General features: G+C 37.6%; 29 protein-coding genes, 1 long non-coding RNA gene and 1 other non-coding gene across 43 annotated transcripts in view; 16 read left to right on the top strand and 15 right to left on the bottom strand.

Annotated features, from left to right (window-relative positions):
- Positions 1 to 1,731, top strand: part of LOC126801175 (mannosyl-oligosaccharide 1,2-alpha-mannosidase MNS1) — a 6,909-nt gene extending 5,178 nt beyond the window's left edge. Inside the window, exons 12-14 of the mRNA XM_050528643.1 lie at positions 728 to 808; positions 884 to 1,054; positions 1,159 to 1,731. Of these exons, the coding sequence (XP_050384600.1) occupies positions 728 to 808; positions 884 to 1,054; positions 1,159 to 1,392 (486 nt within the window). The 3' untranslated portion in view covers positions 1,393 to 1,731. The remainder of the gene's footprint in view (positions 1 to 727; positions 809 to 883; positions 1,055 to 1,158) is intronic.
- Positions 1,732 to 2,732: 1,001 nt separating this feature from the next.
- LOC126799172 (metal tolerance protein C4) lies at positions 2,733 to 7,018 on the top strand. The gene is made up of 13 exons (XM_050526307.1): positions 2,733 to 3,198; positions 3,301 to 3,361; positions 3,471 to 3,603; positions 3,694 to 3,749; positions 4,192 to 4,306; positions 4,485 to 4,542; positions 4,641 to 4,759; positions 5,654 to 5,773; positions 6,024 to 6,125; positions 6,208 to 6,280; positions 6,471 to 6,538; positions 6,617 to 6,677; positions 6,765 to 7,018. The coding sequence occupies exons 1-13, from the start codon at positions 2,928 to 2,930 to the stop codon at positions 6,887 to 6,889; spliced, it is 1,362 nt and encodes a 453-aa protein (XP_050382264.1). The 5' UTR covers positions 2,733 to 2,927; the 3' UTR covers positions 6,890 to 7,018.
- Positions 7,019 to 11,089: 4,071 nt separating this feature from the next.
- Positions 11,090 to 13,215, bottom strand: LOC126797570 (60S ribosomal protein L7-2-like). 2 transcript variants are annotated; one of them, XM_050524221.1, is made up of 7 exons: positions 13,072 to 13,215; positions 12,500 to 12,678; positions 12,296 to 12,393; positions 12,151 to 12,208; positions 11,749 to 11,828; positions 11,552 to 11,654; positions 11,090 to 11,458 (listed from the first exon to the last, which is right to left on the bottom strand). In XM_050524221.1, the coding sequence occupies exons 2-7, from the start codon at positions 12,674 to 12,676 to the stop codon at positions 11,243 to 11,245; spliced, it is 732 nt and encodes a 243-aa protein (XP_050380178.1). In that variant the 5' UTR covers positions 12,677 to 12,678; positions 13,072 to 13,215; the 3' UTR covers positions 11,090 to 11,242. The 2 variants fall into 2 exon arrangements, with proteins under 2 accessions (XP_050380178.1, XP_050380177.1); XM_050524220.1 differs by having other exon boundaries at positions 12,500 to 12,696; positions 13,072 to 13,138.
- Positions 13,216 to 25,964: 12,749 nt separating this feature from the next.
- Positions 25,965 to 29,645, bottom strand: LOC126800128 (ABC transporter F family member 4-like). Its single transcript, XM_050527416.1, has 2 exons — positions 29,462 to 29,645; positions 25,965 to 28,313 (listed from the first exon to the last, which is right to left on the bottom strand). Exon 2 carries the CDS (start codon positions 28,300 to 28,302, stop codon positions 26,155 to 26,157), a length of 2,148 nt encoding a protein of 715 aa, XP_050383373.1. The 5' UTR covers positions 28,303 to 28,313; positions 29,462 to 29,645; the 3' UTR covers positions 25,965 to 26,154.
- A 4,336-nt stretch (positions 29,646 to 33,981) lies between these two features.
- Positions 33,982 to 45,740, top strand: LOC126800127 (calcium-transporting ATPase 9, plasma membrane-type). Of its 2 annotated transcripts, XM_050527415.1 has the most exons (33): positions 33,982 to 34,585; positions 35,422 to 35,538; positions 35,623 to 35,662; positions 36,357 to 36,472; positions 36,558 to 36,689; positions 36,792 to 36,881; positions 37,334 to 37,403; positions 37,760 to 37,830; positions 37,912 to 37,995; positions 38,080 to 38,157; positions 38,234 to 38,305; positions 38,818 to 38,901; positions 38,988 to 39,070; positions 39,218 to 39,323; positions 39,399 to 39,454; positions 39,576 to 39,618; positions 39,716 to 39,799; positions 39,901 to 40,038; positions 40,137 to 40,199; positions 40,281 to 40,379; positions 40,488 to 40,598; positions 40,778 to 40,945; positions 41,208 to 41,267; positions 41,618 to 41,782; positions 41,933 to 42,049; positions 43,062 to 43,160; positions 43,568 to 43,705; positions 44,044 to 44,144; positions 44,641 to 44,686; positions 44,798 to 44,929; positions 45,101 to 45,208; positions 45,294 to 45,385; positions 45,479 to 45,740. In XM_050527415.1, the coding sequence occupies exons 1-33, from the start codon at positions 34,367 to 34,369 to the stop codon at positions 45,603 to 45,605; spliced, it is 3,309 nt and encodes a 1,102-aa protein (XP_050383372.1). In that variant the 5' UTR covers positions 33,982 to 34,366; the 3' UTR covers positions 45,606 to 45,740. The 2 variants fall into 2 exon arrangements, 1 of the variants encoding a protein (XP_050383372.1); XR_007672685.1 differs by lacking the exons at positions 44,641 to 44,686; positions 45,294 to 45,385; positions 45,479 to 45,740.
- A 645-nt stretch (positions 45,741 to 46,385) lies between these two features.
- LOC126800129 (glucan endo-1,3-beta-glucosidase, acidic-like) lies at positions 46,386 to 47,668 on the bottom strand. The gene is made up of 2 exons (XM_050527417.1): positions 47,541 to 47,668; positions 46,386 to 47,414 (listed from the first exon to the last, which is right to left on the bottom strand). The coding sequence occupies exons 1-2, from the start codon at positions 47,638 to 47,640 to the stop codon at positions 46,465 to 46,467; spliced, it is 1,050 nt and encodes a 349-aa protein (XP_050383374.1). The 5' UTR covers positions 47,641 to 47,668; the 3' UTR covers positions 46,386 to 46,464.
- Positions 47,669 to 52,940: 5,272 nt separating this feature from the next.
- Positions 52,941 to 54,349, bottom strand: LOC126801223 (glucan endo-1,3-beta-glucosidase, basic isoform-like). The gene is made up of 2 exons (XM_050528704.1): positions 54,196 to 54,349; positions 52,941 to 54,079 (listed from the first exon to the last, which is right to left on the bottom strand). The coding sequence occupies exons 1-2, from the start codon at positions 54,293 to 54,295 to the stop codon at positions 53,130 to 53,132; spliced, it is 1,050 nt and encodes a 349-aa protein (XP_050384661.1). The 5' UTR covers positions 54,296 to 54,349; the 3' UTR covers positions 52,941 to 53,129.
- Positions 54,350 to 69,757: 15,408 nt separating this feature from the next.
- LOC126799191 (glucan endo-1,3-beta-glucosidase, basic isoform-like) lies at positions 69,758 to 71,103 on the bottom strand. Its single transcript, XM_050526330.1, has 2 exons — positions 70,967 to 71,103; positions 69,758 to 70,826 (listed from the first exon to the last, which is right to left on the bottom strand). Exons 1-2 carry the CDS (start codon positions 71,064 to 71,066, stop codon positions 69,880 to 69,882), a joined length of 1,047 nt encoding a protein of 348 aa, XP_050382287.1. The 5' UTR covers positions 71,067 to 71,103; the 3' UTR covers positions 69,758 to 69,879.
- A 2,735-nt stretch (positions 71,104 to 73,838) lies between these two features.
- Positions 73,839 to 73,911, top strand: TRNAK-UUU (transfer RNA lysine (anticodon UUU)). Its single transcript has one exon. It is a non-coding gene; the product is annotated as a tRNA-Lys (tRNA).
- An 11,059-nt stretch (positions 73,912 to 84,970) lies between these two features.
- LOC126798206 (protein MANNAN SYNTHESIS-RELATED 1-like) lies at positions 84,971 to 88,289 on the bottom strand. The gene is made up of 6 exons (XM_050525094.1): positions 88,008 to 88,289; positions 87,339 to 87,480; positions 87,155 to 87,225; positions 86,639 to 86,724; positions 85,841 to 86,417; positions 84,971 to 85,609 (listed from the first exon to the last, which is right to left on the bottom strand). Exons 1-6 carry the CDS (start codon positions 88,107 to 88,109, stop codon positions 85,331 to 85,333), a joined length of 1,257 nt encoding a protein of 418 aa, XP_050381051.1. The 5' UTR covers positions 88,110 to 88,289; the 3' UTR covers positions 84,971 to 85,330.
- Positions 88,290 to 111,952: 23,663 nt separating this feature from the next.
- Positions 111,953 to 124,264, top strand: LOC126801009 (coatomer subunit beta-1-like). Of its 4 annotated transcripts, none has more exons than XM_050528445.1 (5): positions 111,953 to 112,751; positions 119,806 to 121,125; positions 121,699 to 122,211; positions 123,033 to 123,118; positions 123,695 to 124,264. In XM_050528445.1, exons 1-5 carry the CDS (start codon positions 112,014 to 112,016, stop codon positions 123,897 to 123,899), a joined length of 2,862 nt encoding a protein of 953 aa, XP_050384402.1. In that variant the 5' UTR covers positions 111,953 to 112,013; the 3' UTR covers positions 123,900 to 124,264. The 4 variants fall into 4 exon arrangements, with proteins under 4 accessions (XP_050384402.1, XP_050384401.1, XP_050384405.1 ...); XM_050528444.1 differs by having other exon boundaries at positions 111,953 to 112,118; positions 119,173 to 121,125; XM_050528448.1 differs by lacking the exons at positions 119,806 to 121,125; positions 121,699 to 122,211; positions 123,033 to 123,118; positions 123,695 to 124,264 and adding exons at positions 114,843 to 115,355; positions 116,175 to 116,260; positions 116,633 to 117,171 and having other exon boundaries at positions 111,953 to 114,065.
- Positions 124,265 to 125,039: 775 nt separating this feature from the next.
- On the top strand, positions 125,040 to 127,081 carry LOC126798747 (exocyst complex component EXO70A1). The gene has a single exon (XM_050525789.1). The coding sequence runs from the start codon at positions 125,040 to 125,042 to the stop codon at positions 127,011 to 127,013; it is 1,974 nt and encodes a 657-aa protein (XP_050381746.1). The 3' UTR covers positions 127,014 to 127,081.
- LOC126797221 (ABC transporter C family member 8-like) lies at positions 127,023 to 137,594 on the top strand (the record flags this gene model as incomplete). Its single annotated transcript, XM_050523886.1, has 5 exons — positions 127,023 to 127,055; positions 136,519 to 136,812; positions 136,921 to 136,984; positions 137,071 to 137,297; positions 137,403 to 137,594. Coding segments are annotated over 5 exons (810 nt in total), but the record flags the coding sequence as incomplete, so codon positions are not given.
- On the bottom strand, positions 127,246 to 133,329 carry LOC126798748 (uncharacterized). 4 transcript variants are annotated; one of them, XM_050525794.1, is made up of 11 exons: positions 133,146 to 133,329; positions 132,347 to 132,447; positions 131,885 to 131,999; positions 131,617 to 131,745; positions 131,433 to 131,526; positions 130,771 to 131,267; positions 130,470 to 130,584; positions 129,844 to 129,899; positions 128,970 to 129,079; positions 128,731 to 128,818; positions 127,246 to 128,100 (listed from the first exon to the last, which is right to left on the bottom strand). In XM_050525794.1, exons 1-11 carry the CDS (start codon positions 133,278 to 133,280, stop codon positions 127,867 to 127,869), a joined length of 1,674 nt encoding a protein of 557 aa, XP_050381751.1. In that variant the 5' UTR covers positions 133,281 to 133,329; the 3' UTR covers positions 127,246 to 127,866. The 4 variants fall into 4 exon arrangements, with proteins under 4 accessions (XP_050381751.1, XP_050381749.1, XP_050381747.1 ...); XM_050525792.1 differs by having other exon boundaries at positions 131,617 to 131,805; XM_050525790.1 differs by having other exon boundaries at positions 127,247 to 128,100; positions 131,617 to 131,808.
- Positions 137,595 to 138,052: 458 nt separating the features above from the next.
- Positions 138,053 to 141,427, bottom strand: LOC126799016 (GPN-loop GTPase 3). The gene is made up of 9 exons (XM_050526125.1): positions 141,262 to 141,427; positions 141,023 to 141,131; positions 140,853 to 140,934; positions 140,611 to 140,696; positions 139,815 to 139,918; positions 139,588 to 139,718; positions 139,392 to 139,485; positions 138,751 to 138,806; positions 138,053 to 138,326 (listed from the first exon to the last, which is right to left on the bottom strand). The coding sequence occupies exons 1-9, from the start codon at positions 141,304 to 141,306 to the stop codon at positions 138,221 to 138,223; spliced, it is 813 nt and encodes a 270-aa protein (XP_050382082.1). The 5' UTR covers positions 141,307 to 141,427; the 3' UTR covers positions 138,053 to 138,220.
- A 581-nt stretch (positions 141,428 to 142,008) lies between these two features.
- On the bottom strand, positions 142,009 to 144,937 carry LOC126799480 (glutamyl-tRNA reductase-binding protein, chloroplastic). Its single transcript, XM_050526687.1, has 5 exons — positions 144,386 to 144,937; positions 144,211 to 144,291; positions 143,217 to 143,321; positions 142,888 to 143,037; positions 142,009 to 142,434 (listed from the first exon to the last, which is right to left on the bottom strand). The coding sequence occupies exons 1-5, from the start codon at positions 144,761 to 144,763 to the stop codon at positions 142,201 to 142,203; spliced, it is 948 nt and encodes a 315-aa protein (XP_050382644.1). The 5' UTR covers positions 144,764 to 144,937; the 3' UTR covers positions 142,009 to 142,200.
- Positions 144,938 to 146,926: 1,989 nt separating this feature from the next.
- On the top strand, positions 146,927 to 152,387 carry LOC126799479 (uncharacterized). The gene is made up of 9 exons (XM_050526686.1): positions 146,927 to 147,047; positions 147,544 to 147,772; positions 148,369 to 148,431; positions 148,602 to 148,735; positions 148,873 to 148,910; positions 149,006 to 149,051; positions 150,606 to 150,770; positions 151,630 to 151,954; positions 152,087 to 152,387. The coding sequence occupies exons 1-8, from the start codon at positions 146,927 to 146,929 to the stop codon at positions 151,803 to 151,805; spliced, it is 972 nt and encodes a 323-aa protein (XP_050382643.1). The 3' UTR covers positions 151,806 to 151,954; positions 152,087 to 152,387.
- An 875-nt stretch (positions 152,388 to 153,262) lies between these two features.
- Positions 153,263 to 155,667, top strand: LOC126799300 (pentatricopeptide repeat-containing protein At2g25580-like). The gene is made up of 3 exons (XM_050526473.1): positions 153,263 to 153,425; positions 153,888 to 154,121; positions 154,272 to 155,667. Exons 2-3 carry the CDS (start codon positions 153,909 to 153,911, stop codon positions 155,382 to 155,384), a joined length of 1,326 nt encoding a protein of 441 aa, XP_050382430.1. The 5' UTR covers positions 153,263 to 153,425; positions 153,888 to 153,908; the 3' UTR covers positions 155,385 to 155,667.
- A 3,025-nt stretch (positions 155,668 to 158,692) lies between these two features.
- Positions 158,693 to 161,983, bottom strand: LOC126797674 (probable xyloglucan glycosyltransferase 5). Its single transcript, XM_050524354.1, has 5 exons — positions 160,981 to 161,983; positions 160,438 to 160,746; positions 160,049 to 160,339; positions 159,795 to 159,908; positions 158,693 to 159,702 (listed from the first exon to the last, which is right to left on the bottom strand). Exons 1-5 carry the CDS (start codon positions 161,698 to 161,700, stop codon positions 159,052 to 159,054), a joined length of 2,085 nt encoding a protein of 694 aa, XP_050380311.1. The 5' UTR covers positions 161,701 to 161,983; the 3' UTR covers positions 158,693 to 159,051.
- Positions 161,984 to 168,138: 6,155 nt separating this feature from the next.
- On the top strand, positions 168,139 to 170,232 carry LOC126797675 (60S ribosomal protein L7-2). Of its 2 annotated transcripts, none has more exons than XM_050524356.1 (7): positions 168,139 to 168,198; positions 168,591 to 168,769; positions 168,875 to 168,972; positions 169,060 to 169,117; positions 169,407 to 169,486; positions 169,617 to 169,719; positions 169,801 to 170,232. In XM_050524356.1, exons 2-7 carry the CDS (start codon positions 168,593 to 168,595, stop codon positions 170,014 to 170,016), a joined length of 732 nt encoding a protein of 243 aa, XP_050380313.1. In that variant the 5' UTR covers positions 168,139 to 168,198; positions 168,591 to 168,592; the 3' UTR covers positions 170,017 to 170,232. The 2 variants fall into 2 exon arrangements, with proteins under 2 accessions (XP_050380313.1, XP_050380312.1); XM_050524355.1 differs by having other exon boundaries at positions 168,155 to 168,198; positions 168,573 to 168,769.
- Positions 170,233 to 170,984: 752 nt separating this feature from the next.
- On the top strand, positions 170,985 to 173,106 carry LOC126799253 (ATP synthase subunit epsilon, mitochondrial). The gene is made up of 2 exons (XM_050526418.1): positions 170,985 to 171,208; positions 172,849 to 173,106. Exons 1-2 carry the CDS (start codon positions 171,025 to 171,027, stop codon positions 172,872 to 172,874), a joined length of 210 nt encoding a protein of 69 aa, XP_050382375.1. The 5' UTR covers positions 170,985 to 171,024; the 3' UTR covers positions 172,875 to 173,106.
- Positions 173,107 to 180,730: 7,624 nt separating this feature from the next.
- LOC126801171 (exocyst complex component EXO84B) lies at positions 180,731 to 186,753 on the top strand. The gene is made up of 7 exons (XM_050528638.1): positions 180,731 to 181,051; positions 181,244 to 181,341; positions 182,270 to 183,320; positions 183,775 to 184,290; positions 184,705 to 184,893; positions 185,808 to 185,944; positions 186,304 to 186,753. Exons 1-7 carry the CDS (start codon positions 180,908 to 180,910, stop codon positions 186,464 to 186,466), a joined length of 2,298 nt encoding a protein of 765 aa, XP_050384595.1. The 5' UTR covers positions 180,731 to 180,907; the 3' UTR covers positions 186,467 to 186,753.
- A 1,279-nt stretch (positions 186,754 to 188,032) lies between these two features.
- On the top strand, positions 188,033 to 190,072 carry LOC126797222 (probable rhamnogalacturonate lyase B). Its single transcript, XM_050523887.1, has one exon. The coding sequence runs from the start codon at positions 188,033 to 188,035 to the stop codon at positions 190,070 to 190,072; it is 2,040 nt and encodes a 679-aa protein (XP_050379844.1).
- A 301-nt stretch (positions 190,073 to 190,373) lies between these two features.
- On the bottom strand, positions 190,374 to 200,171 carry LOC126798883 (receptor-like protein kinase). Of its 2 annotated transcripts, XM_050525964.1 has the most exons (3): positions 198,307 to 200,171; positions 190,906 to 192,090; positions 190,374 to 190,811 (listed from the first exon to the last, which is right to left on the bottom strand). In XM_050525964.1, exons 1-3 carry the CDS (start codon positions 199,946 to 199,948, stop codon positions 190,462 to 190,464), a joined length of 3,177 nt encoding a protein of 1,058 aa, XP_050381921.1. In that variant the 5' UTR covers positions 199,949 to 200,171; the 3' UTR covers positions 190,374 to 190,461. The 2 variants fall into 2 exon arrangements, with proteins under 2 accessions (XP_050381921.1, XP_050381920.1); XM_050525963.1 differs by lacking the exons at positions 190,374 to 190,811; positions 190,906 to 192,090 and adding an exon at positions 196,561 to 197,035 and having other exon boundaries at positions 197,122 to 200,152.
- Positions 200,172 to 202,857: 2,686 nt separating this feature from the next.
- LOC126797926 (uncharacterized) lies at positions 202,858 to 206,028 on the bottom strand. The gene is made up of 4 exons (XM_050524690.1): positions 205,890 to 206,028; positions 204,455 to 204,598; positions 204,045 to 204,153; positions 202,858 to 203,523 (listed from the first exon to the last, which is right to left on the bottom strand). The coding sequence occupies exons 1-4, from the start codon at positions 205,986 to 205,988 to the stop codon at positions 203,516 to 203,518; spliced, it is 360 nt and encodes a 119-aa protein (XP_050380647.1). The 5' UTR covers positions 205,989 to 206,028; the 3' UTR covers positions 202,858 to 203,515.
- On the bottom strand, positions 205,701 to 210,085 carry LOC126797925 (uncharacterized). Its single transcript, XM_050524689.1, has 8 exons — positions 209,712 to 210,085; positions 209,547 to 209,622; positions 209,218 to 209,341; positions 208,935 to 209,046; positions 207,726 to 207,817; positions 207,564 to 207,633; positions 207,371 to 207,456; positions 205,701 to 206,651 (listed from the first exon to the last, which is right to left on the bottom strand). The coding sequence occupies exons 1-8, from the start codon at positions 210,030 to 210,032 to the stop codon at positions 206,558 to 206,560; spliced, it is 975 nt and encodes a 324-aa protein (XP_050380646.1). The 5' UTR covers positions 210,033 to 210,085; the 3' UTR covers positions 205,701 to 206,557.
- A 2,436-nt stretch (positions 210,086 to 212,521) lies between these two features.
- LOC126798057 (D-3-phosphoglycerate dehydrogenase 2, chloroplastic-like) lies at positions 212,522 to 216,562 on the bottom strand. The gene is made up of 5 exons (XM_050524882.1): positions 215,854 to 216,562; positions 214,160 to 214,536; positions 213,809 to 213,919; positions 213,602 to 213,697; positions 212,522 to 213,505 (listed from the first exon to the last, which is right to left on the bottom strand). The coding sequence occupies exons 1-5, from the start codon at positions 216,521 to 216,523 to the stop codon at positions 212,837 to 212,839; spliced, it is 1,923 nt and encodes a 640-aa protein (XP_050380839.1). The 5' UTR covers positions 216,524 to 216,562; the 3' UTR covers positions 212,522 to 212,836.
- Positions 216,563 to 228,152: 11,590 nt separating this feature from the next.
- Positions 228,153 to 230,761, bottom strand: LOC126799605 ((R)-mandelonitrile lyase-like). Its single transcript, XM_050526844.1, has 3 exons — positions 230,573 to 230,761; positions 228,543 to 230,058; positions 228,153 to 228,406 (listed from the first exon to the last, which is right to left on the bottom strand). Exons 1-3 carry the CDS (start codon positions 230,694 to 230,696, stop codon positions 228,349 to 228,351), a joined length of 1,698 nt encoding a protein of 565 aa, XP_050382801.1. The 5' UTR covers positions 230,697 to 230,761; the 3' UTR covers positions 228,153 to 228,348.
- Positions 230,762 to 230,952: 191 nt separating this feature from the next.
- On the top strand, positions 230,953 to 233,623 carry LOC126799574 (DNA-dependent metalloprotease WSS1-like). Its single transcript, XM_050526804.1, is given in 5 exon segments — positions 230,953 to 231,023; positions 231,368 to 231,797; positions 232,663 to 233,118; positions 233,282 to 233,389; positions 233,392 to 233,623. Coding segments are annotated over 4 exon segments (888 nt in total). The 5' UTR covers positions 230,953 to 231,023; positions 231,368 to 231,560; the 3' UTR covers positions 233,479 to 233,623.
- Positions 233,624 to 241,023: 7,400 nt separating this feature from the next.
- LOC126799563 (uncharacterized) lies at positions 241,024 to 242,788 on the top strand. Of its 3 annotated transcripts, none has more exons than XR_007672634.1 (4): positions 241,024 to 241,242; positions 241,466 to 241,560; positions 241,648 to 242,382; positions 242,503 to 242,788. It is a non-coding gene; the product is annotated as an uncharacterized LOC126799563 (long non-coding RNA). The 3 variants fall into 3 exon arrangements; XR_007672635.1 differs by having other exon boundaries at positions 241,648 to 241,781; positions 241,895 to 242,788; XR_007672633.1 differs by having other exon boundaries at positions 241,648 to 242,788.
- A 5,429-nt stretch (positions 242,789 to 248,217) lies between these two features.
- Positions 248,218 to 249,869, top strand: LOC126797671 (mitogen-activated protein kinase kinase 5-like). The gene has a single exon (XM_050524351.1). It carries the CDS (start codon positions 248,523 to 248,525, stop codon positions 249,594 to 249,596), a length of 1,074 nt encoding a protein of 357 aa, XP_050380308.1. The 5' UTR covers positions 248,218 to 248,522; the 3' UTR covers positions 249,597 to 249,869.
- The last annotated feature ends 747 nt before the right edge of the window (positions 249,870 to 250,616 follow it).

Consider the following 250,616-nt stretch of genomic DNA (forward strand, 5'->3'; position numbering starts at 1 on the left):
AGAAAAAAAAAAAAGAGATGGTTTTTAATTTTGGTAGTTGCTCTTTTGTTACATATATTTTTGTTCTCTTATCTGAAACTTTTTGGCTGAGTATAGATGGACATGTCTATCTTTCAGTTTTCTTTTATACAAGCATAAATTCATCTTTCCTATTAGCAAGGGTACAAATAAATATGGAAAATTCTGCGTTACGTACGTTTGCAAAGTGGGGAAGAAATACAAGGGTTTCATGTGGGGATCATAAATAGGTTGACCCCAGATTGTTTGGTGTCTTGTGTTGCAATTTGCTATGCTTGTTTAGGTTTGACAGTTACTCAAGGAGTTTTGCAAGATAAAACAGTTTTTTCTATTTAGAGCTCATTCTGCCAGTGCAAAAGCCACTGGCAGAAACCATTCATGTTTGTTTTTTGATGGCTTTTTATTCACTTGAGGAGTTTGGGGTGGGTGTGGGGTTAAACCTCTTTGTGTATCTGATAGACATTACTCTACCAGCAGCCTAGATACTAGATTACTAAACTGTAGTTTTTTGCATTTGTTTGCCGGCACTCCTTGTTTAAAATTTGTTATAGAGATTTGCATTTATCAGTCTTTTTGAGCAACTTGCAGTTTGTTGTTCAGACCTCTGAGACACATACTACATTTGTGTTTCTGTACTATTTGAATACTTGATGAGGTCAATCTTCATGTCATTATGTACTTTGAGCCTCTGATTAAGCCTGTTTTGCAGCTTGCTTGGACATGCTATAATTTTTACCAGTCAACACCAACAAAATTAGCTGGGGAGAACTATTTCTTCAATGCAGGGCAGGTTAGTTCTTTAATATTAGTTTACTCTGAAGCATCCATATGTTTTCTCAAGGGTGTTAATGTTTGACGTTTTCAGGACTTGAGTGTGGGTACGTCATGGAATATATTAAGACCGGAGACCATTGAATCACTCTTTTATCTATGGCGTTTGACTGGAAACAAGACATACCAAGAGTGGGGCTGGAATATATTTCAAGCATTCGAAAAGAACTCCCGTATAGACTCAGGATATGTTGGACTGAAAGATGTGGGCATTTCTCCAACCCTTAACTATCACCAATTCGAGTTTTCTATGCAGTACTTTTTACATTACTTTTCGCTCATGATGAAGCTCTCATTGGTTGTTATCAGGTCAACACCGGTGTGAAGGACAATATGATGCAAAGCTTCTTTCTTGCGGAGACTCTAAAATATCTCTATTTGCTATTTTCACCCACTTCAGTCATTTCCCTCGATGAATGGGTTTTCAACACCGAGGCTCACCCATTGAAAATTGTGACAAGGCATGATGATAAAAGTTCTGGAATTAAAAACCGTGATAGACCAAATATCAAACTGCGTGGAAGGAAGGAAGGTCGACCATAAGAGTAACATGATTCTGTTGCTGGTAACTATTCTGGTTGAAACCTAGTGTTATTCTGTGGCACACTAGAAGGGCGAGAGGGTAATATATTAGTCCTACAAACGATGTCAGTTTTTGTACACTTATATGATACGGCTTCAGACAAATTTCTCCCGCTGGTCTGGTGGGAGTTGTACTCATTTGGGTGCCCTTCTCTCATATAGATTGATGGATATGTAACCTAGGATATAGTCGTCATCTCATAGGAAAAATATGTTTCATCCTACTTTTGACCTGTGTTAAGCGAGTCCTGTGTGCTATTGTGATTGTAATGTCAACTGAATAAAGCACATGAAATAAGGGCATGCTAGGTAATTTTCCATATAATCTGGTAGCTTTTTAAATCTCTATAATCACAAGCTTCAAAAACTAGCTTTCATAATCTGCATAGGAAAGTGTAAACTTGTAAAATAAGTTGATCAATTTCATTTTACCAAACAGTTCTACCAGCTTCAATTATAATTTAAACAACAAAAATTACGTCAACTTCGGGGCCAAACTGGCTCTTAGGTCGATCATTGTAAGACCTAAATGATATAAAACGTGACACTAGGGCTGTCAATTTCGACACGACTCGAAATCCGCACGAAATAAAGCAGATAGAACCCGCACGATTAAAAAGTGGGTCATCGGTGGGTCAACCCGCCATGACCCATTTAATAAACTGGTCAACGACGAGTTAACCCGCTAACACGAAATGAATCCATACGACACAAATAAAATGGTCGAACTAAGTTCTATATATAATGTGTACACAAGCTAATTAAAATGGTAACATTATAAGTATATAAAGTAAGTCTTTTTCATTTTGAACTAGAATTTTGGGTAATACATTGAATATTTTTAGTTTTATTTTTACTTCAGTTGGTTATCTTATCTAAAAAGACATGATATTATTTATTTAATGGGTTAAACGGGTTGAAAACAGGTACCCGTTTAATAAATAGGTTGGATTTGTGTTTAAATTTTTCATTAAATGGGTTGAATTTGGAGTTACATTTTAAAACACACAAGACATCTTAACTCGACACGAACCGAATTTGATACGACAAATAGACAGCCTTACGTGACACGCATGAATCGAAATAGCATTTAAGATTAGGAAGACCAGATTGAAACTTCCTCCATACACTTTCCTAATAAACATTTCTATTAGTAAATTTGTCAAACAAGGTTCAAGAGCACCCTAACATCAATATGTACATTAATTTTTACAAAAAAAAAAAAACATGTCGATGATGAATCCAAAATTATATAGAACAAGAATAATTATATAGAACAAGATACCCCAAAAAAGATACCCCCAAGGTATCCATCTCAAAAGGACACCGCCTTCAACAACAACACTAAAACATGTCTGTGTTTTTGGCGAAGTGGACTGAAGTCACTGCAATCCAAATGCAGTAGCTTTCGTCTTTGCAATGACTACATAGAGGTAGACTGGTGGACTCTGCTGATGCAAAGCAAATCAAAGGCGTCGTCTTTAGTTCGGTGAGAGATGAAAACGTCGTCGTTTTCTCTCCTCGCTCGCCTCCGCCATTCCCGCCGCTACTCCCCCTCCTCCTCCTCAAACTGTCTGCTTTCCCTCTGCGACGATCGCCGCACCTCCCAAAACGCACCGTTTAGCTCCCCTTCCTTCTCCTCCTCCCACTACTCCACTCACACTCACACTCAGCTTCACCGGCTCGTCTCCTCAAAACGATTCGTTTTGCTCGACTTGCTTCCCTCCCACGGCGTCAGTCAGCAGAATCATCACTTGTTGCATCGAAGTAGGTCACTATTTCACTCTGGGAATTCTTTAATTTGTCACAGTTGCTCAATTTTGGGCCAAAGTTTTGTGCTTTAATTTGGGTTTGTTCATGTGTTTGCAGATTTCTTCACCAGAGCTAAACCTGTTAAGCAAGTCAAGATTGAATTCGATGACCAGCACAGGTACCCATCACTAAATTATCATAAAGTTTCAATCTTTTTGTATTCTTATCATGAAGTTGATTGTGATCCCGGTTTTTGTTGTTGTTTTTGCATGTAATGTGTGTGCTAGTCAAAGAGCAGTGACAACTGCATTGTGGTGCAACTTTCTAGTGTTTTCCCTTAAGTTCACTGTGTGGTTATCAACCTCGAGCCATGTGATGCTTGCTGAAGTTGTGCATTCGGTTGCGGATTTCGCTAATCAGGTGGGTGAGGCTGGTTTATGTCTATGTTGAATGGAGGTTGCTGTTTGAATTGTAGCTTTCATGGTTAACTCGATTTAGTGTTCATTGTAGGCACTTCTTGCTTACGGGTTGAGTAGCTCAAGACGTGCACCAGATGCTCAACACCCGTGAGTCCTTCTAAACGCTAAACGGCCTTTTCTAATCAAAAGCTCTATTAGCTTTCGATATGTAAGAGATATTTTATAGAGATGCCATGTATAAAGTTTTGTGTCCAAGAAAGCGTTAGCAGGATGGCATCTGTGACTGACAATAAATCTAGTACTTGAGAACAGTGAATGCCATAGTATACTAGTCATGAGCTGTGATAGAAACTTGAATACCTGTTTACATATTTACATATATGTTGAGGCTAAATATGAGCTTAAATATCTTGGTTCTCTAGTTGTATTTGGTGAACTTTCTTGACAACCTAAACGTTTAGCAATGAGACCAGTTGTTCAAGGCTCGTTGGATCCATTATCATTTGCGAGCACAAACCTGCAACAGTTTTCTGTGTTGGATGAAGATTTGTATATTTTAGTGCTAAGTTGATTACTTTGATTTTGGCAGTTATGGATACTCCAAGGAAAGATTCGTTTGGTCTTTAATATCTGCTGTTGGCATCTTTTGTCTTGGTTCTGGTGCAACTATAGTTCATGGAGTTCAAAACTTGTGGGTTTCACAGGTAAGTGAATAATAGACTTTCATTTTATTTTTTACGAAGAAACAGCTAAATTCCTCTATGATCTTTTTTTATTAGATATTTTTAATTTGTTCTAAATCTTTCTCCAATTTGTCATTATTATTCAATGTGTTTGCAAATGCAACTGTTTTCTATTGAATTTGTCTGTGTTTTTCCTCAGCCCCCTCCAAATATCCAATATGCTGCGTTAGTGATTGGTGGTTCATTTATTATTGAAGGTACATTCACTAGGTCATGATGATGATTGCAAAATGCAAATCCTAAGCAAATACTGTCTTTGGTTTTATCTTCCTAATAACACTGTTCATACTGTTAGGCGCTTCTCTTCTTGTTGCCATCCAAGCTGTCAAGAAAGGTGCTGCTGCTGAGGGCATGAAATTAAGAGACTATATATGGCGCGGTCATGATCCTACCTCTGTTGCAGTCATGACTGAGGTAATATTCCGAGTTTGTTGTTTTAATCCCCTTTGGTAGCTAGAACTAGTTTGTTTCTGTGATTGTATCCCCTTTGTTGCAGTTCATATATTCCTTTCCATCACAATTTCACGAAACATACTGCCCTTTGCGTTCCCCTTATCCCATGCACCAAAAATGCATCTGTTTATTTTTGATTTTGGTGTTTTTTTAATTTCTTTTTCTATCGTTGATAGACGGTTTGGCCTAATTACTTCAAACAAGCACATTTGCTTGAACCATCTTGACCTTCGTTGTGATCACTGTCTCAGAAGTTTCTATTATATTAAATTGCCGTGCTTATTGAAGCAAGAATCTGTATTACATTCAACATGTCAACTCAAAATTTCTGGTACCTATATTTTGGCATTGTTATATTAGGATTGCATACAATTAGAGAGAATAGTGTATCAGCAATCACACAGCAAATCAGAAACAGGATGGTATGTTATGGCTTCATTGCAGCCAATGATTAATTCTCTGTAGCACATACTGAACATACATATATATACTGCACTATGTGAATGATGCATTTGATAGATTCAATAAAGGACCTATAACTAGCCTGGTTTGGTTTCTGCGGAATCAATAAAAGGGATCAGTTCAAAATAACAGAAGTATTAATATAAAAACAGCTATGAGAAAGAGAAAGATTTATCATTGTTTAATTAGACAAAATGTAAACCAAGAATGATGTGGATAGTGAGCAGATTTACAAGTGTACACTGTACAATAGACTTTCTTTGCTGCAGGCTGCAGCCATAATTTGAGTATTTTTATAATAGGCAACCTTGATTGTGGCTGATTAGAGAATATTTGTTTCAATAACTAGCCAGTCACTTCATTTTCATTGTTCAAATTTTACACATGAAACAGGATGGTGCCGCTGTAGCTGGTCTTGCTATTGCTGCAGCATCATTGGTTGCAACGAAAGTCACAGGAAATGGAATTTACGATCCTATAGGTTCAATCGTAGTTGGAAACCTACTCGGAATGGTAAGGAATGCTTCTTGTCGTAATAGAGTCATGTGTATACACTAGAGAATACTATACTTCTGTTCTGAGGTAATGATGTGAAATATCTGCAATTTTTTGTCAACCATAAACCTGTGTGGTTGCCTAATGCTGGGTAATTCTCATTTTCTTTTTGGTCTGAAAATGTTGGCAATCAAACTACAAAATAACAGAGACTGAGTTAATAAACATTATTACTGTGTTGTGTAACTGTTTTGAATCAATCATGCAGGTGGCTATTTTTCTGATACAAAGGAATCGACATGCTTTGATTGGTAGGGCAATGGATGACCAAGATGTAGAGAAGGTTCTCCAGTTCTTGAAAAATGACCCGGTATACCAATGCTAAATGGTGTATATTTGGTAGTTGCATATCTCATATTCTCAGCTTATAAATATCGCTGTTTTTTTAATAGGTTGTGGATTCTTTATATGATTGCAAAAGTGAGGTGATTGGCCCAGGATTCTTCAGGTTTAAGGCTGAGATAGGTTACGTTCTTTCTTTCCTCGAATCTTATTAGTAGGTTATCCATGAAATTTCTTTTGCTGAAAATTCTTTTACTGCCTATATTGTTTTATCAAAAGTAAATCTTTTCCAAAATTATTAGAAATTCTTAAATTACAGCCTTGTTAGCATTTGTTTGTGTATAATGAGGATATATTTCTTTTATACAAGCAGATTTCAATGGAGTGGTAGTGGTTCAAAATTATCTCTACAGGACTGGACGTCAAGAATGGGCAAGACAGGTTAGTTTTGTTATTGGCAAATAGTTCTTTGTTATACTTGCTGTTCTGTACTTACATAATAGAATTGATGACGCACAGTTTCGTGAAGCTGCAAAGGAGAAAGACGATGCTGCTATGCTGAATTTGATGTCCAATTATGGTGTGCATTATGATTCTACTTATATTTATCATTTTGCTGGTGATTGAGTTGGAATTTTTGGTACATTATGCCCGTCTCTTGTTTCAGGTGAAGAAGTAGTTACAGCCCTGGGAAGTGAAGTCGATAGATTGGAAAAGGAGATCCAAGAGCTTGTTCCTGGTATACGCCATGTTGACATTGAGGCACACAACCCAATAGAGCTAACGACATGATCTGAAGATTCTGTTATTTATGGGGTAATATCTGTGCATTCTGTGCTTGTCATCCATTAAAGGACAAAGTGACTTGGATGCAATATGAAGGTATATATGAACTGTCAATAGTTAATTGTGCTTGGGATACCAGTTTCCTGGATTTTGTTTTTATGTAGTCATTCTTTATTCAACATAGAGTGCTTGAAGTTGTGTGTCAATATTCAACACATGTTGTAAGGTCTGTAGAAGTTATCCCCACAAAGATTACTTTGCCCATTCTTTTGAAAGCAAGAGAGCATGAATCTAAATGAAATTTATTGGAAAAAAAAAAACTTACCTGACATGGTGTTTTTTTCTTTCACTTTGGACTTTATTTTCTCACTCAAATCTCCCTCAAATTCCTTAGAAACCCACAACCAGATTAGCTTCATATGGTGATAAGGTTATGTGTTCACTTACGTGGGCAACTAGCTTCATATGGTGATATAATTATGGGTTATTTTGCGTTGTAAATTAGGTTTGTGAAGGAAAAAAAAACCCTGTTGTCACCCAAGGTTGACAGAATCATGTAAAGCACTGTTGCTCTACAAGTTATGACTTGATTAATGTTTCTCATTACATATTTTACAACTGGATTTGGTACTCCTGATTTTCAAGAATAAGTTTGTGTTATTTGTAGCCTGTTCGTGGATGCAGATCAGAAAGAAAGTTTCTGGTTTTAAACATTGTCGTTCTTAGCCAATTGTAGAAGAGAATGTAAGACTACTAATTATGAAGAAAACCGAAGTGAAGATAGATGCTAACGAAGTTAGAAACGATACGAGAAGCCATGCATTAGGAGCAGTTGGATCTTTAAGCTAGCATTCCAACACGTCAATTTCTGCGTGCTTGAGGAAGAAATGTCTATATATAACAGAGAAATGGTACCTTCCAATCTTCCGTGAATAACTTTGGTTCCAAATTTAGTCCGCTACTTTTGAACAACTTCCGGGAATTTCAGTTTGCTGAAGATTAACTCCATATCTCTCGATACAGGATAAAGGCAGTGGAAAATACGGGGAATTCTTATTCGATTGTGGGCTTGAAAATGACTGATAACAGTGAAGAGAGAGCGAGGGAAGACAAAAATGATGTAGTGTTCTTGAAATGGTATCGGGTTCTCATGACCCATATGAACAGACTTTACCTCATTATCATTAGGTTGGCTACTTCCGGACGCCTTGCTTGAACCCAGAAGCTGTCGGTAGTTGAACTAATCCTTCCATCTTTATGTTGCTTACAGATATCACCGAGCTCTAGTCTCTAGATGTCGATCAGCTCTACAATAACAAAGCTCGGTATTTGCTAATGGATTTTCACTAGTGGAAACTTGTGGGCATCAATTATCAACGTACCCCAGAAGGAACGCCAAGAGAGACTTGACTCTTTGCGCGTCTCTCCAATTTACAAAGCAATTGTGTGCGTTCATACCACCACGTTAATAACGTCAAGCCCGGGTTTCTTCTGAGGAGCGTCATTGAAATAATAGATATATTGACCATAATAAACTCTTTTGTTGATTTTACACCAATAGTCTAGTGACTCTAGTCCCACCATTTCTACGAAAACCATTTGCTGATATTTTATAGCAAGTAATGATGCTGGCAATTTTTGTTTTTACACTAAGAAAATTCTTCTTAACGTGTTGCACAATCAAGAAGAACCGATGTAGTCAAAGGATTGAAAGTTGAAATGATTCTCAAATGAATATAATAGGTAAGAGCCAGAAACTGGCCAACAATCAAGTAGCTGTAACCTCAGAAAGCAAGGTACGTTTAACAACCCATGACACTGCAGAAAAGAAAAGAAGAAGAAATTTCGCGTGCCAGTCTGATCGAAGCTTACCGGCATCATGAAATATCTTTGCAAATAAAGAGGCAAGTTCATGAATCATGATTCGGATCGACGGCGCTTCTAGCTATATATGCAAATGGAACACGGCATTGTTGTTCCACGCACATTGAGATTAGAAGGAATACGTGTAATTTGAAAATACAAACAAACACAAAAGGGAGGGAAGCAGAGATAGAGAGATAGACATGGGTGTGTTGCAAGTGTTTGATCTGCAAGAAAAGGTTATAGGAAAGAGTGGAGCTGCATCAGCTTGCCCTTACTGTGCAGGCCCCGTTTTCGCTTGGGACTACGTTGCTGACTTGGTCGTTTTCTGCTGTATACCTATTTCCCACAAAACTAAGAGGAAGTTCTACTGCACCATTTGCTCCAGACGCTTAGTTCTTGTTTCTTAATTATTGATCAAATACGATTGAATCTATATTGTCATTGCTGTGACATCAAAATTTTCATAATGTGAGAAACGGAAGTGCATGTGAGAGTGGAACCCTAGCCTAGCCGTGTATGTAGTACGTAAATACGTACGTATACGCTAAGGATAGTTTTGTGTCGCTACAGCTATGTTAATACCAATAATACGTATGTACTTACATTCATTCTGTAATCTTCAATATGTAGCGCTCTCTCCTATGGAAGATGAGTGCCTTGTCCATGATATTATGTATCATTGCCCATTTTAATACATGAGTTCATTGAATATACTCAAAAATGGAGTTAATATCATTTTGTCTTGGGATAAAAGTTTGTGTACGTAAACCGTGCACTAGCTAACTAGATATCGTTGATGGGTCAAGATACTTTAGAGTGCATGAGGCTTTGGGAAGTTGCCAAAATGATATCGATCAAAGCCAGCATGAGTTTCTGCCTTGACAAGACGTTAGCTAGGGAACTCAAGAAGACTTGCATCGATATCCAGTCTCCTCGAGATTGTCAATTAAATAGTGGAGTCTTCTTGAGTTCTTCTATGCTCTTAACCGGGAAGTTTCATTCTTAGTCAATTGTTGATCAATGAAAGGTCACGATCGATATGTTCCACCAAACTGTGCTTTGTCCAGATTGTAACATCTGCCGACTTCTTGAAATTACTAAGGTGCTTCATATTAAACAAAAGGCACAGCTCATTCCCGACTTGTGATCCATGAGAAAAACTTGTAACCGGTGGATTGCGTATGAATTGGATTAATTAATAGTACAAAGAAAAGAGCTCGACCTGTTTTCACAAATCTAAACATGTATTAGATCATGCAGCATAACCCACCAGCAACTACGTACATCATGATCCACTATTTCAACCTAACATATTGCCTAATTCCTACATGGCAATTTCCCATGTCTAGGAATAGTGGAATACCTTATAAAAAGAGAAGTCTATGCGATATACCTAATGCATTTTCTGTGAACAGATATTCATTTCACTAATAGGAGTAATTAAGTTGTGACCACTTCATATTAAATATGTGATATACATGTACACGAAGATGCAACCAAATTTTCATTACCCGTGTATTTTTACTATACATACATATATATATATATATATATATTTCTCAATGGAAAATAAAACTTACCAGGTCCTATAATTGATTACACTTACCAATTTGATATTTTACAATACTGTAATTGGTTCTAAATCAACACTTGCAAATTTGATTAAGATATTGGAGGAAACTCAAATGCTTAGGTCCTTACAACAGCATAATCAATCATAAAGGAATCAGGAGACACATAGGTGGTTAGTGTGTAGCCTCTTCTATCATTAAACTAGTTGGGCCTTCTCCCATCTTTGATGAATACATTGCTACAAAACAGTCTTATGATGGGGTTATTTCTTCCTAAAAATCTTCATTTCCACGATTTAACTTCAGAGCACCTGGAAGATGAAGTAAATTGTAAGGAAATGTAAAAGATGGACATATTAGGGGCGGATAGGACGTGTAATTCGTAATTTAGATGCTGATTGTCCAAAACAGTTAGGGTATGGAATAGTATTTGTGTATTTCCGCCAAAACTCACATCTTTGACATTTTTTAAAATAGATGTAAACCAATGATATAAATTTAATTATGCATTGTGTACCAATTTATACAAGTATTTCACTAACATTTGACTTTTAAAAAAAAAAGATGTAAATCAATGATATAAATTCAATTATGCATTGTATACCGGACTTGGAAGAAAGACCAAGCCTACAAAACGCCTACAAAACATGTTCCTATCAGAAGGATACATGTTTTAAATAGTCATTGTGGAAAACTAATTACTAAATTGCCAAACTACAGTACTGAAGAACATAATCACGAAATCAAGCAACTTGTACTCCTTGTAGCATTAGTCCAAAACGGAAGTGGATAAACCTTCTAATGAATATCATAACATTTCTGCAAAATTAAAGATAAAATTCCATAGATAAAAATTCTAAGATTCTTCACTCTAGTGACATCAAGCCCATGAAAAACTGGATTAATCATAAACAGCCCCAACCTAGTTCATTCTCCTAATGAGCTCATTGATGTAGTTCTCACGATTTCCAGCATCTCCACCTTCAACATAATGGTTCCTCTTCTTCTTAAGACCACCCAAAGGTGCTTTGAGCTTAAATGGCCATAGGAAGTTGTTGGCCTCCTTGAAATGTGGTCCAACTGTCAAGATCTCGTGGATAAGATCCTCAGTGCAGATAATTCCATGCTTGCCCAAACCCTGCAAAAATTCCAAAACATATTAACAGAACAGCAGAAATGACTTCAAATGAATCAAGGCTAGCACACATTACCAGTACTATGCTTTACATACCTGTTCAACAACAGCATTATCTGTCAAGGCAATCCTCTGCTTGTTCAACTTGCCATAGCCCCTCTTGTAGATCAATTCCTTTACACTCTTCAGGTTGGGGTATCTAATATCATGAAACTCCGATCAGCCATACTTCTATGAACATTACAGATATATAGAATTTTTTTTTCTAGATGAAAAGGTTTAGATGTACACACCCATAGATAACATATGGTTCAACCCTGTGAAGCATGTTCAAGGTGGCCTTGTTTACTTTAAGGAAGACACCATTGAATACCTGTGTTTCAAAGTATAAAAATCAGACAAATTTGTTCAAACTAACAGTCTTCTTTGAACAAATATTTTCCAAATCACCACTCTAATTGAACCCTGTGCACAGAAAATTTTACACTTTCACATAAATTAAATGCATGAAAACACGCATGCTCAAATGAAATGGAGAAAATAAGATCATACAATGAGTATACATGAAATGCACCAAAAATAATAAAATTTATATTTTCATACTCCTAACCATTTCAACATAGAGCAGAAGTACAGGCTAAACAAAGCACTACAATAGAGCCAACCATCAATATTCCCAAAGGTACGAGCATTACCTGTCTAAGACGCAAAAGCTGCAGGATCTTCTTTGTCTTTGGGTCAATGGCATTGATACTGGAAATACATCAAAGAACTATGAGGTAAAGAACTAGAACATTACAAAAGATTGCAGTACAAATTAAAACAAGGATCAAGACGTACCCACGAATGCGAATAATAAACAAGAGCTTAGCCTCAGGTTCAACATAGAAACCTCCCTTCAACCTTGCTTCACGCTTCAACTGGATCAACTCGTTCTCCTACATAACACACACCCACGAAAGGAAAGTTAACATCAGCAAAATATCGAAGGACCGTTACAACAAGCAGTGCAAAGTTGATATGATGAACCAAACATATCAGTACCTTGTCAGCGTACTCCTTGGAGTACTGTTTGGCTTTGACATATATAAGCTTCCTGTTCTCAGCTTTCTTAGTTTTGGCGGCCACAAGCCCTTGCTTCTTGGCCAATGCCCATTCCTCCTCTCTCTTCCTCTTCTTAAGGACAGACTCTGGAACCACTACCTTGACTGCTTCACCCATCTCTACAATATTCGATGGCACTTATTAAACCCAACTTTTCAAAACATCAAATGAGAACCAAACCATACATGAAATAAGAATAGATAACAATCTTCACTGAAGAACCCTAGAAACCTCAATTTCATTCAAAACAAGCCTCCATCTACATTTTACTAATTCACCAATAGCTAAACTCAGTGACAGCTTGACCAAACAACACATGCTTATTCCAACTATATAAGATACCAAGCTCCAATCAGTAAAACACTGTTAAGCTAACAAAACTATATCCGGCTCCGATATCATACGAAATCAAAAATAGTAGAGCAATGAATACACAGAGAAGCTTAAACCGATCCAAAACTGCAATTGAAGCTCTGAATGCCATGAAATCGAAATGAAGAAGAGGGACTCACCGAGAGCTGAAGTCAGTGCGGCGCTCTTCGTTTTAGGGGGTTCGGCGGGCTACGAAGAAGAGGCTGCGAGTGAAGCTCTAGGGTTTTTGTAGTATTTGTTTGCGCCTTGGTTGACGACGTGGACGGTCTAGATTTGCTTGTGAGATAGTGTCCGTTGATTTGCGGGTTATAATTGGGTTGTGGACGTGAATCGGGTTAATTGTATTAGTAAGTCCATTAAAGGATAAAATTCTCTAAGCCGAGGAGGTTTGGTTCTAATTTGAGCCCAAAGATGCGTGGATGTGGGTCGGGTCCATATATAAAAAATAAAGTTGTAAGTATCATGAATTTGTATAGAATTATTGAATTTCATATGAATTGCATGACTACACCGTATAAGAACATACTAATTAATCGCATGAAATTTCGGGTGTCCACCAATAGACACAAACCATCACACGCCATAATTTTTCATCCACACCATTCCCATACTACATTTTTATTGTCAAATTAATAGCGAAAGGTCCTACCTATGACCTAAACATTCCGAACCAATTCAATGTTCTCTTCTCCAAAAAAAAAACCTTAAAAATGGAGGAAAAGAAAGGACCAAAATCAAGACAAAAAGATATTTAAAATGAGCAAAGAAATTTAATTACCAACCATGTCAGCGGAGAAACATGAGGCAAATCTAATTTCACCTAGACATGGCTAAACTTCTCTTCTTGATGCATATTTCTAAATACCTTGAGCATCATATCTTACTCTAGCCATTGCTCTTTCATTTGAATGTGTCATCTACCTAAAAATACACATAACTAATTATAGAAATATTGGTGGAAACGAGTTTGGATTTGTTTGGAAGAGCGTTGCATTTACGTTATCAACTATCACCTCATTGAGTTGGGGAAGCGCTTCTTCTTTTTCTCTGAGCTCTATTATCATCTTTTATTTTTTTTCTAAAAGCTCTATCACGATCATTATCTCATATATTACATTTTTCTCCTCCTCCTCACACTCCATCTTTCTTTTAATCCCATTGCCATAACCAGATTGGCTTGGTCACTTATTTGAAAACTCCTCAAGTTCCAACTTTGTTGTTGTGGACCTTAAAGTTGCTCTGGCCTCTATGTAGTGCAAATTTATCCCCTTCATCAAACAAGAACCACCAATGTGTGCCAAACAACAAATACATAATGGAAAGTAAAACTACAAAAAGTAAAACATAATTAGGTTCCTCCTCCGTCAGTAGCGCCCTCCTTCATCAGCAGCTTCCTCAATCAACTGATATATTTTACTCTTCATGTACTAGACGATGGCCTCCAAGTCTTTGTACATATTTTCGGGGAGCGGAAGATTCAGTAGATAACAAAACACAGACATATGGCCAACACCTGCTCAGGCTTGCTTTGATGAATTCCAAACTTGAATTGCATAAGAAAATAAAAAATAATGCGGTAGAAACTATAACCGTCAACAATAATATGGTTGTCCAGAGACTTAGACTTACAGACATTAACCAAGGTGATGGTTCCGATGTTGGGAACCACTTCTAGGTTGGTGAGCTCGAATTGTCCCAACATAAAACATTATCAAAACGATTACATATGTAACAAACTCTTTCTTTAGAGAAAGAGAAAACCATGATGGTGGACAACTGTGTGGGCAAAAAGAAATTTAATATTTCATCAAATATGAGATATTTCTTACGTGCAGCGCCACAACGCACCGCGAAAATGCGGATGGAAGGGCGTGAAGGAAGAAACTGGTGGTGGTGGGAGGGAGATGACTAAATAGATGGAAGAGGCTGGCTAGAAAGGAAAAGTGGGTAATATGTGGTGGCTGAAAGTGAAGAGTAAAGACATAATGAAGTAAGAGAGAGAATTTGATGAAAAATGATAAGCTACTGATCTAACTAGAGAGAAAACAAAACGAATAAACTTCAGAATTTGACTGATATTCCTCAAATGAGGTGATACAACAAATACAAGGAAATGGTTTGGATCCAAACAAGAACAACATGACACGTGATCACCATGACCTTTGGAGTACAACGAGTATTGCTGAAACCAAGAGATAAACTACAAGCAAAATGCAGGCACATAAGTGTTGTAAAGTTAGAGCTACAACGGTCCTCACATAAGAACTGTCTTATTGTAGATTAGAGCTTGGGCTTGAAGATTATGGGCCTAAGAGTTGGGCTGACTTTAACAAGTCGTCCCCCATAAGAGCAAGTTTGCCCTCAAGCTTGGAACTCAGGATGTTGGCGCACAATGGTCTCAGCCTTTTCCCAAGTAGTATTTGCCATAATAGCTCAAAGCTTTTGTACTTATTGGGCTTTGACATGATGGACTTGATTTAATCCTCAGAACAGCTCATAAATAATGTCCAAAAGAAAAAACTCATAAATAACAAATAGTGAATGTTCTATTTTATTTTCTTTTCTAGTTCTTTTATTGATCAAATTGTTTATCATCAAATGAACTTCATTCATTGGAGTGAAAGACCGCGATTAAGTGTATCGTACATTCAACATACTTTTGATTACTAAAACTCACATATTCACACTACATGACATGGAATTAATATCTCGTAATTTTATAAAACAAATATAATATCATATCATTAGCTACTTGCAACTTCTAATCAGTAAGTTATAAGATGTAGCTCTTAAACCTATGGAGTGGAATACGATACCAACACCTAGGTTTTGGTTTCGTGGTGGCATCGACAAGTCTATGTACTACTTCGTAAACCAGGCAACGTCGATCCTTCAACTATATGGAGAAGATATCATTCCTTATTCTCATTTCAAAATATATTAAAGCATAGTATATAAGTTTTAATCTAATCATATTAGTTGGAATCTCAATCACATCAACTCCACCTTTCATTTAATCTCATCACCATACCCATATGGGCTTAGTCACTTATTTGACTTTATTTGAAAACTCCTCAAGTTCCAACTTTGTTGTTGTGGACCTTGTAGCTGCTCTAACCTCTGTGTAGTGTAGATTTTATCCGCTTCATCCAAGCAATATAAGTTGAATACATAATTTTCAACATCTTGAACACTATTAATAGTGAAAGGTATTATGTCTTGTACAACTCGCATAGGTCTCGAAATACCTTAAGCGACTAAATGTTCACGTCTTTTTTTATTGTCTGTTTGACACAATCAGTGTCGATGCAGTCTACAACCAAATGATTCAACTTGTCTTCCTCATCATCAACTATGAAATGAATTAATATGTGAAAAGACATTGTTTAGGAGTTCGATAGATGTAGCATTGTAATATCCCAAAAATTGGTAATTTAGGCCATATGATCTTGTTATTGTAAAGCCTCGAAATAGTCGAGCTAAATTTTAGAGTTATTTAACGGTTGTAGTATGAAGTAAGTGGTCGAGAGTAAGTTGAGTTCTCAATCAAGCGTGCTAAGTTAAAGACACGTTGTCACAAGATGTAGAAGCATAAAAAATAACTAAAGATAAAAAGAAAAATTTGCTTGGTTCAATCAGCTCAATACAATTCTTCAACTATCGATCACAATCGTTTATTTAAGAGGATAAGAAATGAATCTGATCAGTTTTCTCAAGTAGGGAGGAAAGGAGAAACCGACCTCTTTCTTCTTCCTCTCGGCAATCATCGTTTATGGAATTGGATTAACAGTTAGTCCAATTCAATGACTAAAATCATCATCTTCAACTTCTCGAATGATCATGAGTTCTTCAGGAGATGTGTTTGAATTGTATCTATTAGTTTGGGACTAAATTTTAGAAAGATCTAACAGTTGGATCTTTCTGGATCTCACAGTTGGATCTTTCTGATTTAAGGTAAAGTTTATGACTACTCGTGCTAAGAAAATCTGTTTTTGAGTTGAAGTGTGAAGGTTTCAATTTTTGTTTACTCATCCTCATCTCTGTAATTTGGTTTTAATTTACATGGTTTTGAATTGAGATATAACAAATGGTATTAGAACGGATTTTAAATCCTTGGGTAAGTTATATAGCGAACGATGTCGAATCTTTATATGTAGTGACGAATACTTGGTCCTTTATTCACAAAAGGAATTATTCTGTCTTTGTCCATTTAGTTATGTATGAAGAGAGGTAATATATTGTTAATTAAATTGAACTTCGCAGAATTTATGATCTAGTTAGCAGTAGGATGAAGTTTGAGGTGGTATGAAATTTAAAGCATGTTATTTGTCATGATTGATCAGTTTAATTTGGTAATTATTGATTGCAAAGGATAACTTATGTGTTCTTTAGTTTTTCTTGTTTTGGATAATAGGTCTCCTTGAATTCCAATTTGGTTTACGTTAAGCCTAAATTTATGAAAGTTTAGGTGCAATAGCTTGTATAGGTTCCACTACAAACAATTGTAGTTGGGTTAATTAATTTTGGGAAGTGAAAGCTAGATAATTATTATTGAAATTGGATTAGAGAAGTTGTTGGCTTGGTGGAGCAATTGTCAAGTTGGTAGTTTTATTGTGAATTAGTTTGATTTTCTCTATTAAGTTTGGTTGATTGGATTTGATATGTTAAGTTTGATATTGATTCTGCTTAATTAATAAAAGGATAAAAAATATTTGAGTTTGAGATTCCTGGGTTGTTGATCCATATGTGGTGATGGAGTGGTGGTGGTTTATTCTCGTCTATTGCCTGTTTCACTTTGAATATGGAACATATGCTGATTTAGTTGCTTGAGAAATTGAATTATGATTAAGATTGGAAATTTTGGAATTATTAGGGAGTTTACTTACCTGTAAAGCTCATAATATTAATTACTGATGATTAAGTGGCTTGAACTTAATATTGAGGAGTGAACATAGTAAAACATTTGCTAGGTCAACTCCTAATCTGTATACTTGACTCTTAGGTTTATATAGATTCTTTTCTTTTCCTTAGTTTTATAATTATAAGTATACACTGTTATTGTTGTCGCTAGCTATTTATATATGCAATTTTACATCTACCTAGTCACTAAGGTCGGGTATGTCGTCTACTTCTGCTCCATTATCTACTCTAATAGAATTGAAACATATATGCATATATGATGGCTTTTCCATCCTGAAAAGAGGGTTATATTACATTAGTTATGAGTTCAAATTTCAATAGATTTATGATTATGTTTGACGAAATATTGTGAAATTTAACTTTCATTTGTGGACTATGGATATGGAAAATTTTGTGTTATTTGATGAGGTACTTTAATTTAAGTGATTTACTGAAGATAAATTAATTAGTGATGAACTTATTTTTGTGCTATGCAAAGCACCATTTTCGTATTTGAATTTAATTATGTGGGTGACTTTGTTCTATTTTGGAACGTTGTGGGATTATTCATTCATATGCATCTTACTATTCTAAAAAAAAGTTCAAAAAGGAGAGGAAGAAAGAAAAAAAGGAGAAGGTAGATACGGTGTTAGTGGTTTCAAGAGGGAATCAATATTTATAAGAAAAGCTAAAACTTCAATCTTAGGTAAGTCGGTAAGGTATTTAAGAATTCTCTTAATTCCCTTGATTTTCTTCTCACTCGTGTTATAAGGAAATCTTCCAACCTTTATCAAATAATTCATTTGTGAAATGAATAAATTAGAGAATTTGAATTTATTTGCTAAGTTGGGAAATGTACGATGAGAACTCAAGAATTCAAATAATGATTAGTTTCCTTTAAATACATAATTGGTACTGTGTTGGGTTTGAAAGTTACCAGACTTTAGTAAGTCCATTTGATATGAAATATTGGGGAGTTCTACTCCCATATGTATGTGTTGGGTTTGAAAGTTAACAAACTTTAGTAAGTCTATTTGATTTGAAATTTTGGAAAAATCTACTCCCATATGTATGCTTGTGTTTTGGAGAGTTCCGTGTTATTTCGCTTGATGGTTAATTATAATAAATTTATTGAAGATAAAGTAACCTGCATTAGAAAATATGTGTTTACAAAACAACTGGATTTGAATTCGAATCTGACTGAGGTTTAGGAATCTGTTTTGCTTGAAATTTTGTGGAGTTGTTATTCTATGTGTCCACTAATGATCTAGAAATTTTGGTGAATTGCTATGGAGTGGTTGACTCGTGTTGAACTTTTTAAGTTAGGTACTTACTACTATACTTTCTTTTGGTATATGTCGTTTTGGTTGTGAAACTTCTTTGAGATCCTCGACTACAGGAGTTAGTGTGGACTATATCCACAAGGAAATAGTGTGGACCTCAACCATAGAGATAAGTGTGGATAGGGACCATATCCACAAGAGAACAATGTGGACTTCGACCATAGGGGTTAGTGTAGACCCTATCCACAAGGGAACAATGTAATTCAATTTATTTCGATAAAGTATTTGTGAAATGACACCCCCTTTCATTTGTGAATTCGGACGTGTACGTATGAGTTTTGATAAGTGATTGGCACTTCATTTTCAATTGTGAATTGGGACGTGCACATATATGTTTTGAGTGTTATGTGATTTGATACTCTCCTTTCAGTTGTGAATTTGAGGGGTAAGCGTATGTGTTTCGATAATTGTTGTGTGATATGACTCTCTCTCTCATTTGTGAATATGAAGGTGTTCCGATAAATTATATAATGTGTTTTGACTCTTCCATATTCATATGTGAATAGGGATATGTGAGTATTTCAAACTGTAAACAAACACAAGCATGAACCACCTCTCAGCTTTCAACTTTGTGTTATGAGACTATGTTATCCTCGGCCAAAAGAGTTAGTGTGGGCCCTAGCCACAGGGGAATATTGTGGTTTTCCCATCTTCAGCTGTGAAGAGGGATATGTGTATCTATGCTATGATGGATACTACGTAAAGTTACTCTCCCATTCAGTTGTGAATTGGGGTGTGTACTTGTGTTCATATTGTGTTATATAAAGTCAACTCCAATCAGTTATGAATGTGTTATGTGAATGACATTCTCTTTCAGTTGTGAATTGGGATATGTACGTGTGATATGATAAATGCTATGTAAAATGACATTCCTTATTCAGTCATGAATTTGGATGTGTATGGTCTGATAGTTACTATGTGGCACTCCTTTTTTTTTCTTATCAGTTGTGAATATGAATGTGTATGTGTTTGGTTTGATAAGGACATTGCCTATCTTCAGATGTGATAAGATATGTATATGTGTTTGTTTCAAACTGTGAACTTTTGTTGTATCAGTTGTGATTTGTGAATAATGCATAATTGATGAAGATGTGAAATGAAGTGTGGTTCATTCTGGTAAGTATTTGTGAAATGATTGTTCTGTTTTGTGAGTGATTAAAGATGAATGTGCTTATATTTTGAATATTTGTCTTAAGAGTTATAAATAAGGTAGGGTTTATTGGATATGTTATGTTATAATATACTTTGTAAAAGTGGATCTTCCTTTTTCAGTTGTGATATAAAGTGGATCTTCCTTTTTCAGTTGTGATATAAAGTTACAAATGCTCTTATTGTAAAAGTTTTGAATCAGATGCATACAAGGCAAAATTTATCCCAACTTGGGAATAATATGTTAATATATGACACTGTTATTTGAAAAGGAGTTAATCTCAGTTTTTTAGAATCTTTTATGTCGTAATTAATGAGATGTGGATAATGCCCTAACTCAATTGTGTTTTAGTTTGCTCAATTAGTCACTTGTGAAGGTGAAGACAATAAAAAGTTGAATTTTGTGGGCAAAATTATTTTAACGGGGCAAGTGTGTAATATCCCGACAATTGGTAATTTAGGCTATATGATCTTGTTATTGTAAAGCCTCGAAATAGTCGAGCTAAATTTTAGAGTTATTTAACAGTTGTAGTATGAAGTAAGTGGTCGAGTGTAAGCTGAGTTCTCAATAAAAAATGTCAAGTTAAAGACACGTTGTCACAAGATGTAGAAGCATAAAAAATAATTAAAGATAAAAAGAAAATTTTCTTGGTTCAATCAGCTCCATATAGTTCTTCAACTATCGATCAAAATTATTCATCCAAGAGAATAAGAAAGGAATCTGATGGGAGGAAAGGAGGAACCGACCTCTTTCTTCTCTCTCTCAACAATCGTCGTTTCTGGAGTTGGATTAGCAGTTAGTCCAATTCAAAGACTAAATCGTCATATTCTAGTTTTCGAATGATCATGAGTTCTTTAGGTGATGTGTTTAAAATTGTGTCTATTAGTTTGTGACCAAATGTCAGAAAGATCTAACGGTTGGATATTCTCAATTTATGGTAAAGTTTATGAATATTCGTGTTAAAAAATTATTTTTGAGTTAAAGTGTGAATGTTTCATTTTCTATTTACTCATCCTTGTCTTTGTAATTTGATTTTAATTTACATGGTTTTGAATTGGGATGTGACAAACATAGTGTCATGTTACTCCATGTACATCTCAAGTAATATGTTGGTGAGGCCCATTGGGATACCATATTTATTAATACAAATCACTATATGTTTAAAATGTGAATATTATTACTTAAGAAGAAAAATTATGCAACTTTGCACTAATACTTTTTAACTAAAATGTGAAGTAATTACCAATTTCATAGTCTTATGAGGAGAAAATTACATGTAAATTTAATTAAACTGGTGACATTTTGTGAACTTTATCTAAGGGGTATGTTATTGTCGAGATTTCTTCATATGTATCATCGTCCTCTTAATACATTTGTTCAAGAAAACTTCAAATAAAAATATGACACGTGAAGAAAAAAAACTAATGGGCTACTCGTGAGTTTAGACTAGTGGGCTTCCAGAGCTACTTAATGTCTTAATTGGATTGATTCTAATGTATCCAATTCTCGAGAAAAATAAGTGTCTTAGTTCAGTTAATTGGATTGATCCTAATGTATCAAACTCTCGAGAAAAATAGGAGGGGGGAAAGAATTTGAACTCATGACATAACTTATTTTAGCCAACATGGTTACCCAACTCAACTAATAAAGAATTCACATCATGGTGATTTATATGCATACAAAACTATGTCCACCATTAATTGTAGGCCCCAACTTTGTTTTATCATACTGTATGAGCTACTCTATATATCAGATTATCATGACGCAAGTGGGAAACTCACTCTTTGCCTCTTTTGAGATCAAACAATAGTTTCATTCCGTTTCACTAAAACAACTCTTATCTTGTCACTATATTTCTTGCCATGATTCTTCCAACTTTATTAGTTGGAAGAAACATTTCCCCAACATGTTTGTGAAGATGAATTGCTTCATCATGGATCTCCAATCTTCTTCTCTATGAGATGGTACATAAGGATAATAAGGTCTCTTCATTAGTGATGAAAACCATTTTTAACCAGCAATTCTCCCATTATTGGATACTTTAGTGTGTTCAGCAAAATTTTGCTCCTTCCTTGAATTGCTTTAAAGTCTTTGATCCTTAGCAAATCCTACTATAAAACCTATAGAAATAGTAGTTTAGATAAATCATAAACTGAACTTACACATACCAATCATTTAACACAAGGAATAAGATGAGCTTAATCCATCTCTGTAATACTTGAGGCCGACATGCATGGTTTGAAGTCGTTTGTGTTTTGTGCTTAATGTCATCATATGTCATTCCTTTTGTTGTCTCATTGTAAAAGTCATGATTATTGATCTTGATATTCTCATTTCGTTGGTGGTGAAGAGTTTTAATTAATATGAAGTTGAATGGTATACACAATCATGAAGAGAGTACCATAAGTATTTTAGAAAGACAAAGTATGTGTGATATATAAAATTACTTACATACAACTTTTTTTTCTCCTTCTTGATATACCATGACAAAATGCTTTATACAATCAATGTCTTTTTTCAGATATTTTTGTGCAACTTCCTCTTTCCGGACAAGTAAATACTTTTTAAGAGCATCTCTAGCCGAATTGTCAAATTCCAACTTAAGGCCCAACGGTAAGAAATAGCTACTGAGATTCCTCCAACGTGGATGCCAAACCGACGTTGAATTGACTAACCAGCTTCTGATGTCAAATTGAACATACCAGCTTCAGTAGTCAAATTTTTCTTTATTGTTTGTTTCTATCTCCTCTATCTTCCACTCTTTTGTTTACTTCTTTCTATTACTTCTTTCTATTACTTCTTACTAGCACAGAACAATAATTCTCATATTAGGCACGGAGGATAGTGTAGCCCATGTAATTTGTTTTCACATTCTATTATTGTATAGTTTAATTAACATCTTAGCCCAGGTTTAAAAATAATAAAAAAGTAAAAAATGACTATATTAATGGTGTTTATCTTCATTCTTTTCCCATCACATGCAAAGTTATATTAAAAGGTAAAGTAGTAAATACCATATTAGTAGACTGCTATCTTAAATATTTTACCATTTTCTTATATATTTAGCAATGAAACATACTTGTTCTAATGTGTGGGTTTTAGATTGTTCTAGCCCTTGTTCTAATATATGTGTTCCGAAATTTTTATCATATATAAGTTTAACCTAGTCTTAATATAAATCTTGGCTTCGTCTTGTCTCATATTGCAACTTCCAGTCGTTTGAGGTGTAAAACATTTCGATTTGAAGATTGGTATGAATTCAAACACTAGATGCACCAATAACGCTAACCCAAAATCAACCCATACAAAAATTGATTCCTTCATATTAAACTCTCATCCAAATTTTGGGATAAAGAGCTCACAATCAACCAAAACAATGAAAATCAGATAACAATGAGCTTCCCTAGCCATAGGTAGACGATGACGACGACGATTGACTGCAAATTTGTGCCTTAAAAAAATTAAATGAAAGATGGAGTTCTTGAGAGAAGAGACATTGCCATAAAATAAAGAGAAGATGAGTCGAGAGGAGAGGAGAGGAAAGGAGATAAAGAGATAAAAAGTATGGTTATTGTATAAATATTTTAAGAAAGTAAAAATTATTATTATAATAAAATATTATTCAATTTTTTTTGGATACAATATTATTCAAATTTGCATATTCCGTAGTAGTTGGATTTTAGAGTTTTGTCACATCCGATAAAATTTGCATATTCGGTAGGAGTTGGATTTTGTCAAATTTGGCTTTGCCGACTCGGCTGTTAAATTTAAGTTGGGCACAAGGCTCTTGGCATCTCCGCTCTAATTTATGTCCACATATGGTCATGCAAAGTGGGGAGCTTTGTCCGACCTCCTACTTTTACAACTTCAATCTCAAGAGAGCTTATTTCATACACGGCCCGTATATAAACACGGGTTGAAATTCCACCCACGCGCCTTTGGTGCTACTGGGGTTGTTCAATTGATTGACTAGTACATGGCCCACTCTCTTTCTCTCTTCCTCTCATTCGTCTTTGTTCTTTTGAAAGTTTGAATCATATGTTCTACTTCATAAGAATGAGATCGATTAATACTGGAGCTACCAACATTCGGAGATCGAGTGGGTTACCGACTTCAAGAATCAAAAAGATTTGATTTCGTGATTTTGGTTCTCTGGGGTTGATTTTGACGTCAGTTGGTTTTTGGGTTCTAGTTATGCTCGGTGGTTGATTCGATTTTTCAGTCCTCCCAACCTTCCTCCGCTCCGGCGCCGCCTCAACCCTCACGCTGTCAGATCGAACTCAACCTCAAAACCGAGGCCCCCAACGACGAGAGCCTCGCCCAGCTCCGCCGATCGAACTCACACGGGGTTAGAAGTATAACTGATCCGGAGATGATGCTTGGGCCATTTACTATTTCAACAAAAAGTGCGGGTACGGCGAGAAGCTCTATAGGAAATAGGCGGCGGCGGGTGCGGCAGTGGTGATGCTGGTCGAAGCAGGGGACCGGCGACATGTGGTTCTGGCTGATAGTCTTTGTTCTTGTGGTCCATTGATAGAATTTTTTAATCTAACTATCGTATTCAACCTCACTCGCGACTATAGCTATATATTATTGTTTGATCTCAAAATATTGGAAATGTAGTACACGTGTAGAAATGGACGGTTAGGATGACCCGTGCATCTACACGGGCCGTGTACTAAATAAGTTTCGCAATCTCAATCACACATTCACACCTCAAAACCGAAGAGTACCGATATCACTAGGCAGGCCATGCTCTACTCCACTGCCGGCTCTTCAGTCTTGGTGTTATCATGCTTAATGGCGTACCTTTGGTTTCTCAGAGAGTCTACATGTGCTCAAAGATGGTTTAAAGTGGAGAATTGGTATTACTTGACAAGTTAAACTACGTTCATATCTTAATGACTGGATTCTGGAGTGTCCCAAATATCTTATTCTCAAAAGAATGTCAAGTTCGACACAAGTATTTGAATGGAAGAAGCCCGTAAACGAAATGATCGAATAAGGGCATTCTGTCATCTCATTGCTAGTTCCATAACTTACCCTAACAGAAACAAATCAGGCACACGTATTCTTTTATATCCAGGCTCTCAACCTCAAAATTTGAGTTAAAAGTTGAAGAATATTGAGAGCCGGTTACATATAAGATACGGCCTCAGAAGCTATTACATATCTCGGAAGTGAAAGAACAGAAACCTAAAGGTTCGTTGCAAGTGTGGCGATTATTGGCATAACAACAAGTAGGGGGCAAACAGGCAACTATATAGCAACTATTCACAGCACAAATCTGAAAGCTCCTGCAGCTCCTAATCTCAACTTTTCACCATCAGCGGCACCACCAGTGGTGGCTTCACTTACTAATTGCTTCAAAACCAAAATACAGATAGTTCCATTCCACAGCAAACACAAAGCCTAGAAAAGCATCATCTGATGGTGTTATTCAAGCCAAGTCCCTTTGAGGAGTTTGGGTAGCCCCCAAGAATAAGGCCTGGCAAGGTAGAAGGAGGTGGAAGAAAGAGTTTGAAGAACTCTTTACCATATCTTGCATACAAGATTTTTTTTTTTTAATCCAGTGTTTCTGGATCGGTGTGAGAAGAAAACAACAGTACTATTAGGAAAGTGTAGCAAACGGATATCCTCACAGAATTCTCTTCCAAAATATATAATACCAAATAAACAATGTAAAGGAAGGTGTATTCAGATATCTAATGTACCAATTATAGCAAAAAACCACTTACAAAATCGAATAATGATAGTAAACTGAAGCCATTACATGTTTTATATAAGTTGTCAGCAAAATTTTACACTCTTAAAGAAAAATAATACAAACCTTACTCATCGACCTCAGCTTTAATTTCTTTTTGTAGCTCATCCTTGTACTCTTCAAAACTTCTATCAAATTTCTCCACAGTACCATCTTCAACAATCCAAATTTGACTCCTCTCTTCATCATCACACACCCTTGAAATGAGTCTAGAGTCATGACTGACCAGTACAACCCCACCGGTGAATTCGTCAAGTGCATCAGCCAGTGCATCAATGCTCTGCATGTCTAAATGATTTGTGGGTTCATCCAAAAGCAGAATGTGGGGCTTTGACATGGATATCGATGTGAAGACAACTCGAGATTTCTGTCCTCCAGATAATTTTGCAATAGGAGTAAGATGGTTGTGGCTAGGGAGTCCAAACTTTCCGAGTTTTGCACGCACAGCCTCCTGCTTGCTAAATCCCTCTTGCTCAGGATGAAGACGTAGAAGATATGAAACTGGAGTTTCGTCCATTGTCAGGAGGTCCACAAAGTGCTGTGAATACCTACCAATCCTCAACTTCTGACTCCTCCTTACTTCACCCTCAGTAGGAACCAAATCACCTGCAAGAAGGTTGAGCAGAGTAGACTTTCCGGCTCCGTTAGGTCCAACAATTGCAACACGAGTGCCCATATCAATACCGACATCAACATCGGAGAGCCTGAAATCTTCCCTATTCGGGTAACTGAAGCTGACTTCAATAAGTTGCAAGAGAGGAGGTGTAAGCTCAGTAGGTTCGGGGAAGTGGAACTCCACACTATAATCCCTCCACTTCTTAGGAGCCTCAACTTGGGTGTCATCTTCGTCAACCTTTCCCTTGCCCTTACTCTTTGAGACTTCCTTGTTAATTTGGAACTTTGCTCGGTCCTTGACTTTCTCCTGCTGAACCCGACTTCCACTCCTTCTGGCCTTTTTCATCTCCTTATCATAATTTTCAAATTTTTTGTTTACCTCTTTGCGGCGCTGCTCATATCCAGATTCAAAATCATCAAAATTTCCACGATAGAAATGAAGCTTCAGATCGTGCAAATGAATAATCTCGGTGCACACTGTGTTAAGAAAATCACGATCGTGTGACACAACCACCAAAGTTTTCTTCCAGCGGCACAAGTATTCCTCCAACCAAAGAACAGCCCTCAAGTCGAGATGATTTGTTGGTTCATCAAGCAACAAAAGAGTTGGTTGCACAAAAAGTGCCCTAGCTAATGAAATTCTCATTCTCCAACCACCACTGAATGATTTAGTGGGACGGACTTGCATATCCTTTGTAAAGCCCAAACCAGCAAGAATCTTTGATGCCTGGGCTTCAGCAGCATCTGAACCCATCAGCTGCAATTGTTCGTACAACTCCGCAAGCTTCTCTCCCGCATCATCATCATGACTATCCTCTTCCCCATCACCAGGAGCAGAATCTGAATTTTGCAGTGCTGCAACCTCTTCCCTGATCTTAACAAGTTCTTCATTAGCTGAAACAACTGCTTCAATAGCACTTCTATTATCACCAACTACTTCCTGTTCCACTAAAAGAACATCAATGTTCTTTGGTACTGGAATCTTCCTCCAAGCAAGAAGCTTCAACAGGGTAGACTTACCCATCCCATTTGGACCAACCAAACCATACCTCTTCCCATGAGTTATCTTCACCGATGTATTCTTTAGCAGTTCCTTTCCTCGAGCTGCCACGGAAAAACTATCTATTGATATATCTTTGATATTAGCATCTGCATCTTCCCCTTCAAGCACTGAAGCTCTGCTTCCAATAACAACAGTAAAAGCATCACGATCATCTTTCAGAGCCTCCTTCTTTGACAGTTCAGCAGCATGGGCAGCAAGAAGGTCTTTCTTTTCACGCTTTTTTAACTCTTTCTCAGATACAGATATATCAAGCGTCTTAGACTCAGATCTCCTTTGCTGATTGGACTGTAGTTCCTCTTCCACCTCATCATCAGAGGGAGGAAGATCAATACCATCAGTGTAGGATGATTTTGGTGCAACTTTTGCCTTTGCAGTGGAGGAAGAGGCCTTCTTGGGCTTATCAGGTTTCTGATCCATGTTGGCCAACATGGAGGAGACTGTTGGAGCTTTAACTTTCTTTCCATCTTTAGAAGCATCTTTTCCAGTCGACTTACCCTTCGAGGGGGCACCAGCTTCATCTGACTTCTTTTTTCCCATTGCAGCAGTACCTAATTAACAGATAGCGGTAAATTGAATTAACTCTAATAAAGGGACAGTTTCTATCCAAGACGATAATTTGAATGTACAGCATACAAAACAAATCTTACACTAAAACTCAAGGGATTATAAGAGCACAAAAGCTTTCCATCTGTCTCTAATAACTCTCATACACATAAATTTTGGCGCGAGTTATGTCACTATAATACTCTACCATAACGCAATCTATCAGCTCAAAATATAATCAGTCCCGCATGCACATGCATATGCAAATTGATAGTATATGGATAGGACAAGCAAGCTTCATGACTTTGAAAATCAGCCTCCAACTTAATTCCTACGGGATAAGGAGATATATCTCTCAATATGTTACTCCCCTACTTTTAATTGGGAATCATATCAAAGAGTAGGTTTGCTCTGAACAAAATTCAAAATTCATTCTTCAATTAATAAGATTTTATTTCTTTTTCTGCAAAAAGAAAAAAAAAGGAAGATAGTGTATACACAACCATCAACTGGTTTTCAAACACCGCATGAAGATAAGAGGACCACCATCACATAACATTCAAACATCCAAGCTGAAAAGAGAATTTGCCTCTTATTGACCCATTTTTACTTTCCCTGCTGTAATTGGTAAAATGGGGAATCATACAACTCAATCTCGATGACCCAATCTAAAACCAAGCAGTACAACAACCTACTAGGCAAGAAAACCATAGAAGGAGAAAACAGAAGTATATCATTAAAACATATAGGCAAACTCTTCCGATATCATGTAGAGAAATATGCTACAGTTTTTGTACGAGCAAATGAAAACAATGAGAATCACCAAAATTTGGAACAGAGAAAATCGAAAAAGACCAAACCTGGCTCAGCTTGAGTTCAAGTTCAAGTAATGAACAGTCATTACTGGATCAAAAATATCACCAAAAACAATTCAGATCAACAGTCCAAAACAATGAAAAGGAGACAACCCAATACGATCAGTGAGTCCCTAATTGGGTGATTCTTGCAAGTTCTTAACCAGTTCTTAACCAATTTATCAATGTCAAACTAAATACAAAACAGCGCAGAAATAAGTGAGAGATTGAATACAATACAAAGCAGAGCACACTAAACAAAGGAAACTCAATCAAACTACTGAAGATATGAGTCGTACCTTTTTCCGGTGACGGGAAGAGAGAGAGAGAGAGAGAGAGAGAGAGAGAGAGAGAGAGAATATGGGGTTTTGTTCGGAATCGAAGATCTGCGAGGAAAGGTATAGATGATTGCGATGATTTCGTCTGGGTTCACCTCCCTCAGATTCCTTCGAAGCAACGAAAGGGAATGTGCGGCTTATACATTTAGCCATTTAGGTTTTATCATCGTTAAAATAACAATTGCAACTAAAACTTATCGAAATCGTATTTGACCGTATTTGATGGATTGACTTTATATTAGATAGGATACGTTTTTCATTCATAAATACGTATATGTAACGTATTTAAATTATACTTATATCCGACACGCTACGATACAGACATTCACAGTTTTTCCGTTATATAGTCTCTCATGCAAGGTCAAATGCATCTTATCCAAATTGAACTTTCTCAAGGAACTATCTTTATACGAGGTAGCTAGTCACAAACTGAATCGAACACAGTGGCACTTTATACATAATCCCAAAGTTAAAGACCGAACAAACAACATATGTCTACTATAAGGACACGCCTACATACCTAACTCAAATTTCAGACATTGCACTCAAAAACAGTCATGCACCGAGTCTTGCAAAGACCCATTATAACCAATCCAATAACACATTAGCTCTGACATTAACACACGTAAAATTCAAGTTGCTTTACGAAAATATATACATAACATTCATTTTGATGCATAAATCAGAATCAAAATCGAAGAAATACTAAAGTGGATAACAAAAAATTACAATACAAACGTCAATAATTTTCTATGCAAAACAGATCTAAGGCTCTTTTGAGCTGAGAATTGAGGTAATCCTAATTGCATAAACCAACTCAAAGCCGATGAATGAAAACGATGAATCAAGAATTTAGAATCAAACCAATTAAAGAGGAGAGGAGAGGAGAGGAGAGAAGAGACGCGTACCCAAGTGAGGAGACAGAAGAGGATGGAGACACTCTAGAAGCGGCAGAGGGATTAGATTGGGTTTTGGGGATTTATGGTTTAAAGTCGAAGATGAAGGAGGATGATGAGGAGGAAGAGAAGGAGGAGGAGGAGAAGGAGACTGATTTGTTTGTGTGCGACGCTGCAAAACTGGTCGGCTAGAGATGTTAGTCTTGGCTAATATAAGCGTACATTATTCTACTTTAACATTTCAAAACGATTCGTTTCAACAATTTTATACTTGTTTTTATGTTTTCCGTTGTCCCGTGTACCAATGATCAGCTCATTAATTTTGGAAAATTATAATAATATATATTGTATCTAACGGTCGATATTATTTTGTGAGTATGGTCAGAAAAATAATATCTGCTGTCAACCGTTGGATGTAGGATGTATAACATACATTGATATATAATAGATTAATCCATAAATTTTCACATGAAATTGAGAATTTCCGGGTTCGAATCCCGGCATTGGAATTGTTTTTAGAAAACTCTTTTCTATATAGTTTTGTGTCATTCAAATAATAAGCAACCAATTTGTAAAAGCTTTCATAAAAAAAACAGTTTGTAAAGCTAATCGAGCAATCTTATGAGTTATGACTCACACATGTGACTCCTCGAGTGAAATTTTGACACGGACATTACTCATTAACATGGCCTAGGATTCAGCCTCAACTGGGTCAAGTCCCTTGACCGAATCAAGAGAGATGATAACAAAGTAGTGTTAGAGCAACTGTCTATATATATAGCCCAATTATTGACGATGGAGCTACCTGAAACAATCTCGAATACGATTGTATATTAGAAAACCGAAGGACCGCCAACAAAAAATTCATCAAATTGCATACACGAAATATTGAGATTACTGTATATAAAATCCACATGAAAAAAAGGGACCTTGTGAAGATTGCCACGAGCATACTTAACTTAAGTTGCTCAACATGAATGCTTCTAAATTGGGATGTCACATGTCGTAGGCCAAGAAAAGAATGAAGGGAACTAAAGTCTTCGATGTCAAACCCACAACCATGTTCATCAATAAATCTTTGTAGAAAACCGATTATTGCCTGTCACGACAAGGCTGTCAATAGAGAAGCAGAATAATAATATTGTCAATATCGTTAAATCTGCTACTCGAGTGCGTGGCCATATATGCTTGCAAGAAGGTTCATGTTTAGCTCGATCGAGACTCGGCTTCCAAGATTCCAAGCGAGACCAAGTGTTTCTAGTCATATGGTGGCCATTCAGGAAGAGAATCCGTAGTGCCAGGATCGGAAATTAGAAGCCTCAGTCTGGAGGAACCAATAACAAGCAGGCAACAATGAAACTAGAGAGTACCAACTTAGCATTGGAACGGGGAATACGTAGTATAATGATAGATAAATGTTGATCGATTCTGATTAAGCTGGCCCTCATTAAATGTTGTCATCCACAGATCCACCCCAACAAACATTACTTATTCAATGCCTCAGTACTGAAACCAAGCTAGATAGCAATGCACAGTATGCACTAGTGTTCTAAACTTCTTATACCATTATATGCATGGCTCGGCAAACCCAAACCTTCATAAATATGAAACCTGAGATGCCGCGGACCTCGTCATGCAGCCTGCAGCCGAGAAATCAATGCTAGACTCACAGAGTCGTATTATTCATCAGTTCTGCGCGCCTGCATGGTATTGTTTCCATCAGAGTCCTCACATTCAAGGAAGGAATCGATCAGAGAAATTCTAATTCTTAGTACGTTGATGATGATTGAAGTCAGCTCAGGAGCTAGCTAAGCATATATATGTGCCATGAAGGCATGACGTGATCCACGGATTCCATGCCATATAACCACCCCACCTCATTATCTTTCTTCTCTCATTAAAATGCTATATATGAATATATTTATATATATATACCTGTTGTCGTTATAACTTATAACTACTCTATGTCTATATCCTCAGCAGCCAGCACTCTTTCCTTCTTCATGATATTGTTTATTCCATACCTGCGTGCAGGGGCGTAACTAGGATAGGATTGAAAAGTGGGTAGGGCTAGTTCTAGTCCAAATTTTTTTTATAGAAAACTAAATATCTAAAGAATATGTAAATTATATGTTGTAACTAAAGAAAGATAATGAGAAAAAAATGGGAGATGATAGAAATAAATTAATATAGAGTTTAGAGATAGAAAATAGTAGACAAAATTGTAAAGTATAAGGATAGAGAAATTTTTTTTGAAATGGAAAAAGAACTGAAAAGGAAGAGGAAGAAGAAAAAAAAATGGAAAAAGCAATATAGAGTTTTTTTGTCAATATATATATATAGTTTAAAGATAGACAATAGTAGACAACGTTGTAAAGTATAAGGCATTAAGGATAGAGAAAATTTTGAAAGAGAAAAGAATTGTGAAGGAAGAGGAAGAAGAAAAAAAAGGAATGAAAAAAAGCAATAAAACTCTATAGTAGAAAAAGAGGGGGAAAATTGGGAATGAAGAGGAAGAAGAAGAAAAAAGAGAAAAAAACAGAATGAGGATGGTGGGAATCAAACTCAATACCATTTGGTAGAGCTGAATTTGAATAGACAGTTAGCCAACTCGACTAATTCAAACATGTGCACACATGACATATATACTAGATAATATTTACGGGTATTTTTCGGTAGGGCTATAGCCCTACTAGCCTTACATGTGGTTCCGCCCCTGCTGCGTGGCTGCGTTCATATATGGGTGAAATAATAATTTTACTTAAACCTTAAACGGTTATACCTACATATATATAAACTTGTACGCACTATATATACACGTATTGAGGTTTGTTCCAACAGCGGGCGTCCGTATTTAAGGAATAGGAAGTGATGGTCTACAAAATGGAGCGTTGTCATTGGATCTATGCGACGTTTTCATTCTTCAAAGTACAAAGTGCTAAACTTAATTAGGCATGACATATATACTAGATAATATTTACGGGTATTTTTCGGTAGGGCTATAGCCCTACTAGCCTTACATGTGGTTCCGCCCCTGCTGCGTGGCTGCGTTCATATATGGGTGAAATAATAATTTTACTTAAACCTTAAACGGTTATACCTACATATATATAAACTTGTACGCACTATATATACACGTATTGAGGTTTGTTCCAACAGCGGGCGTCCGTATTTAAGGAATAGGAAGTGATGGTCTACAAAATGGAGCGTTGTCATTGGATCTATGCGACGTTTTCATTCTTCAAAGTACAAAGTGCTAAACTTAATTAGGCTCTTCATTTCATAATTATTCTCTGTTTTGCATATTAATTGGATAATTACCAATTGAAAAATAGACACGGTGGTAGATCCAAATATAGTGTATGCAAGCTCCTTGATTGCATGTCTTCTAGATTAAACCTACACGTACTCTTTTTGAGTCTTTCCCTTTATTTTGAGTCTTGGTTTAGTGGTTTTATTTATTATTCCAAAATGCATGCATGGGAAACTTCCAGGAAGCTTCGTTTGCTACAGTCTTCGTCGTCCTCTTATCACTCCCACAGTAAATATTGGCCTTATTCTCCTCACCTGCAATCTCTCCTCTTCTCTCTCACCAGTCTCCCTAACATTCCGTTTTCTCCTCCCCGTAACTGTAAATATAATCCCACGCGCAACAGCTGTTTTACCCGATTCACAACCAACCCAGGTTCATCCTTCCGTTCCGATTTTCCCGTCACCCGAAAACCCAACCAACAATGGCCAGAAAGAAAAAGAAAAACCAAAAAAAACATTAATTCCCTTCTGTTAATCCGTTTCTGATTTTCCCTTCAATTTTAATATTTCCCTTCCTGCCCTGGGGGTGGTTCTTCGTGGGCCCCCTCCTCTCTCAGCTGGTGATATCGCAGAGAGAGAAGAGAGAAGAGAGAGAGAGAGAGAGAGAGAGAGAGAGAGAGTGCCATTTCTCCTGCGACATTTTTAAACGGACGACGTTATGGCGTCACGCGGCTCCAACTCATCGTCGAACGGGCTGCTTCCGACGTCGAGGTCCGGCCGCCACCACGTAGACATGGAGTCCGGCGCCAAGGTCCGTCTCCCTACCGAGTTCGGCGACGACGCCTCGCCTAAGAGCGACGTTCACCGCGACGAGGACGACCCCTTCGATATTGCTCACACCAAGAACGCGCCTCCCGCCACGCTTCGCCGCTGGAGAGTACGTCTCTCTCTCTCTCTCCCTCTCTCTTTATTTCTCTTGTTTCCTAATTTGCAATGTCGATTTTCTCTATCGCGTTGTTGATTCCTCACAATGCCGTACGAAAATCGTAGACGATTAGGTTTGCACGTTTGCTTGGTGCAATGGATTTACTGCTTGACCGGAATCGGACTCCGGCATTGTCAAAATTAATAGCGGAATTCGGAGAGGGAATTGAATCAGGTAGGGTTTGTGTTTGCCTGGTGTAGCTGGACACTGGTTGGTTAGAATTGTATTGGTTTTGAAATGAAAAGACTCAGCGTTGTTGATGTTATTGAAACTCAGAGAGGAATTGAATTGATGTGAATGCAGCATAAAGAAGAGGCCACATTTGAAGGCTTGGGGGTTTTAGTGGTCAGAGAGAGGGTTTATGTGAGTTTTCCACGGGGTTTCGTTGTGGAAATGAATAGATGATCAAGTGCAGATGGAGAACTGTGATGAAGGAGTTGAGCAACATTACACTTCTATACACATTACGCTATGTTATGCAAAATTATGTATGAGATGTACGGGTAGCTTTTAAATCGGATAATCAAATCTTGATGGATTCAAGTCATTTACCAAGAGAATAGAATGATTAAGAGGCTGGGAATTCCTCATTGCACGTAGTTACATTTTCCTGTCATGGATTCGGATATGTTCTTCTAGGATGGACTATGTGGTGTGAAAGTGAATTGATATGTGAGGTCCATGCCACCCCCAATTGGGCTGATTCGACCTGTTTTCATCGGCATTGTTTTATGTACTTATTTGGCTGCTTTTTGTTTATGTGCTAAAATAGGTTTGAATCTTTGCAGCAAGCTGCCCTAGTGTTAAACGCTTCACGACGATTTCGGTACACGTTGGACTTGAAAAAGGAAGAAGAGAAAGACAGTAGAAGGCGTATGATTAGATCCCATGCGCAAGTCGTGAGAGTAATGTTCTTAAATATAACAATTTATCATTATAGTGTGTGGTACTATTGTTGCAGTTCAATTGATGATTACTTGTGATATTAGGCCGCACTGCTTTTTAAATTGGCTGGAGAACGGGATACTGGTATGCTACTCTCTGGAAAAACTCAATGGCTGCTACTGTTTTCATCCAGAATGCTATCTAGAATTGGTGCAGTATGATGTATGTATGATTAGTTCAATTTGAAAATTTGTGTGGTTAAGCAAGCTTTTTGCTGTTCCCATCATTACCACCCATGTTGGTATTTTCATTGATGTGTTTCTAGGCCTGGAGGCCCTGGACCATTGATATTTTCACCGACTTCAATATCATCCATCACTAATTGCAACATTAGTCATTCTTTGTAGTCAATTGAAATGGCTTTACTGATTGAATGTCTCTGCCTTGCTTCTTTAGTTGAGGATTTCTTATCCTCAATTATATTTAGTGGAGTTTTAAAAAGTAAAAAAAAAAAAGGGTATGTAAACTCTTCTTCTTTGCTGGTCAAGTGTCTAAATTATGCCAACTTCTGTATGTAATATGTTTGTGTTTTATTATTAGGCTTGTACTAGGAGTATGTGATTAGTTCTACTCATTCAAGTGCAATCATTATTGTATTTTTTCTTTTGGCACAAAAGCGAAAGCATCATTGCCTGTTTGCCAGGTTTGATATGCATTGGTTCCATAACCTAGTATGTTCCTAAGCAGTTCATGAAATGCTCCCTGTTTATATTGCCTGATGGCAGATGCATTTCCAGTCCATTATTCTCATGATCACTTATTTCTGGATTATATATAGGACTAAGCACAACAGTAACACCCGCAACTCCAAGTGGTGATTATGGAATTGCACATGAACAAATTGTTTCACTAACAAGGGAGCATAATATTTCCGCTCTACAGCAATATGGAGGGGTGAGCCAACTGCAAACATACTGCTCTTTGTTACTGTGACTTTCTATGTGCCTTCCCTTACATATTGTGTTTGTAACTTCATCAGGTTAAAGGTGTATCCTCTATGATAAACACAAATCTGGAGAAGGGAATTGATGGGAATGAACCAGATTTAGTTAGACGAAGGGATGTGTTTGGATCAAATACATATCCTCAAAAAAAGGGGCGGAGTTTCTTGGTATATTGTTTGTTATAAAGATTACTGTCTTATTTGTTTCTTTTTTTTTTAAATTAAAAATATGGTGCAATAAGTGCATTCATTCTTGCGCTTGTCCTGCAGAGGTTCCTGTGGGAAGCATGGCAAGATTTAACTCTGATAATCTTGATAATAGCTGCAGCAGTGTCGTTGGCACTTGGAATTAAAACAGAGGTACTCTTGGTCCTTCACATTATCTGCCTTCCAGGATCCAGGATCCCAAATAGAATTGAATTAGATTGCACATATATTTTTTATAATGGGTCTGGGATCAGAGTTGCATTGGAATCAAATATATATGGGAATTTAATAAATTTAACTTCCCAACTCAAAAGTTGTATACCACTCCGCACAACTCCTGATTACGTATACTTCTCTTCTGATTTGACTCAGACCATTGAAAAATAAAGTGTTAGAATAGTTGAAATTTACTTGTTCTCTGTTTTCTGCTCTCTCTCTCTCTCTCATCACTGTTTCTTTAGAATTATATATATATATATAACTAACTGGTGCTTATCATTCTAAATATCTTGGCAAGGTTTGAAGGAAGTTTCATTTTTCCACACAAACACACATATATATATAATTGTTTTTATGCAATAAAATTATTTGAAAATTCCTCACAGGGTTGGGCTCACGGATGGCATGATGGAGGAAGCATCGCATTTGCTGTTTTTCTTGTTATCATTGTTACAGGTACAGAAATAGAGGTCGCAACAGTTAGTAGATGTCATTGTTTCCATATAACTGCCACATGTTGTCCTTCTGGATATATATATATATATATATATATATATATTATGCAATGATGTGTAATAAGGATTAGACTGCATTCTCTTCCTGTTGGCCATGACAGATTGATAGGAATTTTGTACTAGAGTTGCCGGCTCAAATATCAGTTTGATTTATTTATTTGTTTCAAACTTCAATGGAGAAAATTATTATTATGCCTTCAGCCAGAACTCTTTTGATTATATCTTTGTTTCAATGTGATTCAGCTTGGAGGTAAGTATTTATTTTGTCCTTTCATTTGTCAATATTTTGTTTGCCAGCTGTGAGTGATTACCGGCAGTCTCTTCAGTTTCAAAATCTAAATGAGGAAAAGCAAAATATACAATTGGAGGTGTGTACTCTTCCATTGTTGGAATTTCAAAAGTCACTTTTGGATACAAACTTGGCCTATATATTGAAAAATTTTCTGCAGGTCATGAGAGGCGGTAGAACAGTAAAAATTTCAATATTTGATATTGTGGTTGGTGATGTGGTCCCTCTCAGAATAGGTGATCAGGTGAGTGTGCGTAACGTATTAGTTTGCTCCACTGGAGAAGTTGAATTCTATTTATATGAAAACGATAACTTTTTTCTTACGCAGGTCCCGGCTGATGGAATCTTAATAACTGGTCATTCTCTTGCGATAGATGAATCAAGTATGACTGGAGAGAGCAAAATTGTGAGTGATAGGCCCCTCAGTACCGTAACTATCTCATTGTTAGGTCCTTATAATTCTTGAGCACTGTGTTTTTCAGGTTCACAAGGATCAGAAGGCACCGTTTTTAATGTCTGGTTGCAAAGTAGCTGATGGAGTTGGTACCATGCTGGTAAATTTTCTTCTGGTGACAAATTAGAAAAATTTATAGAACAATGGACGCAAATTAAGAAGATGCCTAGTTATATTCTTTTTAATTTTTCAAATTTTATTCATAATTAGCAAAGAGGCACTAAGGTAGCAAAAATCCAAAAGTCCCCACATTATTTTGCAAGTGCTTTTATTCTAATCCTGATCAGATATTATTATATTAACATTTGGATGTAGATATGAGGGTGGAGATATATTCCATATTCATATACTCTGTCATTTGCTTGCTGCTACTCTCAATTTGTTTGATCGCTAATGTGAACATTTCTAAAAATTGGATTAACTTCAGTGTGAATTTTAATAACAAGTTATGTTTCTGGGATTTGTCCTACAATGCCACAATGAATCATGTTTCATGAATTTCCCTTACTATGCTACAAGAAATCATGTTTCTGGAATGTGTTCTAAGATGCAACAGTGAGTAGAATTCTGTATCAAGTCCAAGGTTGATCAATCTTATGTCTATGTATACAGGTAACAAGTGTTGGAATCAATACTGAATGGGGATTGTTGATGGCAAGTATCTCCGAAGACAATGGTGAAGAAACTCCTTTACAGGTTCTTGCATTTTTCCTTAAACATTGTCCTTTAATTGTGGAGAATCCACTTGGATTCTAAAGTTATCTATTTTTGGTATGGTATAGGTGCGCTTAAATGGACTTGCGACTTTTATAGGCATAGTTGGGCTTTCAGTAGCTGTTTTGGTGCTTCTTGTTCTTTGGGTCAGGTAATATTTCTTGAAACAGTTTATCCAGAAACTTATTATTTTTTAATTAGAATAATCTATATCCTATTGAAAAAAAACGAAAAAAAAAAAATCCTATTGAATGATTTTCTTTCAACTGAATAGTTACACTGTTATTTGAAATTTTAGATACTTTACTGGACATACAAAAACAGATGGAAAAGTGGAATTTGAATCTGGGAAGACTAGCCTTAGTAAGGCCTTTGATGGAGCTGTAAAAAAATTCACCATTGCTGTAAGTGAAGTTTCTGGATGCTTGTTAGGTTTGTTGTTTTATGTTGACCTCTTTGACAATTTTAGGACGACGCAGGTTACCATTGTAGTTGTTGCAGTGCCTGAAGGGCTACCTTTGGCCGTCACCTTAACGTAAGTAGCAGCTACCACTTTTTTTGATAGGTTGTATTAATACTGAAAGTTTCATTTTTCATAGCACTTTGGCTCTAATGTCTCTTATCATCTTTTGCATTTGGACTTCAACTTGTAACAGGCTAGCATACTCAATGAGGAAAATGATGGCAGATAAGGCATTGGCAAGTATTCATTTTTTTTAAAATTTTTTGACTAGTTTGCCAACATCATTTTTAATGTTTTTATTTTGCAATTACTGCTAACAGTACATGTGTGCAGGTGCGTAGACTATCGGCTTGTGAAACTATGGGCTCGGCAACAACAATTTGCAGTGATAAAACTGGGACATTGACCTTGAATCAGGTTTGTTTATTTTCACAGAATGAATAGTTTTCTCAAATTTTTGAATTTAGAGTCCTGATAAGGGACTGCTGGTGTATGTATTGAAATATGACATGTTGCAGATGACTGTTGTCGAGGCATATGTTGGCAGAAACAAAGTACATCCACCAGATGATTCCTCACAGTTGCATTCACTGGTTTCCACTCTTCTAATTGAGGGAATTGCACAGAATACGAGTGGGAATGTGTTTGAGCCAGAGGTAATATCTCTACTTATATTAATTTCTTCAATTGTTGAACTTTTGGTCACTATTATTATTTCCGCTGATATTAAATGTGGTTATACTCTATTGAGCAGGGTGGTGAAGTAGAGATCTCTGGATCTCCTACAGAAAAGGCTATACTCTCATGGGCAGTGAAGGTTCCATATCAATTTGCTAAAGTTTGTACTTTAATTTTCCTATATATGAATGTTTACTTAGTGCTCAAATCTGCATTTCAGTTGGGAATGAAGTTTAATGCTATCAGATCCGAGTCTACAATTCTTCATGTATTCCCCTTTAACTCAGAGAAAAAACGAGGAGGTGTTGCACTGAAAGGGGTAATTTATTTAAGGTTTAAAAAATGAAGTGAACAAGCAAGCTCAACCTCATTTACTTGATTACTCTTATGCTGATGATTTTTTTTCCCTTTTATCTTGTCTCGGCAGACTGACTCCAAAGTTCATATACATTGGAAGGGCGCTGCAGAGATGGTTTTAGCCTCGTGTACAGAGTATCTTGACTCAAATGGGTGTTTGCAGAACATTAATCAAGATAAGGTTGGGTGTTTAAAACTAGCATGATATTTATCTAATTAGAGAACAACAAATCCAGAAGATCTCAAATAAAAATTAAGGAAACAAATGGTTTTTTATTGAAGATGCTCCTGCAATTAGTCCTTTGTACCTGCAATCACAGTCTATGTATTTGTGGTTGAAATTTTGAATACCATCTCCAGGAGTTTTTCAAGGAAGCTATTGATGGCATGGCTGCTAGCAGTTTGAGATGTGTTGCCATTGCATACAGACCATATGAATTGGACAAAGTCCCTAGTCAGGAAAACAATTTAAGTCAATGGGCTTTACCTGAAGATAATCTAGTGTTGCTTGCAATCGTGGGTATAAAGGTAAAACTTCTAAGATTTCTCATGGTAATGAAGTTATGTTTCTTGCCATTTTCTTTTAAGATTTGAGAATAGACCTCCCACCTGGAAACAACACAAGCTCTCCACTACTGCATAATTTACTGTGATTCTTATTATTTTTTTCTTTAACTACATTTGTAATAGAATAGTAACATGCTGAGGGCCATGGGTGTAATTCAAGGTATAGGATATTCAGCATTTTACTATCTTTATCCCGTGGAAGTTAATATGTTGGTATTTGTAGGATCCCTGTCGCCCTGGCGTCAAAGATGCAGTAACATTATGCACAGAAGCTGGTGTGAAGGTATTCTTCCACACTTTCTAAACAATAAACTTAGATGTTTCTAAATGTCCATAGTCATAATATGTTTTACGGTACACCATTACTAACAACAACTGGTGGATTTAGACAATGGATTAGTGCGGAGATGTATATTTCTTTCTTGGGTTACAGGAATACATGTAAAAGCCTCTTGGATCAAGCTAGTGGCCTATATCTATTGACCAGTCACTGAGAAACCTTTGAAGAGTTGTGTTAGTCAAGCAATTGGGTTTAAAAAAAAAATCATAGATGTTAGATGATTTAAGTATCGCAAAACCATCTGATGAGGACCTTTTGATCTGAATGGATATGACACCTCTGTGAACCTGCAGGTCAGAATGGTCACTGGAGATAATCTACAGACAGCAAAAGCAATTGCGCTTGAGTGTGGAATTCTTTGTTCTGTTGAAGATGCTACTGAACCTAATATCATTGATGGGAAAACATTCCGTGAACTATCTGAAAAAGAAAGAGAAGAAGTTGCCAGGAAAATAACGGTGTGGTTTTCAACACTGAAAGTTATGATCATATTAGCTTGTAGATCTTCATTATTCTCTTAATAATTCAATTATGTCCTAGAAGTATGAGTTGTATACTGAACAACTTCCAAATGAGCATAAGTTGATGAGTGGCATGGTGTTGCGCAGGTAATGGGGAGATCTTCCCCTAATGACAAGTTATTGCTTGTGCAAGCATTACGGAAGGGGGGAGATGTTGTTGCAGTAACAGGAGATGGCACTAACGATGCTCCTGCCCTTCATGAGGTAAGCCGTCCTTGTGAATTCGATATCGTTATGTTTTCCGTGCCTTTATATATTATAACATAAGACAGCTTATTCTACATTTGGCATATCAGCAACGAATAACCTCTCCGTTTTATTCATATGCAAGACATTTGTGAATGAGATCTTGGTCATGTTGCATGAACTAATTTGTATATTTTATGAATTAATCATTTGCAAACACATTATTTAGATGAAGACATGCATCTGGAATTTCATTTTGATCTTCCATAGGCAAAGAAAATAGAAGGTTTATATTTCAGAAAAAAGCTTAAATGCATCTACTGAAGAGCAAAATGGTATCAGATTATAAATCTATTGAAGAAGAAAAAAGTACATAGTTTTATATGTTTCAAGCAATCAAGATAAATGTTTCTACTCCATGCTTCACAATTTTTTATAATGTTCTAATAGGCAACTATCTTGACTTTGTAGGAGTTTTGTGTTAATTGTGTAGTGGTAACCTCTTGGCTGTAGCCTGTAGGTGGTCAATTCTTGATATAGATTTTTTCCTGGTGTTCTTTGGTTGCTTTGGGACAGTTAGATTTTTTTTCCATCTGTTTTCGGACTTGCTTTCATTTCTATTTATAATGTTCTTGTTTGAAAAATGGACTGCAAGAGGTGTTTATTTCTAAGCTTATATATACATATATGCATCCATCCATGTGTCTATATCCATGCTGGCACAAATATGAATCGGGGTGTATGTAACTCATCTATGATTATATTGATTTGTTTAGCTGCCAGTTCTGTAAAAAACAGAAGTCATATGATTTACAACATTTTTAGCTATACATTCTGTGTTGTAACTGGAGGATGAAAAGGAATAACTAAATGATTTAGAAACTGGAAAACCTGTTTATTTTCTGGTCTCATGTCTCTCATGCTTTTTTGTTAAGGATTTATGGTCTTATATACTTCATATACTCAACATCCATTACATTAATGTTTGCTAGTTGTAGTTAATCAGATTCGTAAATATTTTGAATTTTAGGCAGATATTGGTTTATCTATGGGCATCCAAGGAACTGAAGTTGCAAAAGAAAGTTCAGATATCATTATCTTGGATGATAATTTTGCTTCTGTTGTAAAGGTGAGAAAACTCTAAAAACTCTTGTTAGCTTCCATTCCTCGGTACCACTGTGCTTCAGTTTCATATTTGGATCAATCAGTTCCTTTTTCATTAATCTAATTGGACGTAAATAAATTCTCGAAGTACTTCTTTCTGAAACATTCAAACTTGTATGTGGATCTCAAAAAAAAAAAAAAATTCCACAGGCTTGGCTCAAGTTTTTGACATGTGTCCCCAAGTTTTCCCACTGCCCATAAACATAATTGTTCAGATTTCAGAAAAATTGGTAAAAATAACTTGGGAAAATTTCCTGTTAGAATATGAGGTTTTAATTTTCAATGTGTTTACCTTGGATTACTCCTTAGAAATATAGGTTTGAGATGGTGATTTTATTTTTCTGTGTGATTGTCTCTTTCTGCTTCATGTAGGTTGTTCGCTGGGGACGTTCTGTGTATGCAAATATTCAGAAATTTATCCAGTTCCAGCTTACTGTTAATGTTGCTGCTCTTACAATCAATGTTGTTGCATCAATGTCCTCTGGCAATGTTCCTTTAAATGCCGTACAGGTTGGTCCCTCTCTCTCTCTTCAATAACATATTCCATGTCTTGTAACTATCTGCCTCCAAATCCTAGCCATCTTCAATTATTATAGCAATGAGTTTTGGTAGCTAGTTTTCTTCTTTCACAGTGGCTCTAGGTAGCAATGAGTAAAGCCACTGTAAATCTTTTAAAAATGCTGACTTTGTCTGATATGTTAGAGACGGAAATTATTACACTCAATTGACATTACTATTAGTTCCAGAAGTTATTCATTTTGCTTTCGCATCAAGAATTTAGAAATATTAATTTGATGTTCCTCGTAAATACTAAAATATCAATCAAGTGTTTTATGTTTTTCTTACAGCTTCTGTGGGTTAACTTGATCATGGATACCCTAGGAGCACTTGCACTGGCAACAGAACCACCTACTGACGACCTTATGCATAGAACACCTGTTGGCAGAAGGTGTGATATTGTGTGCATTTACCATCTTTGCTATTAATATGGTGTCTATCCATTAGCATAGTGTAGGGATTTTGTAGCTAGTCACTTTTGCAGTTTTCCAATATTCACTGCAGCAATCTTGGCAGTCAAAATTTATTTCTTTTAAACTGTGGAAGTTTCCTAAAAGTGTTTTTATCACTGTTTGGCTTCTGTCTGAGATGATGAGTTTGATAATGTCGTATGCATATAAAATGAACCATATAATACGAAAATAATCCTTTTTTTCTCTGCCTTGTCCTGTCTATTTTTTTTTTTTTGGCCTTTTATGATATTCTCAGACAATAGAGATCTATCACCAATTCTTGATCCAGATTTCAGTTGCAAGTATTTTACCATTGAACAATTTTATCTCAAGTTGTGCACATCTTAAGAACTGAAAATTTTGACCATGATATACCATTAGATGTGCATCTTAATTATTTGATGTGAAGAAATAATCTCGAATTTATTTTCTTAGGGCACCTCTTATAACCAACATCATGTGGAGGAACCTACTCATTCAGGTACCCATTCATCTTACGACTGTTTGTTACCTTACTAAGATCACGGTACTGCAAGGGTAAAATAAACTATTTTGTTCTCTTAGTATTCTTTTTGTTCAACTTGTCCTCCAGGCTCTGTATCAAATTTGTGTGCTCCTCATCCTCCACTTTGCGGGTAATAGTATTCTTGGTTTGAAAGAGGACAACACAAAAGCCGCTAATGTGAAGAATACTATCATATTCAACACTTTTGTCTTCTGCCAAGTAAGTTATGAAATTTAAAATGACTACGTGAATGAGGAATAAGGTTGTTTGTTTAGTTGGTTTGGTTTCATTGTTCTACACTGCTTGCTAGTTATTGAGCTCATTGTACTGAAGTTATCTGGTGCGAATGTACCTATTCTTAAGAACATTTTTTTCTGGATCTTTATACAGATTTTTAACGAGTTCAATGCTCGAAAGCCAGAAGAACTAAATGTGTTCAGTGGAGTGACCAAGAACTACCTCTTTATGGGAATAATAGGAATCACATTTGTACTTCAGGTGAGATTCTGCTACGTTGTTATTTTGGTCTTGGGTACTTGGTAGTTACTTCTATACACTTAACTCAGTTTAAATGGATTTGCAGATAATGATTATCCAGTTTCTTGGAACGTTTGCAAAAACTGTGGTGCTTGACTGGCAGCACTGGCTCATTTGCTTTGGTATTGCCATCGTCAGGTAGGCTTATGTACTACTGTCTACCGTATGATTTACTTATGAACCTTGCTAACATATTTTTAAAGATACTTACATATGTTTATTATCTGACAGCTGGCCTCTTGCTGTTGTCGGGAAACTAATTCCAGTCCCCAAGACTCCAATCTCCAAGTACTGCAGGCGTGCATTTCAGCCATGCATGCGGCCATGTCAGGGAAGCAGAACTTCACGCAGTACCTAATGCTGATTTCTCTGGTGGCATTGTTATAATCCTAGTGATTAAGGCCATTCGCTTTAGAAGATCTTTTTTATTTTGGGGGGTTATTACTGATAGGAATAGACGATGAAATTAGATCTCAAACACCTTCCAAAAGTAGGGGGGGGGGGGGGGGGGGTTGCCTAAAGGCCAAGAGGGGGTTGGAGAACCCTATGACATGATGGAAATGCCATCTTCCTTCCGTCACCTATACCTGAATGAAAGTCACAGATCTCTCTGTTTTTTTTTTGCCTGGAAGTCATGCGTATATGGTTATAACACGGCATGTCCTTGCCTCTTCTCTTGGTAGATTTTATGATTAAAAATTTGACTTGTCTTAGTATCTAACTAGTAATTGCTATGTAACATATAACCAAGTGTAAATAGAAAATGTGTTGGCGTTATCCAGGTTTGGGGTTTGAAGTAATCAACTTCTATGGAGTCTTTTAACTTCAGAATAACGAGTTTTCTGTCTTTCTATTCCTCGTACGGATGTGGGATAATTCTGGCAACAGTATCATCGTCTAGAAACCTTGGTAAAAGATCAGATCCTGAGTACACTCATCTTCATTATACACATCATTCAAATGGAGATTGCAAATCTAGCAATTTGTATAGAAGACAAATAGGCAGAGGAGTACCTTGCCAGCCTGCCAGGTCCAGACTCCAGACACCGAGTATATTCAGTAACATGATTTTGGCATATAGTCGTTCTTGCATTATTTTCTTGAGATACAACATACATATGTTTTGGCTCTTACCATATAAGGATTAACTAGGATTGTTACAAGTAACCTAGTTTTTCTTTATTCTTAGTCATTGTTACAGAGTGCTTATACAATCCTTAGTTGAAATTGGTGGAATAAACTGGACTTTTGTTTGGGTAAAATAGGCCGAAATTATTCTCAGTCGGGTCTCCATGTTTAAGATTCTCATTGAACATGGCAAATAAGTAGGTTTCTATCGGACCTCCAGGCCTCCTTGGTGTTCCGCCCTTAACATGCCTGATCACATTTGAGTTGTAAATTCTCGCATTCTCCTGTGTTGTCACTTGACCGTCACCACCGGCGGAGGGCCAACCAGTCTCCGATACAACAATTTTCAAAGAACCACCCCCAACCTTCTCTAAAGCCGCGTAATGTGCATCAAGAATTGCATCAAACAAGTTTTGATAGCCATATTCTCCATCCTGAACCCGAACTGATGGATATGTAAAAAGAGCATATCGAAGGTCAATGTTTGCTCGGTTTTGAATGTAACTAAAGTAGGGGTACATATTTAGAAGCAATGGAGATTTATTTCCCAGTAGGATGCCGATGATCGGATCAAGAAATGCTCGGTAATCCTGCCTAAATGATCCTCTTGATGGAGGATACGAGTCTTGGAGGATTACCGGATGAACTGCCGTAGAGACTTTGATTCTGTCTCCAAAACCAGCCCTGTAAATTGCATTTTGAATTTTTTCAATGGCAGGGCCAACATATTGTGCTATTGGACCTGATTCTATTTCATTCCCAACAGCAATATATTTGAAGTTGACATTTCCATAAGTTAACACATTTCTTTGAACCCAGTCATCAGCACTGGCTTGATTTAAAGCAATATCCCGGATGCGTTCGTTTTCGACGCCAATCATGAGTTCGATGTTGGAGCCTCTAAGAGCTTCAAGAACATCATGGTTAGGACCATAGAGTCGCATCCTTTTGATGTTTCGTTGGTTGCACATTGATATTACTTCTCGTGGGGGTGGTAAGTTGTTTGCCACAGTTCCATAACAAACTCCAATTTGGGCACCTGCATATCATATATACATGTGTATTTGTGTATTAGCTCCGGAAACAAGATTTACGTACATTTTATGTAAGAGCTCAACTCAACGTACTGTAATAAAGATGAACATAATTAAGCAATATATATGACCTGTAGTGGTAATGGTGGCCATGAGGACAGTCAATAGTAGTAACTTGACAACTAGAGAAGGGACTTCAGCAACGAAGTAGGACTTCGCCATCTTGTGCATTAGGAAGGATGTGCAGCTAGCAAATTGCATGTTTAACAATCTTAAGGTGCCATATTTATAGGTCGAGGACGTACTCATGAACATTTGTGAAAGAATTTCCACAATCAAGAATTGGCATCCACTACCTTGGTGGAGATTAATTTCCACAAGGACTATGAATAATCTCAGTGTAAGTGGGTAAGTTAAAAATTGTTAAACAATTTACTACTGTAGCTTATCGAAGGAGCTAATTAGTACGTTGAACAATCCTAGTTTCTTCCCCACTGGAGAAGAGCAAGCTCCCTCGATCTATTTGTCCGAACGAGTGAATCGTATGTATATCGATTTAGGTAATGATCGAGGAGACTTTATATATACATCTATCAGATTACAGTTTAATTACTTGCGTTAAATTCTTCAAAAAAAAAAACTTTTTTTTTATTTAACAAAGGAGAGTGATAAAAGAACCTGACTTCCTATGTCGGATAAACTCCAACAAAGAGGATAAACAAAAGCTCAATTCGGCATGTGTACACTTAAACATGTAAAACCATAGATATAAAAACCCCTAGCAAATAACAAACCCACAGCCAAAAAACTATTAATTAAAAGACGGGATGAAGCTGGTACCATTGGCAGACAGTTGTGAGATACCAAAAATAGAGAAAATAGACATATCGTGATGCTTCTTGTAAAGATGAAAAAAATGCAGAGCAGACTCTCGGAACAATTCCAAAGATGACGTTGGGCTTCCAACACATTAAAAATCTTACATTCAAAACACACTAGATTCCTAGTGATCCAAATAAACCAAATTAGATTACAGGAGACTAGAAACCAAAGTCGACGTTTAGGTTTTGGGAACACTGAAACACCAACACCATTAAACACTTCATCAAGGGTACCCCAAAGCGAGAATGAATGAGAAAATAGAAGGCAAACCCATTTCTATAAAGCCACAATTTCAGAACAATGCAAAAGAAGATGTGTACCCGATTCCGCATGACTTCCACAAAAGGAGAAACAAGATGGAAATGAAAAACCTCGCTATTGTAAAACATCATAAGTTAGGAAACGCCATGAAGAGCCTTTCAAACAACAAGAATTTTGCGGGGTTGAATTTGTTTACTCCAGATCACTTTACCCCAATCTTTATGCTCACCATGATTTGAGAAGAAAATAAAAGCTTCTTTTGCTGTCAGAATTTTTGAGGAGGAGTGCGGCCATAAAAGAGAGTCAGATGTGTCTGCATAAGGCAGAGCAATGCGCTCAATTTTTTCTGCTGCTTGAGGGAATGAAAAAATAAAATATATTGGGAGAACCCAATGAGAATCAACAATAACATCATTCACCTTAGCATGAGGTGGAATATAGCCACTTACTCCAACACCTAGTAGCATGAGGCTCACCCAACCAATTATCTTGTCAAAAAGATATCCTATTACCATCACCAACACTCCAATGCAAAGAATTTAAAAACATTGGCTAAACTTTTTTGAGACCCAACCAGACTGAAGATCTCTTGTAAGACTTTATAAGTTGGAAACATCTTTCAAAAAACGAGCTCTAAGCAAAATAGAGGCTGGAGAGGAAGAAGAGAGCATCTCCCAACATCTCTTTATTAAAAGAGCACGATTAGCCTCAAATAGATCTCGTAACCCCAAGTCTCTTTCCTATTTGGGTTTACAACAGTGACGCCAAGCAACAAGAGGCATTCCTATTTTCAAATGGTCTCCAGTCCAAAAACATTCATGATCCAAGATTGAAGGTCATGAAGTAAACCAGCCGGCCACTCATAAATTTGAAAACTATAAACCAAAATGCATTGAATCACTGATTGAATAAGTTGTAGTCTACCCGCTTGCAACAACATAGAACCTTTCCAAGAAGACAATTTGCATCTCACTCTATCTGCAATGGCATGAAAATACACATTCTTGGGATGTCCCTGAAAAATCGGAACCCCAAGGTATGTGAATGGAAGAGACCCCTGCTTGACACCCAAAATTTTCCGGATAACAAGCGTCTACGGTGAGCATATTTCCTAAAGAACACAAGCGATTTAAATTTATTAACTCTTTGCCCTGAATTTAAGCCATATTCATCCATAAACTTCATTACATTCTTCAAAGATCTCTTGGAACCCCGCATAAAAACCATAATGTCATCTGCAAATAAAACATGCGAGGGTGGAGTAATACCAAGAGGAGCTGACAGTAAATCAATAAGTCCATCCTCAGCCAGCTTAGTGAGACTTCTACTTAAAACCACTTCCGCAAGACAAAAGAGAATAGGTGACAAAAGATCTCTTTGACGAACACCACGAGAACAAGGAAAAAACTCTTCCATCTCACCATTAACTAAAATTGATAATTGTGCAGACCCCAAAATTGCTTTAATCCAGTCACAAAAATGATCTGAAAAACCAAAATCCTTCAAAACCCGAAGTAAGAAACCTCAATCAAGCGTGTCAAATGTCTTTTGCACATCAAACTTAATTGCAATGTTATCGCCCTTACAATTACGATCCAGGAGGTTAATGCATTCTGAAGTCAATATAATGGGGTCTGCAATAGTGCGATCTCTAAGAAAAGCACTTTGGTTTGGTGAAATAATCCGAGTAGCAATACTTCCCAAACGGTCAGCTAAAATCTTTGTGATAAGCTTGAAAATAAAATTCGTCATAGCAATAGGACGTAACTGCGTTACAGTGTCTGCTCCAGGGACTTTAGGAATCAAGATCATTAAATTGAAATTGAAGTGGGAGAGAATGTATCAAGTATTGAAAAAACTCTAAACAACTTGGACTACTTCTACACCAACAACTGACCAACACTTCATAAAAAAAATTCCACCAAAACCATATGGACCATGAGAACTATTATGATCCATGGAACGCATAGTCTGAAATATTTACTCAGATGTGGGAATGGATGTTAACATAGCATTATCCTCAATAGTCACGAGATTAGGAATTACTTGAGAAACTAGACTAGTGTCTCTTACAAAAGAATCTGCTGTGAAAAGGCCATTGAAATAATTTACCACATGATCACTTATCTCTTTTGGGTCATCAATAATACTATTTCCATCTGTCATAGTTGATAATTACTGTTTAAGATGCCCAACTTTAACCATTGCAGAAAGAAGAGTTTCGGTCACCTTCAGTAAGTCATTTTATCCTTGATTTATCACATAAAATTTTCTCTTAAAGCAAAAGAGCCTCATGAACTTGAGCACTGACAACACTCTCTCTGGAAAGCAAATCATAAGAAGGAGCCGCTAGCAATTTCCCGCTGAATTATATGAAAATCATCAAATGACTTCTCCACCACTATGTTTACATCTCCAAAATCAGCTTTATTCCAAACCCGAATCCGTTGTTTAAGAGTCCGCAGCTTAGAAGCCAAAACAAACATTGGATTACCATAGAAATGAGAACTCTGCCAAACCTCCTTCACCAAAGAAAGAAAACTTGGATGATCTAGCCACATGCGATGGAACCGAAATGGTGATCTTTGGTTAGGTATAAACTTTGAAAAAGACACTAAAAGATGACAATGATCTGAGGAAAAACGAGGAAGAGTAGTGCACTCCAAATTGCGACAAACATTCATCCAAGAGAAATTGCTAAGACACCGATCAAGCCTCATTTCAACACTTGCACCAACACCCCTTCTATTCGTCTAGGTATAAGGTAATCATTTAGTAGGAAGATGAACCAACTCACAATTAGTTGAGATGTCCTGAAAGTCTGAACATGAAACGACATTGGGAAGAATTCTACCTCGTTTTTCATGAGCACCCATGACACAATTAAAGTCACCCAACACTATCCAGAGTCCCTGAACAAAGGCATTTTTAACATGAAGCAGATCATTCCAAAGTCGGCAACGCTCTGTTACCGTAGTTCTTGCATAAACCCAAGTCAAAATACAATTAACATTGTCCAAAGTGTAAGAAATTGTGCGCTGATGGTCTGTAGCTAGTAACACAGTAGGTTGAATAACTTGATCACATAAGAGCCAGATATTTGGAGGTTGGTCCCCCTATCATTCACAACTGCTGGAAATATCTTTAAAGAATGCCAAAATGAAGATTTAAGTGAACTTAAATTAATAAAAGGTTCAGAAATACCAATAATAGCAGGTTTGTATTTGCGAACCATCATACTAAAGACTCGACGAGTGGGGGCGTTGCCCATACCCCGAGCATTTCAAAAAATGATCTTCATAGGTTGAGGCATGAGGTGGGAACCCTGCTACGGGCAGGGTAACGGTCTAAAACTTGTTCTTGTAGTAAATTCTCACACATTTTCTTTTTTTACTTCTTTTACTGGGATCTAGAAAGAACAACAATCATACTTTCCTCCAGCTCTCGAACCGCAGTTGCATTGTTCAAAAATAATAATACTCAGCGTTATAACACATTCAGTTGCCAATTCTTTCCATCACTGTCTTGGATCTATTGGACTACCCACTGGTTATAAGTGGGAGCATCCGTTACACTCGTAAGCTAGAAGTGTTCCAAAGAGAATCGAAGAGTGAAGAGGGGGAAGACCTATTAATTTCTTAGTCCTACCGTTGATAATGCATTTTAATTCTTTTCCCTTTTTTTTTTCTGGTTCTAAAGCATCCAGCATGAGTTGAGGTCTCTCCTTGGGTCCTAGCTAGTAAGTCGTCGAGTGGAGTGATCACCAATTAAGTCAAGCTGCCGCGGATAATCAAATTCCCAGTTGTTTCGATAGTCACATCATTGATCATATATAATGCTGAACTAAATTGTACGTTTGGTTACGGGAGGATAATTATCTGAGTAATTTTAGTTATATTAGTAGTAATTACTGTACGTACAACACTTTTATGAGATTATTAACAAATGCTTGTCAGTGTAGTAGATTGATTTAGTTATTTATAAATATATAAAATATATGTTGTAACTTTGTTATCAATTTTGTAGATTTAGTTCAATTAAGTTGTAATGAAAAAAGAATTACGAGCAGACGCTTGTTTTCTGCATCTGAAAGGACTGCCTCATTAGCTAGTACGAATGTGTAAGATAAATATGTAGAAAAGTTATAGCTAGCTACTTTATATCTCCTAATTATGACAACTGAATTCTCATGCATATATATCAGCTGCGCTAAGCCTCGTACACACACGCACACCTATTGGCTTCGTTAATAGAGTTAGAGAACTAGAACTAAAGAAACTAGAAGAAAACACTCGTCTAATGAAAGTTTGAAACATATAAGAGTATCACCGAGTATCAGCAAAATAACGCAATATTCCGCACATTTGGTTTGCATGCGAGTGTCAGACTAACAGTAACATATTTTTCGACTATATATATGCCGCGCTTACATTATTTTCTTGAGAGATACATTTTTTGCTCTTACCATAATAAGAACTAACTAGGATTGTTACAGATAAGTAACATAGTGTTTATTTATGCTTAGGCAGCTTAGGCATTGTTACACAAAACAAATGCTCACAATCCCTAGAGCACTATTAGTTAAAATTGATGGGATAGACAGCACTTTTGTCTGGGTAAAAGAGGCCGAAATTCTTCTCAGTGGGGTCTCCATTTTTAAGATTCTCATTGAACATGGCGAACAAGTAGGTTTCTATCGGACCTCCAGGCCTCCTTGGTGTTCCGCCCTTAACATGCTTAATCACATTTTGGTTGTAAATTCTCGCATTATCCTTATTTGTCACTGAACCATCATTACCGGCGGAGGGCCAACCAGTCTCCGATACAACAATTCTCACAGAACCACCACCGGCCTTCTCTAAAGCAGCGTAATGTGCATCAAGTTCTGCATCAAACAGGTTTTGATAGCTATATTGTCCATCTGGAACCAAAACCGACGGATATTGAAAAAGAGCATATTGAAGGTTAACGCTTTGTCGGTTTTGAATGTAAGTGAAGTAGGGGTAGACATTTAGAAGCAATGGAGAATTATGTCGCACTAGGAAGCCGATGATCGGATCAAGAAATGCTCGGTAGTCCTGCTTGAATGATCCTTTTGATGGAGGGTACGATTCTTGGAGGATTACAGGATGAACGGCCGTAGACACTTTGATTCTGTCTCCAAAACCAGCTTTGGAAATTGCATTTTGAATCTTTTCCATGGCAGGGCCAACATATTGTGCTATTGGACCTGATTCTATTTCATTCCCAACAGCAATATATTTGAAGTTGACATTTCCATAAGTTACCACATTTCTTTGAACCCAGTCATCAGCACTGGCTTGATTAGAAGCAATATCCTGGAGGCGTTCGTTTTCGACGCCAATTATGAGCTCGATTTTGGAGCCTCTAAGAGCTTCAAGAGCGTCACGGTTAGGACCATAGAGCCTCATTCTTTTGATGTTTTGTTGGTTGTACATCGATATTACTTCTCGTGGGTGTGGTAAGTTGTCTGCCACAGTTCCATAACAAACACCAATTTGGGCACCTGCGTATCATATAGAGATGCATTTTAGCTTCGATTCAAAAACAAAATATACATAGGGTAAGGGCGCGTACAACTTATTATAATCAACATGAACATAATATAATTAACAGTGTGACCTGTTGTGGTAATAGTAGCCATGAGAATACCGAACAGTAGTAACTTGGAAACTATAGAAGGGACATTGGCAACTATATGGGACTTCGCCATCTTGTGCATTCAGTAGGATATGCAGCTTCGCAAATTGCACGTTCAGCAACTATTAAGGTGCCAAATTTATAAGGTGGATGATTCCTATAAGCATTAATTCATTAATTTCCACGACCAAGACATCGCGCTACTTTGGATTAATTTTCACAAGTAGTGCCACAATAAATACAAAGTGTACGTCGGGCTGTCGAGGTAGCTAGCTAGAGACATATTGCTAGTTGCCCTAACGTATCGAAGAGGTTAGTATTGACCACGTCTTGTTCTTCCCCATGGAGTTGAGCCAGCCAGCCAGCCCCATTGATCTGACTTTTTATGGAAAATCCAGTGAACCGTAGTTTGAATTTTCATTCGTCCAAATATGTATAGATCTACACTATACCAGCTTGGCGATTCATATGTGTAATATGTGTGTATCAAATAAGGTAATGAGGAGACTATACGTACTATATATGTATCACTTTACAGTGTTTACTGTAAATAACTCGCGTGTAAACATGTACAGTAGTAACAGTACTTTCATTATATAATTGTCTTGGATTTAATAATTGAATTCAATTTCTTTTTTTGGAGGAGAGGCAATCTCCTCATTTCAAAACCTCAAAAAAGTTGAACATGACCGGTCTAGATTTGCTGACAGAAAATTCAAACCTTTGCAGCTCTTGCTAAGAATTGCATTAAGTTGGAGAGTTGGAGGTAGGTTCATGTTGCATCTATCTAGTTGTAGAGGGGCCACTAGCCCACTACACCCACGTATTGGTGCATTTTTGGGGCACAAGTTCTTGTGATCCCTTAATCTATACGGTTGTTATTGAAAAATTCTAATATACATTAATGTATGTTATATATTCTATATCTGACGGTCGATATTATTTTGTGAGTAGGGTCAGAAAAATAATATCCGTTGTTAATCTTTGGATGTATATAGTATACATTGATGTATAATGGATTAACCCATTGTTATCTGATAATATTAAAAGATATATACTTAAATTAGAAAGTTCGGTGCTTGGATACCCTTCATTGGAGTTGATTGTGGTGTTCAGAAATTTGAGAGAAAGGCTGCTGCAAGTAATGCAAGAGAACATTGTTCGCAGATTCATGAAGTTTCTTCATTGTTGATAGTTTGGGTTTGTGCTCTTCTGTTTTGTACCGGGGTTACTTGTCAGGGTAAATTTCTCTTATATTACTTGATGTATGTTACTTAGACAATTTGGTACTTGAAGTTCTCAAATATAGTCATTTTTGTACTTATGTCAATTTTAATCATATTTTCAAGGTTATTTCCGTCATCCTAGTTCTACTTTATTTCATTTTTTTCATCTTAGTTCTAAATTGCTTTTAAATTATCACTAAAAGTTTGATAACTCCTCTACTTAATATTTTTGATGATTTACGTATATAAATTTTCGTTATGTAGCTATCAATTTAAATTTCTTTTAGTTCTAAGTAATTAAACGAATATTTTTCTAAAATTGCATAAAAACAATTTACTTCTTTTGCATAAAATAATTAGGATGCAATAAGTATATTAAGAAATTTTTATATTCGATATATGCAAAGCGGAGTAGATATATCAAATTAATTATCTCCAAAAAGAGAGGCAATTATAGGAAAAAATAAAATAAAAAATTGGATTTAATGAGTTCAGGGATATAATGACGAATATAACCTTGAAAATATAATCAAAATTGATAGATGTACCAAAATGATTTACAAATGAGAATTTCAAATACTAAATTGTCTGTTTTCATACATCATGTATCAAATTGTCCAAGTAGCCACACATACCGTAAGAGGAATTAACCATATTTATCACTTGCATAGTTTGATCGATCCGTTTAATTAACAATATTATCATTTTATCTGTGTGTTGGAGCTTTACAGAGACATAGAGATGATGTAGTGCTACGGAGCAATGTAGTTTGTTGGGTTCCCCGTTCCCATGCTAAAAACTGTTTATTTGACCTGAATAATTTTTTACTTCACAAATTAGCTAGGGTTCAAATTTTTCTGGTGCTTTTGCCAGTTCTTATCAAAATATTTTTTCTTAAAAAGATGCTTTATTCTGGTTTAAAATGATCAGCATGAGTTGAGGTCTCCTACCCAATTAACTCAAGCTGCCTCCAGTCCAATATAATTAAGTCATCAATATAAATAGGGAACTAGATATATAGAATCATATAAGCACACCAGAAGAAAAAGCTCGTCTTCGAGCCATATAATATATGGATCTAGATAAAAGGATAGTCATGATCAATTCGAGATCTAACTCGTGGGTCGTGACACATATTGTTCATTTGGATAAGATTTTCACGATCACACAAACATGCATAGTCAAGTTGGTTCTTCCAGATACGAGCTGCTTAATTACGAGTGTTAATGGTCCAAAATATATAGAAACCAGAGTTGTTCAACAGTTTAGGCTCGGTTGATTTTCAAGCTTATTGCCTCTGTTTCTTTCACAAAACGTTACAAGCCAAACTCAGACCTGTATCAAATCAGCTAGCATGCAGCCCCAATAGTATAGTCTGAACTCTGAACTGAAGATATACATGGTGGAATCGAAGCAGCCAAGCAGGTAGATATAAACTAGTCTGTAGATCAGAAGAAAAGATTATAACTTGAAGCAGCTAGGTGTACATTGTAGCGTCTAAGACTCTAAATCATGCATAACGATCAGTGATCGATTATCTGCATTTTGAAATGATCGTATATGACATATATTACTTTATCTATGTTTCCATTCGCAGCCGTACGTGCATAATGGAGGAAGAGACGAGTGCGTACTGCGTATAAAGACTGATTAAATGATCATCTAAGAACGCACGAAGAGACGAACCTTGATTTGTTATGATTAAATATTAACGATTTTTTTAAAGTAAAAGATATTCTAAATATATCTGAAAGTTTCTTTTCATCATATTCCAGCGGAGGAGCACACTTTGGGTTCGATCGATCTCTCACTCGTTCAGAAATATAAAGTAAGAAGAATAAGAAGTTTTATACGTACATACTACTGCATGCAACACAATGAAAAGCAAGATCTTAGAAAAGGAAATGTTAGCACAAGTGATCGAGTCCATAAATTGGCGAAGTTGGCTAGCATAAGTTTCTCGATCGATACTTGCATGATGTTTGGCTTAGGGTTACAAGTAAAACCAAGAAAAGACACAAGTACGTACGTAAATGATGAGCTTATTTATAATCCTAGAAATACCTAATTAGTTAATTGGTAAAATTGTCAAAATACACTCCAAACTTGATTGAATATCAATTTACATAACGAATTTGCATTTCAGTCAATTTATCTCTTAAATTTTGTAAAAATTCCCAATTTGCACCTCATCCGTTAAATTTAACTGTTTTTATCCAATTTTGCGTCACATATTATGCATATGAGGGATAATATTGTCATTTTCTATTTATATTTTTCTTAAAAACAAATAAAAATATTTCTTAAAAGGAGGATTATTATTTTTAATGAAATTATTTATTTACATATTTTTTCTACATACTTAACCATACTTCGAATTATATATTCAACATACACACCCATTCAAATATAGTGTGTTGTGTATATATATATATATATATTATTTTCTATATGTACACATTTATTTTTAATTTTCTATGTAGTTATTTATATTTTTCTAATATCTTTTAACATATCATATCACGTAAAATAATAAATATATAAATCAATAACATGTTTCGAAAAAAATATAGTAGCAAGTGTTCCTCTTAATTAATTATATTAATTTATTTCATTATTAAATATGAATAAATATATAATGACAATACTGCTTCTTAAATACATGACATGTGATTTAAAATTGGATATAAAACATTAAATTTAACTGTTGGGGTGCAAATCGGCAATTTTGACCAAGTTTAGGATGTAAATTGACTGAAATGCAAATTCGGGGTGCAAACTGATAATTATGGTCAAATTTGATGTGCAAATTGACATTTTTACCTAGTTAACTTGATGAGATAAACAAGAGCCCAAATACTTTTACAGTCTATGCTCCCTGATTATTCTCATTTAGCATAGGACGGTCAAGGTGTTTTTATGGGACCTCCAAGTTTCTTTGTAGTACGTAACACGCTTGACATAATTCATCTAATTAGAGTTGTAAACTAATTATCGCGTTTTTTTTTTGGTAAACTAATTATCGCGTTCTCCTAATTCATTGTGGTCATTTGACTCATTTGGTTATCACCACCAGTGGATCGAGGGCCAACCAGTCTCCGATCGATACGACGGTTTTTAGATTACTACTTCCGGCAGGCTTTCCCTAATGTTGAGCAATATGCATGTAAAATTTCATGAAACAAACAAGTTTTAAATCTCGTGGCCATAGCCAACTGTCCATCTGTAAATTCATGGACTTCGTTTCGATAGATTATTAAACTTATATTAGGGAAACAGCTCATATAAGTACTGATTTAAAGATGCAGTCAAACAAGCTAGCAAGCCAAATAAGAAGACACCCATGATCGACAAAATAGAAAATGAGTTTAAGAAAGACAAAATTAAAATGTTCCAAAAGTTCAATTGACAGCTCACAGTCTTCTTTATTCACCATATCTTATCCCGTAAAATCCGTACTTTTATATTTCAATATTTAAATGTACTCATCTCACCTATTTATTTTCCCGAAATTATCCTTATATATACATATCTAATTTTAGACAATTTAAAATATTTGATGCAATATATGGCAATGAAAAACAATAATTAAATTTCCATTTGAAGAAAATTTATTTCCTAATATAATTAGATTAGAATAAATTTCCATTTTCTTATTACAAAAACAATTTTGATGTCCATCTATTTTGATTCATGTCAACAGATTCAATATTTAAACCAACGAAGAAAATAGTTCTTTTGAATCTAATTTGTATTTTCTATTGTACAAATTTTCATCAAGTTAACACTAATGGTTTCATGAAATGAATTATAACAAATCAAAGATGATGAGAAAGCAAGGAAAAAACCAAGAAACTATTCACCATCCAATTAAATATTTAATTTTTCTTCTAAATTAAGTAAAAAATTAGCGTACATACAAATCATTTTACATGTGGGTAAGATAGTTTTTCAATAAATGATATATGTATAGGGTGAATAAAGAAGATGGTAGGGTGACAATAGCCGTACATATTATGTAATAATAGCCCTTCAAAACATACGGAAAGAGAAGAACAAATCCAGACACCATTTCATATATACTAGTAATTAGAGAGCATATTGAAGATCAACTACTCTATTGTGAATGTAACTAAAGTATGGGATAAATTTATGAAACCGGCAGGAGATTGCTAACCCAAAAAGGAAGCTGATGTTAGACTTTGATTTGAGCCATGGTTTGCTCGTTAAATTGTACGTGGTGACTTAGAAATTATAAAGGCATGATTCTAGTATATATCTAGGGCTCTAGGCAGAGCTCTCGAAGATTAAGATCGAGGTGAATTTGAAGCCAGCAAAAAAAAAAACGATATTGAAGTTAGATACGTAAATACGTAATGCAACGTACTCCTAGCTACTTCCTTCTAGAGTTGGCAAAAGCTGGCCGGCCAACTGGCCAAGCCTACACTACCTCAGGACCTCTGGTCTGATACTAAAAAGAAAGTCTTCAAGTATGAAGAAGCATCATCAACTGCAAGGCTTTGCTCTACATTATTTTAGATGAAATGTATATTGATTCGATCATTCTATACACATCATTATCCTATATATAATCAAGAGTACAATTAACCATAAATCACTCTTTGATTTCCTCCTGGAATCACGCCCGTGATTCCCTTCATCATTCACGCTAACACTTCCCCTCAAGTTGGCGCATACACATCAACCATGCCCAATTTACTAAGTGAGTCATAAAAAGCCTTCTTAGACACTCATTTTTGTGAGCATATCGGCAAGTTGCTCTTCTGTAGGAACAAAAGGAAAACTAATGATATTCGTGTTTAGCTTCTCTTTTATAAAGTGACGATCAACCTCTACATATTTTGTACGATCATGTTGCACATGATTCTGTGAAATATCAGTAGCCGCCTTGTTGTCACAGTACAGCTGCATAGCACACTTAGGCTTAATACCCAAATCTTGTAGTAAATTTCTAAGCCATAACAATTCGCACACTCGCTGAGCCATACCTCTGTATTCTGTTTCAGCACTAGATCGAGCTACCACTTTTTGTTTCTTACTCTTCCATGTAACAAGATTACCCCCAACAAAGGTAAAGTACCCTGATGTGGATATCTGATCTGTAATATTTCCAGCCCAGTCTACATCTGTGAAGCCACAAACCTCAAGGATATTATTGTGATTAGAGAACATTACTCCTCTCCCTGGAGCTGACTTCAAGTACCTCAAAATCCTTACAACAACATCCATGTGGTCCACACTGGGATTATGCATGAACTGACTCACTACACTTACTGCATACGCAACATCTGGTCTGGTATGTGATAAATAAATCAGGCGTCCAATTAGCCTTTGATAATGAGGTTTGACAGTAGGCACTTGATCTGGATACTCTGTTAACCGATAGTTCTGCCCAATAGGAGTGCAATCCAACATACTTGTCTCTGTTAGTAGATCAAGGATGTACTTCCTCTGACACAGATAGATACCATCACTTCCCCGGGCTACCTCAATGCCCAAGAAGTACTTGAGTGTACCTAGGTCCTTCATCTCAAACTCTGTGGCTAGCTGTTTCTGTAATCTATCCACCTCAATAGTATCATTCTCAGTAACTACCATATCATCAACATATATAATTAGGGATGTTACCTTCCCTTGTTGATGTCTGAGAAATAATGTGTGGTCTGAATTACTATGTCTGTAGCCAATTTTCCTCATGAATTGTGAGAATATTCCAAACCAAGCACGATGTGATTGTTTAAGACCATACAAAGACTTTCTCAATCTGCATACAAAGTTACTTGGAGAAGCGGCTACATATCCAGGCGGAAGATTCATGTACACTTCCCTCTGTAAGTTCTCCATGAAGGAATACATTCTTAACATCAAACTGTTTGAGTGGCCAGTTTAAGCTAGCAACAAAAGAGAGCAATACCCGAATAGTGTTTATCTTTGTAACAAGTGCAAATGTCTCATCATAGTCTATGCCATATGTCTAGGTGAACCCTTTTGCTACTAGGCGTGCTTTATACCGGCTCACTGACCCATCTGGATTATGCTTCACTGTAAACACTCAACGACATCCCACAGTCTTCTTGCCATGTGGTGGAGATACAAGCTCCCAGGTATTGTTATTTTGTAATGCTTCTATCTCTTCCTCCATTGCTTTCCTCCATTTTAGATCTCCCAATGCATCTTACACTTTGTTAGGTACTGATACAGTAGATATTTGATTCACAAATGATATATATGACTTAGTCAATCTTTTGGTAGACATAAAATTTGCCACATGATACTTAGCTTTAGCCTAAACGGTAGGTTTATATTTTTTTGTTGGCTGACCTCAAGTAGACCTATTTGACAAGACATATTGTCTACTATTAGCCCCAATAGATTGACTAACCTCAGATGGGTGATCTTCCATACCAGGAGAGCATTGGTCAGGTGTAGAAACAGTAGTACGGGAGACATGAGGGGCAGTTATGTTGTCATCTTCTGGTACCTGAATCTCTAGAGTGACTACACCGGAATCATCCGGTGGTACCTGTGTAGCTGATATTTTGGAAGATGGACAAAAACAACACAACTGAAAACACGGGCAGGAATATTATGAAAAGAGGGTAATGAGACATGAGATGCAAACACCTCATATGAAACTTTTCCCTGAAGTACACGAGAGGGAAGAGGATTAATGAGGTGGGCGGAAGTTATGACAACATCACCCCAAAGGTAGTTAGGCATATGGGCACTAAAAAGAATACACCGAGCCATATTAAGTAAATGACGATTTTTCCTTTTTAGAAACTCAATTCTGCTCAGGTGTGTAATGACACGTTTTTTGATGAACAATTCCGTGTGTGTTAAAGAACTCTTGAAAGACATGATTCACATATTCCCCCCCCCCCATTATTAGAACCAAGAAACTCTAATTGTGGCATTATATTGTGTTTGGACAGTGGTATAGAAAGCTTGAAAAGCCGGAAACACCTCATCTTTAGTTTTGAGGAGAACAATCCACGAAAAACGAGTACAATCATCAATAAATGACACATAATACCGCATCACTGACACAGTAGACTTTTTGGAGGGTCCCCAAACATCATAATGAATTAATTCAAAAGGAAGTATACGTTTATTAGAATTACTAGGGGAATAAGTAGATCGATGACTCTTGCCCAAAACACATGTCTCACAACGTAAAAGTGACTCATCCACACTAATAAACAAAGTAGGCATAGATTTTTTCATAATACTAAAAGATGGATGCCCTAAGCGACGATGCCATAACCAAACTTCACTTAGCTTGTCAGAAGCGGAGATTAAAGCGGTCCGAGACTGTGCCCCTGGTTCCCCCCCCCCCCCCCCCCCGCATATGTCTGATCCAAATGAAACAACTGGCCCCTTAAATACCCCCGACCAATTAACTCCCCGGTGAGAAGATCCTGAAATATCACATACATAGGAAAAAATGTCACATAACACTTAGCGTCAGTGTTCAATTGGGGAACATATATCAAATGATGAGATAAAGCAGGTACATATAGCACATTGTGAAGCTCTATTGTGGGAGTAAGACGAATTGACCCTTTCCCTAATACGATGAATGCCTCATCATTAGCATTAGTAATATATGGTACTGGTGGAGGAGACAATACGGTAAAATAAGATTTGTCATAAGTCATATGATTAGACGCACCAGAATCAATAATCCATGTATCAAAACCAACAAAGTTAGAAATATTTAAAGCCATACCAATTTTACCACGACCAGCTATGGATGCGGTAGGTATTGCTCCTCCAACGGTGTGATGATCATGTCCAATCATACCATAGATATCTGGTTCCTGGATGAATTAAATAGCTGCTTTTGCCTTGGGACGATAATTAGGCCGCTTAGGCCTAAGCTGTGGATACAGCTTCCAACAGGTTGCCCGAGCATGGTTAGTATCATGACAATAAGAGCAAGGAGGGCGGGGCTGATTCCCGAAGCTTGGTGGCGGTCCTCGCTGATGAAGTGGAGCTGAAGTTGCCTGCTGAAGGGGTAGTGTCGGAGAGCTAACACGAACAGTAAGGTTGGAAACTTCAACTTGTATTTGATTAAGACTCTCCTGTTGAGATTCATCCTTACAGATATATGTGAAAGCTGTAATTAGGCTAGGGAGTTCGGTCTTTTTGAGCAATTCTCATTTCGCACTGTTATGCTTTGCATCAAGACCTTTCAGGAAATGGTGAACTCGCTTAAGCTCTTTTTCTTTTTGGTACCAAACAATATCCTCATGATTGTTGATCAGGCAAGGACGTTTCACATCATCTCAGCCCAAATATTCTTTTGTTTGGTGAAATATTGCGCCACTGGTTGCCCATCCTGTTGCATCGTCAAAACAGTGCACATTACTCATTAACCTATATGAAATCAGAGTCATTAGTATATAAGCCTTCCAGTGTCTTCCATATTGCATGCGCCAGTGTCACATGAATCACCAGATCAACTATCTCTTCATTCATAGCTTTCCACAAGACTGACATTACAATACCATCATCGTCGTCCCACTTAGTGTAGGCAAAAATATCATCTGCACTAGGAGCCTTAGTGACTCCGGTTACATGCCCTATTTTGTGCATGCCTCGAAGATGAGCTGTCATAATTCTCTTCCATTTACGGAAATTGGTCCCAAAGGAACCACTGTCAGAACTGTTGACATATACTTCAAATGTCGGAACATCATTGATCTGAGAACACTCAATGCTGTCTCCAGAACCCATTGAAAAACAATTGAAAAATCAAGAATTATACAGTGGAAACACCACAAAACGGATATGAACCTGGCTTGGGTGCACGTGCACTGTCGGTGAACCTGCACTGACAACCAAGACTACCAAATCTGGTCCGGGTCGGGTTGAAACTGGTCTGAGTCGGGTCGGGTCGAAACTTGTCCAGTTCGGGTCGGGTTGAAGCTAGTCCGGGTCGGGTCGGGTTGAATCTGGGCTGGGCCGGGTCGAATATGGTCTGTGTCGAATTTGGAGCTCGAATTCGAGCCCGGCGGGTCGGGTAGAGCCGGAAAAACGGGTCAAACAGCGACTCGTCGGAGGGCGGTAACGTCGACGCCTTTGAAGATGACGGCGACGTCGGTTGAGCATGCCAACGTCGAGAGAACTGATTCAAGCAGGCCTGGGAATCGCGAGCTGCACCGAGAGCGGCGACTCATTGTTGCTCGCGCGGGAGAGATGGCCGCTGGATAAGATAAGCTTTTGTTAAGGAGCTCGCCAACGCCGACTGCTCCTATAACCTCAGCCCCGAGGAGCTCTGCTCAGCTTCTGGTCATAATCTCAATGAAAAAAAAGGGTGTGAATTTTGGAGCAGGCAAAGACTCCCTTGGCTGAAGAGAGAACTCAATGTGATAGAAGTGATCTTTACAGCAAGGTTGGTTCGAAGGGAAATATAAATGGTTATGTACGGAACTGATGCAAAGTGTTCCAAATCGTCCGCCGAAAAAAAAAACAGAAACTCAGAAAAAACAGAGTCGATTTTTCTTCTCTGAAACCAAGATGAAATGTATATTGATTGATCATTCTATACACAAAATTGTCCTATATATAATCAACAGTACAATTAACTATAAATCACTCTTTGATTTCTTCTTGGAATCATGCCCGTGATTCCCTCCGTCATTCACGCTAACAATTTTCATCATTAAGTGTCCAGTAAATATGGTGTACGTGCATCGATCTGAATGTTTGATCGGAGCTAGCTATGTGAAATACTGGTGGAATTGAACACGCTGAAGGCAAAGAGTTGAAGCGGATAGTTAAACAGTATTATTCCAAAGGAACAAGAAAGCTTGCAGCAGAAATAGTACTGCTTCGATCTGTTTATGATCATTCGACATTATCAAGACGTAAACAAATATATATTAACAAAAGGCTTCATTTTCAATGCCATGCAGAAATTAAAGAAGCAATACTGCATGATTTTCATCCAGACAAATTGAATTGCTTTGGAGTATTTCATTACATACCTATTTTTAGTGCATGCTTTTAAAATAAACCCACTTATTATTTAATTAGAATTTTTATTCAAATATTGTCAAATAAGATACTAGATTGTCTTTTATTTTAACAAAAAAATACATATTACTACTATTTAATTCTAATTAGTCAACTTTTGTAATAATCCTAGTTTTCGAACAATATTTGGTTTGATTTGGATTCTATCAAGTTGTGAAATTTAATTAGAATGAATGTGATTGTTTGCGACGTTACGAAACTAAAAACGGAAACGTTCTCGGAACGTTTAATTAGAAAAACGTTACGTCTCCGCAACGTATATATCGACTTTTATTCCGTCACTCGGTTGCGAAAATTTCCTTCACGAAAGTTGTAGAGCTCGTCGATACGAGTGCGTGGACATGTGACGCGTTCGAATCGGACATGGGACGCGAAAGTTATTAACGCCGGAAGTTTGTTTCCGATTTCGGAAACTAGTATAAAAGGAAATGTTTTCAGCTAGGGTTCCCATAATTGGAAACCCCTTTCTTCCCTCTTTCTCCCCGCCTCCCTTTCTTCTCTCTCCCGAAAACTCCCTCTCATCCTCTCGGCTCGCCGAACGATCTCCCTCCACCGAGGGACGTGGTCCTCACCGCCGGCACCAGCGACATCACAGGCACGACGCGACGCACCACCGAGCAAGACCCGAGCCAGCTCGCTGCCGTGAAGCTCGTCGCGCCTCGCCGGACCGCACGACTGGACCAAGCTCTCCGACGAGCTTCGATGCCTCCAAGACCAAAAATAGGTGAGGTTTCGACTCTAAATGATGTTGTGATTGTTGTTGTGTGTATTGTGGATGTTTTGGTTGATTTGTGGAGGAGATTGGAGTGAGATCGGGGAGGGGGAGAAATGATGAACACCGCCGCCTTAGGCGGCGCGTGTGGGGGCGTGGGGCAGTCTAGGGGTGGTCTGAGACCGTAGGAAGGAGGAGGAGGAGATGAGGAAGAGTTTTTGGGCGGAGGTGGCGTGATACGCACCGGTGCCGGAGTAGGCGCGTGGGCCCCACGCGCGGTCGCCGGCGAGTTGCGCGTGTACCCTACGCACCGGCACGTGCGGTGGCGCGTGAACAGTGTTTCCGAAAACGGTAATTTTGTAATTTATCTTTACGTGCGGTAAATGTAAAAAGGTGATTTACGTATGATAAATGTAATTTTTATTTACGTACGGTAAATGTAAATGTAAATTACTTTTAGTAAAGGTAAAAAGTAATTTTAGAAGGGTAATTAGGTAATTATTATTTACTGAGACAGTACGTACATTTAAATAGTATTTATACGTACAAAAATACGTAAACAGTATGTACTCGTACAGAGCTACGTATTGGATGTGTATTTGTACAGTAATACATGAATAGTGAATAGTACTCAGTGAACAGTAAATTCGTAAAACCGAAAATTGCTGAAGAGTAACTGATTATTACTGTTTCGGCATTTAAAGGTTTACTAAACGTTTCTAAATCATTTTCTTATCTTTTCAAGGTGATCGATAAATCAAGGAAATGAATTATCTTCAGAAATTGTGGATTTACGCTCGAATCGATAAGGTGAGTAAAATCTCACATATTTACGAATCTACCCTTGCGGTGAATTCAAGATTTTTGCAAGAGTTTTAAATATTGAAATACGACATGTATATGATATAGTGGAATATATATTTGTATGAATGGTAATTACGTACTTATATATATAGTTTGCTATATTATATATTGTTATGAATTCATTGGAATTGGTCATTTCGATGACGAGAATTATATGACGAGCATGTGAATTAATTTGTACAATATGAGGGGTAATTATTGTACGTGATTTTAATGTGTTGTTAAACATTTTGTCTTCGGACGTGTTTATGAATTATGGCATGTATATGATATAATGGATTATATATATATTGTATAAATGGTAAATAAGTACATATATATATAGTTTGCTATATAATATACTGTTATGATTTTATTGTGATGATGTCATTTCGATGACAAGATATTATCGAGCATGTGATTTTGATTTGTACAATATGATGTGAGATTATTGTACGTGAATTTTAACATGGAGATTGTTAAAATGTTGATTTGTCTTCGGACTTGATTTTTGTACAATATGATGTGAGATTATTGTACGTGTTTGGCAAGTCGGAACCTAGCCTTTGGCCGGGCGAAAGTTACGATACAGTTAGAGCTCTAGTCTGTCTACCGGAGTACTGCATGTGAGGTAACGGGTGGTTATCGGCTCATGAGTACTCAGATTGTTTTGGATGTTGGGTAGCGGGTGGTTACCCAATATCAGCGGTGTACTACGTGAGGGGTAACAGATGTGTACCAGCGTTCATTAGTACCCATATTATAAATGTTTTTGGGTAACCAGAAGGGTTGCCTGATTTCTCATGAGCACTTTCATTTCATATATTTTTTGGGACAACCAGATGGGTCGTCCATTGACTCATGAGGGCATTTATATTTGTTGATTTGTGATTTTTCGTATATATTGATATGCGAATTATATTTTCATTTTACTCATACGAGCTATAAGCTTACCGGGTTTGTGTTTATAATCCCGGTGCACCAATTCGATGGTGTAGGGGATAATTCCGCCGGTGTTGATTAGTGGAGATTGAGTGACGACTCCGGAGACTCGAAGTCATTCGTATCCTGCTTGTGGTGAGGTTTCTAGTGTGGATTTGTGTGTGAAAATTGGTGTGGATTTATTTGTGAGTTTTGTGAGAGATTGTGAGGATTATTATATTTCCATCTTATGAAATGTTGAATTATAAATTTGGGTTGTAATAATTAGTTTTCTGAGTTGTATTGAGAACTCAGTAATGATCCACTGTGCATTTTAAATGATTTTGATTTCATTGAAATTGTTTAGTGTTTAACGACTTTGAAATTTTGAGTTTTTTTTAAGCTTGAAATTTTAGGGTCGTTACAACTTTAGTATTAATTTTTGTTTACCTTAATTATAGATTGGATATGATTTTGCAAGTTTCCTTCTAACTCATCATTATTACCAATAGATTATATTCAAATACCTTAAGATAATGAATTTAAAACTTATAATTTGGTGATTTAAGATTTCTATTCGTGAAACTTGGAGAACTTTGTTATATCATAGTCTTTTTTCTGATTTTTAAATTTCATGCCTACATTAAAAGGTATGTAGGACTTTAAGTGTTTAACCTAGTTAGTAGGTATCTCTTTAATTACAACCTAAGAATGAGAATCATATCTATTTAGAATGTTCACGTAGAATTCCTAGTTCATAGATATATGTCTCATCTATATAAATCTACATTTTATTGAGGAAGACAATATATAAGGGAAGTTTAGCATGCCTCTTTATTAGATATTATAGTGTATGTATATACCTATGATTCTTGTCCAGAATATTGTTTAATACTTCTTACAATGGATTAATGTGACAATATACCCAACAAGAAGGAAAAAAAAGATAATTCAACAAGAACAATATGTACCTCACGAAAAGAAACACTTACTAAATCAAGACTGTTTAGTACCTTATATACTTTCATATGAATTTCTCATATAATCTTCATATGACTAGCTCATATTGCTTGAAAATAAGAATTGGTATAACATTTTGCAAAATGGAATTGATAGAAAAAGAACAATAAGTTGCAAAACTAAATTTGTGATGAATATATATACACATTGATGTTAGCAGTATGAATTAAATACAATAAAATAATTATGGATACAATTGATGAGCTTCACATTCAAATATGATTTTAAAACATAAGATTAGGAAAATTATTTAGTATAACATTTATATGTTAGAAGGGTAGATTAGACTTATACAAAAATAAAAATTAATAATAATAAACGATTTTGGGTGTAGAATGAAAGAAAAAATGGGTGTGGGCTTAGATTTTAAAAGGTGCTCCATTATTGGGTTTAACTCTAATTTCGTGAACATAACCTCATATACAAAATGAAACAGATAAGAGAAAAGATCTTCTAACTGAGAAATTATAATATATACTCGGTATATAATCTATGTAGTGTATTCCTTTAATGTTATTTGTCTATTTTTTATTGTGTTTGTTTCTAATTGGTTACTCATATTTAAATCATTTCTTTTTTTCACTTCGTACATGTTTACCACACCATGCAGTAATATGATTGGTTGAGTATACCATATGACAATGTCATATGGTGTTCCGGGTACACATAATAATTACTCAGCTTCAGCGATGACCACTATACTAATGAAAAGCATACATTCATGCATGATCTTGGATATATTATATATAGAAGTTCATCAAAGTTCATTATTTTGACCATATTCCGTACTAACATTATTTCTTAACTAGGATTACAAGCAATACCTAGATTTTATCTATGCTTATGCATCGCTACACAAACGAAGTGCTTATACAATCCTTAGTTGAAATTGATGGGATAAACAGGACTTTTGTTTGGGTAAAAGAGGCCGAAATTCTTCTCAGTGGGGTCTCCATTTTTAAGATTCTCATTGAACATGGCGAATAAGTAGGTTTCTATCGGACCTCCTCTCCTTGGTGTTCCGCCCTTAACATGCTTAATCACATTTTGGTTGTAAATTCTCGCATTATCCCTATTTGTCACTGAACCATCATTACCGGCGGAGGGCCAACCAGTCTCCGATACAACAATTCTCACAGAACCACCACCGGCCTTCTCTAAAGCAGCGTAATGTGCATCAAGCTCTGCATCAAACAGGTTTCGATAGCCATATTGTCCATCTTGAACCATAACCGACGGATATTGAAAAAGAGCATATTGAAGGTTAACACTTTGTCGGTTATAAATGTAAGTGAAGTAGGGGTAGACATTTAGAAGCAATGGAGAGTTATGTCGCACTAGAAAACGTATGACTGGATCCATAAATGCTCGATAGCTTTGCTTAAATGATCCTTGTGACGGAGGGTACGAGTTTTGGAGGATTACAGGATGAACGGCCGTAGACACTTTAATTCTGTTTGCAAAACCAACCTTAGTAATTGCAGTCTGAATTCTTTCCATGGCAGGGCCAACGTACTGTGATATTGGACCTGATTCTATTTCATTCCCAACTGCTATGTATTTGAAGTTGACATTTCCATAATTTGCGACGTTTTGACGTACCCAGTTATCAGCACTGGCTTGATTAGAAGCAATATCCTGAAGGCGTTCGTTTTCGACACCAAGCATGAGTTCGATGTTGGAGGTCCTAAGAGCTTCAAGAGCGTCACGGTTAGGACCATAAAGACGCATCCTTCTGATGTTATATTGCTTGTACATTGCTATTACATCTCGTGCGGATGGCAGGTTGTTTGCAACAGTTCCATAACAAACACCAATCTGGGCACCTGCATATAATTCATACATGTTTATATATTAGCTCCGGAAATAAGATTTACGTACATATAGGATAAGAATACAGCATGTATATAACTTATAAAGTTAATAATGATTATGCATTGATCGAGAGAGAGATCGAGAGAGAGACCTGTTGTGGTAATGGTAGCCATGAGGATACCCAATAGTAGTAACATGGAAACTATGGAAGGGACCGTAGGAATTGCATGGGACTTCGCCATCTTGTGCATGCAAAAGGATGCAGCTTACCAGATTACATGTTCAACAACTAATTCAAAGTGCCATTTTTATAGGCGCAGGAATCCAAGACACTTATGAATGACTTTTCAGGATCTATAGCATACCTTGGTCCAGATTATGTGAGTGCGTATGTTTCAAGTTCCACTGGTAACTTATCGAAGAGGTTAGTTGAACAAGTCTAGTTTTTCTTCCCGGCCTAATGGAGCACACAGCTAGCTAGCTCCATGTATTTGTTTGACAAATCCGATTGAACCATGTCCACTAGTCCATATATTTATGGAATCGGATTATATATGCAGTCTTGCTCACCTAAGGAAAACTACAAGTAATTCAAACACAAATAATCAAGCTCAGTTAAATGTAGTATATATATTTCAATGGTAAAATCACTACACCTCAAACTTATGCATATATATATATATCACTACACTAATACACTATCGTTGTGCATCACTGGTCGCCAGAATCGCCGACTTGCGGACGTCTGCATCCTCTCCGTGTGTGTATATATATATATACAGCCCTTCTTGGCTGCGGAGGTCCGCACCAAGATTTTGGTGCGGATTTCCATCTTTTTACCACTTTTTGATCAAATTTTCTCATCTCCACCGTTTAGTATCTAGATAATATTGTGTAGATCATCTCTGAAAAATGTCAGCCAATTTGGTAATCGTTAAGGCCCTCAAAATTGTGTTTTTCTGTTAAAAATATGAACGGTAACGGTTCGACAGAATTCGATCCGTCCATTTGTTATTCGATTTTGAGGGCCTTAGCGATTACCAAATTGGCTGAAAATTTGTAGAGATGATCTACACAATATTATCTAGATACTAGACGGTGGAGATGAGAAAATTCGATCAGTGGTAAAAAGATAGAAATCCGCACCAAAATCATTGGTGCGGACCTCCGCATTTGAGAAAATATATATATATATATATATATCTTAATTTTCAGCACTGTCTTGGATCCATTGGAATGTTACCCACTAATTATAAGCAGGAAAGAAGACATTAATTCTAATTTGTTGCACTAGTACGTATATATAAGAAGATCGAAAAGTGCAGGAATTGCAAATTCAGTCCTATCATTAATTCTGCGTACGAATTATTTCCCTTTTCTTTCAGCTGGTTCTAAAGCATTGAGGTCGTCTTGATTGAATGAGTGACCAATTATTAGAAGACAAGCCACCATTAGATTGATATCCATCATCATATCCGATTACCTAACTAATGGTGTAGACTAGCTAGGGCTGCCATTTGCCAAATCAATTACCAAACCTACGTACTGAATACTGAGCAATGTTTTAGGTCTGGTAAACTGACTTTTTTGTAATCGTGATTTATAAAATTAAAATATCTCATGTATCAACAGAATTTTCAATGCTCATATTCCGAAGACTGTATTAAGTCGAGGACTCAGTAGACATTCTTAAACGAACTTCCAGAACTAATCAAGAACATGCTACTATATATGCTAATTGACTTGACCCATAATTCCACAAATACATACAAAGTGTAACTGTGTAATAGCGTAACTCACAAATCACAAGTCACCACTTCAACTTGATCTAAGAGGGATACATATAAGTTCCTATTTATAGCAAAATTAACCCCTTTGGACAAGTTGAAGAAGACTGGCTCCAAATTAACCTTCCGGACTACAACATAATGCTGCGACTAATTAACAGAAATTTGGTCTTAAGTTCTGATTCATGTATGTGTGTGCATGTAATCGTGTAGATACCACGCACAAAAATTAATAAACTTGCTTCCCCAAAGAAATTGAAGCTACTCTTGCAGGCTGCAACTGGAGGATCCGAGTATTCCCAAATCACAAGAAATTGAAGACTACAGAAAGAGATTGGACCATTTATAGGAGCTTTAGGGCTCGGAAGATACTAGCAGTGGAGCTTTGGTGCCAGTATTTGCTTGGCTCATCACTCATGGAGATGAGAAGGGTCAATCGTAAACGTGGGACGCCCACAAAGAAACAATAACACGAAGACTAAGGCCTCTGTGTGCTTTTGAAGGTGAGGCAGTTTTGCAATGTGATGGAGCTCCTATTAGCCTTAGCTACAAGGGTCAGAACAATTCATTGTTTCTAGATTAACCTATATTTACATTTGAGTGACTTGGTAGGTTTAGTAATATCTCTGTTTCAATGAGTCCACGTACAGCTATGGACCTATGGTAGTGAGAGTAGCTTTCCACAACTTCTTAACATGCTTATAACATAGTGACGACCGGAAGCAGGAAATGTAATAGCTATAACAAAACGATTTTATCCCGGATTAATTTGAAAAATTGCAGGATATTAAATTAAGTAAATAAAAGTAACAAGCTCGTAGAAGTTGTCATTTTAATTGGTATGGTGTGAGAAAACAATCAAACTTTTCCCACAGTCTCAATTATTGATTGTTCGCCAAAGTTGTATTGGTCCTCCAAAAGTTCTTCAATGTGAAGAACTTCCAATTGTAAGATAATATCACTTAATATATTTGTAAATGTTTCGTCTCATAAAAAAAATATTTTGTAAATGTTGTGGCAAATTGGTTTTCAATGAGAACTTAAAGTTTGTCACATAAGCTTTACGTCGACAGCTCACACAAGTATTTGCTAAACATTAAAACATGTTGCATAACACTAAACCTGCAAGATTTTGATCAGAAGTTGAATCGATCATCAGAATACGAATAAGGCCAAAAACCATTTTGGAGAACTTTTATTTGTCATTAGTCATAAACACTCAATTTACACTAACCAGCCATCTTAGCTCAGCTGGTAGAGCGCGTGGCTTTTAACCACGTGGTCGTGGGTTTGATTCCCACAAACGGCGTATGGTGATTGATTAATTTTTCTATTTGAAAAGATCTTTCTCTCTTTTAATTAGGCCGACCAGCTATGATTTTCTGAAATACTTCAAGTCTTTAACTCTGTATATTGTCACGCCCCGCCAACCTTCATAGAAATTTCTTTGGGCATTTCTGAAGCCAGCATGGCTCAAGGAAGGTATTAGAGATCACTGGAGTATTTTGGAAGCATCTGGAAGACTTTAGAACCCTCCGGAATGTCATAGAAGATTATGGAAGACTTTAGAAGATCGTAGAAGCCTCTAGAGAGTCATAGATGGCTTTGGAAAGTCTTAGAAGTCTCTAGAAGGTTTGGGAACCTTTGGACATCTCTGGAACTCTCTAGAACCTTGGAGAGGCTCAATGACCTAGACCACTCCGGAAGTCTCTAGAATACTCAATGTATCACTTAGAATTGTATAGACTTGTATAGACTTGTATAGAACTCTCTAGAAGCAACTACACTTGTACATAGTCCTATAAATAGTAAGACACCCCTCTCATTTGATCCATCAAGTAAGCAAGAAGCATACTTGTAAGCTTTATTTCTTTGTTCAATATAAGTTATCTTTCGAGATATTCTCTTTGCCTTTCAATTGTTCTAGTAGGGCGTTTGCGAGAGTAATGCTGATTTAGCATAAGGGAGTTACTAAGGCCGCACGAGTTACATAGAAAAACAGTAAGCTCGTGACAATTGGTATCAGAGCCGAAGTTCGATCAAGAGGCTAGCTCGACAAAATGGCAAAGAATGGAAATCCTATTAGTAGTGTTTCCGACGACACGCAAGAGAATGGTCATGAAGAACTTGTCAACCCGACGGTTCCTAAGAAGGAACGGGTGAAGGACATATTAGCTGCAATCGACTCACGACTAACTCAAGTGGAAGAAAGCGTGAGTGGCATGGGAGCCCAGGTGGAAGACTTGGAGGCGAAGGACACCGCAATCCACACAACGATCAAGCGCATGATGCTCAAGCTAGAGAAGTCCTTACGGGGTGAGATAGACAAGGTTCGCAAGGAGTTCATGGGGGAACTCACCCGGATGCGTGAAGTGCAAGAAAGGGAGCACAATAGCATGCTTACACGCATGGAGGAGATGCAGGCAAATTATGCGCGCATGGAGGCAATGCAGGAAGACCTTACCCTATGCAAGCACGCACTAGCCACGGGGGCTAGCACCAGCACCAGCATAGAGGCCAAGCGGATTGAGGTGCCTAAGTCTAAGAGCTTCGGAGGCATGCGCAACACTCGAGAAGTAGACAACTTCTTATGAGGGTTAGATCAATACTTTGGGGATGTAGGCATCATGGAGGAGGATGCCAAGATAAAGACCGCGACTCTTTATCTCACCGACAGCGCCATATTATGGTGGAGGAGAATGCGAGGAGATGTTGAAAGAGGTATGCGCACCATCTCTACCTTTGATGACTTTGTTAAAGAGCTCAAGAAGCAATTGTATCCCGAGAGTGCCGAGGATGAGGCAAGAGCTCGCTTGAGAAGGCTCAAACACATGGGGTCTATTCGTGATTACATTAGAGAATTCACGAATTTGGTGCTTGAGATTCCCGACTTATCCGACAAGGATGCTCTCTTCTGGATGGTCTTCAATTATGGGCCAAGATGAAGCTAAGGCGACGAGGAGTGCAAGACCTTACTACCGCCATAGTTGTGGCCGAAGGCTTAGTTGATTTCTCAAGTCCAAGAGAGCCTACCAAGCCAAAGGAGAAGAAGAGCAACTATGCCAAAGGTGGGGGAGACAAAAACCAACGCAAGGAGGAGCCACGCCGTGAGAGCTACTCGGCACGATTCAAGGATAAAGACAAACAACGAGACATGCGGAGCTGGGACAAGCCTAATGATAACAAGCGCTTGTTATGCGATGGTCTGCATTGGGCTAGGCATTGCCCACAAAGAAGAGCTCTAACCACACTCCTAGGAAGTCATCAAGGCGGGAGTGAAGCCGAGGGTGGAAATGAAGGTGCACACTTGGGGTCTATATAGGTGCTCAATGCAATCCACTCTATACCCAAGGTCCAAGCCAAAGGTTTGCTCTACACGGACACCACCATATGTGGGAACCCAACAACGGCGATGCTCGACACGGGGGCAACTCACAACTTCATTTCTGTTGAAGACGCACGCAAGCTTGGACTCAAGGCAACAAATGGAGGAAACTCCATTAATGCGGTTAACTCACCTGCCCGCCCAATACAAGGAGTAGTTCGGTGAGTCAAGACAAGCGTGAGAGCTTGGTGTGGGAGCCTAGACTTCTCGATAGTACCGATGGATGACTACAAGGTAGTCTTAGGGTTGGAATTTCATGACCAAGTCAAGGCATTCCCGGTGCCATTCACTAATAGCCTGTGCATCATGGACGACGATAAGTCTTGTGTAGTACCGGCAACTAAGGTACAAAACAAGGCGTAAAGGTGTTGTCGACATTACAATTCATGGAAGACTCATCAAGGGGAGCTTCACATCTGGCACCAACAACTTTTGTCACTTCTATAAGGAAAGAAGTAGATGAAGTACTCGCTGATCGAGTCACCCGACGTCGAGGCATGCCGATGTACAAGGAGTAGCTCATTAAGTGGAGGGGTCTGCCTGAAACGGAAGCAAGCTGGGAGTCCGAGGATACACTATGGTAATTCAAGGACAAGATCCAGCGTTACGAGAAGAAAAGCGCGATGAGGACATCGCGTGCTTAGGTGGGGGAGAGTGTCACGCCCCGCCAACCTTCATAGAATTTTCCTTGGGAATTTCTGAAGCCAGCATGACTCAAGGAAGGTATTAGAGATCACTGGAGTATTTTGGAAGCATCTGGAAGACTTTAGAACCCTCCGGAATGTCATAGAATGTTATAGAAGACTTTAGAAGATCGTAGAAGGCTCTAGAGAGTCATAGAAGGCTCTGGAAAGTTTTAGAAGTCTCTAGAAGGTTTGGGAACCTTTGGACATCTCTGGAACTATCTAGAACCTTGGAGAGGCTCAAGGACCTAGGCCACCCCGGAAGTCTCTAGAATACTCAATGTATCACTTAGAATTATATAGACTTGTGTAGAACTCTCTAGAAGCAACTACACTTGTACATAGTCCTAGAATTCTCTAGAACTAGTGATGTAGGATGAGAAGGCCTATAAATAGCAAGGCACCCCTCTCATTTGATCCATCAAGTAAGTAAGCAAGCAATCAAGCAAGAAGCATACTTGTAAGCTTTATTTCTTTGTTCAATATATGTTCTCTTTCGAGATATTCTCTTTGCCTTTCAATTGTTCTAGCATGGCGTTTGTGAGAGTAAAGCTGACTTAGCATAATAGAGTTGCTAAGGCCGCACGAGTTGCATAGCAAAAGAGTAAGCTCGTAGCAATATGTTGCAGCGCATGACATAGCATCTAGCCTTTGGGGTTCTTCTTGTATTTGATATTTTAAACATAAATAAGAAGTACAGAAATTATAAAAGCACATCAAGAATCAATAGATAGGAATACATTTTCAAGAAACAATACACACGAAAAATTAACAACCCATAAAAAGGTACCAGAGCAAGCTAGTTTCGTACTCATTGTAATAGAAATTACTACAAAAGCTTACATGAATCTACATATTCAATATATTATTCAGAAGGCTTCTGTCTGCAACTGCTTGATGCCTAATTTGTTCATTATACGTTGGAATCTCCTGTTCAGGTCTTCATCTGTTGGTAATTCGTCGATCGATTTTCTCCATTGTCTGCGAACGCTTTCTTGATACCAAACCTTGGAATCTCCTATTCAGTTCTTCATCTGACATCAGTGACATGGTCGGGAATTGATTATCTTCTTCTGGAATACTTACTTGAGTTCCTTCATGCTTTCCCATTGTATTCGACCTCCTTATTATATTGCTCTTGCTCTCGTCGATCACCACTCTTTTCTGCTTCTCCGACTTACTTCTCTTGTAAGTTTTTTCTTGAATAGTTTCTTTGTTACCACTTTTGGAATGTACGTGGAGTTTCCTCTTTGCTTGGAAAGCAGTTTCATCATCAACACTAGTATTAGGGTTTTCTTCATGCTCTTCTGCAAGTACACTACTCTGCCTGTTTTCTCAGTTTTCTACATTTTTATCCGTAATTTGGTGATCCTCAATAATGACTTGCTTGACTACTTCACGAGGATATTCCGAAACAAGTATTGGAGAAGTAGTTTGAGCTTGCATGTCCATCATATACTCTTCTTGGTGATTAACTTGGTCGACGTGCTTGTCTATGGAAAAAGAGTAGTCGGCTGTAAAGATAAGAATCAGGGTGTTGGATATTGCAAACCAAAACTTCTTGTTGTTGAACAGAGTGGAGGGAGAGAGGCTGAAAAATAGAAGATTGAACTAAAAATTACTACAGAGAAGAAGCAATCAAGGATCTTGGACTGTTATAGAGGGCCACGTTTATGGACTCGTGTGATAGTTCTGCTACACGGAAACCCTAAATTCTTAGGGCACCGGCCGGTGTCGTATGGATTTCTTACTCCAACGGTGAAGTTACTAAGACACTATCAAGTTAATACCCAATTCTTATGGCGTAAAGATGGGGGATTATATAGATAAATTGAAGGTCCTTGTAAAGGAAAGAATCCTAATTGATTCATGCTGACTAAGAAGATACTAGAATTATGTTCCTCCTTGTTTTCCTTATTATCTTGTGCAGATAGAGTTTCGTCTAACAGATGACCTACCCGTATTGAGGTATAACATAGCTTATTTCCGTATTCGGTTTCTTCCGTATCAAGGTAAACATATTTTTGAGGACCATATGAACAATCCAACAATTACCAAAAATCAATGGCATTAAGTAGATAACAGTACTAACCTCATTCCCTTTAGCGTTAAACTAGACAGCGATCTACAAACTAAATTATTTTGGGTGATATTCTCCATAATAGGAATTTGTGTGGGTAAAACAAAAATTATAAGATAATTAACCGAAATTGGTAAGTAAAAAATTGCACTTTATCAATATTCTAGAGAACCTTTGGATCTTAATCCAACTCTTTTATGTTTCTTCTTTTCATTCTTGGTTCTGTATAATCCAGTAATCAACCCCAAGAATCATTGATAATGGCAAGAAGTTCTGGAGAACATTACGTACTCTACATGTTCTACCACTCGAATTGTGGCCCGTAACTTTCTTGGTGCAAATTTACAGATATTTTCTTTGCTCTCATGTCTCATCTTTCTCTACTCAACTTCTTCGACAAAAATCTGAGTTCTGTCATTAAATATCAAGGGCTTCTTATAAAAAAAAAGTCAATTTTAACACATGAAATGAGAAAAGAGTCAAGTTATAAAAATTAAAAAAAAGCCACTCATGTAAAAGTGCTAAAGCGTTGCCCCTGTAGTTTAAAATAATTACAACCTTGCCATTGGATCTATTTCCACAGAGTCCCGATCACCAGTGCTCCACCGCGCCACCGATCCCAGCACACACTCACCTCATGTCGCCTCTCTAGCCTCCCCCTCCCGCCCTTAACAGACCTCTAGATCTCGACCTCACGATCGTTTGTGCCAAGCACCACAAGCCTTCAACCAGAAGAACAACGACCTCAAGCCAGATCTTCAACAAGATCGTTGGGGCGGCCATTCTTGCAGGCAGAGCAGGTGTAGAACTCATCGGCGGAGCATGTACGGAGAGCGCAAGTGAGGAGATTGATGCATCATCGCTATTGGTCCTTCGTCAGCAGCGTTGCATCGTAGTCTCTAGGCAACGCTGGGAGTTAGATCCATCTTGGCTGGAGGAAATCAAGCTCAAGAGGATTGTGCAGAATGACGACAACTTGAAGTTGAGGAGACCAGGGCTAATGTTGCTGATGCAGGGGCTGCCGGAAAAACTAGGAGAGAGATCAAAGCAGATTGTGCATTGTGTGCTTTGGGCTTGCCGGAAACATTTGAGATCAGTGAAGATTGTGATATGGGTGCCCACCTCAGATATCAGACAATTTGTTTTTTTAGAAAATTGCTATCACACTAGTTATCATACTACCAGTTACACTAACGTTTTGATGTGATAGGTAGTGTGATAGTTAGTGTGACAAGCCTGATAACAAGTGTGATAGGTAGTGTGGTTGGGGGTGTGACATCACATTAATGTCGATATTTGGATCGTACGAGTTGATTTGAGAAGTTCCAGATCACATAACAATAAACAAATGTTCGTTAGTTCTAGTAATTTTTTTTCTTCTTCTTCTTTTTCTAGACACAACAGTCACATAAAATAGTGTAACAACCGATGTGACAACGAGTGTGACAGGGGGTGTGCTGGTTAGTGTGATAAAGTGTGACAGGTACTGTGACAGTGGGGTGGCAGTTAGTGTGATAGATAGTGTGACATGTAGTGTGACAACGGGTGTGACAGTGTGAAAGGTGATGTAATATGAGGTGTGACAGCGGGTGTGATATGTAGTGTGACAAGGTGTGTGATAGGTAATGTGACAGTTAGTGTGATAGGTATTGTGACAACGGGTGTGACCTGTGGTGTGACAGTGCGTGTGACATGTAGTGTGACAGCATGTGTGTCAGCGGGTGTGACAGCGGGTGTGATAAGCAGAGTGACAACATGTGTGATAGGTAGTGTGATATGGGGTGTGACAGCGGATATGATAGGTAGTGTGACCGTGGGTGTGGCAGATAGTGTGACAAATAATGTGATAGGTAGTGTGATAATCAATGTGACATCATGTGTGACAATAGGTGTGACAGTAGGTGTAACAGTAAGTGTGATAGTGGGTGTGATAGGTAGTGTGACAGGAGGTGCGACAGTTAGTGTGATAGGTTGTATCACGCCCCCAAATCTGAGACCACTATTATATGAAAATATGGTTCCCGAATTAGAGATGTGACCTTAAAACCAATAAAATTTCCTCAATAAAACTTATAGAAATATATGTCTAAATAATACTTTTATTAAGAAACAAAATCAGAGTTATTTTACAATACATCGGATTTAGAAATACTAAAATTTAGCAAAGATACATGAGTCTCGCATTTATTGTCTTGAATTAATAATTGAAGAAAAAATATTATTTTATTTAGTAGATTCATCTCATTACCCAAACATCTACTCATTACCTGAAAATAAGATTGTGTAGCATCATGAGTAACACAGACCCAGTAAGTACATAATACATTCTTATAATAATTTGACTAATGAGAAATTCAAATATGAACTACCAAGTAAAATGTACCAAGAACCAGGTGTATTTGGTTACACTAATTCTTACTTATGCATATAGATATACATATCAGCATCAATATATTCAATCAATTGTGTGAATTTTCAAGAAAACTGGTAATTAATCACAAAGTCACATGTTAGGGTTCACTTTTACCCAAAACATGGATAAATCTCAGCATACCGAGGTCAACACCAAAGTATGTATACTCAAGGTCAATTCTCCTATGAGTATAATAATGCACTATCTGTAAGGACTATGGTCCAAGGCTAACTCACAAAGCACAAAACAATTTTACCAGCAATTCACTTAAGCACGGGGTAGTACTAATCACCTGACTTCACACCTCCAACTCAATAATGTCAATAGAATATCACAAAGTTTAGTAGTTAAGACAATATTTAAATACTTAAAATATATATATAATCTCACACCAAGATATAAATACTTATTAATAACTCAATGTATGCATGAAATAAACAAGTTAATAAAATTGAAAGTAAATGTGCAAATAAAGTAAATGTACTTTAAATTAAAAGTAATTTGATAATATTAGTTAATAGTCAAAAGATTAGTAGTCATTTCTCTCATAATGAGGAAAGTCCTTGTCTAAAGTAACAATTGTCATTCCAATAATAGTGTCAAAGTCCGTCAACTTTCCATAACGATAACTCAATCAATAAACGTCCAAATTAGGCAAGTGATGAGTCTATGTTCAAGGATTTTCGTAAGGAATCCAATATGATAAGTCATACAGTCCAGTTCAAAGTCATTGAGTCCAAAAACGTTTAGACACAGTAGCAGTGCAAAAACCGATCATCAAGTTATCATATTAGATATCTACATATTCTACTCAATGTTCTAAAAATCGCCGCCTAGGCTCCCGGAGACCCATGTCTGCCGCGATTTTGTGCTAAACGGCGGTGTTAGGCGGCTGGCTGATTTTTGCCCGCCTAGGCGGCTGGGCGGATCTTGGGCGGCTAGGTTTTTTTTTTCTTTTAAGTTCTGGATTTTTGAGTTTGATTTGGATACATAAGAAGTACTTGAATGATATGGAGAAGAAGAATTTGATGAGCTCCAAGGATTAGGCTTGCAAGAATGCATTCCCGTTGTTTGAATTGTTTTTCTTATATTCCAAAGGGTTGGTGAATTGTGTTTCTTATTATTGATTTTCCTAAGTTCATTGTTGTTGAATTGTATTTATTTTTTTCCTAAGAGGCTAAGATCATTAGATCATTATTATTGAACATTTCTAAGGATTAAGAACATATGTATTTTCAGTATTCTAGACATTATATATATTTTTACATTAATTTCATGCATTATATTCTTATTTTAATTATATTTATATAATCATTTGTTATTAAAAATTCAAAATATATACAAAAATACAAATCCGATTAATCCTCTGGGCGCTGATTTTCAGTTGTCCGCCCGATTAACGCTTAGCGTTTTTTATAACCTTGATTCTACTTATAACAAAAAAAATTCATTTCTTCTGAAACTTTCCATATTAAAATTGTGAGTGCTACAAAAGATTTTTAGTGAGTTTATTAACTCTAACTTTGATTAGCCATAACTTCTTCATTTCTAAACATTTTTGAGTGATTCAAAAGCCTTAATTGAAGCAATTTTCATGAGGAATTCAATGTTATTGTTACCGTAGACAAACACAGATGTTATAAAATATGAAAATATAATTCTTACCAAAACATGGTTTTTCCATTTGATCATTAGTTATGCACTATGATAAATCTTAAAAGGCAAAAGATTATAAGGATGTAAGATGTACTTACCTTGAAGTTTTAGGGGTGAAAGGAAGGTTTTGATGTGGATCCAAAGTTGGATTACTTTAGTAAAGAATAAACTGGTTTAAGAGAGAAAGAGTGAAGGCTATAATTTTAGCTTGAGAAACATTGAATGGTTGAGTTTTCTATAAACTAAGGGAACTCTAGACTTGCATGATTTCTGATTTTGAAGTGTGAAGAAAACTTGAGGTAGCTCACAACTATAAATAGGCCAAGAAGGAACACAAAAGATCAATTCTCACCTACCATTCTGGTTTCACCTAATATTGAGTGATGTCCTAACTAGTTAGTGTGGTTGTTGGCAAAGAAAAAAAATAGTGTGATGGGGTAAAACATAAAAATAAATCAGCTAAGTTCAAAACATATTGACATAAGGATTATATATATATATATATAGATATAACAAACATATTTATATTTGTTATTCTAAAAAGTAAAGGAATTTAGTATATTCTTTTTATAAGGTTTTCAATATATTTGCACTATCTAATACTAATATAATGTACAAAATATAATACCATTAGTATTAGTCTTAAACTCGATTACAAAGTATCGAGTATACGCAACAATTTGAGCTAACGTATTCAAATCGTGGTCTAATACTACTTACAAAAAGAATTTTTCTATATTTGAAAGTATGTACCTTAACATAATTGGTTTCTAAAGAGAAATGATAGAAAGAAAATTGGAATTAATCCTGAGTTAATATAACCATAGAGTACTAAATAGTAAATACTAAATTTCGGGGTATTACAGTTGTGTGACAGTGAGTGTGATAGGTAGTGTGACATGGGTGTGACAGCAGGTGTGACATAAGGTGTGACAACGGGTGTGACATCACATGTGGCAGCGGGTGTAACAACATGTATGACAGCGGGTGTGACATGCCGAGATGAAATGTCTAAATATGCGAAATTATGTTCAAATTCAAAGGGGATTGGTATGAGTATGCTCATAATAAAGAGAATAACTAGATTTAGGGAACCTTGAGTTCCGGTTTCCCAGAATTGCTTAAAGCACTGCCATTGAAGGTTATTGCGCCTTGTACGGTTTAGGGTTCGGAGTGGGTATGGTATCAAATGCAAGAAGGGAGAGAGATCTTTCCAATGGTACCAACCACTCTCAAATCCATTGTCGGACGACAAAGTTATGGCCAGAACTAAAAGAAGAATTAAAAAAATGAAGAAGAAATAACAAAACAGTTCAGAAATATTTTAAAAGTGACTATTTTTAATTTTGTTTTAACTTATTAACTATTTTCTAATTTCTAGTTAATTGAGATGACTTTTTATAAATGAAAAATAAATTGTGACTTTTTATAATTTAAGGTGGAAAATGATTTTTTTTTCCTAATTTGCCCAAATATAATTCATATGGTTCCATTATTATCTTCTGCATGCCATTTTTTTTTTTAAGATAAACCCCAAGTCCAGCCAGAAATTAAGTTATTTAGGCTGATATATACCCTCTACAACTGGACCAGTTCAGGAAATTGTGGAAACATGGTGAAGTCATTGATGTAACATATGTTAAGGTTCACCACAACAGTTAAGATGATAAACAGGTAAGAGTCTCTGAAGTCTAGCTCGTGGGAGTAGGGGACACCAGCACTATGAATTATTCAATCCAAAACTCAAACCAAGACTCGACCAGGAAGTAATACAAAATGTGACGAGATTTAGATCCGAATATTCTTCTTTCAACATCTACCTACAAATATACAATTAACTGTGTAACTGCCTCGGTATTATTATACACACCTTGGATCTTGATCCAACTCTTTCTTACATCTCCTGTTTTGGTTCTATATGATCTAAATCATCCAATGAATTCCACTAACCACCCTGAATGTCTCGTAATGCATGTTCAGGTTTGTTTTATCCGCTCCAATTCTTTAAGTTCTGTTCTCGTTTAAAAAATGCTACAATTATTGGTGTGTCTGAAGAAACTAGTGAACAGTGTTGTGAAGAGACTGTAACTTTGTAAGCAGCTCATGAATACAAGATTGCATGCTTATAGGAGCAACTCAAAGTCATGCACCACAAGGGACAAGTTCAGTGAAATCATAAATAATCCTTCTTTTCAACCCAATTTGGAAAATGTGACAATATTACAAAGAATAGAGAAAATTGTTCAGGAACATATCAAACTTGAAGAAATCACAATTGGTTGAAAACTTTGTCAATGAGTGTCATAAAAGATTCACCAGAACAGAGAAACTTCTGTTCAGGGGTTCTTGTATGTAACACAGATTGAGTATACATTATACAAACTAGCCTGTCCATCTTCTTAACCATAAAACTCGATCTGGATAAATATGTTACCTAAGACCACCCTCTTTGAAGGCTTCAGTACATATGCCATGATGCCTTTTCCTTTTCTGGGTTTCTTCTAGCAGTCACTAGCAAAAGCATGAATATGCCAAATGGTTCTTCTTTGATACATAATGCGTGATGAAACTGGCGGCAGATGCAGAAGAGCTGGAAATGTCAGCTGGCACAAGTATCTCAGTTTTGCTGGAAGCAATTCTCTTACCAGCTACATTTGCATAAAACAAGCCAGAGATGGCTGGTATGAATACATCACTCTGAGAACATATATAGTAGTCAATGATCTTTTCATATTCAGAACCCTCTGAATCCAAAAACTTTGATTTTTTGTCTGCTGGGACAATGCCATCCTGCAACAGATAACAGAGGCATTTAATACATTGAGAACTTAAATATCAATGTTATCGATTTATAGGAAGAGTATGAGCATTCCAAAAGAATAACCAGCAAGTACACCAAAGTTTAAAAGTTCATTTAGACAATTTTAAATTAATAGTCGATAATTTACTAGTTATCCTCAACTGAGGTTAAAAGCTGGATACTCATGCGTATATAAATAAAAGAGCAGAAGAAGCTTGTACCTTTATATAAGTTTTAGGGAAGATATCTTTCAGATTATCAAGGCTGCTGTCCCATTTTGATTCAGTCACATAGATGGTGGTATCCTTACCAAATCCAATTTTCCTCAGAAATAAAGCAACTTCTTGCGGATTGTAACAACTTTTTGTTCCACTTTCATCTCCTTGGCAACCATTCTGCTCCAACATCTCAACCCTCAAATCCACTGCTACAAATTGACCATTTGTCTTGCGACTCAAAGTTCTCAGGCGCTCAACCGTTGAATCAACCACTTCGCTGATTTCTGGTTGCAACTCCAAAGTTCCGAACATTCCTAAACAAGCAACTGATTCACTAGCACTCTTTTTTTCTGTCTTCTTCATGTTTACTGAGGGAAAGTAAGTTGCCAGCCTTATATTGCCCTTGGATCTGTAAATTGGTTCCACATGTTCTACAATGTAATCTTCTGTAACCCGATTAGGGACCTTCACAGCAGCAAGATTCCTCGATGACAGTTTACCAGGTCGTTCTTTTGCTACTCTAACAACCCCGTCCAGGCTAAGAATAAACTTCTCAACATCATAAATCTCTTCAAAGTTCCTGAAGAAGAAAATCCGAATATGTTTTAGACTTCAATGGATATGGTAGACAATCATATAGTTCATGGTGTTGTCCATTCATCAAGTTGACATATTAGTACCTTGCCTGCCATATTACACTGGCCAAAAGACTAACACAATGAAGACAAAAGCGGCACTCCTATTTTAAAACTAGAACTAGTCATACCAAATCAAGGTTTCAACTGACCATTTGCAACTAACCTTTCATCCCCTGGTTTGCTCCCTCTAATATCAGGAACTACAAGAGTTGCCCCCAGATACCTTGCCACTACAACCGCATCAGCAATCTAGAGAATACGAAGGAAAAGGTTAGCAACAGAATAATGAATTTGTTACAAAGTTGATGGCTAATAGAAAAAAAAATTACAGAAAAATTCTTGGTAAACATATGCAACATCCATCAAGTAGCAATACTCATCTCCAATCACATTTACAATCATTTGACCGCATGAAAACGTAACCAAGTTCCTTTACATGTAAGACCAGCATGCAGAGGCTGCTACAGAAAAGATTTTTAAAAAGAAGCTCCAGAAAATAGGCAATGGTAGAGACACTTGTAACATGGTCCACTAATTGACAAAATGATGAATGATGAATTATTGCATCTTCTGAAATGAAATGACTATTTAGGAAAATTTAGATCCAGTTAGGCCAACAACCATAAAGAACAGATAACTGGATCAACTAAATCAAATTATAATTACTTAAATTAAATACCTGTGAAACATGGTATTCAGGACCATTTGTTAATGAGAAAAGGACAAATCCCTCAGTCTGCTCCACATCATCTGCAGAAAGGTAAGAAGTAAGGATCTACAGAGATCAAGAATACCAGATTCTGATAATTCTGATAAACATCACATAAAAAAATTGATCATTAAGCAACGTAAAGCAAACTTACCCAAACCTGGCTTAGACCAACATGGTTTTAGCTCTTGGCCATCATCACTTAAAGCCCCACCCTTCTTAACAAGGGAAAATAGACCCTCCTTTGAAATCTTGGCATTCTCCAAGGAAGAGCTGCCGTCTCCAGGAAATTTCTCCTACACAAAGCAAACCAGAAGAAAATGAATTGAAGAATCCAGTAACAAATGATCCAACTTATTAGCAACATATGAACTCATAAATCCACACATATCCCATTAGAAGTCTAAATAAATCTTCAAGAATAACTATTTTAACACTCAACAAAGATAGTTTCATAACCATCAGATTTAATCGACCAAAATCTTCTTCAACAAGTTGGAGAACTCAAGACTCTAAATCCATATTGTACTTCTATTGCTAACAAACAAAGAACGGAAATTGACACACAAGTAAATATTACTGAAATGGACTAAATCCAAACAGAGACTCTCAGCAATGGTTTTTGTCATGATTCAATCTCAGTCACAGAAAATCAGATAAATCCCATCAAATAAAACAACTTAAATGAAACAAAAACATCAGACAGAGACAGAATGAGATAAAAGCAATGACATTTATGTGAAACTTCTGCAAAGAAACCAAGACAAAGTAGATCAGATACAACAGCAGTAACCAAACCATTGTAAGAGTACCAGAAACTCACTTCAGCATAATCAAAATTATCTCTTTTGATCATATGCCCAAGCATCACAAACATAGTCAATGTCAGTATCCCTGCCACTACCTGCCTCAAATCCACACCCATCTCTCTTTTTACTCACAAACCCAGATCTTACTCCACACTCTCACTCTACCCCAAGAGAGACAGAGAAAAAGAAGCAAGAAAGTGAGAGCCTTGAGAGATCAGGATTGAAGCCTAGTGGCTAGTAGTGAGGGAGCAGTACACAATGAATCAGTTGGGGGTTAAATAGTGGGAGGAGAGAGAGAGAGAGTATATATATTGTAATGGGTAGCTGAAATGGAAAGGTTGAAACAAGGGACAAACAGACATTTTGTGATGAAAGAGTGATGGATACAACACCGTTTGTTACTCCAAACAGAGTTATTATGATACCTTGTAACTTGTTGGGTGTTGTTCTTTCTTACTTACAGCACCGACACTTTCCTACTCGATGGAGACGCCTTGCCTAAACCTCCCCCTGCTTGCAGCTCTCACGTACCTTCTTTGAGTTCTTTCTCTTCCTTTTTGTTTTTTGTTTTTTTGGTTTGGGGTGTGATTTGTATGGAGGAGAAATTAAGGGGGTGTATTATATATGGATTTAGTGGGAGTTTTAAAAAAATCTATGAAATGTAAAAGTCTAGGTGTATTCAATACATATTTTAATTATCCATACAAGTCTTGAATACACATTAGGATTTTTAAAAGTTATTATGGAATCTATGAAAGTTTATGATATTCAATCAAGACTTTTTAAAATGAATAGAAGTCTGTGGGTATTCAAAATATCATTCATACTTATGGAATTATAAACTCATGGAACCTCATGGACTTTGTGGTGTTAATTATACACAAAAATTATTTAGCCTCTAGACCAAATATTTCCATGGAATTTTCCATGAACTTTCTCATTGTATTTTGTTTTCTCCACCATTTTTATTTATTTTATTTTTGTTTAATCTTTACCAATTTTTTTCCTACAACCCGACATGTTTATTCAACATATGATTCCATGATTGTTTTCTTCTTCTTTATGTTATGTTCTTACATTGTATGTTTATACAAATTAAAACATCATTCTCATATGTGGACACATGCCCAATACTAACAATAAAAACAATGACGATGAAAAAAATACGTAAGAAGAAAGGAAAATAATAATTATATCAATGTTTTATGAACACCGACTTTTTTAGCTTAAAACTTCAGAAATAATTTATTTACTTCCATTTCTTTAATACCTATTGGTAGATATATTAAATTTGAAAAGTTTATTTTTTCTTATAAATAATCGAGATTCTCTAATTTATTTGTAAAAGATACATGTTATACAACCAATAAATTTGCTTAGAACAAAAATTGTTCCATAGAAAAAATTTCTTACCATGCATTAAATCCTCGTTCAATAGCATCCACGAGGCCCAGAAAACCCATAAGGCAACCTAGATGCCTAAGGCACAGCCAGGAGTGAAATAAATTATCACAGAACCGTGAGCTTGTAGTTGAGAGACATGGTTTGCACATACATTATGAATATTGAGAAATCTGTAGAAGTCAATCAATATGAATTATGTTGAATTCATGAATCAATAAAAGTCTGTAGAAATCAGCCAAAAGTCTGTAATTGAAATCAGTTATTTTAACAATTCTATGAAAGTCTGTGTACTTTTTAAAGAGTCGGTGGACTTTTCAAAAAGGCAGTCAATTAAATAAGTCATCACAAATCTATATATAATACACCCCCTAATTAAAAATGGTAAAGTGCCATGTTCTGGTGTATTTTTTAAGAAATCAGTCAATTTTTTGTACAGTAACATTACAAACTTTATACAAAACGTGAGAATGATCGAGTGAAAAATTATATATAAATTGTAAGAGGTGTATACCATCAATTACTATAGTTCAGATGACAAAATTTTCTGCTGTTAAATGAAGATCTTGAACTATGTTGAATCTCAATTTAAAGTACTCTTATCTCACACATTCAAATGTGAATCTATTTAGCTACGAATAGAAATTACATGATTCATATGGATAGTATATTTATTAGTTGACTAAACTTTTTTGATTTCTACATGATAACTTAGTTGAATATGCCATATGGTACATTCGTCATAGAAATTTGAATCTAGAACTAAATATGGCAAAACCATTATTCGTACCAAACTAAATATACATATATTACTAGGGTTTTATAAGAGAGTTGCTATGTTGGTCGTCAGTCCCGGCCTAGTTTTCAGCCTTGTATTTTTCATAAGTATGTCGTAGTTGTATCTTTCATTATTCATTAACAGAATACATAAACCATGATTTGATAATCATTGATTATCTTTTACAAGTGATTCATGCCTTGGGTGTTATGTCAAAGAATATAAGGCTTTCTCCACTACTGTAATATACTATATGGCTTTGTCTTTAAGACTTTTGCCCAAATTGAGATTTCTTAATAATCTGAAGGATAGTGGAGTGGCCAACTCTGATGAGGACTTGCCATACCATCCGCCTCCGAAAGCGGATTGTGAGTCAACAAAGACATACATGGTCGTTTGTTATTAACAAAATCAACATCATGTTTAGGGTAAACTTAATTGTTGCCGTAATATTCTTGTTAGCAGTCGGCAGTTAAGTGAAAGTGTCTTAATATCCCAAATAGACCTTAAGACAAGTTGATTAAGGAGATTGTAGTCTTGTAGATTTTCTGCAACCAATTTGCTCTGTATTGAGATTACAATAATCTGTTATGTCTAATGAACTCGTAGAATAATAGGGTGATTATCTAAAGTTATTATTTTTTTTTGACTAAGGGAGGTCTTAGTTTGAACTTTGAAACTTTGAATTATCTAAACTATCAGTAATTATAGGAGCAACAATGCTCAGCTAATCCTTGTGTTAGTTCATTGGGTCAAATAGTAATGACACTTAACAGATGACCTAATTAAGATGGAGGGTGATTTCAACTTGTATTAGGCTGGCTTTAGATAAAATCTAGGACTTCCTATTTTTTGATTTGCAGAAATTTCAAAACACCAAGCCAATTAAGAATTAACCCCAAAATAATAAAAGCAATTTAATTTGGGTGATCATTTCACAGTTGGACAGTTAGGTTGGAATACCTCATCCTAGATTAGGCCATATATTTTGATGGAAACAAATTTTTCGCACATCCCTACCGTACTCATCACATGTCCACCTCATAAATAAATGATAAGTAACCTTTATAAAAACTATAGTTATAAATTTGTTGAGAAAAATGGCACTTGTCATTTTTTTTATGAGATGGCATGGGGTGGGCACAGTAAGGGTGAGCGACAAATTTACTTCCCATTTTGTTTGTATGTGGGTACAACTACATGTCATAAAAATGATAAAATTTGTCTTCAAAACGAAATATTAATGTTTTAATTCACTGATTTCATTTCCTTCAACATGTGCTGCAATTTGCAATCAATCATCAATCTGCAATGGATTTCAAGTCTTTCTCTTTGTGAATGCATAAGCTAGTGTATGTATATTAATCGCAAGCTAGAAAAGACCATTATTACATATCCTCCTATAAACCATTCGGTACACAAAGAGTTCATGGCAGTAGCAATTGATACATGGTTCCATGCTTGTAAACAAAATCTATAGACTACTAATTTATTGTACAATATTACTATTTGGGCCTAAAATAATACTTCGGTATTATCTATTATTTAGGCTCGTGGACCGGTTATTTGGGGAAAATCTATCATAGAGCAAGATTACCTGCCGTATTGGAATAGATTTAGGGGACTAATGCTGTATAGAATCTGAGTTGAATAAGGAAGATGAATCCAAATCAACTAAGAGGTTCTCAAGACTTGATCCGCAAGAAAAAACAATTTGTGTTCTCTATATAAAGGGGTCGAATGTGCAGAATAACACACACTACGTCAAACAAACTATCGCGCAACCGCATAGTCAAATCTCCCCACGGAGTAAAAGTCCGATTAGCTTCGGCAACCAAGTCTCACATCGGAGCGGAGCTACCAAGATGTACGCATCGCGCTGCATGTAGCAAACAAGTCCGATTAACCTCGGCAACTAGAGTCAAGTCCATCGAGTCGCTAGCCTAGCTTCTAGCAAACACAAAAGTCTGCACTACTCAGCAATTTCCTACAGCGAGAAAGTCCTACTATCAACGACACATTATAAGCTCTACTTTTCCCCAAACGGTCTAAAGTAAGATCGGTCATCTACTTGAGGTGGAGTGAAAGGTACCTAGCAACTCCGGTTGTGTATAGGCCATTCGAACTTCAGCGGTTTATCAGCAACTGCGGAGCAATCGTTTGAGAAGAAGACAGAACGTAAGCGCAATCATCGTCAAACAAAGCAAGAGTTGTACCTAACTCAAAGGTACTGGCACGCCAGAGAACGAAGGTTAGAACCATCTAGGGTTCGACACCGGGACTTGCTGATTGTTCTCTGAGGAAGATCTTTTTCCCAGCTCGAACAATTACTTAAACGGGTAAGAGCTCTAAATAATCGAATTCATTTAATTTAGTACAAGTATGTGTACATGAAGCTCATTTTTCTGAAACATAAATAAAATGCAGCTACATGTTTTATCCGGTGGAACAATACTCGATTTATTTTGTAACAATTTTAGTAAATGTCGATTCTAAACATGATCGAGAGTTATCAATTTGTAGTATTATAAGAGGAAATTTGATAGTTACAATTTAATATTAGTCAATTACATATATTCATGTATATATAGTTTTTTTTAGGTTCTTATAAAAAGTCACTTTTAATACCTGAAATTAAAAAAAAAGTCACCTAAGTTTTTAAATTATAAAAAAGTCAGGTTCTTAAAACTCTTAAAGCGTTGCCCATAATTTTGTAAATATTTACAACCCGTGCCATTCTCCATTATCACAAAAAAAAAAGATGGAACAGTTCTGAATCCATGGTGTTGCAGCCACCATCAACTCGATCTCGCCGATCACAAATCATGAACCGTCATCGAGTCAGTGCTACTCACCTCTCGGAGCCCAACCCTTCTTAATCACTGTCAGGAGGAGGACGACGACGAGAGTTCAATTCAAAGAAGCGAGTTGCCGGAATCGACATCCAAATCAACTCGTCTCAGGTGGCAGAGGTGATGGAGTTCACTGAGCTGTTGCACAAGGAAGCGTGGGTTGTGGTTCGCCGTCAATGGTTGTGGTTATGCATGGTCGCATGCCATTGGTTCAAATCGTCCTCCGATCTCCCCTAATCTGACGCATTTCTCTTCGTCCAAGACCTACTCTAAGCGTGGTTGCGTCCAGACCTCGTATGATGGCAGCAGTGTCGATGGAGTCACTAGGGCGCCGTGAAAGAGAGAGGGGGCGAGCAAGGTAAGACTGCTGCCATCAGGGGCGGATCTAGGATCTGAATGTTGGGTGGGTTTGAAGTTGGCCGAAGGCCAAAATAATTTTTTTCAGTACAAATATATAATCATGTAAATTGTAGACGTCGGTGAGTCTTTAAAAGTGAAAATAAGTGTAAATGAATGTAAAACAATATTCTTAAAATAAATGAAAAATTAAAATACTCCAACAAATTTTGTTCGCAAAATGTTTAGATTGAAACGTAAGAACTCATACTGTCAATTTCAAATTTAATATATAGAGTAACAACTAACAAGAATATTATAAGAGTTATACTTGATAATTTTCAATAATTTAAGAAGAAGAACAAAGTTATGTAGGAGAAATGCATATTAAAAATCCAATTCTATACATATATAAATATTTTTTTTGGCTAACACTAATATACATGTAGTAAAACATTTGGGATGAAAAATCTTGCATGGGCTGGATCCGCCCTTGTTGGCCATGGCAGTGTTGGTGTTTCCAATGGTGGTGTCGACGAGAAGATGTTGACATGGGTGCTAGTGCTCGTGTGATCGGAGAAGACTTGACATGGGTGCCCATAGCAGATCCTTTTTTTTTCTTTTGTTGTTTCTTTTTTGTTTCTTCAATTTCAGTTTTCTACTCATCACACCACTTATCACACTAGTCGTCACACTATCTGTGACAGGCAGTGTGACGACTAGTGTGATAGACAGTTAACTAGTGTGATAGGTAGTGTGGCTAGGGTGTGACATCACATTAATATCGATATTTGGATCGTATAAATTGATTTAAGAAATTTGAGATCACATAACAGTAAACAAATGTTCGTTATTTCTAGTCATTCTTCTTCTTCTTTTTCTTATTCTTCTTCTTCTTCTTGTCACAACATAGTCACATAAAACAGTGTGACGACTTGTGATAGCGGGTGTGATAAAGGGTGTAACAGTTAGTGTGACAGCGGGTGTGACAGTTAGTGTAAATGGTAGTGGGACAACGAGTGTGATAGGTAGTGTGACAGCGGGTGTGTTAGGTAGTGTGACATCAGATGTGACAGGTAGTGTGACAAGTAGTATGACAGCGGGTGTGACATGTCGAGAGGAAATGTCTAAATATGTGAAATTATGTTAAAATTCATAATAGATTGGTATGAGTATACTCAAAATGAAGAGAATAACTAAAATTAGAAGACCTTGAGCTTCGGTTTCACCAGAATTGCTTGCACCGCCATTGACGGTGATAACCCATTTTGAGGGTTGTTGCGCCTTGTACGGTGGTCAGTTCAGAATGGGTAGGGTATCAAATGAAAAATGGGAGAGAGATATTTCCAACGGTACAAACCACTCTCAAATTCATCGACGGACGGTAAAGTTATGGCCGAAATTAGAAGAAGAATGAAAAAGAATGAGAAATGGCAAAATGGTCTGAAAAATATTTAAAAAGTGACTTTTTCTAATTTTGTTCCAAATTTGTAGATTATTTTCTAATTTCAACTCAATTGAGATGATCTTTTTATAATTGAGAAATACATGATAACTTTTTTATAATATATGATGGGAAATTGTACTTTTTTCTAATTTGTCATTTATTTTTCTTATAAAAGAGGATATACATGTGAGAGTTTTTATTCATACCGCCTAAAACAGTACTTAGACCTCCCTCTTTTCTCAAATGTATTTTGACATTTTCAACTCATGTGAAATTACAAAAAAAGACATATAAGAGTAAAAAAAAAGGAAAAAAAACAAAAGAATTCGCAACTTGCCTATTTTTAAATAGTGATTTATGTATTTATTTCAGGAAGACTCCAATTCAGAATAATAAATTGAATAAGATGATTTAATTACTTTTATTTTTTATTATTAAATAATACAATAAATAACATTATTAATCTTCATGTATCAATTGAAAATCTACATAGAATTTTTGATAAACTTTGGTTAGGATATGAGAGAAAAAAATTGTTTAATATATGTTAGAATCTTTCGTTTTGATTTTACTATTTGGTGAGTTTCAAATCAATGAATAAAAAAATAATATTATTAGATATGAATTTAGGAGTGATAGAAAAAATAAATTTGACAAGATAGATTATGTAATTACTAAGATTTTTTCGAATTGTTTATAATAATTGAATTAAAGTATAATTAAAAATATATTAATGGATAGTAGATTAATTTGATATCTAATAATGATATATTGATTATGGACATTTTCGGAAATGTAAGGAGGTCTAAATTTGTAAAAGTAAAATAGATGTTTATTAAGTAAAGAGATCCAAATACCATTTTTAGAAGTATGAATAGAAGCTCTATATACGAGTTTCACATATACTCTGGTCATATCATATTCATATATATAAGCGATTTTTAAAAACTCATACAGAGGATAGAATGACGATCACAACTACCAGTTCCGGTTTTTTATTAGCAACAGAGATCATGCGCCCAACATTATAGGGTTGGTGCCCTTCTCCTTGATTGCTAATTAACGCAACAACAAATCGAGCAAAGTCTTCATTTGACATATCGATATATGAGAATGAGGAGCTAATGTCTAAGTTGATATATCCAGTCGATTGAAAACAATCACATTTATTCACACGAAGATTTCCGGTTTCAATTTTGATTTGCTTAGAAGGAAGGTAAGGTGTTGTTCGGTATCGTAAAACAAGAATTAAAAACGATACCGAATTCTGTATTTCGAATTCGAAAACAGTCTGTTGGAGAGGAGAGATCCCACATCTAAGAAGTGGTAAAGAAAATAAAGCTTATAAGTGGGTGAATAATAACCAATTATACCGAGGCATTTTGTGATTAAAACCCAACACATGTGAGGTGGCTAAGTTGGGACAATATCGGTACAGTTGGTCCATGTGCCACGTTTGTCGCTGTTTAACACAGTCTAATACACGTTCGATGCAGTGAATTCTAAAAACAAGAAAAATGGTTTTCCTAATACAACTCTAAGCCGCCGTGTAATTTGTGGAAACGTCTAATTCTCGTTTTCAATATTTTCCAAATACAATCACCGAAAACCAAAAACCTGAAACTCTTTATGCTTACTATGCTCTCTACCAAACTCTCGATTCTAATTGATAGATTCTTGTTCCCTCTATCCCACAATCTCAATTCTCCAACACCTGTTCCACTAATCTTCCTTAGTTTTCCCTTAATTTCGATCTCTGGGATTTGTAGACTTTGTATCAATGAACAATCAGAACAGAAGCCCGACAAAATTAGAGAGAGAATCTCAAAGTTCCATCGTGTTCCATTTCTTCTCTAATTGGTTCGTTGAAAAGTTATAGATCTCTGGGATTCCTAGGTGTTTGAATTTGGGTAGGTTATTAAGGAAATAGGATTGTGATGTCTGCTCAATTTGGATAAAAGATCTTAACTTGGGTTTCTGGCTTTATGCATGGTACAATATGCTTTGATGCAGACACATGGAGGGGTTACTTCGGGAAGAGAGTAGAAGAAAGACAAGTTTATGCAGAAAAGCCACCGAACACATATTCAAGTTATGAAAATATAAAATATCATTTATTGGTTTTTTTTAAATGTACCATTTATTGTTTTTGTTTTGTAAAATAGTTTGTAGAAAATTATTTTGTAAACCATTACCGAATGAGCCCTAAGTTATCGAGAGGCGAAGTTTTAAATACACTACATTAAATATTTAATACAGACCCACTATTCATTACACCACTCATTTTATTACTCATTCTAATTTTATACTAAATACAACCTCACCAGTCCATAAATATTGATTATTAAAGTATTCTTACATATACTTGTTCTTCGAATTCTCAAACATGAAAAACGGTAAATGTATTTTTCTTCTTATTTGATAAACTTTTATCTATGGGATCTTCTATTCATACCTCCAAAAACGGTATTTAGACTTCTTTATTCAGTAGACCTCTATTTTGCTTTTTTAGGTACATAAAATACTATTTAGACCTCCAAAATTTTCCTGAAATGTTCATTATATAATTTGATATATCAAATCATACTACTATTTATTAATTTATTTCATACTCTATTTCAAATTCATTTATCATATACAACTCGAAAAAATGCATAATAATTACACAAACTATCTTATCGAATTAATTTGATCACTCTTTCACTCATTTTATAAATTCATAATAAATTGGTAAACTATATTTTTCCTTCATTGATAGTAATATCAACGTATATGAAATATTTTAACCTCTAGTTAATAAGTTTTGTTCATCAATGTATATAAAATATTCTAACCTCTAATTAACGAGTTTTTTTTTGGCTCAACTCGAAGTTTATGATAAATTCTATAGTTACATAGTTTATACATTAAATCGTCCACATTCAATTTGATGTTTAACAACTACATTAAATTTTTGACTAATGATGTTTATTAAAAAGAAGATAACCAATTTAATCATTTAATGCAATTTGATATCCCATTTTGGATGGGCTAGCAATATATATATAAGTGTTATAGGGAAAATGAAATGATCTACTCATCTCATTGATAATCTCCTTTATATAGGGGTCAAGATTACAATAGAAATAAATGGTAATTACAATGGCAATTAAGGCTACATAACGGTGATTAAGGCTACATAACGGTGATTGATCTGTTACATCCGTTGACCATAAACGTCATTAACTTATTCCTTTATTTGCTTTAACGAAGACACACTAATGGTGTTTTTCCTTCAACACTCCCATTTGTGTCAAGTTTAAAGATATAATGGTGCACAAGGTGTTGCCTCATTAAAAACCTTGCCAACTAACAAAACCCAATGGGAGAAAATAAAACCTTGGTCGAAGGAGAAAAGAGCACAACACACCTATTACATTTAAGATTAGCATATATATGCTAGACTCCCCCTGATGTATGCACCTCCCCCCTGATCTTTATATTAATCATAGGAGCTTTGATAACTTTTGCATATTTAATGATGCATCTTATTTGGTACGTATTTCTTTACGCCAAATATGTAACGACGTGAATATAATCCATTCTCATCATGTCGTTTTCTTTTTTCTCTATAGGGACTATAAACCTAAACCTTTAGGTATTGTTGTTGCGTGGGCGCTAAGCTATACAGCAAATGAGAGGTCGAGTCAAGTATATTGTGTTAAGTGAAATAATGCGTCTTTGCACTTGTATAGTGAATCTTATTTCCCAAAAGTTATTCGTCATCTTTCAATTAGACGAAAACATATCTATCTTTAAAGACTTCGACTGATCATGTAAGCTATAAAAACCTCACTTTTAACCTTTAGAGTGCTTTAAAACCGATTGATTGTTAATCATCAATATTACAGTCCTCAAGATCCATTTTGAGATTGTGTCTTCCCAATGATCTTTTTCATTCTCGACTTAGGATTCGTAATGACGACCATCTTTTTAGTTCATCAAAAGATTCTGCAAATCCATATTGAATACGCAATGACATAACACATCTAATCCCTATTCAGAATTAAGATTTTTACTTCGTGAACCTTTCAATTCCTTTTGTAACGCTACGTGATCTAGAACCATTTTTTGGTGGATAAAGTATGTTCTATGACTTTGATGTATATCTCTTAATTTCGATCCCCATAGAGATACCTTATTTGACCATTCAAAAGTTGCATTTGTCAATTTTTTGGAAACTACCAAACTGATAAGGTAGTAGAGTGCAATGACATCCATTACGATAATATCTCTTTGTGGTCCATTACAAAAGAATATATTCTCGTAGTCGATTTCAGTGCGTTTAGTGAAAGACCTTGCGCCATAAGGTGAGTCTATACTCTTAATTCTCATACGCATCCTATCAAAGATATATAATAGAGTTTACACTTGCGGTGTCGGCTTCACCTGCCCAAATACCTATCTCTTTGTTAGTGAACTTTAATTCATGCTTGATCGCTTATTTCCATTGGGCCAAAATTACTATGTTGCTATTTCTCAACGAAGTATGGTACGATATCAAGACTCAATATCCTACATCCTCATGTGGTTTGTATTTGTAGAGATCTATGTATTTGCAAGGATTTGTTCTAACATCTAAGGCATCCCCCAGTGATAACCAAAATTCAAGAATTCTCATGAGGCGGATTTGAGATTATGGATCTAATTGTGCCAAATTCGCTTTCTTCTTTTAATCGAGTATATATCGAACATAAGGTGATCTCCCCCTCTTCCTTGGAGAGCCACGGCCTATGACACCATTTATGCCACTTTATAGTGTCAACATGCCATCATCTATGGTGGCAATGCAATGCCCAATTCCTTTTGGGTGGCGTCATGTCCTCTTCTTAGGACATTGAACCTTGCAAGCATATTTGCAGCTAATATCTGTGATCTCATCACTTTCTGCAATAGTGGGGATCAAGATGAGACACAGTAGGGACAAACCACTACAATTCCTGTCGTTCCACTTGAACATTCTTTGTTCTTATCTATCCCTAATGACGGGAAGACTGTCTCATCAAAGTGATATTCCACATATCTAGCGGAAAAAGAGATCGTTTGTCAAAGTTGCAATATAGCGGATTATCTGGATGCTCATCTCCAATAAGAACATTTATTCACAGTAATTAGCTTCATCATTATGCGATGTGGCGTCGCAATTTGACACGTATGTTAATCTAGTTGAGCTCAAAAATTCTAGATCCGTGTCAATCCTGGCGAGCTCAAGTATTTCGATCCTTCGATGTTATCGATTGTAATTCTTTTGACAATGATTAAGGTGATAGCCAATAACTAGTGAGTAATAAGTTATTTATGCAAAAATTATATTACCCTAAACGGAAAGATTGGTGCGCATTACCATTTACCAATATCAAGACTAGTACTTTAGTCATTTCCGTGAGACCAAGTGGGTTTGTAACTAGCATAAGTAACATTAGTTTTAGTAGTGTATGGTGTGATGACACGTGACCAGCGTGTCGACATATCAACCAACATCATAAATTATTGAAAGTGTCCGCAAGTTGGTTGAATTAATCCACATAATTTTTTGTTGGATTCACTCCTTGAGCATATTGACAATACATGTCATTTGCATAAGATGATCTCAATCCAAATTTCTTTAAGAGATCAATAAGCTTTTAATGATTAGTTTTTACATATGTAATCACAATGAATATAAGAAGCATAATATGATGTTAGTGCATATACGTGTGCATCAAACACTTCACGATTCAGCCTCAGGGGACTATGAAATATGAGGATGAAATAATTTCTTGAATTCCTCCAGAAAATTATATTTCTAGAATTTTTACATTTCTTTGTTTCGTTTGTTTTTACTTCTATTTATCCAAAACATGAGTGTCTGTATATCATTCTTTAAATATACAGATACACATATATGTCAAAGCTCAAATATGTCAAGATCCCGAAATTCATTTTTTTATGTTGTGGGATTCAATTTAGCAATTTCATATAAACTTTCTAAATGGACATATAAACTTCTGTAATACGCGGTTACATCCGCAATCATTAGAGATAATGCAAAAGATGTCAATCGTAATCTCACTTATTATTTTCACATGGAAAGTCGTTGACATAAATATTTAAAAAGTATGAGGGTTTGATTGTCTCTTGTTGACCCTTGTTACATAAAGTGTCAATGAAGTATATAGGTAAGACATGAAAATAGAATATAAACTCAAATTCTTTAGAGTAATTTGATAGAATCGTAAAACGATATCTCCAACTCATAATGCATATACATTTTGAATCCCGAATGATTATATATTAGCGATCATTATTAATATTATTATTTATATCCATGGATATAGTACGATTATTCTTCAGTACTACTACTGTGGGGATCACATAATGCATTTCTTTGCATTCAGTTATTCATGTCATAATAATATTTTGTGAAGTTGCTTTACTTTATGCGGTACTTCGCAAAGTCAAATATTAAAAATCGAGCCCGAAAATCGAACCGCGTATATGTCGATTAATTTTCGAATATTCTCAATTCATTGAGAAAAATTCATAACCTTGGTTGTATGTCAACGATTGCATCAAGGTCTTGTCTAATCCAAAAGTACTTCAATACCGAAATTTTAGGCATAAATAATAGACATTACAATTATTTCTTGGAAAATTAGTGACAGACTGTAATTGAAGTCTGAAACATTTTGAATTGACATAGATTTGTGTCGCTCTTAAAATTGAGGAACTTTCTCCTCGTAGTTTGATATTGAATATACTTTTTCAAATTGTCGTACTCTCATTATTCTATACTCTTTTTGTTAGAGGGAATTCCATTGCTCATATCATATCCCCTGTGTATTTTTTAAACGGTACATTGTTATCAATTGCCATGGATCAGTTTGTATGAACCTACATGTTCATAATATTTGCCATTTGCTTTAGGGGTATTTCTTCATTATTATCCATAGTTCGTTCTGAGTTTTTTTTTTTCTGAAAGACATTTCTTTGTCTTAAGAGATATTTCTTTGTCATTTAAGATTTTAAATATGCTTGCAAGTTACGTGCAGGAAAACTTGTTTGCATAATTCGATCATGGTTGAGCCTTGGTTGGCTTATAGGGAATGTCGGTACTCAAATTCTTTAGAGTCCAATATATGTTGTGTTGGTTTAACCAACTGTAAATAGAGTACGAGACTTATTAGTTCGCAGTCTAAAATTTTAAATAGACTTACACGAAAATTAAACATACCAAAATACATTATGGCCACTTTGAAGCTTTATGAAGTTGCTTCATGAAAATATTTTATCACAAGTTGCTATATTATACAATTTAATTAATTTCTAAGAAATACAAATCGGATTGAATAACAAGAATTGAAATGGTCGTATTTTTCGATGCTTCATGAAAATATTTTATCACAAGAATATGTTTGTCCTCTCTTTATTTTTTAACTATAAAATTATCATGAAATTTCGTTATCTTGACAATGCTCATATCATATGCTAAATAACATAATTATAAAAATTATATAAACATAACATATGCAACAAATAGGCATATCATTTAACATGGTTAAGTAATTTACAAAACTGAGGCAATTATCGTATTCATGATACATGCCAATGACCATGTATAAATATATAATGCTTAAAAATTTAAATTATAGCATCACGATTTAATGACATGTTAAGTAGTTAAATTTTGATAAAAATCATAACATATACATGAATAATATTTAGAGAGTACTTTGCTCATATAACATATATAATTTCATTTATATGAATGAAATGCAATAAAACCGACAATACTAATTTAGATTGCCAAATAAACTGCATATTTAAGCGATTCTTGATCTTATGATTTCATATTACTCGTCACATGGTTATAAATAAATCACATGCAAAAAACAACAATACTTATATGATTAATCACTTTAATCATATGTAATGAAATTTCATTTGATTTTAATTTACCTTATTCAATAAAGGTAATAAATAATATATAAAAAGTAAAGTGGATTGCACATTTACCATTTATATAGTAATTGTTAAATTGAGATCAGTAACAATGAATAGTAAATATGATTCACTGAGCGGTAAAAGTAATAAAATAATTACTTTTGACTGTTTACCATAAGAGGTAATTAAGTTTTTTTATAACCAGCGGTAAAAACTTTTTTTTTTCATGGGTCGGGTCGGGTCCACGGATTTGATTTAGGAGTCGCCGGGTCGAGGTCTGCAACCGCAGATATGAGTAAAGCATCGTCAGATTTGTAAATTTGCCAAATAACTGCTTTTAACTGTGGTTGCTCTTCACGTTCGATTGAATCATCGCATTTCTCGCATTAATCGTCGTAGTATAAGTGATACGTTACATACAAAACAATTAGAATTATATGATTAGGTCACATTTAATCATATAATGAATACTAATTTACTAATTCACCACATAGAGTAGTAAATAGTCAAATAGTAAATTAAATAATTAGGTCACATTTAATCATAATTTCCAATTAAATTAAGTGAATAGAAAATATGATTCACTGAGTGTAATAATTTAAATTACCTTGTCAATTATACCAGAAAGAGGTAAACATATTTCTTTATGTTCTTAGGTTGGAATCAGAGCGACCAGCGGACCAGGTCAGGTTGAGTTCATCGATCTACAAAAACTATGCTGCAACGGCGTTCAGTCGATGGAGGGGAGCGGCGGTGAGAACAAAGAAGGAGGTGGGTGCCCAGATAAGAAATCTGGGTGCTTTTATGCCTTCTTCGTCTTCTTCTACAAAAATTCTTTCCGGTAGAAGTTATGGTTTCTAGGTTTTCATGTTAGTTTCTTTGGCTAAAACTCAAATCCAAAACAAACGTGCTGATAACGTGTTGTAGGGAAAATGGAATGATCTACTCATCTCATTGATAATCCCCTCTATATAGGGGTCAAGATTATAATAGAAATAAATGGTAATTATAATGGCAGTTAAGGCTACATAATGACGATTGATCTGTTACATCCGTTGACCATAAACGTCATTAACTCATTCCTTTATTTGTTTTAACGAAGGCACACTAATGGTGTTTTTCCTTCAACAAAAATATAATTATCTATATTTATATTTTATAATAGATAAGTAAAGAATTATTTCTCTTCTTATATTTTTATTGTTATATATTTTTTGGTAATTTCATATGCCTTGATTAAGTCAAAACTACCTAGGAAAAAAATAGAGGTCCAAGTGCCATTTTGGGAGGTATGAATATAAGCTCCCTTTATCTATTTTTCATTTTCATTGTCGATTTTATTTTTTAAAGAAGAGCAAAAAATTAAATTACATTGAAATGAGATAGATGATAATGTCTTAACATAACTTACCTTAGTTTGACATTCTAACTTGAAAATTATGATTTTTTTAAGAAAGAACTAAATTGATGAATTTATAATCAAAATTTTCCACTTAATTTTCTATTTGATAAATATAATTATTTTCTTATAGAAAATTACTAATTAATTTCTCACAATATTGGTTTTTCGAAAATTTTAAGATTGTAATATTTAAATTTTCTTAATTAGAGGTATATTTTAGTTTGAAACCTAAAAAACACGGATGTGTTCCGGGAGAATTACTATTCTACCCTTGTATGTGTCTTAGCCTATTAGGTTTCCTGTTAGGAGATAGATTAGCATCTCCGTAGTAGATTAGGACTCCGAATCCTACGGGATTGTGGTGTTGTAAATGCCTATATATAGGCCCCCATATCATTCAATAATATACAAGTATTTCATCCTCAAACACGTTATCAGCACGAAGCCCTAAAACCCTGAATCTTTTAGAGCATTCCGAAAATTTTTTTCTTCCCTTCCTCCGCCGCCGCAAGCTTCCGCCGCCGCATCCTCCTGCCGCCGCCGCAAGCTCCTGCCGCCGCCGCAGCCCCTGCCTGCTGTCGCCGCAACCCCCTGCTGCCCCTCGCAGCCCCTGCCCTCGCAGCCCCTGCCCTCGCAGCCCCTGCCCTCGCAAGCCCCGCAGCCCCGCAGCCCTGCAGCCCTGCAGCCCCGCAGCTCCTGCACGCAGCCCCGCAGCCCCGCAGCGCTTCCTCCGCAAAGAAATCTTTTTGCCCCGCAAGTTCCCGCATCAAATCACTCAAAATTGCTCCTCCCGCATATTCACGCAAGAGACGTGAAAGTCACAAGCAAGGACTTCGCTCAAGAGAAGCTACTCCCGTATACTACAAACCTCCCAAGGTAAATTTTTATAAACGTTCCCGCTTTTGAACGTATAGATATATTATATCGGGCGCTATTAGCCTTCTTCTTGTCTTAATTCCGGGCTTTCTTATAACGCCGATGAGACTATAGAGGGATGGGTTTCCCCTCTTGGTCGATGTTTTCTGTGTGACGGTCCTGGGGGAGTCACGATTGTTTTGAAGGAAGTTAATCGATTTTCGTGTGGTCGCCTGAGTGCACCGCTGTTTTGGGTGCGATCATGAGTATCGCCGCTTGCATCGATTTTTCTTGTGACCATATACGTCACCCCTTCTAATTCCTATTATACTTGAATCTAATCGATTCCGTATTCGTTTTGTAGATGTCATCGCCATCTCGACCGGAATTTGGCCTTCTTGATCTAGAAGGAAAGGAATACCACCGCTGGGTTTCCGACATGGAACTCGCGTTTGAGAGCCGAGGGATTGAAGGCATGTTTGCCGACCCTCCTGCTGATTTCCCACATATGGCTAAGACTCAGACTCTCATCTTTATGAGACGTCACATCCATGCAACTCTCAAGAGGCAATACTTGAACGTAAAAGATCCTAAAGAATTATGGGACAAACTACGCTTGCGGTACAACAACGTTCATGATAAGCTTCTTCCTGAATTGACTGTTAGATGGGACAACATCCGTCTATTGGACTATAAGAGAGTGGATGATTTCAATCAGGATATGCTATGCTTGCAATCTGATCTTGGCACCGTTGGTGTCATCAAGACCGACCTAGATCTTCTCAATAAGACATTGGACACGTTTCCAAGCAACTATGAGGTTCAAGCTCATACGTACCGCACTCATGTAGAGGAAGGGAAGATCCGGTCTTTTGCCGACCTAATGGCACTCTTAGCTAAGAAGGAGAGACATTCTGAGATTCTCCTCAACAACAACAATAGACCTGTTGGCACTAAAAGAATTTCTACGCCACAGGCTAACTATGGGAAAGCTCCTAAGCAAAAGAATCAATCAAGGAACGCTCCATATCAGCACCAAAATAACAACTCTCGTGGTGGGAGGCAACAAGGCCGATCTCGGCCTCGGTCCAATACATGGACCCGTGATGGTGGCGGCGCCGCACCCTCAGGGGGAGGCCGTCCCCGTCCCACACTCCAAGGAGGCCGTGCACCTCCTAATGCCTCCACTTCCGGTAATGGCAAGTCTCCATGCTTCAAATGTGGCTCCTTCAAGCACTTTAATCGCGATTGTCGCGCTAGCAAAGAGATGATCAAGGCTTACTCCGCCTACAAGAAGTTTCTACAACCCGAATCGAATCATGTAGATGAGGACCATGAGATCGAGACTCACCATATCTCCATGAAACCCGAGCCCCTTGCTTCTAAAGCTAGGCCTCCGGTTGCTACCATGGATACTCCCGACTTTGATTAGTCGTTTTAGCTTTATGATTCAAGTATTGTTATGGCCGACCGCCATTGTTATATTCATCGACTTTGTAATAGTCTTTTGATTTTGGAATTAGAAGTTCATGTGTGATGTATTAAAGATTGGCATTCAATAAAATTTCTCATTTCTTGCTTACAAGACGATCTCTTTGAGAATTTTATTTATCCGACACTTAGCATGATGATCAACGTGTGCAACTCACGTGGTTTTTAAATTGGACGTTTTTGGGTTACATGGGACCCCAATAGCACTACATTGTGAATTTGGAACTTAAAATTCGGAAAACGAACCTCGGAACGTCGAAAAACGACGTCGTTTTGCCTTGGCCGGCCCCGGTTACTATTCCGGCGTTTCCGGCTCGTTTTGCCGGCGTATTCGCCGTCTTCCGGCCATTTTCCGGCGTTTCCGGCACCGCCACTCGGTTCCTGCCGGCGTCCCCTGTCGGACCTGAAGTCCCGGCCTCCATACCGGCCAGTTTCGACAGCCGCCGGCCGGTTTTTCCGGCAATAGGTGCCGCCGGTTTTCCACCGAGTTTTTCGACGATTTTTTCGTCGTTTTCTTGTGATTCTTCCGGCATATTGCAGCAGCCCCTGCTGCCACGTTTTCCTCGTCCAAAATTCACCCGGTTTAGAGTTCTTTCGACATGGTTTTCCGGTTTGTTTTTCCGGTTTTCTCCAAGTCCGTTATATGCACTCACCGGTACTCTTTGTGTGTGTTTCCACACCATTATTGGATGGTTTCTACCACCCTCATTTACTGTTTGGTATTTCACTGCTTCAATACCATGATTTCCAACTCTTTAGTTGAAGAATGTAGTACTATTGCCATGTGATACATTCGATGGGATCGACCTTCGTTCCGATTCCCATTCTTACAATATCCTACGGCGTATTGTATAGAATTGTTCCCGTGTCGCTGACTCTCTTAATTGTCATTTTGTAGATGTCCCGCGGTGAAATCGAATGTCTAGCTGATTGCGGAACCACCCACACTGTCCTACGGCACAGGCAGTTGTTCACGGATCTAGTGTTTTCGACTTCTTCGATGACTACAATGATTGGCTCGAAATCCATCATTCAAGGAAGAGGCACTGCTTCTTTCATGTTGCCTAATGGTACGACTCTTAACGTCGTAGACGCTCTTTATGCGCCGAAGTCTCCCCGCACCTTGCTAAGTTTTAAGGACACACGTGCCAATGGTTTTCACCTCGATACTTATGTTGAGAATGGAGAGGAATATCTTTGCGTTACCTCTGAGAAAGCAGGCCATCGCCGCATCTTAGAGAAGATGAAGAGTCTTGGGAATGGTTTGTATCTTACTTCCATTCGGATCTTTGAATCATATGCGGTTGAACGCAACTTTTGTGATTCGGACTCTTATATGCTTTGGCATGCCCGTCTTGGGCACCCTGGACGTGATATGATGATTAGAATTCTTAAGAATTCACATGGTCATCCATTTTTCAAGTCCCGGAAGCGATTGGAGGATCACCTCACCCGTGCTCCGCACGGTGAGGCCGTGCCGACCCATGCACCGCATGGTGAGGCCGAGCATGCCTCACTCGGCAGCTCCACGGCTTTCATGCCGTCGGTGGCGGCATCCCCTCCTTCACAGGAGCTTGTGATGCCTCCCGTGCTTTCACATGCCTCCATGGCAATTTCTGATGCCCATCGCTCGTTTTGCAAAGCTTGTTCTCTTGCTAAATTTCAAGGAAGTCCTTCTTTTGCTAAGGCTTCAACCGAGAACATTCCATTCTTACAACGTATCCAAGGTGACATTTGTGGACCTATTCAACCAGAATGCGGACCTTTTCGATATTTTATGGTATTGGTTGATGCATCGACGCGTTGGTCACACGTCGCATTGCTATCCACAAGGAATGCTGCATTTGCTAAGTTATTAGCTGAGATCATCAAACTTCGGGCTCACCACCCCGATTATCCTATCAAATCCATTCGTTTGGATAATGCTGGAGAATTCACCTCCAAAACTTTTGATGATTACTGCATGTCTATTGGGATCGAAGTTGAACATCCCGTTCCTCATGTTCATTCACAGAACGGTCTAGCAGAGGCTACCATCAAGCGTATTCAGCTTGTTGCTCGGGCAATGGTTATGGGTACTAACCTGCCGGTCTCTGCGTGGGGATATGCAGTGTTGCATGCAGCGACACTTATTCGTTTCCGACCCGCGGCTAACCAAGCGTTTAGTGCGTACCAGATGGTAACTGGTTACGAACCCAATATTTCACACTTACGCATCTTTGGTTGCGCCGTTTATGTGCCTATTACGCCTCCGCTGCGTACTAAGATGGGTCCTCAGAGACGATTAGGTATCTATGTTGGCTATAATTCCCCAACGATTGTCCGCTACTTAGAACCAACCACCGGAGATCTCTTTACTGCAAGATTTGCAGATTGTCACTTTGATGAGACATGCTTCCCGTCGTTAGGGGGAGATGGGAATGTTATCATTCCAAATGAACGTCAGGAATTGACGTGGTGTGTCCCCACTATGTCTCATTATGATCCCCGCACTGCTCAAAGTGAGTTAGAAGTGCAACGCATTATCGACCTCCAGAAAGTCGCGGATTCGATGCCCGACGGCTTTGTAGATATTGCTAAAGTGACGAGATCAAACATACCCGCTGCGAACGTACCGGCACGGTTGGATGTCCCGAAATACGGGCGTGGAAGACAAGCTCCTGGACCTAGCAACGTTGGCACCGCCCCTGACAGTGGGACGGAGGCCGACGGCGGCACCACCGTACGCCGTGGTGTTGCCGGCGCCCCTTGTGGCGACGATGCTGAGATGGCCCGGCATGGAGCAGCTTCGGCCTCGGCTCCTCAAAGAAAAAGGGGGAGACCGATAAACTCTAGGGATTCAAAACCTAGAAAGAAGCGAATGACTAAGGCACAGCGCGTCATCAACGATGAATCACCATCGTATGAAGTTGTCTCTGATTACAGCTATGTCCATGAATCAACTCAAGTGTTTCCGTGGGACGCTATGGAACCTTGTTTGATGCCAGAGAACAACGAAATCTCAGTGAACTACACAAGTGAGCAGTCGGTCCGAAACCGAGCCACTACATGCATTGATGACGTTTTCGCTTATTCCGTCGCACTTGAGATCATATCTGAAGATGACGTTGAACCTCGCTCTGTAGCTGAATGCGAACGCAGAGCAGATTGGCTGAAGTGGAAGGAAGCAATCCAGGCAGAACTTGACTCATTAGCGAAGCGAGAAGTCTTCGGAAAGGTTGAATTGACTCCAAGAGATGTCAAACCTGTTGGACATAAATGGGTCTTCGTTCGTAAGCGTAATGAGATGAACGAGATCGTGCGTTATAAGGCAAGACTCGTGGCGCAAGGATTCTCACAACGACCTGGTATTGACTATGAAGAGACTTATTCTCCTGTTATGGACATCATTACCTTCCGCTACCTTATTAGTCTGGTAGTGTCCGAAAGACTAAACATGCAGCTTATGGATGTGGTCACAGCTTATCTCTATGGGGATCTTGACGCAGAGATATACATGAAAGCTCCTGAGGGACTACCTTTACCTCCATCAAGTGCCTCCAGACCACGGAGTGCTCATGCAGTCAGATTACGTCGTTCGTTGTACGGGTTAAAGCAATCCGAAAGAATGTGGTACAATCGGTTGCATCAATACTTGGTGAGAAGGGGTTACAAGAATGATGAACTATGCCCATGCGTGTTCATACGAAAGACAAATTCCGGATTCGTCATCGTTGCGGTCTACGTTGATGACATGAACATAATCGGTACTCTTGATGAGATTGAAGAGACCGTGTCTTATCTGAAGTCGGAATTTGAGATGAAAGACCTAGGGAGGACGAAATTCTGTCTCGGCCTTGAGCTTGTGCATAGGGCCGACGGCATCTTAGTGCATCAGTCAAATTACACGCAGAAGATGCTTCGACGTTTCAATATGGATCTATGCAGTCCATTGTCTACTCCCATGGTCGTCCGAAGTCTAGATATCAAGAAGGATCCCTTCCATCCTAAAGAGGATGATGAAGACGTTCTTGGTCTTGAAGTTCCATACCTTAGTGCGATTGGGGCACTATTGTATCTTGCTCAATGCACTAGACCGGACATATCTTTCGCAGTGAACTTATTGGCTAGATTTAGCTCCGCACCCACGCTACGTCATTGGAATGGAATCAAGCATTTGTTTCGATACTTGAAAGGTTCCATTGACATGGGATTGTTCTACCCCTATTGCAGAGAGAACACCACCACGGTATCTCCCCACACCACCTCCGTCGCCGACCCCGGCCTTGCCGCCGTACGCCGCAGCGACGCCGCCGGCCGCCATGGCGTGGAGACCGTGCGCGGTGCCGAGAGCAGCCACCGGTCCCGTGCACCTCTATCCCCCGATGCAAAGACTCCAAACAACTTGTTAGTTGGTTATGCCGACGCAGGGTACCTCTCTGACCCTCAAAAGGCTCGTTCTCAAACCGGTTATGTGTTTACCATTGGGAATACGGCGATATCTTGGAGATCCACAAAGCAATCTCTTGTTGCTACTTCTTCGAATCACGCGGAGATCATCGCTCTCCATGAAGCAGTGAAAGAATGTGTTTGGCTACGATCACTTGTTCGCCATATTCGTGATTCTTGTGGATTAGTCTCTACAACTGATCAACCTACGTGCATTTATGAAGATAATGCTGCTTGCATAGAGCAGACAAAGTTAGGTTTCATCAAGGGAGACAACACCAAGCATATTTCGCCTAAGTTCTTCTACAACATTCAACAACAGAAGTTCTTGAATGTTCAGATCAATCAAGTGAGTTCAGAATCCAATGTTGAGGATTTGTTCACCAAGTCTTTGCCTAAATCTACTTTTGTGAAACATGTGAAGAGCATTGGCATGCGTCGTTTATCGGAACACTAGAGTTTGGTAGACTTCAGGGGGAGTCTACATCACATGTTAAGATCCTTAAGTAGTTGGTGCGTTGTGCTCTTTTTCCCTTCGATCAAGCTTTTGTTTTACCCAAGAGGTTTTTGTTTTGCTTGACAAGGTTTTTACCGAGGCAACAATGTGTGCACCATGCAACCTAGGCATGCGACACAAGGGGGAGTGTTCCGGGAGAATTACTATTCTACCCTTGTATGTGTCTTAGCCTATTAGGTTTCCTGTTAGGAGATAGATTAGCATCTCCGTAGTAGATTAGGACTCCGAATCCTACGGGATTGTGGTGTTGTAAATGCCTATATATAGGCCCCCATATCATTCAATAATATACAAGTATTTCATCCTCAAACAGGATGTGTATTAAATAAATAAATAAGGGTGTGTATTTTTTTATATTTCCAGTTCCAAAACATTTATAAGGGTGTGATATAAAATTTTATTAAAAGCCCGACCCGTTGCTTTAGGCCCAATCCTTACCAAATTAAAAGCCGAGAAAAAAACACACCCCACACAAAATCCATACTCACTGCTTCCCTTCCTTCCCTATTCCCCTCATTTCCAGATCCGAATTTCCCAATCACCGATCTCCGATGACGGAGAAGTCATGCACTCTCCTGGTCCATTTCGACAAGGGCACGCCGGCCCTCGCCAACGAGATCAAGGGAGCTCTCGAAGGCAACGACGTCGAGGCCAAGGTCGAAGCCCTCAAGCAAGCCATCATGCTCCTCCTCAACGGCGACACCATCCCCCACCTCTTCATCACCATCATCCGCTACGTCCTCCCCTCCGAGGACCACACCGTCCAGAAGCTCCTCCTCCTCTACCTCGAGATCATCGACAAGACCGATTCCCGCGGCAAGGTCCTCCCGGAGATGATCCTCATCTGCCAGAACCTCCGCAACAACCTACAGAGCCCCAACGAGTACATCCGCGGCGTCACTCTCCGTTTCCTCTGCCGGTTGAACGAGTCCGAGATCATCGAGCCGTTGATTCCTTCGATTCTGGCCAATCTGGAGCACCGGCATCCGTTTGTGAGACGGAACGCCGTCAGCGCCGTCATGTCGGTGTACAGGCTGCCGCACGGCGAGCAAATGCTGGTGGATGCGCCGGAGATTGTGGATCGGTTCTTGGCTTCGGAGCAGGATCCTTCTAGTAAGAGAAACGCTTTCCTTATGCTGTTTAATTGTGCTCAGGATAGAGCTGTTAGCTATTTGTTTTCGCATATCGATAGGATCACTGATTGGGGTGAGCAGCTCCAGATGGTTGTGTTGGAGTTGATTAGGAAGGTTTGTAGAGTCAATAAGGGTGAGAAGGGGAAGTACATTAAGGTTATTATATCATTGCTCAATGCTCCGTCGAGTGCTGTTGTTTACGAGTGTGCCAATACACTTGTTTCGCTGTCGTCTGCGCCAACAGCCATTAGAGCTGCGGCCAATACGTATTGCCAGTTGTTGTTATCGCAGAGTGACAACAATGTGAAGCTGATAGTGCTCGATAGGATTAATGAGCTCAAGGCTTCGCATAGGGAGATATTGGTGGAGCTGGTTATGGATGTGCTGAGGGTGCTTTCCAGTCCGAATCTTGATATTAGGAGGAAGACCCTTGATATTGTTCTTGAGTTGATTACTCCAAGGAATATTGACGAGGTTGTGATGATGTTGAAGAAGGAGGTTGTCAAGACTCAGAGTGGTGAGCTTGAGAAGAATGGGGAATACAGGCAGATGTTGGTGCAAGCTATTTATTCATGTGCAGTTAAGTTTCCAGAGGTGGCAAGCACTGTGGTGCATCCTTTGATGGATTTCTTGGGTGATTCCAATGTTGCTTCCGCCTTGGATGTTGCTATTTTTGTTCGTGAGATAATTGAAACCAATCCAAAGTTGCGTGTTTCAATAATAACAAGGCTGTTGGACACATTTTACCAGATTCGGACTTCAAGGGTGTGTACCTATGCCCTTTGGATTATTGGGGAGTATTGTCTGTCACTTTCTGAGGTCGAGAATGGGATTGCTACAATTAAGCAGTGTCTAGGAGAGCTCCCGTTTTACACGGCTTCTGAGGAAAGCGAGACTCAAGAGGTTTCAAAGAATTCTCAGGTAGTAAGCTCGTCGACTGTCTCTTCCAGAAGACCTGTGGTTCTTGCAGATGGGACCTATGCTACCCAGTCTGCTGCACTTGAAACTGCTATGTCTGCACCTCTCCTTGTTCAAGGATCATTGGCTTCTATCGGGAACTTGAGATCGTTGATTCTCTCCGGTGACTTTTTCCTCGAGTCAGTTGTGTCATGCACACTTACAAAGCTTGTTTTAAGATTAGAAGAGGTCCAGCCTTCAAGAGTCGAAGTGAACAAGGCAACTACACAAGCATTGCTGATCATGGTCTCTATGCTGCAACTGGGTCAATCATCAGCCCTTCCACATCCAATTGACAACGATTCTCATGATAGAATTGTTCTTTGCATCAGACTGCTATGCAATAAAGGTGAAGAAGTAAAGAGAATATGGTTGAGATCTTGTCGTGAGAGTTTTGTCAAAATGCTTGAAGATAAGAAGCTCCGGGAAGCAGAGGAGACTAGAGCTATGGCTCAGATATCAAATGCACAGCCAGATGACCTTATTGATTTCTACCATCTGAAGAGTAAAAAGGTAAGGCTGCACTGTCTTACTTGTCTCTTTTGTGCTGTAAGATTACGTGTTTAAAGAACTGTTGGGCTGTGTTTTTTTTTGTTTTTTTAAATAATTTCTTTCGTTTTTCTTTTCTAGTGTTGGACAACAATTTTTTTTCTTTTCTGAAGACAAAAAAAATTTCCTATTAGTACGGTTTCCTTGTTTTCTGATGCACGAGGTCTTATTTACCATCTCATCTGAGATATAAATAAGAATTATGAAAGCTTGTCCAGTTGTCCCTAATCCTGATGTATGTTAAATGATACTCTTATGAATAGTGATCAGACCCGTCTCGATGGTTTTAAGGGACCTTTGTTGGGACCGTGTAATCATGCATATAAAGCTTTAAGTTGCCGCACATAATTAAGTTGATGCAAAAAAAAAAGGGGTGGTTAGGCCTATGCTGTCAGTCTGTCACACATATCACCCCTACTTTAAGCTGTCTGTGTAGTTAGTAGTGACAAAGTTCAACTCAAATGTACCTTCTTATTTTTACCCCCTCTTTAGTTTCAATTTGGTATGATAGTTTTTGTGTGTGTTCCTGCATCATTTGGAATAATAAGGAATGATGTGTTTCTTCGATTATTTTAATTTGTAAATCGACTGTTTCTATAAGACCAACATTTTGGTCCCAAACATTTAGAGCTATACAGAATCTTGGCAGTAAGAAGTGCAGAAGATAGATCAGTGACACTGGGTGAATCAAATTGATTTTTGTATGCTATTTTCCTTTCTAATTATGCATGTCTTTTGTAGGGTATGAGCCAGCTTGAGGTGGAAGATCAGGTCCAAGATGACCTCAAACGTGCCACTGGAGAGTTTGTCAAGGATGGAGATGACGCAAATAAACTGAACCGCATTCTGCAGCTCACAGGATTCAGCGATCCTGTTTATGCTGAAGCATATGTTACAGTTAATCATTATGACATTGTTCTTGATGTTACAGTCATCAATCGGACGAAAGAAACTCTTCAGAATTTGTGCTTGGAGTTGGCCACGATGGGTGATCTCAAACTTGTTGAGCGTCCTCAGAACTATACACTAGCTCCAGAATCAAGCAAACAGATAAAGGCAAACATTAAGGTCTCTTCAACTGAGACCGGAGTAATATTTGGTAACATTGTGTACGAGACTTCTTCAAATGTGCTGGAGAGAAATGTTATTGTTCTTAATGATATCCATATTGATATTATGGATTACATCTCTCCTGCATCATGTGCTGATATATTATTCCGGACAATGTGGGCCGAGTTTGAGTGGGAGAATAAGGTACACTATTGTCACTTCATGCTCAGTGGTCTTTTTGCTGTTAGTAATCTCTAAAGTGTATCAGTAAGTGCGCCTGAAAGAAATTATTTGACCATGACCCAAAATGATATGATGTGTTCATACCTGGTAACAATTGTCAATTTTATAATTAGGCCTACAATAGAAATACTTTGTCAAAGTCTTGAAATGTTTTCTGATCGTGGTTATTTTGATTAAGGCTCATTGGTTATATAAAATGGTTACTGCTCTCTTGTTTATAGCGATAGTGGAGTTTTATTATGGACTATATGTAGCATTATTTAGTGTTTGCGGACTTTCTTTGAGAATGGTTACTGCAACAATGTGACGGCACTGTTGCTTTCCCAATCAAAAGCCACAGATGTAGCAGGCAATTCATTATTGGGTCTACGTTCCACATTTAGGGGTTACATATTTTATACTTTTTTATGTGGCTATTGTCCCATGCTCCCATGCATCTGTTATATGTTATATTTAATGTGTATATATATACACACGGTTGCTTTCAAATTTGGTTTCTGTTTTTCCATAAATGAGGCTCATTTGGATAGTACTTCTCAGTGATCTTTTTTGAGGGAAGATTATTTTAATATTTTTTGTGTGTGTGTATATGCTGGTCATCTTATATAATAAACTAGTGTGTTTTCGGGCTGTTATCCTTGTGTTGTTAAATTTATTTTGTTGGCCTGCCTGATTGCAATGTCCTTTCTAAGGATTGTTTTGGACTCTCACATCCACAAGTATATCTTTATTGGCTTTAGAGTCTTTTATTCCTTCTCTAGCACTCATTATCTCTTTCAGGTTGCTGTGAGCACTATCATTGAAGACGAGAAGGAATTTCTGAACCACATTGTTAAAGCAACTAACATGAAGTGCCTGACTCCACTGTAAGTATCAGAACTTTATCAACCCGTTTACTCTGTAATCTGCTCTGTTACATGTGGAAGTGCATTGTTTCGTTCATACATGCAGTGTCATACATAATTGTAATAGAAACCTAAATTAAGTATAAAAGTATATATGTTAGTTTCCAACGAATAATTGAGTTAAATATAAGGGTTGCACCAATGTTACGGAAGAGGGTGACACAAATTAGCTACATATATTGTTGTTATGTCATGATATTTGTCATTAGATGCATAGATTCATGTAAGAATACTAATATCGCCTTTATATTTCCTATGCATTGTATTGTATCTCTATTGGGAATTTGTGGTGGATGATTGATGTTCCTTCGTTCTTTTCTAAAATGACACTAGGTCGGCACTGGAAGGAGAGTGTGGAGTCCTTGCTGCTAATCTGTATGCAAAGAGTGTTTTCGGGGAGGATGCCTTGGTGAATGTGAGTGTTGAGAAACAAGCAGATGGTAAGCTGAGCGGATACATCAGAATTAGAAGCAAGACTCAGGGTATTGCCCTAAGTCTTGGGGACAAGATCACCTTGAAACAGAAGGGCGGCCCTTGATTGGAGAAACTCTTGCCTAATTGTGCACCATTATACCTACTCCAACCTTGTTAGTACTAGTCTGTTGGCAGCATGACGGTTTGTAATATTTCTTGAGCATATCGGATTGCATGGTTTCTAAATAACACCTAACCTTGGTAAAACTATCCCAATTTTTAATGAGACCTGTGTGCATCAGAGAATTCATAGAGGTACATAGATTTGAGCTTCTTGTTGGTTCATTTATAGAAATTGAGTTGGTTACATACACCACATTTGTTGCAGATACTTGAACATTTCTCTGAATACCCTCATATAGAGGATTCTGAATTTCTAACTAGTATCTAATTTCACCAGCACATCCATTCTCTATATGGTTTTTCTGTTCACCAATGTCTTGTGAGTTGTGACAACTGCTAATCACATTTGCTACAGTGATGATTTACAAAGCACAATGGTGTATGTTTCAATCATGATTTCTTTGCGCGGGAATACTGAACCAGTTTTCCACGAAGCTCCACTCCTGCTACCATAGTCGTCGAACTGTGCTAGCAGGAGAATTGGAATAAGCCGGTTTAGTTGTGCGACTGAGCCTGAGATTTGATGTAAACTGTTAAATTTCCAGTCTCCCATTGTAGAAATGAATCGAGCCCTCCTAGCTAGGAGTCTTGGAGTTTTGGCCAAGGCAAATTTGAGCATTATTGAATTTGATAATGGACTTTAATTGGAACAATGTCTAATACAAGTATTTGAAGAAATAGTTCATTCTAAACAGTGACCAAAGGTTAATCTGGAACAGAACAATGGTACATAAACCCACCAAAGCAAATAAGCCAGTCCTGCCAATCAAGTACCATAATGTTCGCAAATGTTCGTTATCATCATCTGAAAATCCATTATACCGTTCTACCACTCCTGCGTATCAGTTCTAAGTCGGCCTATACTCAATGTTACTAGTCGTCCAAACTTTAATCTACGAGTATAATAAAATAGGGAAAATTTTGGTAACTATACATGAACTATGGACCACTATTAATATCAGTACACCAAGTTCTAAAACATAAATTTTGGTACATTAAGTTCCAAGCTACACCCAACTCTCATACATTACGTGATATCTACCGTTAAATTTGTGAAATCTGTTATAATTTGGAGGGTAATTTAGTCTCTTCATATTTGAATTTTGAGCACTCACCACCCACCTCTCTTCTGGTCTTTCTCTCTCCGCCAACCCCCAATTCCTCCATATCAACGAAAACACAGAAGAAACCTTTTATCTACTTCTGTCTCCATACCAAGTTTTGATGGTAACCCAGTCTCCCCATATTCTAGCATCCTAGAAACCTCATGGGACAATCCACTAAAATGACAAAACACACTAAGCTAGAATTGAACAAGGTCCAAACCCAGAACCACCACGACTTTGAGCAATCCAAGAACTTTATGAATCAAACAGATCATCTGAAATAAAATTCAGGTGTGAAATCACCTACGCGCCGATCTCGAGTCCCTCCGCCAATTTAGAACCCATACTTCTCGTCCTCAGCGACGGTGTGTACCGATCGTCGGAGGCCATTACCAGTAGAGAGGGTGAGTGAGGTGTAGAAAGAGATAGTAATCATTAGCCCAAATTGCAGAATTCACAATCAGAATTGAGACTTGATGTCCTAGATGGGTGTGGTTGCATTGGGTGCTAAAGAAACTGATGATGATTAGGTCAAAGGAAAGGTGGAGTAGGCTGAGACGGATAAAGCAGCGTCAAGGAAGAAGAGGATAAACCAGTGTAATTTTTGAGGCCGATGCGCCTGGGGCGGTGGTTGTGAGCAATTTAGCAAACGAAAGGCTAGGGGTTTAAGGAAGGAGAGAGAGAGAGAGAGAGAGAGTATTAGCTCTAGACCGTTTTACCCCTAAAACTATGATTCTTGTCCTACAAACTAACGGTGTCAGAGACATCGTGTACATATATTAAGTCAGAGCTCATATTTGATGTACAAAAATCGCAGGTTTGAAACTTGTTGTACTGATATTAGTAGGGGGCTGAACTTCATGTATTTTTACCAAAATTTTTCCAATAAAATATAACAAGATAAATGGTATTGGATCTAAATCCGAATAGGGCTGTTGGTTCAACCCGACCCGTGTTTTTATCCACCATTTTACCCCTGTAGAGTGTAGAGTTGTAGTCACTCGATTCATTCCCACCCCATTCCAACCCAGATCTCCTCCTCCTCCTCCTCTTCTTCTTCTTCTAGTGATGGAGAAGTCATGCACTCTCCTGGTCCATTTCGACAAGGGCACGCCGGCCCTCGCCAACGAGATCAAGGGAGCTCTCGAAGGCAACGACGACGAAGCCAAGATCGAAGCCCTCAAGCAAGCCATCATGCTCCTCCTCAACGGCGACACCATCCCCCACCTCTTCATCACCATCATCCGCTACGTCCTCCCCTCCGAGGACCACACCGTCCAGAAGCTCCTCCTCCTCTACCTCGAGATCATCGACAAGACCGATTCCCGCGGCAAGGTCCTCCCGGAGATGATCCTCATCTGCCAGAACCTCCGCAACAACCTCCAGAGCCCCAACGAGTACATCCGCGGCGTCACTCTCCGTTTCCTCTGCCGCTTGAACGAGTCCGAGATCATCGAGCCTTTGATGCCTTCGATTCTGGCCAATCTGGAGCACCGGCATCCGTTTGTGCGGCGCAACGCCGTCAGCGCCGTCATGTATGTGTATAAGCTTCCGCAGGGCGAGCAGTTACTGGTGGACGCGCCGGAGATCATCGAGCGGTTCTTGACCTCCGAGCAGGATCAGTCTAGTAAGCGAAACGCTTTCCTTATGCTGTTTAATTGTGCTCAGGATAGAGCTGTTAGTTATTTGTTTTCGAATATCGAAAGGATTATTGATTGGAGTGAGCAGCTACAATTGGTTGTGTTGGAGTTGATTAGGAAGGTCTGTAGAGTCAATAAGAGTGAGAAGGGGAAGTACATTAAGGTTATTATATCATTGCTTAATGCTCAGTCCAGTGCCGTCGTTTACGAGTGTGCCAATACACTCGTGTCGCTGTCGTCTGCGCCGACTGCGGTTCGTGCTGCGGCCAATACTTACTGTCAGTTGTTGCTGTCGCAGAGCGACAACAATGTGAAGTTGATTGTGCTGGATAGGATAAATGAGCTTAAGGCTTCACATCGGGAGATATTGGTGGAGTTGGTTATGGATGTGCTCAGGGCTCTCTCAAGTCCAAATCCTGATATCAGGAGGAAGACGCTTGATATTGTGCTTGACTTGATTACTCCTGGGAATATTGATGAGGTTGTGATGATGTTGAAGAAGGAGGTCGTCAAGACTCAGGGTGCTGAGCTTGAGAAGAATGGGGAGTACAGGCAGATGCTGGTGCAGGCTATATATTCGTGTGCAGTTAAGTTTCCTGAGGTGGCAAGCACGGTGGTCCATCCTTTGATGGATTTCTTGGGCGACTCCAATGTGGCTTCAGCTACGGATGTGGCTATTTTTGTGCGTGAGATTATTGAAACCAACCCCAAGTTGCGTGTGTCTATTATTACAAGGCTGTTGGATACTTTTTATCAGATAAGGTCTTCAAGGGTGTGTACTTATGCTCTTTGGATTATCGGGGAATATTGCCTGTCACTTTCTGAGGTTGAAAGTGGGATTGCAACCATTAAGCAGTGTCTTGGGGAGCTCCCGTTTTACACAGCTTCTGAGGAGACTGAGGCACAAGATGTTTCTAGGAATACTCATACTCAGGTGATGAACTCTTCTACTGTGTCTTCCAGGAGACCTGTAGTCCTTGCAGATGGTACATATGCTACCCAGTCTGCTGCACTGGAAACTGCGATGTCTGCTCCTGTCCTTGTTCAAGGATCCTTGGCTTCTGTAGGGAACTTGAGATCACTGATTCTTTCAGGTGACTTTTTCCTGGAGTCAGTTGTTGCTTGCACGTTAACAAAGCTTGTTTTGAGACTGGAAGAGGTCCAGCCTTCTAAAGTTGAAGTTAACAAGGTAACCGCACAGGCTTTGTTGTTCATGGTGTCTATGCTACAACTGGGTCAATCACCGGTCCTTCCACATCCTATTGATAATGATTCTCATGACCGAATTGTTCTTTGCATTCGATTGTTATGCAATAAAGGTGAAGAACTGAAAAAGATATGGCTAAAGTCTTGTAGAGAAAGTTTTGTTACAATGCTTGAAGATAAGAAGCATCGGGAAATACAGGAAAGTAAAGCTATGGCCCAGATATCAAATGCGCAACCCGATGATCTTATTGATTTCTACCATCTTAAGAGTCGAAAGGTAATTCCGCGATGCGTTTCTTGTTTAAATTGTTTTCTTATAGAGGCATTAGAGCACTAGAGCACTAGAGCTACCTACTTTCAGTGTAGGATAATTCTTTCTGCATATCTATTGTTACAACTGTTTCAAACTACACTCATTATACTTGGTCGTATTTGGCATCCTAATTGATTATTTTTACCTACACTGATATACTCTAGGTTGACCTTTTAAGTTAGGATTATATATTTCAGGTTCTTCTGGCACTAATTTTTTTTTTACCGTTTACGTTGCACTGTTCTTGTGTCCCTCTTTAGTTTTGGTTTGGTCAGGAAATTTGTGTTGTTTCTTAATTGTGGCACAATAAGGCATAATGTGTTCAACTGTTCGTCAGTATAGTTTCTAAATCAACAGTTCAATTTGGACTATGTAGAGAAAAAAAAAGAGATACTGTTATGGTTTTAAAATTTTGCATTGAAAAAAAAAAAGAACTTTGGCAAAGATTTTTTTTTTAAAATAAGCTAGTCTATCAGTATACTTTTGTTTGCATCACCTAATTTTTAATTCTTTTCTTATATGCCAATCTTTTATCAGGGTATGAGCCAGCTTGAGTTGGAAGATGAGGTTCAAGATGATCTCAAACGTGCTACTGGAGAGTTTATAAAGGATGGAGATGATGCAAACAGACTCAACCGCATTCTTCAGCTAACAGGATTCAGCGATCCTGTTTATGCTGAAGCCTATGTTACAGTTAATCATTATGATATTGCTCTTGATGTTACCATCATCAACCGAACCAAGGCAACCCTTCAAAATTTGTGCTTGGAGTTGGCCACGATGGGCGATCTCAAACTAGTGGAGCGTCCTCAGAACTATACACTAGCTCCGGAATCAACTAAACAGATAAAAGCAAACATCAAGGTCTCTTCAACTGAAACAGGAGTTATATTTGGTAACATTGTTTATGAGACATCTTCAAATTCGCTTGAGAGAACAGTTATAGTTCTTAATGACATCCATATTGATATAATGGATTACATCTCTCCGGCTTCATGTGCTGATGTGTTATTTCGAACAATGTGGGCCGAGTTTGAATGGGAAAATAAGGTACGTTATTGTCACATGATTCTCTCTGTTATGCTTCATTCAAGGCTCTCACAAGAGTCATCATAATGACCCAAAATGATATTATGTTGATATTGATACTGATGAGATGAGGCCTCTACATGACATTCACTTTCATGATGTATCTGTTCAGTGATATGTTAAATTGTTTGATGTTAATGGCTATTTAATGAGGATGCTTTAGTCAATCGTTCTTATTGTGATATTGGTTTGTTTAATGTAATCTCAATATGTATACTTGTATAGTGTTACTTGTGTTTGGAGTTTTTCACCATTGACTTATGCTACGCAGTATGGGACTCTCATAGTTAGATTATATAGCCACAAAATTTCATGCATTTTGCATGTCCTCGATCACAAGGGTCCAGCTTAACGAATCACTTTTCTTGCTGTAGTTGATACATATTCAATTTTGTGATGTGGAGTTGTTGCACCGTGCATGGTACAAATTGATCTTAATAGTATACTACTCAATATCAAAATTGGCTTCCCTTTTCTATCTTCAGAATTTTAAAAGCCCGTTCAGATGGTTCTTTCCATCTAAAGCCTAGACCTAAATGCACACACAGCTCAATATATGCTGTCTAGTTATTGTGGACTAGTGTTTACTCACATTAAACGACAAAGGGAAGCCATTGCCCTTAAATAAATTTAGTTCTTGGAAAGCCTGATTTCATATGTACTCGTTTCTGGATACATTATGTCAGTTGAACATGTCTAGCCTCGTGTGTTTTAAATTCTACTTTGTCTTGGTATTTGCACTTATTTCCTATGATACATCAACACTTTTTTTTCTCTCCCAGGTTTCTGTAAATACTGTTATTGAAGATGAAAAGGAATTTTTGAACCACATTGTTAAAGCAACTAACATGAAGTGCCTGACTCCACCGTAAGTTCCTATCAACTAATTTTAATTTTTTTTTTCTGATATATTTGGCAGTAGGCCATTCCAAGCACATTCAGATATATGAGCGTAAAATAATAAATAAATTACGTATGAAGTACAATTTATTATATTTATCTAGAGAAAATGATACATGGTAGTAATTGTACTAAATTCATAAAAACTGGGGATGAAATTTCAGCTACATGTCAGTTTTACACAAGATACAAAGTTCAATGTTGCTGCTTCACGACATCTCAGTGGTGCACACATGCATGCAACATCCATGTAACAGTACTAATACTATTTTAATGATGTCGTATGCATTCTTGCACCATACGTGTGTACTATAGGCATACATCATATTTATATAAACCTACAAATTGTTATGAAATTTAGCTACATATATTGTTTTAAGGACAATATACAGTTCAATAGTGGTGCTCTTTCTTCACATAGGTGCAGTGTATGCAGTATGTAAGAGTACTAATGTTCTATGTGTCCTCTGTATTTTCCTCATGAGTTCTTGGTGGATGATTAATATTTATGTGCTCCTCTCATACCTTTCTGAAATGACATCAGATCGGCCCTGGAAGGAGAGTGTGGAGTCCTGGCTGCCAATCTGTATGCGAGGAGTGTTTTCGGGGAGGATGCTTTGGTGAATGTGAGTGTTGAGAAACAAGCAGATGGTAAGCTAGGTGGATACATTAGAATCAGAAGCAAGACTCAAGGTATTGCACTGAGTCTTGGCGACAAGTTCACCTTGAAACAGAAGGGTGGTTTTTGATTGGAGGGCCTCTTGCCTAGTTTTGCAGCATTGTGTACCTACTTCACCCTTGAGAGTCTGCTAGCAGCACGAGGATCCATCTCTGTTCATGTCACTTGTAATTGCTTTTACATGTTAGTGTCATCACCTTGGATATTGCGTTGATTGCTTTTGTGCTAGTGTCTAGGCCGCTAGCATTGTTCGTCTCACTCGTAATTGTTTTTATGTTTGTTCCTGTGGAGTGGGGAGGGTTGCTGTAGATTCTTTACATTTGCCATATCCACAGTATATTGAAGGTAAATTTGTTGTAATGTTAATTGAATCTTTCTACTCCCTTTTGTTAATTGAATCTTTCAATCAGGCTGTTGACTTAGCTGTCGGTTTAACCCAGCCAGCGTTGCCTCTTTGTTGTCACGAAAACAAAATCCAGCGTATTTAAGTTTAGACGACGGGTAAAAGAAATTAATCAATTTCTAAAGGACGTTTCTTGTGACTTGACAATGCTTCAAAAATCAAAACTGTGAATGCTGAGATTTGCTTTGCTGCATTGGAGTTGCTTACTTACATACGCCAAAAAGTAGGGATAACTCCGAACTTTTCGTGCATAATTATTGGATCTTTTTCTTGTTTTTTGACCAAATGCATCATAGGTTGATCGATCCAACATCTAATGAAGATTAGAAGGGGAAGATCTAACTACAAACCCATCACCTTTCCTTTAGTTAGTTGTCATTTTCATACCAATGATCATTGAAATGTAATCTGACAAGACTACATGGACTTCTGGATTGCAAATTTTGGGCATTGCCTTTTTGTTTGCAGATGAGCATATAGGTATATATGATGAGCAATTGAAGTCCGTTGTTTGGTGGTTCAAATCCCCTAAGATTTTATGCTTGTTTGTTTGCATTACTTAAGGAGATTCATTGCTTGGTAGTTGAGGCCCCTTCGGTGTTTCAGTTTTGCAAGTGAAGGTTGGTTTGAAAATGGTATTCCTTTCCTTAGTCTTGGTAAGTTTGGTGGAAAGTAAATGAGTGGTGTAGAAGAAAGCTTGAGATAACTTTTTACTACACTCCTCTCTAGTTCTAATGATTATAAAATAGCTCACAAGTTAGTTTGAGTCAATTCTTGGGGATTCTCAGATAGCTACTACTTTTGGCAATGGCTGATGTTGAATATGTCAAGAATCTCCAAGCTGCACGAAAAATCTTGAGGGCTAGTCTGGAGAAATCTAGTGCTATTTCTTCGAAGCTAGATGAAATCGGGCCTAGATTGGAAGACATTCGGCGGAGATTGCCAACTTTGGAAGCTGCAATTAAACCTTTCTCCATGCAAAAATGTAGTTACTTTGCAATCAGGGACCAAATCAATGGTGCCATTGGCCCTGCTGCTGCTGTTCTCAAAGTCTATGATGTTGTTCGTGAACTTGAGGAGTCACTACTTCATGAGTCATGTGCTGATCTTGCTGCTTATCTTTCATCTATGAAGATGCTAGAAGAAGCTTTGGGATTCCTTGCTGACAACTGTGGGCTGGCCATTCAGTGGCTTGAGGCCATTGTTGAGTTTCGGGAAGACACTGTTTTTTCCAGTGATCAAAGCCTCTTGAATGTAAAGAAATCTCTGAGGATCCTACATGAGTTGCATGAAATCAAGGAGCGTGCTCGTCTTGAGGGAGGACCTCTCAATGCTGCATTCAACAAACTTAAGACTGAATTCAGAAGTCTGTTGATGGAGAACAATGTTACAACAACAACCTGTGCTACTTTATTACCACTGACTATGCCGGTAATCCAAAAGCTTCAAGCCATAGCTGGGAGATTGGATGGTGATATTCGGCTTGAAAAGTGCATAGTCTTGTACATTGAAGTTCGGAGTTTAAATGCACAAAGAAGCTTGCAGGCACTTGATCTGGACTACCTTGAGATACAAGTCACCGAATTCGATGACATCCAAAGCATCGAGTCTCATATCGATCAATGGTGCAAGGATTTGGACTATGTTGTGACAGACTTAATTGAGCTGGAGTACAAACTCTGTAACGATATCTTTGAGAATAACAAATCAGGTGCTTGGAAGCACTGTGTTGCAAGACTAGCTGAGGAATATAGACTCATCTATTTTCTTCAGTTTGGAAGGAATGTCACTAAGATGAAGAAAGACCCTCTCAAGCTCTTGAAGCTGCTAGATATATTTGCACTTATGGAAAGTCTAAGATCAAATTTCAACCGGCTATTTGGTGGAGAGGCCTGCACTGACATTCGGACCCTGACAAGGGAACTAGTGAAGGCAGTAGTGAACGGTGCTTACGAGATTTTCCAGGAGCTTCCTTGTCAAGTGGAGATGCAGCGGCGGTTTTCTCCGCCTTCAGATGGTGGCATTCCCGGGTTAGTAAGCTATATAACTAAATACTGTGACCAACTACTAGGGGATGACTATAGGCCACTCTTGGCCCAGGTCTTGAAGATTCGTCAGAGCTGGAATCAAGATGAGTATGGAGATGGTTTCCTTAGTAACCACATTATTATCATAATGAAGGAAGTTGGGGTAAATCTTGATGCATGGTCCAAGGCGTATGAAGATGTCTGCCTCTCCTACCTCTTTATGATGAACAACCATTGCCATTTCTGTCAACTAAAAGGCACAAAGCTCGGCGATATCATGGGAGATTCTTGGTTGGATGCTCATGAGCAGTACAGGGACAATAGTGCAGCTCTCTACTTAAGAGAATGCTGGGGAAAGCTGCTGCTTCTTATAACTCGGAAGGATTTAGATTCAATTCAGGAGTCTGAAAAGAAGCAGCTGAAAGAATTCAATGAGGGTTTCGATGAAAGGTACAAGAAGCAATCGAATTGGGTCATATGTGACGAAAATTTGAGGCAGAAAGTATGCCAGATTTTGGTGCAGGCAGTTGTACCAGCTTACAGGAGCTACATGCAAAAGTATGGTGTTTTGGTGGAACAAGATGCAAGTGCTAGTAAATATGTGAAGCACACAACACAAAGCATGGAGAATATGATTACTTCCATGTTTCAGCCAAAACTGGTTAAGAAGCATTGCAGCACCAAAAATATACGCTTTGGTAAGCTGAAAAACCTGGTGCAAAATCAATTTCGTGTTACTCTTACAGCTATGTGATCCCCTCTAAAAGGTGATGTGCATGATCTAGAAGAAATAGAAGTAGTATCCATCATTGGATTCTTAAGCTACATTACCTACATATGAATTATTTAGAAGTACATACAAAAATGTGACTTGTATGTACTGTATGCCATGCTTTTCTTTTGTTCGATAGAGAAAGAAAAATGACAGAAAGTTGTGTTGAATCTGTGCCTAAGCAATGTGTAAAGAACATGAACTGCAAACTCGTTAAGAATGGTGATGTCTATTCCGTTACTCAGACATGGTGGATGGCATAACTTAGCAGGCGGAACATCCCGTTGGGTTTAGAAAACTTGAAAAGAAAGTAGGCGAAGATAGGGAATTGATCGATGCAAGACAATGATTTATGAGGTAGTTAACTGGGAAATTGGTGCTTCTAAGATGATGCCAAAGATGGTCTTGGCCGGACCAAGGGGTTGGGAAGGTTGTTAATGTATTGGGGAGAATACTTTGGGGAAGGAAAGGCTTTGTTCTATTTTGGATGGGAACATAATGTTTTGAAGGTCGAAATTGAAGGTAGAATGCGATAACTTTGTTGAATCAGGAAAGGATGAGGGGACTTTGTTGGGGGCATTTGTCCATTTTGCTGCAGGTACGATATTTTATACCGACACAAGTATATTGAGCTTGTACATGAGAAGGCATGATAAGATCTGCACAGAGATTCCACCCAAGCAAACAAAAGCAGCAAACAGCCTTCAAGTGGTTTGCACTTTGCAGCAGGTCTAGAACAACCTGATATCCTTCCAACTTGCTACATTTTGTACGTTCTATTTAGTTAAGATCTACGTTAATCAGTCCTATGCGATCTCTGAATATTATGGATACTTCATGGGGCTCGGGTGATGAAAGTCTTCCTGTCTTTCTCTGAACTATCGTGGGCAGAGAAGGAAACTCCTACACTAGCTGGGCGTGAATGTTCGGATGCGACCGTACCAGGTTCTCTTCTCCACCGCAGAGTAGACCTCATATAACGTGGTTTGCTGGGGGTATTGAGGGAAGTTGACCCGACAAGCTGGGTTGGTGCTGATGCCTCCGCAACTGCTCCTCCCATCCTTAGAATCTATGCAAAAAGTATTCAAGCAGAAATAAGACAGCAGACCTATATTCAAATTCTAACCTCAGGAAATTTGCTTCACAAACAACTGAAACTTCATGAAGGAACTAGAATCAGGCGATAACAAAAGGCAGAGGACTAAGACCAGATGACATATTCAAGATATATGAAATTCAATGAAAGTTCCACTGATTTACTTATGCAACCGCTAGACTAAAATCTTGCATCCACTACGAAATATTAACGTCTATGAAATCAGTATAACTTCTTACAAATTATATTTCGTTTATAAATTATCAAATCCTCATGTTGAACAGGATGCATGGCCACTGTAGTTTACCAAATACTTACTATGAGAATCACCCTGATGACATTTTAAGTATATGAAAGAATGAAAATTTCATAAGAAACAGAACAACTTTAACCTACAGATCTGAAGCACTCAAGATTATCGAGCTATCCAGTGTATAATTTAGACATGATAGAAGAAATGACTAAATGGTTTACTACTGTCAATAAGACCTCCCCTAGTCCTTACATTTTATTCATTTCACATTTAGTTTTTGTTCTCAAATCTAATCTTGCAGTGCCACACCATTAACTCATTTCTCCTTTGAAAACAAAGGAAGTGCTTACCTTCAAATTCCTACATAAGAATGTGGCCCCACTCAATGCCACTGCTTTGTCAGCAGACTCCTTGCTAGCAAAAGTAACATAAGCAGACCTAGCCAGACAGAAACGATAAGCAGGCTAATAAAAGATTTTTCTAAAGAATCCGCCCCAGACCCAAGATAGAACATATAAACGGAATCTAATCAACTTATACTCATCAGTAAGCAGGAACCACAATAGAAACATGACTAATTAACCATTACCCTTTTGGCTTAGATGTCAATGTGTCTGTCAGGATCATCACGTTAACAACCACTCCACACTTGGAAAAGTATAGTGACAAAGCTTCTCTAGTTGCTGCAAAATGTACCTGCTTTTTTATACTATTATCAGAACTATGCTTCTGAAATGTGTAGAGCCAAAAAGCAGCACTAAAAAAACTTCAGCTGAGTCGTATAATAAAGGCTCATAGAAGTCAATCATGCCCATCACGTATTTCATTCAAACAAATACTGTCTAGAATGCATGTTTCAAGTTCAGGTTTCACCCTGCTTTCTAGGTTAGTTTATGAAGAAGCGGGCGAGAAATCTGACAGCTCAGGCAAGGATGTCTTAGACAGGACAAAGAAAGTTGCACCTGATACTGTGTGTAAACAACCATATGAGTTATAATAAAGATTATACATATGACATAAATTCTGTATAGTATTACTCAATGCAATACCTGTCCAGAGCTCCAGATGATTCTTGTATTCTTGTTATTCTAGTTTAATTGTGCCTAGTGCCCATGACAACTTTAATACATGGAATGTCTAGAAAAAAAAAAAAACCTTCATCTTAGTTTTAAAGATTATTTATGATATTATCTACGATACATAGGGTGCCTACGACCAATTGATAGGATATAAATAGGAAAAAGGCCGGAATTGAGTTAAAAATAGTTACAAAATTGTTCTATAACAAGAACAAATTACTACTCTGGAGAAGAATTCACAGTCTGCATTTAGAGAAACAGGATATATAGAGAGAAAGGAGGATGCAATTTCCTCTGGAGTAGGTAGTTATGTCACTTATGTCTTCTTCAAAAAACAAAAAGAAAACAAAAAAGAAAGATATAAAATGACTGCTTCAAGCTTACATTTGTCACCAACACAGTTCTTGACTCAACAGTTTCTTCTGAATCTTTCTGTGCACCTGCAATTGTAACAAGAGCACTAAATTTCGATAAAAAGGTGAAGGTTTTGGCACAACATGATTGTTAATTATTAAAGCTAGACTGCAGCAGTTATGATGTGCATTTGCATTTGCATGAGGAATAAATAGAAATCTAACATAAAAAAAAATTATATATATCCATCTGCATTCAGGTATCTAAGAATGTTATTTGTTGTATAACATTTAGAAGAATCGTCAATAATACACAAAATCGGATATGACTCTGTTCTTGAAGTTACACGACAACCCCCTTGCACTCTTACAGAATCCTCTTTTCAACAGAAGATTTAGGGAAAATAGAATTTAATTTAACTTGAGGTAACAAGATGAGAAGAATGAAGATGCAAACAAAAATGGCCACAGAGAGATATCACTAATTCTGATTGTCTTGTATCAAGATATTGCAAACACTACTAGTCTAATTTCATTCTTTTACAAGCACATCCATCTCAATATCTTTCATAACCCGAAAATTCATCAGTTTCTGGTTCTGAATAAAATTGCAAGCACTTATAAGCAAGGTGAGTTGGTCCAAGTATAAAGTCTTACCAGAATTCAGCAAGTGGTTCGTTTTCCCATCATTTTCAAACTCTACCTTCTTTGACCGAAGCTTAGACATTTCGATCTCAATTTGATTCAACTTCTCTTTCACATCAAGCAGTTCCTGGGGAAAAAAGTTCAGCACTTCAACATTTTGCCAACACTTGTACCCAGTCAAAAAAGATGGAGAAATTGATTCCAAAAGTGCATCTATTGCATAAATTCAATCCTCATGGCTAGCACAGGCTTGAGACTAGCAGTAACTCTTTCCAATCAACTATGATATAGAATTAAAAAGACAAGTAGCTACCTGATTTTGTATAGTCTTCATATCATTTGTGCCCACATTTGATTTCTTAAACTTCTGTGAGGTGTCTTTGCATCTACGATCCCTGCTATTCTGATCTACCAAAGCTGAACCAGTATCAAGGCTCGTACTGATTTGACCAAACAGCCTCTTTCGTCCAATATTACTTGCAAAATGAGGTTCACTCACTGTGGTATTTATATGTTCCAGTTTCTTCATTTCACCATGATAGCTGTAGGATCTCTTCTTATTAATAGCAGGATTCCTCTTTGGAGGTATTAACGAGAAATGATTATAAATTTTCTCATATTGCTCATTCTGCCCAGCACCCAAATCACCACTCTTGAGTCCTTCAGACATGTCCTCACATGGCTTGCCTAATCTATCCCAAACACTACCCCTATAAATTTTAGGAAGTATGGATCCTGCACCTATAGATCTTTGTGACAGACTAACTCCTGACTTGTTACCGGCACAAATCTGTGTAGAAAATCGGCTTCCTGCATAAGGAACCATCACAAAGTTCAGCATGACTGGCAGCCATAAGAAATATATCTGACGCCTATTAATGAGTTTAGCGGACTTCAGTTCCCAAGCACACATGCATTCAGCATATCTGTATTTTCTAAGCAATATGCAGCTAATCAACATAATCTAGCATGTACCTGACATATAAAATTCAGTATTCCCAGACAAGGCCTCTCTTTCTGGTAAATGTAAGCGCTCTCTAGGTAATCCACTACATTTGTGCTTGACCATCTGCTATTCAATAAGTTAATTTGAAATTAGGAAGAAAGGAAAGTTGTCTAGATTTACCAAAACTCCTAGTAAATAGTCCAATAAGCCAACCTGAGCAATTTCACATTTAGACTCAGTTCTTCGATCTCCCTCACCATCAATATCTCCAGTTGCCATACATCTTCTCGGAATTTCATTTCCACGTCCTTCTGACAATACTATCCTTGTACCTTTAGCAAGCTTCATATCATTACAGGCAGCAGAATCAGAAGCAGAATGTTGCACTTTATCACCTTTCCTCTGCTGCAGGCAGCTATATTAAAACTTCCACTACAATTCTATCATGCATAAAGTAATAAAGTTGGATAACTGATATTACCAAAAGTTTGTTAACATGGCTCCGGAAGTCTGTACACCTGTCCACTTCTGCACCATTGTTTCTATCACTCTCTTGGTGGCTAATTCCAGGAACTTCATCTAGATAGTTCCACAACCTACATAAACAGATAAAGCTAACTTATTTCAGCCATTTTTGTTCTGATGGGAATTTCCGACTCTACTTCAATTTTAACTGAAATCGCCAATATTTCTTCTTGTTTTCAGAAAATTACGTGTAATATATTCTACAACAATACAGATATACTTTGAACATATAAAAATAGCAATGGTTTACTTGTGTTAAAAATACGGAACACCAATGTCGAAGTAACTTATGGACAGGGTTCCTGTTTGTGTTAACTACGCAATTTGGATAACAGAATCATGTTTTCAATGTAGAGTTCACTTTATATATAAATAGTTATGAACTTATTATGAATAAAGAAAGATTAGGACAGGGTACCATGATACAAATTCTTCACTCCGCTCACCAAGAAACGCCTCTAAGTCCTCTCTTGCCTGATATTGATCCTTTCCATTACAAACCAGCACTGTAACATACTCCTAAACCAATAAAAAAGTCTCTTAGTATACTTCATCAATAGTAGCATACTCCAGTGCTAATAATTAGGCAACGAGAAGAATATGAAATTTCGACAAATAATGTCAAATCAAGTTCAACTACAGGAACCGAAAGACAAATATATTTCATCGTTATATCAACTTATCAAACTATTGATCAGTGTTGAAAAAGCAATACGTAAATCAGTCTCTGAGGACCTAACAGTTTCGAATCCTGAAAATTACAGAAACTTCCACTCTGAAATCATGATTGCTAATATCTCAACTCCTAATACTCCTACACTATCATACAATTCCTCCTCATCCACTCAAATTCTTTCGAATTAGAAGGTTTTATGTAAGCTCATCTTCGATTCCATATACACATTAGGTAGTTCTGAGATTGAAACTTCAATCGCATAGTGCTAATCTGTTAACCTAGAGCAAGTTCAGCACAAAACACAGCCTAATCTAAGCCTACATTTTCTGAGAACCAAACGAAGAAATTGGAGCCAGAATTACACTCGTATTTTGCTAGAACATCTCAATCTCTCTCATCAACCTAGCGAAGAGTAATTACGAGAATCATCGATGCATTTTCAGCGAAATGATCAATTCGCTTCTTCAATTCAAGCTCGGAATGACAAAATGAACAAGAAATGAAGTGTAATTCAAGGTGAAAAGAGCGAGAAGAAGATTACCAGGAAGACGTCGTCGGAGTAATCGCCGAGAAATTCAGAGAGCTTGGCGGAGATGGAGGCTTTGAGCTTGGAAGCGAGGCGCGACTTTCGGTGGATACGGAAGCCTTTAGGTTTCGCCGAGAAAAGTTGATCCATCGGAAAATGCGGTATCGTCGTCGCCGTAATCGTCTCTCTCTCTCTCTCTCTCTCTGACTCTGTGACTCTCACTCGCATTTGGTTTCTGAAGAATAAGAAGTACGTGACTGTCTGATGGTATTGGTTTAGGGACTAACGCCCGCACCACGTGTCAATTGAACTCATATTACGGAAATGCAGATGGGTATTTTCGCCATCACAGTGGAGGGCACACGTGGTACGAGTGTCCTATATTACATGTTACGCTGAACTACATGGCCACACGGGCAATGAATTAAACAAGCTACTTTTTTTTTTTTTATCAAATAAGAACTCATGTACGGGAGCACATAACCTGTGCCCAATTTTCCAGTGTCGACTATGTGCCAACAATCAAAATATAACATGGGGCGTCTCACTTAACACAATTTAACGAACAGAGTGTTAATTTTAATTTTATTTATTTATTTTACTTCTTTTAAAAAAAAAAAAACTTGTACCTCTCCTCTCCTTCACTATCTACCTGTCTGAGTTCTTTTCTCCGTATTCCGACAAAGAAACCCAGAACTTTAATCCCAGCTTAAGCCAAGTGTGATTTTAAAGCTTGTGGAATCCGCCTCCATCAAGAAATTAAGTGGAGAGAAAGTGAAAAGTGATTCACGTAGAGGGTTCACATATAGTATTAGTTTCAAGAAGCACCAACAAAATAATCCAACTTTCACAATCTGGCACAACCCAATATGCAATATTAATAACTTTTCCCCGCAACACACCACCAATCCCAATTCTCTAATCAAAGCAATTCCTCACATACCCAACAAGGATTTCTACCATCAAAATTTGAACATCAAACACAACACAATAGGAGAAAATCAACTAAACCCAGAATTCTTCTTCTCCAACCAAGACCCAGAATATTGATTCCAATAAAAAAACCCAGAAATCTGAATAAGGAGCTCTAACCCCAAGAATTCAAACAAGTTTCACCTTAAATTTCTCCAAAATGGACCCATATGATTCTGAATTGAAAAGGTATGTGTGTGAAGGTTTGAAATTAGTGTGTGATTCTGACCAAATCTGGGTTTTAATCATTTTGGATGAAATGACAAAAAATGAAGCAATTAGTCGAAAATTGGAACTACATGAAGTGATCGGTTAAAATTGAGACCCTATAGTCGAGCACAGAATGAAGAATTGCCACATCTCTCTCACACATTTGTTCCAGATTAATCGTTTGTTTACTCCAATGCATACTATCTTCTTTTTGTGAACTTCTGATACGCATGCACTCAAATTAGAGGTGGCAAACAAGATGTGTCGGGCCGGCCCGATCCATTTTAAACGGGTCAAAATCATGTCAGTGTCATGCTCGGGCCGGCTCATTTATTTTTCGTGCCGGACTCAGGCCGACTCATTTGCTTAAATATTAAGTCAAGTTCTACCATTAGTATTAGAAGACACAATTAACATTAAAAATTATGTAATTAGAATATTTGTTTTATATAACTATTTAAAATAGTAAATAGAATACTACAACACATTTGATAATTTTATTTTTAAAACGTTACATATGTCAAAACTATGACTTTTTTATCACTACTTTGATGGTATTTGTAAAATAATTTAATTAAAATAATAAAATAATCGAGAGGTTTATATTTAAAAGGTCTAACATTCAATTCTCATTATTATAATTATTTAAATATATATATATAAATAATATAAAATTATGCTTTTAACGGACTGATCTATGAATTTATTGTGTTTGGGCCGTGCAGGGCTCAAAACAGGCTCGGATCAGGCCGGGCCCATGGGCTAAAATATCTAGGCCCAGCCTCGCCCATTAACAAAAAGTGCTCGGGCCTGGCCGCTAACAGTGTCGGGTCGTGCCAGACCGATTTTTAAGGGGCCGAAACCTCTAACTCAATTGACTCAATGATGCTACCAAAACGTTTATCTCTCTTAGGGGTGGCGATGGCCAGGGTAAGGTCAAATGATCGAAATACCATACCCATATCCAATTTCAATTACGTCCCCATATATACCCGCCCCAATCTCCGTTAGAAAATAATGAGTATTCTCCGTCTCCATACCCGCTGGGGATCCGTTTTTCATACCCGCCCCAAATACCCGTTAATGATACGTTGTTATATTATATAAAATTCATATGAAGTATAGACAAACGTAAAAATCTAAAATGAAAACTAAATATCATGATAAAATTAGTTTTTTTACATTAATCCAACTTAAACCAATACAAGTCTAGTTCAAAATAAAAAAATAACTATAAATATGTTTTTATTTGCATAAATATTAATTAATTAAATAATATTGAAACATATATAATATATTTTATTCTTATTGGGTGTGGATAGAGATCAAAATATCATCCCTCAAATACCCGATTCCATATTTCGAATATTGGGGATCCGCATACTCGTTTCCCGTTTTTACCCATTATAGTCGAATACCCGTGAATACACTACCCGATGGGTAATATTGTCATCCCTAACCTCTTTGGAGTTGGTCGACAAATTAATATCAATATATAGCAACCTAGCTACTATTATGGTTTGTTATTTAAAACAACCTAATTATGGAATCTCATGTTACTTCTTAGCCATTGACTCACGAGTAATTAAAGTTAACGACTCCTGATATCTACTAAACGACCTGAGCTCTACTTTTACCAAGTCTTGGAGGTCCGATTGGGGATCCCGGCCGGCGGGTTAAACTAGCTATCAGTGACAAGGTGGCAAATAATTAATTTAGTTGGTAAGATCCCTCTTTCAGGTATAATTGCTTCTACCCGGACAGCTTTTAAAACATTGATCATAGTAACCTTTCATTGAACTAGTGATACATTCTTAACTGTTTCAAACTAGCTAAACAGTTTGAAACTTGTCTTATTTTTTTGAGGATATCTCTGCAGGGCTTGTGGTGCTATCTCTTTCGTATGCTTTAACATTAACATTGACACAAATCTACCAGACCCGATGGTATTGCAACTTATCTAACTATATCATCTCAGTCGAACGAATAAAACAATTCATGCAGATTTCACCAGAGCCTCCAGCTATTGTCAAGGAGAAGAGGCCGCCGCCTTCATGACCTTTAAAGGGTAGGATTGAGCTGCATTCTCTAAATGTAAGATATTCTTCAATCATATGAGCATGAACTTGAATTGCTTTCTTATTGATAAACATAACCAACTTATATTTATAGTCAAACAGTAATTGTATTTCTTCTTTCATTACAGATAAAATATCGTCAAAACGCTCCACTGGTTCTCAAGGGAATCACTTGCACATTCAAAGAAGGAACTAGAGTAGGAGTTGTGGGAAGGACAGGAAGTGGGAAAACTACTTTGTTTCGATTAGTAGAGCCGAGTAGTGGTGACATTGTAATAGATGGACTAGACATCTGCTCTATTGGACTAACGGATTTGAGAATGAAGCTCAGCATTATCCCTCAAGAACCGGTTCTTTTCAGGGGTAGCATTGGAACCAACTTGGATCCTCTAGGCTTATACAGTGATGATGAAATATGGAGGGTAAAGGTCTTTCCAGCATCAACTTAACATTCCAGTGTTTTTTCAGCAACTATTAATTCTGAGATTCAGTTTAAACAACTGAAGAATGACCCAAATTTTTACTTGTAGACCCTAGAGAAGTGTCAGCTAAAGGCAAAAGTCAGCAGTCTACCCAATCTACTAGACTCATCTGGTGAGTTCATGATATTTTCTATGGACATCAGTGTTACGAGTATGTGAATCACATTGCAACATAACTTGCTGTAATGGTTTGAACAGTGAGTGATGAAGGGGAAAATTGGAGTGCCGGGCAGCGGCAGCTGTTCTGCCTTGGAAGAGTGCTTCTTAAGAGGAACAGAATTCTAGTTCTAGATGAGGTCACTGCTTCCATTGATTCCGCAACAGATGCCATTCTTCAAAGAATAATCAGGCTAGAATTTGCAGACTGCACAGTGATAACAGTTGCTCATAGAGTTCCAACAGTTATAGACAGCAACATGGTCATGGTCGAATGCATCATTATAGTCTGGTTTTGTGCTTCATAGTAGGAATAATAACCCGTCTATCAAGGGTGCTGTGTGGTCTAAAAGTGCTTTTGGCACTTCGAAGAGGTATTTTCTGCTGATATTTGGAGGTTTTTTTTTTCTGAACATGTAGGGAACCTAGTGGAATATGAAGAACCCTCAAAGCTCTTGGATACCAATTCCTACTTCTCCAAGCTTGTAGCCGAGTATTGGTCAAGCTGCAATAATAACGGATGCCCATTGCCAACACCTGAGAAACCGTTCCATCTTGATACATGATTTGTGGTCAAAACTGAAACTTTTATAATGATCAAAACTTGTATGGCTATTGATGTGGCAATAATTTGGCTCGAACGAAAAACTAGACATTGGCCTAAATAATTTAGGTCAGTCAAAATGTTAAAGTAGCTATGATACTATACCAGGATTGATAGGACTTGAACACTCCTGAGCAAAAAAAGTAAGGCATAATTAGGGCTAAGAGACATATACATTCAAACTGTGTATTTGCCACTTTAATGTATCAAGCAGGGTTGCTGGTTTCAGAATATGTCACAACAATTGTAAAACATGTTATATCACTTATATGTGACAAAGTGAAGGAGTTGATGGAAGGTGAAAGGGAGGAGTGCTAGGGAAAAGGCAAGAGAATCAGGAACAATAGCATGTATGCCATGTAATGCTGCCAAGAGAACTGTACTCCTCCCAAACCACATAATAAGTTCGTAGTCCACTCATCCAAAAAGTGCAAGTGCTCCATAGAATTTCTCTTTCATATAACTGTCAAGACAAGGGAGAGTTTTTCATAATCTGACCCTAGATATAGACAATGACACCATGAGGAGTTCAACGCCTTCACTCCTCACAAATTTCTGATACCTACATACAAGGGGATCCAATGCATATCAGGTTTCGTCTTCTGGGGCTTCTGGATCAAAATCCTTGACCTTCACATCGGCATCTTCTCCGAACTGAATCGAGGTATCAATTTGAGCCAACACATACTTTATGCTGCCAAAAAGATAGAATTTTGCCCTCCATATAAGACACAAATAGAAAAACAAGACAACTAAAGTCACCCATGGAACAGCACGAAATACATCCCCACAACAATACCCCAGCAAAGATTAAAAACTGTAAAGCATAACAGATAACTTGTATCCTAGAAACTATTTGAGAAAATGTGTTCATTATTCTATAGCCAAGACTACATTCCCTTGATCATTCTTCTACCAATGAAAATTAAGCAAGTTAAGATATGTATATGAATGAAAAGCCTAGCCCCCAAGAGGGAGGAACCCAAAAATCTATATGTCCGGATATATGGAGAAACATTTATAACCCCCCACCACAGCTTTTTTAGAATAAAATAGACAATGGGATTATCACAAGACATGCATGAGAGGAAATCAGAGAAAAATAGATAAAAGAATACCTGCTCTCCTTCCTCAAGTCAAGTGGCAGAAAACTCACCATGCTATAATCATCAACCTGGAACCCCACACAGTATACCATGGTCAACAATAATTTTATTGCAGGTAAAACAATTTTATTTAAAAAGATCGACAGTAAATCGTCTCTCAAAAGAACAACAAATTGCACTATCACATACATGCATGCATAGATACATATATATGCTAGAACACATAGTAGAACCTCCACGGCTCCATCAATAAACATATAACTCTCAGTCTAACATCAATTTAGCACAATTCGCACAAAAGTAACATAAACTCATAAGGTGTTTTCACTGAGAAAATAATATATACAGATAATACAACCAAAGACTTTTTGTCTCTGAAGGATTAAATCAGAAGAAAGCTTTGTAGAAAGCTATTCCACTCCTGAAACTCAAGCTATAGGTAATAAACAAGTGAAAATACTCTATGCAAGCAAGCCACTTAGGTACAGTCATACGAAAACAATAAGAATGCAAACCCCGCCCCCAAAAAAAAAAGTTTGAATAAATAAAGAGTTCATGACCAAATAAAGGAACTGTCTAATATAAATGCTGAAATTTCAATTAGGGACAAGACAAGCAGAACTAATCTCAAAAAATAAATAAATAATTCTCACCAGTTCCATCAAAGACTTGTTAAGCTTTGCAAATTTAGGAGACATGCGTTTGTTCAATTCTGACAACAAAACTTGGGGCTCCGGATTCAAGAAACTGAAAAGACAAAAGAAACAGAAAGGGTTAAGCCAATGAGTAAGGTAAACAGACTAGTACAGTTGCAAGATGAGAGAAGTATTAGATTAGTGGTAGCTTTACTCTTCCAAATCCTTTTTGTTTGTCACAAGGTCCATTTTAGAGAGAATATTAACATGTGGTAATTCAAGTTGAACCATTGCAGAAAGAGATGCCATGCATCCACTGATAAACTTGGTCACATCGGTCATGAACTGTTACAGCAAAAATAAAAAAAGGTATCAAGGGACAGATAGAGAGCCAGTACAGGAAAATAAAATCAAACCCAAAATAATAAGAACCATACAGACCTGTGAATCAAGTAAGTATACAGCACAGACATTGAAACTCTTGCTCTTTAAATGGTCCACAAAGTTCCGAAGCATAGGCACGTGAGAAAAAAGTTCTATCTGGCCTATAACAGCAAAAAAAGTTTTTGATTACAACATAACACAGAGTTTATTTCAACACAACAAAACACATATGCACAATTTTCAGAATCAATCAGTTGTGATGCCCTTCCAAACCATAGAATAACCAATCATTTATCACCTTTTCAATAGTAATTGTAAGGTTAGAACAAGGGTTTGGATTAATATTCAAAATATTCAAATGCACAGGATTAATATTGAAAATCTTCAATATGCACAGATTAATACCATTGCAAAAAAAAAGGAACTTTAGACAAATTCAGCGGAGTAAAAGAAAAGATAAATAAAAATAAAAGCGTCAGTTCAATGTTTCAGTAATCAAAAGGCTTCTGGTAAGCAAAAGTAAAAAAAGTTTGTATATGCAACACTCTTAACTAAAATGATCTATTGCAATCACATGCCGCACTATTTTATGATACTCAAAAGTTAAGAGCATCTTGTAGTTGCCACAACTACTGTAATATCACCCTACTTTAAGAGTTGAAAACATTAGATATCCAGGTCAAGAAAAGAAACTAAAGATCAGAAGAAGGAACTCAAAAGGGAAATAAAACGGTATGAACTACCAAGGAGCTTACTTTTTAGTTGCAATGTAACCACTTGCATGCCTAATTTTTCAACGACTGATGCATGGTAATAAACACAGAGAATGGAACATGTATGCTAGTATTCATACCTGGACAGTCAAATACTAAGTAGTCATCATCCAAGTAATCCTCCAATCCTTCTGCCAGCCAATCGTCCAGATTCTCTTCAAGGTGTCTAGTAATCGAGATTAAGGTCATTCACCTCAAAACATAAGAGTTACATAAAGAGTAGCGAATACCAGGAGGTGAGATATTTGACAATAGATTCATTTACTGTCTACAAGCCCTTAAAAACCATAATAAGAAGAAAAACGTAAAAGAGAAAGGATACTCCATGCAGTACATAAGTCCACCATTGGGACCCAACCCAAGTTCCTCCATAACATCATCCAAGTTAATAAGCTCCCTGATATCTGCAAGCAGGAAAAGAAAACAAAAACAATCTTAAGCGCCCTGATTCCTCGAACTATATACAAGAGAGTAACCAAAAGGACAACTGACCCAAGGCGACAGGGTAGTCAAAATGCTCAGCAGCAGGATCCAAGTTAACAATATGTAGAGTCCTTCCATTATCCAAACAGTGTCGGTGCAAACTGGAGCAATATGTGGACTGGGTGTTCCCAACATAACAGGTCAAACTCAATCAACCCAAGAAACACACAAAAACTCATTCAAAAACAAACACCAATTCTAGTGATGCTCACAATAGCTTGAGATTAAGATTGGGCAAGTGAAGTTACCTTGCCACTGCCAGCAGGGCCAATAACAAGCTGTGCATACCCCATTGAAGTGCTGACTCAGATCAAATGGGAAAGATGAGAGGAACACAGGCCAAAACCCAACAACCTATCAATCAAGGACTTACAATTCCGTCTTCTTCTGTGTCGTCTGGTTTTTCTAAAGCTCTTTAGAAGAACAAAGGACTGTGGGGGGTTTTAGGGTTCCTTATTCGGCTGACCCGCTATTTAGTCAGGGAAATACGTTCTGCACGGCGTCGTTTTGGATATTCCCGCGGATATAACATTTTTATTTTATTTCATTCTATTTTTTCTTCTCTAATTTTCTGGGTGATTTTGCTTCCAGTTTTGTGTCTAAATTATTACATAGTGAAATTACGATTTGTTTGGAATAAGGTCATACATAGTGAAATTTGAACATAAACGGTAGCTATGACTTCAATTCCAATAATAATAATAAATTGAATGACTTTTATAGAGCTGTTTCACTGCTATAGAGTTGGTATTTCGTACATGGATACATTAATATACTATAGACTTCGCTAGTTGAGAGGCCTGCTCTGTACTAAAGGACCTACTCTTAATTTCATTGGCTGCTTGGAAATTGGACTATGGCTCCTCTCCTTGTCTTCCAAACACCTGATACTTGTATTTGTATTGAAGGATTATCATTACAAGAAATAGATCTGAATGTAAAGCGTCTGCTGAAAACTCATAAAGCTTCTGCAACTCTACATCAAGTCATGGACAGAAACTAAAACCTTGAATACAATCTCAAAATTGTAATATCTCTTGAGTGTCAGGGTATACATATCAATGCCTTGTACTGTTGTACATATTAACAGCTCAATGCAGATGGCCTAAAGATTCTTTGAATATAAAGAGCTCAATAACGATGCAGCTTTTGCAACTAACGACACACATTAATAGATATGGATACAGTTACACATAGGTTATCTGCTTAACTTGTTTCACCTTCTCAAAATCTGGGGCATGGAAATTCTTTTCGACCTCCCATGCTAATTGTGCCATACAATTAAACATTGACTTTGCACCTTTTTCATCCGTCACATCTCTGGGGAAGGGAATGCGAACCTCAAATATACCATTTTGAGGAGACCAGATACGCATGTCAAGTCCTAGCCGGTCAATCCAAACCAACTTTGCTTCAGATACCTGGAAAACAAAATACTATGATAACATCAGAATAGTAAAGCAGACGTAATTGTTTAAAAACCAATCCGAACAGATGCTGTGCTGCTGATGAAGGTTTTTAGCATCTAAACAACAAACACTCAAATATATTTCAACTTCTTAAGGCTCATAAGAATTCTACAAGCAGACATGAAAGACCGTTTCTATTGCTTAAGGCTCACTGATATTGGGCATGCAATTATGTTGGTCAGGGTGAGCCAAAATAAAAAATGGCATATCGTAGATAAATTGGAATGTTGATGGTTCATCTTTTGAGCGTCAAATAGTTGAAATGATCCCTATTTACATCTGCAAAGGACACTATCCTTCATCATATTAATAAACCTTGGCACTCTAATTTATATACTCTTGTCAGTGGATCAATTTGAAACTTAAGACATAACTAACAAAAACAAAAATTAAGTTAGCACAAACCTGGAAGTCCAAATCAGCATAAATATTGCAAAAACGGTTAATATCTTCAATATTGTTGGTGTTTATATCATTCACTAGCTTTTCTGAAGAGTCACGAAGAGGATCAGGTTGTGCACTTTTATAATCTGAGGACGTGACCCATGTACCAACCTGCAAGAAGATCAAAAAAGTTTGAAAACAGATGTTTTTGGTTTTTAGATACTTTATATCCAATGTTTAACAATATAAGAAATACAAAGAAACCTTGGTAGAACTAGGAATACCCATATAGAAAATAACTATTTCTATGACTACTACTGCAGCATCAAATAAATAACACAGCATTATACCTCTCTAAAGTCCTCCATCTGAAGAACTCGATCCACATCAACAACATATAGAAGATCTTCATCAATTTCTTCTTTAAACTTTTTTTTCCACACTGTATGAAGAAACTGAAACAAATGACATTCAATACTCAAATGAGAAGGCTGATTATAACAAGTAAAAAGAACAAATACAAACTTAAGAAAATGACCACAGACTAGATACTCTAAGAGTTTCAGATGAATTACTAAGTTGACTGAGTCTAAGAAATACATTCAACCGCATAAAAATGAAACTGGAGCTTTTCCAAATGGGACAGCCAACTAGGTATCAATTTAGGAGTTTCTCTGCCACTCTGCCAGCCAATATATGGACACAGCCTGGTCTAAAAATTGACCTACGACCACTTACATGAACTGCATTACATTGCAGCAACTTAGGTTTTCTGAAACTCAATTGAGTCAATTCCTATATAGATATACTTCTTTGCATTGTATTTGTGCTGCTTTACTATTAGGTCATCACCTTACCAATTAATAGACTCACTGCTTTTCTATGAGCAAAAATTTGAAGGAGACACACGAACTGATTACTGCTGCATCTTCTTGCCTAGGTCAAATTGTTTCAGTGATCAGATTCCAATTTAACTTCCTCTAGGTGCACATCCTAGGAAGTATTAATGAGGTTTATTCATTCTCTTTTTCTTTTTCTGTACTTACACCAACCTCACCCCACCCAATCCTGAACTTGTAATTGGACACATCGAAAGCTTATGCAAACTTTCCAAACCACGACTGGCCAAAACCATACTATTACTTCTATAAGTTCTATCCTACCACAAACAGTCAACACCATACTACTAAGGATTAAGAAAGGACCAAGCTGTCATAACAATGCTAGATTCTAGTTTCACATCCTTCATTTCGCAAAAACCAGCAACTTACATGATGCATTGAGCCATTGACATGTAATGAAGCAACTTGCAATTCGCCACACACAACCAAATAAAACCATTACCTTCAAAAACTTACTGTCTTCTGGTTTGCCAATGCTGCCTAATATAGTACATTGCGGCGTCCTCAACCCCGATTGCTCTAACTATACACGCACAAAACAATCAAGTTATTATCAATTTTTAAAGCTTAAACATCAAACATTGAGAAAGTAAGAACCCGAAAAGCCACAAACTCACCTGAACATGGAGGCTAGACCTCATGTCAGTACAGAACTGTCTATTGTTGTCATCCAAGCACAAGACCGGAGTGCCTTCAGGGTCAACAGCAAAGCGAACACCGATTCCGAGAGGCCAGCCTTGTTGGGTCAGAGTGGAAAGGGTGCCCACAGAGACCAACTCCAGAATGGTCCGTGAAACCTCGGCCGGCAAGGGCTTGGCGATCGGGTTTGGCAACTGGGTCGGGTTGAAAACAGAGGAAAGGGAGCATCTTGGTGGTCTGCGAATTGAGTTGGGGTTGAAGAGTTGGGTTTTGGAAGTGGGTTTAGAAGTGGGTTTAGAAGTGGGGAGTGGGAGGAGGGTGAAGTGGGATGTGAGGGATTGAGTTTGGAGAAGCATTTGGTTTGGTTTTTGATTGGGTTTTGAGGGCGGGGAGTTGAAGTATATAGTGACAGTTTGGACAGGTAGTTGAAGAGTTGGGGGAGGTAATGATGATAAGTTGAGACTTGAGAAAAGAATAGGGGAGGAGCAATCTGGTGTTCCGAGTTGTAGGATGTGCTTGGTTCTGTTAAAGTGTCATTGCACTGTGAATTATATTGAACACCTCTCACCATTTCCTAAATGCATAAAGCAATCAAGGACTTAATGGTGAAACATAGGTTGACAAAAGCTTTTGACAATTCTTAAGAAACAAACCTCTTTTCTTAATAATAGTACTAGCATTTTAAACTTGAGTGTTGATTTACTGTTTGTGAGTACTTAGTTTGATCGAGCGATCTAGCATGAAGCTTTGATTTCTATTGTTTGAGTCTCACTCTTCATTTATTTATAGTCGGCAAATTTGACGGGCATTTAGTTTATACTTATACTAACGCGTTGTAAAAGATGATGACTATTTTATCCACTCTTTAAAAACAATCTAACACATTATTATTGATACTCAATAATACTAGCCTTCCTGCACGCGCGATGCGCATGCGTAAAAACCGCGCTCGCGCGTGCGTATATTGTATTTTTACTTACTATAACTGCGGCAATGTTTCTTAATTAATATTTTCACTGATTATGAGTTACACATATGACAGTTTACCATATAATCTTTCTACAAATACAGGTTTGCACACAAATGTGTGCAATTCCCAAGTGTCCTCATCAAATAAAGAAAATTCATCATTATAGTAAACGTATTAATCAACAATGATCATATATTTAACTATAGTATAAAAATAAACTATAGTATAATATGACTTAGAAAATAAACTATAATATAAAAACAGTCATGGACAGAGTAATATATAAAACTTAACTAAACATAACACCCATAAAAAATGAAGTGCTCACAAAAGAAACAAAGTAAACATATAAATTGAAAGCAACGCATGTCACTCATCACTCAATTCATGGTAGTGGCTTATGAGTTTATCCATGGTGAGTCCTGCAAAATTTATATTGTTCAGATTTGTAATTTTAGTAGTTCAGTATCTGTAGTAGTGGAGATATATTAATAAGTTCATACATACCTTATGACATTACACATTAACTAGAAGGAAGTAATATTTCTTTGTACACTATATTTGTTGTGAACACCCCTTCTTCGTCTTGTAATGATCCTTTTTTAATCAAAATTTTGGTGGTTGACTCTGAAACTCCTCTTAATAAAGCCACGTACAATTGCCCATGACTAAATACATGGTCAGGAAGGTAAATACCCACATTTGGTATTGTTTGTCCTTGTGATTTGTTGATAGTAAGTGCAAAACTCAACTTTACTGAGAATTGCTTTCTTATCGTTTGAAAAGGGAGTCCAAAACCCTATACTCAATAATATGTGAAGAATAGCTGAATCAATCAAGACTCATGCTTTCATTCAAATGAGTTAAAATAATTAAGGCAACAACGTCTGTTTCCCAGCCGCCAAAACATCTTCTGGTTCCAACGAATTCAACCTCTACGGCACAACTCAAGTGAGGTGGCAACATTAAGCGTGGCAACATTAAGCTCTTTACACCTACTTGAAAAGGGAAAAGTACGTATTCAATCTAGTTTATACGTGTGTGGTCTAATTTTTTTTCTTTTGCACGCTTAAGAAATTCAAATATATAATTTTAATTGTTTAAAATTTAGTTTATCAATAAAGATTATTATCGTAAAAAATTAATATAAACAAAAATCGTTTATTCAGTTGAATGCATCAAACAAAATAACAATTGATCATAAGACTATTAACTTTCACCATAACTGTTCATTTGTTTGATGCAATCGACCGAGTAAACGATTTTTATTTATATTGATATTTTATAATAATAATCTTTTATTGATAAACTAAAATTTTAAACGGTTAAAATCATGTATTTCAATTTCTTATGTGTGTAAATGAAATATAGCTCGGACACAAATACATACTAGCTAGGATTAGGAGTGTGAGTTTCTATAAGTTTTGTGAGTAAATAGAAGCGCAATTATTTTTTAGTTTTTATGTCCATATCTTTTTTCTTTTTTTTTGAAAATACAAAAAGTTTCAAAAGCAAAATCATCAGTACTCCACTTCTTGACGAGAAACAAATGAAGGCGGTAGCATCAGTAACCTTGAACCCTTCCATTCATGTCTACCCATCTCCCGTTTCCCGCCAAATCAGCTTCCGGTCTCAACGGGTTCAACCTCTACCCCACAACTCCGGCAAAGGTGAGCTCTTTACACCTACTTGAATTCCACAACTCAACTTTATATGCACCCACAAACAATGAACAAAGTTCTTCCCTTGTCTGATAAAAATGAAGCCAAATAGTCCACAGTTCGTTTGTTGCTGAGTTACTATAGGTTAGCTCATTGTTGGGTTTAGCTTACAGTATTGGTATTTCAACTTCAGTGTTTCCAAACTAATTGGACAGATGAAGTTATTCCTGTATTGGACTCTATACTGAATTTTGCAGAAGAAAACTGTTGGGAAAGAAGTAGAAACCCCTTTTAATTTATATGAATGCCACATGTGAATGTATATTAGTACAGAAACCATTGATTTAGTACGAAGCATTTCGATTCCATACATATCTTTACACACCCACATATGTAGATGTGCATACAATGTTCATTTAGTGTTGTCATGCAGGACTCCAATTGTATAAAGTTGAAAACTTTTCGTCATGTGTTTGTGAAATTTAGGTTCTTTGTTGATGTGCAGGGTTGAAATTTTACAGAAATGAGGCTGTGCATTCCGCTTGTAGTGTAATTTGTGCTCTGAATGGAGATCAGGGAGGGTATGTCTCTGCGTGGGATGATAAACCGTATGAGTTTATTCCGAATGGGAAAAGGGCTTACTTGGATGAACAGGACGTGGTCACATTCCTTGATCCCCCCAAGGAGTTGATTCCTTTGGATTCGACTTCTTATAATCCTGCTGCATATCTTTGGTCAGTTTTCAATCACTATCAACTTAATCTGTAATAAATTTATGGTAGTGAATCTTACACTTCCCAAATTGTACATTTGCGCTCTTGCATCCTGCCTTAGCTTTTTTATTGTTTAGTGACCGAGTAAATGAAAGGAGAATGAAAATCTAATGTACATTGAGAACAAAGTAGAAGATCTCTGTGAAAATCATTACTTTAAATTGAAAAGATTATTTACACAAATATACAATCAAGGGATGTTACCTGCACAAAACAGACACAATACTCTCATATGGGTGTTGGCCATGGTAACATCATTGTGCACTTAACAAGAAAATCGCCTGTAATGCAAAGTTGGTTACTAGCCAGTCATATTTTAAATTGCCCAATCAGGCCAGTAAGTGGTTGTTGTATGTTATTTGACCTCAGTTGTTACTGATAACAAGTATCAAGTCTAGATGGTGAATGTCAGAAGATATATGTTCTTTTTCATTCTCAATGGGTTTATCTCATCAATTTCTAATGTGTACCAGGAGTAAAGACTAAGTTGTTATCTACAGTATTTTGGTTGGCTAAACATTCCTGTCACCATATCAAATGACGAATCTGTTGTACAGGAAAAAAATTGATGATATTCCCCAGGAAAGGCGCCGTCGGCTGCTGCGCTTGTTAGAGCCTAGGTAATCCATTCATACTACGCTTTAAAATGATATGATTTATTCGATCTCTTTTCCTTTTTCTTACGCTATAGACATACTATGGCATGAGGACATAAAACACTTCAAACACACATCATCAGCTTTATAAATAGAATTCAGGATCATTAATGTTGGGACAATGGTTTATCCAGGCTGATCTCAAGAGCTTGGGAGATAGCTGGCACACGATATGATGAACCCAAGTTGATGAACAGAAGCTCATCTCAAATGTCATCTAATGAAGATGGTGTCTCGCTCGAATATTATAATTGTCGAACAAGTGGAGGTAAATCAAGTGACTGACTCTTATACTGGTTTCTGCATATCTCACATTTTAGATTTATAAGAGTAACTTGTGGAAAAGTGATTCTTAATTTCCCTTTAATCTTAAGTTTCTGACATATGTTTTCAATATTTTAATAGGACCAATGCCTATTTCTTGGATAAACTATTTCAAGATGGTAAACTCTGCACCCATGTTGATTATTTTTTTCTTCTTCCTCTTCTTGTATAAGAATGTAGTGTAGACTTTAATAGGGTATTCTGCTAATCTCAGGCACTTTTTACTTGCAAGGATGGGAACTTATATGGACGATTTATTGGTAATTTACTTAACCCCAATGTTATTTTTTTAATTCAAATTTGCATCATTTATATGTAGGAACTTTAATGATTTTCAATAGTCAACCTGCATTTCCCTATCTTTATGTGTATTGTGGATATCATTTTACCAATGTATTCTCCTTGATAATAATGTGATTCTCCTTGATTTACTCCAACAAATTAACAAAATCCACATTGATACCAGAAATTGATGCAAACCAATCATTCTGCTACATTATCTCTGGCCAGAAATTCATTTGCTAGTTAGACTAACGACTTGAATTCATTTTAGATATTTCAAACCAATACAATTAGAACTGTATTAAGTAACTATTGCACACTTGTGATACAAATTATGAACGCCTACAGAATAGAAATATAGTTACCATAGAGGAAGACTAAATTGATAAAAGGAAATAACAAACCAGCAACTCACATTAAAAACACCAGAACTGTAACTTTTTTTCCTCCAACTTTTACATGTTTAGTTCTAAGAACTTCTACCTTTCATTTGAATTGACCTCCAAACAACATATCTTATGTGTAAACTAAGATTTTCAGTTTCTTGATTTATAGCATAACTATGAAATTTTGGTAAATTAATATTTTGTTATATGAGCTTCACCCTTAAGCCGTATTAGTCAAACAGCTGATGACGGCCACAGCTTGCATAAGATAATAAGCATCCTTACTTACCAAATTAGGTTTTTATTTAATCCATATATGGAGGATATAATTGTTTCCTGTAGCATTATGGATGTAGCTTTGAGATAGGCTTAGGTTTCAACTTTATTCAAAATCAAAGTTGGCAGTTCCTCATTACTGATTTTACTTCTCATTGCAACAAGATGTTGTAGCTGTAAAAGCTAAACAATTGTGTTTCATAGAAATCCTATTGAATATGCAGTTTTCTTGAAATACGGTCATAGTAATCTGTTCTGTAATTCTTACGGTGGACGATTCCAGCATAGGGATGTCTCCTAGACTCCTGCCCTAAGAGATGAGTCATTTAAGAGAACATAAGAGCAAGTGTAAGGATGAGTTACAACATGTGGCTAGGGTTTTAGGATAGAAGATAAGCTGTTTATTTTCTACAATATTGATGAGTCATGCGGTGGCGACAGAAGGGTCAGAGACAATGAAATTGTGGAAGTTACCCCAACAAAGACCTGGGTAGTGCTTGAGAAATGTCTCATAGAAAGTAAGATACATTCCTCAAGAAATTCCTACCAAATAGGGATGGAGACTCGGGCATTCTCATAAACTTAGTATTGGGGTTGTTGGGGACAATTATCATCTCACAATTGGGAGGATGAATGGCTGGCTGAAAATGCAAGGTACAGTTCCAGCATCCTTTTAAGTAAGATGCCGATCAAAGTAAAGGGTTGTCCTACAATTGGTATAGTTTCATTATTCAAAATTAGTAATTCTAGAAGCAAAAAGACCTACTAAAGGTTCATTTAGTTTCATTTTTGATTTAGGTTCATTTAGTAAATTTAGATCCAAAAAGACTTACTAAAGGTTAATTTCTAACAGTACATGTAATGAAACAGGTGACACAATTGTTAATGGACTTGCAAAATCCGTTAGTCCATTGTACTTTGTAGTGAGACAGCTAAAGGAAGTGATGGCAACTGAACAACCTTGTGATCTAGCATATGAGTTTGGGGATGGACTGTTTGATCTACTTGAATACCCCAAGGGCTTTCCAACACCAGGTACCTATATTCATTTGTCAATCTGTTCATGAACTCATAATTATAGGTCTTTTTTAGTAGAATCTCTCTCTCTCTCTCTTTTTTTTTTCCCAAATGAGTCTTTTGAATTTTAAGGAGATTTAATCCGGTTTTCACCATGGAAGAAGCAAAAAGTACAAAATAAGCAGCCAGTTGTGGTTTTTATGGTCTAATTAGATTAGCATGAATATACTATGCATATAAGATTAAAAAAACCAATCAAATTACTTAATGACTCCAGTACAATATATCTGAACGAATAGGAGCACTAAGAAAGGACACATCCAGGAACTATGATATCCAGCATACGTTTATCATGAAGAGAGTTTCATTTCAACTAGTGAAGATAGTGGAGCTCTATAACTGTATGGATATAGATAGGTGCGTATACAATTGATCCTGATCATGCCTGGCCATATACTCTACCAGTCTACCCTAGAAGTGTTGTACTCTTAGCATGTTTGTTTTTAGTTTTGCAATTTTGGCTGAACAAATTTATGATTGTGAGTTATTTCACATACCCACTGTGGGTTCTCATGTCATTTTTCTTCCTTTTACAACAAAAACAAAAGGATAATTGTTTGTTTCCATGCTGTTCAAACTAAAACAAACAGCATGATCATAGAAAACTTACCATTTAGTAATGTGAAGGGATTAGTTGAGCTGTTGGCTGTTCGCCAATAAGTTTTTTGCTAGAGCATTAGCTTGGGCAAGGAACATGAATAGTAGCCCTTGCAGCTCTCTCATTTATTTTGCTGGATATTACTTTGAGAGTTTGAGCTTGGTTTAGGTTGTAATATTGCAGTCAAGTAATCACCCTTTCTTCATGTTGTTTTTGCAGTGAAACATCCATATCCTTTTGATGATCAGGTGGTTGTCTATGTTCGTCAATTAGGACCAGGTGTATCAGTAGGGCAAGCATGGCAAGAAGGAAAAGAGTTACAACAAGTGCCACAAAAATTATGTGGCGAGATTCTGATGGTGAAAGATTATTCTACTCTTAGAGAAGATCAGTAATAGTTGTTGGGAGGTTATTTTAGAGAGAAGAAAGAAAAGTTATGCTGTCATGGATTAGTAGTAGTTTATGTTGTAGACATGGCTGTAAGACTAGTACAGACAGGAGCCGGTGGGCATCAGGAGAGCAAACAACTGTTGAACTAATCCCTGTAAGTGATTCAAATTCATTCGCAATGTATAAGCCAGGCATGTGAACCTTGTAGTTTGTTGAGGAGCAAAATTTTCAATTATTTTTTAGGTATAATGTTGTTTTCAACTAAACCAGTTGATCGTGGATACAGAATCAAACAACCGCTAAAAGGATATCTCACAGAAGTTCTCAACTTTGGCATGTCCGATACAGTGACCAATGACTGAGACTTGGAGTTCTGCTGAACATGTATTTGATAGTTGTATCACCTTCCTGAGGGTTTACCAGAGCGTACTTTACAGGCTAGCTTACAGTTAAATTCTCACCTCTGCATGTCCAAATACCTATAAGTTCAAGCAATATTCATCTGCAAACCAGATGAAAAATACAATAAAACGGGCTGTGTTATCTGTATTCCTGTGTGTTACAGTGAAGTACATTTTCAACATGCATTTTTCTTCATTTTGTTTTAGCAGTAAAACATCCATGTCCTTTTTGTTTAGGCGGATGCGTATGTCCTAATGTCCTTCATCTAAGACCAGCATCTAAGACCCGGTGTGTAAGTTAGGCCAAGCATGGAAAAGCGCTACAGAATTATGTGGCTATAGAGTTCAGTAGTGAAAGATTTTTCTGCTCTCAGCGAGATCAGTAAAACATGTCGGGATCAGTCATGCCTGACGATAATCTAGATCGACAAAGGTGAGATATGTAATGCTGTAATCAATAATAGAGGTAGACGATGTTGTAGAAACCCTCAGATAGAGGGGTAAGCGCGGGGATCAGATGAAATAGCAACTCTTGAACCCTTGCAAATGATGATTTGATATCTTTGAAATGACAACTGCAGTGTGATGGTATGTTCCAAGTTTTACGAGGTAAATGTCATCTCTTAAGTTCCGCATAGGCCAACTTTGTTCCTCCAGCAACAACTAGGGTCACAAACTGACATCACAAATGCATACCATTCTATCAAAGACCTGTGTTTTCATTGATGATGTCTAATATTGCATCTGTCTTCTCCTAAATGCCTCATGATGAAGATGATGAAACGGCTTCACATAATAGGCACAAGTGTCTCAGAACACCTAAATGACTCGATAGGTGATTCCCAGATGTGAAGAATTGAAGACACGGAATAATTTGTTACTCTTTTCCAGATAAAGAGACCTGAATAATACATGAGGTAAACAACCAGTAAAAAAAATTACATGATAATTTGTTACTGGAGAGGGTGAGAAATGTTTGATGATTTGAATATTAATTATAAAATAGTAAGAAAAAATTGAGGTTTTTGGTAAATAGGTTAAAGGAAAGCCCCTCTCGGAATAGTACACAGAAAACGAAGGCTACCCCGTTTTGCTGCTTTGGCTCTGCCGCCGCTCACTCTCTCCTTCTCCTTCGTCTCAGACAGAGCTCTCTTCCGTCGGAGCAGGACACACCAATCAGTGACACAAGTTGAAAGCTTTTGCTTTCCCAGCTCAGTCTTAGGGGTATGCATGCTCTTGACTCTTCTTGTTGCGATTGCACCCACACACACACACACACACACAAACATATATATATATATATATATATATATGGGGGTTTATTCTCAATCAAATGGTTCTTGGGTCTTGGTTAAAACTAGGAAATATTGATAGTTCTAGCTCATGAAGTTATGGGGTTTGGTTACTTGTATCATTATATGTATGAATTTGTTGTATGCACTATGCCATGTTGTCCTCATGTTTGTAGAGGAAAACCCGAAAGATAATGATAACATTGGAACACAATGTTTATATAGTTTACATATGACCAACCAGTTCGATCGAGCAGTGAAGAATGACTTCAGCTTGTTCTGTTCTGTTGTGTTGGGTTCTGCAAACTAAATATTTTGCTTTTAATGATTGCAAGATGGAAATTCTCAGTCTTTTGTTATGCTTTATATGAATTTGTAATCTGTGCATTGGCAGGAGGAGGTCTAGAGAGACAACATGTGGAGGAGACTACTAGTATCCTCATCACCATTGAGGCTTCAAGCTTTTGGCTTCAGCCGTCCGTTCCTCGTTTATTCAGCATCTTCATTGGCTGTGGAACCGTTTCACGGGTCATTTACTCTGTCATCATTCCACGCTTCTTTCGCCTTTTCTTCTAGCCCTGCATTTGCTACAAATCACGAGCACGACGAAGTTCAATCTCAGCTTGAGGTTTACAACTTTAACTGATACTGTTTATTAATTCTTTTTTCTAGAATTGTCACTAGTTTTGAAGTATCATTTTTGTTTATAGGCTATTTAATTAAAGGTATCATTTACAGAATTGTCACTAGTTTTGGATTTGTTTTGGGCATGCTACAGAGGCAGCATGTGCATGTGAACGTGGACCAGTATTTTCAGTTGATGGATGCTTACGGGGAGGCTAAAGCTCTTGAAGAAGCAAAAGCTGTTCATGGAAAGGTGATGTTACTGTCTCCTTTAGAAGTGAGCACCTACAATAGAATTTTAGAGATGTATTCAAAATGTGGTTCTATGGAGGATGCATCAATGGTTTTCAATAATATGCCGAAGCGCAATTTGACATCTTGGGACATTATGATAACATGGTCTGCTAAAAATGGTCATGGGGAAGATGCTATTGATCTATTTACTCAATTCAAGGAAGCAGGGCTGAAACCCGATAGGAAAATGTTTATTGGGGTTTTCTATGCTTGTAGTATTGTGGGAGATGCAAATGAAGGATTATTGCATTTTGAATCAATGAGGAAAGATTATGGGATTGTCCCAACCATGGATCATTATGTGAGTGTAGTAGATATGCTCGGATCTATAGGTTTGCTGGATGAGGCTTTGGAGTTCATTAAAAAAATGACATTGGAACCTAATGTTGATGTTTGGAAAACCTTGATGCATTATTGTAGAGTTCATGGGTTCTTGGAGCTTGGGGACTGTTGTGCTGAGCTAGTCGATCAACTGGATCCTTCTTGCTTAAATGAGCAAGCAAAGGCTGGCCTTATTCCTGTGAGTGAATCAGACCTTTTTAAGGAGAAGGAGAAGAAACAATTAGCCTCAAAAAATCTTTTAGAAGCCAGAAGTCGAGTCCATGAATATAGAGCAGGAGATAGATCTCATCCTGATCATGAGAAGTTTTACTCTCTACTTAGGGGTTTGAGGGAACAAATGAAGGAGGCTGGTTACATCCCAGAGACTAGATTTGTGTTGCATGATATAGATCAGGAAGGCAAGGAAGATGCTTTGCTTAGCCACAGTGAGAGAATTGCTGTTGCGGATGGTCTCCTTGCCAGCTCAGCTCGTTCACCTATTAGGGTAATCAAGAATCTTCGTGTATGTGGTGATTGCCACTCTGCGTTAAAGATCATCTCCAAAATTGTAGGTAGGGAACTTATTATGCGAGATGCTAAAAGGTTCCACCATCTCAAAGACGGCAAGTGCTCTTGCAATGATTATTGGTGAACAACTGGATTTAAGCTGTTGTTTATCTCATGTATTATTCAGATCTCATTAAGCTTGCATCTGGAAAAGAATAACAATTTATCTCTTTCCTCTACATATTTCACCAGAAATATTGAGTATATTTTTTTTCGCTTTTCCTGCTTTTAACTGAGAGAACTGCAGTCCTCCAGAAATTATAATGTTGGAGTAAAAACAGAAGAAACTAATATGTACTCATCTTGAAATTATCTGCAGGCTCAAAAAGCTCTTACAAATGTTGAGCCTAGGATATTTTCTTACATCTGTATTCCTGTGTATTACAGTCGAGTATAATTTCCACATGCATTTTCTTCATTTTGTTTTAGCAGTGAAACATCTATGTCCTTTTAGTTTAGGCGGATGGTGTATGTTCTTCATCTAAGACCAGGTGTGTAAGTAAGGCCAAGCAGGGAAAAGCTCTACAAAATTATGTGGCTATACAGTTTAGTGGTGAAAGTTTATTCTACTCGAGATTATTCTGCTCTCAGAGAAGAACAGTAAAACATGTCAGGATCAGTCATGCACAAATCTCGACCGACAAAGGTGAGATATGTAATGTCGTAATCAATTATAGAGGTAGGAGATGTTGTAGAAACCAGACAGAGGGGTGAGCGTGGGGATCAGATGAAATAGCAACGTTGAACCCTTACAAGTGATGATTTGATATCTTTGAAATGACAACTGCAGTCTGCTGGTATGCGACCCTAGTTGTTGCTGGAGGAACAAACAGTTCAATTATTTTGAGTTAAATGTCATTTCTTAAGTTAGAATAGTTGATGGTAAGTATATAGGGATAGGTTCCCAGCCAGTTTCATTACCTCCTTTGCACACAACGTTGAATAGGGCACAAAAGCTATACAGGGATTAGACTTTTGTTCAAGCAAACTGACATTACAAATACATAGCATTATCTCAAAGACTTGCATTTTTATTGATGATTGCTAATGTGGCATCTGTCTAAGCCTAAATTCCTCATCGCAGTTCGGTCATCAAGAGATGGAATGACTTCATAAGTTCACATAATAGGCACAAGTGCCTGAGACCACCTAAATGACTCACCCATCGTTCCCAAACGTGAAGAATTGATGACATGACACAGAAAGATTTGATGAAAACGCTCAACAGCCTAAATGGAAAATGACACTGAAAACTTGACAGCACAATGAGAGAATCTGACACTGCATTGGGAAGAAATTTACTACACCAAGAAGAGTTCCCGTCTATTGACATTGAGAAATAGACAATCGAACCGAAAGAATCAATTATTTGTTTGCTACCTTCTAAACATGCACGTTATGTGCTGTGTCTACAACACCCTACTCTTGGACACACATTGATCTTTGGATATGGGAGAATAGATGTTACTGTAATAATAGCAATGACAAAACTAAGGATCCATCCCCATCCGATCATTTCAATTCGTATCCATTTTCTGTTTGCTGTAAACCATTAAAATTCTATGATTCTATCACTTTACTTCTTATATAAGTATTTGTCTTAACCCTGAATTCAAATTGATAAACCCTTCATTCTCAAAAAAAAAAATGGTAAACGCTTCAAGATACCCAAATATGATCACATTCCTCAACTCCCCTATGAATCGGCTTCAGCTAAAATGGCAAGAATGAAGTAATCAACATACCAACGAATCAATTCTGGATGATGATCATTGTGATGATGAAATAGGCCAAATTGGGTTGTCAACCCCTCTTTACTTGAAGGAAAACATCCAAAAGACATGCATCGTGCTAGTAGGGCAGAAACCTCCAAGGCAGTAGGGCACCCAGAATTTCCTCCTTAACAATATGTTCATGCATTACTAAAAGACACCACTTTGAGCATGCATGTGATCTATAAAAGATTATGGTCGATATAGCTTATTTGTTTTCTCTTTTCTGTTTTTAAGGAAAAACTTATATGCAAATTCCATTATTGCTTGAAGATACAAAGGACCCCATTACTGTGAGGCTTAGAAGGAATACAGGAGTTTCATTGCCCTCAATATTAAGGTCCCCAGACATTTGTCTCTAGACAATAAATTGGGGAAGCTGCAGGCCACATCCTTGGTTTTTTTTTTAAACCAATATTGCTGTCAATCCCAAACTCTCATAAAGCCAAAGATGCTAGTGGTACTACCATATTTATGAAAGGTATCAAAGACACATGTGTGAAGTAGTTAATTAGTCTTGTCAAGTGATCAGAGGTTTTACATTCATTTCCCATGCCAGATGGGAGAGTTCACAGTTGCAGCAGTGTAAGGATGAATGAAGGAAGATGCAGGCAGGGTCATTTAATTTCAAAATCTATCTGAAAGAGTACTCTCTGACATTAAGGATGTTGGTTTCAAAAGTAGAAAAGCTAGTGAAAGCAAAGGATATGAATAGATGAAGGTTTTTCTGTCAACAGGGGGGCTCAATGATGCGTGTGATAAAAATGACTAAAACGAACTTCTATTTATCTTCTCCCATCAAATTAGCATGTTTTGATTAATTGTAAAATATGCAAATGAATGGCAATAAAGTTAGGAAAATATGCATGTTTCTAGTGATTACATCTCTCAAATTCCCTCAATACCATACACTGTATCATAAATTGACATTCCAGTTTCTACTTACAAAGTTACAAGGTAGTGCCATAAACTAATGAAAATGATACTATGACCGTCACTAGTCAATGATTAGATTCTGGAAATGATCATAGTGAGTTAGTGACGACCAACTAAGCTAGATTCCACCCTTATTGTGTTAGAAACTTTGATTAACTTTTGCTGTTTAATAGACAATTCAGATGTATGGTCTGCTTTCCAGACCACCATGATGTAACTCATAAAGCTTGGAAATTTATATAGTATTTTCTTAGGGGAGTAGTGATCGGTTATTTTTAAGAGAGCAAACATAAAATCATATATACTTGTCCAGAATTTTACAGGCAAACAAGTGCAAAGGAGTGTTCAAACCTCAAAGGTAGAATAAGAATGCTTTGAAGGGGTAGAGGTCCACATGACTTGCATGGGGTAGAGGTCCTTTTGTATCTACTAGCATAAATACCTTTCTTAGAAGAACTAGAGGTTGGCAATTTGGCATACACCCAGAAACCATTAGTAGCTGTAGTTGCAGCATTAGACTATTAGCACTGTGGGACATATTTTACAGCACCATCCTAATCTTTGCAAATATTTCTTGGGTCACAATGAGTAGCGGCATTTGTAGCTCACTGCCTACCGACACTTTTTTGACAATATCATATTTTCATAGTGAAAAACTTTGTAACAGATTACACAAATAAGAAAAAGATATAATCTTGGTATACAATCAACTGGTGCAATATACAGAGTTTTTACAATTGTAGATTTTGGCATAAAAACAACACTTTCCTACATCAATCAACCTATCTGCTATAGGAATCCATTATCTCATCTAAGAATAACATGCATACAGAAATCGATGGTTTAAGAACCAAAAAGAGGAAATAAGCTGATGGTGTGAGGCTATGGGCAAATCTATATGGGCAATTCTAATGAGAAGAAGCTCTTTGCATCAACCCTGGTGTGCCAATTTTGAGCACCAAGCAGAAAACCACATTAATTTGGCATCTCTTATTCACCCTTTATTTTTTTATCTTTACCATTAACATTCCACGCGAATATTAACTAGCTCATCTGCTCACCAATTAGGTCAAGACCCACCAGTAAAAATGATATGCCTTGAAATAGTAGGAAGTAAAAATGTACCCCTTGAGCTGATAGAAGACTTCTGCCTGCAGCAGTGAGCAGTAGGAAAGCAAGTGCTAGCTCTTTCTTGTAGATCTTGTTTAATTTCTTTACAGGAGGTTTAGGAGAAGCAGCTTCTTGATGCTCCCTTAACTTGTTGAGCTCAGAAAGACCACTGTCAGAAGTTCCTCTATGAAGTTGTGGGTGGTTCATGGCTTTTGTTTCCCTCTCCTCTACAGCTAAAAGGTCAGATTCTGATGATCGTCCGGCCTTCTTGGTTACAATCCATTCATATGAACTCCCCAGCTGGAACAACCCAGATACCATGGCATTGAATTTGGTCACAGACATTGTGTTTTCAAACAGTAGGTAGGGGACTATGAAGGGAAAAGATCTAGGAGAAGGAAGAATATTCATGAATGACATAAAAACGGGCACGTAGCATATAACCCACATGGATAGCTCAGCTTCAGGGACAAACATGGTCAAAGGAAGTATTATGCAAAACAATGTGAAAGAGTAAAATGGGAGGATTAACTTCCTAAGGAGAAAGAATAGTAGTATCAAGTTTGCCTTCTTCCAGAACATCATCTGCGATATGGCATTTAGTACACTCTGTTAGAATGTTATTATCAAGGAAGTACATTAGTGATACTAATTAGAGGATCTAAATTTAAAAGTACCTTTGAATTAATTATTGCAGGGAGGCACAATCGGAAGAGATGCATTGGACCAGAATGCCACCGGTGTTGCTGTTTCTTGTAAGCCTCATAAGACTCGGGAAGTTCACAGAGGACCTGAACATCAATACTTCAAGTTTGAGTTACAAATTTTGAACTTTTATTACTTGTTTAGTCGTGAAGTATAACCCCTTAACTAGTTATTTTGATTACAGAGCTATTCAGGTGGATTCATAAACACTATTGAGCAGAATTACCTTGACATCATTAAGGAATATGAACTTCCAACCATTTAAATGGGCACGAACTGCTATATCCATGTCTTCAACTGTTGTGCGCTCGAGCCAACCTCCAGAGTCTTCAAGTGCTTCGACTCTCCAAACTCCAGCAGTACCATTGAAGCCAAAGAAATTGAGGAAAAACCCATTAACCTGCTGTTCCACCTCAAAGTGGAAGCACAAATTGATGTTTTGGAGGCGTGTCAACAAGTTTTCGTCCTTGTTAACAAAGGCCCACCTAGCCTGAACTAACCCAAGCTCAGGATTGTCCTACCACACAAGTTTAATCAGCAAGCCAAAATCAGTCACTAAAGAGAAGATAAAAATTAGTAGACACTAAATGATAGAACAATATAAGATCTAGCCACCTTAAAATGGGGAACTGTCAGCTTAAGGAAGTCAGGTTTTGGTTGGAAATCAGCATCAAAGATTGCAACAAACTCATAGTCCTTCACATAATCACAGTTCATTGCAGACTTGAGATTCCCAGCTTTATAACCAGTTCTAACCAAACGATGCCGGTAGATTATATTGACACCCTTTTGGCTCCACTGAGTTACCTCTCCCTTAATTAACCACTGTATGCTCTCATCATCAGAATCATCCAGAACTTGAATCAGAAGGCGTTCTTTAGGCCAATCAAGTTGGCATACTGCTGAAATAGATTGTTCATATACCTATAGACAGTTTGATGGAAAAAACAAAATTCACTGTCAGCAACATGATGAAAAATCTTTGGAAAATAGTAATTTTTACAGTTATACTTCATTTGTTAACTACATTTCTCATTTCAAAGGTTATTTCCAATTGGATAGAAATTGAGCTTAGAACAAAAGTTATTTTTACATTGAATTCACCAATAGAACCTAAATAAGTTGGGAAATAAAGAGAATCAGACTTGAGAAACTTACCTCTCTCTCATTACACATTGGAATTTGAACAAGAACCTTGGGGTAGTTGCAACCTGAACCTTCCAAATCGTCTGGCTTGTATGGAACTTCTTCAATTCTTGGCTTAATCTTCTTAAACTTGATCCAGAAGCACCCTAAACAAAGCAGCATACGGTCCGCGGATTGGATCAAGAAGAGAGCAATACAGAAGTTAGTCAAAGCTTGAATTGCAGGTGCAATGCAGTCAGCTCTGAACTCCAACCATGCCACATAAACCAAGTGAAGCCATCCTCTAATCTCCAAAGTCTCAGGGATGTGTAAGCTGCTGTTCTCAAAGTAATGCCAACCTTTCAAGTGAGCAACCACTTCAAAAGCCAGAAAAGCCAAAGCCATCACTAGGAACCCCATAATGACTCTATACAAGATCCTTCCTTTACTAGATTTCTCATTCTCCATCTGCCCAAAAACCAATCTTTTCTTAGCGGCACCAAGCAAGTCCCAAAGCACATTCCCAAGCCAAGTAACACAGCCAACAGCTTTATGAGCCTTGAGAAGCAAAACCCATGTAAACTGCTTAGCATTCTTGCCTCTGTCCTTATCAACTGGCATGAACACTTCATCAGGACTATTTATCTCAAGCAAAGAGTAATTGGGGTTCTCCATGGTCACCACCACTGGAGTCCCCTTACTTGAATTGCAGTCCTTTCCCCACCATTTAGAAAAATTTATATTTGGAGCCATTTTTGACCTCTCAACTGAACTGAAATGAAGCACAGAACACGAAGAACTGAAATTTCTCAATATGGCCAAGACTTCTACAAAGATTGAGATTCTAAACCCCCATTTCAGGTCTAAAACCACTAAACAACCTCAACATAGTAACAAAGCAGGAAACCTTAAAACCCAGAGACTAAAATGTAAAAAGAGACAACCTAATTAAGGCCTAGTCTAAAAGAATCAGATCAACTGCAAAGACTTGACCAAAACCAGTTCCAAGTCCCAGCATTTCAAACCAAATGCAGAAGCTTGAGAGAGAGAGAGAGAGAGAGAGAGAGAGAGAGAGAGAGGTGAAGAGAATGAGAGCAAGTGTGCGTGGGTGTTTCTATTTGACACTACTACCAAAAAGCTCAAGCAGCAACACAACATGGGAAATTACCATTATAGAGAAAAATGCTAATCACCATTTGTTAAACGTGAGTGTGGGGCATGATTAGCAATCTGATTAGAAACATACTCAAACCCCATGTCACCTTTCCACATAAAACCATCAGCTAGACTGAATATAATAATTTCTAAATTCAGACAAATCCATTACAAAGAAAGTGTATAATCAAAAGGAAATACTATATCACTGGAGAAAGTGAAGTAAAGCTTAGAATGAGCAGGCCATGTGAAAATGCAAGAGCTAGAATACTCCAGTCTTGAAAAAGAAACTAAGAAAGAGACCACTTTGTTATTGGGTTTTGGATTGCTGAAATTGAGGAACTTAGTCTGCGATTAAAGTAATGGAAGCTGATCAGATTAGTAATAACAAAGACAGAGGAAAAGGATAGAGAGGAATGGCTACAGACAATGTAGATCCCAAGTCTTATCTGGCCTCGTCCTCTGTTATAAAATTAAGCTAAAATTTGTTGCCAACCTTGAGACCCAGACGAAAACTCATACTTTCTTTCTTTCTTTCTCACAAACACAGGGCACGCAATATGTCGGTGGTCTTAAGAATCAAGCAACCCCAGCTACTAGCCTTGCTACTCAAAATTCTCTCCCTTCATGTCATGCCAGATGAAAACTATCCCTTTCATGCATGGCTGTGTATTTTTAACTATTTTGGTATTACATGGAAGCATCAAGAATTAGGGAGTGTATTCAACTCTGATTTCAAATGATTCTGATTGATTTATTATAATCAACGGATTCTGAAAATCATAAATTATTTCAACTCCACATAGATTCAGCCAGATTTCATTGTATTGTATTGACCAGATTTGTATTGATTTGCTTGGATTTCACAAGTGCATGTATGATTTTTATATTATTATTAAATAATAAAATATAGAACATGGAGAATTAAAAAGTTGGTTTTCTTTTTTAACAAATTACAAAATAATAATGTATTTTACAAAGTAATAAAAATATAAAAACAACCAAATATTATATAGTAAAAATTGCAAAGATAATTAGAAAAGTACATGCATTCCGACCTCATTGTCATCATAGTCTTCATGATCCCTCTTATTCGCATTGTCCTCATTATTTTCATTCGCATTGCCTACAATATCATTGTTATCTTCTTGACTTTCATTATCACCATTCCGTGGTCTATTTTCCCACATAGCTTTAGCAATAGTTTCCAAGCATTAGCCTCTGCTCTTTGTTGTAGTTGACTTTGAGAAAGTAGTTCAAGATTCTCGTCTTCCATATCAAGTTCTTCATCATTTTCTATTTCAGGAGAAAATTCATCGGAACGACATTCTTTATTGCAACTATTAGTACAATAGTAAAAACAACCATCATTTCTTTTTTGCCTACAACAATTATACCAAATCACAAGAAAAACCCATAAAATTGATTTGAGCAATTAAAATAAAACACATGATTAAAATAAGAACATACAAATTTTCGATCTTATTGAGAGAGAGAGAGAAAGAATACATCAAAATCTCATGTCTAGATGCTTGATTTCTAACAAGCATGATATAGTGTAAAAATACTTCAAAATCCAACAAAATCAACTAATAAATGAAATCATTCAAAATCAATCGATTTTTGAATACCACCAGAATTCATAAGAGTTTTTGAAATCTTAATTGAATACTTTGAGATTTCAATGGATTGTTTAAAATCTCAATTGAATACCACAAGATTTCAAAAGATTATTCAAATACAAGAAAATCCTATAGAATCCTAGTTGAATACACCCCCTTAGAATTACTTACAACAGGCATGTATATGTATGCGTGTAGGAAAATCATAACTTTGAAACTCACTCTACTTTTTTTTTGTTTGAGAAAATTGAAATTCACTCCACATAGTAGTACCTATATATGAGTAATGAGTTAGAACCAAGATAAGTTGATAATATAATTTGCTTTGGTCACTAATTTAAGTTCTCTTATTTTAAAGCTGTGACATTTTATTAAATAAATTATCATGATCACGTTATGATTATCTCTTACTCCCTAAAACACATATTTTTTTCGTTAATGTTCTTAAAACATTTTGTCACTGCTTAAGTTTCTTCATTAGTTTGTTCAAACATTATAGCATTTTCTTATTTTGTCATTGCTTAAGTTTGTACATTAGTTTGTTTGATAATTTTGTTGCTGCCTAACCTTCCAATAGACAATAGTTGCAACAGCCTGAGTCATGTTAGCATGTATGGATTAAATTTCTTTCTAGTTTAATTACTGAGAAACAACATTTTGTCATTACCATAACATATTATCGCTCACTTATGCTCGATATAAATATGTAGTCTTAATCAGGTAGTCATTTCAAAGCTAGTAACGTCAAAAAAGTAGTTTATAGGTATATCAATAGTCTTTACTTTGATCACCATATTGTCACGGACCTAGCCATTCGGCTGCCATACTTAGTCTATGCGGCGCTCTATCTCTATGGAGCCAGCCTTATCCAACGGGGCAATACACTGGTTTCGTCCTACCTCGGGCTCATCAGGGGATCGGCTCCAGACCCCGACCAGTGTGTAGGGCGGCCAATTCCCTTCTTCGACGTTAAGTCCCCGACTAGCGACAAGCTCCCCAAACTCAACCGGGTCGGCTTGCTTGAACCCCTCGGAAGGAGCAGTCATATATCTCTCACACCTTATGGCCTTAGAGCAATCCCACGTATGCATGAAGCACATTTAACCAGCGATGCCCACAGTAGACACTCCAAAAAATGGGACGTGACATCCTCCCCCACCAAACTTGGTGTACGTCCTCGTACACGGCATCCCCACTTGCGGCCCGCGTAACCCTTGTACACGCCCGCGATGCCTAGAGCAACGAAAAGGAGTTCCCAAAGATCTCCCAACAATGACTTCGCGCCAGATCTCTCGTCATGGACTTTGCCACAGATCCTCTCGTTCGGTCCTCCCCCTGGAGGCAACCCTGCCTACTCAACTCCCCCGCGGAGCCCCCCATATACTGGGGACACGGCGACACGTGTGAGCGCTTGTCAACACGACGACATCGATGTTGAGGCGGCTCTGATACCACTTATCACAGACCTAGCCATTCGGCTACCACACTTGGTCCATGCGGCGCTCCATCTCCATGGAGCCATCCTTATCCAACGGGGCAATACATTGGTTTTGCCCTGCCTCGGGCTCATTAAGGGATCGGCTCCAAACCCCGCCCAGTGTGTAGGGCGGCCAACTCCCTTCTTCGATGTTAAGTCCCCGACTAGCGACAAGCTCCCCAAAATCAATCGGGTCGGCCTGCCTAAACCCCTCGGAAAGAGCAGCCATATATCTCCCACATCTTCTGGCATTGGAGCAATCCCACGTATGCATGAAACACATTTAACCAACGATACCCACAGTAGACACTCCCAAAAATGGGACGTGACAATATGTAGTTGAGATTTTATATTCATTATATGCACCTGCAACTAATTTAACTATATATATATATTACTAGAATAGATATGAGCCAAGAAGGCTCAATCCCGAACCAAACAACTTGATTCTAGAAATAGTCGATACATACTCGCCGCTAATCTCAAGAAAAAAACCGTTTTAATAACATCACATGTCAAAACCTCCAGTATATTTGCTGAAACAACCTCCCCATTACATTGACATCTAGAATGAATCGACATTTAGATAGTCCTTAAAGATGACATACATCATAACCATGACACATTACACCGGCCGACACCTAAACCCTTGCACAAAGGAGGGTCATCAAAACCTAACAAATAAAAAAAACTAACAAAAGGACAAAACAAACCTAGTCCAAAACTAATTTAATATACTACTATGTTGAATAGCTTGAGAATTTGGGTTTACTAATGATCGATCACTAGTAAACAAATTATGTTTCTTCTTCACTGACCACCCATAAGTAATGAAAACGATCATTATCCAAATAATCCGATGGTGTCCCCAACCCCATATGATATGTTTTCTTGGACACTCAAATCACATTTTCAAAATAGAGACGGCACAAATTTTTGCAGATTGTGGGGCAGATTCGTAATTTGGATAAATGATGGTCATCTCCCCAGTCGGTGCCTCGCTATTGGCTAGGCTACATCTCCCTCTTGGCATGTTGCTACTTGCTACTAAAGAAAGATGTTGACGGATGGTCAACGTCTTGATCATCAATGACCATCACCCCATTAGCTTAGCCCAAACTTGGCCTGAGGAAAGAAAATTCAAAGATATTGTTAACGTTGAGGATTACCTGGTGGCTTGATCCCGTGTGGGTAACTAATTTAGGTTGCGCAATTCACCGCTCAAGCTCAGTTATGTGTCAAGTACAAGATACAAAGCAGCGTCGATCAGCTGATCGAAGAAACCGCCCCTTGATTAAAATCTACCTTCAAATGATAATGATCCCATGAATGCAAGCAAATAGCTTCCCCATATATAGCAAAAACAAGTAATGAGATGCGCTTGTGACTTGTGAGTTTGTGGTCTTTGGGATTTGCTTTGATGCCACACTACTGACACCACCCACACGCACCCCGGCTTCAAGTTTAATCAGTAATCTTTCATACCTATTTCTCCACAGGTAATTGTTGGTCTATTTATATCACAAAAATTCTCTTCTGCGATTTGGCACTCAACAATGGTGAAATGGCCTAAACCAAAAGAGTGGAAAGCGAAAGAAAGGGAAAATTTCAGGCTGCTGTTGTCGGTGAGCTTTTATACATAGGGCAACTGTCAACAGAAATGAGAGGAGCAAATTTTGGGATTTTACAATTGATGCTCGATCGGGTTTTAACGCAATTGTTGTTATTAAGCTGATGACCAAGATGAGCTCTGTCATATATGATTATATGATATCTTTAACGTTGACCTAAAAGTCAAGTGACATTCCTAATCTACAAATGTAGTTACTAGCTACATTACACAAAATATAACTACTGTACGTATGTAATAATGTTTACCACGGAACCAACATTGTATCACTAAACATCAAAGTTGAACAATCATATTGGGATCTATAGACTAAACATCATGCAACCAACCACTGCTACAAGACGACTGATCCCATAACTAAGTAGTACCGTTTACCACTCAATCAACCTTGTACAGCTAAACGTTAAGATCGAACAATTTGGTCCCAACAATTGACTAGACATTAATTAATCAAATTTTTTTTGAACTAATGTTTATTTTAAAAAGTCAATGTTAAAGAGAATAAGAGCATTTTAGCGAGACTAACCATATTTTAGTTAAATTTCAATTAAAGTAGTTTAAAAATTATTTTGGCTAGCTAATTTAGAGACGCGTCTATATCAGCTCTCTCTATTTTAGTTTTATTTGAACTCAAAATATTAATTACATGACTACAAATTATTTCAAATTTATTAATAAATTATATATAATTCCCTACAAAGAATGTTTTAAATTCAAATGTTTTAACTTTGAGCTATCTCACTAAAAAAATATGTCAAGTGTAGATAACTAAAAAAATACAGTTATAATAGAGAGTCTTGTACAACCACTATTGTCCGTAAAAAGTTAAATATACTCTCTAAAATAGTTAAACAATTATAATAGAGAATCTGCTGAAGATGCTCTAAGGTCTCAAAAATTAACTAGAAAAATTTTGAATTCTCAAACATTGTTACTAAATTTTGATAACCTAAATGAACAAAGCATTTTAGATTGAATTTCATGTCCTCACTTCCACTTCTAGCCACAAGTTTAGTTTTGAAATTGAATTAGGAGTCACAACTTGAAAATCTCATTCATATCAAATTTTCATTATTTTTAAAATTTTTACAAGTTAATGAAGACCCACGGTTGCTCAACCAAACCTTGGGCTTAAATTAACCTAGGCATGTAATGGACTTAAAACCCGAGTCGAGTCTACAACCCAATTATACCCGCAAATCGACGGACTATATCCACCTTTATAGCCTCAGCATATCTAGACCGTCCACGTCGTCAACCAAGGCGCAAACAAATACTACAAAACCCTAGAGCTTCACTCGCAGCCTCTTCTTCGTAGCCCGCGGAACCCCCTAAAACGAAGAGCGCCGCACTGACTTCAGCTCTCGGTGAGTCCCTCTTCTTCATTTCGATTTCATGGCATTCAGAGCTTCAATTGCAGTTTTGGATCGGTTTAAGCTTCTCTGTGTATTCATTGCTCTACTATTTTTGATTTCGTATGATATCGGAGCCGGATATAGTTTTGTTAGCTTAACAGTGTTTTACTGATTGGAGCTTGGTATCTTTATAGTTGGAATAAGCATGTGTTGTTTGGTCAAGCTGTCACTGAGTTTAGCTATTGGTGAATTAGTAAAATGTAGATGGAGGCTTGTTTTGAATGAAATTGAGGTTTCTAGGGTTCTTCAGTGAAGATTGTTATCTATTCATATTTCATGTATGGTTTGGTTCTCATTTGATGTTTTGAAAAGTTGGGTTTAATAAGTGCCATCGAATATTGTAGAGATGGGTGAAGCAGTCAAGGTAGTGGTTCCAGAGTCTGTCCTTAAGAAGAGGAAGAGAGAGGAGGAATGGGCATTGGCCAAGAAGCAAGGGCTTGTGGCCGCCAAAACTAAGAAAGCTGAGAACAGGAAGCTTATATATGTCAAAGCCAAACAGTACTCCAAGGAGTACGCTGACAAGGTACTGATATGTTTGGTTCATCATATCAATTCACCCAGCTTGTTGTGATGGTCCTTTCATATTTTGCTGATGTTAACATTCCTTTCGTGGGCACATCTTATGTAGGAGAACGAGTTGATCCAGTTGAAGCGTGAGGCAAGGTTGAAGGGAGGTTTCTATGTTGAGCCTGAGGCTAAGCTCTTGTTTATTATTCGCATTCGTGGGTACGTCTTGATCCTTGTTTTAATTTGAACTGCGATCTTTTGTAATGTTCTAGTTCTTTACCTCATAGTTCTTTGGTGTATTTCCAGTATCAATGCCATTGACCCAAAGACAAAGAAGATCCTGCAGCTTTTGCGTCTGAGACAGGCAACACTCTGAAACCTTGGAAATAGTCTAGATCAACTGTGGACTTGTTCAAATTGTTTTTCTAATCAACTATCATATGCTATTTCTAGTGCTGGAAGTGTAAAAATAAGAATCTGTAACTGGTAGTGCAGTGTCGGTTTGAGTTGTAGTGAGTTTCTCATTTTTTATACTGGCTTCATGTTGAAGTATTTAACTATTTATGAGCTTTTATAGATAATACATGCACAGTTGGCTTCTTGAAGATTGTCTGAATCATTACATTTATTTTTTATTCTGTGTTCTGGAACAGGTCTTCAATGGTGTCTTCCTGAAAGTAAACAAGGCCACCTTGAACATGCTTCACAGGGTTGAGCCCTATGTGACTTATGGGTGCGTACATCGAAAACCCTTTGTTTTACTTGTAGAGTTGTTTATAAAAGTTTGGCGGAACAGATGTTGCTTGATTTCTGGTCATGTAATGCTTATTGAATTATGGCTGATAGGATTTGCATGATTGCAGATACCCTAACTTGAAGAGTGTCAAAGAATTGATTTACAAGAGGGGTTATGGCAAGTTGAACAAGCAGAGAATCGCTTTGACTGATAACTCTGTTGTGGAACAGGTTTGTTACCCACACTGCTGGTGTATGTCTGCTGGTTGGCAATAATTTCTGAGGTCTGAACACGTTTTGTAACTTTTGCAGGGTTTGGGCAAGCATGGAATTATCTGCACCGAGGATCTTATCCACGAGATTTTGACAGTTGGACCTCATTTCAAGGAGGCCAACAACTTCCTATGGCCATTTAAGCTCAAGGCACCATTGGGTGGTCTTAAGAAGAAGAGGAATCATTATGTTGAAGGTGGAGATGCTGGAAACCGTGAGAACTACATCAACGAGCTTATTAGGAGAATGAACTAGGTTGGGGCTGCTCTTAATCGTTCCAGTGTTTCAAGGTTTTTCTGGGTCAGTAGACTAGAGGGAAGAATCTGATAATTTTCATCTATGGAGTTGAGCTTATTTTTATTTTTGACGTTGGAAGGTTGTCGTGATGTTGAAAATTTTATTCACTTTTGGAGACTTAATGCAAAAGTTTTGCTTACTGTTTTAATATTAAATGTTCACTTTTGTGGGTTCTGATGCCTTTCCTATCCTACTGTTTCATTCATCCCTGAAGTGCATGAACGGGAGAGTTCATGGAATCATTGATTTCTTCTGATTCTTAGTAGATTGTGTATTACAATGCCTGGCAATGTATAATTCGAGTAGAAACGTAGAGTCATTTAGTTCGAACATCCTTTAACCATGGCTAAGTTTTTCTTAACGGAGTGAATCAATCAGATGCACCGTTGCCTATGGAATTTGCCGGAGATCGGTCCCTTATTTGAAACCAATCTAAGTTGCATCAAATCCCTCAAACATTGTCAAGGAATAAGAGCACCTGAGAAACTGAACTTCTTCAGTGATGCATTTTAGGTAGTCCATTCAAATCATATTTCTCTGCAAGCAACACTAGTGGACTTTGGCTATTAAACTTGGAAGTTTCAGAATCACATCGATGGTGCTAATTTGTTGAAGATATTGTCCTATCCACAACTAAGCATGTTCGTAGTTATGAAGATGTTTGTACATGTATAACGATGTGCATTGTGTTTTGCTTATATAGACCTCCTTTTAGTGATCCTGCATTGTTACTTTGCATACTAGAATCGTTGTACCATTTTAACACCAAGAAGCTAAAGAAAATGTAAAAAAATATAATAATAATCAAGCTGGTTTTGGGTTTTTGCCGGGTGAGTATGAACCCAAAGAAGACCCGACCCGACCCATGCATTAATCAAATAAAAGGCTGATCTATTCACAAGTCTAGGTCACACAGAGTCTGACCCAGAAGCCGGAGAGAGCTCAAAGGTAGAAGGAAGAAAAGAAATGTCGTCGAGCGCAGCGGCACCGTTTTGGCGCACGGCCGGGATGACCTACATCACCTACTCCAACATCTGCGCCAGTCTCGTCCGCAATTGCCTCAAGGAGCCTTACAAGACCGAGGCTCTCTCCCGCGAGAAGGTCCACTTCGCCATCGCCAAGTGGGCCGACGGCAAGCCCGAGAGGCCCTGTAAGCCCTTCCCTCCTTCCCTTTCAGATCTAGGGTTGTATTCCTTTTCTGTTTGTCATGTGATTCCAGTGTGAAGTTCGTGTTTTTATTGCTCTTGTTTCGATTTTGATTTGGAGTTTGGGGTTGGTTCAGATGATGGGCAATGTTAATTTGAGCTTAGAATTTGCTGATTGGGTTTAGTGTACTGTGGTGATTGAGCTTAGAATTGGGTTTCGTGTGCTGTGGTGATTGAGCTTAGAATTGGGTTTAGTGTGCTGCGGTGATTGAGCTTAGATTTTGTAAAGAAAACACTTTAAGATTGTGGAATGTTTGGCAGTCTTAGTAGGGTGTGAATTTGATTGGCTTGCGTATTTGTCTTTCGTAAAGGTTTGTGCTTTTGGTGTGGAGTATGGCTAGTTTTCGCTTCTTAGAACCCCAGATGAAAGGATGCAGATAGTTTTATTTGGCCGATGGATTCGTGTTTGTGTTGGTGATGAAAGTTGAATGCTTGTTTGGGTCTTTTGGTGGATTTACTGGATTTGGTTGGTTGATCACAATTTTTTTTTGTGAAGGTGATTGCGAGCCTTCCCTTTATTGTATTGTTTAGAGTTGGAATTCAGGTTCTTGTTTTAGGGATCAACTGCCTTCATTGTATCTGTTGAACCCATTTTTTTCGTAAGAGTGAATGTCTGATATTTCCCTCCAATCTCAAACATGCCATTTCCTTTAGACTTTGTGGTAATGCAAAAGTGAGGAAACAAAACTTATCACTTATCACACCTCTGTAAGATGAATTTTGATATAAGCTAAATGCGTTCTTAGGAAACATTTTCAAGCCTTTGGTCAGATCTGAATGAATTTATGTCTTTTTGGTGATCTCTGCTAGTTGGAAAATATGTTGCAATTTTTCCTAGTTCTATAGGTCTTATCTTTGGCCATGGATGCCTTCATGTTAGGAATTGAAACAAGGATAGCTCCCTCAAAAGGGTTCCTGCTGTTATTTTGCAGGGACTGAAGAATATTGTTTCTTATATGGCTCTTGATGATGGTTAATTGGAGAATCTTTTTGTGTTTTAGTAGAGGGTATTTGATTAAACCTATGGAGTCTATGAGTTGAAGGAATTGTAACAATAGGAGCTATTAGAAATCTAGGTATACATATAAAAAAATTGTCAGGAAGTTATTTACTTCGTCTGTGCACCTTACATCACCGGCACCATTGCACTGACCTCTAGGGTATGCTACTATTTCTGCATTAAATCTACCACGAACATGTATGTTTGTATTGTCACAGTTCTTTGTTGTATGTTCACTTTGTTTACCAATTGTATGTTCACTTTTTGTGTGAGTTGTAAGTAGGTAAATCCAACACAAAAGAGGACATATTTTTTAAATCAATTTAAGGAGGTTTTAACTTTGAGCGGTAGCATAAGGAATTGTGTTTTCGTTACTGAAGATTAACGACGAGCAATACACTTGAAAGGGCTAGTGGTTCCAGACTTCCAGCAATTATTTGTTACCGATGATGGGTTGGCATATAGTAATAATGTGATTTGTTTTCTTTATGGTAATTGTTGTGAATGTCTATATCTGTATGGTAATTGTTTAGATTATTTGTGAATGTTTGACCTGTGTTCTTACGTTTGTTATTTCTTTAACAGTTATCCGTACGGATCAACCAGAATGAGTTTCGAACTGCTGAAGTGGTCATGCCTTTGGGTTGGACAGATGGGTTCGCCTTTTCCTTTTTCTTGTCAATTTGAGAGATGTGATTACGATCGGGTTTTAATATCCCCGTAACTTTCAGATGGGGACTGAATTGTGTTTTTGAGTGATCTTTCTCATTAATAATGTAATACACTGATTAAGTGCTTAATGCCTAATATATAATCGCCTCGATACTGCTCCTTTTCACAAAAGATGATCCAACATATCCATTTGTAGATTGAGAATGCTTTTATATAGTTGTTGGTTATATGAGGACTAAAATGAGCCTCAAACTCTGGCGTGCAATCGAGTTTGGCCATTTAATTGCATTTCTATTTAGTCAGAAATGTCAAAATAGCATTGTAGTAGAATAAGTTCATTAACCTCGGCTATACATAGCTTTATTTGTTGTTGAACTAGAAATCAAAACTCATGCTTTTGTAACCATGGGTATCAGGATTGCCCACTGTAGCACGGACATGTCCCTCAACTACCGTATCACGACCGACACGGGCACGTCTGAATACGCCCGGACACGAGTATCGGAAATGGACACGGTCCGGACACGTGAGTATCTGAATCAGACACACCTCAACTCGGCCCGGACACGCGAGCATCCGCATCGGACACGCACCAATTTATGATAAAAGTGAAAGTGCTTATGGTGATATTCGAACCTTGGTCATCCAAGGCACCCAACAACTCCTCAACTATTCCAACAGATTCAGTTTTTATTATATTTATGCACACTTTAATATATATATATATATATATATAAATATAATGAGAGAAACGCGTGATAAAAATAAAAATATTTGTGGTGGGATTCGAACTTTGGTTATCCAAAGTACTTATCAAATCCTTAGTCATTCCAACAAGTTATGTTTTAATTATTTTTTAATGCACACTTTGACATATATATACATCTAAATACTTTCAAATTTATAAATTAATTTTTTAATAAATAAATATATTAAAAATAATATTTAATTAACGTGTCCACCACGTATTTGTGTCCCAAAAAATTTATATATGCCGTGTCTACGTATCAAATCGTGTCCAATACAGATACTCATGTCTGTGTCCGTGCTACTTAGGGATTGCCTAAAGTCCTAAACAATGATACATAATCTTAAATCCATATCTCCATGATTATGAATCTTCATGTTGGGCAGTTAGGATGTTAGCGTAGTGTCACATCCCGCCAAACTTAGCCAAATTTTACCTTGAGCATTCTAGACGGATCCGGAATATGGCGGAACACCTTGGAAGGTCATAGAAGATCCTAGAAGGTGATAGAAGTCTCAAGAAGCTTTGGGACATTTCCGGACTTCTCTAGAACCTTGGAGAGGCTAGTAGAACTAGACCATTCAAGAGTTCTCTAGAACACTCAAGGATCATCTTAGAGTCTCTTAGACTTGTGTAGAGTTAAGTAGAGTTCTCTAGAATTCTCTACAATGTACATAGTCCTATAAATATCTAGAACTTGTAAAGTAGGATGAGGAGGCCTATAAATAGCAAGGCACCCCTCTCATTTCATCCATCAAGCAAGAAGCAAGCTATCAAGTAAACTTGTAAGTTCTCTTGTTCAATATAAGTTCTCTTTCGAAATATTCTCTTGCCTTTCAATTGTTCTAGCAGGGCGTTTGCGAGTAAGGCTGACTTAGCATAAGGGAGTTGCTAAGGCCGCACGAGTGCATAGCGAAAGAAGTAAGCTCGTGACAGTAGTCTATCAACTCCAGAGACAGACCTCACTTGCCATCTTTTGGGATTACTGAGTTCGTGATTTCCAGAGCAAGCCGTAGTATCGAAGATGGAGGATCAACTTACGTTGAATGTTTAAAAAGTTTTCACCTCAAAAGTATTAACTTCTTAACAAGTGTAGCCCATCGTTTCTCTAGAATGTAAATCAATCATACAATATGTTTTAGAGACTTGCTACAGTGCTACACTGCTCAAGTTTGTAAGGTGCAATTTGAGGCTCTATAATATACAAATTTTGACGGTAAAATAACATTTAACAATCACCAATAATGTAGAATACATGTAGAAAATGTGGAAGCCATTTCTTATAAGTGCACACGATCTTTGATTTATCCAGCAACATTTTTTCTGCTCTAATTCATACTTGTACAATTCGAGGTAAAAATCTAGTTCTAATTTCAGTTATCCTATTACAAAGTTCATATTACAACCGTTGCATTGTCTCGATTTATACCAATTGATTTTCAGCTTAGCAAAATGTTTCATTAGGAGGTACTAGCTGGGCGACATGTTCTCTTCTGCGACGTTCAAATTTCCACATACCCTTCATGCAATGAGATAAAACACATTTTCCAGGGTTTAGGCAGTTTTGAAGTTGGAGAACCCGAATGTTTCACATGTAGGAGCATGTGGAACACTCTTATACCTCCATCATTGCATCCTCCTCGTCAACGTGCTATGCCCAGTGCATCATTTGCAGTATGCGTTGCTTCTTTTATGCTTCGCATATTGCAAACACCACTTTTGGTTGGTACCTGATGTTCTCTACATTGCAAAATTGAAAATCAGATCTAAGACTTGCATAAAATGAAATTTTAACCCTTATAAGCATAATTAAAACTTGTAAAAGAAGGTAGAAGGATTATCGCCCTTATTCCTTTGGGGAATGGTTTTATTAATTATGTCTATCAGTTTTGTCTAGGTAGTGAAATCATTGACAACTTAATTCTCTACTTGGTTGTAGTCTGGAGTGTACCATGATCGACTAAAGTCATTGTATCTTTACTATTCTATAAAGTATGATCTTCTACTCGAAAAAGAAAACTTGATAAACAAGATATTGTGTAGAAATCTGTGAGTATAAATGAATTATGTAACAATATAAGTTAACTACTTAAGGGACAAAGAAAAGAATTAGAAAAGACTAGTGAGAAAAACATAAGAAGCCGGTGATGACTTTCCATGAAACAAGATTAACGTTGTCCGCGGCAGCCTTGCCTTAAGTTGATTATTGGCCACGCTAAAGTCACGTGGCCTGTTGCTGGATGAGGAGAATGCTCAGTTAACGTCTATGATAATTGGTGTGACATGCTATCCTGCTGAAGATATGTAATGGCTTATCATACATGTGTTATATATATAATTTTTTTTAGGAAAAAAAAACTACTTGAAGAAATATTCTACTTCAACTTATGGTTTCTAGCTTATACTCCCCATGGTACTTTTTTACACGAAGAAAATCTGCGAATTCATGGCAAAAGAAAGTATTACAAAATTTTAAATCTTCAACACAACAATAAGTGATTGATAAAATAAAAAAATCCCCTCCCTCAATGAATATATATATATATATATAGATATATATATAAGGATGATCCGAAGAGGACGTCCGCAACTCCCCTAAAGTGCGGACGTCTTGCTTCTCAGCTACATCTGGCGCCGACGGCTGCGCTTCTCTTGCCGGATTTAGGCCATGGCATCCTAGAAGACGTCTGATTGAAGATGGAAGCCAATTCGATCGAGGTTCGAAGGTTGTGGGCAACAACCTTGAATGAAACTTCAAATCGGTCTAAAGCCGATCACAAACTGGTAATTAGTGGCTCCACTAACAAGAAGAAGCTTTAGGTGGAGGTCTGGACGCGTCCGACAAGAGAGGCGATGTCATCGGCGCCAGATACAACTGAGAAGCAAGATGTCCGCACTTTAGAGGAGTTGCGAACGTCCTCTTCAGATCCTCCCTATGTATATTCATACTTGGTAATTTTGGGTTTTAATGCAGATGAATGCATTCACTAAGCAGCATGTAGTGTTATGGCTTGCATAGATAATTGGGATAGTATTCATCTCGGCCAAGTGTGTAGGGCAAAGATTCTAATTTCCGGTTAGCACACAATTGATCCTATCGTTTTTTGTTATAAAATAGTGATATATTGCATATATAATTTAATAAGCTGAATTATAAATAATTAGAAATCATAAACGAAGAACACGAAAAGAAATTCAACCAAAATACCAAACGATTAGTGATGGAAGAACTAGTCGAGACGTGTGTGATACCACACTGTCCTTAAGACGTTTACGCCTCCTCTACCGGTGCAAGGATGCTTGGCACTTGTCTCCTAGGATATAATGACTAAACGATTATAGGAAGTTGCACTACTAACTAGAACCTTCAACGAACTCGAAAGGTAGCTCTTTCTATCACCAGAGAAAAGCTAAGAATTTTGAGAGTGGGAGATGATTGTGTTTTGAATGGGATGATTTTGCAATGAAAGGATGGTGGCTATTTATACTGTGAGGATTTGCAATCAGCAATTAATAAGATGACTGTTATAGAAATCAAAAAATCATAACATATATGAGTTACATATGTTACAAACATTGATTTCAATTCTGTTATAATTCTCCATAACACACAATAACTCAGTTGTTACAAAAGAAGAATTTGAACAGTCAAGAGAATTTGAAAAGTCAAAACCGAATTTTCGAAAATGCAAAAAGAATCTGCGTTCCGACCTACAATTCGGTGTTACATTCGTGTCCGCAGGTCGCACGGGCATACACGAGTTTCTTTTGCGACCTAGGATTTGCACCCCCCCTGCGCGTGCGCGAGAGGGTATAAGGGAGCTTACACACTTTACAATCCATACACAATGGATTCTATATAAAGTTTTTTCAACACTTCTCTTTTCCAATGTGGGACGAATACATTTTCCTCATTCTAAGTAGCCATCTTTGAGTGACAATTTTTTATTCACCCACAAACCAAATTACACAAACAAACATATGATCTTGTAGCCCTTATTATGGAGAACTCAAATCTATGTTCATCTTTGATTAATTATAAGTTTAACTTAATTTAATTAATCAATTAAAATTTGGTTTTAAATGGTTTTTCCAACCATTTTCTAACATTTTTTTACGTCTCATCCAAGAAGAAAAGAGGAGGTGGCGTAAAGTTTATGATCCTCCCGAGAGTTGTAGTCACATCAGGGAGTGTCAGTATATTTGCTGAGAGGTTTATACATGCATATCAGATCATAAATGACCAAGAAATTGAGAGCCTGAGATCATGGAGTATTGCAGCAGCTGCACTACTATCTACTAAGACCGGTGGTCACATCCAAATGGTTGCTGTTCGAAAAAATGTGCTTCATAGGAATTTCCGTCTTAGTGCTCAATCAAGTGCACTATGGTTTTATAGATTTGCAGCCTTTTAATACAAATGGTTTGCTCATGGTGGCTGAAAATTTTCGATACACTCGTGAGACTAATGCGTCACTGAGGGCAACTTTGGAATCATTGCTCCGATTTTCCTATTTAAAAAAAAAAAGGAATCAAAGACGTGTCATCGGGCATGTGGAAACAAGCTAAACATCAACTCTGCCTTATCACCCCTTCTATTTGTCATCATAAGAGAGTGTTGGACATGGTTTGTCTTGCATATGACACTGGTTAAAGTGATGCTTGAAATTTATGACCAGTTCTACTTCATCTATAATTAGATTAGCATATGGTTAAGTTATGAAGATATAGGCCATATGAGCATATCGAAGGTCATGCATACACCTCCAAAATTGATCTACCTCATGCAGTAGACCTCTTGTTCCTTCTCATATGCGCACATCCATGGTTCATCATCTTTAGTATAACAAACAAGTTAAAACCTCATGTTGTCAACCACCATTGGAACTTCATATGCGCACAATCATAATTTATCGTCATTTTTAGTTTTGTACTTTTCTTCTCATCGTCTTCAGCATATAATACCAATTGTAACATCATAATGTTAGAAGCAAAGTATATTGCAAAAACTTGTGAAAGTAGAGGTTTTGGAAGTCAAGCAGATTCAGGTATGCATCATAAGCATATCGATGCTCATTGCAGACATCTTTCATATTGATATGCCTCTCACATAGTGGTCCTCTAGCCAATACCTTATATGTGCTCATCCATGTTTCAACATCCTCAGTATATTTTACCCGTTGAAACCTCATGTTGTCGACCACCATCGAAATGAAATCATTGATTTCATGAATACTTTGCAAGAATTTGTGAATGTAAAGGTTTTGGAAGTCGAGCAGATCAAGGCTAGGATTTGTCAGCTTATTGAGAAAGTTAATAAAAACCTTATTGTCATCATAATAGCTAAAGATAAAAATGACAAAACTAAAAAGCAAAAGTGCATAGGTGGTAAAACTATTTGCCCGACTTCATTATGGGAAGTAAAGTTGTATTGTTTCCGACTTCAACGTTGTACACATCCAATCTTGGTACAAGAAACTTGTGAGACCAACGATGGGTAACTTTGTCCAATATATCTTTAGAGGAGAAGCAAAGTATAAAACTAAATGAAAACTACATCTTCAACCCTAATTAAGGCTGATGTGATGCGTTTCATCCGTGGGGTACATGCCAATAGCAATGCACCATCAATTTCACATTTTTTCACAAATGATATATAGTTTGTTTCTATGTAGGTAGAGAGGCTAGAAGTACTTTTAATTTGAAAAATATATTGTCACTCTTTGAAGTAGTAACATGGCAAAAGATATATTTATTGATAACTCAACAATTGTTTTGGGATTAAGTGGTCATAGCCATGAGAAGTTAGAACTACAGTAAGTTTTAATATATTGTACCTTTTTCGGAAAAGGTGTATGAAAGAATAAAAAAAAAGATATAAGCGTCTAGAAGAGAGATATGATAAACATAGTATGACAAAAAAACATATTATGCTCAAAAGATCACAAGACGCCTCTTATTAAAGAAGTGGCTCAAGCATTTACAACTTAAACGATGATTGTTTTTCAACTACCGAATGTTATTCAATAAAATTTTAAATCTAAAACTACAAAATTTTGGTGGGGGAAGATTGATAGAAGAAAGCAATGCGTTGTTGTAAGTGGGAGAAGTTGTGTTGGAGTACATGAGAGTACGATTTGAGGTTCAGAGATTTGGAGTTAGGAATTATATGCTTAGAATTCTAATGTCAAAAGAAGAAGAATGCATGAATGCAATTTGCTTCTTAGAACTCTAACGTAATTCTAGTTTGGTTTGCAGTTGATTTCGTTTATGTCTTGTTTTTTTTTTTGGAACCGAACCAAACATTTTATTATCAAACGGTTAGGTTCATAACATACTTTATTTGTTCATAGGAATTGAACTGAAATTGGTTTTCACGAAACCATTTAAAATTCATGGCCCTACTTGATTTTGCTTGCTTAGATGAGGAAACTTCATACTTACGTACGAATACTTATATAACTAATTTTTAGATTTTATCCTTACTGTAATGTTTAACACTGATGAATTGGTTTAGGGTTTGGTAGAGAGAGATGGTTCGTTGGTACTAGAGCTTGTAACAATGTATATGAAATATACTCTCAGATTTTAAATCTCATGTGCGGTTTTGAAGACAAAAAAAGAAATGTGCCAATCTCCGAAATTGCTTATAATTCATGTACTATTGGTAAGATTTTTCCAATTCAATGACTATTTGTAACTTCGTATCATGTGACTTCTATTAATTTTTTTGTTATTTTCACGCAAATTTGTTAAACTTTTTTTTTTGTATTTTCGTGAGCTTGGGAAAATCGGTGTGCTACTAAGGTAGATTTTTTTCTCTCAGAAAAAGTGGCACAAAACTTAGGAGCAGCGGCGGTACGGGGTAGAATATAAAGTCCTCCGTAGACTAGTCAGAGAGAAATATTCCTACTTTCCACAATTAATAGGTCCCAATTAATAACTGTAAAAAAAAAAACAAAAAGCTGAGGTAAATTACAGTCAAACCAAACCGTCACCTATTAACAAATTTTTTAGACAGAGAGACTCGCGTTGGCTCCATCTTCTTCTCTCTCTCTCTCTCTCTCTCTCTTCTTCGCTTAGCTCAAAAGCTCAACTTCCATGGCCCAGTAGCTGTTGCTCTCTCACCAAACCATCTCCGATTTTCCGTTTTTGCCCTCTGTGATCCTTCTCCTCGGCCCTAATTCTAGTGAAACGGCGTTGATCTGATCTGGTAAGGCGGCGATGGCGTCGGCGAAGACGGCTCGGTCGAGAGGCACGCCGGTCAAGGAGAACGGCGTCAAGCTCGAGGAAGGCCTCAATGTCTTCAAGACTGATAGGTTCGATGCTCAGAGCTACGTTCAGTCTCGCTGCTCCCTCAACGAGAAGGTCTTGCTCTTGCTCTTTACAGTTTCTTAAAGCTTAATAGAGACTTAGGGATTAGAGAGAGAGAGAGAGAGAGAGAGAGAGAGATTACTGTTCTTGCTTAGTTTTGGTGTTTTGATTTGGTATGATCGTGTTTTAAGCTAGAATTGTGAAATTTAAGAGGAGATTGAAATGTGTTGTTGCTTTGTTTTGCAGGAGTTGAGGCAGTTCTGCTCAAATCTTTTTGATTTGAAGAAGGCAGCTGCGGAGGAGATGCGCCGGAGTGTCTATGCGAATTATTCGGCATTCATACAGTGAGTTTTTCGTTCGAATGCTTAATTTGTAAGGTGTGATTGGTTGGTAATATCATGCAGATAGTAATGCGGCTGTTTTTGGTGTATGCAATTTACTTTCCTGTTTCATGTGTGAGTTCATTAGCTAGTGTTTGGTCTTTGGTATGCGCTTATCTCGTGTTTAAGTAATGAGTTTTTTTTTGCAATTTGTATGCTTATGTTTTAAGTTGCTTCACCACAATGACAATGTCTTTGACTATTTTCTTGTTGACATGCGTGGATATTTTGGTGACTTAGCTTGACCTGTTTGACTCGACTAAAATTTGGGTTGTGACATAATTTAGATTGTAGATTGTATGTCATTTTTACCACTAACACCTCTGTAGTAATATGTTAAAGAGCGCGCCTTTATTTGGGTAAAACATTTCTCACACAATGCAGGATGCCATTGTTGAAGTGATTGCATGGCTGCTCAAAGTTTTCTTTGTCAAGTAATATGAAATTCTGTTGCTTGGGTTTAGGTCTACGGTCTACCCAGTTCTGGAGTTTTAATCAGTCGTTATAGTTGTACTTAGTGAAAGATGTAGTAAACTTTTTATTCAACTAATAGTTGACTCAGTTTCCCATTTTCCTAAATTCTAGTCAAGAGGCTTGGGATTTTATAACAGAATTTAATATGCAGGATCATTAAGTGTCACTACAGTAAAAGTTACAGTGTTTGCACCTTTTTTTGGTCATCTTACTTATTCATTAGAACTTTACAAGTTTCTGTATCAAAAGCACATTCAGCCTTGTTTCTCCTATGGGGTTACTTTGATCTACTTATATAAGTAACAGTTACCTCAGAAGGTTATGCTAGTCTATTCTTTAGTAATGAAGTATTCATTTTGATAAAATATCATAGTCAATTATAATATGAATTTATGTGAACTGTCTTTCTCATTCACAGAACGTCAAAAGAGATATCAGATTTAGAGGGGCAGCTTTCCTCCGTCAGAAACCTGCTATCTACTCTAGCTACAGTAAATCATGATCTATCTGAGGGTGTAAAGTTTGATTTATCGAAATCAGTGGAAGGGTCTACTGAAAATGGTTCATTGACTTTTGAAGATAGAGAGCCTTCAGACTTGGAGAAATGGTTAGTGGAATTTCCTGATCTCTTGGATGTTTTATTAGCTGAGAGGAGAGTGGATGAAGCTTTAGCCGCCTTGGAGGAAGGTGAACATGTGGCTTCCGAAGCAAAACAACTAAAGATGTTGGATCCAGCTTTACTCATGTCTCTACAGAATTCTGTTACTGAACGCAGGCAAAAGTTAGCTGATCAGCTTGCTGAGGCTGCTAACCAGCCTTCTACCCGTGGTGGTGAACTCCGTTCAGCTATATTGGCACTTAAGAAGCTCGGAGATGGCCCTCGTGCACACAGTCTTCTTCTGAATGCACATTACCAGAGGTATCAGTATAATATGCAAAGCCTTCGTCCATCAAGCACCTCATATGGAGGAGCATATACTGCTGCTCTTTCACAATTAGTGTTCTCTGCTATTGCTCAAGCTGCCACCGATTCCGCCACCATATTTGAGAATGAACCAGATTATACTTCTGAACTTGTTATGTGGGCCATAAAGCAAACAGAGGCTTTTGCTCTTCTCATTAAAAGACATGCGTTAGCTTCATCAGCAGCTGCTGGAGGTTTAAGAGCTGCTGCAGAGTGTGTTCAAATTGCATTAGGTCATTGCTCCTTGCTAGAAGCACGTGGCTTGGCCCTTTGTCCTGTGCTTTTGAAACTTTTTAGACCTAGTGTTGAACAAGCATTAGAGGCCAATTTAAAACGAATTGAAGAAAGTACTTCTGCATTAGCTGCTGCTGATGACTGGGTACTTACAGCTGCTCCAATGGCGACACGTCAACCTGGCAGGCCCTCAAGCTCATTCCTTGGTAACACAACAGCATTTCAACATAAACTTACAAGTAGTGCTCATCGGTTCAATTGGATGGTCCAGGTAACCATTCTTTCTCCCACGTAAAACTCAAGTATATAAAATGTGTGCTCGTTGCATCTAGTTGCACACTTAATGAGTCTATAACTGAATTTGTGTCCCCTTGCTAAATGTGGATGCATTTGACTTGGTGGAAAGCATTGTATATGTGCTGTACTACTCTTACTAGTCCACAATATACCTAATTTGTTTGTCAGAGTAATTGTGTAGATTTTCTGTTTCTTTTCAATCTGTGACTCAATTATTGTATATTGTTTTTTGAAAAAATTGTTTCTTATTTTTTTACTTCAAGATAGAAATGAGAATTACTTTGAATCGTGAGTGTGCTTTTTGGTATTTTGGGGAAAGCTTCTCGTTGGGAAACATACATGAGAAAAGTATTTTTACCAACTGTCTACCATTCACTTTGATCATTAATGTTCATCAGTTGATCTTCACTTAACTTCTCCCACTGCAGGATTTCTTTGAAGATGTAGGACCGTTGTTGAGCATGCAGTTGGGAGGTCAAACACTTGAAGGTTTGTTCCAAGTGTTTAACTCATATGTGAACATGCTCATAAAAGCGTTACCAGGTTCAATGGATGAAGAAGCAAACTATGAAGGTTCTGGGAATAAAATCGTTCGCATGGCTGGGGATGAAGCCCAACAGATGGCATTGCTGGCAAATGCATCATTGTTAGCAGATGAATTACTGCCACGTGCAGCCATGAAGCTCGCTCCAATATCTCAGGCTGCATTCAAGGACGATCTCCGCAGAAGATCATCAGATAGGCAAAACCGCCATCCTGAGCAAAGGGAATGGAAGAGAAGGCTCGTCACCTCAGTTGATAGACTAAAAGATAGTTTTTGTCGTCAGCATGCTCTAGATCTGATTTTTACAGAGGAGGGTGATAGTCATCTTACTGCTGATATGTACATAAACCTGGATGGGAACGTGGACGAATTTGAGTGGTTTCCATCCCTAATATTCCAGGTTTGTTGTAATGATTTTCTCTACTATTAGTCATGTTTGATCTTTATGTTTTCAGCTTCCCTGCATGCTATTACTAGTGAGTTGTAAAGAATTGGCTACCCTGACATCATCATTATGGAAGACTACATTGGCATTCACATATTGTTAAAAAAATTTGTGAACCATTTCATTGACTTCTCTCGTCTGAGTTATCGAATAATGTTGAAGCTGCAATTAGAAGTAGAAAGTGTTATATAAAATTGATTGTTGTGTATCAGTTCATCTTTATTTTGTAGAATAAACACTTGCTACTCCTCTTTGCATGTATATCTATCCCATAATTATTTTGTACTTAATGTTAGATTAGTGCCTTAACCTAAATGAATGGAGAATTTGCTAATCCCAAATTTTCTGTTCTTGATTGTCCCATCACAGGAACTTTTTGTAAAATTAAACAGGATGACCAGTATAGCTGCAGATATGTTTGTAGGCAGGGAGAGATTTATGACATTGTTATTTATGAGACTAACAGAAACTGTCATCTTGTGGCTCTCGGAAGATCAAAGTTTTTGGGATGACATTGAGGATGGCCCAAGGCCTTTGGGTCCTCTTGGTTTACAACAGGCAAGTTATTTCTGATCTGAACTAATTTAATCCAAATCTGTTGCCTTGTTATTTTAATTATCAACCATAGTGATTTTTGTCCATAAAAAGATCAACAGTTGTCATTCCAATATCGCAACTAATATTGCATGTAAAAGAATAGAAAGCACATATTCGCCGTCATATGAATTTTCTCCTTAATTGGGCATTATGAAAAGTATATTGTATAAAGAAGAAACAAGGTAAATCAAAATCTAACTGGCAGAAGAACAACTGGAGATTGTATGGATTATGTACATGCTCATTGTGGCTGTGACAGAACTGCATGTATGTTCTTTAGGAGGTTACTTGTATGCTAATATTATCATGCCTTTATCAGCTATACTATGGCCTTCCCTTTTATATTGCTTCCCAATTTACTAAAATGTTTATTTTACAGCCTTACTTGCTAGGAAACTTTGAACTACTGGTCTTGAATTTATATAAGGTGTTGTTATAAACACACCTAGAATCTCTTTCACACCCTTGCAAATGGTCTATTCCTGAAAATTGGGTGTATGAATAAAGGAAAAATGTGTGTGAATAGCATTATTCGTTCATCCTTCATTAGGAAGATACATGAGGTTGTCAATAAAGAAAAAGGGTGTGTTACTAGCACTACCCTGTATAAGCTTAGTTTTGTTATTAGTAAAGATTAGAGGAATGGTGGTCAAACAACACAAATGTGCAGGGACCAGGACTCCCTCTTCACGCATTCTGAAGCTGTCATACAATCTTCTTTCTATCTCAATTTAGCTAACCAATGCCTATTAACTAGGGTTTATACTCAATACAGTGCTACAAAGTCTAAATTGCAAGAGTTGCATATTGTAACACCCACTGTACTTCATTCACATTGACCTACTTTCATATTAATTTCTTGTATGTGCTTGCAGTTTTACCTAGATATGAAGTTTGTTATATGCTTCGCTTCACAAGGTCGTTTCCTATCTCGAAATTTGCAACGTGTTATCAATGAGATCATATCTAAAGCAATGACAGCGTTTTCTGCAACGGGCATGGATCCCTACAGGTATGCTACTTGTTTTAGTTTACATGTATAATCGTGAATATACAATTATGCATATATAGGCCTATGCATACAGATGAAGACATAAACATGGAGACACAATACGAATACAGATCCAAATCACCTAACCCCTGCTTGTATATGTTGGGATTATTTCCTGAGCTAAAAACCAACCATACTTAATTTTTTTTGTTTTTAAAAATCCCAAGCCATACTTAGTATTACTAGGAAGTTTTATCACCTTCCGTGCAGGGAACAACTATTATTGACTGTAGACAACACATACTTTTGGATGGGTTACTCTTATGGCTTTTTAGTAGCTGGTGTAGTTTATTTATACTGAGTTATTATATTGGATTCAGTGAGCTCCCGGAAGATGTGTGGTTTGATGACATCTGCCATGAAGCAATGGAAAGATTGAGTGGAAAACCGAAAGCCATCAATGGGGAGCGGGAACTTAACAGCCCAACTGCATCTGTTTCAGCACAATCAATCTCATCAGTTAGATCTCATGGGAGTTCTTGAGGCCTGCAGCCAGTTTCATCCTTGTAAAGTAGATAGTAACAGAACAATTCTTGTTTTTATCCTTGTATTCAATATAGTTTGTTCTGATGTATCATTTTTGTTTCCCCTTTGGTTTTTGTTTAATTATTTTATTTTCAAGCATAAAGGCTCTACAATTCTGCAGTACCTGTATCTGCTGTCATAAGGTTAGAAATTCTTTTTTTGAATAATTGAGTTTGTAAAGTTGTTGATTGCATTGTTTTCTCTGAATACATGTTTGTACAATTCATTGAAACTAGTGTTGATACTTTCGAGTCTTTAATTACATCGTAATTAGCTCATAGATCACAAAAATTGTGCTTATATAACTTCACTGGGTCATATCACGTTGGTGAGAATATGTGCCTCATATTGCGTGCTTCTATGTACACACAACTATCACCGAATGAGCAATCATGAGTTTCAGTTTTCCTCAACTTATATGAATTGGTTGTTGAAATCATTTGCATATGATTGCAGTTTAATTATATATTGGAGGGGATGTTAATCAGATTCCATGAAATATTTGAGGAAATTAATCATGTTTGCTTGCACCATGACGCAATCAGGAATGTTGACTGATTTTAGTTCTTATTGGCTTAATGCACCCAAGTCCAACAGGCATAAGAATTTTGAAACTTAAATGTGATAAGAATTTATATATAGTTGAATTCCAATAGCAATCTGATAAGAATTCCTCTTAGATTTGTCTAATCATGCAACTGACTAAGTTTATGTAGGTTTTTAAGTATATTAATTTTAACCCTAGCATTTAGGGAAATTCTAGTATAATATGCATCAGTGTTATTCTAAAATTGTAAAATGAGTTATCAATGTTGTAAATAAGTTGATAAAATCGTAATTTTTATTTACTAGCTTTAGTCGTGAAAGTAGTAATGTTATTGTTGAAAGTGGTATTCGACTTCTCAAAGTTTACGAGTTTGATGTCTCAATTACCACTTTGAGAACTAATATTACTAGTTTTACGACTTAAGTTGGTAAATAAAACTAAAATAACACATGCAACCAATGTGTGTGAACGTGTGATAAAATACTTTCTTTTTTCAAAATATACAGCGATTTTGACAAACTAATAGAAAATAGTTTGTTTTTATCTTTTCCCTTAATTATATTATTATTTAATTTTGAATTAGCATATACGGTAAGGATTTGTCTTTTAAATTCACAAGCATTTTAGCTAGCAAGACCATGTTCTCTTTCTCTTTATAGTATATATACACAAATTTATCAACTCAGTTACAACATTGGGCGACAACATTACTACCTACTCATTTATAACTTAATGATGACGTTGATGCATAGCATGCACACCCTAGCCTTACCCTAGCTTCTATTGGTTCAAGGCACCAAAGTGTAACAATAACCTGTAACACAAAAATCCGACTCATAATCTGATAACAATCCCTATATGGTCAGAATTCCAATCCAACTCTGATATGAATTCCTCTTTGGTCCGATCTTTCATACAAATATATATAGACTACGAGCGAAGTGCTTTCAGCGATTTGGACGACGGAGGTTGGAACGATGAGGAAATGGGGTTGTCTTGTAGGGACACTAGCATTGCTGGTTTTAGTTTTTCTCCTGGTTGGTCATGGAAATAACATTAGTACCCCATCGAGAAAATTAATGCAGAGCGAGGACTCTGTAATACAGAAAGATTCTGGACGTTATTATGGGGTGAAGATGATGAATACATCTGATAAAATGGTGTTGGATAACGGCCTTGTCCAACTAACTTTCTCTAATCCCGCCGGAGACATTACCGGAATCAGATACGGTGGAATTGACAACTTGCTTGAAATCCATAATAAGCCAACTAATAGAGGATACTGGGACTTGACCTGGAACAATCCAGGAGATGAGAGCAGGAGTAGTGTCTTTGAAGGAATATTAGGCACAGAATTTCGAGTGGTAACAGCTAGTGAAGACCAAGTAGAGGTCTCTTTTACCAGGAGATACAATGCTTCCCTTCCCCAGGGTGTGACAGTTCCCTTCAACGTAGACAAAAGGTACATATTGCAGCGTGGTCGTTCTGGCTTCTACTCATATGCCATTTTTGAACGCTTGGAAGGATGGCCAGAAGCGACGGTTGATCAAATTAGAATGGCTTTCAAGCTTCAACAAGCCAAGTTCAGGTACATGGCGCTATCGGATACTAGACAAAGGTTCATGCCAACAGCCTACGAACGTGGAGTTTATGGTATCAAACTCGCATATAGGGAAGCAGTTCTCCTAAACAATACAGGAGAAGTCGATGACAAGTATCAGTACACAGTGGAGGACAAAGATAATAAGTTGCATGGTTGGATTTGCACAGATGAGAAATCACCAGTTGGGTTTTGGATGATCACACCAAGTGATGAGTTCCGCATGGCCGGTCCCTTCAAGCAGTGCCTCACTTCCCACGTCGGTCCAACTACACTCTCAGTGTTTGTTAGTAGCCATTACGCTGGGAATGTTGCGATGAATTTCCAACAAGGTGAGGCATGGAAAAAGGTTTTCGGTCCGGTTTTTGTCTATCTTAACTCTGCTCCTCCAGGCTCAACGGATTCCACCAGCATTCTCTGGAAAAATGCTAAGCAACAGATGCTTGAAGAAGTTAAGAGCTGGCCATACAACTTCACTGAATCTCAAGACTTTCCTTCTTCTGATCAAAGGGGATCACTGTCCAGCAGACTACTTATACATGATAAGTACATCAATCACCAGCCCCTTCATTCGGCAAGTTTCGCTTATGTGGGACTTGCAGCACCTGGATTAGTTGGATCATGGCAAAGGGAAAGCAAGGGGTACCAATTCTGGACTCAAGCTGACATAAAAGGTCACTTCATCATCAAAGACGTCCGTCCCGGAACTTATAGCTTGTATGCATCAGTTCCTGGCATTATTGGGGACTACAAATATGAAGCTGATATAACAATTGAACCAGGAAGCAAAATCCAACTGCCTCCTTTCATCTACAGACCTCCAAGAACTGGTCCTACTTTGTGGGAAATTGGCATCCCTGATCGGACTGCTGCCGAGTTCTACATACCCGATCCATATCCAACTCTCACAAATAAGTTGTACAATGTATCAGAAAGGTTCCGGCAGTATGGACTGTGGGAACGTTATGCAGATCGATACCCCGACTCTGATCTTGTCTACAAAGTTGGTGCTAGCAATTACAGTACAGATTGGTTTTACGCTCAAGTGACCAGGAAGATAGGAAATGCAACCTACGTAGGAACCACCTGGCAGATTCAATTTGATCTCGACAGTGTGACTCATCCCAGAATTTTCACACTCCGATTGGCATTAGCCTCGGCCAGTAATGCAAAATTGCAGGTTCGGGTTAACTACTTCAATATCAATCTACCACTTTTTTCTACAGGTAAAATAGGTGTGGACAATGCCATAGCAAGACATGGAATTCATGGTCTGTACTCGTTGTTCAGTGTTAGGGTACCAAGTTTTCTTCTGCGCCAAAGAACAAACACAATCTATCTTACACAGTCAAAAGGCGGATCACCTTTCACAGGAATCATGTATGACTACATAAGACTTGAAGGACCTCCATTTTAAACATCAATCCCATTCTTCATTTCTTCGATCAGATGTATTATAGATTTGTTCTTTTGGCCTAGATATCATTGTAATAGAGGCTTGAAAATTAGTTTATTGTAACAGGTTACTGTACTGCAGTTAATTCACACACGCAATTATAACATCTGCAAGATTAACCATCTCTGCTTGACATTTCTAATAATTGAACAACAGCACAATCTTCGATTGTTTCTATTTTTATAAATATCTGCAAGAGAGGCTGTTTTTATAGATATAAACTTGAAGAAACACAACTGTTGTATATTGACTACATTCACATTATGATGAAGTGCTGGTACATTAAAACTGCAGAGGCAGTGTATTTAAATTACCTGTTTAGAATAAACCAATTTGGAAATTTCCAAAAGCTAGAAATTTGTGCTCCTCATTGGAGAAGTTACATCTAATAATTTCTTGGTAATATCTCTCATTGTAGGTCGATTTTTAGGATCACTGTGAGTACAGCTCAGAGCCACCAGAAGCAAATAACCAATCCGGTCCCTGATATTTGAGTCCAGAATTTCCTCCGCAAGGCTTGAATCAACAATGCCGTCAATTTTTCCTGTGTCTAACCACAGTGATCTAACCCATCCTACAATGTGAGTTTGCTCCATAAAAGATGGATCCAATGCCTTCTTTCTAGTTATCAGCTCAAGTAAAACAACCCCATAACTGTACACATCAGACTCCACACTGTTTTCTGTACTGAATGCATTTTCTGTAACAAACCACGGAAAATATTAGTTATGATCAAAGACTTATAACTTGTAAGTAGAAATATGTCAAACCATAAATAGACACAAAAGGATTACCTGGTGCAATATACCCAGTTGTACCAACAACTGAGATGGACATTGTGGAAGGGGTAGACTGATCCAATAGCTTAGCAATACCAAAATCAGCAATATGAGCTTCCATCTCAGAGTCTAAGAGAATGTTCATTGGCTTGATATCTCGATGCACTATTGTGGGATCACAATCATAATGAAGATATTCCAAAGCGTATGCAGTTGACAATGCTATCTTGTAGCGGACACTCCACTCCAGAATCAGAGGTGGAGTAGTTTCATGTAGAGCATCATGAAGGCTCCCATTTTGCATGTACCTATACAAGATTAAGCCATAGTCCTTTCCTAACCAGAAGTCTTCTAATTTAATCAGATTCCGGTGCTTGATCTTCCCAAGGGTTTGAAGTTCTCTAATCATGCTCAAACGCCTCCCTTCATGCCCTGCAAATACAAGCTTCTTGACAGCAAAATCTTTGTCTTCACTTAAAGAAGCTCTATAAACAGTTCCATGGGTTCCTCTCCCAATAATGTATCTATCATTGAGGTTCTCAGTAGCCTCCAAGGCTTTGGAGAGTAAGGAAGTTGGACCCTCTCGAGCTGAGACCCCAAGCTCCTGTTTAGTCCTTCTGCTCAAGCAAAACAAAAACACCAGTAGATACAGCAGGGAAACAACAAGTATTGATGACCCAAGGGCTATAAATGCAATTCCCACTTTGCTAAGTCCTTTCGGCTTGCTTGATGGACTATTACAGAGCTTAATAGTGTTGTTTCCGGCACAAGTGAAGCCACATGATGGAAGGTAGCTGACACATAGGGAAGGATTGCTGGAAAAGGAAAATGAGGATGAGTTCAACAGGTTCATCAGTGTTACTGGTACTGCACCAGTGAAGCTATTGAATGAAACATTAACTTCAATTAATGATTTCATCCCATCAAGAACTCTTAAACTCCCTGTCAAGTTGTTATGAGATAAATCTAGTTGCTGCAGCATTATCAACTTTCCAATCTCCGAAGGAACCTCACCAGTCAATGCGCTACTGCTAAGGTTAAGAGCATAACGCAGGTTCTGCAGTGCTCCAATAGACGATGGAATCACTCCTCCAAACATATTTCCACCAAGTTGTAGCTCCAAAAGCTTTTCATATTCTGACAAGAAAGGTGGAATGCCGCCAGTAAACCTGTTTTCACTTAATACCAATTTAGATAGACCTGACCACCTACTCAAACTCAAAGGAATAGAGCCATTCAACAAGTTGGACCCCACATCAAACTCCTGCATTTTGGTACAATTGGATAGGCTGGAAGGCAAAGCACCCACCATACTGTTGTGGGAAAGATCCAAAGTTTGAAGATCTGCAAGGTACCCTAGCTCCTCTGGTATAAGTCCTGTTAACTTATTCATGGACAAGTTGATGATGGTGAGGCTGCTACAGTGTCCCAAGCTTGATGGAATTTCTCCACTAATCTCATTGCTGCTGATGTCCATATATGAAAGTTCAGAATTGTTTGCAAATTGTGGAAGAACTCCAGTCAAGTTATTGTGTTCAAGTTTCAACCTCGAAAGAGTTGCACAACTTCCAACATCAGAAGGTATGGTACCTTGAAACTGATTGAACCCCAAAATCAATACCATTAGCTGCTTTCCAAAGCAAAGATTTGGAGGGATGCTACCAGTGAACATATTATGCATAAAATCTAACTGCTCCAAACTGCTGTTAACCCCCAAAGCTTGTGGTACAACTCCATAAAACTGGTTGTTAAACAATGAGATGATTTTCAGTTGCTTGAGCTCAGTCATCTCTAAAGGCAGTTCCCCAGTGAGGTTATTCACATAGAGATGGACATATTGAAGAGTTTGAATCTTCCATATGCTAACTGGAATTTCACCAGTTAAGTTGTTTTGGGATAACTGAAGGTCCTGCAGGTTTGCCAACATTCCCAACTCATCGGGAATTTCTCCAACTAGTTGATTTGTGTTTAAAAGTAGTCCGGTCAAGGATTTACACTTGCCAAGTTCAGGAGGTATTCTTCCAGATAGCCGATTATCAGTAAGGTACAAGAGTTGTAGCTTATCTAGTAGGCCAAACGAAGACGGTATTGAACCCACCAAGTTGTTAACTGCAGCCGTAAATGTCACTAAACCAGTACAATTGCCAAGGGATGATGGAAGACCTCCACTAAACTTATTGTATGACAGATCCAAGACAAACAAATTCTTGCAATTTTCTGAACCAAATGAAATGGTACCCTCAAGACTGTTCTTACCGACTAGTACATACGATAGGTTCTTAAGGTTGTTCAGACTCTCAGGCAACATTCCACTCAACTGGTTGTAACTCAAAGTCAATTCCTCCAATTTACTACAATTTCCAATAGATGAAGGAATCGCTCCGGACAACTCATTATAGTCCAAATACAAATGCACAAGCTCACTCAGTGAACCAACATTTCCAGGGATTGAACCATTCAAACTATTATTGTATAGATAAACATAAGCCAAGTTTGGAAGTGTAAACAAGGACTCAGGAATCTGCCCATTCAGAAAATTATCATGCAATCCCAAGTATTGTAAATTCCTCAACTTGTGCAAGTTATCAGGAAATTTTCCAGTGAACCCATTTCTAGACAAGTTTAAGGTGTCAAGAAGACTACAATTGGCCAACTCCATGGGAATTTGGCCAGAGAAATTATTGACACCCAAAACAAGAGTCTGTAAGTGACTCAAGTTCCCAATTTCAGGTCCTAACTGACCAGAAATGCCATAACTAGAGACATTCAAGGCAAGCACATTATGGGCAGTGTCACATTGTATTCCTACCCATTTGCATGGTGTGGAATCAGAAAGATTCCAGCTTGAGGAAATGGGTTTGGGGACAAGAGTCCAGTGGTTTAAGAGGGACAGTAAGGTAAGCCCATCAGAGTTCAAACTAGTTACAGTGGTTATAGAAACAGAGAAGCACAAGAACAGGAACAGGATATGGCAAAGAGAAAGCTCATGCATGGTATCTTAAGGTGAAGAGAACCAGAGGATAAGAATAATAAGGACAACTCACTGATGAGAAAAGCTGACAAAGAGGAGAGCTTTCGTTCTGGGCACAAATGGCAGCTACCTGCGGCTGAGTTGGGGTTTTGCAGAGAGTTGAAACTGTTGAGAGTTCCGGGTGAAGAAAGAGAGGAATGAAGTGAGAGGTTGAAGAGTCTGTTTAGGCGGTTGGGGTTATATAGTGGCGGATAAGAGGACGCTGAAGCCATAAATAGGACGCGGTATGAGGTCTCCGGCACGTTTGAAAGACTCAAGTTTTACGGTTTCCAGAGTTCAGATCATTCTCTCTATTCAATCAGCACAAATTAAAGAGAAGATGGAGACTAACTAGAGAGGACTTGGATTTCTCTTTAAAATGTGGCCACAAATAAAAGCCCACACCGTACTACTATATTCAATTATTCATGAATGTGTAATCTAGAGAAATAATTATATATAGCGGGTATATATTAGTTGACCAATACTTTTAAATTTAGATTACACGTTGAATATATTAGTTGACCAATACTTCTAAATTTGGATTACTGTACGTGCATGTGTGTACTGCCAAAATGATCAAATCTTTAGACAAAGACCGACGAGGGTAAAGTCCACTATTTGATTACTCTAAACATGAACTATGTAACTATTTCTTCTATAAATATAAACAACTCATTTTCAATTCTAGTAATAGACATGCAATTTTTTTTAATATTATAAGATACAGAATTTTTAAATCCGTACCAACCTCACTTTTATTTTGTTTTGCATTGAGGTCGTGTTTTAATTAAATGAACGATCGAAGACGGTTATTTAGTTTTGTATTAGAGTGAAACCTTCCAATGTAATGACTAAATTCTCATCCTTATACAGTTATACGTTACAAGTCGGTTCATCTTCTATTTTCCAATCCATTGCTCCGGCCTCCGGCAAGAGTGTACAAGCAACATCGGAGTAGGCAATCCCGGTCGCCTTTATATGAATGCAAGGTGACAGAGAAAGACATGAAGCAGTCAAATTCAATGTGAAAGAAGAAGGCAAGTTGAGTTGTGTCTACATGTGGTGTCCTAAGTTTGAAGTAAACCACTGTATTATAATGAAGGCCATGACTGCACCACACCCACGCCAACAACTCCTTACTAATCCTCCCGCTTCTGACTTTCCTATGATGTATCAGTTGGGTTTTTGCTTAATGATATTAAGTTTTTAACTAATCAAGCTTGAGGTCCTCGTGCATATTAAGATGGAAACAATATTATATGTTATCATGAACATATAGTTCTGAAATCAAGGGGTGTGGTCAAACAGGTAGAGTACCATGGAACTGAGTCCTGTTTAACTTAAACCAACCAAGTGAACTAACAATAACAGGTAGAGTACCATGCAACGAAGTCCTGCATACCTTTGAACAGATTTACTAGATTTGAAACAAACAATTTGTTAGAATAATTTCAAATTATAAAGAAGATGATAATTAGAATTGTGACTGATCACCACAATTCAAATATCAAAGGAGTCTCAATTATAGGAAACAGATTGGACGGTTGAGTTGGTGAAGCATTGTGTTGCTTAAAAACACCGATATGTTGTTAATTATTAGTATTAATTATATGCTTTGATTATCATAGCAAACCAAAAGGTGCTATTCTTTAGAAAGGTTGTTATCCCAAATTGAACGGGCATATATATTCATATATAAAAGGAGTGAGATGATGCAGATACGATAGATCAAGCTGTCCTATAATCTAAGTACTCAGTTTCTTTATAATCCCCGAACCTCTTGTTACTTTCAATTGAGTGTTTGGTTGTTCGTCGTAAGTGCAAGACGCTCATCAACAATAGTAGGACTGCTAGGCTTCATTGTATCACAAGGCTTATTTGTATTAATCCCTTTGCACACACAAGTGGTGGGAGCAAATATAGTCTGAAAGAAAGTGTTGTTACAACGTGGCTTGAAGCGATTAGTTCTATAGATTTGCCATAACCCACACACGGAACCTTCCTATATAACCAACACAATTGAAGAACACAAAATGAAATGCTATTTGCTACTAAGTACTAACTGGCTTCCAGTCCATCATATGATAGATTCGAGAAAATAAGATTCTTGCATTGCAAATGTCATGTACAAGATTTGCTTTACCTCTTGCAAAAACTCCACATAATAATCATCTTTCCCCCAAATTTAGGTGTGCTACTTTTCTGTGATCCACTTAGAAGTGCTTTCTGTTCTGGAATTTCTGGATTTCGGTCTACAACATTTTTTTAGCTTGATCTTGTTGCTGCAAGGGTAATATATGATCTTCCTCAACTACAAAATGACTATGAACATAAAATGGTAATTCTGATTAACTGTTGACGAAGCCAAGGATTGTGATTCAATAGTTTTAATAACGGGATGTCGAGAAACTACAGGTTCTGTGAATCTGTGTTCACTTGCTCCAGAATTTCTTCAAACTTTCCATTTAGAAATCTACATCGATTGGTTTAAAAATTTCTAAGTGAATGGTTTTCTGAGAATAATTTAAAACATTTATAGAAGCAATGCAGTAACAGTTTAGGTCTTTTTTGAATATGTAAATGTTAATGGAAATTTTTCCTGCAGATTCAAAAGCTTAAATAGATGGTCAACATTAATGCTGTCTCTGCTGGAGATATCAGTCTTCCAATTCTTACTTTGTTGACTAAACTATGGATATGGCTACAAAGAGAGAATACAATTTCTATACAAATTCACATTATGATGAACTACTAATGCATTAGAACTACATGTTAAACAAAGCTAGAATTTTCTGCTACTCGTTGGGGAATTCACATCCAATAATTGCTTGACAACATCTCTCATCGTTGGTCGCTTTTTCGGATCACTATGAGTACAGCTGAGAGCCACCAGAAGTACATCGCCAACCTGGTCTCTGATGCTTGAGTCCCGAAGTTCTTCCACAAGGCTCGAATCAACAATCCTATCAATTTTTTCTGTGCCACTCCACACTGATCTAACCCATCCTAAAATGTCAGTTTGATCATTAAAACATGGATCCAATGCCTTCTTTCTAGTTATCAGCTCAAGTAAAACAATCCCATAACTGTACACATCAGACTCCACACTGTTTGCTGTTCTGATTGCATTTTCTGTGACAAACAACGAAAAAATTAGTTCTGATCAAAGACTTGTAAGTAGAAACTTTATAAACCATAGAAAGACAAAGAAGAATTACCTGGTGCCATATATCCAGTCGTACCAACAACTGAGATGGACACCGATGAAGGAGAAGACTGATCCAAAAGTTTAGCAATACCAAAATCAGCAACGTGAGCTTCCATATCAGAGTCTAAGAGAATATTCATTGGCTTGATATCTCGATGCACTATTGGGGGATCACAATCATAATGGAGATATTCCAAAGCGTATGCAGTTCCCAGTGCTATCTTGTAGCGGACACTCCACTCCAGTATAAGTGGTGGACTACTTTCATGTAAAACATCATGAAGGCTACCATTTGGTATGTATCTATACAAGATTAAGCCATAGTCCTGTCTTGACCAAAAGTCTTCCAATTTAACCAGATTCCGGTGCTTGATCTTCCCAAGGGTTTGAAGTTCTCTAACCATGCTCAAACGCCTCCCTTCATGCCCTGCAAATACAAGCTTCTTGACAGCAAAATCTTTGTCTTCACTTAAAGAAGCTCTATAAACAGTTCCATGGGCTCCTCTCCCAATAATGTATCTATCATTGAGGTTCTCAGTAGCCTCCAAGACTTTGGAGAGTAAGGAAGTTGGACCCTCTCGAGCTGAGACCCCAAGCTCCTGTTTAGTCCTTCTGCTCAAGCAAAACAAAAACACCAGTAGATACAGCAGGGAAACAACAAGTATTGATGATCCGAGGGCTATAAATGCAATTCCCACTTTGCTAAGTCCTTTCGGCTTGCTTGATGGACTATTACAGAGCTTAATAGTGTTGTTTCCGGCACAAGTGAAGCCACATGAAGGAAGGTAGCTGACACATAAGGAGGGGTTGCTGGAAAAGTAAAATGAGGATAAATTCAACAGGTTCATCAGTGTTTCTGGTACTGCACCGGTGAAGCTGTTGACTGAAACATTGACCCCAGTTAATGATTTCATCCCATCAAGAACTCTTAAACTCCCTGTCAAGTTGTTATGAGATAAATCTAGCCGCTGTAGCATGGTCAGCTTTCCAATCTCTGGGGGAACCTCACCTGTCAATGCATTACTGCTAAGGTTCAGAGCATAAAACAAATTTGGCAGTGCTCCAACTGATGATGGAATCACACCTCCGAACAAATTTCCACCAAGTTGTAGCTCCGAAAGCTTTACAAATTTTGACAAGAACATTGGAATGCCTCCAGTAAACCTGTTCTCACTTAATACCAATTTAGATAAACCTATCCAACTACCCAAACTCGAAGGAATGGAGCCATTCAAAAGATTAGACCCCACATCAAACTGCTGCATTTTGGTACAATTGGATAGGCTAGTAGGCAAAGCACCCACCAATCTGTTGTGGGAAAGATCCAAGGCTTGAAGATCAGCAAGGTGCCCAAGCTCCTCTGGTATAACTCCGGTTAACTTATTCATGGACAAGTTGATGGTGGTGAGGTTTCTACAGTTTCCCAAGCTTGATGGAATTTCTCCACTAATCTTATTGCTGCTGATGTCCATAAGTGAAAGGTTGGAATTTTTCACAAATTGTGGAAGAACTCCAATCAAGTTATTCTGTTGGAGTCTTAACCTCCAAAGAGTTGAACAACTTCCAACATCAGAAGGTATGGGACCTTGAAATTGGTTGAACCCCATATTCAATACCATTAGCTGCTTTCCATGGCAAAGACTTGAAGGGATGCTACCATTGAACCGGTTGTACATGAAATCTATCTGCTCTAAGCTGCTGTTGATCCCCAAAGCTTTAGGTACACCTCCATAAAACTGGTTGTTATACAATGTGATTCTTTTCAGTTGCTTCAGCTCAATCATCTCTATAGGTAACTCCCCAGTGAGGTTATTCATGTAGAGATGAACATATTGAAGAGTCTGAATCCTCCATATGCTAACTGGAATTTCACCAGTTAAGTTGTTTTGAAATAACTCAAGGTCCTCCAAGCTGGTCAACATTCCCAATTCATCAGGAATTTCTCCAACAAGTTGGTTCGTATACAATTGTAGTCCGGTCAAGGACTTACAATTACCAAGTTCTGGAGGTATTTTCCCAGACAGCTGATTCTCAGGAAGGTACAACAGTTGTAACTTATCTAGTAGGCCAAAGGAAGAAGGTATTGGAGCAACTAATTGGTTAACTGCAGCTGAAAATTCCTCTAGACCAGTACAATTTCCAAGGGCTGAAGGAAGACTTCCACTAAAATTATTGGATGACAAATCCAAGAAAACCAAGTTCTTGCAATTTTCTGAGCCAAAAGAAATGCTTCCCTCAAGACTATTATCCCTGACTTGTATAATAGACAGGTTCTTAAGGTTGTTCAAACTCTCCGGCAAAACTCCACTCAACTGGTTAAAACTCAAATCCAATTCCACAAGTTGGCTACAATTTCCAATAGATGAAGGAATCTGTCCTTCCAGAAAATTATCACTCAATCTCAAGTACTGTAAACTCCTCAACTCATGCAAATTATCAGGTACTTTTCCACTAAACCCATTTCCAGACAAATCTAAGGTCTCAAGAAGACTACAACTAGCCAACTCCAAGGGGATCTGGCCTGAAAAATTATTGAAACTCAAAACAAGAGTCTGTAAGCGACTCAAGTTCCCAATTTCAGGTCCTAACTGACCATAAATGTCATAACTAGAGACATTCAAGGCAAAAACATGGAGGGCAGGGTCACATTCTACTCCTACCCATTTGCAAGGTGTGGAATCAGAAAGAATCCAGCTTGAAGAAATGGGTTCGGGGACCGAAGTCCAGTGGTTTAAGAGGGACAGTAAAGCAAGCCCATCAGAGCTCAAACTAGTTACACTGTTTATAGAAACAGAGAAGCACAAGAGCAAGAACAAGAAATGGCACTGCCTATGCATTGTTAATGCAGAGTGAAGAGAGTGAAGAAGAAGGAGCTACTCACTGGTGAGAAAAGTTGACAAAGATGAGAGCTTCGTTTCTGGGCAGAAATGGCAGCCACTTTCGGTTGAGTTCTACAGTTTCGGCCTTTTGGGTGAAGAAGGAGAGAAATGAAGAATGAAGAATCTGTGTAGTAGTCGGTTGGGGTTAAATAGTGGTGGAAGCAAGTCAAGCAACGAAAGAACGCGGTCTGAGGCCTCTGTGCCTTCAAAGACCAGTCATGATTATACTGACAAAGAGAAGAAGATGGAGGACTTTCTCTCTTGTTCTTCTGCGTGTGAAATGTGAACACCTAATTCTGACCAAAAATAGAGAAGAATGATATTTGGAGTAAAATGTGTAGACCCAATAGATCATGAAAATAAATTTGTTGTTTACTCGTATCATACCTATTATATGTCAATTATCTTAAATAAATGTCAAAGAGTCAATTATCTTAAATAAATGTTAAAGGTCTTTAATAATATTATAATTATAAATTTATTAAGAAAAAAAACACTTATTTAAAATGGTGACATAATAAGAATGAACATAATATGAGTGAACGAAAAATTTGATTTCATCAATTATAATTACATAATAAAAAAGAAAAAAAAAAGAAAAAACGGATCACAATCACAACTTTTGTGGTACCAAGTTGAGATGCAACACCTTTACTCTCAAGTCTTGTACCAATTAGAAAGACCAACAACCCCAATCTCACCTAATTCCTTTTGAATTTAGGGGAGATTTTACATAAGAACTTAGTAGACCAACAATCATAAGATCAAATGAGAATCAGGCGATATTAATTATGGTTCATAAAATTTTTCTTAGTAGCGTATCATCTAATTGACCAATTAGTTGGAAATTCAAACCCTAAAATGAATTTAGAAATTTAGAAAGTAGTTTACAATTTCATCCTCTCGAAAAGATTGAATTGGGTCGTCTTCTCCACCAAGAATGTTAGGCAATTCCGGTAGCACCAAAGCAAGGTGGAACAGGTGATAGAGACGGTGATCGATCGAATTGAATGTGAAAGAAAGCATAAAGTGTCTATGCGTGCTCTTACAAGTTTCGACTTTCAAGTATAATAATATGGGCCATGATTTGCACACAACTACACCAAGATTAAATTAGATTCATAAGCTTCATGTCCTCATGTATCATGTATGTATATATATTATAAGAGACCATTGTGAGTTATATTCATATTTCATTAACATGTGCCAAAAATTATAACTATTTTTTCAGTCGAGACTTTACTGACATAATTACATGTATCATTCGGCAGCTGCACGATCCACATGGTACATGCCGCACATACACGAATGTACCAAACTACCAATTTTGAATACATTCTCTTCTGCATTGATGTGATTGCAGGTAATACCGTAATATGATCTTCCTACCTCTAAGCAATGAACATTAATAACATAATCTAGTAAAGGGTCATGTTAAAAGATGAAACTTGACTACCTCTTTTTCTATGTAGCTATTGAGGGAATGCAAAGAACTCAGATCATCAACCTTCTATCTATTTTTATAACTCTAATTGGGTGTGAGACTGCAACTACGGAGTTTAGATGACAGAACAAAGTAAGAATGGTTAATCAGACGCGAAAGCTTTGCTTCAAATGGCATGGAGACACAAGCATGATTTTCAATGTTATGGAAACAAAAATCACAATTTCGAGAGTTAGTGTGGTTTTCCATTAATCAGATACACCTGATACAATTAGGTGAGGAAAAACAAAAATCAGAACTTCAACATCAACCCAAATAAGCCAATAACTATTCTTAAATCCTAATCATATTCTATTTTAATTACTAAATTGCAATTTGAGCAGTTTTAAATGGTTAAAAGAAACATATGACTACAGATAGGTCTATATATATATAATCTAGAAGCAGCAATTGCTTTATATACGAGTATATAGTTTTGAATCCAAGAGCTTTATATGGTCAGAAAGTTAGAGTCAACAAAGGCATGCATAACTTGAACTAATTTAGAACTGAACAAACTGCTCCACAAAAGGAAGGCCTCTAATCACCATGAAAAGCTTAATTATGCATAGAAAATATATACCAGATCAAGAAGAATGAAACTGGGGAACACAACAAAATGAGGTGCTATATTTGCCACTAACTAGCTTCCAGTCCATCATAACACAAGTTCCACAAATCGATATCTTCATATTAGTTTCGTATGAGTAATCAGGAAGAAGCAACGTAAATAGATGACACTCCTAGCACCAGCTGCACCACTTCAATGGAATCAACTAAACTAGTGATAAACTTTACAAAAGGCCATATGTTTCTTTCTTTCAGTAAAATATTGTCATTTATCTGAAAACAATGGGATTAGGATGATCAAGAATCAGTTCGAGTAATTAATTATGAAAAAATCAGTCAAATAAGAGGTGCTAAAACTGGTTTTCCACCATAAAAAAAAGCTAGCTAGCCTTTCATGATTTACATGTAAGTTACCACATCTGCATGCATACCGGAGTTGACACTTCATGATCAATGGATTTCCTTGAAATAATTTTTGAACCATGATCAACCATAACAATATTTCTCTGTAACTCATAAATCACCTGTGACTATAGCTTGAGAGAGCAAGATATATAGGTTATTTGATACATACACCACCATGACTTACATCCTTCACGCTAGCTAGTTTCCAGAGTCCATTATGTAATATGAGCACTCTTTCAAGGACCTCAAAACTTCTTTACTTGCCATTTTAATCGCCATCTTCTTATCAGAAGATGTTGATATATGCTTGTATGTGAATCCATTAGCTTCAACCTCAATAGTGATTGTAACCATATCATTTTGGTATGATTTTAATGGCTTCTTCATGTCATAATGCATTTTGTCGCAAAGTTCATACAGCTCTCTAACAGGATGGAGTTTTATCGTTTCTGGAGTAACCAATGGCTCTAAGAGAGGACGTATACTCTGAAATACAATATTCTAATCATATCCAGAGTCAACGTAAATTTCCCCTGCTAGAGACTATAATATCTGCAAGCACCTGTTAAAAACAAGGAGAAGTGAAAAACTTCTGCGGATAACTACTTCACAAGGGAATACATTGTTAATTGGGAAGCAAATTTGTTGCCCACCCCTACACATTGCCAATCAATAATAGAAGGCCTCACTTTGGTCCCTGGGAGCAGCAGATAAACAAATCCAAGATTTTCTCCCAAAGAACACTAAAATTTCTTCAACTTTTTCGAGTTGTGATCAATTAGAATTCCGAAAATTGTGGTTTGAAATCTTCTACAGGTGAGTACCTACCGGATAAAATTAATCAGAAACGCTAACACATTAATGCATAAACTAGAAACCTTATGAAGAAAGGGAAAATATTACCTGCTCAGCATTCAATTGAATCTCACCACTATATTTGAAGTTCACTTTTAAACAACCACTGCCAAATTCTAACTCAGAATTCCAATTTGTAATATCGCAATCAAGCTTACTTCTCAGACAAAGCACAACATCATTAACTGGAATCTTATTGTCAAAATTCTGATTCAGCTCAATTGTGTACCAGCAATGTTCTAAATATCCCGATATATTCTCGATATATCCCCGATATATCTCCGATATTAAGAAAACGATACGATAAGTTGCTTATCGGTCTATTATATCGGTCAACTAGAAAAATCGAGTCAAATGACGATATATCAGGTCAAACCGAGTTTGACCCGATATATCGGTGTTTTTTTTTAAATGAAAGTTTCGTCGATAGCATTCGATGAGAAGAGAGTTTTATGATAAATAATCACCTCTATTTTTATTAATTAATAATATTTATGTATTTTAATTGTCAAAACAATCAAATATTTTTTTTATAAAGTTTATTTAGTACATTTACTTCTTTAAGTTTTATTTTCTCAAATTTATTTGGTATATTTTGATGTATATGTTTATAAATATATTAAATTTAATTAAAAATTAGCAAAAACGATAAATCCGATATAATCCGATATATCTAGATATATCCCCGTTATATCCTTATTTTATAAAACCGATACGATGACAATAACCGCTATTTAGACCATTGTGTACCGGTGATACAACATAATATTATCATTAGCATCATTTGAGCACGGTTTGACCAATTCACTTGGGACATAACACGGTTGCTCTTCTTCATAATGCTCATGGTCTGCACATAAAATTTTATTGAAATGAACAGAATCAACCTTAGAATTCATGTGTCCAAGTTCATGAATTGCATTCCAGTAAAACAGGTCTTGCTTCCCACCTATACCAAAATATACCTTATAAGGCAGATTATACCTTTTGATTTTATGGGGGAAGCAGTCATTCCAAATATTCTTGGAAGATCAGATTGACCAAATTGTAACTGATGATGAAAATATTCCGGCATATGTATCACCAAAATCTTTTAAAGCACTACATTGCTAGAGAAGAGGTTTTTGTTAACAGAGCTCTCAGCCTCTCACCTTCATAATGCATGCATATGGGTGGTGGTTACTCCTCGCATGATGGCATTCATCCATAATTAAACCCTTTACCATGCTTAGTTTCTTCTTTAAATGATGCCTCAAATTATTAAGCAGCATTACAGCGGGAGTCATCACAAGCACCTGTAATTGAAAAGCCAAAAATACTTACAAAGATGCTATGAATGAAAGAAATTTAAGAAATAAACACCATCTGGTAAAACTGAAATTTGAAGTTGGAATGAGTTTGGAAATCTTTTTGTAACTGGGAGTATATCAAATCAATTGTTTCACAATGACTATAATCGTGTGTTGCTTGAACCTAAGAACCTCAGAGAGAAATTATATCAGGAAGAGTTGGGCAGTTGGCTACTTGGCGAAGACTACCAACAAGAATATTTTCTAAGCTTAACCTTTTAAGCGACACCACTTTCGTACGGTTATGAGGCGGGGCGGTTGTGGCGGTCCGGCGCAATGGGTCGTCTGCCAGTGATCCAGGGGTTTAAAAAAACACCACCACTTCAGAGATGTAGTAATTTCTCCTCTGTTTATACCCTTGAATCCTCAAACAGTCAAAACTTATCTTCATCACTCCGCAAATCCTTTGCAAACGTTGAACTTTTCATCACTCATAAACTATAGACGCAACCCAATATTTGAAGTTTCAGGGTAAGCCAAATCTTCAATTGATGTATGACAATTTCATATGTAGCTTGAGGATGAAAGTATCTTAATATCAGTTATATGTAGCTTTGAATCCTAAAAACATTCAGTAAATTTACACCAATGAGATACCCGTTTGCCATTTCAGAAAATAAAAGTAATTTGATCGTAGTTACCCACAAGAAGTCCACAATACCATATCTACATAGAGGAGTTTAGTGAGAAAATTGCATTTGATTTTACGTACTGTTCTTCACTTTGGCAAACAAGGTAGATTAGGTGCTTGAGATTGCCTTGCAACAATTGAAGTGCAACAAACCCACTCATTGATAGCACATCAACATGACAAGTACAGAGAATGGCAATAACAATTGCAAGAGGCAAAGTGAAATTAGTCAACAATCTCAAACACCACCAGATGACATTCAAATGCAAATACACACTTCTGTTCTTCCTCTTTTATTTTTTTTTTTCCGGTTTCCATGTATATTCACACCCCCTACAAAATTCATTTCACTTACAAAACATCAGTAGCACCCACGTAACAACTAATAGTTCAGCAATATTAGCTTGGACTTGCATGTATTAAAACATGCGGACTAGAAACTAACACCCGCGAATAATGAAATTCTCATTCAGAGTTAAATGTCAGTCTTCTATTCTTAAGGCAGCTTCACCGACATACAGAAAATCAAGCTTGATAAATGAGAATTAACTTCCATACGTGGTGCATCAGTCAGATAGTAACCTTTGCCTAGTGAAGTAATATTACCTGAAACAAAACGGCAGCTGCAAGCAAAACTTTGACCTCCTCAAATGAACAGGGCTTTGTCATTTTGTATTGATAACTCCTGTATATAAATGACAGCATATAATTCCCAACAGCTTTTTGAAAAGTTATGATTTGAAGATCTTGAATGCTAAAACAGCTACTAGCTCCTTGCTTCAACGATGACCTATGAATTAGTATGTCGTGGTGATGGGAATGACATGATAGTGTGACATCCTAAGTTTTCAAACAACCTAATATAAGTTATGACATGAAACAGATGAGAACCAACCTTCAGATGATTTTCCGAGTCAAGAGAATTAATCAAACCCATGTAGAAAGATAGGTATAGAGCAACATGTCTAATTAGACGTGCATTCCTAGTATTGATGTACATAATATGAAGAAAAACACACTCAAATCCTACAGATGATAACAGTAATTTAGCCCCTAACATCCAGGAATTAACACACTGATTATAAATGCATGTCTCAAATCAGTATAACACAACCAAATGGTATGTTCATGATGCCACTGTGCATTCATTCACATGAATAGAGATGATAATGCTGATGACGTGACTATGAAATGGATGCATGCGCAGCAAGATGCATCCTATCATGTGGTTGTGTTTTTCGGTAGCATAAGAAACAGAGTACATCCCCTTCAAGCTACTGGTATGTCATTGCTGGTGGAGTTCCATTTGTAGCAGGGGCGGCACCAGGGTAGTTCCCATCCTTCCTTTTACCAAATGGGTTCTTTGAGTATGTATTTACAGGTCAAGGAAAGCACATAATGACAGACAATTAATCCAGAAAAGGAATGTAACATTAATAAGTCTCGAGCATTGATAAAAATAAATAAAAGTAAAAAATCATAAGCAACAATCTATGTTTCAATACGTTAAATTATACACTCGGAAGTTCTTAAGAAAATCCAGGTACTTACATTTTATGTAACAAAACTGAAATCTAGTGGAACTTATTTGATGAGAACTCATCACGGTATATCAACAGAAGGAAACATCACTATGGTATAATGATCATATGCAAACCTTACACTGAAACAATAATCACTGAAAAGGAACATTTTTGCTAAAGTAAATGAGCAAATCCAATGATTTATGCATAGAGAAAAGCTTTTTCATATACTATAATATAAGAACTTGTTTAGTGATTATAAAGACCTACAAGCTCTCTAACTGGAGACCAGAAATAAAAGTAAACCAACTTGTCTTCAACCAAATCCTTGACTTGTGCAACAACGGTACCAAGTCCTTGACTTGTGCATCCAGAAGATGGAAATATAAAGGTGAGTTGAGTAATTAGTGTAATTGTTAAGAGGTTTTAGCACCAAGGTACATGATCACACAATCTAACCCTACACCAAGAGTCCTAATGCTAGCATTTCAATTCAATTAGTCCAGTACAGTTACGTACTGGTGAAACAACCAAAAGGATCAGCAATAACAAAGCAAAAAAGGATATTGTATTCTCATGCCTATAGAACCAGAGCTGGGGATGACAGCACCCTGAAAATTGTGGTGTACAGCGGTGGCACTGTTTACATCCTGCAAAAGGACCCGTTTAGAAAATATGTGCATCTCAATATGAAAAAATTACTAATTGAATACATTTAGGATTTCAGGGTTTAAACATCCAAATAACTATTACTTACTTCAAACTCAATGAAGCAAACAGTATGCCTTTCCTGTCTCAAGATCTTCATTTGCTTAAATCCAGGTTGTCTTCATGAAACAAAACAAAATTGTCTATTTAGCAGGCATCCTTACATCATAAGAGACGAAACAAAACACAAAATGAGATGAGAGATTCATACGAGCTGAATAAGCCCCTCAGTTCTTCCTCATTAATACTCTCTCCTAGATTGCCAATAAATAAGGTATTGCATGGTGGATTATCTTTGGTGTTCTGTGGAGAAACAAGGGAGCATTAAAGAGTGGGTAACACAAACAAAACAAATTATTATAATACAGATATATCCTCAATAAATTGAGTGCATACAAAGAGCCAAGATAACTAAAGAACGCAACTTCCAGTCTTAAGACTTATTTAGTGATTATAAAGACCTAGAAGCTGTCTCTGTTGTGCTGCATAGAAGGTATCCAACAGTTCTTATGTTCTTTCTTTCTTTTCTTTTTTCAGTGAACTAACTCTGAAATGGTGTGCCTTGGCTTTCCATATTAATAATGATGCTTTTAAAGCCTAAGTTCCTCCAGTTTAGAGCAAGCTCCTACAGACACATTACCAACAGAAGCCCCAGCTCCTAGCAGTCCCCATTTTTCAGTTTACAAAAGACTTGTGACAATTTGCTCAATCAAAGAGTGGGTTTCTCCCATAGTCCCATAATCTTGTTCATATTCTATCATTCCAGATATAACTTTGTTTGAGGGACTATGGGTTCTACTTTTCCATTCAGGTGTGTATATTGACATGGGCTGTTTGATCACCTACATGGCTACATTTATATCCCACAAAGGCTTTTGAGGTAAAACCTAGATGGATATAAGTCAATTACGACCCATATAAGAAAGTTAAAGAGACGAGCTAGAAAATTAGAATACTGGTTTCACTTCTCAGTCCTCATCAATGTTGAAAGCTATACAACTAGTGGTAAATAAACCTAATTACAAGCACCCACCCCAGGTTTGATCCTAGTCAGTGCCCTTGAGAGTGACTTAAGCTACTTGTAACACATTGGAATCCCAACATATTAGATGCTACCGTTAAGCAATGACACACAAAGACACAAGCATAAAACTAGTTGAGACGTGTCTTTGTTAGTTGATCATTCTTGAAATAAGTAACGCTAAACATATATCTAGATGGATATCACTTTCAGCTATCTCAACTGCCAGAAAAAAAAAATCAAATATCATCAGTTAATGAAACGAAACACCTTGTTAACATTCTAAAGTATCATCTAAAGTATCATATGAACTCATCAGGTAACAAACAGACTTTTGCATTATCCTAGAATATCTCAAAACCAAGTGCTCGGGACAAAAAAAAAGGCTCAGAATATTACCAGTACAGGTACATAACTGCTAGGTGCTGGTACAGGAGCAGAAGGGGGCATTGGTACTGGAGCAACAGGATAACCATATGGATCGTAAGGAGGAGGTGGCGGTGCCATATACCTGGGCCACATAAGCAACATTCAAATGAGAAAACATAACTAAAAACAATCTCGAATCTGGAGAGGTAGACAGAGGCAACTAAATTCGTTTCGAGAATTATATTATCAGTCATAATATCTGGTAGTTAAAAATAGCGATTCTAACAGGAAAATAGAAGAGATAAATTCTTACCCGTGTCCCCAAACAGGCGGTGGCGGAGGATGAAAAGGCACCGGACTGGAATAACCAGCCTGTGTATAGTCACCAGTACGTAACCGTTTACTCTGATCGTAAGCATTTGAATCCCCTACAATCCCTACAATTCCAACACATAACAGATTGTATTACCACCACCAACTTGTAAGCAACTACGCATTGCCATTCATGCGGCAATAGCAAACATAATTCTAGTTCCCACTATCAAATTCAATTGGAAACTATTATGAACTCAATTCTTCAGTAAAACGTATCAAATTGTCCATTTCAACTCTGAAATTAAACAAATTGAGCTGCATTCACACCTCTTTTCACAAAAAGATTCTTCTTAGCCATCTCAGTATGCAACACTGCCTTCGATTCCGTATCGAAAACCATACTCTGCACCATCCAAACTCCAAATCAAAAATCCAAAACCTTTACATCATCAACACCAACAAAAAATACAGTCAACACAGCCGTTGACGAACCTGAAGGGCGTCCTTGGCTGCAATAGCCTGCTGAGCAGTGGCGAACAGCGCGAAGCTCATCGGCTTCTCGCCTTTGTAGTTGACCTGAGACGCCTCGTATCCCGGCAGCCATCGCAGGAGGTTCTGAATCTCCCGCTCCTTAACATCTTCAGGAAGACCGGTGATAAAAATAGTGCGGACCTCATCGTTGGCGGGCCGGTTCGGGTTGTCGACGAGGTGGTGAGGGGGAGGCGGCGCCGCGGATACGACCGCCGGAGGAGGAGGAGGCGCGGCCGCCGGCGCCCATTGCTGGTGGTAAGGGTGGATTCCCGCACCCGCCATATCAAAGCCCTAGCTTTACCTTCGAGAGAGAGACAACCGCGAGAGATTGGCAATTTTTGAGCGTCTATTTTAATTTTCAGAAACTATATTCGCATCTTATATTATATTTTTATTATCTCCAGAAAAAAAAATCAAAATAAAAAACATTATTGATAGAATAAAAGCATGCACATAGCACACTCAAACAATCCCAATTAAACAATGTCCGAACGCACTCTCCAGTCGCCGGCAGGAAGAGCTGGTTCACTCCGGCATCGGGTGTGTTGATGATCTCGGCTCTGTCATCGACGAGATACTGTCATGGCTACCTGTGAAGTCGTTGCTTCGTTTTCGGAGTGTGTGCAAGGCGTGGCGGGCGTTGATCTCCGAGTCTTTTTTTTTTTAACAAGCACCTCGCCCACACCAAAATCAACCCAAGGTCATGATGGCCCTGTTCCGAGCAGAGAGCTTCATTTTCCGGTACTTAGTAGATCACTTATTGAAGATTTTGAGATAGAGTTCGTTGGTACATGCAGTGGCTTAAATTGTGTATTGTATGATCCTTGGAGAAAACCAGTTGTATTATGACCTCTACCCTCGTATTACTTATGATGATCAATTTTGTTTTTCTGGGTTGGGTTACGATTCCACTACTGATGATTACAAGGTTATACTTGGTGGTTATTTTTGGGGCAAGGGATCTGTTTTAGTGTTTACCCTAAAAACAGGTTCACTGGGTATTATGACTTGTGTGGTTATGAGTGCTTGGTTAACGAAACTCTACACTGGGTATTGAAGGGGAATGAAGACCTGCATATGATGATTCCTACAACTACAAAGATAGTGTCATTTGATTTAGCAGATGAGAAACTCCATGAGATTCCATTCCCTTTTCCTCCCAATCATGCACATAGGCCTGGATTGTTTGCTGGAGTTGGAGTTCTGTATAACTGCCTAACCCTGCACTTGCAACCCATGTTTTGCGAAGCTGGGGGCAAGATGTGGGTGATGAAGGAATCTTGGAGTAAAGCCGTAAACATCCCTCCAGTGGTTCCAGGTGAAGAGCATATATGCTGGACATGCATTTCTGAGGATGGTGTACTTTTGATGCAGTCGTTGGATGGACCCTTTAAACTGTATAATCCCATGGAAAAGACATTCAGGATGTTGTCTGATAGTATTTCGAATCCAGCTACTTACGTAGAGAGCTTAGTTTCACCATGGCAGTACTAATGGATGATGAAGTCTATCGTCACATAACTCACATTTTCGTTTTCAACTGCTCACTCAATATCTTGATTATCTTCTGATCCAGTTATTGGTAGAGTTAGAAGTAGTCGAACCGCACTGATGATTCAAGTCCACCTTAGCCTTTTTGTTTTTGAATCATCACATGTGAGTTAGAAAGTTAAAATGACTCGTACCTTTTGTGCTTAAATCTAAATTATGCTGTAAAATGACTGTCTAATGTCAGGAATGGAGCACTGGTAAAACTTTCATATGCATTCTCTGCTACTTGTATTGTGGGCTCATATTTCATGCTTTTAAGTTTTAACTTGAATGTACCATCGCATCCCAATATTTGTTCAAATGCATAATCTTTTAGATTGCAGCTTAGTAAACTTCATTAAGATTTTGCTGTGAAATATTAGTAAGACAAAAGACTCATTCCAAGAACTCATACAATCAATATCACTTTTTATATTTCCTTTTGAACTACCTCTGAACTAGTCTCTGGAATTTTACCCCTACTCCTATGTCAATTCTTTTACCCCCCCCCCCCCCCCTTTATATCCTGGTGTTTGTGCATGAAGCTGCACTGGCTGCAAAGGGAAATGTTTGTAGAAGTCTTGGAAGTTGGAACTGTGGCAATAAATCATCACCTATTATTGAAGGCCTCCTGAATTTTGCCTTCTTGATCAATGATCTGCGGTGGATCACATATGAACAAACCCTTCACTCATTGAAATCTCATCTGTTGGGATTGAATTTCTGTGGTAGCGTACTATAATACAGTTTGTCATGCTTTGCTGTACTTTGTCTGCTCCTTTCGTGAATCTTTTTTTTTTTTTTCATTTGCAACTTGGCATCTTATTTCGCGCACTCATTTTGTTTTTGCACTTCGAAGTCCAATATAAAGCTATGGTGGAAGTGCAATCTCTACTATCTGGTTCAGCTGCAGTACGTTATTTGGTGTATTTTGAAATGCTATTTGTTCATGAATTGCTATAGTGAGGATTCGGTTATCTTGAGCTTGCCTGTGAAGAGTTCTGTTGATAAAGTATGAGTTGGTGTATGCACCTCTGAAAGTCTGAAACTGTCTTTTAATGGCATGAGAGTTCATTAGTCTTGGGGAGACTAAACTAACCCACTAGGAATAGAAGAAACTGGCAGTTGACTCCTGAGAAATCTAGCTCAAATCACGTTAGCTGTAGGCATAAGAACTTCAAAAACTGGGTACATTGATAGAAGAATCTTCAGCAAACTCTTCCTAGTTCCAACTTCCAACCTCTGAATACAATCAAGCACTTTATTTACCAGCAGAAGAATTACTTTTACAACCACCAGCATGGATAATAAGACAACAACAAGGAGAAAGCAAGCCAACAAACATAAGCAGCAACAATAGCAATCTCCGAAAGCAGGTAAAGAATTGCCATGACTAACTAAAAGACAGCTCTAAAATTCTGACTTCTGTCAGAACATATTGGCACATCCCTAATATCTAGCTAGAGGAAACTCATAAAACAACCGAAGTTTGCTTACCAAGCAACTTTGGATATTAACTCACCACTGTAAACTATAGTTACGACCATTACCTTTCCCTATAGCTTAAGGAACACAAACTCTTCAATAGAAGCTACATCCCCGATTTTCTTCAAGGTCTCCTTGCTTGGTTCCTCGTCTACACCAATAGCCATGATCGCTTTCTTCAGGATGGTTCTTCCCACACTCATAAAGCTCACATTCACATTCTGGCTCCCAAGAATATTTCCCACCTTGCCAATCATTCCGGGTTGATCCACCTGCCGGCACAAGATAAGGTTCCCTTCAAGGCTAACGTCCACGCCAAACGATCCCAAACATGTGAGATGAGGTTCCCCATACTTCACTTTCCCCTCGATGCTTATGCTTCCATTATCCGAAACAGAACTTGCAAATTTGGAGTCCACATTTGATATGTGCACCTGGATTGAGTCGACAGGGTACTCAGGAGAAGCGTCGACAGTTACCTTTTCCTCACTTATGCGCAGACCTTTCTGCTTGGCAACATAATCTGCATTTACTAGGTTGATGAATGAGGTAGATATCGGCTCAATGATGCCTTTAATGATCATGGCCCGGAGAAGTCTAGTATCCAAGTCATCAGGATCTCGAGCAGATTTGTACACCACCCTCACAGTTGTGATTCCACTCCCTCCTGCTACCAATTGTACGGCTAATTTTCCCAGCTTCTCAGCAAGAACAACATAAGGAGACAACTCGGACATAACCTGAGGACATAAACCATGTAAAAAAATTTGATGTTCTGCTATGAAGAAAGTACTATAACTTACTCAAAAATGGACTGATGCACCATCATCATTTACCTCAGGAGCAACCATAGGTGCATTGACAGCAGTTGCAGAAAGTTCACCTTGCAGTGCTCCAACTACAGCCTCAGCTATTTCAATTGCTACACCTTCCTGAATTTCCCACAAAAATTTCAATGATTTAAGTAGGATATCTTTCAGTACAGAAGTTTGCAATCAATAAAGTAAATTGAATATATACCAAATCAGAGAAATTTAGCAAACCTGTGCTTCCTTTGTGCTAGCTCCAAGATGAGGTGTGACCGTCACATTCTCATGTTGCACCAACTTGCTTTCTTTTGCCGGAGGCTCCTCAGTAAACACATCAAGTGCAGCCTGTTCCAAAAGATATATAACAGCCTTTTATGAACAGATCAAACAATACTTAAATCTAGTCAAATTGAATAGAATGCATAATAAGTCATATGTGACACTAATTAGTAAGTGGTTGCCATCTAGTACTCCATAATCCATATAAGAGTCAACTGGACACATGATGATTTAAAAACAATACTAAAATCTATTCTGCAGAAAAACATGCTATGCTGTTAAGTTTAACAGGATCATCATTCATACCTGAGCTACAACTCCACTATCAAGGGCTCTGACTAATGCATCTTCGTCGATGACTCCACCCCTTGCAACATTAATGATGCGAACACCCTTCTTCATCTTTGAAAACGTATCATCATTGAACACCTTCGACGTAGTAGGAGTAAGGGGCATATGCAGAGACACAAAATCTGCAGTGGATATGGCCTGGTCGAAAGAGACCAAATCCACACCAATGGCACGAGCTCTATCAGCTGGAGCATATGGATCATGAGCAATAACATGCATTCCCAAGCCTTTTGCACGTCTTGCAACTTCGGATCCAACTTTTCCGAACCCCATTACTGCTAATGTCTTCCCAACAAGAGAGACACCAACATACTTGTTTCTTTTCCATAGTCCTGCAAAGATGATTATTAATGTAAGCCTTCTCATTAGCTTAGTACTAATAATTCTGCTGGATCAGACAAGAAAGTAAAACAATGTAGTGAACCATCTCAAAGTTCTTCAAAGATCCCTGCTAGAACTTGAAAACTCAAGTTCTTATGTCAAAACTAAAACATGTAAAATTAATTACAACCTTCTTCATTATTTTAGCAATCGAAATATTGTAACAATTTAATGATCTGGGAACTTATGATTGCATTGCAACCATATTCAGGTTTACTATTGAGGTGGCTAGACACAAAAAGGGGGCAGTCTTTTAAACTGAGACAGGAAATAGCACATTCGACTATTCGAGTTTCCATCTCGTAGTTCATTGGATTGAATAGAACCTCAGACATGCAATTCCATCTGTTTCATTACAAATCTGAGATTCTGAGACAAGCATATTGAGTTGTGCCTCATTTAGCAGTGTTCCATATCAGTAGTAACTTATTTGAAGTCTCCACACAAAAACTATAGCAACACTTAGTTCATTGACAATGAGTCTCTGTATTATTGTATGTAATGAACTAATGATGCAGGAGCCAGGAGGTATATTCATAGTGAAAGACTCGAAGCTAAGAAACAAAAGGCAATATCTGACGAATCTTGATGCTTGATTCTGAATCTCCTATATAAAGAATTTCCCATTATTTAAAAGGGCCACACATGTGAAGCATGTGCAGACCACCACCACCCCGACTTCACTAATGTCAGCAAATATCTACCATCCAATCATTCAAGCAGTTTCGCCCTCTTGCTTGGAACAATCACATTTCTAGTTTTCTACCCAGAAAACGATGGATCACTACCATTCAGTGTCACAACCACTAGAGTTCCAAAGGTGATTGAAACCACTGAAAACGTACAAAAGCGGCAATTCGACCCTGGCATTCACCACTCTCACCAACCAAAACTCAACACTATCATGAGAAAACTACTCGTCCCCGAAAAAAATACCTAAGAACCCTAGATCTACAACGAAAAGTTCCACTCACAACTCACAACTGCTACTTTCAATCATTAAGTAAAAGCTTACCCTCTTTTATCGATTTTATATAGGTGAGCCATGAGAAATCATGTCAGGATCTCCTAATATATGTTTCACCATCATCACCTCAGATCATAATAACTGAAAGTCTGAAACAGATAATAATAACCTAAAGGAAATTTACCGAGCAGTTCAAACTAATAACCGGACGTCACAAATAAAAAACAATGTCGCATAATTTACGCCGGAGGGTGCTCATATAATATTGACCAAACCTGAAATAAAATTAAATAAAACATACCAGCTTTCATAGAAGCATCTGCCTGAGCGACGTTTCTAGCCATGGAAGTGAGCAGGGCGATGCCGTGCTCTGCTGCGGCGACGGTGTTTGCAGTCGGCGCATTAACGACGAGGCATCCGAACTCCGTCGCAGCCTGCAGATCCACATTGTCTATACCAACCCCTGCTCTCCCCACCACCTTCAGCCTCCCCTTGGACGCCTCAAAAACCTCCCTGCTCACCTTCGTCCCGCTCCGCACGATCAGCGCGTCACATGCTGAGATCTTTAGGCAGAGCTCCTCCGGCGTGAGGTTGTACGCGCACTCGAGGTTCCCTAACTGGCGTAGGACCTCCAGCCCTGCTTCTCCGAGCTTCTCGGAGACCAGGATCGTGGGCTTGGAGTCGGAAGATGGCGACTTGGTGATGTTGGACGCAGGAGAAGATGAAAACTCCGCAGTTTTCAGAGCGTTTGTGACTACGAGAGATAGGGTTGAAGCATTTAAACGAGAATGTGCTGGAAAGATGGAATGAGAGAGCTTTAGGGAGATGGGGGAGGAGGAGGAGGTGGTGGTGTTGAGGAAGGAGAGATGGGAAGCTTTTGATGATGAAGAAGGAGGTGGTGTTTTTGAAGGGTTGGTGGTGAAGGTGGAGATGACTTTGAGGGAAGAAGAAGAGGAACAAGAAGAAGCCATGGAAAGTGGGATGTGGTGTTTTTGTGTCTTGTGTTTTTCTGTGCTTAGAAAAGTGCGAGACTTGTTGGGATCTTAAAGGGAAAGAAGAGTTTTTTGCAACCTCATTTTAGGCGAGGAATTAAACTAAAACTCTAAAAGTGGATAAATGTTTTTGCAAAAGAAAAACAGAAAATACAAATTTAACCCAAATGAATTACAGCCCTGCAGAGATTTTGGCATTTTGCTTTTGCCCCCTAAAACCATAGGCTACTATTCAACAGTTGCATTATGAAACCTTTAATTTGTTCATTAGTTGTACACTCGCGAATCTAAGTCTTTTTCGTGAGTAGTTAATACTTCAAACATATAATCATATGCATCAAATATTATTCATGGGTTGATAGTGTAAAGTTATCTAAATTAACTACATTTACTATTTAGTATTAGCCTCATGACACACATTCTGTGTGCAATTTTTTTTTCTAATTGAAATTGTGAAAAAACAAAATAAAACTAATAGTTAGTAATTTATCATAGCTAGATAGATTTTGGAGTTTAATAAATTTTGGGCAATTCATGTAGATGTTTAATAAACCATATCGTACCTTGTTTTTTGCTGAGGATGGCTCTGCTAAGGGCAATGACATGACCTAGGTGTTTAGTTTGTGTATATTTTATATTCTCTAGCCATATTAGATTAGTTGTAGAATAGACATGTTTGAATAAGTTGAGCTTCATGTCGAATGAGTAGACATATGTTATGTACCATCATGAGTCTCTCACAACTTCTTATCTATTTGTAGATGGTAGTAGAGGGATAATGGTTATTCTGACATTGATTTCAATTTTTGTCTATTCTATATTGTCTAGCCATATCAGATTAGTTGTAGAATAGACATGTTTGAATAAGTTTAGCTTCATGTCAAATGAGTAGACATATGTTATATACCGTCGTGAGTGTCTCTCACAACTTATCTATTTGTAGATGGTAGCAGAAGGATAATGGTTATTTTGACATTGATTTCAATTTTATAAAAACTCATTTGTAGCAGAGGGATAATGGTTGTGCTGGTATTGATTTCAATTTTATAAAAACTCATTGGTTTCCTTAAAAAAAAAAAAAGTAGATCAAATATTTAATCATCTCAGTTTCCTTCTTACTTTATTAATAGAAGATTTATATTATAGTCACGCAAAACAATCGTACCACGTGGTGTTGCAACTGGTCAATTAGGATCTAACCTTTATTCAAAATTCTATGTACCTTTCTAACTCGACAACTGTTAGATTTATTTTAAGGGTACTGCTATGCACACACCCTTACCCCATATTCTTTTACAGAATACCCAAATTACCTTTAAAAAAATTTCCCTCCTTTTTCTTATTTCTTCCCTTTCTCTTTCTCTCAAACTTATTAATCCAACTCTAACATATAGTGGGAACTATCTAGCCGACAACCCAATTGACGATGAGAAATTAAACCACATACATAGAATCCTGTCTTTTGAAGGTTCATGGTTATGTGCCAGATTTTTCACTTCCACTTTCCAGAACCCTTATGCCTTTTTTTTTTCTCCCCACAATTTCATAAGATGTAACGACCCTAAAATTTCGAGTATAAAAACTCAAAATTTCAAAGTCGTTAAACACCAAACAATCTCAATGAAATCGAAATCATTTAAAATGCCATAGCGGATTATCTCTGAGTTCAAAATACAACTCAGTCAAACCGATTATTACAAACCAAATTATAATTCAACATTATAACAAATGGAAATGTATAATCCTCACAACAACCTCACAAGATAGTCACACCAAATCCTCACACAAGTTGGAGATAAATAACTTCAAGTCCTCTGAGCGGTCCGTCAATTTCCGCTAATCCACACCTGCGGAGTTATCCACTACACCATCGAATTGGTGCACCGGGATTGTAAACACAAACCCAGTAAGCTTTACAGCTCGTATGAGTAAAATGAAAATATAACTCGCATAACAATATATACGAAAATCCACAAATCAAACAAATATAAATGCACTCATAAGTCAATGGACGGCCCATCTGGTTGTCCCAAAAAAAATATGAAATGAAACGCTCATGAGAAATTAAGCAACCCTTCTGGCTACCCAAATGCATTTATAATACGGGTACTAAAGAACGCTGGTACATTTCTGTTACCCCTCTCGTAGTACACCGCCGATATTGGGCAACCACCTGCTACCCAACATCCAAAAATATGAGTACTCATGAGCAGATAACCACCTGTTACCTCACATGCAGTACTCCGGCAGACAGACTAGAGCTCTAACTGTATCGTAACTTTCGCCCGGCCAAAGGCTAGGTTTCGACTTGCCAAACACGTACAATAATCTCACATCATATTGTACAAAAATCAAGTCCGAAGACAAATCAACATTTTAACAATCACACCTCATATTGTACAAAACAACACCTCATATTGTACAAAACACCTCATAGTACACCGCCGATATTGGGCAACCACCCGCTACCCAACATCCAAAAATATGAGTACTCATGAGCAGATAACCACCCGTTACCTCACATGCAGTACTCCGGTAGACAGACTAGAGCTCTAACTGTATCGTAACTTTCGCCCGGCCAAAAGCTAGGTTCCGACTTGCCAAACACGTACAATAATCTCACATCATATTGTACAAAAATCAAGTCCGAAGACAAATCAACATTTTAACAATCACACCTCATATTGTACAAAATAACACCTCATATTGTACAAAACAAAATCACGTACAATAATCACACCTCATATTGTACAAATCAAAATCACATGCTCGATATATAAATCTCGTCATTAAAATGACATAATCACGATAAAATCATAACAGTATATTATTTAGCAAACTATATATATATGTACCTATTTACCATTTATAGAATATATATATATAATCCACTATATCATATACATGTCTTATTTCATAAACACGTCCGAAGACAAAAACTCATTAGAAGACAAAACTCGTCCGAAGACAAAACGTTTTCACAAACTCCATGTTAAAATCACATACAATAATCACACCTCATATTGTACAAAAATCAAGTCCGAAAACAAATCAACATTTTAACAATCTCCATGTTAAAATCACGTACAATAATCACACCTCATATTGTACAAAACAAAATCACGTACAATAATCATACCTCATATTGTACAAATCAAAATCACATTCTCGATATATAAATCTCGTCATCAAAATGACGTAATCACGATAAAATCATAACAGTATATTATATAGCAAACTATATATATGTACTTATTTACCATTTATACAATATATATATATAATCCACTATATCATATACATGTCATATTCCATTCTTTAATATTTTGCAAAATCTTGAATCACCGCAAGGGTAGATTCGTAAATAAGTGAGATTTTACTCACCTTCTTTCCTGCGTGCAACTTCCACGACACTGAAAGTAATTTCTTCACTCGTTTCGTCAGTCACCTAATAGCATGATAAATGCGTAGAAAATGATACTTAAAATACCAGGTGACGATTTCAGTACAACTAAATGTTGTTCATAAAACATTGTTCACAGAACACTGTTCATGATTTACTAAGCACAGTTTTTACTAAAAACTGTTCACTGTTACTGTTTTCACCAAAACAATGTTCACAGTTACTGTTCGGCATGGCACTGTTCACTGTTTTTACCAAAATATTGTTCACATTTACTGTTGCAGAACACTATTAACAGTGTTATTAATGCGGCGTCACTGTTCACCGACCGCCACCAATCATCACCAAATTTCACTACCACAACCTAAACAACATTTTCAACAACTTTCTAGTTGACACCAAGGTCTAAATCCGAGCCTAAACAGTTCAAACAACGAACATAAATTCGGCACTATTCACAAACCCTAGAAAATTGAAATTCTTAATTCGGGTACTTACACTTCGATTTGGCTCGATTCCTTTTGTGGGAATGTTGCTGGGACTGAGATAAGCAAAACCCCCCAAGAATCTCGAGCTATGGTGGCCGGAGGAGGCGGCGCCGACACAGCAGCAACTTCCGACGGTTGGTGCCCCGTGTGTGGTTGTCGCCGGAGTGCAAGGCGTAGCCCAAAAGATGGAGATCATCGAGCCCGTCAGTTTGATAGGTGGCACGACACGAGGCGACGTCGGATGGTGAAAAAATCGGCCAGAGAAGATTTTTGGGCTGGGTGAACAGTATCCGAGCTCGGGTGAACAGTATCCGAGCTGATTTTTGAAAAAAAAAACTGATTTTCTGATTTCTAATCTCCTCTCCTTCCTTTTATACTATTTCTAAAATCAGAAACGAACTTCCGACGTTAATAACTTTTACGTCCGATGTCCGATTCGAACGCGTCACACGTCCACACATTCGTATCGACGAGCTCTACGACTTTCGTGAAGAAAGTTTCGACGGAGTAAAAGTCGATGTTCACGTCTCGGAAACGTAATGTTTTTCTAAATAAACGTTCCGTTAACGTTTCCATTTTCAATTTCCGACTTCGCAAGGCGGCACAAGCACGTTTAATGAATTTCACATACTTTATAAATTCAAAAGTGATCTAAAAATCATTCCGAAAAATCGGGTTATTACATAAGAACAGTTTATTAGGCGAGATGATGTCTTCCTTTTTCTCTTCTCTATTGGAACCATCCTATTGTCTCGATACTTGCCACTCTATCACAGCCGATTAACACACACTTATCAAGTTTTGATATTCATATAACAGTTACATACCCTTCCATGAATGTAATTTTATGAACAACAACAAGAAGGTCTTACTGACTATTAAAATTTACTTCCAGCAAAGAACACATGTCTGCTTCATTTATCTCCCTTTTATTTTCTGGATCATCAAAATTCTAAAACATTCATATATAATGACTAGTAATAATATTATTTTTCCAGAAAATAAACACTTGAATTGTGACACAAATAAGAATCAAAACTAAAAAGCATTGTAATATCTTCTTGATTATACATTATCATGAACAAGCGGTTTATGTGATTCAAAAATTCTCTTGAATTAATTCTTCCCTCATATCCTGCCAAGCCCCATCTTTATATTAACAAATGAAATTGATTCAAATCGTAATAAAATGAAAGTTGATTATGGTTACCACATGAGTTCACCCTAATGACCTTATAACAGTAATCTTTAACCATAATTTTCCCAGTTCCTCACCCTCACAACTACCTCAGTAGAATATCAAACTAGTTATTCTTGTTAATAGCAGGACCCTCTTGTTATTGTTATCAATTGACAAATCTCGTACCACAATTAGAAAACACCTTATATAAAAATCAAGCTAAGATGAACAAAACCCACAACTTAAAATTAGAGCTTATCAATGAGAAACACAAAATGTAGAGTGATGGATTGAAATACACCAAATAATATTAATCAGAATCTTACCTGGAATGATGGATTCATTGGAGATCGAATCATCAAATTCGTATGGTTTTGCCATGTCTTCACTGCAAACCAAATGTAAAATTTTCTCTAAAGGTAGGTCTATACATTAGATCTTCAAAGTATAATTTTGAGGACAAAGGCTGCGGGCTGTGCACATCTGAGACAAAAGTTAGGTTTGAGAGAAAGAGAAATGGAAATGGAAGAAATAAGAAAAATAAAGAAAAATAATTTTAAGGGTAATTTGGGTATTGTGCAAAAGAATATGGGGTAGGGTGTGTGCATAGTAAATTTGAGTGTGTGTATAGCTAATATATTTGGTCATTATGATGTTTTATTTATTGTGCTCTATGCTCTAGGAGCTCGTTGTTAGCTGTCTTGATTCATGGACACCTACGTATTATTGTTGAAGGTAACCAATAATAAGATCCATAGCATCAACAAGAAGATTGGAGTTTCTTAGAGAATACATTTTTTGGCTCATGATATCTCCTCTCTTGCTACTAAATTTCATTCAATTGAATTCAAGCACGTACGTTTCGTGTGAGGCAAATTTTGCGGCATTGTTGTGCTCCATCCTGGTCATTAAATTTGGCGCAATACTATCAGAAATTTAGAATGCTCATTATTACTAGTTTTAGAGCCGTAAAAAAGTGATGGGAAAATGGGAGGAGCGGGAAGGGATGTGAGCTAAGTAGCACATACACGGACACGATTCAATACGTAGACACGACATATATAAATTTTTTTAGACACGGACACGGACACGTGGTGGACACGTTAATTAAATATTATTTTTAATATATATATATTTATTAAAAAAAATATTTTATAAATTTGAAAGTATTTAGAATTTTAGATGTATATATATGTCAAAGTGTGCATTAAAATGATGAAAACATAACTTGTTAGAATGACTAAGGACTTGATAAGTACCTTGGATAACCAAGGTTCGAATCCCACCACAAACATTCTTATTTTTATCACGAGTTTCTCTCCTTATATATATTAAAGTGTACATAAATATAACAAAAACTGAATCTGTTGGAATGGTTGAGGAGTTGTTGAGTGCCTTGGATGACCAAGGTTCGATTCTCACCATAAGCACTTTTATTTTTATTATGAGTTGGTGCGTGTCCGATTGAATACTCGCGTGTCCGATTCGGATACTCGCATGTCTGGCGCGTATTGGGGCGTGTCCGTGTCGGACACGCGATACGTCACTGCAATGGCGTGTCCGTGCAACCTAGGATGGGAGACTTGAGAATCAATGAGACATGTAGTGAATGACTTCTTTTTGGGTGAAATGTAGAATAGTCCGACTCATATATTTTTTTCCAAATATAAAGAAAACTGAAAAAAACTACTAATTGAAGCCCCTCTAAAACAACCTACAACTAATTTGCCCATCACTTTTCTACGGCTCTATGATAGGAGCACTTTGTGCGACGTTCTTAACATGTTTTTACCTCAATTTGTATTTTGCTTAGCCCTTATTGTTGTACTATTGAGTCATTGAGTCGTAATAATAGTCTTGAGCGGTATTTGATGCATTTTTGTGCTTACATGAGTTAAAAACGCATAATTGGTTTAGAGTCCTAGTTTGACTAGGAATCCTTGTTAGGTTTTGAAACTAATTATCTCTTACTTATGATTTTATTTTCTTATTTTCAGATTGGATTAAAGAGATAATTAAAGAAAAAAAGATGGAGCCAAGTCATGCAAAAATTAAATAGAAGATGATCATTAAAGGCATAAAACATGGCATGTTTTAGGGATTAAAGCATGTCATGTTTTAGGGAATAAAACTTTCCATGTTTTAAGGGATTAAAGCATGGCATTATTATAGGAAGAAAGAAGCAATTTCAAACCCTCCATCTTTCCTCTATATATACATGGCTTCACCTCTCAAATATGATCACTTCTCATTAGCATTCAAGAGCCAAAACTCTACCAAAACACCACCATAAACTTCCCTCACAAATTAGCCAAGCCGTCCACCCCAAAACCATCATCATCTCCACCGAGTTTCACAATTGAAGACACACCTCCAAGGTTCCTACAACGTGTGATTCTCGCAACTCATCTCAATGGCTTCGTCTATTTGTGTTAATCTACAATTCTTTGTCTATGAAGATTGTAAGTTGTTGTTTATGTGGAAATATTTGTTTTAAAATTTTCAGATTGTATTTGATATTTTTTTGAGACTATGACGAATCTATGTTTTTATAATTAATGAGTTTGTATTTCTATTGTTGTGTTCTAATCATCTTTCTCATACTTTTAGATAATTTTCAGATATGTGCATATGAATTTAATGGTTGGATGCAATCCCTAAGATTGTGTTTGAGTGCAAGATTCATCAACCATATTGACACAAATCGAATCATGTCCTAAGTAGGTTCGGTTTATGTTGATTAAAAGTGGTAAAAATTCTGGAAATTTGCATGTGAAACCATGGTGGGTGACGCCACACATGAAACATGTCTCCAACAAAGATTTGGTGCTTAAATGTAATCTTGTTTGATTTCTACTCTAAGTGTTATTGAATTTGATTGCATGCAAATTTAGATTAGGCCCTAAGTCAATCTAAATGTTAATTGAAATCTTGCATGATTAGATGATCCCCTAAGACTCTAATTGTATTGGTGTCTAAAAAGTATGTAATTGGTCGAATTAGAATGCATGATAGGTTCGAACTTGTAATTATGTGGTGTAATGGTAAATTTGGTTTAAGTTTGTTAAAGAGAAGTCAATCATGTAAATAGTAATTTAGGTTTTATTTTAGTAGTTAATAATCAATTTCAAACCCCCAATTATTTGTTAACACTAAAAGTTTAGAGTTCCCTTCAATTCCCCGGAAAGAACGATCCCTGCTTATTCTATACTAACGATGATGTTTTACAGGATTTATTATTGACGTTTTAATAAAACGCTCTATCACTCTACCAAAAGGACTCGAGGACTAGCAATAATATAGTGCCACTGCCACATAAGGTTTCCTTGCGACTCGTTCTCCTTCTTCCTATGTACTTGACTTAAAAATTAGGTGTAACTTAATATACACCCAAAATTGTACACTTCTTTTAAAATAAGGGCAGATCATAAAAAAGTTTATTTGAACACCGTAAATTAGAAAAAAAAATTAGTCAAATATTGGAAATTAGGATTTAGTCACTTTTCTAAAACTCTTATATCGTTGCCCTGTAAGTTGGTTAAAATTACACGATGCCACTGCCCTTTTCTATATCTCCCTCAACAAAAAAGGAGAGAGTAGAAACCAACGTAGCCAGCGGCGACGACATAGATCCGGCCTTGGCGACAACAATGACGACGACGGTCTATCCCCCAGCCAGTGATGACAACGCAAATTCGGCCTCGGCGACGACGATATGAAGGTGACGTCCCCGCTCCTATGCCAGTAATCCTGCTGTGCTCTGAAGACAACGACGACGGCGACAGCGGAGCCTGAGCCACCGACTCCACCGAAGAAGCTAGCAACTATGGCTTTGAGATCGATCAGAGTAGTAAATCTCATTTTCTGAGGTCGGGTGCAACGGTTAAGACCTCACCTCAGTCTTCTTTCTTGTTGGTTGATTGGTAAGTCGGCGGCATGTGGTTTCCATGGTTATGTTGGGTATATATTTTAATAAAAAATTAGAATTGCATAAAGGAAATTTATTTCCTTTGCAGAAAATAATTAGGATACAATAAGTATATTAAGAAAAAAAATTTATTTTCGATATATGCGAAGTAGATGCTAAGTGGAGTAGATATATCAATTTAATTATCTCCAAAGAGAGGCAATTATATGAAGAAATGAAGAAAAATGTGAATTTAATGAGTTTAGGGCTAGAATGACGAAAATAACCCTAAAAATATGATTAAAATTGATAGAGGTACCAAAATAGCTTACAATTGAGAAGTTCAGGTACCAAATTATCCGTTTTCATACATCAGGTACCAAATTATCCAAGTAGTCATACTTGAGGTACCATATGAGGAATTAACCATTTTTTCTAACCTTTCTTAGGTCTTGAAGAAGACAGAGAAGACCAAAAGTATAATTATTGAAGGTCCCATGCTTAAATTTTTCTGATTGGATTGATTAAAATGGACAAGTACCTACTTAATTTGTTTTTCTTTCATGCACAGTCCGCTAGCCACCGGTCACTTTTTTCAGTTAATTAAAAGTGAGGCAATCTACAATGTAATAGCAGAGTTGCATTTGCATTAATAACAATTTGATTGATCAGTTGCGAGCACTACATGTTGTTCCATATGGTACATTCACTACTTTGGTACCCATCTCGATCACTAATCAATCCCATACTCCACAGAAAAGTATTTCTTCTTGAATAATGATGAACAAGCTAGACACCAATCATACACCATTGGGACTTGGATCTTCTTTTGCTTTGCACATACCCATTCATAATCATGTTTTATGGTTTCCGGGGTCCTTACTTTGCCTTTGATTTTGTTTCATTTTTCCATTGTAGATATGGAGTGACTGGATGGAATCTGGATCTCATTTTGCAACAATTGAATACAAAGAACACCGTTGTTCATTAGTACTATATCTTACAATATTGAGTAGCATGTTGCAACGTTGGCAATTGATGTATGAAGAATCTAGTCCCCACGTCCAGTGGTGCAAATTTCTTATGGTTATTGTAAACGATACAATTTTAAAAAGAGTACAGTTGAGGCTTGAGAGAATTCAATTATGCTGATATTGAGCTGGTTAGTGTACGTTGTTATTTATTCGTTGTGCCCATAATATTACTCTTCTAATTGTGAGCTTTGATTTTCTGATCCAGATGATGAAGCAGAATTTATTCAACAGGAGAACGAACAATCCAAAAGAAAGCGTTGTGTAAAAAAAATACATAGAATAACTTGTCTAAGAGGTTCAGTTAAAGTGACTTTATTTTTCAGTGATGATCTTAGAAAATTAGAAATGAACAAGTAATACTTTTCTTTTTCAGAGAGAAATAGAAGCAAGTTTTTCCTTTTCCTAGCTTAATATTATTTTCCTTGCGTAGTTTACATTAGGCTGATTAATTTCAGCAGCTAATTCTGCTACATATATATGCCATATGTCAGGTATAAAGGTGCTTGGGATTGGCTGAATCAGCCCCTGAGCTGGGATATATAACTTGCTCTCAATAGGTCCTATCAAACAGAAATTTACGTACATGTTTTGTTCTAGCTTCATATCCACTACAACAAAGTGAACAAACAGGGTAGCCAATGTTGAACCTCCAGCCTTTGTCAACGAAAACTGTAGATGTATAGTTGTCGCAGTTCAATCGAGAGTATGAAATGTGATTATGGTACATTTTATCTGTTAGTGTTTTGGAAACCATATCACAAGCTCAATATCAAAACCAACACAGTTTGAATCACACATGACTGGGTTCCTGAGTGGACCTTCAAGCTGGTCATGAAAAATATATGCTGCTGCTGCCAGAGAAAAGTTTCTGAGAGCAAAATTGCACAATCTGCTATTTTAATTGCAGTCAATCAGCTCAGAATTCAGAGTTGCCTACATCTATTGATATGAAAGAATAAATCGACATCCACACACAGTTAAATCAATGTCGTGAATGCTTTACGGAATTCTAGGTCTAGTGAGTTGTGGAAGGAATGAAGGGAATTCTGGTTTAGACATCTTGTAGCATGATATCATGGAACACAGGCACATTGCACACCAGTCTAATTTATATCCTGACGGCATAAGGGATGAATCCAGAGTTTCCAAAGATGAAAAGTTCCATTACATTGTCATACCATGACCATATGTAAATAAATGCCAATGTGAGCGTCTGTATAACTTCCTGACAAACATAGCTCACAACATCATATAACTTGAATTTATTTTGCCAGAGAAGACTAAGTTTCCAGATATGGAGTTCGTCACAATACAACACCATGTTACCAACACCAGATATAGAAAACTTTACACAAAATAAAGCAATGCAACACCATATACTCTAAATCCTATTTAACTGAAGTCCCTTGGTGAAATCACTGAAATGGCAGGTTGCTCACATTGCATGGATTGCATTATCAACATTTACAGGTTCCCCAAAGTAAGAGAAGAATATCAAAAACCCAAAAACACTATTGTAGTTAAACATGGCCAGGCAAACTCAATACAGCTCATGATTTATATATGCTAATCAGTAAAAGAAATTCAGAACAAAACTGCACAGTTTTCCTTTTTCAGTTATATTCAATTCCAAGTTCAGAGTTGGTACATCTATGTGCTTATCCCTATTCCTGTAATGTGAATGAATGAATCAACATATCTGTAGGGAGAGATCTACAAGAGAATACAGAGATACATACTATCCCTAAAGCCCCATTGAGTAGCCAGAGTTCTATTTCAGATGAACCGATGATCAATCAACCAATTTATATCCTCCCTTTCTGTCATTCATTATCTTCTGCCCAACGTATCTGCCAAAATGACCAGATGAAACAGTCAGCCAGCCATTTATTAAACAACATATATATCAAACTACAACCTTATATGCAAGCATCTTAATTAGCTGCAAAGCTAAAAGGACCACTAACATGATTTGAGGATACTGACCTTCCAAGCATCAGCAGGGTAGCCTGAGGATTGGTCCCTGGTGATATACCAAAAGTAGACCCATCAACAACACGGAGTGCATCTATACCAATGACCCGGAAATCACCATCAACCACCTTCCCAGAAACGCAGCCCCCATGGTAGTGCCATATGGTGCTTACTGTGCGACGGCAGAAATCTGCCATCTCCTCAAAGTCAAACTGATCAAGTGGCAAGGCAGGCCCTATAAACCTGAAGTCCTTATTCCCAAACCATCCCTGGAACTTGAAAGCATCCATAGAGCTGGTCCTGAGAATTTCACCAAGTTTTCGTGTCCCATTCACACACCTTTGCACATCCACTGGGCTGTTGAAGTAATTGAATCGAACAAGAGGATTCTCCTTGACATCAGTTGAAGCCAGCCTTAAAGAACCAGCAGAGACAGGCCCGACAATCTTCTCCATAAGAGTGGCCACAGTAAGATATAGAGGCGCAGATGGTGTCCTAAGGAAAGCAGAGCGGAGTGGAGCAGCAAATTGGATAACAGTGGAGGCTGATTCAATGTAAGCACCTGATTCAGTAATGCCAACCACTTGAATGAGTGAGTGCTCCAGTGGAATTGGTGGCACTATAGAGATACCATTTCTGGGATTATCAAACATATACTGCCCGACATAAGGAAGATGATGAGCCACTGGGATCCCCCATGATGCAAGATAAGGCCTAGGGCCAATACCGCTCAGTAGAAGTAGCTGCGGAGTTCCAATTGCCCCTGCTGAGAGAAACACCTCTCCATGCTTTCGTAGCATAGCATGGTGATACCTCCCACTTCTGTCACGAAAAACGACTCCAACCGCAGATTGCCTTGACACTGGAGATGATGTAGATGAAGCCAACAGAACTCTTTCCACAGTGGCATGCACTGCAACTCGAATATTTAGTGGCTTTGCATACTTAAGAAGGTCAGCAGCACTGTGTCTCCTTCCCAAGTTATCAAATGTTGAACCACCAGTCTTGGTCCCCAGTATATGATCAAAATTATACCCATTATAAGGATCAACACCAGCTTGCAACAAGCCCTCTCGAAATGCTGACTGCCAGCTCTTAAGCTCGGGCCTGAAGACAATTGCTTTTTCAACCCACTCATAGGACTCATTCACCACTTTAAGATCCCAATGGAACGCAGATCTTTTGTAGAACTCCTGATCTGCACGGCTATAGAAACCAGCATTTATGCCACTGCTGCCACCAAGAATGCGACCTCGGACATTTGGAACACCATCTTCAGATATGAAAGATTCTGTTGGAGAGTCGACGGTGTTGACATCCATGAGTGCTGCCAAGAAACCTTCCTGGGTCATCAAGTTTCGGTTGCCATAAGCGATGCCACCTCTCTCTAGCAGCAGGACCCGAAACCTGGATGACAGTGTTGCAGCCAAAGGGCACCCAGCAGTCCCACCTCCCACGATAATGTAGTCATAGTAGTCTACCGGTGGAAAATCAGTGCCATTGGAAACAAACTTCAAGTAACTTGGCTCTGTTACAAAAACAGAAAAGCATTACCCTCAATTGAGTAACCAAGAAAATCATGAAGCAAGAACAAGTAACCAAGAAAAGGTCCAAAAACAATACGATATATTCTAGTTCTCCACAATTAAAGGACTAAATTAACAACAGTACAACAACCTAGAAAGCTCAAAGCAACTATAAACTCACCCTCAATTCCTCAAATCAAAGTTACTGAAAGATAACAACAGCTTAGGCAAAATAGGATCATCTAACAACAGGGTCTCAATTTCATTTCATCAAACACAAAACCCAGCTGAAAAGTCATAAACCCCAAATCAAAAACCCTAAACCCCTAAACAGCGAACAGAAAAGAATCACACTTGGTTCTCATTTCACAATATTTACAAAACAAATAGCTTAAACCTAATCTGGGTGCCAAGAAAACAACTCAAAGATTCAATCTTGCTAACAATTCAACCCTAAAATTCCAACAATGTCACAAAACGACAACGAAACTGTGAGCGAAAAAGGAAATAAGGTACCTTGACGACGGTGGCGTGGGTTCCGAGGCGGCGGTCGTGGAGGAGCTGCGGCAGCATTGATGGGCACCAAGAAAGCAAACGCCTGAAGAAGAAGTAGACAGAGGAAAATGGGTCTCGCAGCCATTGATGAGCTCTCCCGGTTTTAGTTGAAGAAGATAAAAAAGGACGAAATTTCTATGCGATTCTCGGAGTGAAAGAAGAAGAAGAAGAAGAAGAGAGAGCGAGAGAAGAGACTCTCTTTTAGGGTACTAATTCAGTTGGAGTTGGTTATTTAGCGGCAAAGGAGGAATGATCTAGTGTGGTAATCCACAGTATAAGCACGTAAGAGAGAATGATTAAAACGGCGTCGTCTTAGCTTAGCCTGCCAGCCAAAAGAGCAAGTCGTCTCTCTTTCACCTTGTCCTGGGTTTCAAAGGCGTAGCACTGGTAGCAGTGAGCACAAGGACCTCAGGTCAATCTCTTTTCTCTTTCTCTCTCTAAAATTTTAATTGATATGAACTGGACAATACCCTGATTATAATATTTGGTAGAGAATTTAGGTCATTTTGAGTTTGCAGCTGTGTAATTAAGTAAAGTTTTGATTTTTATTGTTTTCCTGTGAAGAAGAGTAGGATTTTAGTTTAGGATGATTGTCTGAATTTCTGAAATTTGTATACCCAGTTATTAGTTATCTTGGTTGTGTTTGGGGTTGTGATAAAGGTTGAAGCTTTTCCTTTTGATGCTTTCCTATTGTTTATGGGTTTTGAATTGTTGAGGGACTTTTGAGGTTTAGTGGGTGTTTATGTTACTTTGCAGAGTCTACATGGATCTTAATGATCCACAAGGTTTGGGAAATCAACAAGGTTTGGAGAAGAGGATGCAAGGAAACTCCTTGAGAAGATATCAAAGCAAGTGCAGCCTATAATGCGGAAGTGTAAATGGAAAGTTCGAATTCTTTCTGAGTTCAGATTTGGGATGGTTGTTGTTTTTCCTTTGATAACTACAATCAATGTTGGATTCAGTATTGACATCTGATACTTTGAAAAGCAGCCCTGCCAACCCAGCTCTTCAGGGGCTCAATATTGGTGGAGGTGCTGAAGTTAAGCTCAGATTGCAAAGGCCAAACAACGAAAGGGATTTTTATCCGTTTGAACAGATTCTTCATACAATGTTGCACGAGCTCTGCCACAACGAGCATGGTCCTCATAATGCAGACTTTTACAACCTTTTGGACGAGATCAGAAGGGTAATAATTGCCTTACCTTGCTTGTGAAATTGATAAATATTATGTAGTATAGTCTGCTGAAGGGCTTAGAATTGCAAACAAACTACACTGAACTGCTGTTTATTTTATCTACATGAATCAGCTAGCGCTATTGCGCTCAATAGAATTGCATTATGGTACTTTGATGGGAATTTGTCAGTTAGGTCTTTATCACAGAGATCTGAGGGACACAACTTACTGTGACACGTATTGATTGGAACTCAGCTGAGAACTGTATTGATGCAAAACTTAGATGGATATCCCTATGTATGTGGTTGATTTAGGAGCTCCAGAAATAGCTGTTCTTATTCTGGATTGTTGCATATTAGGCGTCCACATTATCGCCTTTATGAGTCATGTGGATCATTCTTGCATATCCATTAAGAATTATTCATCATCAGTTGATTTGATTTCTCGTCATCCTTGCCTCTGATCCTAGCATATGAGGTGTTGAGCCTTATCAGTTCACTCTTCCCTTCTTATCTATTATCTGAAGTATCTCTTTTATATAAATTTGTCAGATCATTTCATACTACGTTTTCCAATTAATTTTTCCAAGTTCTAAAAGGCTCAAGTGAAGCTTTTCAATCTTTGCTCTTGGATGAAAAGTTTCTATCCTTTTGTCTTGGCTACTTTATCATTTCTGTTGTTTCTGTGCATTTGAGCTAGTGAAAAGTTGTGTTTAACTGCATCTTTGTAAATGATTACAGTCTTTCTTCTCTTTATCAAATTTCATTTACTTTACCTTGTCTATTATGTTGTAGTGCTTGGCTTACTTGGTATATTTGTGTGCACGAGTGCTGTTTGAATGACTGTCACTTTACTTGGTTCCCATGTTTTTCTGCAGGAATGTGAGGAACTGATGGGTAAAGGGATTACTGGCACTGGTCAAGGATTTGATCTTCCTGGGAGACGTTTGGGTGGTTCCTCACGTCAACCCCCTCCTTCGTCTCTACGTCAGACTGTACTGGCTGCTGCTGAAAGCAGAGCACGTCGTGGAGCTCTATCGCCATCTGGACCTAAGCGTTTAGGTGGGGATAGCAACATTAAGGCTGCTCTGAGCCCTATACAAGCTGCTGCCATGGCTGCAGAAAGGAGACTATATGATGATCTATGGTGTGGGTCAAAGTCTTTAAAGGGTGACGCTAATGGTCAGGATCAAGTCGGAACTTCTCAAATGCCAGAAACTTCCACAGTTACTAATGAAAGATCTACCCAAACTTCTACTCAACCAAAGCTGGGTCTGGAAAAAGTAAATGATCAATCGAAGTGGCAATGCAGAATGTGCACTTAACTAAATGAGGTATCGCTGTTCATCTTTTATTTATTTATTTATTAAGAAAGCATGTAAAATTATCCCAACTTGTTGGTCTCATTCCAGTGAATATCATTGTCGTTGTTAGTCCTAATCAATGAGTTCTGTTATCATCAATTTTAAATCTTTAATGATTTTAAGTTATTTGCAGGAATTCGCATTGACATGTGCGGCCTGCGTGACTTTAAAAGATAACACCAAGTTTAAGGTTTGGTCTTGCAAATTTTGTACATTGGAGAACAGAGTTGGGGTAGAAAGATGCTTTTTTTTTTTTGCTTAGCTTGCGGAGAATGGCGATATTCATATGGTCCTCCTGTCTCGAATCGTGGACCTTATGTTGGCACCTGAGGAAGGGAGAAATTCAGAGTCACCTGACGATTGATTCAGTATATATATAGAACATCATCATGAATATACTTCATTTGTCACACCGCACATGAACTGTAAATTGCAGATTGCCATTTTGATTGTACATACCTACATAAATTAAAGTCTTCCTTGAATCATGGTCATCTTTGCTGTTTGGCTAATTAAGTAATTAGTTGCTTATTTGTGGATGAGGCATATATGATATATCAGTAATCAGTTGGTATAAAACACCTTGTCAACTCCGGGTTGTACAATGGAGCTCAGAAACTCGGTCTCTTTCCAAAAACTGTAAATCGGTACCTTTGAACAAATTTTGCATGAGCGGCAGGTTTCAAATGCTCTTCTCGTGACCGCCCGGGCGCCCGATCATATCATATTTGGCCATCCTGCATATTTGTATCAAACAAAATCTTTATTGATTTCGAGGAGGCTGGCTAATACACCTTTTTGTTGTAACAAGTTTGTATCACTCTGAGATAATGGAGGAAATTTACATATCAGTCTGCGTCATGAGATAATGGAGGAAACTAACGTAGTACTAGCGCCTTGGTTGGGTTTGAATTTGAACCAGTGACTTGATTACGTAGTACTAGCGCCTTGGCTGGGTTTGAATTTCAACTAGTGACTTGATTTCTAAATTCGCAGCTCACTAACTTTGTACCTTCTTGTAGTTTTAATTCATGGACATGTCACATTTATTCTGACTTTTTTTGCTTCTTCGCCAGTATTGTATTAAATTTGACGTGATTCTAATGAGGTGTTGCTTTCACTACAACTTTATGTGAAGTAACTGAAAGGCCTAATTTGTCCTCACACTAGGGATGGTTGAAAATTAATAAGAGGTTTTTAGCTAGGTACAAGAACAATTCATATGATTTCTATATGATCAAGTTCATAATTATATTCGGCTCTGTCATGTGTAAACCACATAAGTAAATTTAAGATTATGTATATTTGTATATATATTTGTTTTGTGCAAACAAAAGAGCTTAAACCTTTGTTGAGGATTTCCACTTTTATTCATTATAGCAATTTCTGATCACCCTAACAGCCTAACTTAAACAAACTGAACTGAAAAGATAGTGAACTACGCACACGAGCTACATACCATTTGGACACCATAAAAAAGTCATTGTGCTTATACATTAGCGCGCAGGTTTGCTCAACTGTGAAGAAGATTGCTGTGTTATTTGAACCATAGAAAAAGTAATTGCGATGATACAGTGGATAAACGTTTAACGAAATTCGCCGTTGTTGTTAGCCGTTGGGTATAACGAACTTACCAATGGCGAACATTAATTGAGATCAATTTATTTTTACGGATTGATTGATGAATCTTAATACTGGCTTGTTTATTTGATAATCGAATAGATATATGAGGCTTCTTCTTCTTCTTCTTCTTCTTTCTGCGACTTCGTCTAGGTTCACTCAGTGAAATCAGTCATAATGTTTTCATGATGGAAAGGATTCGACCGCACCTTTGCTTCATTGGATCACTTAATCATCGTGCTAGCTATTACAATTGTGAGTAACTGATCAATATCGATATATCATCATCGATGTCACGTTGTATATGCATGATTGCATGTAATGGTTTGTGACCGATCAATGTTTTGCTCCTACGCGGGGACGTAAAATATACATTCTATCTGTAGAATTAGTTTGATCCAAGTTCAAAACACTGTATTACATGCACCCCGTATGAGGAAGAATGTATATAAAGGAGCTAATTAATTGTCTCTACTCCTCTAAAGAGTAGGTTTTTTTTTCCCGTTCTGAATCATTATACCCGAGTTTTCTTTTTCACAACGTATAATCATCTTATATTTGGGTAAGGAAATTAAAGTTGATTATTTGATATGAATCTGTGTTGGATTTTCAGGAAGCTATGTCAATGATTCCTAATCCTAATTGAATCATACGACTTTGCCTAATTAATAGGTTTTGGTAAGTAAGCTCATTACGTACTTTTACTGTATTGGACTGGCAGGATAAGCTATGTTTGTGATTCGTAATCCTCATATAATATCGAACTACATCTTTGCCTAATTTGATAAATTTCGACCATTACTGAATTTGAATCGTCTTGTGACCAAACAGAATCAGATGATACAACAGATGGATAATTGAGAAGGCGATTTGGCGTGCATGAGAAATTGTTATCTTCTCGAGTTTGTATGTTTTGTATATAAACTATAAAGGGCTACAATGACATGGATGCATTAATTTAAGTCGTAGGAGTTTGCTATGTACTAGCTAATTACTCACGCCAAATTACATTATTATGCGTCAAATAAAATTGTAGGAAAATTGTATGATCGAGACTCTTTATTATAGACAACAAACAAATTTACTTATATATATTTAGTTTTTTTTTTGGCAAAGTTAAAACAAAAACAAACCAAAAACAATCTACAAAAGCAAGAAAGACTATGGAGGAGCCGCTACTGCATTAGATTGCAGAACATGCAGTAAAGAAGCGGAAAATTCTAATATACATCAATATATTTATACATCTCACATCTGACGGTCAATATTGTTTTGTGAGTGAGGTCAGAAAAATAACATATGTTGTCAACCGTTGGATGTGAGATGTATAACATACATTGATGTATAGTAGATTAACCCTAAAGAAGCCGGAGGATTATGAACCCAGTTCACAGAGCACTCCAAACTGGACGCAAGATGAGCAGTAATATCTGATGCCATATTTGCAATCCTACTAATCCAAGACCAGTTTTTTTACCCGGCTTTCAATCCGAGATTGCTGCCTTGGCTTTGCCTAGGAGATTTCAATGAAATCCTATGACAACGTGAGAAATGGGGAGGGCTTTCCCAGCCACACTGGAGGCTTAATCTTTTTCGAGATTTCATGGCTCGAACTTCTCTTCAGAACCTAATGTTTCAGGGTCCAGAATATATGTGTTTTTGTTTCCAGGATAGGAAACTTGTTATAAAGGAAAGACTTGACAGAGCTCTGGCCAATGCTTCCTGGATTTCTAGTTTTCCAAGTTGCCAGTTATTCCATCTGCCGAAGTTCGGATCAGATCATAGGCCCATCCTTCTGAATACTCTCCCTATTCAAGTAAAGTCTGCTATGTTGTTTCGGTATGAACAACTCTAGAACTTTCATCCAAATTGCTCAAAGATAATCAAGGATAACTGGTCCACCTACACTTCTGGTTTCCAAAAACAATGGAGCTGAATCTCGACAGATGTCGGTCGGCTTTGTCATTTTGGGCAAAAGAAAATTTTCCAAATATTGGTAAACAAGTTGAGCAAAGCACTCATAAGATTCAGGATCTCATTGATTCTGAAAATGCCGATATTTTTGATGAGATTCAAGACTCAACTCAGTCTATTCATGATCTCTGGACTCAAGAGGAGTTGTATTGGAGGCAAAGGTCTAGAGTATCTTGTGTTAGCTCATGGAGATTGTAATACCCGTTTCTTTCATCAAACCACTTTGATGAATAGACGAAGAAGCAAGATCCTTCGGCTCAAAGATGAAAATGATGTCTGGCTCGAGAAAGAGAGTGAGATTTGTTCTCATCTTAATCTCTACTTTCAGAATATGTACTCTGCTGGTTCTACTCAACATCAGGACCTACACCAGAAATGAACTATTCACTTCTTGATGAGGTTACTCTTGATGAGATTAAGAAGGTTGTGTTTGATCTTGGAGCTTTGAAATCTCCAGGTTCGGATGGATTCTCTGGCACTTTTTACCAAAACCATTGGAGTATTGTTAAGGACCTAATTCTTGCAGCTAACTCTGCTTCTATGGATCTTCAATCTTCTTTTGAAAAAATTAATGAAAAGTTCATTGCTCTTATTCCTAAGGTTGAGAATCCATAACAAGCTTCCGAGTTCTGGCCAATTGCTCTTTGTAATTTTGCCTACAAGATCCTAACAAAGGTCATCTCTTCGAGACTTCAACCCATAATGCCATCGCTTATCTCTGAAAATCAATCTGCCTTTGTCTTTTGGAGACAAATCCAGGATAATATTCTGGTTGCTCATGAATGTTTTCATTATTTAAAGCTTTAAAAGTCTGGTTCTGAGGAGGAATTTGCTTTGAAGTTGGATATGAACAAGGCCTATGATAGAATTGACTGGTCTTTCTTGGAAAAAGTTCTTTCCAAGATGGGTTTTGCTCCTAACTAGATTCGTTTGGTGATGTTTTGTGTCACCTCAGTTTCTATGGCTATTCTTTTTAATGGTTCTCCGGGTATGAGATTCAAACCTACCAGGGGCCTCGACAAGGTGATCCATTGTCCCCATTCTTGTTCCTTTTTGTTAATGATGTGCTCTCTCTCATGATCATGAAGTTGTGCTTTGAAGGCTTATTAGATGCTATCAGAATAAGCCAGAATGGTCCTCCAATTAGTCATCTATTTTTCGTAGACGACTCATTGTTTTTCCTAAAAGCAAGTCTTTATAATTGTGAGGCTTTGTCTGACACTCTTCATCATTTATGTGTTGCTTCGGGCTAACTCATCAATCTTCAAAAGTCTTCACTCTATTTCAGCCTGAATACTCATAATGAAATTGTGGATCTGCTAAGCACGGTTCTGAATATGAAAGCAGTTCCGAACCCAAGTATATATTTGGACCTCCCCACGATCTGGGGTCGATCCAAGGTGAAAGCTCTGAACTATGTGAAGGATCGCATCATGAGTAAGATTCTATGTTGGAACCAATCTACTATTTCCCAAGCTGGTAAGGATATCATGATTAAATCGGTTGCCTCTGCTGTTCCGACTTATCACATGTCTATTTTTAAATTTCCTAAATCATCATGCAAACAAATTGACTCGACAGTGGAAAATTTCTGGTGGGGTTCTTCTTCCTCAAATGGGATTCATTGGAAGAATTGGTCTAGTCTGAGTGCTCCAAAAGAAGAGGGAGGCATGAATTTCTGAAATATCTCTGATTTTAATAATGCTATGTTAGCAAAACAGTGTTAGGTCTTCCCCGGTATTTCCCAAACTCAAATTTTCTATCAGCAACTAGAGGGTCTTCCCCCCGTGGGCTTGGGCCAGTCTCCTTCTAAATATGGGCCTTTCTTGGAAAATCAGTGTAGGTTCAGAAATTGATTTCTGGAATGACTGTTGGATTCAAAATTTCCCGGAAGGCAATTTGAGTGCTTTCTAGCCGTTGAACTCTCACTTTATCCCAGTCTCGAACTTCATTGATAGAAACTCAAATATTTGGGATCTTTCTCCGGTGAAAAATTTGCTCCCAAAGGAGACGGTGAATGTAATCCGAGCTACTACATTTGACAACATGGAGGAAAATGATTCTCTGATTTGGAAGTACTCTAAATTAAGGACCTACTCGGTAAAATCCGGATATCGATCGGCTGTTCACTCCCACCCAAAAGCGTCTTTTGATGCCCTTAATTCTTCTCATGTTGTCTCTGAAGGAGTATGGAAATGAATTTGGAATTTGCACGCCCCCCCCCCCCCCAGAGTAAAAACTTTTGTTTGGAGGGTTGTTTCTAATGCCTTGGCAACTAACTTCAATCGGTTTAGGCGGCACTTGGCCAGTTCCTCTGTATGTCCCTTATGTGAGGAATAATTTGAAACAGTGGAGCACTCTCTCTTTCTATGTCCTTGGGCCTCGAAATCTTGGTTTGTGCATCCCCTAGCTTACTTAGTTAACCATAAACAATTCTCTTCGTTTCAAAAATGGTTGGAAGAGATTTTATGCAACGATGCTATGACTTTTCGGGCTAAATCAAAGGAAGCAACGTTACTCGCTTTTCAGCTGTGGTTCATTTGGAAATCTAGGTGTACGGCGGTTTTCAACCATACTGATCCGAACCCTATTCAGACAACTTCCTTAGCAATCTCGGCGGCAGAATAATTTCTTCAGGTTCCATTTAATATTCTAACACCTTCTCATTTTGTGCATTCTGAGGATGTAGATCTCTAACGTGGGTGGGCTGCTCCGACGGAGGGTATCCTGAAACTAAATACAGATGCAGCTTGAGATTCTTCTTCGCATTCTTGTGGTTTGGCTGCCATTCTTAGAGATAAAAATGGTGTAGTGGTGAATGGTGCTACTACTAGAGACTTTGCATCCTCCCCCATTGTCGCTGAAGCAAAAGCTATAGAGCTCGGTCTTTCCTTGGCTTCTTCCATCGCTCTCCCTTCTTTCACTCTGGAGTCTGATTCCGTCTCTCTTATTTTGTCTCTGAAGAATCATTTTTCTGCGGTGGATTGGACGACAACGTCCATTTTAGCGGGAATCCGTAAGCAACTTTCGCGTTTCCACTGTGTTAACTGGAACTGGTCCAGTAGAAAGGCAAATGAGGCAGCCAACTGGGTTGCCTCAGAATCCTTGTGCAGGGTGTGTCCGAAAGATTGGATCTCTAATCTTCCTTCCTCCCTAATGCGTATTCTCTTATTTGATGCTGCTTCTCTTCCTCCCTAGTTTCTTTCTTTAGCTATTTTTTAGTTTTTCTGTCTTTTTGCTTTTAATTTCTCCTGTTTTGTTCCCTTCCTTCTATTGAATTTTATGTTTCCAAAAAAAAAAGACCAGTTTACTGAAGAAAATGAGGCAGCCAAAGACCAGTTAAATTTACTTATATATATATATATATATATATATATATATATATATATATATATATATATACAGTCTCTATTCAGAGTGAAGCTTCACTCTGAAATTAAATAGTGAATTTCCAATTTTGGCACACTTTTCGATCAAATTTTTTCACCATAAGCAATTCAATATTTATGTATGTTATTCAAGACTATCTCTACAAAATTTCATCCAATTCGGATATCGTTAAAGTATTGAAATTAAATTAAATCAATGAATAAATTAAAACTGTTCAACATGAACCGTTCGTGTAAATCTCAATTTTAAAAACTCAAACCATTGTTGAATTAGATGAAACTTTGTAGAGATGATTTTGAATAGCATACTTAAATATTGAATCACTTATGGTGAAAACATTTTACCAAAAGTCTGCCAAAATTGAAACTTCACTCTGTAATTTCAGAGTGAAGCTTCATTCTAGATATGAACTATATATATATATATATACAAAATTTCTCAGCTACGAACGTCTGCACCGTTCGTACGGTGCGTATTCGGCGATTCCGACCACCGGCGATGTGCAATGATGGCACCAACCAGCACAACCGCACTCTCCTCCTCCCGGCGCTCCTGTTTGTGCCGGCTGGAGTTGCAGCGCCGGTTGGAATCTCAAAATATTTGCACGCTCATGTTTGTGCGGCTGTGCTTATCGGCGCCGTCGTTATGTGTCGCCGGCTAAGAAGTACGGACACGCTGCCAGGCTGCGTATTGCATGTCCGACACGGACACGGACATGCCCGGACACGCTCGGATACGCTCGGACACGCGAATTGATTATGGACACGGTTCGAACACGCTGCAATACGTAATGGACACGCGCGTGTCATCTTTGGACAGGCAATTAAGGAGGACACGGTGGGGTATTTTTGTCCTTACAAAATTGTTGGACCAAAATCCTCTCACGTCTCAATACGCAGTCTTCTTGCTAAGACTCCTTGCTTTTAACCTCCGAGCCTCTTCCTTGTCACCATCGGTTTCGCTCTAGAATGTCAGGGATAGAGAGGCTCCATTGGATGTTCGTCGGCGCCGGAGGAGCTCTGGGTCACCCACTGCCCGATTCGCCTACTCTTGATACCTCAGAACAGGTCTACATCTCCTCACTTGCGTTGTTGAAGATGCTTGAGCACGGTACACGTCTGTTTAGCTCTAATCTGAATCCCTAATTAGGGTTTGGTTTTATAATTGCTTAGCTTTCGAATTGATGTATGAACTTTAAAAACCTATCTGAGCTGTTAGAGTTGTAGATTGTAGCGAAATTGTGCATTTTAGATCTCAATTAGGGTTTGATTCTTATAGACTTGAAACTAAATTTGATTTGGTGTTTTACTTACCGGATAATCGGAAAATCTAGGGTTCCCGGAGGTGATGGGCTTGATGCTGGGAGAGTTTGTGGATGACTATATTAGTTAAAGTTGTGGATGTCTTTGCTATGCCGCAGAGTGGCCGGTAAAGTCTTAAGTTTGGTTCAACTTTTGTTGCAGTATCTGATTTAGTAATATTAACACTCACTATGCTTGCTTGATTAATAAATAGGATGGAACTTGGGGAACTGTTAAAGGAAGTTGCACTGTAGTTAGAGACATTGCAGACTTGTGTTACCATTGGTATCCACTCTACTTGAAGGAGTTGCGCGAATCCCCTGCTTCAGAAGAAGTTCGTACTTTAAGGTAATCGTATTTAAATTAGTACTTTGGTGATACATGCTGGAGAAAATGATTAGAGTTAGACTGTTATGTAATCTCAGATAGGCTAAGTGGTTTTCTTAGGAGTTGTCTTGTAGGTTGATTCATATACCAGCATGTATACTAGTTGGTGTTTTGGGGCTAATGGTGGCGATTCCTCTTTACACTGTAATTGTTGTTGTGAAGAGTCCATATATGTTGTTTAAAGGCTGGTATCGACTGATCCACGATATGATTAGTCGAGAAGGACCATTTCTTAAAGTAGCTTGCACAATTGTTGGTTTGATAATCCTTATATGGCCAATTGTGGTTGTTGGAAGTATCATACTCACAGTTGTCTCCAGTATTTTTGTTGGATTATATGCAGCAGTTGTAGTATATCAGGTTTGCTCTTAGTAAACTATGATCTTTTTTTTGCTCTCTCTTTTGCTTTCCATGATAAATGAAATGATGTATTCTCTAACAATTGATGAATGAAGGAAAGATCTTTCACGAAAGGTGTGACCTACATGATCGTAATTGTTGCCGAGTTTGATGAGTACACAAATGACTGGTTATATCTTTCAGAAGGCACAATCTTTCCGATGTTAGTAAAATTTACTTCATTATAAAAGCTAAAACTGACGGGAAACCAATGCTACAGCTTGCTAGATTTGGTGCCTTTTTCTATGGTAAATATTAACAATATCAATCATATTTTGTGCAGTTAGGCCCCATTATCAAAAAAGAGCTGTTCTCAATTATCATAGCTTTCTGTCTGAGGAAGGCGAGCAGCTGAAGGTAAGCTCAGATTTGCTCCAATGGAGGCACTTGCAATGCATATGCCAAGTTTGGTCAATTCCAGATCAGTTAGAGAAGCTATACATGAAGTAAAAATGGTGCAAGTATGCTTTTTAGTTCATTGATTTAGTTGCAATGGTGTATGCATTTAATTTCTATCAAAAGAGCTAATTTATAACTAGTTAGGGATGCAATTTGGCTGTTGCACATTGTTGTAATTTGGCTTGCTCATGTTAGGAGGTATTTGAAGTTTGAGATAATTTTGTTCTAATTTATGAAATTATATATATTTTTTCTTAATTAGGTATATATATATATATTTTAAAATTAATTAACGTGTCCGTGTCCAATAAAAATTTCATGTGCCGTATCCGCGTATCGAATTGTGTCCAATACGGACACTCGTGTCCGTATCCGTGCTTCTTAGGTCGCCGGTGGCCGGAATCGTCGAATCCGCACCATGTAGTCTATTCTATGTACCATTGTGAGAGTGTGTTCTCATAACTTCTTATTCCGTATGTAAAATAGCGGTAAAATGATATATAATGGTTGCATTTGACCTTAATACTCGTTTTTAATTAATTTGAATATCGTAATGATATTTAATTGAAACAAAAATTATAGACAATAAAAGTAAATTACTTATATATTTAGTTAGTCATGAAATATGTCAGTGACTAGTATTCAATTATTTTGGCGCCTTTAACATTGTGTAGTACTGCATTCACATTGGGCATGATGCATTCACATTCTTGTCAAACAAGCCATGTATACAGCTCCTTGATTTCTTACAAATTAACCACTGGCTTAGTAGAGAATAGTTCCTCGACTTAACATACACTGTATACTCATAGTTGATGATGCACGGGAATCTGTTTGTTATCTCTCTTTATTGTCATTCCAATGTTTCTGGCTGAATTGCAATCATTGTATAGGGTTAATAATTCGAGACAACAAAATCATCCCTCACGTGGTGTCATGATATATATATATATATATATAACAGAATAAAGTTCTAATTTTGGCACACTTTTCGGTCAAATTTTTTCACCATAAGTGATTCAATATTTAAGTATGCTATTCAAGATTATCTTTACAAAATTTCATCCAATTTGACAATGGTTTGAGCTTTCAAAATTGGGATTTACACGAATGGTTCACGTTGAACAGTTTTAATTCATTCATTGATTTAATCTAATTTCAATACCTTAGCGATATCCAAATTAGATGAAATTTTATATAGATGATCTTGAATATCATACCTAAATATTGAATCGCTTATGGTGAAAAAATTTAACCGAAAAGTGTGCCAAAATTGGAACTTCACTTTGTAATTTCAGAGTGAAGCTTCACTCTGGATAGGGACTGTACATATATATATATATATATATATATATATATGTGTGTGTGTGTGTGTGTGTGTGTGTATGAGATTGATGAATCTGACGATGAGGACGAGCTAGAACGACAGTGCATGACTATTATATCGACGTACGTATTTAGTGATGATGAAGAAGATGCCAGGGTACAAGGAGGATGAAAATGATGGCAATAACAACCGATCAACGAGGAGGATGGCTGAACAAAATGTTGTATAAGCTTTTTTAAGTTTGAAAAATTTCACTATTGGTATCCAAACTATTGTGGCAAGGTCAATGTAGTACCCTAATTTTGAATTGTACCAATGTAGTACCAAAACTTGTAATTCGCTATCAACGAAGGGTCTGGGCCCAATTTTCGTTATGGCTCCGTTATCTCGGTCACGTGTTCTGCACGTGACCATAAAAAAAATTCAACAGCGGTACCCAGACTCTTGTGGCAAGGTCAATGTAGTATCCAAACTCTGAGTTATATCAATGTAGTACCCAAACTCGTTTTTCATTATCAATGAGGGATCTGAAGCCAATTTACGTCACAGTCTCGTCTTATGGGTCAAAATAAAAAGGGTATTTACCTAAATAACTCTATGTGGGTTCTAATGCTCTAAATAAGAAACTCTTACAGTAAATATATAAAATTAAGAAACAACTTACAAATTGGGCAAAACACCAACTCATTCTCATTATGCTCCGGACACCTCACCACCACAGTGTGGAATCGAGGAGCTCCACCTCCTCTCATCCCCACCGCCTCCTCCTTCACCACCAACACTATCTTCAAGCTCCTCCACCTCTCCTTGGAACCCCCTATCCATCGACATGTCACGATTACAGACCTTCACTCTGAGATTCTCGACCACCGACCGCACCGCTTTACATGCCTCAAATGTCGTAGGTGGAGGGAGAGATGGTCGTAGGTGCAGGAGGTGAGGGAGACGATGTTGTGGCTCAAGGCGGAGCTGCCGAGCTGGGAGAAGTCGTCATCGTGGTTGAAGAGTTTGGAAGAAACACAACCCGTAGTGTTGCTTTGCGTCGAAATCTGAGCTCAGAAATACAGTGTGGAATGAGTGAGAGTGAAAGAGAATGAGAAGAAATGAAGAAAAGACAAGAAGTTATGACACGTGACCCAGAAGATGAAGTTGTGATATAAATTGGCTTCAGACCCCTCGTTGATAGAGAAAAACGAGTTTGTGTACTACATTAGTACAACTCAAAGTTTATGTACTACATTGTCTTGCCACAAGAGTTTGAGTATCGATGTTGAAATTTTTTTTATGGTCACGTGCGGGACAAGTGACCGAGATAACGAAGTCCTAACGGAAATTGGGCTCAGACCCTTCGTTGATAGCGAATTACAAGTTTGAGTACTACATTGGTACAACTCAAAATTTAGGTACTACATTGACCTTGCCACAATAATTTAGGTACTGATGACGAAATTTTTTCTTTAAGTTTTGTGAAGCATGCAAGCCTAGTTGAGCTGACTTAGCAGTGGTAAGCTCTTTTGTTTGTATCCAATTTTTAATTGAAGAAATCAAGCAAGCTTAACCCATGTGGTTCATGATCTAAATCTGAACTGATCGACTTCATATTCATCAATTGCAGGGAGAAGATACTAAGGGCTGGACTAAAGCTGAGAGAGCAATGGCTGGGCTAATGCTGAGAGAGCATGGAGGACCTGAATTTGAAGAGAATCGGAGTCCCAATCTATGCCAAGTGCAGAAGCTGCAGGTGATTCGTAGTGAGTACTGACTAAGCAGAGTGAGGGATATATGTGGATTACTAGAGAAAATATCATATGTATGTTTCCACATATAGACCACCAGGGAATACCAATTGCATTCTCCAAACTTTTGCTATGATTCTTAATTATACACAGTTATTTTATGAACATATATAGCAGGTGTTTATTTTGTTTCATCTTTACAAATACTCGATCAACTTGCATTGTATTGCATGCGCGCTCGGATAAAAACCAATGTACGTACCTTATGTACGTATGTGCCTCATTCAAGGCTTCAAGCTAACTCTTTTATCCCTTCAATGATCAACAGTGGCAACTAAGTTTCTTTATTTTCATTTGATTTACTTGTCTAGTTATTGCCGCAAAATAGTTATGTTATGTATGTGTAGAGAGTAGAGAACACATAAAATATTGAAGGAAATTAAAAAAATCACCATATGTTATGAACAACACGGACTGAGATCCTCTCTTCATTAGATGTAGATTGGATGACTCAGATTTGTTTATTAGGCAATATGGAGAGAGGTTCATGAATGAGAATCTTAATCCGAACAACACTACCGCTTTTATGTTCTTTTATGATGGTAAACTATTGGTACCCTTATGAAGCGTAGATGTGAGCTTAGCATCAACCTCGTCATAGTAAAACCCTGGGTTAATTAATCCCAAAATCTGACATGGAAATGCCATAATAATTTATTTAAGGGGTTTGAAACCCAGTCAAACTGGGAGGCTCAACCTAATATCTTGACATTTTGATTCCATTTCAGTAACATAAAAAGTGTGAAATATAACGATGTTATTTGTGATCTCAACCTAATATTTGTTTCCACCTGAATTGGACATCTGAAATGGAGCTCAAGAGTAATAAGGTAGGTGAAATTGAATTTTTTTTCTCATGTTGTTCTCTCCTTGAAAGAAAAAATGCAATGGAAAAAGATAGCTTCAGTTTCAACTTTTACAAGTCTCTATGAAACAAGGAATACTCCAACCTCTTTGGTCTTTTGATGGTGTGGAGCAAGTCATTTCACGGTCTGAAAAAGGTTGGGGAAAGATTAAGTGACTATGATTAAAAAAATGATTATTACAGTTTATTGATTCTAAATTATAAATTCTAAACTCTGACTTAAATAAAAAGAAAAAGAAGGGATGATCAATAGAATTGAGGGTTTTTTTTTTTACAAAACAGATAATAAACTTGGAAGGGTAACAAATTATGTATGTACGGACAGACTATAAATTGAATTAAGATTGGTATTTGAGATGTAATCGTTCTTGTCCCATGGCTACACAAGTCTAAACTTCATACTTTTAGCTAGATTAGGAGACTTGATGTAACCAAATTAAAAGGGATACATGAGATGGCTTTTTAAGCCTATATAAACGGTGACATGTGCTCCCACTCTTAGGAACATAGTCTATTAATTAAGGACTTTAATGACTAGTAACGTCCTATAAAATTATCTAGTTTCTTTGTATCAAGGGCTTTGCATGATCAAATAAACATATGCATACGTACATGAGTTCATCACAAAAAGAAAGTACATGGGTTTGATCGAATTTGACATTATCGATTTGTTATCAGTAATCGTTGTATATATAGGAAGTTGTGGATGGGGGTTTATATGGGTTGTCCATAATATTTTCACTCTACTTTTGCTAAATATTGTCCACAGTGGCGGAGCTACTAGGGCTAATAGTGGCCATGGCACCCCCAAAACTTTACTTCTATATGTATTTGCTCTTTGTAATTTAGTGCAAATGAGTTCATCTACATAGTGGCACCCGGGATTTATAAACTTTGGCTCCTGATTGTCCATAATTTTTGGTCTTTATCATAATTCAAATTCGTTGAGTTGACACCCATGTTCAATTATGATGATGAGTTTCTACCTTTTCAAAAAATAATGGTGTAGAATTTCTCCATTCACCGCCGCTCACACTTGGCTGGAATTAATTCCTCATTATTAAGAGCAATTATCAAATCATAATAGCATGATTGAATCATCATCTTGCTGGCGTGGCAACCCGGCTCCCCCATTACCCGAGCCGACCCATTTCCAAAACCGGAATATAAAAGCCAACACTAATTTAACCGCCGGCGGGAGAATAAAACATAATTAATTAATCCCATCCTTTTCGTCCCTCTGCACCCAGGCCCACGTAACTCACGAGCACCTCGCCAACCCCTTGCTGCCACAGCTTCTACTCATTCACTACGCAAGGGCAAAATAGATATTTCCTCAGCTAATTAACTCTACTCTTTATCCCGTGCACGGAGTTTACATTCGTCATAAATATTCTCCACGAGATACCCGATGTCGGGGGGCAGAGGGTTGAAAAGTGAAACCTGATTTTCACCGCGCCTCCTGGGTAGGAGGAGGGCCCCAGCCACCGGAGACCTACTACGAATCCTGATTGGTTCCCCGCCCGGCCCCACTCGCTGCCCGCCAGCGCGTGCGCTTGCCTCGCCTTTTAAAATCTTACGATTCGCTGATGATGATGATAGAATCCACATCACCAGTTTGAAGGGAAAAAGAAGAAGAGAAAAGTCCTCGTCTCTTTCCTCTTCATTTCCTCCTCTTTTCCTCGCCCCCCTGCAGAAGTCTCCGATTTCTCGAAACCAAAGACGAGTAATAGGACGATAAACGACACCGTTTCAATCAACCCAAGCCACACCCATGACTCGTCGTGATCGTCACGGCCTCCCTCTCCATCATTAACCTCTTCTCCTCCTCCCATATCTGCTCACCACAGCTCAGCTCTTGAATCTTACTTTTGTATTGAGAAAGCGATTGTTTCAATCGGTGATTCGAAAAAGTCATGAGGCCCAATAATCATATGAACCACCAGATGCCGCCGCCGCCGGCCGGAGGTGTAGCTCAAGCGAGAAAGGACCCGGCGGCGGGGAAGGGCCGACGTCGTGTGGACCTGAGCCTACCGATGCCGAAGCGGGACACGTCGCTGGCGGTGCCTTTGCCTCTGCCGCCGGGGCCGAGCTCGGCGCCGTCCGGCTCCGACGCCGTGATGATCAGCTTCGCCGACCTGGATCGGGCCAACCGGATTGGGAGCGGCGCCGGCGGCACGGTCTATAAGGTGATCCACAAGCCGACGGGACGTCTCTACGCGCTGAAAGTGATCTACGGCAACCACGACGAGGCGGTGAGGCACCAGATCTGCCGCGAGATCCAAATCCTCAGGGACGTCGATAACCCTAACGTCGTCAAGTGCCACGACATGTTTGACCACAACGGCGAGATCCAGGTCCTTCTGGAGTACATGGACGGCGGCTCTTTAGAGGGTAAGCACATCTCAAACGAGAAAGATCTCTCCGATTTAGCGCGGCAGATCCTCACCGGCTTGGCCTACCTCCACAGACGGAAAATCGTCCACCGTGATATCAAGCCTTCCAATCTCTTGATCAACGCCAGGAACCAGGTCAAGATCGCCGATTTCGGAGTCAGCCGGATTCTGGCGCAGACTATGGACCCGTGCAACTCCTCTGTAGGGACCATAGCCTACATGAGCCCGGAGAGGATCAACACCGATCTTAATCAGGGCAAGTACGACGGCTACGCCGGCGATATTTGGTCTCTTGGGGTCAGCATCTTGGAGTTTTACATGGGCCGGTTTCCGTTCAATGTGGGCCGGACTCAGGGAGACTGGGCCAGCTTAATGTGGGCCATTTGTATGTCGCAGCCGCCGGAGGCTCCGCCGACGGCGTCCCGGGAGTTTCGGAATTTCATTGCTTGCTGTCTGCAGAGGGAGCCCAACAGGAGAATGCCGGCGGCGCAGTTGCTGCGGCACCCGTTTATCTCAGGGAACGGCGGCGGGCCGGAGAAGGTTCATCAGAATCTGCACACTCTTCTGCCACCGCCGCGCCCGCTTCCTTCTTAGCTACTACTTTCTTCTATCTTGATGATGATGGTTTTACTTGGTTAATTTTCTGTCTTTCCTCTTTTTGATGATAATGATAATGATGAAATATGATTTCGTGTTTAAGGAAGATGATTATAATGAGGAGTTGGGGATATTGAATGATTTGAGGAGGAATTGGGGAAATGAGGGTGCAATTGTTTTAAGCTTTACTTCTACTTTTGTTAATCACTTACTCAGCTCAATCATTCTGTCATTGATATCCAGAAATGGGAAATTGCCTTTGGGGGGACTCACTCCTGTCACAGATTTCAACCTAAATTATACCAGTTTTGGCTATGTGATTGGATATAGATTCTTTGGGATTGGATTCTTGGGTGTTGCTAATCTTCTTTGCCGTTTTTGGTTAAATTGGGTTGTTCTGTATTTCTGGGAGGTGTTAACTTGGTTAGTGAATCTTTGAGCTGCTCAGCTTAATGTGGATGGTTTGGTTAGTTGGGTAGATTCCATTTTGCGTTTGTAATTTCGATGCACGAATCTCTGCTTTGTCCATCATCATGAAGATTACACGGAGATTACACAGAATAGGAAAGTTGCAGATATTCTCTCTTTCTTTTTAAAGCCTCTTTTTTGGGTTACACTTACCCCTTCCTTCTTTTGTGCTTTTCATACGAATTTAACTCTGGTAATATTAAGTTGGCAAGCACACTGAAAGAGAGCTTTATAAATAATGGAGTCTGGTGTCGGTGAAATCAGTGCTGTAACTTTGATCTGTTGGTGCAAATCACCAATCAGAGTTTTACTAGCTATTCCAAGCAGTCTGATCAGTAATATTAAAGTCGCTGCTGCCATTGCTACTGGAATCCATACGAACTATGAATGTGTCGCGCTTTTGCTTCTTCATTTCTTCTAACACTGAAAAATTTAACTCCGACGACCAGTGTCATTTTGTGCACGAGTTTTCTCCCTTTTTGATGGCACTGCAATAGGTGAAACCCATTTGAAAGCTGCATACAGTCCATGGTTCCTGTGACAGAGAAT

The sequence above is a fragment of the Argentina anserina genome, chromosome 6 (assembly GCF_933775445.1).
Source record: "Argentina anserina chromosome 6, drPotAnse1.1, whole genome shotgun sequence".
NCBI lineage: Eukaryota > Viridiplantae > Streptophyta > Magnoliopsida > Rosales > Rosaceae > Argentina > Argentina anserina.

Coding starts and splice junctions, on each gene's coding strand:
- LOC126799605 (XM_050526844.1), bottom strand. CDS start 230,696: ATGGCTGCGAGACCCATTTTCCTCTGTCTACTTCTTCTTCAGGCGTTT. Junction 230,059..230,572: donor CCCACGCCACCGTCGTCAAG/GTACCTTATTTC, acceptor TTTTTGTAACAG/AGCCAAGTTACTTGAAGTTT. Junction 228,407..228,542: donor ACCCTGCTGATGCTTGGAAG/GTCAGTATCCTC, acceptor TCATTTTGGCAG/ATACGTTGGGCAGAAGATAA.
- LOC126797675 (XM_050524356.1), top strand. CDS start 168,593: ATGGGTGAAGCAGTCAAGGTAGTGGTTCCAGAGTCTGTCCTTAAGAAG. Junction 168,973..169,059: donor TTTATTATTCGCATTCGTGG/GTACGTCTTGAT, acceptor GTGTATTTCCAG/TATCAATGCCATTGACCCAA. Junction 169,720..169,800: donor ATAACTCTGTTGTGGAACAG/GTTTGTTACCCA, acceptor TAACTTTTGCAG/GGTTTGGGCAAGCATGGAAT.
- LOC126797926 (XM_050524690.1), bottom strand. CDS start 205,988: ATGCTGTCATTTATATACAGGAGTTATCAATACAAAATGACAAAGCCC. Junction 204,599..205,889: donor CAGCTGCCGTTTTGTTTCAG/GTAATATTACTT, acceptor TTTCAATTACAG/GTGCTTGTGATGACTCCCGC. Junction 204,154..204,454: donor CATATGCATGCATTATGAAG/GTGAGAGGCTGA, acceptor TTTTATGTGCAG/ACCATGAGCATTATGAAGAA.
- LOC126800128 (XM_050527416.1), bottom strand. CDS start 28,302: ATGGGAAAAAAGAAGTCAGATGAAGCTGGTGCCCCCTCGAAGGGTAAG.
- LOC126798883 (XM_050525964.1), bottom strand. CDS start 199,948: ATGCATAGGCAGTGCCATTTCTTGTTCTTGCTCTTGTGCTTCTCTGTT. Junction 192,091..198,306: donor GAGTTTGGGTAGTTGGATAG/GTTTATCTAAAT, acceptor GTAGGTGGTCAG/GTCTATCTAAATTGGTATTA. Junction 190,812..190,905: donor AACTGGGTATATTGCACCAG/GTAATCCTTTTG, acceptor GGTTTGTTACAG/AAAATGCATTCAGTACAGAA.
- LOC126797671 (XM_050524351.1), top strand. CDS start 248,523: ATGAGGCCCAATAATCATATGAACCACCAGATGCCGCCGCCGCCGGCC.
- LOC126800129 (XM_050527417.1), bottom strand. CDS start 47,640: ATGCACAAGATGGCGAAGTCCTACTTCGTTGCTGAAGTCCCTTCTCTA. Junction 47,415..47,540: donor GGCCACCATTACCACTACAG/GTCATATATATT, acceptor TATGATATGCAG/GTGCCCAAATTGGAGTTTGT.
- LOC126797674 (XM_050524354.1), bottom strand. CDS start 161,700: ATGGCTCCAAATATAAATTTTTCTAAATGGTGGGGAAAGGACTGCAAT. Junction 160,747..160,980: donor CAATGTGTAATGAGAGAGAG/GTAAGTTTCTCA, acceptor AACTGTCTATAG/GTATATGAACAATCTATTTC. Junction 160,340..160,437: donor TGACAGTTCCCCATTTTAAG/GTGGCTAGATCT, acceptor CTTGTGTGGTAG/GACAATCCTGAGCTTGGGTT.
- LOC126798747 (XM_050525789.1), top strand. CDS start 125,040: ATGGCTGATGTTGAATATGTCAAGAATCTCCAAGCTGCACGAAAAATC.
- LOC126797925 (XM_050524689.1), bottom strand. CDS start 210,032: ATGGCGGGTGCGGGAATCCACCCTTACCACCAGCAATGGGCGCCGGCG. Junction 207,818..208,934: donor GCAGTTATGTACCTGTACTG/GTAATATTCTGA, acceptor GTTTCTCCACAG/AACACCAAAGATAATCCACC. Junction 207,634..207,725: donor CTGAGGGGCTTATTCAGCTC/GTATGAATCTCT, acceptor TGTTTCATGAAG/ACAACCTGGATTTAAGCAAA.
- LOC126798206 (XM_050525094.1), bottom strand. CDS start 88,109: ATGGGTGTGGATTTGAGGCAGGTAGTGGCAGGGATACTGACATTGACT. Junction 86,418..86,638: donor AGCAAACCAGGGGATGAAAG/GTTAGTTGCAAA, acceptor TTTCTTCTTCAG/GAACTTTGAAGAGATTTATG. Junction 85,610..85,840: donor TCCCTAAAACTTATATAAAG/GTACAAGCTTCT, acceptor TATCTGTTGCAG/GATGGCATTGTCCCAGCAGA.
- LOC126799191 (XM_050526330.1), bottom strand. CDS start 71,066: ATGCACAAGATGGCGAAGTCCCATGCAATTCCTACGGTCCCTTCCATA. Junction 70,827..70,966: donor GGCTACCATTACCACAACAG/GTCTCTCTCTCG, acceptor AATTATATGCAG/GTGCCCAGATTGGTGTTTGT.
- LOC126801009 (XM_050528445.1), top strand. CDS start 112,014: ATGACGGAGAAGTCATGCACTCTCCTGGTCCATTTCGACAAGGGCACG. Junction 121,126..121,698: donor ACCATCTTAAGAGTCGAAAG/GTAATTCCGCGA, acceptor ATCTTTTATCAG/GGTATGAGCCAGCTTGAGTT. Junction 123,119..123,694: donor ATGAAGTGCCTGACTCCACC/GTAAGTTCCTAT, acceptor AAATGACATCAG/ATCGGCCCTGGAAGGAGAGT.
- LOC126801223 (XM_050528704.1), bottom strand. CDS start 54,295: ATGCACAAGATGGCGAAGTCCCATATAGTTGCCAATGTCCCTTCTATA. Junction 54,080..54,195: donor GGCTACTATTACCACAACAG/GTCACACTGTTA, acceptor TATGATACGCAG/GTGCCCAAATTGGTGTTTGT.
- LOC126797222 (XM_050523887.1), top strand. CDS start 188,033: ATGAGGAAATGGGGTTGTCTTGTAGGGACACTAGCATTGCTGGTTTTA.
- LOC126797570 (XM_050524221.1), bottom strand. CDS start 12,676: ATGGGTGAAGCAGTCAAGGTAGTGGTTCCAGAGTCTGTCCTTAAGAAG. Junction 12,394..12,499: donor CCAAGGAGTACGCTGACAAG/GTACTGATATGT, acceptor TGTGTTATGTAG/GAGAACGAGTTGATCCAGTT. Junction 12,209..12,295: donor TTTATTATTCGCATTCGTGG/GTACGTCTTGAT, acceptor ATGTATTTCCAG/TATCAATGCCATTGACCCAA.
- LOC126799480 (XM_050526687.1), bottom strand. CDS start 144,763: ATGCTTCTCCAAACTCAATCCCTCACATCCCACTTCACCCTCCTCCCA. Junction 144,292..144,385: donor GGTCTAGCCTCCATGTTCAG/GTGAGTTTGTGG, acceptor GTGCGTGTATAG/TTAGAGCAATCGGGGTTGAG. Junction 143,038..143,216: donor AGATGGAGGACTTTAGAGAG/GTATAATGCTGT, acceptor ATCTTCTTGCAG/GTTGGTACATGGGTCACGTC.
- LOC126801171 (XM_050528638.1), top strand. CDS start 180,908: ATGGCGTCGGCGAAGACGGCTCGGTCGAGAGGCACGCCGGTCAAGGAG. Junction 183,321..183,774: donor GGTTCAATTGGATGGTCCAG/GTAACCATTCTT, acceptor CTCCCACTGCAG/GATTTCTTTGAAGATGTAGG. Junction 184,894..185,807: donor GTCCTCTTGGTTTACAACAG/GCAAGTTATTTC, acceptor ATGTGCTTGCAG/TTTTACCTAGATATGAAGTT.
- LOC126799300 (XM_050526473.1), top strand. CDS start 153,909: ATGTGGAGGAGACTACTAGTATCCTCATCACCATTGAGGCTTCAAGCT. Junction 154,122..154,271: donor AAGTTCAATCTCAGCTTGAG/GTTTACAACTTT, acceptor GGCATGCTACAG/AGGCAGCATGTGCATGTGAA.
- LOC126799253 (XM_050526418.1), top strand. CDS start 171,025: ATGTCGTCGAGCGCAGCGGCACCGTTTTGGCGCACGGCCGGGATGACC. Junction 171,209..172,848: donor CGGCAAGCCCGAGAGGCCCT/GTAAGCCCTTCC, acceptor TTTCTTTAACAG/TTATCCGTACGGATCAACCA.
- LOC126798057 (XM_050524882.1), bottom strand. CDS start 216,523: ATGGCTTCTTCTTGTTCCTCTTCTTCTTCCCTCAAAGTCATCTCCACC. Junction 213,698..213,808: donor CTAGCACAAAGGAAGCACAG/GTTTGCTAAATT, acceptor TGGGAAATTCAG/GAAGGTGTAGCAATTGAAAT. Junction 213,506..213,601: donor CACCTATGGTTGCTCCTGAG/GTAAATGATGAT, acceptor TTATGTCCTCAG/GTTATGTCCGAGTTGTCTCC.
- LOC126798748 (XM_050525790.1), bottom strand. CDS start 133,280: ATGGATCAACTTTTCTCGGCGAAACCTAAAGGCTTCCGTATCCACCGA. Junction 131,268..131,432: donor TACTGAATTTTATATGTCAG/GTACATGCTAGA, acceptor TTCCTTATGCAG/GAAGCCGATTTTCTACACAG. Junction 129,080..129,843: donor GAACTGTGTTGGTGACAAAT/GTAAGCTTGAAG, acceptor AGTATAAAAAAG/CAGGTACATTTTGCAGCAAC.
- LOC126799016 (XM_050526125.1), bottom strand. CDS start 141,306: ATGGGGTATGCACAGCTTGTTATTGGCCCTGCTGGCAGTGGCAAG. Junction 139,919..140,610: donor CTTAGTATTTGACTGTCCAG/GTATGAATACTA, acceptor TTGCTGTTATAG/GCCAGATAGAACTTTTTTCT. Junction 138,807..139,391: donor ACAAGTCTTTGATGGAACTG/GTGAGAATTATT, acceptor GTGGGGTTCCAG/GTTGATGATTATAGCATGGT.
- LOC126799172 (XM_050526307.1), top strand. CDS start 2,928: ATGAAAACGTCGTCGTTTTCTCTCCTCGCTCGCCTCCGCCATTCCCGC. Junction 6,126..6,207: donor AGTTCTTGAAAAATGACCCG/GTATACCAATGC, acceptor TTTTTTTAATAG/GTTGTGGATTCTTTATATGA. Junction 6,281..6,470: donor CAGGTTTAAGGCTGAGATAG/GTTACGTTCTTT, acceptor TTATACAAGCAG/ATTTCAATGGAGTGGTAGTG.
- LOC126799479 (XM_050526686.1), top strand. CDS start 146,927: ATGAAGGCGGTAGCATCAGTAACCTTGAACCCTTCCATTCATGTCTAC. Junction 148,432..148,601: donor CTGCGCTTGTTAGAGCCTAG/GTAATCCATTCA, acceptor TGGTTTATCCAG/GCTGATCTCAAGAGCTTGGG. Junction 148,736..148,872: donor TAATTGTCGAACAAGTGGAG/GTAAATCAAGTG, acceptor ATATTTTAATAG/GACCAATGCCTATTTCTTGG.
- LOC126800127 (XM_050527415.1), top strand. CDS start 34,367: ATGGCGTCACGCGGCTCCAACTCATCGTCGAACGGGCTGCTTCCGACG. Junction 37,831..37,911: donor AGCAAAATATACAATTGGAG/GTGTGTACTCTT, acceptor AATTTTCTGCAG/GTCATGAGAGGCGGTAGAAC. Junction 44,930..45,100: donor ACACTTTTGTCTTCTGCCAA/GTAAGTTATGAA, acceptor ATCTTTATACAG/ATTTTTAACGAGTTCAATGC.